Raw genomic sequence first — 288,358 nt, 5'->3', positions numbered from 1 at the left:
CAAAATATCCACTTGCATTCCCTTTGAAAGATCATCTCATGCCAGTCACCTTCTCTAATTGGGGGATTTATTCTGTCATTAACTGTTATTAACTGGGAAACAGAAACCTGTGAAACCCATAAAGGCAACAGGTTTCTGCTAATAACCAAGAAAAATTATCTTTCACAATTGGTGCAGAATCCAACCAGAGGAGCAGCACTTTTAGACCTAATACTATCTAATAGACCTGACAGAATAACAAATCTGCAGGTGGTTGGGCATTTAGGAAATAGCGACCACAATATTGTGCAGTTTAACCTGTCTTTCACTAGGGGGACTTGTCAGGGAGTCACAAAAACATTGAACTTTAGGAAGGCAAAGTTTGAACAGCTTAGAGATGCCCTTAATCTGGTAGACTGGGACAATATCCTCAGAAATGAGAATACAGATAATAAATGGGAAATGTTTAAGAACATCCTAAATAGGCAGTGTAAGCGGTTTATACCTTGTGGGAATAAAAGGACTAGAAATAGGAAAAACCCAATGTGGCTAAACAAAGAAGTAAGACAGGCAATTAACAGTAAAAAGAAAGCATTTGCACTACTAAAGCAGGATGGCACCATTGAAGCTCTAAAAAACTATAGGGAGAAAAATACTTTATCTAAAAAACTAATTAAAGCTGCCAAAAAGGAAACAGAGAAGCACATTGCTAAGGAGAGTAAAACTAATCCCAAACTGTTCTTCAACTATATCAATAGTAAAAGAATAAAAACTGAAAATGTAGGCCCCTTAAAAAATAGTGAGGAAAGAATGGTTGTAGATGACGAGGAAAAAGCTAACATATTAAACACCTTCTTCTCCACGGTATTCACGGTGGAAAATGAAATGCTAGGTGAAATCCCAAGAAACAATGAAAACCCTATATTAAGGGTCACCAATCTAACCCAAGAAGAGGTGCGAAACCGGCTAAATAAGATTAAAATAGATAAATCTCCGGGTCCGGATGGCATACACCCACGAGTACTAAGAGAACTAAGTAATGTAATAGATAAACCATTATTTCTTATTTTTAGGGACTCTATAGAGACAGGGTCTGTTCCGCAGGATTGGCGCATAGCAAATGTGGTGCCAATATTCAAAAAGGGCTCTAAAAGTGAACCTGGAAATTATAGGCCAGTAAGTCTAACCTCTATTGTTGGTAAAATATTTGAAGGGTTTCTGAGGGATGTTATTCTGGATTATCTCAATGAGAATAACTGTTTAACTCCATATCAGCATGGGTTTATGAGAAATCGCTCCTGTCAAACCAATCTAATCAGTTTTTATGAAGAGGTAAGCTATAGACTGGACCACGGTGAGTCATTGGACGTGGTATATCTCGATTTTTCCAAAGCGTTTGATACCGTGCCGCACAAGAGGTTGGTACACAAAATGAGAATGCTTGGTCTGGGGGAAAATGTGTGTAAATGGGTTAGTAACTGGCTTAGTGATAGAAAGCAGAGGGTGGTTATAAATGGTATAGTCTCTAACTGGGTCGCTGTGACCAGTGGGGTACCGCAGGGGTCAGTATTGGGACCTGTTCTCTTCAACATATTCATTAATGATCTGGTAGAAGGTTTACACAGTAAAATATCGATATTTGCAGATGATACAAAACTATGTAAAGCAGTTAATACAAGAGAAGATAGTATTCTGCTACAGATGGATCTGGATAAGTTGGAAACTTGGGCTGAAAGGTGGCAGATGAGGTTTAACAATGATAAATGTAAGGTTATACACATGGGAAGAGGGAATCAATATCACCATTACACACTGAACGGGAAACCACTGGGTAAATCTGACAGGGAGAAGGACTTGGGGATCCTAGTTAATGATAAACTTACCTGGAGCAGCCAGTGCCAGGCAGCAGCTGCCAAGGCAAACAGGATCATGGGGTGCATTAAAAGAGGTCTGGATACACATGATGAGAGCATTATACTGCCTCTGTACAAATCCCTAGTTAGACCGCACATGGAGAACTGTGTCCAGTTTTGGGCACCGGTGCTCAGGAAGGATATAATGGAACTAGAGAGAGTACAAAGGAGGGCAACAAAATTAATAAAGGGGATGGGAGAACTACAATACCCAGATAGATTAGCGAAATTAGGATTATTTAGTCTAGAAAAAAGACGACTGAGGGGCGATCTAATAACCATGTATAAGTATATAAGGGGACAATACAAATATCTCGCTGAGGATCTGTTTATACCAAGGAAGGTGACGGGCACAAGTGGGCATTCTTTGCGTCTGGAGGAGAGAAGGTTTTTCCACCAACATAGAAGAGGATTCTTTACTGTTAGGGCAGTGAGAATCTGGAATTGCTTGCCTGAGGAGGTGGTGATGGCGAACTCAGTCGAGGGGTTCAAGAGAGGCCTGGATGTCTTCCTGGAGCAGAACAATATTGTATCATACAATTATTAGGTTCTGTAGAAGGACGTAGATCTGGGTATTTATTATGATGGAATATAGGCTGAACTGGATGGACAAATGTCTTTTTTCGGCCTTACTAACTATGTTACTATGTTACTATGTAATTCCTACAAACTTTATCTTATTTGCATTGCCCTGATGATGACTATTAACATGGTTAGCAATAGAAGTATCCTTTTTATTGGCAATATCTCGTATGTGTTCCCTAATTCTTCTACAAAGAGGTCTTCTTGTTTTGCATACATATTCCAAACTACATTCACATGTGGCCTTATATACCACCCCTTCAGTCTGGCAATTAATGAATTGTCTAATCACATAGGTCCTGCCTGTATTACTGCTCATGAAAGTTTTGCTGCTCTGTAATGCACTACACGTTTTAGATCTGCCACATCTATAACATCCTGTAGGTTGAACTAGCCAGGATTGTGTTCTTGGGCTCTGATAATGGCTGTGGACCAACCTGTCCTTTAAGGATTTGCCCTTGCGGAAGGTAATACTGGGTGAGGGGCCCACTGCATTTCTAATATCCATGTCTATACATAATAACTGCCAATGGCGTTGGAGAATTTATCTTACCGCTCCTGCCCCATTCGAGAATTTCGTCACAAACCGCGAGATGTGATCCTCTACATTAGATGAAGTAGGTATAAGAAGATCTTTATGGTTTCTAGTAAGGGATGATTTATAGGCTTTTTGCAGTATCTTATCTGGGTACCCTCTCTCATGAAACCTGCCCTTTAAATCATCCGCCCGTAATTTGAAGTTCTTTAAGTTCAAGCAATTACGCCGCATCCTGAGATACTGGCCTTTTGGTATACCTCTTTTAAGAGGTATGGGATGATTACTTTCCCATCTCAGGAGGGAGTTAGTAGCAGTGGGTTTACGAAAATTAGTTGTAACAATTTCATCCTCCTCACCCCTTTGTACCAAAACATCCAGAAATGCCAGTTCAGAGGCATGAGCCTCATAGGTAAAATGTAGGCCCAAATCATTCACATTCAGACCCCTAACAAACTTGCCAAAATCAATTTTGGTACCTCTCCAAATGACGAAAACATTGTCTATATAGCGCAACCATAGCGCTATTTTGTCCTCCACGTTTGTTATGGCATCTTTAAATACGATTTTTTCCTCCCACCAGCCCAGGAGCAGATTTGCATATGTGGGGGCACAAGGGCTCCCCATCACGGTGCCCCTGAGCTGGTGGAAGTACTTCCCATCGAACAAAAAAATGTTGTTAGTCAGACAAAATTTTAGGGCTTTCAAAACAAATTCATTGTGTCTCTTGAATTGGCACCCTCTCGTTTGTAGGTATGAGTCCACAGATATAAGCCCCTTATCGTGTGTAATAGACGAATAGAGGGCCTCTACATCTCTGCTTCCAAAAATCATATCGGTCTCCAAACAAATACCCTCAAGCCTCCTCTAAAGGTCGGCAGTGTCACCCACGTAAATGCCACTACAAATGGTCTAAGTACTTGGTCCACATACAGACCAAGATTCTGTGTCATACTATTGATCCCCGCCACTATTGGTCTACCCTTCAAAAGATTAATCCCTTTGTGTACTTTAGGTAGACAGTAAAAAGTGGACATGACGGGACAATCGGGAATAAGGAAATCTCTTTCATTAATCTCCAAAACACCTAAATCACAAAGCCCTGATTGACCATTTTTTTTCAGTTGGCCCATGATCTCGTTGGTTGGATTATTTGCAAAAATTTCATACCCATCTGAAAACTCAAGCATCGAAGCACACAGAGACCTATAGTGGGAAGTGTCCATAACCACCACATTGCCCCCCTTATTGGAGGGCTTAGGCTACTTTCACACTTGCGTCGGTACGCGGCAGTTGCAAAGCGTCGGCGCGACGTACTGACGGACGTTGTGCAAATTCAGCACAATGTGGGCAGCGGATGCAGTTTTTCAACGCATCCACTGCCCATTCTAAGTCCCAGGGAGGAGGGGGCGGAGTTCCGGCTGCGCATGCGCGATAGGAAATGGCGGATCCGACATACGAAAAAACGTTACATTGAACGTTTTTTCGTGACGACAAAACACAGTGTCTTTTTCAGAATTACCAGTAGTTTGTTTGGAAAACACCTGAAAAAATGATAAAAAATAAAATAAAATGATCCACAGTGTAAAAATTACTTGTACATAAGTTCACTCTTTTTCAGCTTCTTCTAACAGCTTTAGGTTTTCAAAGATGAAAAATGGCTGAAAGAAGGCAGCAAGAAGCTCACTATTAACACTCATAATAATAATAATGAGAATAATAATGCCTGTTACAAAAAAAATCTTAAAGGGAACCTGTCACCCCAAAAATCAAAGCTGAGCTAAGCCCACCAGCATCAGGGGCTTATCTACAGCGTTCTGGATGCTGTAGATAAGCCCCCGATGTATCCTGAAAGATGAGAAAAAGAGGTTAGATTATACTCACCCAGGGGCGGTCCCGGTCCGATGGGCGTCGTGGTCCGGTCTGGCGCCTCCTATCTTCATCAAATGACGTCCTCTTCTTGTCTTCACACTGCGGCTCTGGCGTACTTTGTCTGCCCTGTTGAGGGCAGAGCAAAGTACTGCAGTGCGCAGGCGCCGGGCCTCTCTGACCTTTCCTGGCACCTGTGCACTGCAGTACTTTGCTCTGCCCTCAACAGGGCAGACAAAGTATGCCTGCGCCGGAGCCGCAGCGTGAAGACAAGAAGAGGACGTCATCGTAAGAAGATGGGAGGCCCCGGACCAGACCGCGACGCCCATCGCACCGGGACCGCAGCGGGACCACCCCTGGGTGAGTATAATATAACCTCTTTTTCTCATCTTTCAGTATACATCGGGGGCTTATCTACAGCATTCCAGAATGCTGTAGATAAGCCCCTGATGCTGGTGGGCTTAGCTCACCTTCGATTTTGGGGGTGACAGGTTCCCTTTAAGGCTGTGTGAACACGGTGCATTTTTTCGATATAAAAACACATAAAAAACGCATACATATGCATCCCATCAATTACGCATTCTGCAATTTTTGTGCACATGATGTGATTTTTTCTGCGAAAAAACCGCATCGCGGTAAAAAACACAGCATGTTCATTAATTTTGCGAATTTTTCGCATTTTTCCCGCTATTTAATGCATTGGAAAAAAACGCGCAAAAAACGCGTAAAAAATGCGCAAAAAACGCATGCGGATTTCTTCCGGAATTTTCTGCAAGAAATCCTGACGTGTGCACATACCTTAAAAGATGCTTCAGGAAAAACAGCTATGTTGTGTTCCTGAAAACACTTCCTATAACAAAATCAATGTGTGCAGGCTGGCGTCTAAGGCCGGCGTCACACACAGCGTAAAACAATACGGTCCGTATATTACGGCCGTAATACGCTGAAAAGTCCCCAAAATAGTGGTCCGTAGCTCCTCCGTAGGCAGGGTGTGTCACCGTTTTTTGCGCATGGCATCCTCCATATGTAATCCGTATGGCAGCCGTAATGCGTGTTTTTATCGCAGGCTTGCAAAACCGACATACGGCTATACAAGGGATCCATGTGTTAAAAAAAAAAAACATATATACTGTCTCTCTATATATATATATATATATGTCAGTAGACACATACAGTGGGGCAAAAAAGTATTTAGTCAGTCAGCAATAGTGCAAGTTCCACCACTTAAAAAGATGAAAGGCGTCTGTAATTTACATCATAGGTAGACCTCAACTATGGGAGACAAACTGAGAAAAAAAAATCCAGAAAATCACATTGTCTGTTTTTTTAACATTTTATTTGCATATTATGGTGGAAAATAAGTATTTGGTCAGAAACAAAATTTCATCTCAATACTTTGTAATATATCCTTTGTTGGCAATGACAGAGGTCAAACCTTTTCTGTAAGTCTTCACAAGGTTGCCACACACTGTTGTTGGTATGTTGGCCCATTCCTCCATGCAGATCTCCTCTAGAGCAGTGATGTTTTTGGCTTTTCGCTTGGCAACATGGACTTTCAACTCCCTGCAAAGGTTTTCTATAGGGTTGAGATCTGGAGACTGGCTAGGCCACTCCAGGACCTTGAAATGCTTCTTACGAAGCCACTCCTTCGTTGCCCTGGCGGTGTGCTTTGGATCATTGTCATGTTGGAAGACCCAGCCACGTTTCATCTTCAATGCCCTTGCTGATGGAAGGAGGTTTGCACTCAAAATCTCACGATACATGGCCCCATTCATTCTTTCATGTATCCGGATCAGTCGTCCTGGCCCCTTTGCAGAGAAACAGCCCCAAAGCATGATGTTTCCACCACCATGCTTTACAGTAGATATGGTGTTTGATGGATGCAACTCAGTATTCTTTTTCCTCCAAACACGACAAGTTGTGTTTCTACCAAACAGTTCCAGTTTGGTTTCATCAGACCATAGGACATTCTCCCAAAACTCCTCTGGATCATCCAAATGCTCTCTAGCAAACTTCAGACGGGCCCGGACATGTACTGGCTTAAGCAGTGGGACACGTCTGGCACTGCAGGATCTGAGTCCATGGTGGCGTAGTGTGTTACTTATGGTAGGCCTTGTTACATTGGTCCCAGCTCTCTGCAGTTCATTCACTAGGTCCCCCCGCGTGGTTCTGGGATTTTTGCTCACCGTTCTTGTGATCATTCTGACCCCACGGGGTGGGATTTTGCGTGGAGCCCCAGATCGAGGGAGATTATCAGTGGTCTTGTATGTCTTCCATTTTCTAATTATTGCTCCCACTGTTGATTTCTTCACTCCAAGCTGGTTGGCTATTGCAGATTCAGTCTTCCCAGCCTGGTGCAGGGCTACAATTTTGTTTCTGGTGTCCTTTGACAGCTCTTTGGTCTTCACCATAGTGGAGTTTGGAGTCAGACTGTTTGAGGGTGTGCACAGGTGTCTTTTTATACTGATAACAAGTTTAAACAGGTGCCATTACTACAGGTAATGAGTGGAGGAAAGAGGAGACTCTTAAAGAAGAAGTTACAGGTCTGTGAGAGCCAGAAATCTTGATTGTTTGTTTCTGACCAAATACTTATTTTCCACCATAACATGCAAATAAAATGTTAAAAAAACAGACAATGTGATTTTCTGAATTTTTTTTTCTCAGTTTGTCTCCCATAGTTGAGGTCTACCTATGATGTAAATTACAGATGCCTCTCATCTTTTTAAGTGGTGGAACTTGCACTATTGCTGACTGACTAAATACTTTTTTGCCCCACTGTATATGTATATATATTATTACTTCATACAGCGCGAGATAGCAGGAAGCCGGTAATTCAATTACCGGCTTTTGCTTTCTCCTTCCTAAAACCCGACATGATATGAGACATGATTACATACAGTAAACCATATAATATCACCATTTTTTTTGCATATTCCACACTACTAATGCTAGTAGTGTGTCTATGCAAAATTTGGCCGTTCTAGCTAGTAAAATAAGGGGTTAAATGGCGGAAAAAATTGGCGTGGGCTCCCGCACAATTTTCTCCGCCAGAGTAGTAAAGCCAGTGACTGAGGGCAGATATTAATAGCCTGGAGAGGGTCCATGGTTATTGCCCCCCCCCCCCCCCTGGCTAAAAACACCTGCCCCCAGCCACCCCTGAAAAGGCACATCTGGAAGATGCGCCTATTCTGGCACTTGGCCACTCTCTTTCCATTCCCATGTAGCGGTGGGATATGGGGCAATGAAGGGTTAATGCCACCTTGCTATTGTAAGGTGACATTAAGCCAGATTAATAATGGAGAGGCTTCAATTATGACACCTATCCATTATTAATCCAATACTAGTAAAGGGTTAAAAAAAAACACACACACATTATTAAAAATTAATTTATTGAAAAAATCACAAAGGCTGTTGTATTAATTTATTCTACTCTCAATCCACTCACTGAAGACCCTCGATCTGTAAATAAAAAAAAATAATAAACCAACAATATACTTACCTTCCGAGGATCTGGCACGTCCAACGATGTAGATCCATCTGAAGGGGTTAAAATATTTTGCAGACACGAGCTCCGCTAATGCAGGATGCTCATTTCTGCAAAACCCCGGCGAATGAAGCTAAATATAGGTCAATGATCTATATTTAGCTTCATTTGCGGTGAAGCGCCCTCTGCTGGCTGTTCCTAGATCGTGGGAACTTTCCTAGAAAGCTCACAGGCTCGAGATCATAAGAGTGCGCCCTCTGCTGGTTGTCCTCATATGAACTTGAGCAAGGGAGCTTTCAAGGAAAGTTCCCACGATCTAGGAACAGCCAGCAGAGGGCGCCTCACCGCAAATGAAGCTAAATATAGATCATTGACCTATATTTAGCTTCATTCGCTGGGGTTTTGCAGAAATGAGCATCCTGCATTAGCGGAGCTCGTGTCTGCAAAATATTTTAACCCCTTCAGATGGATCTACATCGTTGGACGTGCTAGATCCTCGGAAGGTAAGTATATTGTTGGTTTATTATTTTTTTTTATTTACAGATCGAGGGTCTTCAGTGAGTGGATTGAGAGTAGAATAAATTAATACAACAGCCTTTGTGATTTTTTCAATAAATGCATTTTTAATAATGTGTGTGTGTTTTTTTTAACCCTTTACTAGTATTGGATTAATAATGGATAGGTGTCATAATTGACGCCTCTCCGTTATTAATCTGGCTTAATGTCACCTTACAATAGCAAGGTGGCATTAACCCTTCATTACCCCATATCCCACCGCTACACGGGAATGGGAAGAGAGTGGCCAAGTGCCAGAATAGGCGCATCTTCCAGATGTGCCTTTTCTGGGGAGGCTGGGGGCAGGTGTTTTTAGCCAGGGGGGGGCCAATAACCGTGGACCCTCTCCAGGCTATTAATATCTGCCCTCAGTCACTGGCTTTACTACTCTGGCAGAGAAAATTGTGCGGGAGCCCACGCCAATTTTTTCCGCCATTTAACCCCTTAATTTACTAGCTAGAATGGCCAAATTTTGCATAGACACACTACTAACATTAGTAGTGTGGAATATGCAAAAAAAATGGTGATATGAGATGGTTTACTGTATGTAAACCAGGTCTCATATCATGTCGGGTTTTAGGAAGGAGAAAGCAAAAGCCGGTAATTGAATTACCGGCATTAAAGCTGTCTAGCGCTGGAAGAAATATTAATATATATACATATACAGTATGTGTCTCACTGACATATATATATATATATCTATTCTATGTGTACACATTTATTATACCTATTCTACTGTAAGCTGTCAGTGTGATTTTACTGTACACCGCAATGAATTACTGGCTTTTCTCGCTAACACCGCTGCGTATTTCTCGCAAGTCACACTGCTGGTCCGTGTGTGATCCGTATTTTTGGGGCTTCCATAGACTTTCATTGACGTTTTATTTGCGCAATACGGTGACAAACGCAGCATGCTGCGATTTTCTATGGCCGTAGAAAGCCGTATAATACTGATCAGTAAAATACGGCAGATAGGAGCAGGGGCATAGAGAATAATTGTGCCGTATTTTTTGCGAGTTTTACGGACGTAGTTTCTGCGCTCTTACGTCCGTAAAACTCGCAAGTGTGACGCCGGCCTAAAAGACATGTGCACAACCAAGGAGCTCAATTTTTTTGCTTTATTTGTTTATGTGTCCCTAAGCCTACAGAGTAATAATCTTTTATATGGGACCACCCGTTTAAATGATATGCATCCTCTGTTGACAGCATTGTCAAAATCAAGCCCTTATATAAACTTTAAAAAAAAAAAGATTGATCTCTGGGAAACTAAAAAAAGCTAAATCTTGACGGCTTAAGGGTATGTGCACACGTCAGTATTTCTAGCAGAAATTTCCTGACAAAAAACGGACATTTTTGACAGAAATCTGCATGCGGTTTTTATGCGGTTTTTTTGCATGTTTTTTGCGGGTTTTATGTGTTTTTGACACGTTTTTTGCGCGTTTTTGTGCGTTTTTTCTGCTTTTTTCCCCAATGCATTATATAGCGGGAAAAAACGCGACAAATCCGCAAAATTAATGAACATGCTGAATTTTTTACCGTGATGCATTTTTTTTCATGGAAAAAAGCGCATCATGTGCACAAAAATTGCAGAATGCATTCTAAATGATGCATATGTATGCGTTTTTTATGCATTTTTATAGCGTTTTTATCATGAAAAAATGCGGAAAAAACGCAAAAAAACCTGAACGGGTGAAGCTAAGGATCACATTGTTATTCAGGTTTTTTTTCTTTGTATTGTTATAGTAACAGAAAAATTAAACTAAGGCCATGATCACACTAGCAGTATTTGGTCAGTATTTTACATCAGTATTTATAAGCCAAAACCAGGAGTGGAACAATTAGAGGAAAAGTATAATAGAAACATGTGCACCACTTCAGTATTTATCACCCACTCCTGGTTTTGGCTTATATATACTGAAGTAAAATACTGAACAAATACTGATAGTGTGCATGTGGCCTTAAAGAAATGGATCTGTCACATAATAGACAAAAATGCGATGGACAGAACCAATGTCAATGGGAACCTGTCACCCCGCAGGGCGTTTTTAAGTAAACAAGGCTGCATTCTGTGAAGGTGGCTCTTATGCTTAGTATCCCTAGGAACAATGAAATAATCACTTTTAGGCCGGGGTCACACCAAGCGTAGTAAAATACGGTCCGTTTTTTACATGCTCAATATGCAGAAATCTTCCCAAAACAGTGTTCTGTATGTAATCCGTTGGCAAGGCTGGCAAGACTTTCATTGTCGAATTATTTGCGCAATACTCTGACAAACGCAGCATGTTGCGATTGTCTATGGCCGTACAAGACCGTAAAATACGGATGCGTAAAATATGCCAAGTAGAAGCTGGGCCATAGAGAATCATTGTACCGTGTGCAATCCGTATTTTATGCGCCTCTCATACGTCTGTAAAACTCGCTAGTGTGACCCCGGCCTTATAAATTTCGCCCCATACCTGTATTGAGTCCCGGAGGTATGTCTTCTCCCCGATGTCAACCGCCTCCGAGACGTCAATCATCTCCCTCTTGTATCTGTGCGCCGCCTCCTGTGTTCAAAATACATGCGCTCTGCCAGTGCGGGGGTGACAGGTTCCCTTTAAATACAGTGATCGGGTCTTTGTTGTTTCCGTTAGAGTGTCTATCTTTTTAGCAAAAAAAAAAAATGTGCAGCATGTTGTACCTGTTCTTCTAATGAATATAATGAAACTTGCTACTGAGCCTCCTCCTAACAAATACTACAAAACAAAGGTGTACCCGGCCTGAGCACTGAAATTTAGAGTGGGCCCCAGGAGTCAGTTCCATTGGTGGGCCCCAGGCACCCCAGTCCGACACTGACTTCTTTATCTGGAGAACCACAAGGATTACCCACATCTCCTAATACTTATAAAGATTTGCTAGCATTCTACCTTATGAGGAGTTTTATCGTTCCTTTTGATCAACATGCATTTTATTAGGTCAAAGTGGATATACAATATTCTATATTACAGCTGTTACTTTTACACTGCAAGTAGACTCATTATATTCATAGTCACTAATTGTGTGATCTAATTAATGCGATAACAATTATATTCATGTTATTTATCAGTGCGATGCAATGTTTGTGGGAATGATGCCTGCAAATAACTACTGTCACACTTTTTCTAGCTTTTTATATTACTCTAATGAACAAAGATGCCACCTTGAAAATTTGCTTGGTTTTAAAAAAAAAAAACTTTCTAATCATTTACATGAAACATTTGCAGTGGGAAAAAAAAGCATGTCTGTTTTTCAGGCTATGTGCACACGTCAGGTTTTTTTCCTGACAAAATCCGGAGAATTGTGCCAGAATTTCACGTTTTTTTCCGCGCGGTTTTTTCACGGTTTTTGCGCTTTTTTTGCGCGGATTTTTTGCGGAATTTTTGCGTTTTTTTTTTTTTCCTGAAAGTCATATTGGCTTAGAAATCCACAAAAAAATCCGCAAAAAGAATGAGCATGTCCATTTTTTTTGCGGAATGCGTTTTTTTCCGGAAAAAAACGCATCCATCTGAACAAAAAATCAGGAATGCATTCTAAATGATAGGATGCATATTTTTAGCGTTTTTGATGCGGAATTATAGCGTTTTTATAGCGAAATTCCGCAAAAAAAATGCTAAAAATCCGGACGTGTGCACATACCCTCATTCTTTCATAACAGAAATATCACATTAAAAAATAAGAAATATATTGTACAATGCTGTAATCACATAGATATATAGACAATATCTGTACTTTTCTTTAGTTCTGGTTTTCTTTTGTTAAACTGGAAACTACTGTCCTGATTTTCACAATTTTCGCAATTGTTTACTAGTCTGGACACAAATGCTTTTACTGCCATCTAGTGGACAACAGTAATAAGGCTCAAAGTTCCAAAACAAACTTGTTCCCTTGTAACTAATTTAACTAATTATATTTTAAAATTGTGCAGTTACATTATTAAAAAAAACATACTACAGAAGTCAAATATAACGAGACATTAAATCGCTTAAATTTGTGAATTGTAAATCTCCTAATCTTTCATATAGCTCCCACAGAAGGTTTTATTTATGTTTTACTGATTTTAAAATAAAAAATAAAAAAAGTCAGCGCTCTCAAAGGGTTAAAAATTTTGTTTTCGCTTGTCATATTAGAACTGTTTGGTGGATTATTTTTTTGTGGTCCAGTCATTTTGATAGATACCATTTATCACGGTGACGGATGGTGAGCAAACCTTTCAATGTTCGGTTCGATTTGATTTGCCAAACGTTTAGACGCTCGCTGAACATGTTCGCTGATCTGTTCAATGAACATGCCAAACCCCATTAAATTCAAAGGGAGACAAAACCAAATGTATACACAACACCTTAAAGGGAACCTGTCAGCAGGATTGTGCACAGTAACCTAAAGACATTGCCAGGTTGGCGCCATTATACTGGTTAAAATGATACCTTGGATGATGAAATCTGTCTTGTGGTTTATGTTTAATATTTATTTTCAGTTAAGAGTTGATATTCTCGTGCAGCGGGGTGGCCTGTGTGGGGTCTTCATGTGGTCCTCTGATTAGGTATTCATAATGCAGACTGCTGACAGGTCACTGATCCCTCAGTGATCTGGCCCCTAGTTAAAATTATAAATATTATATATACATATGTCATTCAGCTGCAATGGAGGTCGGTGCAAGCTCCACCAGATGGCAATAGAGTGGAGAAAAGACTGCACATTCCCGGGGCAGACCTGCAATGCAACAGGGCTACCAAAAGGTGGCACCAGAATCATCAAACTAGCCAAGTCAGCAACAAGCAGTCAAAAGAAGCACCAGAGGTCTAAGTAAACAAGTGGTCAGAAGCAAGCAAACAGGTAAGAACCGGATGGGAGCATGGTACCGGGGGGAGAAGCCGAAGGGGTTAGTCAGAAACAAGCCAGGAGGTCAAAAAACCGAAGCAAGCTAAACGATACCAAAACGGAGGATGGAAACACAGGTCAGGGAGCAAGTCAGGAAATACACACAACAGCGGGCACGCATACAGAGAACACGATTACTAACAGAGTAACCTAGGTCAGCTGCTCAGGCTGAGGGACCGGAAACGTTCACTGACACCGGACCTGTACTAAATAGCCGCCAGAGAGAGGCAGATAGAATTAACCCCTGTCTGACCAGGACGGGTGTTATGATTCGGTAATTCAGTACCACAATGGACATAGAAGTCAGAGCACATACAGTGATCTGACAATAACCCAAAAACATAGAACGAGCTCTGAGTCGTGGGAACTCTGCTGACCGCAATCCCTAATCCTCTCCAACCACACTAGAGGCAGCCGTGGATTGCGCCTAACGCTCCCTATGCAACTCGGCACAGCCTGAGAAACTAGCTAGCCTGAAGATAGAAAATAAGCCTACCTTGCCTCAAAGAAATACCCCAAAGGAAAAGGCAGCCCCCCACATATAATGACTGTGAGTTAAGATGAAAAGACAAACGTAGAGATGAAATAGATTTAGCAAAGTGAGGCCCGACTTTCTGAACAGAGCGAGGATAGGAAAGGTAACTTTGCGGTCAACACAAAACCCTACAAACAACCACGCAAAGGGGGTAAAAAGACCTAACTAACGGCACGGAGGTACACCCTCTGCATCCCAGAGCTTCCAGCAAGCAAGAAAAAACAAATAAGCAAGCTGGACAGAAAAAAACAGCAAACAAAATAACAAGAGCTGAACTTAGCTATGCAGAGCAGCAGGCCACAGGAACGATCCAGGAGGAAACAGGTCCAATACTAGAACATTGACTGGAGGCCAGGATCAAAGCACTAGGTGGAGTTAAATAGAGCAGCACCTAACGACTTCACCACATCACCTGAGGAAGGAAACTCAGAAGCCGCAGTACCACTCTCCTCCACCAACGGAAGCTCATAGAGAGAATCAGCCGAAGTACCACTTGTGACCACAGGAGGGAGCTCTGCCACAGAATTCACAACAGACGGGATAAAGACAGAACCCCATCCCGAATTATGACAGGCGACAGCTGTGGCACCTGCACTGCAGCATAATCGCATGTGTATTGTGCATATAATTAATGTGTTTGAGGGTTTTTTTTCAATATGTATATATAATATTCATTTTGTAAACTAGTGGGCAGGTTACTGAGAGATCAGTGACCTGTCAGAAGCCATTCCGCTGAATACCTTATCAGAGCACCACATAAAGCCTCGCCCACAGGCCCTCCAAGAGCACGAACGTTAACTCAAAACTGAAAACAAAGATTAAATAATAACCACAAGATGGATTTCATCAACTAAGGTACCGTATTTTTCGGACTACAAGACGCGCTTTTTCCCCCCCAAAAAAGGGGGGAAAATTGGGGGGTGCGTCTAATAGTCGCAATGCAGGCTTACCATGGCGGCAGAGGTGCGCGGATGAGGAGGCGCAGTAAGCGGGGTCCCTTTCTCCGGTGAGGTGATGCAGCAGCCCGGTAAGCAGCAGAGCCGGGTGAATCCTGTTGTTATCGGTGGGGGCGGCCGCGATCTCCATCTGCTTCAGGAAAATGGCCACGGGAGGCCGCACGTGCGCAGATGGAGATCGCGGCGGCCATTTTCCTGAAACCCCGGGAAGCAGAGCGCTTCATCTGCGCACGCGCGGCTTCAGGAAGATGGCCGCCCCCACCGATAACAACAGGATTCACCCGGCTCTGCTGCTTACTGGGCTGCTGCATCACCTCACCGGGGAAAGGGACCCCTCTCACAGCACCTCCTCAGCCCGAGACCCCTCTCACAGCACCTCCTCAGCCCAGCACCTCCTCAGCCCGGGACCCCTCTCACAGCACCTCCTCAGCCCAGCACCTCCTCAGCCCAGCACCTCCTCAGCCCAGCACCTCCTCAGCCCGGCACCTCTGCCGGTAATCACTGCTGCAACCCTCCCACGGACACCAGGCCGTGGCATCGCCCACCTAAGCAGGAAGAGACCCTGCTCAGGTGCACGCCACACCGCATCACCCCACCTCTGCCGACACCATGCCTCCTGTGACCCTGCTCTGCCACCGTCATCCCTCAGGTAAGATACTGTGCATTCGGACAATAAGACAGACCCCCATCTTATAAAAAATCTTTTTTTCTGCAATTTTCATCCCAAATTTGGGGTGCGTCTTATGGTCCGGTGCGTCTTATAGTCCGAAAAATACGGTATCATTTTAATCAGTATAGTGGCGCTGACCTGACACAGTTTGTAGGTTACTGTGCACAATCCTGCTGACAGGTTCCCTATAAGGGCTGACAAAAAGATTCTCAAACAGCTAAAATTAGGGGTGGACACCATGAAATATGGCATCAATTGAATCACAGTAGGAATTTGCAAATGGCATAACAGCAGTCAGCCATGGCCCATATTTGAGATATCAGGGTCTGGACCAGTATTTACAGCTTGGAATTGAAGTTTCAATAAGGACCTGGTGGTTAACGGAGCAGTATAAGCCTTCTTAGCTAGGAACCCTGATATCTCATGCATTACCTCCAATTATTTTGTTTTTTTTTCCATCCACACTCACATGGCACAAAACATCAGTTTCATACAGTACTATTGGTATAAAAATGTAAGGAAAGTAACATAGGATGTTGACTGATCAATGGACATACAGTAGAACCTTTTATAATGGCACAGAAGCAGTCAGCCATGGCCCATGCATGAGGTGTCAGAGTCTGGCCCAGCATTTAGAGCTTGGAACTGAAGTTTCATTAAGGATCTAGTGGTTAAGGGAGTGGTGTAAGCCTTCTTTGCTGGAAGACATGATACCTCATGCAACACCTCCAATATTTTTTTATTATTATTCCAGCTACATTAAAATGGCTCAAATATCAGTTTCATACAGTACTATTGGCAGAAAAATCTAAGGAAAGTAACACAGGTAGTTGACTGAAAGTATGTGCAGGCCTGCCTGTCTGAGAGCCCTACTTACACAGGCAACCCACCAGATGGCCACCCAACTTGGAGTTTCCATATTTCCAAAAAATGTCGCACAGAACTGTAGTGGCATAAATTTACACAGAGTAGAAACAGTATAATAGACCTCTGACACACCTTCTACTACAGGCAACCCATCAGATGGAGAGCCAACTTGGCGTCTCAACATTTAAAAAAGTATTGTCACACACGACTAAAGTGGCATCAATCTCAACAGGGTAGAAGCAATATGATAAGCTTCTGACACACCTTCTACTACAGACAATCCACCAGATGGAGACTCAACTTGAAGTCTCTACATTTCAAAAAATTGTTTGTAACATCAGCAGCAATAGCAACAGCAGAAACAGAAGACACCACAAAGGTGGCACAGACTGCAATAATGCGAGCCCAATGCATGACACTAAAAACTACACCATCACCTAGTCTGCCAAGTCTGTGACTGGGGTGCAAAAATCATTGGAGATTCATGACTGGTTCATTTTCACGAAACTTAGGTGGTCTACATTTTCAGGGGACAGCCAGATGCCCTTATCCATCAGGACACCACCAGCGGCACTGAAGACACGTTCTGAGAGAACGCTGGCTAACGGGCATGAAAAAAACCTCCAAGGCTTGACAAGCAAGCTCAGGCCGCTCTTCCATTTTTGAAGACCAAATTGCAAAAGGGTCCAAACCCCCCCTGATGGCATTGATATTGAGCTCCAGATACTCCTGCACCATCCTCTCAAGTCATTCACAATGTGTCAGACTTGTACTCTGTTCTGCTGGGCATGGGCTGGTCTAAAAAATGTGTGAAACAACTCACAGAAATTCCTTATGCCACTGACACTGCTGCTGCTATGCTGTTAATGTTTTTTGCGATGTTCCCTTGACGCTCCCAGGGTTGGACGTCTAGAACTAGGATGCACACTGTGTGCCTCACTGCTGTCTTGGGGAAAACCACTCTTAAGAATGTCTACAAGCGTGTTTTGATACTCCAGCATGCGCGCATCGCTTTCCAGGGGAGAAGCATCTGGCTAAACTTACTCTTGTAACGTGGATTTAACAGAGTGGAAATCTAGTAGTCAGCACTATTTCTTACCCTAAGAATACGGGCATCATGTTGAAGATAGTGTATCAAGAAGGCACTCATGTGTCGAGCGCCTCCATGATGTCCATGTCCATGGTGTGTTGGTGGCGGAGTAAGATTCAAGATTCAAGGTTGCTCCCTCTGTCCCCTCCCTCTGACCACAGACAAAAAAGAGAGGATCATTATCCTCTTCATCTCCTGACTGTTGAGCGACCATCACCTCGTCCTCCTACATTTGTCGCTAACAGCTTGTCTGGTACTATGAACTCCCCTTGATCACTGTAAGTCACCCCCATGGTACTCGCTTGTGCAACGACAGTAGATAAATTTGAGATATTGTTATCTCTTCTGCCTCCTCCTCTGCTTCCACCTCTTCCTCTGGGACCAGCACCTCCTCATGCAGACTATTCAAAGTGTGCTCCAGCATGTAGATGACCGGAATAGTGATGTTGATGATGGCATCATCAGCGCTAACCATCTTAGTAGCCATTTTAAAACTGTGCAGAAGTATGCAGAGGTCCTTTATCTGTGCCCACTTCGCAAGCGTGATTTGCACCATGTCCGGATTGCGCTGGCTCAGGCTATGCAAAAGGACATACTGCACCAGGGCTTGTTGCTGCTGCCACAGTCGCTGCAAAATGTGCAGAGTGGAATTCCATCGTGTTGGAACATCGCAAATCAATCAGTTAACCGGTAGGCCGAAAAATCTCTGTGGCGATGCAAGTCGATGACCTTCATGGCGTGATGGGCAGAAGTGAGCACACAGTGACAGTGCTTTCTGCAACAGTGCATCCAGACTGGGATAGTGGCAGAGAAATTGCTGTACCACTAGGTTTAGGATGTGAGCCATGCAAGATGTGTGTAAGGTTGCCATGGTAAAGGAATGCCACCATATTTGCACCGTTATCGCACATGGCCTTCCCTGACTCAAGGTTCAGTGGAGACAGCATTGCTCAAACTTGGCATGGATAGCTGTCCACAACTCTTGAGCTGTGTGACTGCGATTTCCAAGGCATATTTGAACACTGCCTGATTGCAGTGAGCCATGCAGGGCCGGCGTCAGCACCCGGCGCACCCGGGCAAATGCCGGGGCCCTGGCAAGACGGGGGGCCCATTTGGTAGTACACGTCAGCAGCCAGCGCGCGTCACTCACTATATCCATCCACTGTCCACACGTCGCCCGGCGGCGCCTTGGCTGCAGGGGGCACAGTCAGCTGTGTCTGAGGCCATTTCGCTGGCGCCTGGCGCTGCGCAGCTGCAATAGCAGCAATACTCACCTCTGCCGGCCGTCACCATGGATACAGAAGACACTTCCGGGTCGCGACGCTGGGTCATCTCCTCTCCTGTTGGTACATCCGGTCGGCGGGCAAGGAGAGGACAGAGAGAGCCGTTCGGAGTTGGACCGCGCCGCTGAAGCCTTCCCTCTTCCCATTCCAGGCAGTCCAGTCAGAATCTATGTGTCCACCATCCAGATGATCCAGGCCAGCACAGGAGAGGACAGATCCGGACCTGCAGCGGCGCGCCAAGCAGGAGGAGAAGACGAGCAGCAGCTGCAGCCTGCAGTGAGGTGAGGACGGGGCACCCTCTCCTCTCCTGCTGTGTCCACAACGAGGGGGCCGGCGAAGCAGTGAGTCAGCACTGATGACTACTAGTCTACTACACATAGCACTGATTATTACCCTGCACTGATTATTACTAGACATGGCACTGATTATCACCCCGCACTGATAGTCTGCACTGATGACTACTACACGTGGCACTGATTGTTACCCTACACTGATTGCTACCCTGCACTGATTGTTACCCTGCACTGATTGTTACCCTGCACTGATTGTTACCCTGGACTGATTGTTACCCTGCTGCACTGATTGTTACCCTGCTGCACTGATTGTTACCCTGCTGCACTGATTGTTACCCTGCACTGATTGTTACCCTGGACTGATTGTTACCCTGCTGCACTGATTGTTACCCTGCACTGATTGTTACCCTGGACTGATTGTTACCCTGCTGCACTGATTGTTACCCTGCACTGATTGTTACCCTGCACTGATTGTTACCCTGCACTGATTATGAGTGTGTCGTCGTGACTCGTGACTGTCAGTGAATCGTCTTCGGTGAGGTTAAAAGAGGGTGAGGGTCCGTCCGTCCCAACTCCAGCGCTGCTATATACTACGTGGGCTGCGCTGCTATATACTACGTGGGCTGCGCTGCTATATACTACGTGGGCTGCTATATACTACGTGGGCTGCGCTGCTATATACTACGTGGGCTGTGCTATATACTACATGGGCTACTATATGCTACGTGGGCTGCTATATACTACATGGGCTGCTATATACTACTTGAGCAGTGTTATATACTACATGGCTGTGTTTATATGCGATCATGAATCGTGGTATGTGTTAAAGGGGGGCCCACTGAGACTCTTTCGCCTGGGGCCCTCAAAAACCTGGAGCCGGCCCCGGAGCCATGACTGTGTAGTACGGAGGTGGGGAGATTCTATCTGCACTTATAGAATGCCTGTCTGATTAAGGTAGATGTTGAGGGCATAGGCGGAGGCCCTAGAGGAGGTCGATGAACCAGAAGCAGTGGAGGAACTGTTAGATGCATAAGTTTGTCTAGAAAGATTTGGGGATTGAGACTTGTGCAGCCGCCCCTCGACCGCCTGCCCCCACAGCCACCAGAGTCACCCAGTGCCCAGTCAGTGAGGCCCTTGGCTATGTTTGCTTGTCCAGTTGTCTGTGATGAAATGCACCCTGGCAGATATAGATTTTCCATGGAACTGGTGATGTTGTCAGCGACATGCTGGTATGGGGCTAGCACAGCGTTCTTAGAGAAGTAATGGTGACTAGAAAATTGGTACTGGGGGACTGTGATGGCCATCAACTTTCTGAAACCATCTGTATCCACCAGGCAGAAAGGCAGCATTTCCATGGCCAACATATTGGAGATGGAGTTCAAAGCTCTTAGCTTTGGCATGTGTAGGAAGAAACATTCTTTTATGTCACCACAACTGCGGTACTAAGGGCTGGCTGCTGTGCGGAGAGAGGGTGGAGTAGGGAGAACAGGAAAAACTGCTGAGCAGGCAGAGATTTTATAGTGGATTGAGAAAGATATGTTGTGTAGGGTGACACAAAAACAGCAGTCGTGTCCACTTTGGTAATGGCTGACAGGCTCTCATTCTCCCCGACTATAAGGGGCAAACAAGTGCAGTTCTGCAGCCAGAGACTTGTGTGAGAAGACTTGTCATGGTGATGGAGGAGAAAGAAGCAAAGATGGGGTTGTCGGGACGGCCGGTTGTTGCTGAGGACCACTAGTCCACATTTTAGGACAGTAAGCTTCCCACAATAAGGCATGTTGATTGCGCATGTGCTGGTTCATGCATGTAGTTGTCAAATTTTTACAATTTGTGCCTCTACTGGGTATTTTTTGCAAATTTTGCCGATAATATGAGTTGGGTAATCCTTTGCGGTTTCAAACAAGGCCCAGGCTAGGCATCCCATACCACCCCTGCGAACTACACTCTCACAACCTGTGCTGGTAACGGCGAGAGTTGGGAAGCCGCAACGTAACCTCCTCGTCTTCCTCCTCTTCCACCTCCTCTGCTGAGCTACTGAGCTGCATACCTTTGGGTACACACTAAGTGGGATCTAGAACCTCATCGTTATCTTCAGTGCCTGGTTTTCTCCACACATACCGCTTAGAATTATCACCAAAAAGGTCCATCTTTGTCTCATCAGACCAGAGAATCTTATTTCTCATAGTCTGGGAGTCCTTCATGTGTTTTTAGCAAACTCTATGCAGGCTTTCATACGTCTTGTACTGAGGAGAGGCTTCCGTCATGCTCTTAGAAACCTTGAGTACTGCAGAAAATATTTTGTAACCTTGGCCTGATATGTGCCTTGCCACAACTCTGTCTCTGAGCTCCTTGGCCAGTTCCTTTGACCTCATGGTTATCATTTGGTCTGACATGCACTGTGAGCTGTGAGGTCTTAGGCTACTTTCACACATCCATCTTTTTGAGTCAGGCATAATCCAGCAGTACACCAGAACGACGGATCCGGCGAAATTAGTGAAAAACTGATGCGATGGATCCGGTTTTACGCCGGATCCGCTAGTCGAATCTGGCAAAAAAACGGATCCGGCGCATCAGTTCTTCATCTGTTTCGTCTGGTTTTCATACGTTTTGCGATGGATCCGTTTTTAAAAACACCCATGGGAGGCTCCCAAACATGATTGGCTACTGAAAACCTATATATACTGTGTTCCTACAGCCCATCTTTGACAGGTTGTAGAGGAGCAAGTGGTTGGAGAGCAAAATGGAAGGCGTTATTTCGAACATTCTGAAGATTACGGTGGATTTTACTGTGGAGGTGAATCGTTTGAGAGCGATTGTTCTGGAGAAGGAGAGAGACAGACAGCAGCGGATCATGCGTCTGCACTGACGGCGTTTGTGGATCCATCGCATCACAGCACAGAGAATGACGCGGGGAGTCTTTTCAACTTTATACATGGAGCTACGAGGAGACCCAGAGAAGTTTTTCAGCAGATGAAAGCTGAGAACTTCAATGTGTTGGTGGAATGGATTGGACATCTCATCGCAAGAAGTGATACCTATTGCCGTTTCTCCGTTTCACCGGCAGAGCGTCTGATGGCGTCTCTACAGTAAGCCATTTTTATTGTATCTCCTACTGTGAAACCACACTTATAACTGTAATGTTGTTTCTGGTAGTTTTTAAATATTATCTTTTTGTATCGCCAACTGTTCTAGCTGACTCATAACTGTAATGTTATTACTGGTATTTCGTACTAATTTTTCCCTATTTTGTCACAGATTCCTTGCAACTGGAGAATCCCTTTCGTCACTCCATTTACAGTTCCAACTTGGGATTTACACCATATCCAGAATTGTCAAGCACACCTGCCGTGCATTGTGGGACTCTCTACATGTGGAATTTATACCACATCCCACAAAGGAGAGTTGGCTGGAGATCGTGGACAAATTCCTACAAATTTGTCAGTTCCCCAATTGCCTGGGAGCTGTGGACGGGAAACATATTCAAATCGTCAAACCTGCTGGATCTGGATCAGAATATTTTAACTACAAAAAAAATGTCTCCATCGTGCTCATGGCCATCGCAGACGCTGAATATAAATTTGTTGCGGTCGACATTGGGGCCTATGGACGCTCCAATGATTCACAAGTGTTTAAAATATCTGCTATTGTTGGGGGAGGATCTAAATTGATCCTTCACGGTTGACTCAGTGATTTCCAAATTAATCTACAGGGCGTTGCTGCCAACTGAAAATGACCAGACGGAGACACATGTCTCTGTATGGGGGATCGAGCAGATCTCTGGGCCCCCGTTTATTGTGTTGCAGTTTTATCATATTAGCAAATTCTACTTCAACCAATCAGCATAAGAACATGCTCACAGTTCTTAACCTATAAGAATGCAGGAAAAACTTAACCCATAAAGATACAGGAAAAAACGGAAACTACATATATGGTCGTGTCTTTTTGGCATAAAAAATGTATTAACAGGTGCCTCAAAGTCTTATCTAGCGATACACTCCCGAGTCCCCTCCCTGGCTCGACTCAGAACACTCAAGGTCTTTATACCAATTATAAACCATAGCCTAGTTGAATAACAAAATGTTATCTTCGTGAGAAACAGGACAGAGTTACTTCATGGCAGCTGTAACCTTCTACCTAAGTAAATAACAGAATTTAACCAACAACAAAATGGAGTCAAAGCACAAAATGGAGAATCTAGCACAAAATGGAGAATCTTTCATAATTTGTTCCTTCACATTCCCACCTAGATACATTTTGTTAATTAATGTCCAGCATCAGAGGTACTATCCCAAGCTATAAGCTCGAGGGGTACTGGTCTTCACATGACTAGTGCCATGTTACCAGCCATGGCTGTTGCAGCGTACCCGTCCCCCCTGTATACTAGAATTTACGAATAACAATTATTGATGACGGTGGTGGGAATCTTTTGAAGATAGCCATACGCTTGGCTTCAACATCTTCATCAGTATTTAAACAAACGCAATACACCAAAGATATCCAACAAATTATGTCAATATATGTGCAAGTAAGTAATAGAACCTTACTGGTGTATTGTGAAGAGAAATAGTGACTAAACACTGAAATTAGAGAACCAACCACAACTACAACGCGGACAGCCGAGAAAGTGCACCCACACAGAGGATCAATTAAAAAAAATATATAGCCTTTATTTATGGTGACAATTGGCACAATAAGATAAAAATAGATAATAGTACGCGAATATAACAAGACAATAAAAAAGTAGTATATTAAAATCAAAATAGGATATAAATAGGTGACCTCAAGAATAATTATTAATGGATATATATCATGTGGTAACAGCCCAAAAAATTTTTTTTATATAATAAATAGTTGATGTAAAACAAATCCAGCAAAAAAAGGTGCACGAAAAAATTTATAACTTCCAAGTTTAAAAAAATATATATAATAGATTGAATATTATTTAAGATAAGTGCAAAAAATTGTAAAAAATATATATGTGCTACCGCAGGACAAAACACACATTTGCGGAATAAAGTTGATTATAACAAGGTGCAAAAGTGCTAGACAGAACCACTATATAGGGGCATCTGTAGGGCATACAATGTGCCACAAGCAGATAAATGAGCAACACCAAAAAGTGCAATGTGCTAATAAAAACCGACCATCCAAAACACAGGAGGCAATATTACTCCACGATATACCTTATTGAAGGGGGTCACCAGGTCCCGCTATCGCGCACCCCGACGCGCGTTTCGGAATCTTTTTCCTTCGTCAGGGGGTGGCGATTGTGTATTAATGGGGCTTTATATATCCTCATTGCATCCATTGCAGTGACCCCGGCATGTATGGCGCATGGGCCGTCAGAGAGACCCGGAAGTTCAAGCGCCATTGTCATGTGACAGCACGCACGGGAACGGAGTACCCGGCGTTGCTAAGTCACCATGACGCGGACTACGCGGAAAAATAAGTACTACACTGGCAAAAATGGAGACCAAGTGGATCTGGACACTAAATACAGTGTCCCCTGGCGGGTTGAATGAAAATTTGAGTTTTGCCCCTTTTTTATAACACCACCGTTTTATAGCATTATTTTATCCTCTTAATTTTCTGCTTTTGTATATTATATGTGGCTTTTTATTAACTTTTTATTCTTATATATTTTTTAGCATATCATACTTACATGTATTTGGTTGGATTATGTGGAGATGCTCCATCGGCCATGCGGAGTGGACAGCTATGTGTTCCGGTTCGGACGGAGTATGATTGTCCTTGTGTGTCTTCGATGTTCCGGACCTGCTGCATTTCTACGGAGAAAATGGATTATTGTGCGGATTTTTCATATGATTATATACATTTTTTCTTTATTATTTATATATCTTTTTTTTATTTTCATTTAAATACATTTTTTTATTATTCATTTTCTTTCCGTATATTTTTTTGATTTATGCATTTTTGTTTTTTTATACTTATTTATTTTATTTTCATTTTGTTATAATTTAGATGTGATTCACATGTACTTGTTTATATTTTGTATAATATTGCTTGGTATTTATATTTTTTGATTCACTATATTTATGAAATATATATGAGGAAGGTGCCTAATTATAAATGCCATTTGTTTATATTTTGTATTTTTCCTACCCCTCCTCCTCTTTTTGTGTCCCCGGGTTTCATCATGGTGCAGTCTATAACTATTTTTTGCTTATATGGATTAATTGTTCACCATAGATTGATTCCCCTTTTTTTATTTTTTTTCACACTATCCATTGTCCGCCATATATTGATTTTCCTTTTTCTTGTATATTATTATCTTGTCTTTTTCCCCGCTCCCTTGTGACAACTCGAGCAGTGCGCCTGCGTGGTCTGATGCCTGGAGCCCCGGCGTCCGCGTCATGGTGACTTAGCAACGCCGGGTACTCCGTTCCCGTGCGTGCTGTCACATGACAACGGCACTTGGACTTCCGGGTCTCTCTGACGGCGCATGCGCCATACATGCCGGGGTCACTGCAATGGATGCGATGAGGATATATAAAGCCCCATTAATACACAATCGCCACCCCCTGACGAAGGAAGAAGATTCCGAAACGCGCGTCGGGGTGCGCGATAGCGGGACCTGGTGACCCCTTCAATAAGGTATATCGTGGAGTAATATTGCCTCCTGTGTTTTGGATGGTCGGTTTTTATTAGCACATTGCACTTTTTGGTGTTGCTCATTTATCTGCTTGTGGCACATTGTATGCCCTACAGATGCCCCTATATAGTGGTTCTGTCTAGCACTTTTGCACCTTGTTATAATCAACTTTATTCCGCAAATGTGTGTTTTGTCCTGCGGTAGCACATATATATTTTTTAAAATTTTTTGCACTTATCTTAAATAATATTCAATCTATTATATAAATTTTTTTAAACTTGGGAGTTATAAATTTTTTCGTGCACCTTTTTTTGCTGGATTTGTTTTACATCAACTATTTATTATATAAAAAAAAATTTTTTGGCTGTTACCACATGATATATATCCGTTAATAATTATTCTTGAGGTCACCTATTTATATCCTATTTTGATTTTAATATACTACTTTTTCATTGTCCTGTTATATTCGCGTACTATTATCTATTTTTATCTTATTGTGCCAATTGTCACCATAAAGAAAAAAAGCTATATATTTTTTTTAATTGATCCTCTGTGTGGGTGCACTTTCTCGGCTGTCTGCGTTGTAGTTGTGGTTGGTTCTCTAATTTCAGTGTTTAGTCACTATTTCTCTTCACAATACACCAGTAAGGTTCTATTACTTACTTGCACATATATTGACATAATTTGTTGGATATCTTTGGTGTATTGCGTTTGTTTAAATACTATTATTACTGTGTTTTGCACAGGCGTCTGTTTCCACAACTGAACATGGATTTTAAGTCCAGGGAGGTGTCCTGGCAGGGACAAATTAACGCCGTATTTTCTAATGGTGATGTGGCAACTAGGGTTGAGCGAAACGGGTCGAAAATTTTCAAAAGTCGCCGACTTTTGGCAAGGTCGGGTTTCATGAAACCCGACCCGACCCCTGTGTGGGGTCGGCCATGAAGTCGGCGATCTTTTGAATCTGGAATCGGAATTCCGATACCGATTCCCGATATGTTTAAGATATCGGGAATTGGTATCGGAATTCAGATTTAAGTGTAAAATAAAGAATTAAAATAAAAAATATCGCAATACTTACCCTCTGACGCGCCCTGGTACTAACCGGGAACCTTCCTCCTTCGAATCAGCGCTTCCAGGACCTTGCGGTGACGTCGCGGTGACGTCGCGGCTTGTGATTGGTTGCGCGGCCGCCCATGTGACCGCTCGCGCGACCAATCAGAAGCCGTGACGTCACCGAAGGTCCTTCAAGCGCTGATTCTTAGGAAGGAAGGCTGTCGGAAAGAAGCAGGGCGCGTCCGAGGGTGAGTATATACCTAATAGGAATACACTCACCCTCGGACGTGCCCTGCTTCTTTCCGGCAGCCTTTTTTCCTAAGAATCAGTGCTTGCAGGACCTTCGGTGACATCGCGGTGACGTCACGGCTTCTGATTGGTCGCGCGAGCGGTCACATGGGCGGCCGCGCGACCAATCACAAGCCGCGACGTCACCGCGACGTCACCGCAAGGTCCTGGAAGCGCTGATTTGAAGGAGGAAGGTTCTCGGTTAGTACCAGGGCGCGTCAGAGGGCAAGTATTGCGATATTTTTTATTTTAATTCTTTATTTTACACTAAAATATGGATCGCAGGGCCTGAAGGAGAGTTTCCGCTCCTTCAGACCCTGGGAACCATGGAAACCCAATGCACTGCATTGGGTTTTGGGTTTCGGCCGACCCCGACCCCGACTTTTTTATAGGATCGGCCGATTTCACTCGACCCGACTTTTGAAAAAGTCGGGTTTCGTGAAACCCGACCCGATCCTATAAAAGTAAAGGTCGCTCAACCCTAGTGGCAACTATTACTAACGGTGGTGTCCAATTTGAGGATATGTATAAAACCATAAAGAATCTTACTTACAAAAGAACCCGTTCCTGGTGGAACTGAGCCTTCCTGGAGAATTACATTCAGCGGCAATTGATTCCTAGGGGTTTAAGAATACAGTTGGCTCCGTCATTTCCTATGAATGATGATGAGTTTATTAAGGATTGGGAAAGAGTATGTAACACAGCTTCAGGACAACTCATGGAACTTTTGGTTAAATATAATTCAAAAACATTAATCGAAATTGATAAGTTCTTAGACGAACTATTTGCGAAGGCCAAAGCTTGCTTATCCCCTGAACAACTTGGATCCATTGATAGCCAGTTGGAGAAACAAATTGAACAATGGATTAAGGACATTAGGGCCAATCAGACTAATAAGCTATCAAGGGACCAGAAGGATTTTGCGAGTGGTAGGGTATACAGATGGCGGAAATATAACCCTACCAAAGATACTAGGGATAGAACTGATTCTACCTCATCCCATACTGGTATGGGAGATATTTCTGGTGCCTCCTCCTCTGCCTCTACCTCAACTTCCATCGCATCTACACCTAAGCGGAAACGTGAACCACGCTATGCACCTGTTAAACGCAATTTTGGGATTTTTTCTGGAGAGTCCAGCAATAATTTAAAGGTGATTAACCTAAGTACACATGCTCTCTCAGATATTGAGATTGACGTTTTGAGAAGGGGTTTTATGTTCTGTCCGACAGCTCAATTTGACCAATTTGAGGCTGTAAAGGACCTACACCTTTTCGCAAGGAAATTATTATTTAAGCGCCACTTTCATAATGAAACTGTATTACAATTGTTTCCTACAGAGGCGGAGCAGGAGGCACTAGGTATATTGGATGAATTGGCCCAGGAGCATAATGACCCGGAGGGAGGTAAGATCCCTGCCTGCATTCGACCCAAATCTCGTAAATTTCCCCCTTTGTCAGGCTCTGCGATTATTGACGTCTTTGTAAAAACCGTGAGTAAGGAATTTGATAAGATCCCCCGGTTCCCTGATAATGAAAATTTAAATATACATGAGAAATTGGCATTAAAGGGACTTAAAAATATGACTGACGTGGTATTCAAGCCGGCTGACAAGGGGGGAAACGTAGTCCTCTGGCCCAAGCATCTTTATGAGAATGAGGCATTCCGCCAACTCAAGAATGATGTCTATTATAAAAAAATGATGTTTAATCCCCTAGATAAATATAAATTGGAACTACTGAGTATCCTCAGGGAAGCTTTAGATGCAGGTACCATTAACAAAGAATTGTTTACAGCCCTTCAGGTGTCTGAACCGACAGTCTCCACTCTATACTTATTGCCTAAAGTCCATAAAGACCAAACTACCCCACCAGGCAGACCAATCATCTCTGGCTGTGGGAATTTTTTAGAAAATGTCAACAAGTTTGTGGATTCTAGATTAAAACCATTGGTTGAGGAACTACCCTCTTATATTAAGGATACTAATGAGTTCCTCAAAAAAATTGATGGATTATATATTGGTAAGGACACCTATTTAGTAACATGTGACATAGAGTGTCTATACACTAATATTCGGCATAGTGATGGGGTTCAGGCAGCAACACATTTTTTGGGGTCATCAATTATGCCTAGTCTTATGAGACAGTTTACAATACGTCTCCTTGAATTTTCGTTGTCACACAATTTTTTTCTCTTTAAGGGGTCCCTCTACCTACAGCTCCAGGGCACCGCTATGGGTGCTTTTTTTGCGCCGCCTTATGCAAACTTATTCCTGGGGCTGTGGGAGAGGGACCTCTTGATGTCTGAAACATGGGTGGATTGTATCCCAATATGGGTACGATTCATAGACGATATATTCTTTATCTGGCAGGGGTCAGAGGAATCCCTACGATCTTTTATGTCGTTTCTTAACCATAATCTCCTGAACATACATCTGACATATAAATTTGATTCTAATTCCTTGGACTTCCTGGACGTGAATGTATATAGAGGAGAGGATAATTGCCTATGTACCAATATCTTTAGGAAATCTACAGCGGTAAATTCCCTCCTACATGCTACCTCGTCTCATCCCCCTGCTATGGCACAGTCGATCCCTATCAGACAATTTCTACATCTCAGAAGGATCTGTTCCAATAATATCGACTTCGAGGCACAAGCTAAAGATCTCAAAGAGAGATTTCTCGAACGTGGATATAGTAGACGTTCTATTAAAAAGGGATATAACCGTGCTAAAAATATCACTAGACATCAAGCCCTGTATGGTCAGCGAATACCCAAATCCAATCAGGTAGTTAGATATATTACTAGATACCATGGACAGAATGAGCTCATGAGATCATGTTTGGCCAAATCCTGGGGAATCCTTAACCCCTTCATGACCCAGCCTATTTTGACCTTAAAGACCTTGCCGTATTTTGCAATTCTGACCTGTGTCCCTTTATGAGGTAATAACTCAGGAACGCTTCAACGGATCCTAGCGGTTCTGAGATTGTTTTTTCGTGACATATTGGGCTTCATGGTAGTCATAAATTTAGGTCAATAAATTCTACGTTTATTTGTGATAAAAATGGAAATTTGGCGAAAATTTTGAAAATTTCGCAATTTTCACAATTTGAATTTTTATTCTGTTAAACCAGAGAGTTATGTGACACAAAATAGTTAATAAATAACATTTCCCACATGTATACTTTACATCAGCACAATTTTGGAAACAAAATTTTTTTTTGCTAGGAAGTTATAAGGGTTAAAATTTGACCAGCGATTTCTCATTTTTACAACGAAATTTACAAAACCATTTTTTTTAGGGACCACCTCACATTTGAAGTCAGTTTGAGGGGTCTATATGGCTGAAAATACCCAAAAGTGACACCATTCTAAAAACTGCACTCCTTAAGGTACTCAAAACCACATTCAAGAAGTTTATTAACCCTTCAGGTGCTTCACAGCAGCAGAAGCAACATGGAAGGAAAAAATGAACATTTAACTCTTTAGTCACAAAAATTATTTTTTAGCAACAATTTTTTTATTTTCCCAATTGTAAAAGGAGAAACTGAACCACGAAAGTTGTTGTCCAATTTGTCCTGAGTACGCTGATACCTCATATGTGGGGGTAAACCACTGTTTGGGCGCACGGCAGGGCTTGGAAGGAAAGGAGCGCCATTTGACTTTTTGAATTAAAAATTGGCTCCACTCTTTAGCGGACACCATGTCACATTTGGAGAGCCCCCGTGTGCCTAAAAATTGGAGCTCCCCCACAAGTGACCCCATTTTGGAAACTAGACGCCCCAAGGAACTTACCTAGATGCATAGTGAGCACTTTGAACCCCCAGGTGCTTCACAAATTGATCCATAAAAATGAAAAAGTACTTTTATTTCACAAAAAAATTATTTTCGCCTCATTTTTTTCATTTTCACATGGGCAAAAGGATAAAATGGATCCTAAAATTTGTTGGGCAATTTCTCCTGAGTACAACAATACCTCACATGTGGGGGTAAACCACTGTTTGGGCACATGGTAAGGCTCGGAAGGGAAGGAGCGCCATTTGACTTTTTGAATGAAAAATTATCTCCATCGTTAGCGGACACCATGTCGCGTTTGGAGAGCCCCTGTGTGCCTAAACATTGGCGCTCCCCCACAAGTGACCCCATTTTGGAAACTAGACCCCCCAAGGAACTTATCTAGATGCCTAGTGAGCACTTTAAACCCTCAGGTGCTTCACAAATTGATCTGTAAAAATGAAAAAGTACTTTTTTTTCACAAAAAAATTCTTTTCGCCTCAATTTTTTCATTTTCACATGGGCAATAGGATAAAATGGATCATAAAATTTGTTGGGCAATTTCTCCCGAGTACGCCGATACCTCAAATGTGGGGGTAAACCACTGTTTGGGCACTCGGCAGGGCTCGGAAGGGAAGGCGCGCCATTTGACTTTTTGAATGGAAAATTAGCTCCAATTGTTAGCGGACACCATGTCGCGTTTGGAGAGCCCCTGTGTGCCTAAACATTGGAGCTCCCCCACAAGTGACCCCATTTTGGAAACTAGACCCCCCAAGGAACTTATCTAGATGCATATTGAGCACTTTAAACCACCAGGTGCTCCACAAAAGTTTATAAAGCAGAGCCATGAAAATAAAAAATAATTTTTCTTTCCTCAAAAATGATTTTTTAGCCTGGAATATCCTATTTTGCCAAGGGTAATAGGAGAAATTGGACCCCAAATGTTGTTGTTCAGTTTGTCCTGAGTACGCTGATACCCCATATGTGGGGGTAAACCACTGTTTGGGCGCACGGCAGGGCTCGGAAGGGAAGGCACGCCATTTGGCTTTTTAAATGGAAAATTAGCTCCAATCATTAGCGGACACCATGTCACGTTTGGAGAGCCCCTGTGTGCCTAAACATTGGAGATCCCCCAGAAATGACCCCATTTTGGAAACTAGACCCCCAAAGGAACTAATCTAGATGTGTGGTGAGGACTTTGAACCCCCAAGTGCTTCACAGAAGTTTATAACGCAGAGCCATGAAAATAAAAAAAAAAATTATTTTCTCAAAAATGATTTTTAGCCTGCAATTTTTTATTTTCCCAAAAGTAACAGGAGAAATTTGACCCCAAAAGTTGTTGTCCAGTTTCTCCTGAGTACGCTGACACCCCATATGTGGGGGTACACCACTGTTTGGGCACATGCCGGGGCTCGGAAGTGAAGTGGTGACGTTTTGAAATGCAGACTTTGATGGAATGCTCTGTGGGCGTCACGTTGCGTTTGCAGAGCCCCTGATGTGGCTTAATAGTAGAAACCCCCCACAAGTGACCCCATTTTGGAAACTAGACCCCGAAAGGAACTTATCTAGATGTGTGGTGAGCACTTTGAACCCCCAAGTGCTTCACAGAAGTTTATAATGCAGAGCCGTGAAAATAATAAATACGTTTTCTTTCCTCAAAAATAATTATTTAGCCCAGAATTTTTAATTTTCCCAAGGGTAACAGGAGAAATTTGACCCCAATATTTGTTGTCCAGTTTCTCCTGAGTACGGTGATACCCCATATGTGGGGGTAAACTACTGTTTGGGCACATGCCGGGGCTCGGAATTGAAGTAGTGACGTTTTGAAATGCAGACTTTGATGGAATGCTCTGCGGGCGTCACGTTGCGTTTGCAGAGCCCCTGATGTGGCTAAACAGTACAAACCCCCCACAAGTGACCCCATTTTGGAAACTAGACCCCGAAAGGAACTTATCTAGATGTGAGGTGAGCACTTTGAACCCCCAAGTGCTTCATAGAAGTTTATAATGCAGAGCCGTGAAAATAATAAATACATTTTCTTTCCTCAAAAATAATTATTTAGCCCAGAATTTTTTATTTTCCCAAGGGTTACAGGAGAAATTGGACCCCAAAAGTTGTTGTCCAGCTTCTCCTGAGTACGATGATACCCCATTTGTGGAGGTAAACCACTGTTTGGGCACACGTCGGGGCTCAGAAGGGAAGTAGTGACTTTTGAAATGCAGACCTTGATGGAATGGTCTGCGGGCGTCACGTTGTGTTTGCAGAGCCCCTGGTGTGCCTAAACAGTAGAAACCCCCCACAAGTGACCCCATTTTAGAAAATAGACGCCCCAAGGAACTTATCTAGATATGTGGTGAGCACTTTGATCCCCCAAGTGCTTCACAGACGTTTATAATGCAGAGCCGTGAAAATAAAAAATAATTTATCTTTCCACAAAAATGATGTTTTAGCAAGCATTTTTTTATTTTCACAAGAAACAGGAGAAATTGGACCCCAGTAATTGTTGCACAGTTTATCCTGAGTATGCTGGTACCCCATATGTGGGGGTAAACCACTGTTTGGGCACACGTCGGGGCTCGGAATTGAGGGAGCACCATTTGACTTTTTGAATACAAGATTGGCTGGAATCAATGGTGGCGCCATGTTGCGTTTGGAGACCCCTGATGTGCCTAAACAGTGGTAACCCCTCAATTCTACCTCCAACACTAAACCCCCCCCACACCCCTAACCCTAATCCCAACTGTAGCCTTAACCCTAATTACAACCCTAACCCCAACACACCCCTAACCACAACACTAACCTCAACACACCCCTAACCCTAACCACAACCCTATTTCCAACCCTAATCCTAAGGCTATGTGCCCACGTTGCGGATTCGTGTGAGATTTTTCAGCATCATTTTTGAAAAATCCGCGGGTAAAAGGCGCTGCGTTTTACCTGCGGATTTTCCGCGGATTTCCAGTGTTTTTTGTGCAGATTTCACCTGCGGAATCCTATTGACGAACAGGTGTAAAACGCTGCGGAATCCGCACAAAGAATTGACATGCTGCGGAAAATACAACGCAGCGTTTCCGCGCGGTATTTTCCGCACCATGGGCACAGCGGATTTTGTTTTCCATAGGTTTACATGGTACTGTAAACCTGATGGAACACTGCTGCGAATCCACACTGGCCAATCCGCTGCGGATCCGCAGCCAAATCCGCACCGTGTGCACATAGCCTAATTCTAAAGGTATGTGCACACGCTGCGGAAAACGCTGCGGATCCGCAGCAGTTTCCCATGAGTTTACATTTCAATGTAAACCTATGGGAAACAAAAATCGCTGTACACATGCTGCGGAAAAACTGCACGGAAACACAGGGGTTTACATTCCTCAGCATGTCACTTCTTTGTGCGGATTTCGCAGCGGTTTTACAACTGCTCAAATAGAAAATCGCAGTTGTAAAACCGCAGTGAAATGCACAGAAAAACGCGGTAAATCCGCCATCAATCCGCAGCGGTTTAGTACTGCGGATTTATCAAATCCACAGTGGAAAAATCCGCAGAGGACCAGAATACGTGTGCATATACCGAAACCCTAACCCTAGCCCTAACCCTAGCCAGGGAGAAGACGGACGGACCCCGGCAGGATCGGTAAGTATGATGGGGTGGGGGGGAGCACGGGGGGGGGATCGGAGCATGGGGTGGGGATCGGAGCATGGGGGGGATCGGAGCACAGGAGGGGTGGAACGGAGCACAGGGGTGGTGGAACGGAGCGCGGGGGGGTGGAACGGAGCACGGGGGGTGGAACGGAGCACGGGGGGGTGGAACGGAGTGCAGGGGGGGTGATTGGAGCACGGGGGGGTGATTGGAGCACGGGGGGAGCGGACAAGAGCACGGGGGGAGCGGAGCAGAGGACGGAGGGGAGCCGGAGCAGTGTACCGGACAAATCGGAGGGCTGGGGGGGCGATCGGTGGGGTGGGGTGGGGGCACATCAGTGTTTCCAGCCATGGCCGATGATATTGCAGCATCGGCCATGGCTGGATTGTAATATTTCACCAGTTATAATAGATGAAATATTACAAATCGCTCTGATTGGCAGTTTCACTTTCAACAGCCAATCAGAGCGATCGTAGCCACGGGGGGTGAAATTGGAGTTAACCCTTTCACCCGATCTGCAGGGACGCGTTCTTTCCATGACGCCACATAGGCGTCATGGGTCGGATTGGCACCGACTTTCATGACGCCTACGTGGCGTCATGGGTCGGGAAGGGGTTAAAGCAGACCCTGTTTTGGCACGGTATATTGGTGACAAACCAAGTATTACATACAGGAGATCCCAAAATCTAAAAGACCACTTGGTCAAGAGCCATTATGCCCACAATTCAGTCTTGCCCTCCTTTTTAATGAATGCGAAACAAGTAGTAGGTTGTAGGCCTTGTGGCAAATGCGTGGCTTGTCCTAACATAGATAGAGCGCAGGTTTTTTGTAACTCCAAAGGGACAATGACGTATGATATTAAACAAGCCATAACTTGTACAACTAAGACTGTCATTTATTATGCCACATGCCCGTGCTCACTGGTTTATGTGGGCATGACTACCCGCCAATTAAAAGTAAGGGTCCGAGAACATGTGCTGGGGATTATAGCCGCAAAGGACGTTGATGATATATCCCTGCTGAAGACCATCCCCAAGCACTTTAAAATTAAACATAATTGTGACGTATCACTTCTGAGAGTAAAAGGCATAGACGGAATTGGACCTAATGAGAGAGGAGGAAAAATAAGTACTACACTGGCACAAATGGAGACCAAGTGGATCTGGACACTAAATACAGTGTCCCCTGGCGGGTTGAATGAAAATTTGAGTTTTGCCCCTTTTTTATAACACCACCGTTTTATAGCATTATTTTATCCTCTTAATTTTCTGCTTTTGTATATTATATGTGGCTTTTTATTAACTTTTTATTCTTATATATTTTTTAGCATATCATACTTACATGTATTTGGTTGGATTATGTGGAGATGCTCCATCGGCCATGCGGAGTGGACAGCTATGTGTTCCGGTTCGGACGGAGTGTGATTGGCCTTGTGTGTCTTCGATGTTCCGGACCTGCTGCATTTCTACGGTGAAAATGGATTATCGTGCGGATTTTTCATATGATTATATACATTTTTTCTTTATTATTTATATATTTTTTTTTATTTTCATTTAAATAAAAAATTTTATTATTCATTTTCTTTCCGTATTTTTTTTGATTTATTCATTTTGTTTTTTTTATACTTATTTATTTTATTTTCATTTTGTTATAATTTAGATGTGATTCACATGTACTTGTTTATATTTTATATAATACTAGATGGCAGCCCGATTCTAAAGAATCGGGAGTCTAGAATCCATATATACTTTATTTATTCAAATGTAAGAATAATACAATTAATAAATAATAGTAAGAAAGAACAAAAATAATAGGCAGTATATGGAGAAAACACCAAACAAAAGTTCAAAATTGGTGTGAAAATGTCACTGAACCACTTCACAACTAAATATATATAGTTTTGGTAAATGGTATTATCATTTTTTTGACGAAATTCGGCAGGAGCTTGAAGAGCAACGTCACTGGGCCCGCCTCCACGCAGTAGAAACTTGCTGTGAGGTAAAAATTCAAAAATCACACCAAAATGGCGGGCGGAGTGTGTCACAGTACGGCACGTTTCTGATTGGTCGCTCGCAGCAGGCGGCAACCAATCAGACACTGGACACTGTTGACGTCACTTATCTCCGGACATTAGCTCCGGACATTAGCTCCGGACATTAGCTCCGGACATTATCTCCGCACATTAGCTCCGGACATTAGCTCCGGACATTAGCTCCGGACAAAGCCACGGGAGTTGGCACAAATTGCAGGAAGTAGTATTCTAGGCAATTAATCTCCGGACATTAGCTCCGGACATTAGCTCCGGACATTAGCTCCGGACATTAGCTCCGGACAAAGCCACGGAAGTTGGCACAAATTGCAGGAAGTAGTATTCTAGGCAATTATATATTAGGTTGCTTGGTATTTATATTTTTTGATTCACTATATTTATGAAATATATATGAGGAAGGTGCCTAATTATAAATGCCATTTGTTTATATTTTGTATTTTTCCTACCCCTCCTCCTCTTTTTGTGTCCCCGGGTTTCATCATGGTGCAGTCTATAACTATTTTTTGCTTATATGGATTAATTGTTCACCATAGAGTGATTCCCCTTTTTTATTTTTTTCACACTATCCATTGTCCGCCATATATTGATTTTCCTTTTTCTTGTATATTATTATCTTGTCTTTTTCCCCGCTCCCTTGTGACACCTCGAGTAGTGCGCCTGCGTGGTCTGATGCCTGGAGCCCCGGCGTCCGCGTCATGGTGACTTAGCAACGCCGGGTACTCCGTTCCCGTGCGTGCTGTCACATGACAACGGCGCTTGGACTTCCGGGTCTCTCTGACGGCGCATGCGCCATACATGCCGGGGTCACTGCAATGGATGCGATTAGGATATATAAAGCCCCATTAATACACAATCGCCACCCCCTGACGAAGGAAGAAGATTCCGAAACGCGCGTCGGGGTGCGCGATAGCGGGACCTGGTGACCCCTTCAATAAGGTATATCGTGGAGTAATATTGCCTCCTGTGTTTTGGATGGTCGGTTTTTTATTAGCACATTGCACTTTTTGGTGAGCCTCATTTATCTGCTTGTGGCACATTGTATGCCCTACAGATGCCCCTATATAGTGGTTCTGTCTAGCACTTTTGCACCTTGTTATAATCAACTTTATTCCACAAATGTGTGTTTTGTCCTGCGGTAGCACATATATATTTTTTAAAATTTTTTGCACTTATCTTAAATAATATTCAATTTATTATATATATTTTTTTAAACTTGGAAGTTATAAATTTTTTCGTGCACCTTTTTTTGCTGGATTTGTTTTACATCAACTATTTATTATATAAAAAAATTTTTTTGGGCTGTTACCACATGATATTTATCCATTAATAATTATTCTTGAGGTCAGCTATTTATATCCTATTTTGATTTTAATATACTACTTTTTTATTGTCCTGTTATATTCGCGTACTATTATCTATTTTTATCTTATTGTGCCAATTGTCACCATAAATAAAGGCTATATATTTTTTTAATTGATCCTCTGTGTGGGTGCACTTTCTCGGCTGTCCGCCTTGTAGTTGTGGTTGGTTCTCTAACATCTTCATCAGGTAACTTTGTGAAATCGGTGTAGAGAAGAGCAGGGGTGGTAACGCTTTTGGTTTCATCATTAGTTGTCTTAGTGCAGAATTTCCTAATACATACAGAAATACACCAAAGAACAAGTTTTAGTATTACATACATGACAAGGATAAAGGCAGCGATGTGAAACAAACTTTGCAAGATTCCAGCTATCCAGCCGCAAGTCCCTCAAACCAATTGGCTGGATTAAGAAAGGAGAAGGTGTCTGCCCACCAACTGTCCTTATTACAGTCATTGTCTTTATCATATTGATCTCTGAGTTTTTGAATATCCTCTAACTTCAACTTTAAAGTACTATTGGGATCTGTATAATAACAGAAAGCGGGTCCAATAATACACATAATGACACATACCACCCTGTGCTGATGTTAAGTAGTCCAGTACTACAGTATATTGATTAGTGACTATGATAAGTTGGTTTTGGACAGCGACAGTAGTATTAAGTATATCCAATATATCCCAAATTTGATCATCTAGATAATCTGTGGCCCTAAGCAATTTATCCCACATTTGTGTAATCATAGGGTAAATGAAAATAGAAATGACAATTTTATTGGCTATATTATTCAAGGATGTTGGGGAATTTAGGCTGTTCCATGCGGTTACCAATATTATTATATGGAAATACAAAAAACCAAAACATTATGTTCCCCTATTTGCTACTAGTCTGTTTGACCAGCTTGCAGTGCGATGCGTGGATCCACGTCGGCCTTCCTTCCAGCTTTACTGACATAGGAGTAATGAGGAGGACTTGGTAGGGACCGTCATACAAGGGTTCTAGTCCGTGTTTTCTGACATAGCTTTTCACGACCATAAAACCACCAGGCTTCAAATTGTGACAAGTGTCGGTTTCTGCTGAATCTGGAAGGGAAGAAGAAACTAAAACATGGGTGTTAGCAACATTTTTACTAAGCTGAATAACATATTGAACAGCATGGTCAGTTTCTTCTGATAACTACTGAGGCTTGAAATTTGCAACTGAGGGCCTAGCACCAAACAGTATCTCATATGGGGACAGGCCATGTTTTGCAATAGGGGTAGTACGAATGTGTAAGAGCCCTGGCCATGGAGCCGTAGTCTCCTGCATCATTTTGGTCAATTGTCCCTTCAGTGTGCCGTTCAGCCTCTCAACTTTCCCACTGGATTGTGGATGGTACGGAGTATGGAGGGCTACAGTGGATCCAAGCATTGTCAGAACCTCCTGATACACATGAGAAGAAAAGGCCGGGCCTTGGTCACTTTCAACAACTTCTGGAACACCATATCTGCATATGACTTCCATCACCAGTTTCTTTGCTGTGGTCTTTGCAGTCGTGTTGGTAACGGGGAATGCTTCCGGCCAATTGGAGAACATATCGACAACCATCAGACAATATTCATACCTTTCAGACTTAGGCAACGTGATGTGGTCCACCTGGAGCCTTTGGAAAGGATAGTCGGGCTTAGCAAGGTGCTTCGGGGGTACACGTTGAAGTTGACCGGGATTGCAGGTGTGACAGATGTTACATGCACGGTTGAGTGTTGTCAGGACTGTAGAAATACCTGGAGTCCAGTAGAATTTTTGTACCAGGTCAAGGGCCTGTTTTTTTTCCTCGATATGTTGGCCCATGTGCCCACGTGGCAATAGCAGGGTACATCTGCTTAGGGAGACACACAAGTTGGTCCTTTTTCCAGTGACCATTGTCCATACGTGCTCCATCAGCCTTCCACTGCTTCATTTCTTCCTTTGGAGACATTCTCTGTATCGTCATTAAGTGGTCTCGCGGGGTCCGACAGAAAACTTCAGTCTGTTGTGGATCATCAGGTTCCTGTAGAGTCAGTGTTTCTTGTAACTGTTTATGCTGAGAGCGTGTGGTCACCATAGTTGGTATGGGCGGTTCAACGGGTAGGAGAGCAGCAGCTTTTGCTTGTATATCCGCAAAGGCGTTACCAACAGTCTGTGGACTGTTTCATAGTACCGTGCTCCTTAACTTTGATAATGGCCACCTGAGTAGGTAATTTGATTGAATCCATGAGGGTTTTAACAGCTTCAGCATTCTCCACTGAGTCCCGGCAGTAGTAATAAACCCTCGATTGGCCCATAGGGCTCCGAAATCATGAGCAATACCAAATGCATACTGTGAGTCCGTATATATATTAGCCCGCCTGTCTTTGGCCAGAACACATACAGTAGACAGAGCCTGAAGTTCTATTTCTTGTGCTGACAGTGAGGGAGGGAGTGCAGCTGCGTGCACTACAGTGTCTTCCGTAGTAACAGCGTATCCAGTGTGGAATCTGCCAAAATTATCAGCATATCTTGAACCGTCTTTCAGGGCCTTGTAGAGAGGTTGCATTATGCGGGATACGTCCGGTATCCACTGACGACAATAAATACATGGTCCAAGAAAACGCTGGTGTTCAGTCTCATCTTTTGGGAAAACAAGGGAGCTGACGGCTATTTTTCTTTCTTCTGTGAGGTGTCTGGCACCCTGAAGGAGACAGTGACCCAAAAATATCACTTGACCAAGGCAGAACTGAAGTTTTGAGGCCGAAACCCGACAGTTCAGATCTGCCAGATACTTGAGGAGGCTAACAGTGGCAACAATGGCTTCCTGCTCTGTCCGTGCACACAACAAAAGATTACCCACATACTGAAGCAGCTGTTATGGACCTGGTGGTTAGGAGCACCCGGAACGACCTGATGGTTAAACTCACACAGGACAAGCTCTGGGAAGTGGGAGCTCTGGTAACCGCAACCCCTAATCCTATCACACAACTAGAAATAGCCGTGGAGCATACCTAACACGACCGAGACGCCTCTTCACAGCCTAAGAGCTAACTAGCCCTAAAGATAGAAAATAAAGCCTACCTTGCCTCAGACAAATTCCCCAAAGGAAAAGGCAGCCCCCAAATATATTGACTGTGAGTTAAGATGAAAGTCACAAACACAGAAATGAAACAGGTTTCAGCAAAGGGAGGCCAGACTTACTAAACAGACTGAGGATAGGAAAGGTATCTTTGCGGTCAGCACAAAAAACTACAAAAGACCACGCAGAGTGTGCAAAAAGACTTCCGCACCGACTCACGGTGCGGAGGTGCCACTCTGCATCCCAGAGCTTCCAGCTAGCAAGACAAAATCATGATAGCCAACTGGACAAGGAAACAATGAAAAAATAATTAACTAGCAGGGACTTAGCTTCTGCTGGAGTAGACAGGTCACCAGAAAGATCCAAGAGCGAACTGAACCAGTACAAGAACATTGACAGCTGGCATGGAGTAATGATCTGAGTGGAGTTAAATAGAACAGCCAGCCAAAGAATAAACTACGTCACCTGTGGAAGGAACCTCAGAAGCAGCAGCTCCACTCACAGCCACCAGAGGGAGTCCATGGACAGAACTCGCTGAAGTACCATTCATGACCACAGGAGGGAGTTCGAAAACAGAATTCACAACAGTACCCCAGTACCCCCCCTTGAGGAGGGGTCACCGAACCCTCACCAGAGCCCCCAGGCCGATCAGGACGAGCCAAATGAAAGGCACGAACTAGATCGGCAGCATGAACATCAGAGGCAAAAACCCAGGAATTATCTTCCTGACCATAACCCTTCCACTTGACCAGGTACTGGAGTTTCCGTCTCGAAATACGAGAATCCAAAATCTTCTCCACCACATACTCCAACTCCCCCTCGACCAACCCCGGGGCAGGAGGATCAACGGAGGGAACCATAGGCGCCACGTATCTCCGCAATAACGACCTATGGAACACATTATGGATGGCAAAAGAAGCTGGAAGGTCCAAACGAAATGATACAGGATTAAGAACTTCAGAAATCTTATACGGACCAATGAAACGAGGCTTAAACTTAGGAGAGGAAACCTTCATAGGAACATGACGAGATGACAACCAAACCAAATCCCCAACACGAAGTCGGGGACCAACACAGCGCCGGTGGTTAGCGAAACGTTGAGCCTTCTCCTGGGACAATGTCAAATTGTCCACCACATGAGTCCAAATCTGCTGCAACCTGTCCACCACCGTATCCACACCAGGACAGTCCGAAGGCTCAACCTGCCCTGAAGAGAAACGAGGATGGAAACCAGAATTACAGAAAAAAGGTGAAACCAAAGTAGCCGAGCTGGCCCGATTATTAAGGGCGAACTCAGCCAAAGGCAAGAAGGACACCCAATCATCCTGATCAGCAGAAACAAAGCATCTCAGATATGTCTCCAAAGTCTGATTAGTTCGTTCGGTTTGGCCATTTGTCTGAGGATGGAAAGCCGAAGAAAAAGACAAATCAATGCCCATCTTAGCACAAAAGGACCGCCAAAACCTCGAAACAAACTGAGAACCTCTGTCCGAGACGATGTTCTCCGGAATGCCATGCAAACGAACCACATGCTGGAAAAACAATGGCACCAAATCAGAGGAGGAAGGCAATTTAGACAAGGGTACCAAATGGACCATCTTAGAGAAGCGATCACAAACCACCCAAATGACCGACATCCTTTGAGAGACAAGGAGATCTGAAATAAAATCCATGGAAATATGCGTCCAGGGCCTCTTCGGGACCGGCAAGGGCAAAAGCAACCCACTGGCACGAGAACAGCAGGGCTTAGCCCGAGCACAAGTCCCACAGGACTGCACAAAAGAACGCACATCCCGTGACAAAGAAGGCCACCAAAAGGATCTAGCCACCAAATCTCTGGTACCAAAGATTCCAGGATGACCCGCCAACACCGAACAATGAACCTCAGAGATAACTCTACTAGTCCATCTATCAGGGACAAACAGTTTCTCCGCTGGACAAGGGTCAGGTCTACCAGCCTGAAACTTCTGCAGCACGCGCCGCAAATCAGGGGAGATGGCAGACAAAATTACCCCCTCTTTGAGAATACCCGCCAGCTCAGGAACACCCGGAGAGTCAGGCACAAAACTCCTTGACAGGGCATCAGCCTTCACATTCTTAGAGCCCGGAAGGTACGAAACCACAAAATCAAAACGGGAGAAAAACAGCAACCATCGAGCCTGTCTAGGATTCAACCGTTTGGCAGACTCGAGATAAGTCAAATTCTTGTGATCCGTCAAGACCACCACGCGATGCTTGGCTCCTTCAAGCCAATGTCGCCACTCCTCGAATGCCCACTTCATGGCCAACAACTCTCGATTGCCAACATAATAATTGCGCTCAGCAGGCGAGAATTTTCTAGAAAAGAAGGCACATGGTTTCATCACCGAGCCATCAGAACTTCTTTGCGACAAAACAGTCCCTGCTCCAATCTCAGAAGCATCAACCTCAATCTGAAACGGGAGCGAAACATCTGGCTGGCACAACACATGGGCAGAAGAAAAACGACGCTTCAACTCCTGAAAAGCCTCTACAGCCGCCGAGGACCAATTGACCACATCAGCACCTTTCTTGGTCAAATCAGTCAACGGTTTAGCAACACTAGAAAAATTAGCGATGAAGCGACGGTAAAAATTAGCAAAGCCCAGGAACTTCTGCAGCCTCTTCACAGATGTAGGCTGAGTCCAATCATAAAAGCCTGAACTTTAACAGGGTCCATCTCGATAGTAGAAGGGGAAAAAATGAAACCCAAAAAGGAAACCTTCTGAACCCCAAAGAGACATTTCGACCCCTTCACAAACAAGGAATTCGCATGAAGGACATGGAACACCATTCTGACCTGCTTCAAATGAGACTCCCAATCATCCGAAAAGACCAAAATATCATCCAAATATACAATCATGAATCTATCCAGGTACTCTTGGAAGATGTCATGCATAAAGGACTGAAACACAGATGGAGCATTAGAAAGCCCGAATGGCATAACCAGGTACTCAAAATGGCCCTCGGGCGTATTAAATGCAGTTTTCCATTCATCGCCCTGTTTAATTCGCACAAGATTATACGCCCCTTGAAGATCTATCTTGGTGAACCAACTAGCCCCCTTAATCCGAGCAAACAAATCAGACAGCAACGGCAAAGGGAACTGAAATTTGACTGTGATCTTATTAAGAAGGCGGTAATCAGTACAAGGTCTCAAAGAGCCATCCTTCTTGGCCACAAAAAAGAACCCTGCTCCCAACGGTGATGACAACGGGCGAATATGACCTTTCTCCAAGGATTCCTTTATATAACTCCACATAGCGGCGTGCTCTGGCACAGATAAATTAAACAGTCGGGCCTTAGGAAACTTACTACCAGGAATCAAATTAATAGCACAATCGCAATCCCTATGAGGAGGTAAGGCACCGGATTTGGGCTCTTCAAATACATCCCGGTAATCTGACAAAAACTCAGGGACTTCAGAAGGAGTGGAAGGCGAAATTGACAGCAATGGAACATCACCATGTACCCCCTGACAACCCCAGCCGGACACAGACATAGATTTCCAATCCAATACTGGATTATGGACCTGTAGCCATGGCAACCCCAAAACGACCACCTCATGCAGATTATGCAACACCAAAAAGCGAATATCCTCCTGATGTGCAGGAGCCATGCACATGGTCAATTGAGTCCAGTACTGAGGCTTATTCTTGGCCAAAGGCGTAGCATCAATTCCTCTCAATGGAATAGGATACTGCAAGGGCTCCAAGAAAAAACCACAGCGCCTGGCAAACTCCAAGTCCATCAAATTCAGGGCAGCGCCTGAATCCACAAATGCCATAACAGAATAGGATGACAGAGAGCAAATCAGAGTAACGGACAAAAGAAATTTAGACTGTACCGTACCAATGGTGGCAGACCTAGCGAACCGCTTAGTGCGCTTAGGACAATTGGAGATAGCATGAGTGGAATCACCACAGTAAAAACACAGCCCATTCTGACGTCTGTGTTCTTGCCGTTCTGCTCTGGTCAAAGTCCTATCACATTGCATAGGCTCAGGCCTATCCTCAGAGAATACCGCCAAATGGTGCACAGCTTTGCGCTCACGCAAGCGCCGATCGATCTGAATGGCCAAGGACATAGACTCATTCAGACCAGCAGGCGTGGGAAATCCCACCATGACATCCTTAAGGGCTTCTGAAAGACCCTTTCTGAAAATTGCCGCCAGGGCACACTCATTCCACTGAGTAAGCACAGACCACTTTCTAAACTTCTGACAGTACACCTCCGCTTCATCCTGACCCTGACACAAAGCCAGCAAGATTTTCTCTGCCTGATCCACTGAATTTGGCTCATCATAAAGCAATCCAAGCGCCAGAAAAAACGCATCTACATCACGCAATGCAGGATCTCCTGGCGCAAGGTAAAATGCCCAGTCTTGAGGGTCACCAGAAGAGCGGGGTTTCAAAGCTAGAAACAGTTTACAATTATTTTTGAAATTCAGGAATTTAGATTTATCCCCAGAAAACAAATCAGGAATTGGAATTCTAGGCTCTAACATCGGATTCTGAACCACAAAATCTTGAATGTTTTGTACCCTTGCAGTGAGATGATCCACACAAGAGGACAGACCTTGAATGTCCATATCTACACCTGTGTCCTGAACCACCCAGAGGTTAAGGGGAAAAGAAAGACAAAAAACACTGCAGAGAAAAAAAAATGGTCTCAGAACTTCTCTTATCCCTCTATTGAGATGCATTAATACTTTGGGCCAGCTGTACTGTTATGGACCTGGTGGTTAGGAGCACCCGGAACGACCTGATGGTTAAACTCACACATGACAAGCTCTGGGAAGTGGGAGCTCTGCTGACCGCAACCCCTAATCCTATCACACAACTAGAAATAGCCGTGGAGCGTACCTAACACAACCTAGACGCCTCTTCACAGCCTAAGAGCTAACTAGCGCTTAAGATAGAAAATAAAGCCTACCTTGACATTATTGCCTCTTTCAATTCAGATTTAAGGCCGGACATCAAAGCTACTGCAAAAAGGTGTGAATAGGCTTTATTATACAGTGAAAACCCCAGATCTTTAAACACTACCATAAGACGCCCATAGAACTTCTCGGCAGTCTCCCCCTTGTCCTGTGTGATATCTGTGAGGGAGGTAGCTTGGTCCGCTAGTCTACCTTGTGCCCAAACCTTTAAAGCATTACAGAAATCAACATCACTCTCATAGGTTCCCCCGTTCACATTGTACATTGTGCCACCATCAATAATTGGAAAATACCCCTCTCCAGCCTTCACATGGAGTAAGTGTAACAGATCTCTCCGGGGAGTGGAATAAATCTCTCGATTCGCTGCTATTTGTCTATAGAAGGCCATGGGGGATGTTTCTGAATTGGGTAACTAAAGTAGGAGGGGGTGGATACTCATAACCACTAGCAATACTAAGCATAGCAGGGACTGGTGCTGGCGGTGGCTGATAATAAGTGCCGTCAGTGTTTAGCAAGGGAAAGGTGGGGGCTACAACTTCGGGTCTTCTTGCTTCACAATTGTAACAGACCTGTCTCCACTGAGAATTAGTAACTCTGCATACATCACAAATCCACCCGGCAGGATCATAGGGTGGGGGCGCACTGAGTTTTGGCAACCCAGGATATATTGGAGCTTTGGGGTTAAGGGGCACAGAGCTTACAGTCGGGAGAAGAGGCTTGATTTCCTGGGGAGGGACCATATTATCTAGCATGGAGACCCCCTGTCCCAAATTTGTAATTGTTTGCTTTCCCAACACATTGATCTCAGTCACTTTCTCAGTTCCTTCTTACACCACAAAACATCCAGTTTTTTGTCTTAGTAATAGACAACTTTCCTTTTTCAATGTAACAAAAACAAATCAAATCAGAATTCACTTCCTCTGTTAATCCTTAATTTGCTATATATCAACCATTCAACTTGAAGCAGGTGAATCTTTTACCAATCTTTCAATCACACTGATAACCAAACAATCTCTTACAAGTTTCCTTCTAAAACTAGGCGCAATTTTTTACTTTAAACTTACAATATTTCTTTCTAATTCAATGCAATATTGTACTATTGCTTTAAATAAAGCACAGATCTCCCAGCACATACTACACAAGGATAGAAAATCCGCAAGCAGCTACGTGCCCCCTCCATACCAGAGACACAGAGATAAGAATTTACAGCATTTCTCAACACAGAAAGAAAACAATAACGCAGCTGTTTGACTCCCCCCTCCCATCGGGTATCTTAAAAATCTACACACAGTAACGGAATACAGCAGTTCTCAGACTTAATTAATTTCTACAAAACCTTCATCACACAATTCATATGAAAAACCAGACCACCTTAGAAAAACCAATGATTGAGAATATTTTCCTCATCTTTGGGCTAACAATATCAGATTCATCACACAAATTCAAAGTCTTCTCTTACTTCCATGGAAACATGATTCTCCTTTAGAGCTAAATATCCTTACTTTGTCGTGCATAGTACTAGAGCGGCCATATATAGCCTATTCCACTAGGTTTACCTGTCCCCCGCCGGGACAACCCATAAACGTGGTACTCAGTGAAAGGAGGAGGGCGTCTTAGACTTTTTCCTCCGGAGACCTCTGGATATATTTATATCAATATATACCTGAGTTACGCATCCTACCCAATCTACGATCACCTAACCGCGCCTGATTCTAACAGTGATCAGGAATTCAGGATATTTTGACTATAAAGAGAATTACAATCACTGGTCAATCTGGGGTGTTCGTCCCTTATGAGGTACGGTTCGAGCACTGGGCTCCCAACCGAACTACACCTCTATATGATTCCACCCAAAAATCACCCCACCATCGGGGACAAACCTCAGATCCTCTTTGCAGCACAAACACAGGAAAACCACACCAAATGGTCAGTCTGGACAGTATAACTGCCAACTGACCGTGGTTGTTGTGGGGGATGATCAGTCCCAATTTTCCAGTGCCTGTGTCCGCTCTGAGGGTCCTTTATCTTGTTGTCCTCCGAAGGGCAGAGGCGTTCCTGTTTGGGGCCCCACGTTGGGTGCCAAGCTGTTGGGGGAGTATCTAAATTGATTCTTCACGGTTGACTCAGTGATTTCCAAATTAATCTACAGGGCATTGCCGGCAACTGAAAATGACCAGACGGAGACACATGTCTCTGTATGGGGGATCGAGCAGATCTCTGGGCCCCCGTTTATTGTGTTGCAGTTTTATCATATTAGCAAATTCTACTTCAACCAATCAGCATAAGAACATGCTCACAGTTCTTAACCTATAAGAATGCAGGAAAAACTTAACCCATAAAGATACAGGAAAAAACGGAAACTACATATATGGTCGTGTCTTTTTGGCATAAAAAATGTATTAACAGGTGCCTCAAAGTCTTATCTAGCGATACACTCCCGAATCCCCTCCCTGGCTCGACTCAGAACACTCAAGGTCTTTATACCAATTATAAACCATAGCCTAGTTGAATAACAAAATGTTATCTTCGTGAGAAACAGGACAGAGTTACTTCATGGCAGCTGTAACCTTCTACCTAAGTAAATAACAGAATTTATCTTTAACCAACAACAAAATGGAGTCAAAGCACAAAATGGAGAATCTAGCACAAAATGGAGAATCTTTCATAATTTGTTCCTTCACACTATGGGCTGTCATCTCTATGGAAACACCTTTGAATTTCCACCTCCAAGATGGGTTCCTCAAACCTCAGGGCCACCCAGGGCCAAACTGGCCATCGGGCAGTTCTGGCAAATGCCAGAAGGGCCGGTGCCAGTAGTGGGCCGCTGCGTGCCGTCTCACACACCCCCACCAGCGCCGCCACATTCAACTATACCGGCGTCTATGACACCGGTACAGTTGAATGCAATGATGGAGAGAGCATCTGCTGATGCTCCCTCTTCCATCATTCCCTGCTCTGCCTCTGACACTGCGGGTGCACGCGCACTCACTGTGTGCCAGGCAGTGGAGCTGCAGCTGCCAAGAGAGGAGCAGGGAGCAATGTGGGCATGAGAAGAGGTGAGGAGTGTGTTTTTATTTGTGGGCTGTGCTATATACTACTATGTGGGCTGTGCTATATACTACTATGTGGGCAGTGCTATATACTACTATGTGGGCTGTGCTATATACTCCTATGTGGGCTGTGTTATATAATACTATGTGGGCTGTGCTGCATACTACTATGTGGGCTGTGCTATATACTACTGTGTGGGCTGTGCTATATACTTCTATGTGGGCTGCGCTATATACTACTGTGTGGGCTGTGCTATATACTACTGTGTGGGCTGTGCTATATACTACTATGTGGGCTGTGCTATATACTACTGTGTGGGCTGTGCTATATACTACTATGTGGGCTGTGCTATATACTACTATGTGGGCTGTGCTGTATACTACTATGTGGGCTGTGCTATATACTACTATGTGGCCTGTGCAGTATACTACTATGTGGCCTGTGCTATATACTATTGTGTGGGCTGTGCTATATACTACTATGTGGGCTGTGCTATATACTATGTAGGCTGTGCTGTATACTACTATGTGGGCTGTGCTATATACTACTGTGTGGGCTGTGCTATATACTACTGTGTGGGCTGTGCTATATACTACTATGTGGGCTGTGCTATATACTACTGTGTGGGCTGTGCTATATACTACTATGTGGGCTGTGCTATATACTACTATGTGGGCTGTGCTGTATACTACTATGTGGGCTGTGCTATATACTACTATGTGGGCTGTGCTATATACTACTATGTGGCCTGTGCAGTATACTACTATGTGGCCTGTGCTATATACTATTGTGTGGGCTGTGCTATATACTACTATGTGGGCTGTGCTATATACTATGTAGGCTGTGCTGTATACTACTATGTGGGCTGTGCTATATACTACTATGTGGGCTGTGCTATATACTCCTATGTGGGCTGTGTTATATAATACTATGTGGGCTGTGCTGCATACTACTATGTGGGCTGTGCTATATACTACTGTGTGGGCTGTGCTATATACTTCTATGTGGGCTGTGCTATATACTACTATATGAGCTGTGCTGTATACTACTATGTGGGCTGTGCTATATACTACTGTGTGGGCTGTGCTATATACTACTGTGTGGGCTGTGCTATATACTACTATGTGGGCTGTGCTATATACTACTGTGTGGGCTGTGCTATATACTACTATGTGGGCTGTGCTTTATACTACTATGTGGGCTGTGCTGTATACTACTATGTGGGCTGTGCTATATACTACTATGTGGGCTGTGCTATATACTACTATGTGGCCTGTGCAGTATACTACTATGTGGCCTGTGCTATATACTATTGTGTGGGCTGTGCTATATACTACTATGTGGGCTGTGCTATATACTATGTAGGCTGTGCTGTATACTACTATGTGGGCTGTGCTGTATACTACTGTGTGGGCTGTGCTATAAACTATGTGGGCTGTGCTGTATACTACTACGTAGGCTGTGCTGTATACTACTACGTGGGCTGTGCTGTATACTGCTATGTGGGCTGTGCTGTATACTGCTACGTGGGCTGTACTGTATACTGCTACGTGGGGTGTGCTGTATACTACTACATGGGCTGTGCTGTATACTACTACATGGGCTGTGCTGTATACTACTGTGTGGGCTGTGCTGTATACTACTGTGTGGGCTGTGCTGTATACTACTGTGTGGGCTGTGCTTTCTACTACTACGTGGGCTGTGTTATCTGCTATGCGGGTTGTGCTATATGCTATGCGGGTTGTGCTATATACTATGCGGGTTGTGCTATATACAGTACATAGCGGGTTGTGCTATATACTATGCGGGCTTTGCTATATACTATGCAGGTTGTGCTATATACTATGCAGACTTTGCTATTTACTGTAGGGGTATATTATATTCTATGGGGGAGGCTGTGTTATATACTATGGGGGGCTGCATTATATTCTATGGGGGCTACATTATATATTATGGGGAGGTGGACTGTATTATATTCTACGGGAGGCTGTATTAGATTATATGAGGGATGATTGCATCATACTCTTTGATGAGGCTGGATTATATTCTGTGGGAAGGTGGGCTGTATTATATTCAATTTGGGGCTACATTATTCTATGGGGGGCTGTATTATATTTAAATTCTTTGAGGGGTGATTGCATCATACTCTATATGGGGGCTGCATTAAACTATGAGGGGGCTGCATTATATTCTATGGGGTGGCTGCATTATACTCTGGGGTGGCTGCATTATACTATATGTGGGCTGCATTATACTGTATTGAGGACTATGGGGAATATGTTATACTATATGAAGAACTATGGGGTGCATTATACTATAGGAAGTGAATTGATTGTACTACATGGATAACTATGGTGGTGCATTATACTGTATGGAGCACTATGAGGAGTGTATTGTGCTATATGGAGGACTGAGCAGTGTATTTTAATGTATGGAGGACTATAGGGAGTGTATTCTACTATATGGAGGACTGGGGTGCACATTATAATATATGGAGGACTATGGGGTGTATTTTACTAAACAAAAATCATTGTTCTCAGTGGATCGCCCCCAGACACAGGGCCACGAGTTCTCGGTACCGGGCCTCTCTGGTTCGGTTCTGAGGCTGTCACGGTGGCTAGACCCGGTCCGCGACCCTGCTAAGGGGCGTCCAATAAAGGTGGTACAGTCTGTCAGGGATTCGTGACGCCACCTGTGGTGTTCGGTCAGGGTGACCGACACTGCTGTGGTGATGGAATGGCAGCCGGATGGTATACCTTCCCACAGGTGAAGTACGTCCCCAGGGCCTCCCAGTAAGGCAGATGGCGATGGTGTGAGGCGCAGTCAACAACAAGGACACAAGGTTGCAGTCTCTTTACCTCTTTACTGAAGACTTCAGGATCCTCAATCCAGAGCACGCTTAACAGGGCTGTCTGAGACGGGCCGGTCCAATGGGCACATCCAGAGTTCCCTTTGCAGGTGGAAATCAGTGCCTACCACTAGCGCCTGTGTGTTGTAGTGCTACCCTGCTGAGCATTCGGAATAGTCCTCACAACTGCTGTTCTCATTCGTTCGTACTTTCTAGTTCTCTTTATTTCTCTCTCGTTGGTTCCAGATGTTACTAGTTTCTCGTCCCCCAGGTATGTTATGGCTAGAACGCACCGGTATGACGGGAAGGCTCGGAGATCTTCCGGGATCCTAGAGACGCCCCTCTCCACGCGTTGCCCCCTATGTCTTCATAGGAAATTTAAGGTAGACAGCCAACCTATAATTAACTGTCCTGCAGAGTTCGAAGTAAGGCCTAGAGTCAGTTACTCCCGCGGTGTTCCGGCCACCGGCTACGCGCCTCAGTAGGATGTTGCCTCGGTCTCACGGCACGACTCCTACTGGCTCTCCTTTGTGCTTGATCTCGTTTCTCACTGTTCCACAATATCCTTCTCTTCGTGTCTCTCTCTTAGGATACCGCCGCAAGGTAGTGCAGGCGCGTTTCCGTAACGATCTGCTCTGTTCGCTAGGCACCTGCCAGGTTCCCACGCCTGACAGGGACCTCCCTGTGTCTTCTCCCTGCAACACCCCCTGCCACGGGATGTTGCCTGAATCCAACCCAGTCAGCTTCTGACTAACTTCCTATCCAACCCCTAGTTTTACCAGTGTGAGGAGTGGCCCAATAAATAAAGCTTTTTTCTCCCCCTAGTGGCCGGAGTGTGAAGTGTAATGTGTGCTGGTGATACCTGGTCAGTAGAATTCCTTCAGTGCCATCAGACGTACCATCACTCCCCTTAGCGGCAGAGTGTCATACTGCAACGACCAGATCTCTGGGGCGCTGCATCAGCAGCACATCGCCGGTGTAAACTGTACATGTGCGGCTGATAACATGATACTGTTTGGTGATCTGTTAGTGATCTATTAGTGATCGTTCAGTCCCATCATTATTTCTCAGCTGGTGGAAAGAGGCCGGGAAACAAGCGTTGAACAATTTCAGTATTGTCGATCAAACTCATTTAGCGGCTTGAGATCAGCACATGTAAATGGAGCGCCCCCAGACACAGGGCCACAGGTTACTTGGTACCGGTCCTTTCTGTCTCAGTTCTGGGGTTGTCACGGTGGCTGGACTCGTTCGTGACCCTGCTAAGGGGCGTCCAATAAAGGGTGATGGTGCGTAGTGCGAGAAATAATGAGGACACAGGGTTCAGTTTCTTTACCTTTTACTGAAGGTTTCAGGATCCTCAATCCAGGGCACTGTCAACAGGGCTGTCTGAGACCGGCCGGTCCGAAGGCACATCCAGAGTTCCCTTTGCAGGTGGAAATCAGTGTCTACCCACTAGCGCCTGTGTGTTGGAGTGCTTCCCTGCTGAGCATTCAGGATAGTCCTCACAACTTCTGTTCTCGTTCTTTCTAGATCTTTCTCTTCTCCATCCCTCAGGTATGTTATGGCTAGGACGCACCTTTATGACAGGTAGGCCTGGAGTTATTCTGGAACCCTAGTGTCGCCCCTCTCCCACGATTGCCTACTATGTCCTTCTTAGGTGTTGTATGGTAGACAGCCAACCTGTAATTAACTGTCCTGCCGCTGTTCGAAGTAATGCGTGGAGACTGTTACTTCTTCGGTGCTCCGGCCACCGACTATGCGCCTCAGTAGGATGTTGCCGTTCTCGGGGCACGACTCCTACTGGATCTCCTTTGTGCTGATCTCGTTTCTCACTGTTCCACAATATCCTTCGCTTTGTATCTCTTTCTTAGGATACCGCCGCAAGGTAGTGCAGGCGCGGTTCCGTAACAATCTGTCCTTTCGATAGGTACCTGCCAGATTTCCCAGTTCTGACAGGTCCTCCCTGGAGCTCTCCCAGGCTTCGTTCTGTCTAACTTCCTGTCCGACCCCTAGTTTTACCAATGTGAGAAGTGGCCCAATAAATAAGCCTTTTGCTCCCCCTAGTGGCTGGAGTGTGAAGTGTAATGTGTGCTGGTGATACCTGGTCAGTAGAATCCCTTCAGTGCCATCAGACGTACCATCACTCCCCTTAGTGGCAGAGCGATGTCACTGCAACGACCAGATCTCTGGGGCGCTGCACTCCCCCCGGTTAAATCCAGTACTCCTGGACTGGGAAGAAGAACAACAATACATGTTAATAGAAAACACACAAAAATTCTTATATATGTACTATGAACAACTAAATATAACAGTGCTTTCCGTTATGGAAGGTAAGGACGCTTGAACGTTGCAAAAGATTGGTCATGCACAGTCCATGACTCCCAGGTCTGTAGGTGCAACCATAGAATAGCAGGGACCCCGGGTAAACAAAGGGGCCCCTGTGAAAGTTTTGGAGTGATTCACTGTCCATCACACCATTGTCCATTTTTAACCTATAACACAGATATTTACACAAGCATTTTCAACCAAATAACAACTATCGTTAATATCGCCAAGGTCTATAACGAAGTGGAGTCTGATTCTGGGTGTTACGCGTGGACCTCCGCAGCGCTGGGGTTGCTAATGGCCTGACAGGACCCGCTACACTTGCTATCGCTAGTGTAGTGCACTGTCTTCTAGCTACATTTCTAGTGATTCTGGGCAGCACTGGCATACTTGCGTCCTCAGTGCTACCACTATTAGTGGTGGGCATGGCAGATTCACCGATGACAGAGGGAGGACCCGCTGGTTCGACTGTTGGCATTGCATCTTCTGGTGGGGTAGGCTGCGCTGGTGGGTCCAGCTGCCCTGGCACCACATTTAGTTCTGGCGGTCTCGGTTGACGGAACGTTAGGACAGGTACCACAATGGCCTGATTTATGTGAGTCCAGGACTGGGGAAAATCACCAAGAACAGTGTGTATCATCTTCTCTTCTTCCACGGGTGGAGAAATCCTGGGATCTGTTTCCCCATCTTTCAGCTTATCCGGGCATATTTTCAGGTGGTCTCTGGATATGGCCGCTGAGGTCTCCCCTCCGTCCTTACTGATGAGACAGACGTTTGTATTGTCGAAGTCGGGGGGGAGAATGGTATACGGTTCCGCTTCCCATTGATCATCAAGCTTGTGTAGTCTCCTCTTTCTTTTGAGTACTTGCTCACCAGGTGCCAATGGAGCCGCGGGAGCATGCTGGATGTAGTCCCTCTCTTGCTTCTGTCTGGCCTGAGCGAGACTCTTTTCCACACATTCCTGTACTTTGCGGTACCTCTGCTGCCTCTCGGTATCCCAATCCGCATCTGGTGATATATCTTTGGGGGTCAGAACTCCCATGTCCAGATCGACGTGTAAATTGCTATACCTTCCTCGCATCAGGTACGCTGGGGTGCAGTTGGTGGAATTCACCGGAATGTGGTTGTACATGTCCACCAAGTCTGGTAACTTTGTAGGCCACAAGTTCCGCTCCTCTACAGGTAAGGTTTTCAGTAAGTCGATCACCACTTGATTCATCTTTTCACACATCCCGTTGGTCTGTGGATGGTATGGCGTGGTTCTGATCTTCTTACACCCGTACAAATTGCAGAACTCCTGGAACACCTCCGCTTCAAATGTCGGCCCCTGATCGGTCAACACCTTCTCTGGGTACCCATGGGGTCGACAGAAGTACTGCTGGAAGGTTTTGGCAGCCGTCCTAGCCGTCAGATCTTTGACTGTTATGACTACCAGGAATCTGGAATAGTGGTCCACAATGGTGAGGGCGTAGATATACCCTGACCGGCTAGGTGTTAGCTTTACGTGATCCAGTGTGACCAACTCGAGCGGCCGTTTGGTGATGATGGGCTGCAGGGGAGCCCGTTGGCTGTCACGATCCTTCCGGCATAGGCTACAGGGGCCACACTCTCGACACCACTTCTCGATGGCCTTCCTCATGCCGACCCAGTAGAACCTCCCACGGAGTAGCCTCTCCAGCTTTCTCCATCCAAAGTGTCCTGCCCCATCGTGGTATGCTCCCAGGACCATGGGCATATCTTGTCTGGGGACCACAATCTGCCACACTAATTCGTGAGTGCGAGGGTCGATGTTCCTTCGGCACAGCTTGCCATCGTGAAGAAACAGTTTGCCCCTCTCCTTCCACAACTGTAATGTCTCCGGTGGGACATCCGGGCCAGGATGCAAACCTGCCTGCGTCAGGAGCTCCTTCACCCGACGGACCGCAGGGTCACCATCCTGGTTCTCTGTCCACCCGTGGTGGGGCAGGGGATTCAACGGGGCGCCCTGTTTGTTTCTGCGCCTGTTCTCCACCTGATGGGAACACTGAGTTGCCTTGGGACGATGGAAAGCGGGCAGCTCCACTTCTTCAAATGCTTCTGAGTCTTCCTCCGTTTCCGGTAGGTGAGGCATTCGGGACAATGCATCGGCATTCGCATTCTTGTGCCCCGCCCGGTACTTGATGGTAAAATCGTAATTAGACAACCGGGCCATCCACCGCTGGTCCAAGGCGCCGAGTTTCGCTGTGTCCAAGTGCGTAAGTGGATTATTATCCGTGAAGACGGTGAATTTCGCTGAGGCCAGATAGTGCTTGAACCTCTCCGTCACGGCCCAAACGACTGCGAGGAACTCCAGCTTAAAGGAACTGTAGTTGTCTGCGTTCCTTTCAGTGGGGCGAAGCTTCCTGCTGGCATAAGCGATTACTCGTTCCTTGCCCTTCTGGACCTGGGACAGCACCGCTCCCAGTCCCATGTTGCTGGCGTCCGTGTACAATACAAATGGTTGGTTGTATTCTGGGTAGGCTAGTACTTCCTCTCCCATTAATGCCGATTTTAAGCAAGTGAACGATCCTTCCAGTCCGTCGTTCCAATCCAACGGGGTATTCTTACCCTTGGGTTTCTTGGGCTGGCCCACCAACAGGTCTTGCAACGGCGCGGCCTTTATGGTCAAGTCCTTGATAAACCTCCGGTAGTAACTCAACAACCCGAGGAACTGCCAGACCTCATGAATGTTACTGGGCTGCGGCCAGTCCTTGATCACCGTGACCTTGTCGGGGTCTGGGGCCACTCCTTCGGCACTCACATGGCCCAGGTACTGTACTTTGGGTTTGAGCAGATGGCATTTGGACGGTTTCACCTTTAAGCCAAAGTTGGACAGCGCTTCAAAGACCTCGGCCAGGTGCTTCAGATGGTCTTCATAGGTCTTAGAGAAGACAATGACATCGTCCAGATACAGCAGCACGGTCTCAAAGTTCTTGTGTCCCAAACAGCACTCCATCATCCTCTGGAACGTCCCCGGGGCGTTACACAATCCGAAGGGCATGTAGTTGAACTCGCAGAGACCCATCGACGTCATGAAGGCTGTCTTTTCTTTGTCCGCCTCTGCCACGGGAACCTGCCAATACCCACTGGTGAGATCTAAAGTAGAGAAGTAATTAGCAAACTTTAACGCAGCCAAGGACTCCTCTATCCTAGGCAGGGGGTATGCGTCCTTATGTGTAATGCGGTTTAATTGCCTATAATCCACACTGATATAGAAGGGTTAATAGTTTGCCTTTAGCTACCTTGCCTTTAAGTGCCTTTTGCCTTTAAGTGTTAGAATTACTAGAATCTGTTGACTCAGTAGTCTGACGGTCTCCTCTTCAAGGAGACTGTACTTCTTATCATGTATGTTCTCAAGAGTCAGTACAGCATATTCTGGGTTATGGTAAATAAAGTATGACCCTGGGTGATGGTGGGGGCTACATGAGTTACATTGAAATGCATTATGTGTAAATGGTATAAAATATTGCTTCTTGCTCTATTACTTCAGATAAAAGTGACTTGCTCACAGGATATGTGTGAGGTGTCTTTTTGTCTCCAAGCGCGCTTGTAAAATGACGGGCGTAACTCCACAATTTGGCCCTCACTGGTGATCTGTCAGCTGACATTTGGGTCAGAATGAAAAACAGCTACGACAGTTTTGGCGCCCAACGTGGGGCCGTGTATCCAGCCTATTCGGAATCCGTATGGGGGAGCTTCTGGGAGATTGGCATGCAAAACACCAGCTGCAGCAAGGTGAGAAATATTATTCTTACAAACCTGTTTTGCACTTGCAATCTCTCATCTGGATCTCTCCATACCTCTGGGCAGGGCCGTATTTAGAGTTTCTGCTGCCCTAGGCACTTTTAGTGCTGCCTCCCCCTTTGGTGAGTATGACACTATCGGCAGTGACTTTGGCAAAAATCGCTGATGTGAAAGTCGCCTTTTGCAGCAGATCCGACAGTTTTTCCGCATCTGCCGCGTAATGGATCACTTAGGGCAACACTGCGTTCGGCCTCATTCATTCCCTATGGGACTTACAGACATGTGCGGCTCTTGCGGTTTTGCCGCCATCCGGCAAATGCGGTACTTGCAGCAATGAGAAAAAACACTACTAGCAGTGTTTTATGTATCATCGTAAGTGCAAAACCGCAATTGCCGCACATGTTCGCAAGTAGCCATCATTACCTGTCCCTGCACCTTGCTAGCTCATCCCTATCCAACCCTCCCTGACCTAAAACTACACTATAAAGCTTCAGAAAAGCAATTTATTAACTGCCATATTCCTATGATAATGAGGGCTCTAGGCTACGGCGTAGACTGGGACGGGCAGTCTCCGGGTCTCCATCCTCTCTGTGCACACCCTCAGTCCCTGCCTCACTGCCTGTGCACAGACCTCCCTCCACCGCACCCGGTAATCACCGCTCGCAGTAGCATACCAGCAGAGGTGTATCTAGGGTTTCTGGCACCCGGGGAAAGAATTCATTTTGGTGCCCCCCCTCCGCCAAGGACATATGTGATTTGCACACTCAGTCATGTGCCCACGAGCTCCTCTCCCTAATGCTCTCAATGTTCAGTGAAAAACTAAGAGAAGCAGAAGAGAAGCTCGATGTCACAGGACCATAAGAGTATGTGTCCACGTTCAGGATTGCATCAGGATTTGGTCAGGATTTTTCATCAGTATTTGTAGCCAAAACCAGGAGTGGAACAATTAGAGGAAAACTATAATAGAACCATATGCTCCACTTCTGTATTTATCACCCACTCCTGGTTTTGGCTACAAATACTGATGTAAAATACTGACCAAATCCTGATGCAATCCTGAACGTGGACACACACCCTAAGTCTGAAAAATCGCATATGAGTGACGTGTCCATGTGACGACTACTGGAACTTGCAGAGCTGAATCCTGACATCGCAGCTTCTGAATTCTCACAACGCATGCACTGCACTTTTAGGATTCTCCCTTGCCGGTGGACGGTCATGTCAGCACAAGTATGTGATTTGTAGACTTCTGACCACATTCTGACTAGATGTGCCCGGCCTCGCTCAGTTCATTTTCATTGACGGAGGTCACGCATGTCTAGTCAGCACGTGATCGCATTAATGTAAATCCCCAGCATGAGAGAATCCTGACAGCGTGCAGTGTGCACTGTGAGAATTCAGAAGTCTGCAGTCACAAAGAATGACTGCAGACTCATCACAAGCCTGGACATCCCCTTTAAAAGGGACTCTGTCACCTGAATTTGGAGGGAACAATTTTCAGCCATAGGGGCGGGGCTTTCGGGTGTTTGATTCACCCTTTCCTTACCCGCTGGCTGCATGCTGGCTGCAATATTGGATTGAAGCTCATTCTCTGTCCTTCATAGTACACGCCTGCGCAAGGCAAGATTGCAGATTGTGCAGGTACAGTATGTACTACGGAGGACAGAGAATGAGCTTCAATCCAATATTGCAGCCAGCATGCAGCCAGCGGGTATGGAAAGGGTGAATCAAACACCCGAAAACCCCACCCCTATGGCTGAAAATTGTTCCCTCCAAATTCAGGTGACAGTGTCCCTTTAAATCTCCTAACATATATAAAAACATGAGAGTTAGCATCACAAATAACATTTACATCCAGGTACCTGATAGATGACGTCGCCTCTGGAGCCGTTCTCCTTTTCTTCATCTTGTCCAGATCCCATGATGAGTTTTCTCATCCACAGCCGTCTCTGCAGACTTCCATCTTCGCCGCTCTTTTGCAGAAAGTCTCCACATGACGCCCTTAAAGATACAAGTGTCATTATAATGCTCCCAAATAAAAAATTGCCCCTCACTATATTGTCTGCACAAAGTATGACCCCCACACTGTCCCTCTTATGGTACATGCTCTTCACACTGTCCTCTCCTTTCTATACCAGTTCCCTCTTCACACTGTCCTCTCACACTGTGTCCCCCTTATAGGGCCCAGTATTTATACTCCATATTTATACTCCATCCTCCCACACTGCGTTCATGCCTCCCCCATCCTCCCACCCTGCGTTCATGGCTCCCCCATCCTTCTCCCCTGCAAGCATGGCTCCCCCATCCTCCCACTCTGCGTTCATGGCTCCCCATCCTTCTCCCCTGCGTTCATGGCTCCCCCATCCTTCTCCCCTGCGTTCATGGCTCCCCCATCCTCCCACTCTGCGTTCATGGCTCCCCCATCCTCCCACTCTGCGTTCATGGCTCCCCCATCCTCCCACTCTGCGTTCATGGCTCCCCATCCTTCTCCCCTGCGTTCATGGCTCCCCATCCTTCTCCCCTGTATGCACGGCTCCCCATCCTTCTCCCCTGTATGCACGGCTCCCCATCCTTCTCCCCTGTATGCATGGCTCCCCATCCTTCTCCCCTGTGTGCACGGCTCCCCATCCTTCTCCCCTGTGTGCACGGCTCCCCATCCTTCTCCCCTGTGTACATGGCTCCCCATCCTTCTCCCCTGTGTGCACGGCTCCCCATCCTTCTCCCCTGTGTGCACGGCTCCCCAACCTTCTCCCCTGTGTGCACGGCTCCCCATCCTTCTCCCCTGTATGCACGACTCCCCATCCTCCCCTGTATGCACGGCTCCCCATCCTTCTCCCCTGTATGCACGGCTCCCCATCCTTCTCCCCTGTGTGCACGGCTCCCCATCATTCTCCCCTGTATGCACGACTCCCCATCCTTCTCCCCTGTATGCACGGCTCCCCATCCTTCTCCCCTGTGTGCACGGCTCCCCATCATTCTCCCCTGTATGCACGACTCCCCATCCTTCTCCCCTGTATGCACGGCTCCCCATCCTTCTCCCCTGTATGCATGGCTCCCCATCCTCCTCCCCTGTGTGCACGGCACCCCACTTTTTTCCCTGTCATACTTACCTCTCACCGGCGCGCAGCACAGAACTTCCTGGCATCTCAGCGTCTTCCTTCCTGTCTTCAGCGGTCACATGGTAGCGCTAATTAAGGGTGATGAATATGCGCATATTCATCACCCTTAATGATCGGTACCATGTGACCGCTGAAGACAGGACGGCGCTGAGACGCAGTTGCAGCCTCCGCTGGAGGAAGGTGAGTATTACGTCTTCAGGGAGGGAGGGAGGGGGGCGGGAAGGAGGGAGGAGGGGGGGGGGCGGGAAGGGGGGAGGGAGGAGAGGGGCGGAAACTTGACCCCGGAGTTTTATAAAATAAAAAAAAAAAAAAAAAGGAAAAAACCTAGCTCAAGGGCGCCCCCCCGCATCCCGCCGCCCTAGGCACGTGCCCTCAAGTGCCTAGTGGCAAATACGGCCCTGCCTCTGGGTAAAAGGTTGCGAACAAAGAATCCACATCACCAGTGAGTTTTGTGCTTTGTCTATTTATGTCCGTATGAGAGTTGAATAATAGAGTTATAAGATGATAATTGTTAGCTGTATCATTTGTCAGTATCCTAATTGGTTGCGTATTTGCGTAGTGTGTAATACAGAGCTGGGATAGACTCTGTGCAGTGTTGTTATTTTGGTCATTTTGGATAGGCAGTACATTATATGAAGCTGTATTTTGTATAAGGCTGTGGTTTTTGTTGTTTGGCCTTAAAGTGCTTTCAGAGTGTCAGTGGACACTGCTGCAGTTTTTGTTATATAGAGTTGTGTTAATTCCAAAGTGCAAAATAGGCAGGCTGTGTGAACCTTGTATGTCTATGAGAACTCTGAATGAGCTAAGAGGTGAGTAAATGAGTATAAGGAATAAACACGAATCCCTGATTGATTAGGGGTTCCGTTAGGTGTGGTCCTCTGTATGTGACAGCAGACATTATTCAGCGCAGTTTGAGCTGAATTAGGTGGAGTGATTGAGATAAGGGATTTTCTTCTTGTAAAAATCAACTGAAAGTGAAAGGAAAAGGAACAACAATCCCTGAATGAGCATGTATGTATGAGTGATCACATAAGTATAATTACTTATCTAACTGTTGTTAATTGTCCAGGACGAATGAGTTGTGGATATTTTTAATGTACATTTAATTTACATCTGAGATTCAGTGAAACCCGTGTTATGTATGGTTTGACATTGGATAGGTTTCTATATGTGTTTTGGCCGGACGCGGTCAGAATCAGCTTATTCAATTTGTGCAGTGATCTGCCTGTATAGAGAAACTGTTTTTAATTCCGAGAGAATGAATGTTTTGTAGAGGTTAAGTCTGAAAACTGCTGCATTCTGTTTCTGTGTGTGTAAGACTCACCAAGCTCTTATCAGCGCTGATGGGAGGGATAAGCTGAGCCCCTGTGCGACTTGCTTGACATTTCTCCCTTTTGTGCTGTGGGCCAGAGGAAGGGGGGCCACATAGCTGCATTCTAAAGTTTCTCTGTCTTTGGTTTAGTACACGCTGAGAGATTTGTGTTTAAAGCAATAAGTACTGTAGGTATTGAAGAAAAAGGGAATGTTGTACAATTGAAGTTGGAATTTGAAAGTGAAAGAATTGTGCCTAGTTTTAGAGGAAGCTTGTAAGTGATTGAAAAGATTGGTAAAAGATTCACCTGCTTCAAGTTGAGTGATTGATATAGCAAATTGAGGATCAACAGAGGAGGTAGCCAACTGCACGGCTGATGTAGTAGGTGGTGTAACCTGCTATAGTCAGCCTACGGCAAATTGGTGGTGTAACCTTGCCGTTCCATGGAGCTGTGCTAGCCAGCTGATCTACCGAGTGGTAGGTGGTATAACCTGCTCGCTAGAATCCTTTAAGTCTACCGAGTGGTAGGTGGTGTAACCTGCTCGCTAAACCTTGACACTCACTCTGACTTGTCATGTGTTGCAACCCTGGTTTAAGGCAAGGCACACTAATAAAGGGCATTTTTAGAGGTGAGTGTCTGAGCGGATAAGTTGAAGCCATGGGCAACTTATTCTGTGTGCAGTCAGGGCCCCCAATGGGATCCAGAACCGCTATAGAGATTGTAAAAGACAGAGAAGGAAAGGAAGCAGTGAAAGATGTGAGACCAATATTGAAACAGGCAAAAATGCCAGTGAGTGGATGGATGTTTGGATGTTCAAAAAGGCACAGACAAATGAGGAAAATAGCATGTGAATAAATGGCATCTGAGAGAGTGCAGCAGGACGGTAGTAAGGTGTATTATGAATGTTTTGATGCTCAAAAGTCCGACTATGACCGACACACTACTGCTACGGTCATACCTTTGTATAACCAGAGACCAAGACAAGACAGATGGACTTGTAAACATTGCGGTCAGACAAACCCAGACTGGAGAAATACTTGTATGATTTGTGATGTAACCCAACCTAAGTGAATTACACTGAATCCTCTCCAGACAAGATCACATGTAGTGACATAAGAAGCTGACACAGGATTGTGGGTAGTGGGGACATTAACTTTAGGGAGTAAGCTGACAGTAATCCTTTTGGGAAGGAGCTGTAGACCAGCATGTCATGTCACCGCCAACCGGTCATCTAGTCACCCCCACCACCAGAGAACCAACCATATCAGGTAGTGTAAGACAGATACAGGAGTATTATCCCTGGAAGCCCTCTGACTAGCCAGCTACGCTAAAATAATTGGCTGACCCTGAGAACAAACCTTTCCCATTTTACAGACAAAGACAATATGATGGACGTATAAGTGCACCTGAGCAGACCTAGAGAGTTGGTGAGCACCAAAGCAGGTGATGTACTAGGATTCAAATTACGACTTTTGCAGATGTGACTAAAGGAGAGAGAGTAGAGATGTACTCTGGACGGTTACAGCTGAAATGGGCAGACATGGGGTACAGTCCAGTAAACCCACTCGATGTTAAAATATTGGTAAATACATTCATTGATGGTATGACAAAAGGCTTACGAGACGCAGTACAGACAGCCAGACCTAAATGGAGAAATGTAGATCCAAAGACCTCCTGAAGGTTGCTCAGGAGTTGAAGAAACTAGGACAATAAGACGACGTGTCATGTATGCTGGAAAATGAGGAAAACAGTAGAGACGTAGTAAGGGACCTAAGGACTTAGAAACCGTGAAGTGCTGGAATTGTGGAGAAAATGGACACTCAGACCAATTCAGACTAGGAAACTGACAACCCAGTGACAAATTTGTGCCCTGTTATTGTCCCCTCCGGACCTGGTCCTGCCTTGAGGACCACCATACCAATGCTGGGAGGGAAATAGACAGAATTCTTGACCGACACTGGGGCAGCTGGGACTAGTACACAAAGACTTGATACTGCCAGACATGATTACTGACGAGACTATGGAATATATGAGGGTAGCGGGACAAGCGACTGAAGCCCCTATGACTAAACAAGAAAAGACTAGAGTCACGAGACAGCCAATTGGTGCTTACAAACTTATTGTTAGTGACAATACCCCTATGAATTTGCTGGGAGCAGAGTTGAGTACTGTCTAGACCACTATACAGTGCTCTCCTGAGGGTATTACAGTCACAAGTCCCCTTTTCATATAAACACTTGTGGCAGAGGGACGCCAGGGTCTTCCACGTGCACATTATACCACAGGTAAATCATGCCCTATTGTAGTTACACTTAATTCCATTCATTTGCCAGTTTTAGTAGTTTCCTTACACAAGATGGTATAGTTACTGTGTATTTCTAGGTTGTCTTCATATGATATATAGTTTTTTAGCCATTCATTATATTGGCTCAAACCATAGTCACTGTTTATTTGTCTTTTCCAGTTCTTATACCTTATCGCAATCAACTGGCATTGATATTTGGCATTTTTCAAATCCCTTCTTTTTGTATTCGGAACTGTTAGTTATGGATTTATATAGGGCTGCTACTTTCTTATAACAAGCTTGTGCTTTGTTGTGGCCTATGGCATTGTGGCCCCCCTTCCCCCGTTTTATGACTCAGTATCTTTCGTAATTATATATATATATATATTCATATATATAATTTTCTTTTGGTAGCATTTTGTGAATCAAATTTAGTTTTTTTTAAGGGGTACTCTACCCAATCAAATACGGGTATAAATAATATTTGGACATTAATGTGTTACTTATATAAAACACTTGTGTAATATTGCAGAAATGGTGTATATGGCAAGAGTAGTGAAAGTAACACCTGACACCAGAATGTCTGAGGACAGGGAAAAGAGTCAGGTACCAGACACCGTTTGGGCAAGGGGAAAATCTGATATGGGTCGGCTGCCCATTCCCCCTGTCATGATAAATCAAGAGAAGTAATCACTCCTCTTTGGTTAAGGCAATACCCCTTAAGTCTAGTCAAATCAATGGCCCTGAGCAGGAATATTAAAGAGTATGTTAAGGCAGGGATTCTAGTGCAGAGACCCCTGCAACACCCCCTTTGTATCCCATTAAGAAAAAAAAAAAAAAGGACCCAAGGGTTCCCCTGACACTTACAGAATAGTTCATGACTAACGAGCTATTAATGAGGTTACAGAGAGTATGACCTTAATTGTCCCTAACCCACACACCTTACTGTCACAAATCCCAGCGACATCAAAATGTTTCACAGTTATTGATTTGACAAATGCATTCTTCTCTGTACCACTGCACTCTGACTGTCAGTATCTTTTGTCTTTCACTCACGAAGGTAAACAATACTGTTGGACGGTCCTCCCACAAAGGGGAAAAGAACTCCACAACCATCTATTCAACAGCGATGGTAGGGATTCTTGAGCAGTGGCAACCACCTCATCCACAGATTGTACTATTACAGTACGTGGATGACCTCTTGCTCTGCTGCCCGGACCAGATGTCCGGAAGCTACAGTTTCCTTGCTGTGCTTTTTTTTGGGGGCAGAAAAGGGTTGCAGAGTCTCACGTGACAAATTACAGTATTGCAAACAAAAGGTGACATTTTTAGGACATTGTATTGCTGAAGGTACAAGACACCTGACTGAAGACAGAAAACAGGCAATACAAATCTCCCTTTACCCAGGTCACACCAGCATCTACGCACTTTTCTAGGTTTGGTGACCTACTGTAGGCCTTGGATAAGGTCTGCTTCACAAATGATGCACCCACTCTATGACTGTTTGCCATCAGACCCCTACAATCTCACTCAAGAAGCAATTGACTCCTTCCACTCTCTCAAGCTGCTCATTGTGTCAGACATTCCAAACTATGATCAGCCATTTTTCTTATTTTGCACAGAGCAAGGTGGACATGCTACCGCAGTACTGACACTACAACATGGAAAGAAACAGAGACCGATAGGTTACTACTTAGCACAATTAGACCCCGTGATTAGAGGGTCTTCTACATGTGTATGTGCTGTAAGAGCTGCTGTATTACTGAAAGGCATGTGAGATCACACTGACTTTTTCTTTTTGACAATTTGTTCCCCACGTAACATTAATGCCATACTCGTACAAGTTCAACCAAAACACCTGCCTATGGATAGACAGATCAGACTTGAATGTGCTCTAATACTAATTCCTGAATATGTCACCCTCAAAAGACATAATGTTCTGAATCTAGCCACTCATCTGCCTGTGGATTCAGAAAAGGGGGAATTGGTGACAGCATTGGCAGGTGGGAAAGAGAACATGACAAGACGTTGACATGACGCACGAACATGACTGCATAGGAACTGATGAGTCAGGAGACAGTGGGTTTTACATATGTTCGTGGGAATAAAAAAATCTGTTCCTAATGCATATTTTGAGGTTTTTTATTTTTGTAGATGGCTTCAGATACCACCAGAATGGGCGACTCTACATTGGATATGCAGTAGTATCCTCACATGAGGTAATCCGAGCTGAACCACTCGCTCCTCACATGTCGGTGCAGGAGGCAGAGTTGAAGGCACTCACTGAGGCGTGTAGAGCTGCTGCAGGTAAAGTCGCTAACAGTTACACAGATTCAAATTGTGCATGGGGAATATCCCATGATTATTGCCCTATCTGGAGAAGCAGAGCGTTTCTTACATCAGCCGGTAAGCCCATTAAAAATGCAGAGCTGGTGAAACAATTAGTGGAGGCATTGACGTTATCAGTCCAGGTTGGCATCGTCAAGGTAAAAGCACACACGGACGGTGACTCTGTGGAGGAAAAGGGCAACAGAAGGACAGACGAGGCTGCTAAAGTAGCAGCAAGGCGGCCTAGGGAGCAGTGGACGGTGGCGGGGAGTCAGCGTATTCCAGCCACACTGAGCCTAGATGTCCTGAAATCCCTCCAGCTGACCAAACAGAGAAGGAACACTGGGAGAATGGGAGCTGAGCTGAACTCAGAAAGAGTATGGGAGAATCAGGATAAATCGTATATACCAAGATCCCTGCTCCCAATCATGGCACAAGCAACACAAGATGCCTTCTGGATCGCTCCTGGTTTCAGTTACGCAGCCACAAAGCTCGTACAGTCATGCCTCATCTGTGCACAGCACAACCCAGGAAAAACAGTAAAAATCCCTAAGAAAGCGACACTCAGGCCTCTCTACCCGTTTCAGAGACTGCAGACTGGCTACATACAGCTACCCAAGGTAGGAGTGTGTGAAAAATATCCTAGTATGTGTAGATCTCTTCTCTGGTTGGCTGGAAGCCTATCTGGTAAAATGTGCAAATACTAAAGCAACTGCAGACAAACTAATGAAAAAAACTGATCTGCAGGTATGGTGTCCTAGAAACCATAGACAGCTATAGGGACACACACTTCACGGGAAAAATAATGAGGGAAGTCATGCAGGTCCTGGGAGTACAGCAAGCATATCATGCACCATATAGACCACAAAGTAGTGGGAAAGTGATGAGACTAAATGGGACACTTAAACTGGAAAATCAAAGGCCATGGCAGACAAAGGAAAGAGCGGGGTAGAGTGCTTGTCTCTTGTACTCTTTTCAGTCACACACACTCCAAATAGAAAGACAGGCTTGTGTCCTCTTGAAGTCCTGTTTAGTAGTTTGCCAGAGGCTGGTCTGTATTTCCCACAGGTGCTACAAAAGCAACACGGTGCTATGACAGCCCATGTCCAGGCCTTACAGAAAAGACAATGTGGTGCATAAACATGTGTTTTCATCCATTCCAGATCCTAATGCCAGTGCAGACGTATATCAGCTGAATCCAGGTGATTGGTGGTCATACACAGACAAGTGAGAAGGAGCCTAGATCCACGGTTTGACGGCCCGTTTTAAAGTCCAGCTGACCACATTCACCTTAGGGAAACTTGAGGGAAAGCCCACCTGGATCCTTGCCAGTCACTGCAAAAAGATCTTTTCACCAGCAGAATGACTGTTGTCCTAATCACCTTGCTGGCAGTGGTAGGATGTTTGCACCTTACAGAGACACTGGATAAACAAACTTATTCAACATCTTGCTTTTCTTATAAAAGACGCGGAAGGACAAAAACTGCTGGACTGTTGGATCTGTGCACACAGCCCAGTATCTGCAAGGACTATGCTGTACTTAGCCTTACCCCAGGACCCAAGGAAGGTATTAACACCACACTGCATGCACAGAGAGACTTGGACTCAGATTTTCGTGGTTCCTTAAGGCTCTTAATGAGACTAATACAATATAGAGACTCCTTTTTTTCCAGCCAATTGGCTTAGCGGCCTAGCGGGATGGATTATTTTCGGTGTTTTACAGACTTGTATGCAAATTTTGTTGCTTTACTTATTCTTTTATGTAGCCGTAAAAGCGCTAATATATATATTACCTAAGCTATGGAATAATGTAGGTGTAGAAAAAAATCTAAGGCTGAACCTTCTGTAGTGTATCATAGGCCCCGTATGGCCACTGCTGATGGGGAAGTTGAGTGTCCACACTGAGGGTGGATGGGCGAAGCAGGTAGGAAGTCCCCTTGTGGGTACTAGACCCATGAGACAGTAGATCCTTTGTTGACATCAGCTGACCCCGTAGCAGAGGTTATACCATTTACAAAAGGGAGAAATTGATATAGAAGGGTTAATAGTTTGCCTTTGGCTACCTTGCCTTTAAGTGCCTTTTGCCTTTAAGTGTTAGAATTACTAGAATCTGTTGACTCAGTAGTCTGACGGTCTCCTCTTCAAGGAGACTGTACTTCTTATCATGTATGTTCTCAAGAGTCAGTACAGCATATTCTGGGTTATGGTAAATAAAGTATGACCCTGGGTGATGGTGGGGGCTACATGAGTTACATTGAAATGCATTATGTGTAAATGGTATAAAATATTGCTTCTTGCTCTATTACTTTAGATAAAAGTGACTTGCTCACAGGATATGTGTGAGGTGTCTTTTTGTCTCCAAGCGCGCTTGTAAAATGACGGGCGTAACTCCACAATTTGGCCCTCACTGGTGATCTGTCAGCTGACATTTGGGTCAGAATGAAAAACAGCTACGACAACACCCATCCTCATGGTGCCATCTTTCTTTCTAACGAGGACTAATGGAGGTGCCCAGGGGCTACAGCTGTCTCTCACTACCCCAGCCTCCTTCATATCTCGCAACATGTCTAGGGCACACTGATAATGAGCTGAGGGTACAGGACGGTATCTTTCTTTTACGGGCGGGTGATCTCCTGTGGGCATGTGATGTTGAATCCCTTTTACCCGCCCGAAATCAAGGGGGTGTTTGCTGAATACCCGCTCATACTCGTGAACCACCCTGTAGGCCCCCTGTATCTGGTGAGATGGAGTAGCATCAGTGTCCACATGTAATTCTTGGCACCAATCTTTTGATTGCTCTGCAGAGCCGTTGTCCTCCGCCGACTTGGACGGAGCCAAGGGCCCGGGTGCCTGTATCACAATGACAATTCCTTGGGCCTCCAATTCTACCCGCCCCACCTTAATAGTGACCTCTTTATATCCCACTTGCGGCAGTGGCTGACCATTGCTAGCTATTATGGTGAAATCGTCATCAGGGGCACGGGTGATGTCAGTGTCCTCCCAATAACGCCTATAAAGAATGTAGGGCATAGTTGTCACCTGGGAACCAGTGTCCAGCAAAGCGTTCATGGGGATACCGTCGATCACGATGGGGAGAACAGGATGCCCCCAACGTATTTGGCTCTCCAATTTTGCGGGCCTCGGCGTTCTACTCCTGGGGGTTGGCCCTTGGCCCCAGGGGTTGCTCGTTTAACTGACAGTACCTTGCAAGATAGCCCACATGATGGCAGCGGCGGCAGATAGGTCGTCCATCCTAATGAAAACGATCGTCGTCTCTGCCTCTGGTCGATGGAACCCTCCTTGGTCGTTGCCAGGGGACATCCTCTGGTCTGGAAGTCAACTGGATCTTCTCCTTGGGGGCCTCCTGTAGGGACTGGATGGTCCGGGCTAGGGCAGCAACGCTCCTGGTCAGTTCCTGCACCTGGAGGTGCAGTCCTGCAGGGGAGTCGTCATCCAGGATCTGGGCATCGTCCTCGGCGGAGACAGGTGCGTCCGGCGCCACCTCCTGGTGGTATGTGAGGGCTTGCCGCCTGGGAATTGTGGCACGGCTGGGCTGCCGCTCCGGTAGCGCCTGGATAGCTTTATCTTTGAATTGCGTGAAAGTCAGATCTGGATTCTGCATGGCCAGGAAGTGTAGCTGGGTCCTTTGGTTACTGCACAGGAGCCCTTCGATAAACCGCTCTTTCAGGAGTTTATCTTCATCTTGCATGTTGCTTGGGTCACTTTGCTTGATGGCCCGCAGCACCTCCTGCAGATTAAGGGCATAGTCCCGTAAGCTATCCTGCGGCCGCTGCTTGCACCCATAGAACGTCAATTTAATTTCCGTAACGGTGCGGGTGTCAAAGGTGGCTTTAAGCTTGGCAAATAATTGTTGCGCAGTTTTCTTGTCCGCAGCGGGCCAGGACTTTACTTCCCTCAATGCCGCTCCAAAGAGTTGGCCGATTATCATATGAACCTTCTGAGGCTCCGTCAAGGGATAAAACTCGAGCAGGCTACAAATCCCTTCTTTAAAGTCAGTTAACATGTGAGCTTCTCCAAAGTATCGTGGGAGCCAGGCGGCCCCTGGTAGTTACGGCATAGAGAAGGGCATTATGGCTGCTGTAGCGGCGGCGCTATCCGGCTGGTTGGTGGGAGCAGTAAGCCCCGTGGCCTCTAGCGGTGATACCGGGTTTGTGGCTGCGCTTACCGCGGAATCCAGAAGTGCTCCCGAGTCTGCAGCTGTGGCCGCCGCCTCCGCTCCTCCGGGGTCCGACATGGCCGTTCCTCCCCCTTGCTAATCTGTCGGGGTTGGGGTTCTCCTTCCGGGGTTGGCGCCTCACCGCTTCTTCCGCTCCTCACGCTTTTCCAGCCGGCTCCACCCATGAAGCTATGGCTCCTCCCTTCGCGCTCCACACGGTGCGGCAATGGCGGATTTTTGGCGGCAAATAGCGGTACACAGTCTTTGCAACAAGTCACAGTTCAATCAAAGTTCCAAGGCACACATGACCTGATTCTTCAGGCTTAAGTACAATCCTGTTCGTGACGCCAAGTTGGAGCGCCCCCAGACACAGGGCCACAGGTTACTCGGTACCGGTCCTTTCTGTCTCAGTTCTGGGGTTGTCACGGTGGCTGGACCCGGTCGTGACCCTGATAAGGGGCGTCCAATAAAGGGTGATGGTGCGTAGTGCGAGGAATAACGAGGACACAGGGTTCAGTTTCTTTACCTTTTACTGAAGGTTTCAGGATCCTCAATCCAGGGCACTGTCAACAGGGCTGTCTGAGACCGGCCGGTCCGAAGGCACATCCAGAGTTCCCTTTGCAGGTGGAAATCAGTGTCTACCCTGTTGTGAGTTCCGTTCTGGAGCTCCCTCCTGTGGTTGCTAATGGTGTGTTTGCTAGTTCTGCCCTTGGGCTCCCTCTGGTGGTTTCGAGTGGAACTGCTGCTCCGTTAGGTAGCTGTAGCAGCTGCCTTCACTAATCGTCTTGCCTGGGTTTGTTATTTAAACCTGCTCTGGGCTTTAGTCCATGCCTGCTGTCAATGTTCTTGGTTGGATTTGATTCTTCCCTTGGATTTCTCATATGGCCAGTCCTTGTCTGCAAAAGATACGTTTTGCTAGTTTGCTTGTCCATTTGTTTGGACTCGATTGCTTTGCATTTTGTCTCTTTTGTCCAGCTTGTCACTATGTCTTATTTAGGCTAGCTGGAAGCTCTGGGAAAGCAGATTTGCCCCTCCACACCGTGAGTCGGTGTGGAGTTCATTTTTGTAAACTCTGCGTGGATTTTGTAGTTTTTAATACTGACCGCACAGTATCCTTTGCTCTCTGTCTATCTAGTTTAGTTTAGGCCTCCCCTTTGCTGAATTCTAATTTCATTTCTGTGTTTGTCATTTCCCTCTCCTTTCACAGTCAATATTTGTGGGGGGCTATCTTTCCTTTTGGGGGTTTTCTCTGAGGCAAGATAGCTTTCTATTTCCTTCTTTAGGGGTAGTTATTTCTTAGGCTTTGAAGAGGTGTCTAGGGAGTGTCAGGAACATCCCACGGCTATTTCGAGTTGTGTTGTTAGGATTAGGGACTGCGGTCAGTAGAGATACCACCTTCTCAGAGCTCGTTCCATGTTGCGTTTTAGCCACCAGGTCATTTCAGTGTGGCCTCTTAACCACCAGGTCATAACAGTACAGCAGGCCAAGAATGAATTGAATGCATCTCAAAAGAAGGAAAAAAAAGAGTTCTGAACCATTTTTTTTTCTGTGCTCTGTTCTGTCTTTTTTTTCCTCTTGAAATCTAGGTGGTGCTGGATTTATGCTCTGGTATGGAGGTTCAGAGTTTGTTTTCTCGTGTGGATCAACTTGCTGCAAGAGTCCAGAGTATCCAAGATTATATTGTTCAGACTCCGGCTCTAGAGCCAAGAATTCCTACTCCTGATTTGTTTTTTGGGGACAGATCCAAGTTTTTGAACTTTAAAAATAGCTGCAAATTGTTTTTTGCTTTGAAACCCCGTTCTTCTGGTGATCCCATTCAGCAAGTGAAAATCATCATATCCTTACTGCGTGGTGATCCTCAAGACTGGGCATTTGCTCTTGAAACAGGGAATCCGGCATTATTGAATGTAGATGCATTTTTTCAGGCGCTCGGATTGTTGTATGACGAACCTAACTCTGTAGAGCATGCTGAGAAAACACTGTTGGCCCTGTGTCAGGGTCAGGAAGCGGCAGAGTTATATTGCCAGAAATTTAGAAAATGGTCTGTGCTCACTAAATGGAATGAAGAGGCGCTGGCTGCTATTTTCAGAAAAGGTCTTTCTGAAACCATTAAAGATGTTATGGTGGGCTTTCCTGCGCCTGCCGGCTTGAGCGAGTCTGTGTCTCTAGCCATTCAGATTGATCGGCACTTGCATGAGCGCAAGGCGGTGCACCATATGGCAGTGTCCTCTGAGCGAAGTCCTGAGCCTATGCAATGTGATAGGATTTTAACTAGAGCAGAAAGGCAGAAATTCAGATGTCAAAATTGGCCTGTGTTTTTACTGTGGTGATTCAGCTCATGCTATTTCTGATTGCCCTAAGCTTACTAGGAGGGTCCCTAGGTCTGTTACCATTAGTACTGTGCAGCCTAAATTTTTCTTGTCTGTTACCCTGATTTGCTCATTGTCGTCCTTTTCTGTTATGGCATTTGTGGATTCTGACGCTGCCCTGAACTTAATGGACTTAGAGTTTGCCAGGCGCTGTGGTTTTTCCTTGGAACCTTTGCAGAGTCCTATTCCCTTAAGGGGGATTGATGCTACGCCATTGGCCAAGAATAAACCTCAGTACTGGACACAGTTAACCATGTGCATGGCTCCAGCACATCAGGAAAATATTCGTTTTTTGGTGTTGCATAATTTGCATGATGTTGTTGTGCTGGGTTTTCCATGGTTACGGGAACATAATCCAGTGCTGGATTGGAGATCTATGTCTGTGACTGGTTGGGGTTGTCAGGGGATACATAGTGATATTCCTTTTATGTCTATTTCCTCGTCCCCTTCTTCTGAAGTTCCTGAGTTTCTGTTGGATTTCCAGGATGTATTTGATGAGCCCAAGTCCAGTTCCCTGCCTCCTCATAGGGACTGCGATTGCGCCATTAATTTGATTCCTGGCTGTAAGTTCCCTAAGGGCCGACTTTTCAATCTGTCTGTGCCAGAGCATGCCGCTATGCGGAGTTATGTAAAGGAGTCCTTGGAGAAAGGGCATATTCGCCCATCTTCATCACCGTTGGGAGCGGGATTTTTTTTTGTTGCCAAGAAGGATGGCTCCTTGAGACGCTGTATAGATTATCGCCTTCTCAATAAGATCACTGTCAAATTCCAGTATCCGTTACCTTTGCTTTCTGATTTGTTTGCTCGGATTAAGGGTGCTAGTTGGTTTACTAAAATCGACCTCCGAGGGGCGTATAATCTTGTGCGTTTTAAACAAGGTGATGAATGGAAAACAGCATTTAATACGCCTGAAGGTCATTTTGAATATCTTGTGATGCCATTTGGGCTCTCTAATGCTCCATCGGTATTTCAGTCCTTTATGCATGATATCTTCCGGAATTATCTGGATAAATTTATGATTGTGTATTTGGATGATATTTTGGTTTTCTCCGATGATTGGGAGTCTCATGTGAAGCAGGTTAGGATGGTGTTTCAGGTCCTTCGTACTAATGCGTTGTTTGTGAAGGGGTCTAAGTGCCTCTTTGGAGTTCAGAGGGTTTCTTTTTTGGGTTTCATTTTTTCTCCCTCGGCTATTGAAATGGACCCTGTTAAAGTCCAGGCCATTCATGATTGGACTCAACCTACATCTGTAAAGAGCCTTCAGAAATTTTTGGGCTTTGCCAATTTTTATCGTCTCTTTATTGCTAATTTTTCTAGTGTGGTGAAGCCTCTGACCGATTTGACGAGGAAGGGCGCTGATGTGGTGAATTGGTCCTCTGCGGCTGTTGAGGCCTTTCAGGAGCTTAAACGTCGTTTTACTTCTGCCCCTGTGTTGCGTCAGCCAGATGTTTCTCTCCCTTTTCAGGTTGAGGTTGATGCTTCTGAGATTGGGGCAGGTGCCGTTTTGTCTCAGAGAAATTCTGATGGCTCTTTGATGAAACCATGTGCCTTCTTCTCCAGAAAATTTTCGTCTTCTGCGCGTAACTATGATGTCGGCAATCGGGAGTTGTTGGCTATGAAGTGGGCATTTGAGGAGTGGCGACATTGGCTTGAGGGAGCCAAGCATCGCGTGGTGGTCTTGACTGATCACAAGAATCTGATTTACCTCGAGTCTGCTAAGCGGTTGAATCCTAGACAGGCACGGTGGTCCTTGTTTTTCTCACGTTTTGATTTTGTGGTCTCGTATATTCCTGGATCTAAGAATGTGAAGGCTGATGCCCTTTCTAGAAGTTTTTTGCCTGATTCTCCAGGAGTTCTTGAGCCGGCTGGGATCCTCAAGGAGGGGGTGATTCTTTCTGCCATCTCCCCTGATTTACGGCGGGTACTTCAGGAGTTTCAGGCTGATAAACCTGACCGCTGTCCTGTGCGGAAATTGTTTGTTCCTGATAGATGGACTAGTAGGGTAATTTCTGAGGTTCATTGTTCGGTGTTGGCTGGTCACCCTGGGATTTTCGGTACCAGAGATTTGGTGGCTAGGTCCTTTTGGTGGCCTTCCTTGTCGCGGGATGTGCGTTCGTTTGTGCAGTCCTGTGGGACCTGTGCTCGGGCTAAGCCTTGCTGTTCCCGTGCCAGCGGGTTGCTTTTGCCTTTGCCTAGTCCTGAGAGGCCCTGGACGCATATTTCCATGGATTTTATTTCTGATCTTCCTGTTTCTCAGAAGATGCCTGTTATCTCGGTGGTTTGTGACCGGTTTTCTAAGATGGTCCATTTGGTGCCGTTGCCTAAGTTGCCTTCCTCTTCTGATTTGGTTCAATTATTTTTTCAGCATGTGGTTCGTTTGCATGGTATTCCGGAGAATATTGTGTCTGACAGAGGTTCCCAGTTCGTTTCTAGGTTTTGGCGGTCCTTTTGTGCTAGAATGGGCATTGATTTGTCTTTTTCTTCTGCATTCCATCCTCAGACAAATGGCCAAACGGAGCGAACCAATCAGACCTTGGAAACCTATTTGAGATGCTTCGTGTCTGCTGATCAGGATGATTGGGTGTCCTTTTTGCCGTTGGCCGAGTTTGCCCTTAATAATCGGGCTAGTTCTGCTACCTTGGTTTCGCCTTTTTTTTGTAACTTTGGTTTTCATCCTCGTTTTTCTTCAGCGCAGCTTGAGCCTTCTGACTGTCCTGGTGTGGATTCCGTGGTGGACAGGTTGCAGCAAATTTGGACTCATGTGGTGGACAATTTGACGTTGTCTCAGGAGAAGGCTCAGCGTTTTGCTAACCGTCGTCGGTGTGTTGGTCCCCGGCTTCGTGTTGGGGATTTGGTCTGGTTGTCTTCTCGTCATGTTCCTATGAAGGTTTCCTCCCCTAAGTTCAAGCCTCGCTTTATTGAGCCTTATAAGATTTCTGAAATTATCAATCCAGTGTCTTTTCGTTTGGCCCTTCCAGCTTCCTTTTCCATTCATAATGTGTTCCATAGATCCTTGTTGCGGAGATATGTGGTACCTATGGTTCCCTCCGTTGATCCTCCTGCTCCGGTGTTGGTTGAGGGGGAATTGGAATATGTGGTGGAGAAGATTTTGGATTCTCGTTTTTAGAGGCGGAAGCTTCAGTATCTGGTCAAGTGGAAGGGTTATGGCCAGGAGGATAATTCTTGGGTTGTTGCCTCCGATGTTCATGCTCCCGATTTGGTTCATGCTTTCCATTTGGCTCGTCCTGATCGGCCTGGGAGCTCTGGTGAGGGTTCGGTGACCCCTCCTCAAGGGGGGGGGTACTGTTGTGAGTTCCGTTCTGGAGCTCCCTCCTGTGGTTGCTAATGGTGTGTTTGCTAGTTCTGCCTTTGGGCTCCCTCTGGTGGTTTCGAGTGGAACTGCTGTTCCGTTAGGTAGCTGTAGCAGCTGCCTTCACTAATCGCCTTGTCTGGGTTTGTTATTTAAACCTGCTCTGGGCGTTAGTCCATGCCTGCTGTCAATGTTCTTGGTTGGATTTGAGTCTTCCCTTGGATTTCTCATATGGCCAGTCCTTGTCTGCAAAAGGTAAGTTTTGCTAGTTTGTTTGTCCATTTGTTTGGACTCAATTGCTTTGCATTTTGTCTCTTTTGTCCAGCTTGTCACTATGTCTTATTTAGGCTAGCTGGAAGCTCTGGGAAAGCAGATTTGCCCCTCCACACCGTGAGTCCGTGTGGAGTTCATTTTTGTAAACTCTGCGTGGATTTTGTAGTTTTTAATACTGACCGCACAGTATCCTTTGCTCTCTGTCTATCTAGTTTAGTTTTGGCCTCCCCTTTGCTGAATTCTAATTTCATTTCTGTGTTTGTCATTTCCCTCTCCTTTCACAGTCAATATTTGTGGGGGGCTATCTTTCCTTTTGGGGGTTTCTCTGAGGCAAGATAGCTTTCTATTTCCTTCTTTAGGGGTAGTTATATCTTAGGCTGTGAAGAGGTGTCTAGGGAGTGTCAGGAACATCCCACGGCTATTTCTAGTTGTGTTGTTAGGATTAGGGACTGCGGTCAGTAGAGATACCACCTTCTCAGAGCTCGTTCCATGTTGCGTTTTAGCCACCAGGTCATTTCAGTGTGGCCTCTTAACCACCAGGTCATAACACTACCCACTAGCGCCTGTGTGTTGTAGTGCTTCCCTGCTGAGCATTCAGGATAGTCCTCACAACTTCTGTTCTCGTTCTTTCTAGATCTTTCTCTTCTCCGTCCTCCAGGTATGTTATGGCTAAGACGCACCTTTATGACAGGTAGGCCTGGAGTTATTCTGGAACCCTAGTGTCGCCCCTCTCCCACGATTGCCTCCTATGTCCTTCTTAGGTGTTGTATGGTAGACAGCCAACCTGTAATTAACTGTCCTGCCGCTGTTTGAAGTAATGCGTGGAGACTGTTACTTCTTCGGTGCTCCGGCCACTGACTATGCGCCTCAGTAAGATGTTGCCGTTCTCGGGGCACGACTCCTACTGGATCTCCTTTGTGCTGATCTCGTTTCTCACTGTTCCACAATATCCTTCGCTTTGTATCTCTTTCTTAGGATACCGCCGCAAGGTAGTGCAGGTGCGGTCCCGTAACAATCTGTCCTTTCGCTAGGTACCTGCCAGATTTCCCAGTTCTGACAGGTCCTCCCTGGAGCTCTCCCAGGCTTCGTTCTGTCTAACTTCCTGTCCGACCCCTAGTTTTACCAATGTGAGAAGTGGCCCAATAAATAAGCCTTTTGCTCCCCCTAGTGGCCGGAGTGTGAAGTGTAATGTGTGCTGGTGATACCTGGTCAGTAGAATCCCTTCAGTGCCATCAGACATACCATCACTCCCCTTAGTGGCAGAGCGATGTCACTGCAACAACCAGATCTCTGGGGCGCTGCAGAAATACAACCGAAATGCTTTTGCGTGATGTGCAATATGTTAGCATTTGGGGCCCCATTTTAAAATTTGCCTAGGGCCCCACTTTGCCTAAAACCGGCCCTGCCTACAAGTGTACAAAGATATTATACAGTCACCATGTGACAAGTGTGCCTGTGTAACTTCAAATGTCAGGGCTGAATTTTAGTCCCAGTCCGGCCCTGGGGCCACCAATGCCATTTGTTTGTGTTGTAGATGACGACTTTCAACTATTGGAGCACCTGCTGAAACCATACTCCAGTAGTGGATTGACGGCAACTAAATGCATTTTTAATTACCGCCTAACACGCGGACGAAGAATGGTGGAGTGCGCTTTTGGGATTTTAACTGCAAAATGGAGAGTTCTCTTGACTGCTATCAACTTCAAGGCTGACTTTGTTGACGAGGTGGTAAAAGCTTGTGTGGTCCTGCACAATTTTGTTATTTGCATGAGCAGGCGGGAACACCGACGCGCTGTGGGGGTCAGTGCCAGAGTCGCCGCTAGCTCAGGCCCCCAGCACTTGCTATACTCACCTGTCTGTCCCGTTCCACCGCTGCGCGCATTAAGCGCGTCATCGCGCCCTCTGAACTGGGAACGTCATAGCAGAGGACCCGGGAGACGGAGCCGCACGCAGCGCTGGAACGGGGGACAGGTGAATATATTTACCCTCCTGGCGGTCCCTGACTCTCCGGTGGAGATTGCGGTGTGCGTTCAGTGTTTACGCATACCGCGATCTCCTGGGAGCGTCACTCTGTGAGGCCCATACTGCACCGGCGCTTGCGCTTGCGCAGTCTATAAAGGCTTCGGACAGAGTGACGCTCCCAGCGTTATATTATAGATGCTGGTGGCCCTGAAAGGGTGAAAGGAATGCTGCAAATGAGTTAAATCTCGCAAAGTACGAGCCTGCAAATAAACCCTGGGAACCACAGAGAGTAGAGAGAAGCTCAAGTAAATCAGGCAATGAATACAACCTGGAGCCCGGTCATGTATCTGGCAAAAAAATGTGGACCACAGAGAGAGCAGGAAACACTGTGCAATGCTGAAAAGTGAAAGCAGCAAAGAAAATAGTCCACAAAACACCCAGGCATATCAGGGCCAAAATGTGGGGTGTGGGAAGATCCCACGCGTATCGCTGCTAAAGAGCAGCTTCGTCAGGTTCCCAGCTTCCCTGTTGGTATACCTCATATTGTATTTCTTGTGAACAAGGTGTTTATTAGTACAGTATATTTAGCGTGTTTTTTGCAGATTTCGTATTTCCTGCATAGGCTGTTATATGGGGATGTTGTGTACTTTGGTACAGTTTTTTAATTGATTTTATATTTGTATGGTGTCTTTGCTTGTAATAAAGTTTATTCTATATTTTGCTTTATATTTTGTAGCAGGTGTGCATGTTCTTTTTGGCTCTTTTTCTTCTTTGATTATATTTGCTAGTTTCAAGAATAAGGGACAAATATGCTGAATACTTCGTGTCACCTCAAGGAAGAGTAGACTGGAAGGATGAGAGAGTTTGAAAACTGTTTTGTACATTGTTATCAAAATTATTTCACCTTGTGTTACACAAAGTACTTTACCAGGTTTGAAATTTCCTAAAGTTTATTACCTTTTTAACCCTAAGTATTGTACCTGCTTTACCCAATGTATTGTACCTGATTGGGATTTTCCCAATGTTTATTACCTTTTTTTTACCCAATATTACCTTGTTTATTACCTTTTTTAAACCAATGTACTGTACCTTATTGGGATTTCCCAAACGTTTATTACCTTTTTAAAACCCAAAGTATTGTGCCTGTTTTACCCATACTAAACCTTACCATACACCTCATACACACACGGCTCCGCTCCATATACCTCATACACACACGGCTCCGCTCCATACACCTCATACACACACGGCTCCACTCCATAGACCTCATACACACACGGCTCCGCTCCATACACCTCGTACACATTTAGCTCCGCCCCATACACCTCATACACACACGGCTAACTCCACAGACTTCTCCATACCTGATACGTCGATCTGCAATCACAGCAGCAGAGGCAAGTAACAGAGGAGGTTGTGAGTGTTTCCATCCCACCCTCTCTCTCCCTCTGAGCTGTACCGCGCACACTGGAAGAAAAACAGACTGCAGGGGAAGCAGAGTGTCCCGTCCCGGACAGCGGGGCAAAGCATCAAAACCGAGACAGTCCCGCACAATGAGGGACGGTTGGGAGCTATGTAATTGATAACAAATAATCATTGGCAGTTTCAGTACAACACAAGTTCATGTTTTCAGCCTGAGCTTATCCTCTCTAGCCTCTGAGATGCTCTTCCTGCTCTGCAGTCCCATATTCAGCCTGAGCATTCCTTTTCAATGCAGGCTCCTCTAGCCTCTGAGATGCTCGTCCTGGCTCTGGGGTCCCCATATTCCTGTGACCACTTTCCCATACTGGTTCCCTTCACTGGGATATGAAAAAGGCTCCTCTGTCCTTATTCGAGCCTTAGGCCCCAGATTCTCTAAGGCAGTGTTCCCCAACTCCGGTCCTCAAGAGCCACCAACAGGTCATGTTTTCAGGATTTCCTTAGTATTGCACAGGTGATAATTGCATAACCTGCACAGGCAATAATTCCATCACCTGTGCAATACTAAGGAAATCCTGAAAACATGACCTGTTGGTGGCTCTTGAGGACCGGAGTTGGGGAACACTGCTCTAAGGGATACTATTGTACCAAGTGGCTGCCAACCGCATTCTGCTTTTCACAAGAGTTCTGTGCCTTTCTGCACTGTGTGGCCCTCTGGCCTGTTCTGCCTTCTCCTGAATCATTCTCCCGCACTTTCTTAATATTACAACTATAACACATTAGACTACTGTACAGAGCTCCCACTGACTGACTGAGAATCAGGAAGTGTCCCACTGACAGACTCACTCTTAGGGTACCGTCACACAGTGGCACTTTGATCGCTAGGACGGCACGATCCATGACGTTCCAGCGATATTGTTACGATCTCGCTGTGTCTGACACGCTACTGCGATCAGGGACCCCGCTGAGAATCGTACGTCGTAGCAGATCGTCTGAAACTTTATTTCGTCGCTGGATCTCCCGCTGACATCGCTGAATCGGCGTGTGTGATGCCGATTCAGCGATGTCTTCACTGGTAAGCAGGGTAAACATCGGGTTACTAAGCGCAGGGCCGCGCTTAGTAACCCGATGTTTACCCTGGTTACGAGCGTAAAAGTAAAAAAAAAAAACACTACATACTTACCTTCAGCTGTCTGTCCCCGGCGCTGTGCTTCTCTGCACTCCTCCTGCATCCTGTGTCAGCGCCGGCCAGCCAGAAAGAACAGCGGTGACATCAGAGGAAAGCAGAGCGCCGGAGGGCAGACACGGAATGTAAGTATGTAATGTTTGTTTTTTTTACGTTTACGTTTGTAACCAGGGTAAACATCGGGTTACTAAGCGCGGCCCTGCGCTTAGTAACCCGATGTTTACCCTGGTTACCAGGGGACTTCGGGATCGTTGGTCGCTGGAGAGCTGTCTGTGTGACAGCTCTCCTGCGACCACACAGCGACGCTGCAGCGATCGACATCGTTGTCGTATCGCTGCAGCGTCGTTTCAGTGTGACGGTACCCTTACCCTTCCCAACTTAGAAATCCCCTTATTTTCTTAACTATTCCTATACTGGCACCCTAATTTTCCTATTCTATTGTTCCCCACAATATCAAAACACATAAAATAAATGTAAAATCCTTATACAATATAACTACAATATTTGTAAGGTACACATAAGCATAATTTACATTACCACACATTAATTGTATGCACATTAACACTAGGAGTAGATGCTCATGACAACTTCTGTCACACTCTTATTATTATTATTATTTATTTATTTATATAGCACCATTAATTCCATGGTGCTTTACATGAGAAAGGGGTTACATACAGGGTTATAGATATCGATTACAGTAAGCAGGTTTACAGTGACAGACTGGTAGAGGGAAGAGGACCCAGTCCTTGCGGACTTGCATTCTATGGGATAGTGGGGAACAGGCAGAAGGTAGGGGCGAGGCGGCGGCTCTGGCGATGGCGAGGCGGCGGCTCTGGCGATGGCGAGGCGGCGGCTCTGGCGATGGCGAGGCGGCAGAATGGTTATTGCAGGCTGTAGGCTTTCTTGAAGAGATGGGTTTTCAGGTTCCGTCTGAAGGAGCCGAGAGTGGTGGATAGTCAGACATGTTGAGGCATGGAATTCCAGAGGATGGGGGATATTCGGGTGAAATCTTGGAGGCGGTTGTGTGAGGAACGAATAAGTGTGGAGGAGATTAGGAGGTCTTGGGAGGATCGGAGATTACGTGAGGGAAGATATTGGGAGATTAGTTCAGAGATATAGGGAGGGGACAAGTTGTGGATGGCTTTGTAGATCAGTGTTAGCAGTTTGAACTGGATTTGTTGGGGAATGGGGAGCCAGTGGAGGGATTTGCAGAGGGGAGTAGCGAGGTGAGAGGTGGATTAGCCGGGCAGCAGAGTTGAGGACAGACTGGAGTGGTGCAAGAGAGTTAGCACGGAGGCCACAGAGGAGGGTGTTGCAGTAGTCGAGGCGGGAGATGATGAGGGCATGCACAAGGGTTTTGGTAGATTGTGGGCTGAGGAAGGAACGGATTCTGGCAATATTTTTCAGTTGGAGGCGACAGGAGGTGGCAAGAGTTTGGACGTGCGGTTTGAAGGACAGGGCAGAGTCGAGAGTTACCCCGAGGCAGCGGATTTCAGGTGCGGGAGAGAGCGTGATGCCGTTTACCATAATAGATAGGTCAGGTAGGGGGGATACGTGAGATGGGGGAAAGATGATGAGTTCAGTTTTGTCTACATTGAGTTTTAGGAAGCGAGAGGTGAAGAAGGAGGATATGGCTGATAGACACTTCGGGTTTCTGGACAGCAGAGAGGTGACATCTGGGCCAGAGAGGTAGATCTGAGTGTCGTCCGCATACAGGTGGTACTGGAGGCCGTGGGACTTTATGAGTTGTCCTAGGCCAAGAGTATAGATGGAAAAAAGTAGGGGCCCTAGGACAGAGCCCTGAGGGACTCCAACAGAGAGAGAGAGAGCGGGATGAGGAGGTGGTGTGGGAGTGGGAAACGCTAAATGTGCGGTCGGAAGATGGGTTATGGCTGGAATGAGCATGTTAGTGACGTTGGGGAGCAGGTGGGAGGGGATGGGGTCAAGTGCACAGGTGGTGAGGTGCGATTTGGAGAAGAGGCGAGTAAGCTCTCCTTCAGTGATGTTGGAGAGGGAGGTTATTAGGGAAGGGCAGAGGTCTGGTATATGGAGTGGTTGGGGTGATGGAACTGTAAAGGTTAGCCTTGTTTGGTCGATCTGGTTTTTGAAGTAGGTGGCAAAGTCCTCGGAGGAGATGAGGGGAGTTGGAGGTGGCAGTGGTGGGCGGAGGAGGGAGGTAAATGTGCTGAATAGTTGTTTTGGGTTGTAGGATAGTGAAGATACAAGGTTAGTGAAATAGGTCTGTTTAGCGGAGGTGAGGGCAAATTTGAAGTCAAATGTAGCTTGTTTGAAAGCAGTGAAGTCATCTGGCAGGCGTGTTTTCTTCCAACGCCGCTCCGCAACCCTGGATGCTTGTCGAAGTTTTTTTGTGAGATTGTTATGCCAGGGTTGCCTATTGGTTCGTCGCACTGTGCCATGCATGAGAGGGGCGACTGAGTCTATGGCTGATGTGAGGGTGGAGTTATAGAAAGCGGCGGCACTGTCTGTGTCGTGGAGTGAAGATATGGAGGACAGGGGTAGGAGAGAGTCTGAGAGTCTGTGAATGTCTAGGTGTGTGAGGTTTCTGCAAGGATGTGGTAATGGCTGGACATGGGGGGCAGGTGAGGAGGACAAGGATGAGAAGGTGAGTAGATGGTGGTCAGATAGGGGGAAGAGAGAGGTTGTGAGATTAGATAAGGAACAGAGGCGGGTGAAGATGAGGTCTAGTGTATGTCCGTCTGTGTGGGTGGCTGTGGAGGACCACTGAGTGGGTCCAAAGGATGAAGTAAGGGCCAGGAGCTTGGAGGCTGCTGGCTGGCGGGTGTCAGTAGGGATATTAAAGTCACCCATGATGATGGTGTGGATGTCAGCAGGGAGAAAGTGAAGGAGCCAGGTGGAGAATTGGTCGATGAAGGCAGTGGCTGAGCCCGGTGGTCGGTATATGACAGCCATTTGGAGATTGGAGGGACAGTAGATACGGACAGAGTGAACCTCGAAAGAAGGGAGGATAAGGGAGGGTGGGGGTTGGATAGGGTTGAAGGAACAGTTTTTAGAAAGAAGGATACCCACTCCTCCACCATGTCTGTTGCCAGAGCGAGGAGTGTGGGTAAATTGGAGGCCACCGTAGCTCAGTGCTGCAGGCGAGGCCGTGTCAGAGGGCGTCAGCCAGGTGTCAGTAAGGGCAAGGAAGGAAAGGTTTCGGGATTAAAGAGATCGTGGATCACATGGAGCTTGTTGCGTATAGAGCAGGCATTCCAAAGTGCCCCAGAGAGAGGAAGCAGGGGGGTGGGGGTCAGTGGCACAGATTTTAAGTGTGAGGGGTTGCAATAGTTTCTCATGGTGTGAGAAGGATAGGGGTGAGGATTAGTGATGAATGAGGAAGGGGGGGGGGCAAGGAATGGGGGATGTGTCACCAGCAGTGAGAATAAGCAGAGAAAGGGAGACAGGTGGGTGAAGGAGGGTGATTGGCTTATATTGTATTTTGGTGGTAGAGGTCTGAGGTTATAGAGCAGGTCTGCAGATGAAGCGAGGTGGGGGGTAAGAGAGAGGGGGAGATAGTTATGTGGTTTGAGGGTGCGAGGGTATGGGGTTAGTGGAGGGGAGTGAGGATTAGTGGAGAAAAAACAGTGGGGAAAATGTGAGCATGGTTAAAAAGTAGGGGAGAAAAGGAAAGGCAATTAAACTTAGAAGACAGTGTTTAGTCTTACCGTCTGGCCGATTTCTGGACTGTTTCTGGTATATTTCAGATGACACACTTAAAATATCTCACTTGAAATTATGGAACATCTGACTGAAGTCAGATCTGACCCACACCATGCAACTTTTACCATTCAAATGACCAAGATATGAGGCCAGGTGAGACAGGGAGGGGAGCAAAGGAGGTTGAGGACAGTCCACAGCAGGAGACAATTAGCAGATTGCAGTTACCAAAAATGAAGACAGAGGCAGGATAACATCAAAAGATGGGCTAGGTGTGAGGAGCACAGACATGTCAATATGCAGTCAGAAAATTTCAGAATGATACAGGAATTCAAGTCAGGGAAAAAGAATCAAAGTACAACTTAGAACAGAGGGAGAGGAGAACATGGGATTCAGGGGTGCAGTGGGTATTCCAGGATAGGAGATAGTTCAGATGTACCACTTAGAGCAGAGGGAGAGGAGAACATGGGATTCAGGGGTGCAGTGAGTATTCCAGGATAGGAGATAGTTCAGATGTACCACTTAGAACAGAGGGAGAGGAGAACATGGGATTCAGGAGTGCAGTGGGTATTCCAGGATAGGAGATAGTTCAGACGTACCACTTAGAGCAGAGGGAGATGAGAACATGGGATTCAGGGGTGCAGTGGGTATTCCAGGATAGGAGATAGTTCAGACGTACCACTTAGAACAGAGGGAGAGGAGAACATGGGATTCAGGGGTGCAGTGGGTATTCCAGGATAGGAGATAGTTCAGACGTACCACTTAGAACAGAGGAAGATGAGAACATGGGATTCAGGGGTGCAGTGGGTATTCCAGGATAAGAGATAGTTCAGACGTACCACTTAGAACAGAGGAAGAGGAGAACATGGGATTCAGGAGTGCAGTGGGTATTCCAGGATAGGAGATAGTTCAGACGTACCTGTGAATGAAAGCAGATGGATCAGGGCATGACAGCATGAGGGAGAATATACCATGGGTTATCATTGTGGTAAATTTCAGATGACACACTTAAAATATGTCACTTGAAATTATGTCACATCTGACTGAAGTCAGATCTGACCCACACCATGCAACTTATACCATTCAAATGAGATACACAGATTGGCATGGCAAATGCAGGTGGGTCTGGCTGATATACAGACTGGCACGGCAAGCACTGGCGTATTCCGCTGATGTACATACTGGCACTGCAAGTGCAGATGGATCCAGCTTATATACAGATTGGCATGGCAAGTACTGGCGGATCTGGCTGATGTACAGACTGGCACATCAGATGTTGACGGATCCAGCTGATGTACAGACTGGCATGGCAAGTACTGGCGGATCCAACTGATGTACAGACTGACACGGCAGATGCTGACAGGTCCAGCTGTAATACAAACTGACAAGGCAAGTACTGGCAAGGAGGTTAGGTATGGACAGACACTAGTGGGAACTAGCAGACTGGGACCTTAGACTGCTGATACAGGTACTGGCAAGGGCGGACTGGTACGGCTGATAAACAGGTTACATAGTAACATAGTAGCATAGTTAGTAAGGCCGAAAAAAGACATTTGTCCATCCATTTCAGCCTATATTCCATCATAATAAATCCCCAGATTTACATCCTTCTACAGAACCTAATAATTGTATGATACAATATTGTTCTGCTCCAGGAAGACATCCAGGCCTCTCTTGAACCCCTCAACTGAGTTTGCCATCACCACCTCCTCAGGCAAGCAATTCCAGATTCTCACTGCCCTAACAGTAAAGAATCCTCTTCTATGTTGGTGGAAAAACCTTCTCTCCTCCAGACGCAAAGAATGCCCCCTTGTGCCCGTCACCTTCCTTGGTATAGACAGATCCTCAGCGCGATATTTGTATTGTCCCCTTATATACTTATACATGGTTAGTAGATCGCCCCTCAGTCGTCTTTTTTCTAGACTAAATAATCCTAATTTCGCTAATCTATCTAGGTATTGTAGTTCTCCCATCCCCTTTATTAATTTTGTTGCCCTCCTTTGTACTCTCTCTAGTTCCATTATATCCTTCCTGAGCACCGGTGCCCAAAACTGGACACAGTACTCCATGTGCGGTCTAACTAGGGATTTGTACAGAGTCAGTATAATGCCCTCATCATGTGTATCCAGACCTCTTTTAATGCACCGCATGATCCTGTTTGCCTTGGCAGCTGCTGCCTGGCACTGGCTGCTCCAGGTAAGTTTATCATTAACTAGGATCCCCAAGTCCTTCTCCCTGTCAGATTTACCCAGTGGTTTCCCGTTCAGTGTGTAATGGTGATATTGATTCCTTCTTCCCATGTGTATAACCTTACATTTATCATTGTTAAACCTCATCTGCCACCTTTCAGCCCAAGTTTCCAACTTATCCAGATCCATCTGTAGCAGAACACTATCTTCTCTTGTATTAACTGCTTTACATAGTTTTGTATCATCTGCAAATATCGATATTTTACTGTGTAAACCTTCTACCAGATCATTAATGAATATGTTGAAGAGAACAGGTCCCAATACCGACCCCTGCGGTACCCCACTGGTCACAGCGACCCAGTTAGAGACTATACCATTTATAACCACCCTCTGCTTTCTATCTAGGTTGGTGGCGGATCCGGCATATGTACAGATTGGCACACCAAGTGCAGTTGGGTCTGGCTGATATACCGAGTAGCATGGCAAATACTGGCAGATCCGGCTGATGTACAGACTGGCACGGCAGGTGTTGGCAGATCCAGCTGATGTACAGACTGGTACGTCAGGTGCTGATGGATCCAGCTGATGTACAGACTGGCACATCAGGTTCTTGCAGATCCGGGTGATGTACAGACTGGCACGGCAGGTAATGGCGGACCCGGCTGATGCACAGACTGGCACTGCAGGTGCAGGCAAATCCGGCTGATGTTCAGACTGGTATAGCAGGTGCTGACAGATCCGACTGATGTAAAGACTGGTACAGCAGGTGCTGACGGATCTGGCTGATGTAAAGACTGGCACGGAAGGTGTTGAGGGATCTGGCTGATGTACAGACTAACACAGTAGGTGCAGGTGGGTCTGGCTGATATACAGATTGGCATGGCAAATGCAGGCGGGTCTGGTTGATATACAGAGTGGCATGGCAAATACCGGCAGATTCAGCTGATGTACAGACTGGCATGGCAGGTGTTGGCAGATCCAGCTGATGTACAGACTGGTACAGCAGGTGCTGATGGATCCAGCTGATGTACAGATTGGCACATCAGGTGCTTGCGGATCCGGCTGATATATGGACTGGCACAGCAGGTGCTGGCCGATCCGTCTGATTTACAGACTGGCACGGCAGGTGCAGGCAAATCCGGCTGATGTACAGACTGGTACAGCAGGTGCTGGCGGATCTGACTGATGTAAAGACTGGTACTGCAGGTGCTGACGGATCCAGCTGATGTAAAGACTGGTACGGCAGTTGCAAGTGTCTCCCATCTATTGGCTTGGGACACTTTCAGATGGCGCACGTGGCCCCTTCAAGGAGTGGGGAGCACGCACCCTAAGCACAGTGCCCTGGGCAGCAGCAATTAAGGAATGAGGAGAGAGAGCTGGTGTCACAGTAGTGAGTGAGCCGGCGTCCCTGCTGGGGGAAGGGGCAGCGTGCACAGAAGCCAGTGCTACATAATGACAGTCTATAGTCCGACAAAATGGTGGCCAATGCCAATTCAATTTGCCTTAGAGAAGGACATCATGGTTGGAAGAATAGAAGGAACAAGTCAAAAAGGAATATCAGCAACTCAATAGCTTAATACAATCAAGATGATGGCGGGAAAGACCCTGAGGTCTGGTCTATGGAGTGGTTGGGGTGATGGAACTGTAAAGGTTAGCCTTGTTTGGTCGATCTGGTTTTTGAAGTAGGTGGCAAAGTCCTCGGAGGAGATGAGGGGAGTTGGAGGTGGCAGTGGTGGGCGGAGGAGGGAGGTAAATGTGCTGAATAGTTGTTTTGGGTTGTAAGATAGTGAAGATACAAGGTTAGTGAAATAGGTCTGTTTAGCGGAGGTGAGGGCAAATTTGAAGTCAAATGTAGCTTGTTTGAAAGCAGTGAAGTCGTCTGGCAGGCGTGTTTTCTTCCAACGCCGCTCCGCAACCCTGGATGCTTGTCGAAGTTTTTTTGTGAGATTGTTATGCCAAGGTTGCCTATTGGTTCGTCGCATTGTGCCATGCATGAGAGGGGCGACTGAGTCTATGGCTGATGTGGGGGTGGAGTTATAGAAAGCGGTGGCACTGTCCGTGTCGTGGAGTGAAGATATGGAGGACAGGGGTAGGAGAGAATCTGAGAGTCTGTGAATGTCTAGGTGTGTGAGGTTTCTGCGAGGATGTGGTAATGGCTGGACATGGGGGGCAGGTGAGGAGGACAAGGATGAGAAGGTGAGTAGATGGTGGTCAGATAGGGGGAAGGGAGAGGTTGTGAGATTAGATAAGGAACAGAGGCGGGTGAAGATGAGGTCTAGCGTATGTCCGTCTGTGTGGGTGGCTGTGGAGGACCACTGAGTGGGTCCAAAGGATGAAGTAAGGGCCAGGAGCTTGGAGGCTGCTGGCTGGCGGGTGTCAGTAGGGATATTAAAGTCACCCATGATGATGGTGGGGATGTCAGCAGAGAGAAAGTGAAGGAGCCAGGTGGAGAATTGGTCAATGAATTCAGTGACTGAGCCCGGTGGTCGGTATATGACAGCCATTTGGAGATTGGAGGAACAGTAGATACGGACAGAGTGAGCCTCGAAAGAAGGGAGGATAAGGGAGGGTGGGGGTTGGATAGGGTTGAAGGAACAGTTTTTAGAAAGAAGGAAACCCACTCCCCCACCATGTCTGTTGCCAGAACGAGGAGTGTGGGTAAATTGGAGGCCACCGTAGCTCAGTGCTGCAGGTGAGGCCATGTCAAGGGGCGTCAGCCAAGTGTCAGTGAGGGCCAGGAAGGAAAGGTTTCGGGATTAAAGAGATCGTGGATCACATGGAGCTTGTTGCATATAGAGCGGGCATTCCAAAGTGCCCCAGAGAGAGGAAGCAGGGGGGTGGGGGTCAGTGGCACAGATTTTAAGTGTGAGGGGTTGCAATAGTTTCTCATGGTGTGAGAAGGATAGGGGTGAGGATTAGTGATGAATGAGGAGGGACGGGGGCAAGGAATGGGGGATGTGTCGCCAGCAGTGAGAATAAGCAGAGAAAGGGAAACAGGTGGGTGAAGGAGAGTGATTGGCTTATATTGTATTTTGGTGGTAGAGGTCTGAGGTTATAGAGCAGGTCTGCAGATGAAGCGAGGTGGGAGGTAAGAGAGAGGGGGAGATAGTCATGTGGTTTGAGGGTGCGAGGGTATGGGGTTAGTGGAGGGGAGTGAGATTTAGTGGAGAAAAAACAGTGGGGGTAATGTGAGTGTCCTGTCTCCGCCATCCAATTTGCTACCCCCGATTATTTGCTTGCATAATTGCAGTTTCCTCAGTATACAGTATTGATATATTCATGCCTTTATTCATCTGTGGTGTTTTGGCTCCCTCTAGCGGTCAGAGTCATGTTCACAGTTCAATTTTCTGTTTTGTATTATCCATGTATGATTCTCCTCCTCTTTTGCAATGCATTATGGTAGCTCAGCCTCCATTTCCCTCCATTTTTCCTTTCACTTTCTTCAGTTTGCCTTCAAGGAAAGACGCTTCACTTCATCCCCCTTGCGATTGCATTGCCGGTATGTCTTTATGCCTTCTCTAGATAATCCCTGCTCTATATTAGCCTAGCTTAGCCAGTTGTACTCCTAGTTCAGTTATTAGCTTCTAAATGTTATGCATAATGTATATCATGTGTAGTATGTATCTGTTCTATACCATGCACTGATTCTATGTATATCATTGTTCACAGTTTCACCGCATCAATATACCACTACGTTTAATAAAGCACACACTCAACCACAGTCTCCTTATTGGACCCCGGTATAGCGGTTTAGCTGACTGTATAGCTACGTATGAGCCTGCCTCAGCTAGTGAGGACAGAACAGTGAAACGGCAGCCATCCAACTAGTGGGATTTAAGTCACCGGCTACTCAGAGTTTAAATACATCTACAGCAATCTCTGCACAGCCAAGCACTTTCCCAAGACACCATGTCTCACAAATCACATAGGACAAGATCTGTTACTTCCGTCTCCTCAAAGACAACATCTATCAGCAGCGCGGTCGCCATTGCCCGCGCAAATGCTGAAGCCGCCAAAATGCGAGCGAGCTTTGCTGACCAAGAGATGCAACTTAAATTAGAGAAGGTGCGCGTGGATGCCGCCTTAGAAAGCCTAGCAGCAAAAAGGGAAGCTGCTGCAGCCCTCGCCGAAGCAGAATCGCTAGAAGCCGCGCAAAATCCCAAGCTACATAGCCAAAGCAGTACGTCGAGTCTGGAGTTTCCACTGCAAGACTCACCACAACGCACATCTCAGTATGTTAATGAACTTCCTGATCCAAACTATAACCCTGTACCAAAACCAGAATACGACACCTCCAGCGAAGTGAGCGAGAGTCGTCACGAGGCTCAGGACAGAAACAAACTCGAAAATGTGAGGCAAAACAACTCTGCTAATGACTACCTTACCTCTCACCAGGTAACCAACGTGGATCACCCTGCTGACACACCGTACATCAGGCCGAAGCAATACGACACCGGCTGGCGCCACCCTGAGGACACTAACAGGTACGAATACACCTCACATCACTATCAGGGTGACCCATCACCAGTATACTCTGCTGACAACTGGTTCACGACAGAATTTGCCAAGTTCTTCACACGACGTGAACTGGTTGCCAAGGGACTCATGAAATTCACTGACCGAGCTGAAGGTTACAGAGCTTGGAAAGCTTCCTTCCAAAATGTCATTAGAGACCTGGGGCTACAACACAGGGAAGAGATAGACCTGTTAGTCAAATACCTGGGAGAAGAGTCAGTCAAACACGCAGTAAGGATCAGAGACATTAATATAAACCGCCCTGAGACTGGCCTCAAAGAGATCTGGAAAAGGCTGGATGAGTGTTACGGCTCAGCAGAAGTAATAGAAAGAGCCTTGTTCAAAAGAATCGATGACTTTCCTAAAATATCTAATAAACGTCTCCAGAAACTTAGAGAGCTAAGCGACCTGCTAAAGGAAGTCCAAGTTGCCAAATACGAGGACGACCTACAGGGACTTGCATTCCTCGACACAGCCAGAGGTGTTAACCCTATAGTCCAGAAGTTGCCCTACAATCTACAGGAGAGGTGGCTCACACATGGTTCCACGTACAAATACAAACACACCGTTCCATTCCCTCCCTTCTCCGTTTTTGTAGACTTCATACACCAACAAGCGAGAATTAGAAACGATCCCAGCTTTGACTTTGCAATACCATATGCCACACCATCACCACCTGCAAATCCACGCAGAACATCTGTGGCAGTACACAAGACTTATGTTTCTTCTTCAGATTCTAATTACAGGTCTGCTGGCTGCTCCCAATCAGAGACAAAGGTACAGGACCCTGACAAGCAGTGCCCACTTCATCAGAAGCCTCATCCTCTCCTGAAATGCAAAGCCTTCAGAGGAAAATCTATGCCAGATCGCAGAAGCTTCCTGAAAGAAAACGGTATCTGCTACAAGTGCTGCTCGTCCACAACTCATCTCGCCAAGGATTGCAAGGTCAGTGTAAAATGCACAGAATGTGGCACCACAGACCATAACACCGCTCTACACCCTGGCCCAGCTCCATGGAGTACACAAAACATGCCAGCTGACAGTGAGCATGGCGGGGAGGAAAGGAACACTGATACAGCTACACCAGAGATCACTTCACAATGCACCGAGGTCTGCAAAGGGACAATAGACAGTAGGTCCTGTTCAAAAATATGCCTCGTCAAAGTATACCCGAAGGGCCATAGAGACCAAGCTGTAAGACTGTATGCTATCTTGGATGATCAAAGTAATCGATCCTTGGCTAAATCGACGTTCTTTGACCTATTCAACATCAAAGGGCCAAGCACTCCCTACTCCTTAAAGACGTGTGCAGGTACTGTGACAACAGCAGGCAGGAAAGCTACTGACTACCAGATCGAGTCTTTAGACGGACAATTCTGCCTACCGCTACCTACGATCATCGAATGTAACCAGATCCCAGACAACAGATCGGAAATCCCTACACCAGATGTAGCAATCCATCACGCTCACTTAAAACGAATAGCACACCTTATACCAGAACTCGACCATCAGGCCCAGATAATTCTGCTGTTGGGGAGAGATATCCTGCAGGTTCATAAAGTGAGACGTCATATCAATGGACTCCACAATGCTCCCTATGCCCAAAGACTAGACCTAGGATGGGTCATAATTGGCAATATATGCTTGGGACGCATGCACGCCCCATCTTCTGTGACAAGCATGCTGACAAATACATTGGAGAAAGGACGTCCATCTCTGTTTCAACCTTGTAACAATGAGTTCCATGTCAGGGAACTGCCACACAGCATCCAACTGCCCAACCATCTAATAGACTTTACTCACGACAGCAATATAGTGTCGGGAAGCTATGAGGAGCAGTTAGGGGGCACAGTCTTCCAGAGAACTAAGCAGGACAACCAAGTGGCAATGTCGGTAGAGGACAAGTTGTTCTTAGAGGTAATGGACAAGGGACTCGTTAAAGATGAGACCAACAGCTGGGTCGCACCTCTTCCCTTCAAAACCCACAGACCACGTCTACCGAACAACAGAAATCAGGCATTACAACGTTTCTCCTCTCTCAAATGTAATCTGCAAAAGAAACCAGAGATGAAAGATCACTTTTTCTCCTTCATGTCAAAGATTTTTTAAAACCGTCATGCAGAACTAGCTCCCACTCTCAAAGACTCTGAAGAATGCTGGTTCCTACCCATGTTCGGAGTTTACCACCCTAAAAAACCAGGCCAGATCAGAGTCGTACATAAAGATATAAATTTTATTAGAAATAAATATTAAATACACTAGTATCGGTGCAAACGTTAAATATAGTAGCGCCGGTACGAACAGGACAACAGTGATAAAGAAAAAGAACAGCTAAAAAGGAACAGTGCATCAGATGTAATACCGTATAGGGGGATGCACCAAAGACTGCACAGAAAAAAGGCCCTGCTGCAAATACCTAAAGCACCTGAAGCCTAGATGCCAAACATAAACTAGCGCCCACTATAGTTTATATGACACCTCATAAGAGAGAGCATGTGGAAATGTGAGCCATATGATACCAGCCCCGCACACCCAGAATACTGGGTCGCAAGGCTGTGTCATATGAGGCAAGGTATGCCAGATAAAGCATAAATAAAGGTATAGTAAATGAGTGAACCTTAGATGTAAATACCTTGAGACATCGTGGCCACCAGGTGCAGGCGTGCAGACAGGGCACAAAGAGCCTCGACGCGCGTTTCACCGCCTTGGCTTCGTCAGGAGGCGTGGCTTATAAAAAGAGGGCCGGGAATATATGAGGAAGTGAGGGGAGTACCAGCGAATCGGCGCGCTATCCCTAGCATGATGTGTAAACACATCAGCTGCGAGGCGGGGCGGAGCACGCCGTGGAGCCTGGGAAGGAGGACACACGTCATCCAGCCCATCACCACAGCAACGCTACCGGTCGGCGACGCTACCGAGGCCACACAGCGCATGCGTGGAGCGCGTCTGCGCCAGGATCAAGAAGGTACACATAGAGGATATCGGTAGAGATCTCTTACTAGGCGTCGGGTTTCCAACAGGATAGCCCGCAGCGGATAAGGCAATTACTAGAAGATTATCTCCCTAGTTGCGGGGTAAATGGAAGGAGGAAAGGCCGGCGCATTAATAAACTACAGAGCATAAGGTGATAAATTCAACAGGATTAACTCTGGGTGTACCAAAAGGGGCTTAATCAGAATGCAGTAACATTATTCAGAGAGATGGCAGCAGCCTCTTTGTATGGCACACTCCTAATGCAGTATTATAATAATAAGAACAGCATACAGATTAATAGGTAATCAAGACCTAATTATCACAATATGTAATATAAATATATAGACATATACAGATATAAACATAAATATAAGGCCAGACTGTTTGCCTAATCAGGAGAAGACCGCCGAGAAATTGGAAAAAAAGTTATTGCAATTGTATCGCCATAGAACTTCGGACTGGAAGATAAGGGATGATATCATGACTGTGTCCGACGTCGGTCAGTCTATATGTCCTCTGTAAATCCGGATAGCATCTCCGATATGGTCTCCCCTCCATAGGTATATGAATAGAAAACAAATGGACGACAGCAGCATCTAGTGAGAACAAGACATCAAAATGAATATATATAACCAATAAAACAATAAAATATTCCCGGACTATAATGCAAAAATAAATAAAAAGGACTAAGTCTAAAGAACTTAATCTAAAGAAAAGACTTGAAACTGAGGGCCGGAGGTAGCGTTGCTGTGGTGATGGGCCGGATGACGTGTGTCCTCTTTCCCAGGCTCCACGGCGCGCTCCGGCCCGCCTCGCAGCTGATGTGTTTACACATCATGCTAGGGATAGCGCGCCGATTCGCTGGTACTCCCCTCACTTCCTCATATATTCCCGGCCCTCTTTTTATAAGCCACTTTCCTGACGAAGCCAAGGCGGTGAAACGCGCGTCGAGGCTCTTTGTGCCCTGTCTGCACGCCTGCACCTGGTGGCCACGATGTCTCAAGGTATTTACATCTAAGGTTCACTCATTTTCTATACCTTTATTTTTGCTTTATCTGGCATACCTTGCCTCATATGACACAGCCTTGCGACCCAGTATTCTGGGTGTGCGGGGCTGGTATCATATGGCTCACATTTCCACATGCTCTCTCTTATGAGGTGTCATATAAACTATAGTGGGCGCTAGTTTATGTTTGGCATCTAGGCTTCAGGTGCTTTAGGTATTTGCAGCAGGGCCTTTTTTCTGTGCAGTCTTTGGTGCATCCCCCTATACGGTATTACATCTGATGCACTGTTCCTTTTTAGCTGTTCTTTTTCTTTATCACTGTTGTCCTGTTCGTACCGGTGCTACTATATTTAACGTTTGCACCGATACTAGTGTATTTAATATTTTCTAATAAAATTTATATCTTTATGTACCCCTGTCTGGTCTGGACGTTATAGGAGCATATTCTATGGTGTAATCATTCAACCATATTGCTTATCTGGCACCGTACTTCACGGTTGCTAAGCTCCCCTCCTTTCTCTTTTTGGTTTATATATATCAGCTGACAGGGGTTGCCCTTTGGTAGCTCTTAGGGTTCTCTTTTAGGTTAACTAGTCTGTCTATTAACTTTTTGTCTATAGACTCCCTTACAGGATACATGGATTTTAAGAAATGGGACAAAACCCGGGTCACACAACTCGGGGCAGTGTTTGGTGAGAGACAGCTGACGGATAAAGACACAACTGATTTAAAAGACTTGAAACTGAGGATTAGAGATCTGCTCAAAAAACGAACTAAAACCTGGTGGAATAAAGCGGCCCTAGAGAATTATTTACAAAAAGACATTATACCTAGGGGCCTGCGTATCCAATTATTTCCCACCCTAGATATAGAAGACCCCGCCTTTACATCTAAATGGGAGGAAACTTTAACTAAATGCTCTAAAACTCTTCTGGAACTACTTGTGGGGGTAGAGAACTCTTGAGACCTTAGAGAAGGAAATTGAGACTATACGTGACAAAATCCAAAGCACACTCCCAAGTGACGAATGTAGGAAATTTGACCTGTCTTTAGAAGAGGAGCTTTCTAAGTGGGAGCTAGAGATACAAAATAACAAAACTAAAAAATATTTGCGCGATTTGGAGGATTACCAACTGAAGCGTATTTATCGCTGGCGTCAAAAACCTCCTAGAAAACACGCTAGATCTCAATCACTCTCCAGCGTTTCTACTGCTTCCGAAGGAACATGTGGAGAGCATTTTTTAGACAGAGGACACTCGTCAGCAAAAGCTGGTCCTCCAATAGACCTTCTTGCTCAACGTATTCCTACACCAGCCACCGTAAAAAGAAAGCATCATTACAATGTCCGAGACAAGAAAATGAGGAAGTTTTGAAGGTAATTAACCTATCTCATTTTCAATTGAGTCCGTCACAGATTGAGGTGCTTTCGAAAGGTCTTTCTTTCTCACCGGTTGAGGGGTCTGACTATTTCACTTTAATTAAGGATTTGGAGCTTTTTGCGAGAAAGCTCATCTTTAAAAAGCACTTTGCCCCTAAATCTAATCCCACTCTCACCCAGACTGACCTGCAAATCTTGAGCGATTTGGAGTCTTTGGAGGCTGAAAACTCTCAATCTAACTCTTCAGTTGCACCCACACATCTACACCTACGTTCTAAGATTTTTCCTCCCTTGTCCGCCTGCCCTCAAGTAGAAATTTTTGTGAGATTAATCAGGGAGGACTTTCAGAAACTAAACCCTTGTATCCTCCATGACAACCTCACACCTCGACAGAGGACCGCCCTGAGGGAACTCGGAGCTATGAAGGATGTTGTTATTAAAAGGGCGGACAAGGGAGGTAATGTAGTTCTGTGGCCTATTGATCTGTATGAGGCTGAGGCCTTTAAACAATTACTTAGACCCGATCATTACAAAAAACTTGATGCTTTACCACTAGCGAAATTTCAACGAGAATTGAATCATCTGTTAGATGAAGGGGTGGAATCTCAAGCCATTACTACTAAAATGAGACTGGCTCTTTTGCCAGAATTCCCCATTATTCCTACGTTTTATCTGTTACCTAAAGTTCACAAAGACCCCCTGTGCCCACCGGGCAGACCTATCGTCTTGGGTATGGGGGGTCTTTGTGAACCAGCCTGTCAGTTCATCGACTTCTATCTGAAACAATGCGTTGAGACCCTCCCGTCTTTTGTTAAGGACACCACTGAGGTCCTGAGAAGACTGGATGGCCTCACACTGGACGACGATATGTGGCTCGTTACCTGCGACGTGGAGTCCCTCTATACGTCGATAGGGCATGGCCACGGGATGCGGGCTGTGAAATTTTTTCTTGACATGACAAATTTGGAAACTAATTTGATTCATTTTATTTTGGAACTTTTACAGTTTATTCTTACCCATAATTTTTTTGTGTTCAAGGACCGCCCCTTCCAACAGCTCCAGGGCACGGCTATGGGGGCGTCTTGTGCGCCCTCGTATGCTAATCTGTTCCTGGGGCTGTGGGAGAGGGATACGGTCCTTGACACACCAGGACACAGCTCCGTTGTCTCGTGGCTTCGCTATATCGACGATATTTTGTTTATATGGCAGGGCTCCACGTCGCAGTTGGATTCTTTTTTGAACCAACTAAACGTCAACACACTCAATATAAGACTTACATGGAAGTACAGCCAGAAGTCAATTGACTTTCTGGACCTGCTAATCACCAATTCTAGCAAGGGTACTGTAGATACAACTATCTTCCGTAAAGAAACGGCCACGAATGCACTATTGCACTTTACGTCGTCTCATCCCCCTAAACTCAAAAGTTCAATACCTACGGGACAGTTCTTGAGAGCTCGTCGCATCTGTTCGGACGATGCTAATTTTATCAACCAAGCCAAGGACTTATCCTCTCGGTTTAAAAATAGAGGTTATAAACAAAAAGACATCTATAGAGGCTTTTCCCGCGCCCTCTACTCTGATAGAGCTACTTTACTGGCAAAACCACCTAGAAGAACTAACAATAAAAATGTAGATTTGACACCTCGTTTTATTACTAAATTCAATTCTAACTGGTCAGAAATTAACAGCATTTTTAAAAAACACTGGCCTGTTCTGTTAACTGACAGGGATTTGGCCAATCAATTGACATCTTATCCCCTCATTACATGGCGCAAATCTCGCACTCTAGGTGATCTTTTATGTAATAGCCATTACGTACCCCCTAAGAGCAATCCGTTTGGTTCCATCAGCCGTGGTCCCCCATGGGGCTGCTTCCCTTGTGGTAAGTGCTCGGCCTGTGGGACTATCAAAAGAACAAAAAATTTTACCAATTCTGCAGGAGATAAAAACTATACGATCGTCCATCATATTACCTGTAACACCGAAGCAGTGGTCTATTGTGGCCGATGCCCATGTGACCGTCTGTACGTCGGTATGACGACCAGACCCTTAAAGATTCGAGTACAGGAACACCTGAGAAACATAAGAGGTTCAACAAACTGTTCCGAACCACAGCTGTTAAAACCCATTCCTAAACATTTTTTCGAGAAACATAATAGCAATCCAAAAGGATTCTCTGTATGCGGGATTGACCGTATCTATACGGGGATTCGAGGTGGTAATGTGAAACAGAGACTGCTCCAGAAAGAAGCGCGGTGGATAGTAACTCTGGACACACTCTCACCTAAGGGTTTAAACGAGGCCCTCAGTTTCAAATCTTTTCTTTAGATTAAGTTCTTTAGACTTAGTCCTTTTTATTTATTTTTGCATTATAGACCGGGAATATTTTATTGTTTTATTGGTTATATATATTCATTTTGATGTCTTGTTCTCACTAGATGCTGCTGTCGTCCATTTGTTTTCTATTCATATACATATGGAAGGGAGACCATATCGGAGATGCTATCCGGATTTACAGAGGACATATAGACTGACCGACGTCGGACACAGTCATGATATCATCCCTTATCTTCCAGTCCGACGTTCTATGGCGATACAATTGCAATAACTTTTTTTTTCCAATTTCTCGGCGGTCTTCTCCTGATTAGGCATACAGTCTGGCCTTATATTTATGTTTATATCTGTATATGTCTATATATTTATATTACATATTGTGATAATTAGGTCTTGATTACCTATTAATCTGTATGCTGTTCTTATTATTATAATACTGCATTAGGAGTGTGCCATACAAAGGGGCTGCTGCCATCTCTCTGAATAATGTTACTGCATTCTGATTAAGCCCCTTTTGGTACACCCAGAGTTAATCCTGTTGAATTTATCACCTTATGCTCTGTAGTTTATTAATGCGCCGGCCTTTCCTCCTTCCATTTACCCAGCACTAGGGAGATAATCTTCTAGTAATTGCCTTATCCGCTGCGGGCTATCCTGTTGGAAACCCGACGCCTAGTAAGAGATCTCTACCGATATCCTTTATGTGTACCTTCTTGATCCTGGCGCAGAAGCGCCCCACGCATGCGCTGTGTGGCCTCGGTAGCGTCGCCGACCGGTAGCGTTGCTGTGGTGATGGGCCGGATGACGTGTGTCCTCCTTCCCAGGCTCCACGGCGCGCTCCGCCCCGCCTCGCAGCTGATGTGTTTACACATCATGCTAGGGATAGCGCGCCGATTCGCTGGTACTCCCCTCACTTCCTCATATATTCCCGGCCCTCTTTTTATAAGCCACGCCTCCTGACGAAGCCAAGGCGGTGAAACGCGCGTCGAGGCTCTTTGTGCCCTGTCTGCACGCCTGCACCTGGTGGCCACGATGTCTCAAGGTATTTACATCTAAGGTTCACTCATTTACTATACCTTTATTTATGCTTTATCTGGCATACCTTGCCTCATATGACACAGCCTTGCGACCCAGTATTCTGGGTGTGCGGGGCTGGTATCATATGGCTCACATTTCCACATGCTCTCTCTTATGAGGTGTCATATAAACTATAGTGGGCGCTAGTTTATGTTTGGCATCTAGGCTTCAGGTGCTTTAGGTATTTGCAGCAGGGCCTTTTTTCTGTGCAGTCTTTGGTGCATCCCCCTATACGGTATTACATCTGATGCACTGTTCCTTTTTAGCTGTTCTTTTTCTTTATCACTGTTGTCCTGTTCGTTCCGGCGCTACTATATTTAACGTTTGCACCGATACTAGTGTATTTAATATTTTCTAATAAAATTTATATCTTTATGTACCCCTGTCTGGTCTGGACTTTATAGGAGCATATTCTATGGTGTAATCATTCAACCATATTGCTTATCTGGCACCGTACTTCACGGTTGCTAAGCTCCCCTCCTTTCTCTTTTTGGTTTATATATATCAGCTGACAGGGGTTGCCCTTTGGTAGCTCTTAGGGTTCTCTTTTAGGTTAACAGATCAGAGTCGTGTTTGATTCCAGTGCTAAATTTAATGATGTCTCCCTGAATGACGTTCTGCTGACAGGACCAGACCTCAATAACAAACTACTGGGTGTACTTATGCGCTTCCATAAGGATTCCATTGACTCCATCGCTGACATCCAGCAAATGTTCCATTGTTTCCTTGTGAGAGAGAGAGACAGAAACTTCCTAAGATTCTTCTGGTACAGAGACAATGATCCTACTAAAGAAGTCACAGAGTATCGCAGTCGCCATTTACGGACTCAAAAGGTCGGCTCAGGAAGGAGAAGCAGAATACGGTACAGATGTCAGACAATTCATGGAAAAGGACTTTTATGTCGACGACTGTCTAAAAGCCATGCCTTCAAATGAGACTGCCATCAGTCTTCTCAGGAGAGCTCAGGACTAGTGTTGAGCGATACCGTCCGATACTTGAAAGTATCGGTATCGGATAGTATCGGCCGATACCCGAAAAATATCGGATATCGCCGATACCGATATCCGATACCAATACAAGTCAATGGGACATCAAGTATCGGAAGGTATCCTCATGGATCCCAGGGTCTGAAGGAGAGGAAACTCTCCTTCAGGCCCTGGGATCCATATTAAAGTGTAAAATAAAGAATTAAAATAAAAAATATTGTTATATTCACCTCTCCGGCGGCCCCTGGACATCAGCGGGAGGATCCGGCGTCCGGCACGGCTTCTTTCTTCAAAATGCGCGCCTTCAGGACCTGTGGAATGACGTCCCGGCTTCTGATTGGTCGCGTGCCGCCCATGTGACCGCCACGCGACCAATCAGAAGCCGCGACGTCATTCCTCAGGTCCTAGAAGGCGCTCATTCTAGGACTTTAGCTGAGGAATGACGTCGCGGCTTCTGATTGGTCGCGTGGCGGTCACATGGGCGGCACGCGACCAATCAGAAGCCGGGACGTCATTCCACAGGTCCTGAAGGCGCGCATTTTGAAGAAAGAAGCCGTGCCGGACGCCGGATCCTCCCGCTGATGTCCAGGGGCCGCCGGAGAGGTGAATATAACAATATTTTTTATTTTAATTCTTTATTTTACACTTCCGATACCGATACCCGATATCACAAAAATATCGGATCTCGGTATCGGAATTCCGATACCGCAAGTATCGGCCGATACCCGATACTTGCGGTATCGGAATGCTCAACACTACTCAGGACATGCTTGCCTGCTCGAACCTTAGGCTTCATAAAATAGCCTCAAACAGCCAAGAACTCATGGAAGCGTTCCCTTCTCAAGACCTATATAATGGTCTCAGAGACCTGGACCTGGGGTCAGACCCCGCACCAATGCAACACAGCCTCGGGCTTCTCTGGAATCTACAATCAGACACTTTCACATTTCAGGTCAGCCAGGAAGAAAGGCCTTTCACATGGAGAGGCATCCTGTCTACCATCAACAGTCTGTACGACCCCTTGGGTTTCGCAGCTCCTGTTACTATACAAGGCAAGGCCCTACTAAGAAACTTAACTAGGGAAACATCTGACTGGGATGCACCTCTGCCACCTGACAAGAGGATCCAGTGGGAAGAGTGGAAGAACTCGTTAGCAGCACTCTCCAACCTGCATGTGCCAAGACCATACACCCCTGTGCCTTCTACTGAGATACAGAGCCAAAGACTGTACATATTTGCCGCTGTTGCCTACCTCAAAACTGTAGACTCCAAATGTCAGTGCCACATTGGTTTCGTCATGGGAAAGGCCAAACTCGCACCACAACCAGAGCACACTATACCCAGGTTAGAGCTTTGTGCCGCAGTCTTAGCCGTTGAGTTAGCGGAGTTCATTGCATCCGAAATGGATATCGACCTGACACAGGCCAAGTTCTACTCAGACAGCAAAGTAGTCCTGGGATATATCCACAACGAAACCAGGCGATTCTACGTTTATGTCAATAACAGAGTGCTACGAATCAGGAAATCTGTTCATCCAAAGCAGTGGCATTACATACCCACAGATCAGAACCCCGCGGATCATGCAACTAGAGCAGTTGACGCAAGTCGACTAGGAAGCACAACATGGCTCTCTGGACCAAAACTATTGTACATTGAGGAATGTTTTCCAGACACCTTTGAACTAGTAGGAGAGGACTCAGATGCTGAAATCCGCCCTCAGGTGTCTACACTACATAAAATGACCTCTGTTATCCAGCTTGGATCTTGCAGGTTCGACAGATTCTCAAGTTGGAAGTCACTTACTCGAGCCATTACCTGCCTGACTCATATAGCTCGCTCATTCAGGACCACCAGAACTCGTGACATGGAAAAATCTAAAGGAGCAGCGAGGCTTACCCACAAAAGCCTAATCCCCTTCATGGCTGAAGCTGCAGCTATAATCAATGCAAGACCCCTGGTTCCAGTTCCTAACGACCCTGAGGAGCTCTTGTTATTGACTCCAGCTACTCTACTTACCCAGAAAACGGGACTGTCCAGTGCCCCTCCAGGAGGATTCGACGCTAAGGACCTCTACAAGCGCCAATGGAGACAGGTACAAAGTCTTGCAAATACTTTCTGGGACAGGTGGCGCAAACAATATTTGTCTACCCTGCAGCCACGGATGAAGTGGCAATCTACTAAACCTAATCTTAACATAGGTGACCTTGTTCTTGTGAAAGACTGTCAAATTCATCGGAACCAGTGGCCACTTGGTCTAGTTAACGCAACGTTCCCGAGCAAGGACGGCAACGTCCGCAAAGTTGAGCTAAGGATGACCAAAGGGAATGAACCTAAGACATTTTCCAGACCGGTATCTGAACTGGTCCTATTGTTGCCTTCGGAAGAAAGGAGTAGTGACATCCGTTGATGCCAGTGTTCTGTCTCCGCCATCCAATTTGCTACCCCCGATTATTTGCTTGCATAATTGCAGTTTCCTCAGTATACAGTATTGATATATTCATGCCTTTATTCATCTGTGGTGTTTTGGCTCCCTCTAGCGGTCAGAGTCATGTTCACAGTTCAATTTTCTGTTTTGTATTATCCATGTATGATTCTCCTCCTCTTTTGCAATGCATTATGGTAGCTCAGCCTCCATTTCCCTCCATTTTTCCTTTCACTTTCTTCAGTTTGCCTTCAAGGAAAGACGCTTCACTTCATCCCCCTTGCGATTGCATTGCCGGTATGTCTTTATGCCTTCTCTAGATAATCCCTGCTCTATATTAGCCTAGCTTAGCCAGTTGTACTCCTAGTTCAGTTATTAGCTTCTAAATGTTATGCATAATGTATATCATGTGTAGTATGTATCTGTTCTATACCATGCACTGATTCTATGTATATCATTGTTCACAGTTTCACCTCATCAATATACCACTACGTTTAATAAAGCACAGACTCAACCACAGTCTCCTTATAGGACCCCGGTAAAGCGGTTTAGCTGACTGTATAGCTACGTCGAACTCAGTCGAGGGGTTCAAGAGAGGCCTGGATGTCTTCCTGGAGCAGAACAATATTGTATCATACAATTATTAGGTTCTGTAGAAGGACGTAGATCTGGGTATTTATTATGATGGAATATAGGCTGAACTGGATGGACAAATGTCTTTTTTTCGGCCTTACTAACTATGTATGTTACGTATGAGCCTGCCTCAGCTAGTGAGGACAGAACAGTGAGCATGGTTAATGAGTAGTGGAGAAAAGGAAAGGCAAGTAAACTTAGAAGACAGTGTTTAGTCTTACCGTCTGGCCGATTTCTGGAGTATTTCTGTTATATTTCAGATGACACACTTAAAATATCTCACTTGAAATTATGTAACATCTGACTGAAGTCAGATCTGACCCACACCATGCAACTTATATCATTCAAATGACCAAGAAATGAGGCCAGGTGAGACAGGGAGGGGAGGAAAGGAGGTGGAGGACAGTCCACAGCAGGAGACAATTAGCAGATTGCAGTTAATACAACATTTGTCTGTCAAAAATGAAGACAGGAATGAGGAGAGAGAGCTGGTGTCACAGTGGTGAGTGAGCAGGCGTCCCTGCTGGGGGAAGGGGCAGCGTGCACAGAAGCCAGTGCTACATAATGACAGTCTATAGTCCGACAAATGGTGGCCAATGCCAATTCAATTTGCCTTAGAGAAGGACATCATGGTTGGAAGAATAGAAGGAACAAGTCAAAAAGGAATATCAGCAACTCAATAGCTTAATACAATCAAGATGATGGCGGGAAAGACCCTGGTGGACCTATCTAGGCTTGCACAAGATTGATCTTTATACAGCGTTCATCTATCAAGTCGCCATGGCTCAGATTGAACTGAAGGCCGTTAAGTAATAAATAAGATTCACTCATCTCAAATGCATATTTCTGGTTTGGGATTGAAGTAAAAAAACAATCATAGAGGTGCAATACCAAAGTGTTCCACATGAGGGAGATCTGTGACTACTTTTACATTGTTTTCTACTGCACGTTTTTAAATTTGGCAGAAAAAAAGAACCATTATTGCAAAACGATTTAAATCAATGCTTTGCTTTTATAACAGATACATTTTCATGGAACAGTTTGCATAAAATATATTTGTACTGTCCCACATGTGAAATCCAGACACATAAGCACTGCAACATCTACATTAAAGGGAACCTCATTCCCTCCCTAAACCGCCACTATGGATCTATTCCACAGTATTTCTGCATTCTAGCTACTCCATTATTGTGTCTATGTGATATCTATAGGCTTTTAAAATCAAGTTTTATTCAGCGTTCACTGTATACAAATGTCCCAGGACTAGTCCAGCAGTGCATTGATTTGCACAGACTCGTCCTACCTCCCATCTTGTAAACACGTACATGACATTATATAATTTGGAAGAACGACGTAACAATTGGCTTTTTCAAATCTCGCATATGGACGTGACGTTCGGCATCCCAGGGAAGAATGCTGAAGCTTGGGAACACACAGCCAGCTTTAATGCGCATTATGAAGGAGGTAGAACAGCATGCACATTTGCATGATTTGCAAGGAGCCGATGGTGACGTTGTGTGGCGCCCCATGGTCCTAGTTATCACAGTAGCATTGCTTTCCTCACGGGGAGAGTGATGTTACGTTTGGAAGCAATGAAGGATAACTCTTATCAGGTAACCACCATTCACACAACATGTTCACACTACAGGCCACAAGGGGGAGCTTTTGATCCTATTCCTAGGTGACTCCCCTATATATATATTGTGGTTTGAAAGGCAATAGGAGAGTAGATTGTCAGAGAGACAGAAGAGAGCAGACCGACATAGAGTGTCAGAAGGTCTGAAGGGGCCGTGTAGTCTGGAGTACTACAGCTCCTGGAAAGAGACATACAGAAAGCCGAACATTGTTCAGTGAGCGTGAAGGAGAGCGAAGCACAGGAGAATAACATCAGGGGAGACCAGCTAAGATTAGGCTGCCTCCCTCTGAGGCGCAGATAACCGGTAGCCGGACCACCGAGGTTGTAAGGGACTCTACGAATTACAGCAGAGATCGGCAGGACAGCTGAACTGCAAGTTACCTGTCTGCCACAAACACCTGAGACACAATAACACAAACAGGGCCCGGGGAGTGATAGAGTCCCCATAAAAAGGCTCGAGATACCTGTCATGCAGGTATTGTCCTATCCTATATGGGGGACAGAGAGAACTGTGAGGACCTTATCTGAAGCCATCGGCAGTAAGGGACTACAACACCACCGCACTAGAGGAAGGCTTTTAACTCCACCTGGTAAAGGGGACTCTGGATTCGCTTCCAAGCCGGCCGGACCCTGCCTGCCCTGTGATCTGGTACCCTGGACTGTGGCTGCCTGAAGTCTTCAGTAAACCAGGTAAAGAGACTGCAAACCTGTGTCCTCTTTCTTTACTGCACCATTCACCATTTCCATCTACTCACCGGGAGCCCTGGGGATACACTTCACCTGTGGGAAGTTGTACCATCTAGCTGCCATAACATCACCCTGGAGGACTTCCTAAAGCAGTGTCGGTCCACACTGACCGAATACCACACGTGGCGTCATGAACATAAACTTTATTCAATTTCCACTTTTACATGGGCGCCCAGGGCCACGGACCGTGTCGCCACTGAGACATCCTCCTGTGAACACTGGACCCGGTACTGGGTACCCCACGGCCCTGGCAGGAGACTCAGTTGCTCTTAAAAATTATGCAAATCATGCTCAGAGTGATGTGCTTACAAAATGGGAGGCAGTACTAATCCAGGGAAATTAAAACCCAATGAACTAGTACTGATACATTTACATACTGTGAACACAAAATAAAATTTGATTTTGAAAGTACATAAAGTCACAAAAAGGGGGTAGTTTGAATACAGAAATAATGTGGTGTATAGCTGTGGTATCTAGAGTTGAGCGACTTTTACTTTTTTAGGATCGAGTCAGGTTTCGCAACACCCGACTTTGTCAAAAGTCGAGTCGGGTGAAATCGGACGATTATTTCGAAGAGTCAAGGGCCGACCGAAACACGAAACCCAATGCAAGTCAATGGGGAATCAAAGTCAGCAGTGAGTGGAGGACAGGAAAACACCTACGGTGCCCATTTTAATGCCAAAAACATCAATTCTTATTTCTTAAGCTTGTCAATCTTAATTTACTTCATATTAATAGTTAGGCATTGAAAACAGGGGGTCATTTGGCTAAAGTTGTGGGGGGGGGTAGGGCTGGATCAAGATTTTCGTGGGCCCAGGAAATGCGGAATACGTCACGGCGGTGGAGCAGGGAGAGGTAAGTATTTCAACTTTGCAAGTGCTTTGATCCTGAGCAAGCAGGGGGGTCCACTAGTTGGCACTGGCACAGGGCCCCTCATAGTACAGCAGTGTGTTTGATGGCGGGTGGAACCTCCCACTGCCAGAGACACTTTTGCGTACTATGAGGGGCCCTGTGAAAGTGCCAACGAGCATGCCCCCCCACCTGATGAAGGAACCTGCACTTTCATCTCCACCTTCCTCTTTGTCCCCATGTAAGGTGGTATAGTATGCGGGAAGGGGAACCTGACTTTCAGCAGGGTCAGATTCAGGCTGTGTAGAGTGCAAGGGGAATGTAGTGGTCTGGGTCAATGTACCAGCAGACTCATCTAGCAGTGGCTGGGCAATGGGTAGGAGGATGAGGAGGAAACACACATATAGGCCCAAATAATAAAATAGGCTAAATGCAGTTCAAAATTGGTAACAGGACTAAACAGGCGGCATAGCTTTGTTCAGTGGAGGTCAATTGTAATGAGTGGCACAGACACAGTTAGTAGACCCAAATACAAAAGTTGGCTAAAAGCAGTTCAAAATTGGTAACAGGACTAAACACGCGGCATAGCTTTGTTCTGTGGAGGACAATTGTAATGAGTGGCGCAGACACAGTTAGTAGGCCCAAATACAAAAGTAGGCTAAAAGCAGTTCAAAATTGGTAACAGGACTAAACAGGCGGCATAGCTTTGTTCAGTGGAGGACAATTGTAATGAGTGGCGCAGACACAGTTAGTAGGCCCAAAATAAAAAAGTAGGTTAAATGCAGTTCAAAATTGGTAACAGGACTAAACAGGCGGCATAGCTTTGTTCTGTGGAGGACAATTGTAATGAGTGGCGCAGACACAGTTAGTAGGCCCAAATACAAAAGCACCCACCTGTCCAGGCAAACGGCACACGCACGGGTGCTTGCGCCAGGTGGTGACCACGGCCCCGTGGGGGGAGTCAGCCCATTTAAGGAGGTATAAAAATGGCCTATGGTGGACATTCAGCAGCTGCAAATGGAGGAATTGGAGAAGTCAGTAAGAGGAGGCTAAAAGCAAGACATTTGTCAGGCAAGCTACATGTCAGCAGGAGAAGGTGGGGCAAAATAGTTTGAAATCCATGATTGGTTCATTTTAATGAAGGTTAGATCATCAACATTCTGGGTAGCCAGACTTGTCCTTTTTTCGGTCAGTATTGAACCAGCAGCACTGAAGACTCTTTCTGATAGCACACTAGAAGCAGGACAAGCGTGCTCCTGTAATGCATATTCTGCCAATTCAGGCCAGGTGTCTATTTTAGATGCCCAATAATCAAAGGGGAATGACCTGTGAGGGAGAACATCGATAAGGGAGGAAAAGTAGTTCGTAACCATACTGGACAAATGCTGTTTCCTGTCACTTTGAATCGATGCAGCACTACCTGTCGTGTCAGCGGTCATTGCGAAATCACTCCACAACCTGGTCATAAAACCCCTCTGTCCAACGCCACTGCGAATTTGTGCACCTCTAACACCTCTGCCATGTTGCCCCCTACAGCTCGTGTGAGAACCATCACCGCCGCTGTGTGCTGGAAATGCCTGTACCAAACAGTCTACAAGAGTTGCTTCTTTGGTAGCCAATATTTGCTCAAGCTTCTCATGTGGCATGATATTTTGTAATTTTCCTTTATATCGTGGATCCAGGAGGCAGGCCAACCAGTAATCGTCATCGGTCATAATTTTGATAATGCGGGGGTCCCTTTTTAGGATACGCAAGGCATACTCAGCCATGTGGGCCAATGTTCCATGTGCCAATTCACTGCTTGTGCTGGGTTGAGGAGCACTTTCTTCCAAATTAACATCACTTTGTGTTCCGCAAAAACCCTGTACCTGTTCAACGCCACCAGTTTCTATTGCTCCCTGAGAAGCATCCTCCTCCCATAAATATTCATCCCCATTATCCTCCTCCTCCTCCTTCTCTTCATCCGCCACCTCATCCAGGAGAGTTCCCTGAGCAGACAATGGCTGACTGTCATCAAGGCTTCCCTCCTCCTCGGCTGCAGATGCCAGCTCCTTAATGTGTGTCAAACTTTGCATCAGCAGACGCATTAGTGGGATGCTCATGCTTATGATGGCGTCGTCTGCACTTACCAGCCGTGTGCATTCCTCAAAACACTGAAGAATTTTACAGAGGTCTTGGAGCTTCGACCACTGCACACCTGACAACTCCATGTCTGCCATCCAACTGCCTGCCCGTGTATGTGTATCCTCCCACAAAATAATTACAGCACGCCTCTGTTCGCACAACCTCTGAACCATGTGCAGTGTAGAGTTCCACCTTGTTGCAACGTTGATTATTAGGCGGTGCTGGGGAAGATTCAGCGATCGCTGATGGTTCAGCATACGGCTGGAGTGTATGAGCGACCGGCGGATGTGCGAGCAAAGTCTTCGCACCTTCAGGAGCAGGGCTGGTAACTCCGGAAAAATTTTGAGCAAGCACTGCACCACCAGGTTCAAGGTGTGATCCAGGCAAGGTAAGTGTTTAAGATCTGAAAGGGCTATGGCAGCTATAAAATTCATTCCGTTATCACTGACTACCTTGCCTGCCTCAAGATGTACACTGCCCAGCCATGACTGAGTTTGTTGCTGCAAGTACTCGGCCAGTACTTCCGCGGTGTGTCTGTTGTCGTCCAAACAATTCATTTCTAAAACAGCCTGCTGACGCTTACCACTAGCTGTTCGATAATGGGACACCTCATGTGCAACACTGGCAGCTGCAGATGGAGTGGTCGTGCAACTGCACTCTGCGGACGAGCTTTCGCTTCTGGAGGAGGAAGAGGAGGAGGAGGGGTGGAGAACGCCTACAGCCAACTGTTTCCTAGACCGTGGGCCAGGCAGAACTGTCCCACTATGGCTGTCCCCTGTGGACCCTGTATCCACCACTTTAACCCAGTTTGCCGTGATGGACACATAATGTCCCTGGCCATGCCTACTGGTCAATGCATCTGTTGTGAGGTGCACCTTTCTACTGACTGATTGCCTCAGTGCATGGACAATGCGGTCTTTGACATGCTGGTGGAGGGCTGGGATGGCTTTTCTCGCAAAGAAGTGTCGACTGGGTAGGTCATAGCTTGGTACTGCGTAGGCGATCAGGGCTTTGAAAGCTTCACTTTCAACCAACCGGTAGGGCATCATCTCTAATGAGATTAGTCTAGCAATGTGGGCGTTCAAATCCTGTGTACGCGGATGAGAGGATGAGTACTTTCTTTTCCTAACGAGAGTCTCTTGTAGGGTGAGCTGGACTGGAGAGGTGCATATGGTGGAACTAGCGGTGGTGGTGGTGGTGGTGTGGACATGGCGGATTGAGAGAGGGTTGGTGATGGTATTCTCAATGTTGGCCTACATACAGTGTTTCCTACCAATAACCTTGTGATTTTCTGACTGCTTTGGCCTTGCGATGATACCTCCAAATTTGCTGCTGGTGGTGTCCTAACCGGTGGGCTTACAGTTAGGGAAGCAATGTAGCGTTTCTGACTACCTTCATTCTGAGCAGGTGCACCAACGGTACGGGATGTTTGGTAGTTAGTCCAGGCTTGCAAGTGCATGCTGGTTAAATGTCTAAGCATGCACGTTCTATTTTAATTTTGAAGATTCTTCCCTCTGCTAAAGGTTTGAGCATTTCTTACGGATAACTTTTGACTGATCCTTCAGAGCTTGGTTAAAAAATTGCCACACTACACTCTTCCTACTATGGAATACCTTTTCAGGCATTGCATGCTGTGCTACTTTCACTGGATGGCCACGCTGTCCTACAAGTGTTTTTGTTTTTGGCAAATGTTTTTGGCCTGATACGGGCCTGCCAGATGACAGCTTTTGCGATGTAGATGGCTGCTGCAGATCATCCTCCTCCGCTTCTGAGCTACTGGCAGTGGCACCCTCTTCCCCCAATGGCTGCCAATCTGAGTCAACAACTGGGTCATCTATCACCTCCTCTTCAATGTCATGTGCACCTTCCTCTGTGTCACCGTGTAAGGTGCTATAGCGTTCATCAGGTCAGATTCTGGCTCCGTACACTGCGAGGGCAATGTAGTGATCTGAGTCAATGGAACAACATAATAATCTAGCTGTGGCTGTGCATCAGTGCGCTCCATGTCCGATTCATCTTATAATGGGCAGTTAACAATTTCCCTTTTTAACCCAGGCACGGTATGTGTAAAGAGCTCCATGGAGTAACCTGTAGTGTCGCCTGACGCATACTTCACTTTTGGTTTGAGGGAAGGACAAAAGGAAATGTCTTTTTCCTGACCAGGAGCATCCACTGACGACTCGCTGCTTTTATATTTGGAACTTTCTGAAGAGTAGGTGAAAGTGCTAGAGACTGAGTCAGCAAGGAAAGCCAAAACTTTTTCCTGCTGCTGCGGCTTTAAAAGCTGTTTTCCTACTCCCAGATAAGGGAGCCTTTGAGGCCTTGTGTAGCCAGACGATGACGCTGGCTCAACACCTCCAGCCTTAGGTGCCACTACCAACAGATGCACCACCACCACCACCATCAGTACCAACTGGCAACCACCGCCCACGGCCTCTTCCACGAGACTTCCTCATTTTTTGGAAAATCTAACCAAAATAACAACCGTTATATGATACTGTAAAACAAGGTGTACAGTATATAAACTTGTTGAGAATCTAAATCTCCCTTTTTTTGGGGGGGAGACTGAACCAAAACTCAGGCCCTGTGCATAAAACAACACAATGTAAGTGGCAGAAAGTGGCTGGCTGCTATACGACAAACTAACAGGACAGAAGTATATCCACTTTGAGAGAATTTGAATCTCACTTTTTTGGGGGGAGACTGAACCAAAACTCAGGCCCAGTGTATATAACAACACAATCTAAGCGGCAGAAAGTGGCTGGCTGATATATGACAAAGTAACAGGACAGAAGTATATCCACTTTGTGAGAATTTGAATCTCACTTTTTTTTTGGGGGGGGGGAACTGAACCAAAACTCAGGCCCAGTGTATACAGGTCCTTCTCAAAAAATTAGCATATAGTGTTAAATTTCATTATTTACCATAATGTAATGATTACAATTAAACTTTCATATATTATAGATTCATTATCCACCAACTGAAATTTGTCAGGTCTTTTATTGTTTTGATACTGATGATTTTGGCATACAACTCCTGATAACCCAAAAAACCTGTCTCAATAAATTAGCATATCAAGAAAAGGTTCTCTAAACGACCTATTACCCTAATCTTCTGAATCAACTAATTAACTCTAAACACATGCAAAAGATACCTGAGGCTTTTATAAACTCCCTGCCTGGTTCATTACTCAAAACCCCCATCATGGGTAAGACTAGCGACCTGACAGATGTCAAGAAGGCCATCATTGACACCCTCAAGCAAGAGGGTAAGACCCAGAAAGAAATTTCTCAACAAATAGGCTGTTCCCAGAGTGCTGTATCAAGGCACCTCAATGGTAAGTCTGTTGGAAGGAAACAATGTGGCAGAAAACGCTGTACAACGAGAAGAGGAGACCGGACCCTGAGGAAGATTGTGGAGAAGGACCGATTCCAGACCTTGGGGAACCTGAGGAAGCAGTGGACTGAGTCTGGTGTGGAAACATCCAGAGCCACCGTGCACAGGCGTGTGCAGGAAATGGGCTACAGGTGCCGCATTCCCCAGGTAAAGCCACTTTTGAACCATAAACAGCGGCAGAGGCGCCTGACCTGGGCTACAGAGAAGCAGCACTGGACTGTTGCTAAGTGGTCCCAAGTACTTTTTTCTGATGAAAGCAAATTTTGCATGTCATTCGGAAATCAAGGTGCCAGAGTCTGGAGGAAGACTGGGGAGAAGGAAATGCCAAAATGCCTGAAGTCCAGTGTCAAGTACCCACAGTCAGTGATGGTGTGGGGTGCCATGTCAGCTGCTGGTGTTGGTCCACTGTGTTTCATCAAGGGCAGGGTCAATGCAGCTAGCTATCAGGAGATTTTGGAGCACTTCATGCTTCCATCGGCTGAAATGCTTTATGGAGATGAAGATTTCATTTTTCAGCACGACCTGGCACCTGCTCACAGTGCCAAAACCACTGGTAAATGGTTTACTGACCATGGTATTACTGTGCTCAATTGGCCTGCCAACTCTCCTGACCTGAACCCCATAGAGAATCTGTGGGATATTGTGAAGAGAAAGTTGAGAGACGCAAGACCCAACACTCTGGATGAGCTTAAGGCCGCTATTGAAGCATCCTGGGCCTCCATAACATCTCAGCAGTGTCACAGGCTGATTGCCTCCATGCCACGCCGCATTGAAGCAGTCATTTCTGCCAAAGGATTCCCGACCAAGTATTGAGTGCATAACTGAACATTATTATTTGTTGGTTTTTTTGTTTGTTATTAAAAAACACTTTTATTTGATTGGATGGGTGAAATATGCTAATTTATTGAGACAGGTTTTTTGGGTTATCAGGAGTTGTATGCCAAAATCATCAGTATTAAAACAATAAAAGACCTGACAAATTTCAGTTGGTGGATAATGAATCTATAATATATGAAAGTTTAATTGTAATCATTACATTATGGTAAATAATGAAATTTAACACTATATGCTAATTTTTTGAGAAGGACCTGTATAACAACACAATCTAAGTGGCAGAAAGAGGCTGGCTGATATACGACAAAGTAACAGGACAGAAGTATATCCACTTTGTGAGAATTTGAATCTCACTTTTTTGGGGGGAGACTGAACCAAAACTCAGGCCCAATGTATAAAACAACACAATGTAAGTGGCAGAAAGTGGCTGGAAGATATATGAAAAAATACAAGGACTGTAGTACAATTTCAATCTCCCTACAATCATCTCAGGAAAAGTATGGCAGCAATAAAAAGGACTGCTGCACACAAAAGTGTGGGCAAATAAACAAGATAACTGTACAGAAAGGCGCAACAGGATTTTTGCTTTTAAAATAGCAGTTGGTTTGCACAGCAGCGTGCAAACAGCAATGCAGCTATCAGGTAGCCTTATAAGGCAGCCTAATAAGCTATAGAGCTGATGCACATAAATATAGCCTCCACTGTCCCTGCAAACAAATGGTGGTGTTGGACAGTGGAAATCGCTACAGCACAAGCAGTTTCGGGGGTTAATCTTCACTCCCTAACTATATCCCTTCTGATGCAGATGCAGCAACCTTTCCCTATGCTAACATCGGCAGAAGAAAGGTGGCGGTCGGCATGCACACCCCTTTATAGCCCCTGTGACACCGCAGAAAGCAAGCCAATCACTGTCATGCCCTTCTCTAAGATGGTGGGGACCGAGACCTATGTCATCACGCTGCCCACACTCTGCATCCTCCTTCATTGGCTGAAAAATGGCGCTGAAAGCGTCATACGAAACGCGACTTTGGCGCGAAGATCGCCGACCTCATGACCGATCCCACACTAGGATAGGGTCGGGTTTCATGAAACTCGACATTGCCGAAAGTCGACGATTTTTGAATTTGTCCGATCCGTTTCGCTCAACCCTAGTCCTGAATCCGTACCGTCTGAACGAGCTGCAATATGTGTTCTGGCCCTGATCATGTTCCTGCCCTTCCAGCTACTCCAAGTCTGCACCTTCAGCGCTTCCCCCTTGGAGTCAGCTGCTGCAGTTCTGGGGTCTGTCATGGAGTGGTACCTGGTGAACACCTCTGGATCAAGTCTAACCACACTATCAGGGGCTCTAGTGAAGAACCAGATGGTTACCTAGTTACGCCCCTCCAAGCTCTCCTTAATCCATAGCGCAGTGAGTCCACACCCACCAGCGTGACCGATCCGAAAGGATCGAACTTCCAGAAATTTGCAGATCCAACGAATTAGAACACTCTGCAATTGGATACGTGAGAATAAAAAAATAAAAGTCCAGCTCCATTTTACAAAATGCTAAAGAATCAGGTTAATGATAAAAGATGGGGGCTGGCTTTTACAACATAGAGATAGGAGGTCAGTGGGCACAGCTCATTCCACTTAAGGCCCCTTCACATTAAGCGACGCTGCAGCGATACCGACAACGATCCGGATCGCTGCAGCGTCGCTGTTTGGTCGCTGGAGAGCTGTCACACAGACCGCTCTCCAGCGACCAACGATGCCGGTAACCAGGGTAAACATCGGGTAACTAAGCGCAGGGCCGCGCTTAGTAACCCGATGTTTACCCTGGATACCATGCTAAAAGTTAAAAAAAACAAACACTAGATACTTACCTACCGCTGTCTGTCCTCCAGCGCTGCGCTCTGCTTCTCTGCTCTCCTCCTGTACTGTCTGTGAGCCGGAAAGCAGAGCGGTGACGTCACCGCTCTGCTTTCCGGCTCACAGACAGTACAGGAGGAGTACAGAGCGCAGCGCTGGAGGACAGACAGCGTTAGGTAAGTATCTAGTGTTTGGTTTTTTTTACTTTTAGCATGGTAACCAGGGTAAACATCGGGTTACTAAGCGCGGCCCTGCGCTTAGTTACCCGATGTTTACCCTGGTTACCAGTGAAGACATCGCTGGATCGGTGTCACACACGCCGATCCAGCGATGTCTCCAGGGAGTCCAGCGACGAAATAAAGTTCTGGACTTTATTCAGCGACCAACGATCTCCCAGCAGGGGCCTGATCGTTGGTCGCTGTCACACAGAACGATTTCATTAACGATATCGTTGCTACGTCACAAATAGCAACGATATCGTTAACAATATCATTATGTGTGAAGGTACCTTAAGGGATATAAAAAAAAAGCCTAATCTGATTGTGGTGTACTACTTCAGTTCTGAAACAATGAAAGTGTGAATGATAAGACTCATTCTGTGAATAATAGTCCAAAGACTGAAGGGATATAGGGATAGTCAGTCAATGTGACTGTAAATTTATTGATCTGAGATATACTGCAGTAACAACACTTTAATAACAGCTTTTTATCATTTACACACTGCAAACAAGGAGGGCTGTATTAAACCTCCCAATGCTAATTTTGCTACCATGCCAAAACCTTGAAACTAAGTGTTATACAGTGGGGCAAAAAAGTATTTAGTCAGTCAGCAATAGTGCAAGTTCCACCACTTAAAAAGATGAGAGGCGTCTGTAATTTACATCATAGGTAGACCTCAACTATGGGAGACAAAATGAGAAAAAAAAATCCAGAAAATCACATTGTCTGTTTTTTTTAACATTTTATTTGCATATTATGGTGGAAAATAAGTATTTGGTCAGAAACAAAATTTCATCTCAATACTTTGTAATATATCCTTTGTTGGCAATTACAGAGGTCAAACGTTTTCTGTAAGTCTTCACAAGGTTGCCACACACTGTTGTTGGTATGTTGGCCCATTCCTCCATGCAGATCTCCTCTAGAGCAGGGATGTTTTTGGCTTTTCGCTTGGCAACACGGACTTTCAACTCCCTCCAAAGGTTTTCTATAGGGTTGAGATCTGGAGACTGGCTAGGCCACTCCAGGACCTTGAAATGCTTCTTACGAAGCCACTCCTTCATTGCCCTGGCGGTGTGCTTTGGATCATTGTCATGTTGAAAGACCCAGCCACATTTCATCTTCAATGCCCTTGCTGATGGAAGGAGGTTTGCACTCAAAATCTCACGATACATGGCCCCATTCATTCTTTCATGTACCCGGATCAGTCGTCCTGGCCCCTTTGCAGAGAAACAGTCCCAAAGCATGATGTTTCCACCACCATGCTTTACAGTAGGTATGGTGTTTGGAGGAAAAAGAATACTGAGTTGCATCCATCAAACACGACAAGTTGTGTTTATACCTTCTAGATTGTGAGCCCTCGCGGGCAGGGTCCTCTCTCCTCCTGTACCAGTTGTGACTTGTATTTTTCAAGATTATTGTACTTGTTTTATTATGTATACCCCTCCTCACATGTAAAGCGCCATGGAATAAATGGCGCTATAATAATAAATAATAATAATAATAATAATAATAATACCAAACAGTTCCAGTTTGGTTTCATCAGACCATAGGACATTCTCCCAAAACTCCTCTGGATCATCCAAATGCTCTCTAGCAAACTTCAGACGGGCCCGGACATGTACTGGCTTAAGCAGTGGGACACGTCTGGCACTGCAGGATCTGAGTCCATGGTGGCGTAGTGTGTTACTTATGGTAGGCCTTGTTACATTGGTCCCAGCATTCTGCAGTTCATTCACTAGGTCCCCCCGCGTGGTTCTGGGATTTTTGCTCACCGTTCTTGTGATCATTCTGACCCCACGGGGTGGGATTTTGCGTGGAGCCCCAGATCGAGGGAGATTATCAGTGGTCTTGTATGTCTTCCATTTTCTAATTATTGCTCCCACTGTTGATTTCTTCACTCCAAGCTGGTTGGCTATTGCAGATTCAGTCTTCCCAGCCTGGTGCAGGGCTACAATTTTGTTTCTGGTGTCCTTTGACAGCTCTTTGGTCTTCACCATAGTGGAGTTTGGAGTCAGACTGTTTGAGGGTGTGCACAGGTGTCTTTTTATACTGATAACAAGTATAAACAGGTGCCATTACTACAGGTAATGAGTGGAGGAAAGAGGAGACTCTTAAAGAAGAAGTTACAGGTCTGTGAGAGCCAGAAATCTTGATTGTTTGTTTCTGACCAAATACTTATTTTCCACCATAATATGCAAATAAAATGTTAAAAAAACAGACAATGTGATTTTCTGGATTTTTTTTTCTCAGTTTGTCTCCCATAGTTGAGGTCTACCTATGATGTAAATTACAGACGCCTCTCATCTTTTTAAGTGGTGGAACTTGCACTATTGCTGACTGACTAAATACTTTTTTGCCCCACTGTATGTCACAAAAAGTGTTCTTCTTGCACTGTGAGATGGGTAAGCCATATATCTTTTTTTTTAAGCCAAAAGAAAAATCTCCATAACCCAGAAATTTAAACATTTCTGTCTGTAACTTGGCACAGGCAATAGCCATGGGTAATATACTCGTGCTTAGTGTTGAGCATTCCGATACCGCAAGTATCGGGTATCGGCCGATATTTGCAGTATCGGAATTCTGATACCGAGTTCCGATACTTTCAATATTATTAGCCAGTTTTATTTAATTCAGCCAATGAGGAATGATTAGAAGTGTCGGTACATCCTGGTCTGCATGGTAGGCATGTAACTACTCGCATGGCTGTGATTGGCTGCTGAAATGATGTCATGATGCACTATAAAAGTCACCGCCGCCATTTTGGGTTCCGACTGAGGGCCAGGTTAGAGATAGCGATTTTCTTCATTGTGCTTTACCCAGGCTAATTTAGCAACCGCTGTGTGAGAACCTTGTTTTTGCCTTGCAGCGCTGTTCACAGCTGTCTGCAAGGTCTCTGTGTGTGTGAGTGCAGCTCACTCTGTAGTCTGTCCGCAGCCACAGCCAGTTGTAGTCAGCTCAGGGTGCATCACTGCCTCATACTGTTCAATCCATTGTCCTTTTTTGCAATTAGTGCAGCCTACTGCACATTTTTTCAAATTTATCCTATTAGTGGGTTTCCATCTGTATCCTGCTAGATTGTGGAAAAACACTATATAGGATTATATAGAGGAGCTTTTTTAAGCCTTGCAGCGCTGTTCATGGCTGTCTGCACGGTCTCTGTGTGAGTGCAGCTCACTCTGTAGTCCGTCCGCAGCCACAGCTGGTTGTAGTCAGCTCAGGGTGCGTTACTGCCTCATACTGTTCAATCCATTGTCCTTTTTTGCAATTAGTGCAGCCTGCTGCACATTTTTTCCAAATGATCCTATTAATGGGTTTCCATCCATATCCCGCTAGATTGTGGAGCAACACTATATAGGAGTATATAAAGGAGCTTTTTTTGGCCATGCAGCGCTGTTCACGGCTGTCTGCACGGTCTCTGTGTGAGTGCAGCTCATTCTGTAGTCTGTCCGCAGCCACAGCCGGTTGTAGTCAGCTCAGGGTGTGTCACTGCCTCATACTGCTCAATCCATTGTCCTTTTTTGCAATTGGTGCAGACTGCTGAACATTTTTTCAAATTTATCTTGTTAGTGGGTTTCCATCCATATCATGCTAGATTGTGGAAAAACACAATATAGGAGTACATAAAGGAGCTTTTTTTGACCTTGCAGTGCCGTTCACGGCTGTCTGCACGGTCTCTGTGTGAGTGCAGCTCACTGTGTAGTCTGTTCTGCGAAAAAAACTGAAAGTTAATAAAGCTCACCAAACACTCCACTTTACACTTGTGTAGGCCACATTACTTCATATTTAAGTCTAGTCCACACTTAATAAAACTTGTGTTTCTTATACCTGTTAGCAGCTGTTCAGGAATAAGCACACTAAGCCCTTTGTACTTTTTGGCCTATCTTTATCAGTCTACCAAGATGAAGAAAGCAGGGAGTAAGGCACATGGGCGTGGGCATGGAGGTGGATCAGAGAGAGGACGTGGGGATTCTGTGCCTTCTGCGGGCATCTGTGACTCATCATCCCCCAGTTTTAGCAGGGAACAGGCCGTCATGCGCAGCTTTGGAGGAGCTCGCCGTACACCGCTGCTGTGGGATGAACAAATTGAAGCCGTTGTCGGATGGATGGCAGCTAACGCATCATCTTCAATGAGTGCCACATCCTCTCAGGCACAGAACACTGAAGAGCAACCATCTGTTTCTTCACCACCTGCCAAATTGCCCAGGTAGTCAGAGAGCCCAGGACAGGAGCCATCTCTACTTCTGTTCTCTGAATCTCTGGGCTTGGAAAGAGGGGGCCAGCCAAGCAGCATTCGAGAAATGGAAGAAGAGGCAGTATGCAGTGATGCCCAACAGCTTTGTCTCTCTGAATCTGAAGAGGCGGGTGTGCCAGTGCCTCCGGTCAGCACACCTCAGTACACATCTGATGATGAGACTCAGGTGCCACTTTCTGGTGCGTACTGTGCTGTTGAGACTACCCAGGAGAGGCAGTTGTTGGAAGAGGGTAATGTAGATGATGAGGTCCTTGACCCATTATGACGTGAGGTACAGGAAGGTGGTGGGAGCAGCTCTGAAGAAGAGATTCCCCGAACGGCCCAAAGAGGGAGAGGAAGAGGGAAGACTGCATTGCCTGTAGCCTCCACTCTGGCACCCATTAGGAGCATACCTCTTCCAAAAGCCAAAACGGGCGCTCCCAAGACTTGCAGTGCCTGGTCCTTTTTTGACACAGTTGCAGATAACATTTGCTTTGTGAAATTCAAGCTGTGTCATCAGAAAGTCAAAAGAGGGAAAAGTGTCAGCATCCTCAATACCACAAATATGTGGAAACATGTGCAGACCAAGCACGTGGTGGAGTTACGAAAACACACTGAAGACCTAGGCCAACCTACAGCGGCACCTACCACCTCTTCAGCTCGTGTTGGAGCCTCTTCCTCCAGCTCACACACAGCTGGTTCGGCTTCCTCACAGGATCGCCATGGAAGAACCTCTGGCACTGTTGTCCAGAGACCCAGTGTAATTCCACCCACAGCACCACGTTCCCAGTTATCCTTACACTCCCAGCCCACTCTACAGCCATCGGTAGCACAGGCATGGGAGAAAAGGCGTCCATTCTCGGCAAACCACCCCCGAGCACAGGCTCTGAATGCTGGCATTGCAAAACTACTGTCCCTTGAAATGCTGTCATTCAGGCTGGTGGAGACTGACACCTTCCGTAACTTGATGGCATTGGCAGTCCCACAATCCAACGTGCCCAGCCGCTTTTATTTCAGCAGGCAAGCCGTCCCTGCCCTGCAAAAGCATGTGGAGAGAAACATTAAATAAGCGCTACTAAACGCCATCATTAGCAAGGTCCACCTCTCCACCGATGCGTGGACCAGTCACCATGGACAGGGACGATACCATTCCCTAACTGCCCATTGGTCAATGTGGTGGAGCCAGGTACAGATCTTGCGAGTGGCGCTGTACATGTTTTGCCAACTCCAAAGATCGCAGGAATCCAGTCTGTACACATTGACTCCTCCTCATACTCCAGTACCTCTGAATCATCGCTGCAGGAGCCGTCACAGTCCACCTCCACATGGACCCGTGAACGCTTACCTGTTACGACCGATGTGAGCACAGTCGTGGCCAAACGTCAACAGGCTGTATTGAAATTAATTTCTTTGGGGAATCGAAGCCACAGAGCGCAGGAGCTCTGGAATGCCATCAAGCAGGAGAGCGACGTGTGGTTTGTGCCAGCGAATCTCCAGCCAGGCATGGTAGTGTGTGACAATGGCCGAAATCTGGTGGCAGCTCTGGGCCTAGGCAACCTCACTCACATCCCATGTCTGGCACATGTGCTCAACTTGGTCATGCAGAGTTTTTTGAGGGACTATCCGGATCTTGATGCACTGCTGCACAAGGTCCGCCTAGAGTGTGCTCACTTGCGGCGTTCCAGCATGGCAAGATCGCGCATTGCAGCTCTGCAGCACCGATTCCGCCTTCCGGAACAACGCATCACATGTGACCTACCAACCAGGTGGAATTCAACGTTACATATGTTGGATTGGTTGTGTGAGCAGCAGCCAGCAGTAATGGAGTACCAGCTGCATCAGGCGCAAAGAAGTCGCACTGCGCGCCGTTCAGACTTCACAACCACTGAGTGGGCCACTATGAAGGACATCTGCCAGGTTTTGCGTGCCTTCGATGATTCCACGTGGATGGCGAGTGCAGATAATGCACTAGTCAGCATGACTGTCCCCCTTATCTGCCTGCGTGAAAAAACACTGCAAGTGCTAAGGGATGAGGTGGTGGAAGAGGTGGAGGATGAGGAGTCACAAATGCCATCTTCTTCTGGACAGTCTGCGCGACGTGGTTCCTCACAAAGGCCTAGGCAGGGGACACTTTGTGAGGAGGATAAGGTGGAGTCAATGGAGGAGGAAGACATCTGTCCAGAGGAGGGAGTTACACAATGCTCCAGTCGGTAGTCAGTATAAACTACAACAGGAGGAAAAAAAAAAGGAGGAAAAAACCTCCACTATTCTAGAAAAAACACCACAGAAAAACAGGCAAAGGTGCTTACCTGTCTAGGACTCAAATCAAATGCACTCTCATGGTGCAGTGGGCCCAAGTAAAGATGGCGACTACACAGGTGTGATAATACCAAATAAGACAGCCAGCCTACAATCAGGGAATGGCTGCTTGGCACACCAGTGCAAATAAATAATCTGCAGCAGTGTTCACACAGAGTATGCACAGCAACTGGATCCTAGCCTATTAGTAACGCCATGTGGTGGGCTGACCAGCGCTAACTGTAATGCATCCCGTGTGAACAGAGGCCACAACTTACAAAGCCATCAGGGCCCAACTGCACCTCAAAAAGTAAAAGTAAAAAAAGTGCACAAGAACATATCAAAATGTGTAAGGTATTAGTTAATATTATGGCCACAATACATAAGCTGGCAACCCACGTCAAGGGTCCTCACGCTTGCCAGTCCTAGTCTAACAGCAAAAACTACAACAGGAGGAAAAAAAAGGAGGAAAAAACCTCCACTATTCTAGAAAAAACACCAGAGAAAAACAGGCAAAGGTGCTTACCTGTCTAGGCCTCAAATCAAATGCACTCTCATGGTGCAGTGGGCCCAAGTAAAGATGGCGACTACACAGGTGTGATAATACCAAATAAGACAGCCAGCCCACAATCAGGGAATGGCTGCTTGGCACACCAGTGCAAATAAATAATCTGCAGCAGTGTTCACACAGAGTATGCACAGCAACTGGATCCTAGCCTATTAGTAACGCCATGTGGCGGGCTGACCAGCGCTAACTGTAATACGTCCCGTGTGAACAGAGGCCACAACTTACAAAGCCATCAGGGCCCAACTGCACCTCAAAAAATAAAAGTAAAAAAAGTGCACAAGAACATATCAAAATATGTAAGGTATTAGTTAATATTATGGCCACAATACATAAGCTGGCAACCCACGTCAAGGGTCCTCACGCTTGCCAGTCCTAGTCTAACAGCAAAAACTACAACAGGAGGAAAAAAAGGAGGAAAAAACCTCCACTATTCTAGAAAAAACACCACAGAAAAACAGGCAAAGGTGCTTTGCCTGTTTTTCTGTGGTGTTTTTTTCGGTAGTCAGTATGTAGAGCGAGGGTGGGGTGATGCAGAGCAGGCAGAGATCACGCCTCAAGCAGGGGACAGCGTTTCTTGGCCAGTTGGCAGTCTGCAGCACATGGTTGATTTCATGCTGCAGTGCCTGAGAAACGACCGCTGCATCGCCCACATTCTCCACACGGCTGATTATTGGGTGTACACCCTCCTAGATCCGCGCTACCGGGACAACTTACAAAGCCTCATAACACCATTGCAGCAGGAGCGTAAAATGCAGGAGTACCAAGACACACTGGTGCAGTCCATCATCTTCTCCAGTCCAATCGAGAGACGTGCTGCTAGTGCTTTACAAAGCAGCTCAGTGCGTCGAGGCAATGGAGAAAGCTCTGCACAAAGAGGGAGCAGAAGCAGTGCCTCAGCACAAGGCAAGACCAGTATGGCCCAACTGTGGCAAACTTTTGTGTGCCCACTAGTGTTGAGCATTCCGATACCGCAAGTATCGAGTATAGGCCGATACTTGCGGTATCGGAATTCCGATACCGAGTTCCGATATTTTTGTGATATCGGGAATCGGTATCGGGATTAAGATTAATGTGTAAAATAAAGAATAAAAATAAAAAATATTGATATACTTACCCTCTGACGCGCCCTGGTCGTCACCGCTGCAACCGCCTTGCTTTCGTTCCGAAGAATGAGCGCGTAAAGGGCCTTCGATGACGTCGCGGCTTGTGATTGGTCACTGAGCGGTCATGTGACCGCTCACGCGACCAATCACAAGCCGCGACGTCATCAAATGTCATTAACGCGCTCATTCCTAAGAATGAGCGCGTTAAGGACCTTATAATGCTGAGGAGGCGGCGCCCGGCGCCAAGGGGGTATTAATGACGGCTGTGCTGCGTCTCATTACGAAGGAAAGTCCCACCTCCGACACGGTTTAGCGGTATCAGGGGACACATTTTATAAGTGTGCAAGGAGCATAAGTAAAAGAGCCACCTTTTCCTTGTGCAGCATTAGGGTATGTGTCTCCATTCAGGATTGCCTCAGGATTTGGTCAGGATTTTATGCAGGTAAAATCCTGAACATATCTGCACCTGAGGTCACTGGCAGATCACCTGCGTTGTCCTTGCGTTGTTTCTGCAATGTAAGGACATGCTGCGTTCTTAAAGGACGCGCCACATCTCCGTTTCCACGAGTATGCCGCATACGTCTTTTAATGCATAGTGGAGATGGGATTTCATGAAATCACCTCCACTATGCTGTTTTATCTGGACGCTGTGTGTTTGATGCTGCAGCTCAACACAGCGTCAAACACGAAGCATTTCCTGAACGTGGAAACATACCCTTAGTGCCGCACAAGGTGGCTCTTTCAGTTATTAACACCTGAGGGGGGTTAAAGGTTCCCTTTCAACTTGCTCCAATTAGGCCTCTGCCTACACTCTGCTTCTCCTGCAATTCCCTGGGCTCCAACACCGCCAGTTGCTGCTCGGAAGTGCCGTCTGCAAAGTCAACAGTTGCTCCTCTGTTACTGGGGTTCAGTAACGCCAGCTGCTCCCCTGCTGTGTGTGCGGCAATGTCTCCACTCTGTTTCTCCTGTTATCCCTGGGCTTCAACACCGCCAATTGCTGCCCGGAAGTGCTGTCTGCACAGTCATCACTTACTGCCGTGTTACTGGGGTTCAGCAATGTCATCTGCTCCCCTGCTGTGTGGGCGGCAAGTTCTCCACTCTGTTTCTCCTGTAACCCCTGGGCTTCAACACCGCCAGTTGCTGCCTGAAATTGCTGTCTGCACAGTCAACAGTTGCTCCTCTTTTATTGGGGTTGCCGTGTTATTGGGTTTTAGTAACGTCAGCTGATCCCCAGCTGTGTGTCCGTCAATTTGGCCTGCTATCTCCACGCTGACACAACAACAGATTTCCAACTGCTTCAAGTGCAGGCCTCAGCCTACACTCTGCTTCTCCTGGATTCCCTGGTCTCCAACACCACCAGTTGCTGCCCGGAAGTGCTGTCTGCACAGTCAACAGTTGCTCCTCTGTTACTGGGGTTCAGTAACGCCAGCTGCTCCCCTGCTGTGTGTGCGGCAATGTCTCCACTCTGTTTCTCCTGTTATCCCTGGGCTTCAACACCGCCAGTTGCTGCCCGGAAGTGCTGTCTGCACAGTCATCACTTACTGCCGTGTTACTGGGGTTCAGCAATGTCATCTGCTCCCCTGCTGTGTGGGCGGCAAGTTCTCCACTCTGTTTCTCCTGTAACCCCTGGGCTTCAACACTGCCAGTTGCTGCCTGAAATTGCTGTCTGCACAGTCAACAGTTGCTCCTCTTTTATTGGGGTTCAGTAACGCCAGCAGCTCCCCTGCTGTGTGTGCTGCAATGTCTCCTGCTCCCTCCACATTCACATTACATCAGATATTAAACTTGCTCCAATTAGGCCTTGGCCTACACTATGCTTCTAGCATTGACCCCAGGCTTCAACACCGCTAGTTGCTGCCCGGAAGTGCTGTCTGCACAGTCAACACTTGCTCCTCTGTTATTGGGGTTCAGTAACGCCAGCTGCTCCCCTGCTGTGTGTGTGGCAAGTTCTCCACTTTGTTTCTCCTGTTCTCCCTGGGCATCAACACCGCCAATTGCTGCCTGGAAGTGCTGTCTGCAAAATCAACAGTTGCTCCTCTGTTATTGGGGTTCAGTAACGCCAGCAGCTCCCCTGCTGTGTGCGGCAATGTCTCCTGCTCCCTCCACATTCACATTACATCAGATATTAAACTTGCTCCAATTAGGCCTCGGCCTACACTATACTTCTAGGATTGACCCCGGGCTTCAACACCGCCAGTTGCTGCCCGGAAGTGCTGTCTGCACAGTCAACACTTGCTGCCATGTTACTGGGGTTCAGCAACGTCATCTGGTCCCCTGCTGTGTGAGCGGCAAGTTCTCCACTCTGTTTCTCCTGTAATCCTTAGGCTTCAACACCGCCAGTTGCTGCCCGGAAGTGTTGTCTGCACAGTCAACAGTTCCTCCTCTGTTATTGGGGTTTCGTAACGTCAGCTGATCCCCAGCTGTGTATCTTGCAATTTCTCCTGCTACCTCCACACTGACACAACTACAGAAATTAAAGGGAACCTGTCCCCCCCCAGGCGTTAGCCACTAAAAGTGCCACCTTGTGTAGCACTAATGCCGCACAAGGAAAAGGTGGCTCTTTTAATTATGCTCCTTCTTGCTTGCTGACACCTCCGAACTACCATTTGGGCACTAACTTTGTCTCGCATTCCCTTTTATGAACTCAGGACTAGGGTTGAGCGACTTTTAGTTTTTTAGGGTCGAGTCGGGTTTCGCGAAACCTGAATATCTCAAAAGTCGAGTCGAGTGGAATCGGCCGATTAGCGCGAAAAGTTGGGGATCGACCGAAACACGAAACCCAATGCAAGTCAATGGGGGAGCATAGTCGGCAGTGAGTGGAGGCCAGGAAAACACCTACAGTGCCCATTTTAATGGCAAAAACATCCATTCTTGTTACTGAAGCTTGTCAATCTTAATTTACCTTATAATAATAGTAAGGCATTGGAAATTGGGGGTCATTTGGCTAAAGTTGTGGGGGGTAGGGCTGGTTCAAGTATTTAGTGGGCCCAGGAAATCTGGACCACGTCACGGCAGTGGAGCAGGGAGAGGTAAGTATTTAAACTTTGCAAGTGCTGTGATCCTGAGCAAGCAGGGGGGGCCCACTCGTTGGCACTGGCACAGGGCCCTTCAAAGTACGGCGGTGTGTTTGCACGGCGGAGGGTCCTCCCACCGGCAGCGGCACTTTTGCGTACTATGAGGGGCCCTGTGCCAGTGACGTCGCCAACGAGTATTCCCCCCCACCTGATGAAGGAACATGCACTTTCATCTGCACCTTCCTCTTTGTCCCAGTGTAAGGTGGTATGATATGCGGGAAGGGGAACCTGACTTTCAGAAGGGTCACATTCTGGCTGTGTAGCGTGCATGGGGAATGTAGCGTTCTGGGTCAATGTACCAGCAGACTCATCTATCACTGGCTGGGCAATGGGCAGGATGAGGAGGAAACACAGATATACTGTAGGCCCAAATAATAAAGTGGGCTAAATGCAGTTCAAAATTGGTAACAGGTCTAACCAGGGGGCATTGCTTTGTTCAGTGGAGTACAACTGTAATGAGAGGCTGACACAGTGAGTAGGCCCAAATCAGTAAGTAGGCTAAATGCAGTTCAAAATTGGTAACAGAAGTAAACAGGCGGCACTGGATTTTTCAGTGTAGGAGAACATCAAGGAGCGGCAGACACCGTTAGTAGGGCCAGCAAAACAAGTAGGCCAAATGCAGTGTTATACTAAAAACAATTTAACGAGAGCCTGAAGATAGAAGCGAGGGAAAGGCAACCTGGAGAACACCTTGGAGCGTAAGACACCGTTTGTAGAACCCAGACCCAACTTGTAGGCCTAATTCAGTGTTGTTTCAACTACTTAACGAGAGCTTCAAAGATAGAAGCTAGGGAGAGGCAACCTGGAGAACACCTTGGAGCGGCAGACACCGTCCCTACAACCCAGACCCAACTTGTAGGCCAAATGCAGTGTTGTTTCAACAACTACTTAACAAGAGCTTGAAGATAGAAGCTAGGGAGAGGCACCCTGGAGAACACCTTGGAGCGGCAGACACCGTCTCTAGAACCCAGACCCAACTTGTAGGCCTAATGCAGTGTTGTTTCAACAACTACTTAACGAGAGCCTGAAAATGGAATTTCAGGACAGGAAACCTGGAGAACAGCACGGAGCGGCATACACCGTTAGTAGGCCCCCACTAAACTAGTAGCCCCACTGCAGTCGTTTGATTAAAAAACTATTTAACAAGAGCCTGAAGATTGAAGCTCAGGAAAGGCAACCAGGAGAACACCTTGGAGCGGCAGACACTGTTAGTAGGCCCCAACCAAACTAGTAGCCCCACTGCAGTTGTTCGATTAAAAAACTATTTAACAAGAGCCTGAAGATTGAAGCTCAGGAAAGGCAACTAGGAGAACACCTTGGAGCGGCAGACACTGTTAGTAGGCCCCAACCAAACTAGTAGCCCCACTGCAGTTGTTCGATTAAAAAACTATTTAACAAGAGCCTGAAGATTGAAGCTCAGGAAAGGCAACCAGGAGAACACCTTGGAGCGGCAGACACCATCTCTACAACCCAGACGCAACTTGTAGGCCTAATGCAGTGTTGTTTCAACAACTACTTAACAAGAGCTTCAAGATAGAAGCGAGGGAGAGGAAACAGAGAGAACACCTTGGAGCGGAAGACTCAGTTTGTAGACCACAACGAAACTTGTGGCCCCAAGGCAGTGTTATAATTCTGACAAGCTGAAAATCAGCCTTTTTTTTTTAAAGGAGGAGGACAGCTGTATTAAGTGGCGCAGACAGACACTGCTAGTAGGCCTTACACCACAAAGTAGGTTCACTGCAGGATGAATAAAAGTTACATGGGTACACGGTCGGCATTGGTGTGCTCAGCGGAGGACAAATGGAAGGAGGGACCGCAGACAGACTTAGTAGGCCTAAAATTTTAAAAAAATAGGCTCAAAGCAGTTTGAATTATCTTGCAGGGGTACACAGGCAGCATTGGTGTGGTCAGCGGAGGACGATTGGAAGTGTCTGACACAGTTAGTACTCCCAAAAAATAAATAGATGTTAATGTCTCACAAAACAACAAAACCAAAAAACAAAAGGGTGGCATACTTAGGTAGAGGGGTGGGCTCCTCTGCTGAGTTTCAGACATAGTAATTTGGCGCTAAGTATTTACTGATGTCAATATAGGACACTGACCCTGACTATTTTAACTAGCATCATACATGTCAACAAATTGGTATTGTCAGTGCCAGGCATTGAAGGATGTCAGCGCATAGACTAAACATTGGTGGAGCTGTGAGAGATAATTTTGCAAGTGGTAGAACAGTGTTTGAGCTGGGGGAAAGGGGACACTCTCTTGTGGCCGGCGTTACAGGCCCAGGGCCCCTCATGTTACAACGGTGTGTCTGACATTGGTTGCACGCCACCACCGCCAGAGACACTTTATTTTACTATGAGGGACCCAGTGGCAGTGCCGTCGACCAAAAACGGGCACACCCACCTCTTCAGACAAACGGCACTCTCACGGATGCTTGCGCCAAGTGGTGAGACCACGGCCCCGTGGGGGGAGTTAGCCCATTTAGGGAGGTGTAAACATGTCATATGCTGGACAAACAGCTGCTGCAAATTAAGAGATTGGAACAGTCAGTAAGACCAGTCCACAAGCGAGACCTTTTTATAGGAGAGCTAGGTGTCAGCCGGGAAAGGTGGGGCAAAATAATTCGAAATCCATGAGTGGTTCATTTTAATGAAGGTTAGATCATCAACATTTTGGGTAGCCAGACGAGTCCTTTTTTCGGTCAATATTGAACCAGCAGCACTGAATACTCTTTCTGATAGCACACTAGCTGCTGGGCAAGCAAGCTCCTGCAATGCATATTCTGCCAATTCAGGCCAGGTGTCTATTTTGGATGCCCAGTAATCAAATGGGAATGACGGTTGAGGGAGAACATCGATAAGGGATGAAAAATAGTTAGTAACCATACTGGACAAATGTTGTCTCCTGTCACTTTGAATTGATGCTGCAGTACCTGTCCTGTCTGCGGTCATTGCGAAATCACTCCACAACCTGGTCAGAAAACCCCTCTGTCCAACGCCACTTCTGATTTGTGCACCTCTAACACCTCTGCCCTCTTGCCCCCTGCAGCTCGTGTGAGAACCATCACCGGCGCTGTGTGCTGGGAATGCCTGAATTAAACGGTCTACCAGAGTTGCTTGTTTGGTTGCTAATATTTGTTCGAGGTTCTCATGTGGCATGATATTTTCCAATTTGTCTTTATAGCGAGGATCAAGGAGGCAGGCCAACCAGTAATCATCGTCGGTCATCATTTTAATAATGCGTGGGTCCCTTTTGAGGATACGTAAGGCATAATCCGCCATGTGGGCCAAAGTTCCAGTTGTCAAATCTGCGGTTGTGCTGGGTCGAGGGGCAGTTTCAGGCAAATCTACGTCACTTGTCTCCCTCAAAAAACCTGAACCCGGCCTTGCAACGCCACCAGATTCTATTGGCCCCGGAGAAGCTTCCTCATTCAAAAAATACTCATCCCCATCATCCTCCTCGTCCTCCTCCTCTTCGCCCGCTACCTCATCCTGTAGATTGCCCTGACCAGACAATGGCTGACTGTCATCAAGGCTATCCTCTTCCTTGGCTGCAGACGCCTGCTCCTTTATGTGCGTCAAACTTTGCATCAGCAGACGCATTAGGGGGATGCTCATGCTTATTATGGCGTTGTCTGCACTAACCAGCCGTGTGCATTACTCAAAACACTGAAGGACTTGACACAGGTCTTGTACCTTCGACCACTGCACACCTGACAACTCCATGTCTGCCATCCAACTGCCTGCCCGTGTATGTGTATCCTCCTACAAATACATAATAGCACGCCTCTGTTCGCACAGTCTCTGAAGCATGTGCAGTGTGGAGTTCCACCTTGTTGCAACGTCGATGATTAGGCGATACTGTGGAAGGTTCAAAGACCGCTGATGGTTCTGCATATGGCTGGAGTGCACGGGCGAACGGCGGATATGCGAGCAAAGTCTGCGCACTTTGAGGAGCAGGTCGGGTAACCCCGGATAACTTTTCAGGAAGCACTACACCACCAGGTTTAAGGTGTGAGCCAGGCAAGGAATGTGTTTCAGCTGTGAAAGGGCTATGGCAGCCATAAAATTCCTTCCGTTATCACTCACTACCTTGCCTGCCTCAATATGTACAGTGCCCAGCCATGACTGAGTTTCTTTCTGCAAGAACTTCGGACAGAACTTCCGCGGTGTGTCTGTTGTCGCCCAAACACTTCATTGCCAATACAGCCTGCTGACGCTTGCCACTAGCTGTCCCATAATGGGACACCTCGCGTGCAACATGGGCAGCTGCGGATGGAGTGGTTGTGTGACTGCGGTCTGTGGACGAGCTCTCGCTTTTGCAGGAGGACGAGGAGGAGGAGGAGGGGGGCGGCGAACGCCTACAGCCAACTGTTTCCTAGACCGTGGGCTAGGCAGAACTGTCCCAATATTGCTGTCCCCTGTGGACCCTGCATCCACCACATTAACCCAGTGTGCCGTGATGGACACAGAACGTCCCTGGTCATGCCTACTGGTCCATGCATCTGTTTGTACTCACAGTGCCTGAGTGCATGGACGATGCGGTCTTTTACATGCTGGCATGCTGGTGGAGGGCTGGGATGGCTTTTCTCGAAAAAAAGTGTCGATTGGGTAGCTCGTAGCATGGTACAGCGTAGTCCATCAGGGCTTTGAAAGCTTCGCTTTCAACTAACCGGTAGGGCATCATCTCTAATGAGATTAGACTAGCAATGTGGGCGTTCAAACCCTGTGTACGCGGATGCGAGGATGAGTACTTCCTTTTCCTAACGAGAGTCTTATGTAGGGTGAGCTGGACTGGAGAGCTGCAGATGGTGGAACTAGCGGGGGTGCCGGTGGACATGGCAGACTGAGAGAGGGTTGGTGATGGTATTCTTGCTGGTGCCCTACACGCAGTGTTTCCTACTATGAAACTGGTGATTCCCTGACTGCTTTGGCCTGGCGACGAAACCTGCACATTTACTGCAGGTGGTGCGGGAAATGGTGGGCTTTCAGTGAGGGAAGGGATGTAGCGTTGCTGACTAGCTTCATTGGCCGAGGGTGCTACAACCATAAGGGACGTTTGGTAGTTAGTCCAGGCTTGCAAATGCATGGAGGTTAAATGTCTATGCATGCAACTTGTATTTAGACTTTTAAGATTTTGACCTCTGCTTAAGGTAGTTGAACATTTTTGACAGATGACTTTACGCTGATCATTTGGATGTTGTTTAAAAAAATGCCAGACTGCACTCTTTCTACTATCGGATACCTTTTCAGGCATTGCAGACTGAGCTTCTTTAACCGGATGTCCACACTGTCCTACAACTGGTTTTGGTTTTGCCACGCGTTTTTGGCCAGATACGGGCTTGGCAGATGGAACCTGTTGCGATGTTGATACCTGCTGCGGCTCCTCCTCCTCCGTTTCAGAGCTACTGCTGCCTGTACCCTGTTCCCCCAATGGCTGTCAATCGGGGTCAACAACTGGGTCATCTATGACCTCCTCTTCTATCTCGTGTGCAACTTCATCTGTGTCACCGTGTAAGCCGGTGGTATAGTGTTCGTGACGGGGCACCATAGTCTCATCAGGGTCTGATTCTGGATCAGTACACTGCGAGGGCAATGTTCTGGTCTGAGTCAAAGTAACAGCATAGTAATCTGGCTGTGGCTGTGCATCTGTGCACTCCATGTCCGATTCAACTTGTAATGGGCATGGCCTGTTAACTGTTTCACTTTCTAACCCAGGAACGATATGTGTAAAGAGCTCCATGGAGTAACCCGTTGTGTCGCCTGACGCATCCTTCTCTGTTGTTCTTGGTGAAGAAGACAAGGAAGCGACTTGTCCCTGACCGTGAACATCCACTAACGACGCGCTGCTTTTACATTTAGCAGTTTCAGAAGAGGAGGCGAAAGAGCTAGAGGCTGAGTCAGCAAGGAAAGCCAAAACTTGTTCTTGCTGCTCCGGCTTTAAAAGCGGTTTTCCTACTCCCAGAAAAGGGAGCGTTCGAGGCCTTGTGTAGCCAGATGACGAACCTGGCTCAACAACTCGAGACTTAGGTGCTATATTGCTTTTCCCAAGACCACCTGATGCTCCACCACAACTACCATCATTACCAGCTGGCAATGACCGCCCACGGCCACGACCTCTTCCACCAGACTTCCTCATTGTTTGAAAAACGTAACCAAACTAACAGTATTTGTTACTCTAAAACCAGTTACAAGGTGAACTCAAACTTCTGTTGGATTTATATATCCCTTTATAGGTGTGTGAGACTGCAGGGAAAATCAGGCCCAATGTATAACAGTACACAGCTTCAGTGGCAGACAGATATGCCACTAACAGGACTGACGCTGATGCAGACACTACCAATAAAAATCTCCCCCTTTTTATTTTTTCTGGGAGAATATTAAAGAAATGTGGCCCACTCTTATACAGTATATGTTCTGTGGCACAAAATTAGAGACAGATGCCACACACAGCACTGGCAATGAGGCAGAATTGCCAATCTTAATCTCCCACTATTTTTTTTTTCAGGGAGAATTTAAAAGAAAACTGGCCCAGTATTACACACTAGGTTTAATGTGGCACAAAATTTGAGACAGGTGGCACACACAGGAGTGGCACTGAAGCAGAGATGCCAATCTTAATCTCCCACTATTTTTTTTTCAGGGAGAATTTAAAAGAAAACTGGCCCAGTATTACACACTAGGTTTAATGTGGCACAAAATTTGAGACAGGTGGTACACACAGCACTGGCAATGAGGCAGAATTGCCAATCTTAATCTCCCACTATTTTTATTTTTTCAGGGAGAATTGAAAATAAATCTGGCCCAGTATTACACACTAGGTTTAATGTGGCACAAAATTTGAGACAGGTGGCACACACAGCACTGGCAATGAGGCAGAATTGCCAATCTCAATCTCCCACTATTTTTATTTTTTCAGGGAGAATTGAAAAGAAATCTGGCCCAGTATTACACACTAGGTTTAATGTGGCACAAAATTTGAGACAGGTGGCACACACCGGAGTGGCACTGAAGAAGAAATGCCAATCTCAATCTCCCACTATTTTTTTTTTCAGGGAGAATTTAAAAGAAATCTGGCCCAGTATTACACACTAGGTTTAACGTGGCACACAATTTGAGACAGGTGGCACACACAGGAGTGGCACTGAAGCAGAAATGCCAATCTTAATCTCCCACTGTTTTTTTTTTTTCAGTGAGAATTTAAAAGAAATCTGGCCCAGTATTACACACTAGGTTTAATGTGGCACAAAATTAGAGACAGATGCCACACACAGCACTGGCACTGAGGCAAAATTGCCAATCTTAATCTCCCACTATTTTTTTTTTATTTATAGGAGAATTGGCAAGAAATCAGGCCCACTGTTAGACTGTATGTTTTCTGTACCAGAAAATGAGACACAGATGCCACACACAGGACTGCCACTGATACAGATTTGCCAATTTTAATCTGCACCCTTTTTTTTTTTTCCTCAGGGAGACTAGTGAATAAATCTGGGCCACTGTATTAGAGTATATTTTCTGTGGCAGAAAGTGGCTTGAAGAGATATAACGAAACAAAAAAAAGTGACTGTCCTACAATTACTATCTCCCTGCAGTAATCTCAGCAAAGTATGGCAGGCAGCAATAACAAGGAGTCGACTGCTGCACAAAAAAGTAAAAAGTGTGGACAAACAAACAAGAAAGCTCTGCAGAAAGGAAGGAGCAACAGGATTTGTGCTTTGAAAAAAGCAGTTGGTTTGCACAGCGGTGTACAAACAGCAATGCAGCTATCAGGGAGCCTTCTAGGGCAGCCCAATGAGCTACAGCGCTGAGGAAAAAAAAAATGTAGCCTCCACTGTCCCTGCTAAGAAAAGGTGGTGTTGGACAGTGGAAATCGCTACAGCACAAGCGGTTTGGGTGTTAATGTGCCCTGGCTAACGCTATCCCTGCTTCTGACGAAGCGGCAGCAACCTCTCCCTATGCTCAGATCAGCAGCAGTAAGATGGCGGTCGGCGGGAACGCCCCTTTATAGCCCCTGTGATGCCGCAGAAAGCAAGCCAATCACTGCAATGCCCTTCTCTAAGATAGTGGGGACTGAGACCTATGTCATCACGCTGCCCACACTCTGCGTCCACCTTCATTGGCTGAGAAATGGCGCTTTTCGTGTCATTGAAACGTGACTTTGGCGCGAAAGTCGCGTACCGCATGGCTGACCCTACACTAGGATCAGGTCGGGTTTCATGAAACCCGACCTTGCCAAAAGTCGGCGACTTCTGAAAATGACCGACCCGTTTCACTCAACCCTACTCAGGACCTGCCCACTAGGTTTCCTGCCCCAGACCCATCTCCAAAGGATCACTCACTCCTTCCAACCAGTGCCATAACTAGAGTCTGATGGGCTCTGGTATAAGAATTTGACCGGAACCCCACATCTATATATATAATTGCCTAAGGGTTTTTCCGTCTGTCTTTCTGTCTGTCTGTCTGTCTGTCCTGGAAATCCCACGTCTCTGATTGGCGGACTCGACCAATCAGCAACGGGCACAGCATCGACGTAGAAATCCCGCGCCTCTGATTGGTCGAGGCCGCCAGGCCTCGACCAATCAGCGACGGGCACAGCGACGATGATGTCATAAAGGACGTAGACATCCCGCGTCTCTGATTGGTCGAGGCCGCCAGACCTCAACCAATCAGCAACGGGCACAGCGACGATGAGGTCATAAAGGTTGCCTCGACCAATCAGCGACGGGCACAGTCTGCCGCGAATTCTGGAATCATCATTGTCCATATACTACGGGGACACGCATATTCTAGAATACCCGATGCGTTAGAATCGGGCCACAATCTAGTCCTGAATAAACATATATGCACCCCCCCATAGTCCTCCATATAGTATAATGCACCCCATAATCACCCATATAATATACTGCACATCCATAGTCATCCATGTAATATAATGCACATCCAATAGTCATCTATATTATTAATAATAATAATAATCTTTATTTATATAGCGCCAACATATTCTGCAGTGCTTTACAGTTTAACAGTTCATAAACAAGTCATAAGTAACAACGTTAAAGATAATACAATAATTAATCTCTTCCCGACATCGGGCGTAATAGCACGCCAATGTCAGACATGCTCCCTTTGATATGGGCTACGGCGGTAAGCCCACATCTTTTCCGGCACATGTCAACTGTTTTGAACAGAAGGAATCTCAGTCCTTCCGTGGCTGTTAACCCATTAAATGCCGCTGTCAACGTCCCCTTAGTAACAGGGACACATTTTTTAAATCTGACAAATGTCAATTTGTTAATAACTCTGGAATGTTTCAACAAATCCCAGTGATTTTGATATTGTTTTTTCATGGCACAATATAGTTTATGATGATGGTAAATTTAGGTCGATATGTTTTGTGTTTAACTATAAAACATATCAGAAATTTGACAAAAATGTAAAAAAAATTTGCAATTTTTAAAATTTAAATGATTATTCCTTTAAAGCCGGGGTCACACTTGCGAGTGTAATGCGAGAAACTCACGTGAGTCTCTCACCTCAATACCTGACACTGCCGCCGTAGAAATGTAGAAATACATGCACTCACAATCAGGTCCGGGGTGCTGGCAGCAGTGCTGGGTATTGATGCGAGAGACTCGCACGAGTTTCTCACATTGCACTCGCAAGTGTGACCCCAGCCTAATCAAGATAGTCATACCACAGAAAAACATTAAAGGGAATCTGTCACCCCATTTTAGGAATATAAGCTGTGGCCACCACCATTGGGGGCTTATCTACAGCATTCTGTAATACTGTAGATAAGCCCCCAATGTAACCTGAAAAATAAGAAAAGCAAGTTAGATTATACTCACCCAGGGACGGTCCGGTGCCTCCTACCTTCATGTGATGTCGTCATCCTCCTTGCTGCCTGTGGCGGCTCCTGCGCAGGCGTAATTCTCTGCCCTGAGGACAGAGCAAAGTACTGCAGTGCGCAGGAAAGGTCCGAGAAGCTCAGAGCCTGCGCACTGCAGTACTTCCCATCAACAGGGCAGATAAAGTACGCCTGCGCAGGAGCCTTGACAGGAAGATAGGAAGAGGATGTCATCGCATGAAGATGGGAGGCGCCGGACCCGGACCATGACGCCCATCAGACCGGACCGCACCGGACCGCCCACCCAGGTGAGTATAATATAACTTGTTTTTCTTATCTTTCTAGTTACATCGCGGGCTTATCTACAGCATTACAGAATGCTGTAGATAAGCCCCTAAAGGCGGTGGCCACAGCTTATAAACGAAAAAGTAGGTGACAGATTCCCTTTAATAAATAACATGTCCCACATGTCTGCTTTACATCAGCACCATTTGTACAATGCTATTTTATTAGCATTTTAGAAGGTTTAAAAATGTATCAGTAATTTTTCATTTCTTCAAGGAAATTTACTACATTTATTATTTTCAGGGACCTATCCATGTTTGAAGCAACTTTGGGGGACCTATATATTGGGAAACTTCCAAACGTGATGCCATTTTGAAAACAACACCAAAACCAAATCACCCTCCCCTCCCCCCCCCCCCCTGACATATTGAAAACTGCTGTCTGGTAGTTTACTTACCCTTCAGGTGGTTTTCAGGAATTAATGCAAAGTGACATGACAGATATGACAAAGTGTATTTTTATCACCTAAATGTCGGTGACTTCTGAACAGACCGAGTGCCGATCGGGTTAAAGAGGGAGCCCCCACACTCTGTTAACCATTTATATGATGTAGTCACTATTCGCAGCAGCATCTAAGGGGTTAAACAGATATGGACAGTGCCAACACCTATTGTGGCTGATACAGTTTTGAAAAATATTTAAAAAATAAAAAAATACAAACTTAAAATCACCCCCTTTTGCCCCATTCAAAATAAAACAATTAAAAAAATCGAATATACACATATTTGGCATCGCTGCATTCAGAATCGCTCGCTCTATCAAAACAAAAAAAGAACCCGATCACTGATTAACGTAACAAGAAAAAAGTCTAAATGCCAGAATTACGTTTTTTGGTCTCCACAACATTGCATTAAAAATGCAATAACGGGCAATCAAAAGATTGTATCTGCACCAAAACTATGGATATCGGAAAACGGCACAATTTTTAATTTTTTTTTAAACACACTTTGGAATTCTTTTCAAAAGTACAACACATTTCGCAAAAAACAAGCCCTCACATGTCCATTTTGATGAAAAAATAAAAAAGTTATGGCTCTGTGAAGAATGGAAGAAAAAACGAAAGCGCAAAAATGAAAATACCTTTGGGGGTTAAGGGGTTAAAGCAAAATAAGAAGACCCTGCTCATGAGAGCTTACATTCTACAATGAGGTGGGGGAATACAAAAAATTCCAGGTGCGTATTAACAATGATGGTCAAGCCATCTTGAGGGAATGGGGGATAGATAAAGGATGCATGAGATAGTCACCAGCCAGTGTTTGTGGTGCTTTTGGGTGCAGTGGCGCTTGATGGAGGGTCATTCCCAAATAGATAGTGAATAGGCTATATACAGTGGGTACGGAAAGTATTCAGACCCCTTTAAATTTTTCACTCTTTGTTTCATTGCAGCCATTTGGTAAATTCAAAAAAGTTCATTTTTTTTAAATTAATGTATACTGTGTACCCCATCTTGACTGAAAAAAAACAGAAATGTAGAAATCTTTGCCAACTTAATAAAAAAGAAAAACTGAAATATCACTTGGTCATAAGTATTCAGACCCTTTGCTCTGACACTCATATTTAAGTCACATGCTGTCCATTTCCTTGTGATCCTCCTTGAGATGGTTCTACTCCTTCATTGGAGTCCAGCTGTGTTTAATTAAACTGATAGGAATTGATTTGGAAAGGCACACACCTCTCTATTTAAGACCTCACAGCTCACAGTGCATGTCAGACTAAATGAGAATCATGAGGTCAAATAAACTGGCCAAGGAGCTCAGAGATGGAATTGTGGCAAGGCACAGATCTGGCCAAGGTTACAACAGATTTTCTTCAGTACTCAAGAAGCACAGTGGCCTCCATAATCCTTAAATGGAAGAAGGTTGGGACGACCAAAAGTCTTCCTAGACCTGGCCATCCAGCCAAACTGAGCAACCATGGGAGAAGAGCCTTGGTAAGAGAGGTAAAGAAGAACCCCAAGATCACTGTGGCTGAGGTCTAGAGATGCAGTAGGGAGATGGGAGAAAGTTCCACAAAGTCAACTATCACTGCAGCTCTCCACCAGTTGGGCCTTTCTGGCAGAGTGGCCTGACAGAAGCTTCTCCTCAGCGCAAGACTATGCTTATCTGCTAATCTTGTTTTGAGTCTGTGAAACTTTCCTTCAGATCCATAATTGGTTTTAAAAACCCATTTACATTTCATTGCTTTCTTGCCTTGTGGTAGTTTGGCGAGTTTCCAAGCTTGAAGTTGGACATCATTTTCTCATTAACAACATGAATCCACTTCAATTTTTCATGGAGAAGTAGTTGTTGCACCTTATTCCATGACTGTGGCCCTGACACAGGTGATGTTTTGACAAAGTAGGATAGATGCATAGCTGGTATACCCTTGTTGATCTCAGTGAACTGCTGACATCAGGTTCACCTGATTTTCCTTTTGCTTCTTTAGTGGGTGAAGATCCTAACCAAACTTCTACATACTTTTTTATGTTAATTTGAAATTGTGACTGAGATTGGTGTTATTGCTTCACTTGAACTACTGGTATGATGTCGTGAAACTTGAGCAAAGTGAAGTTCTCATAAATTACATCTCGCTTAATATGACCTTGTTCATTTCTGGGCGCAGGATTCTATATCCTTTCTTGGTTTCACTGTAGCCCACAGGGATACCCTCTTTTGCTAGAGATTTCCACTTTCTTTCTTTTTTTTAATATTTCTTTTAGAATATGTACAAATACTTTACTTCTGAATATTCTTATGTGTTCTAGAAGAGCACAGCTGACCGCACCACCGCTGCAGCTGACTGCGTCCGCTTCAGGCCAATTAACCACAGCTGGCCCACAGATCTCGGGTGCTCCAGCCGGAGAAATAGATATTGTAGATATATGAAAAAGAAAACGGCAGCACTCACTGATCTTCTTTGCAGGTTCCTTTATAAGTTAAAAATCTTCACGGCACGGGGGTGTATGTACAAGAGAATGTGGGAGCAGAACGACGGCCGTTTCGCGCCGGTCTGGCGCTTCAACGGGTTCAGTAGGGGAACGGACGTGACGCCTGAAGTAGTATGCACACACAATGCTCCTCCCTACAGTCTCACTCCGCCTGCCCACGGTACAAACCTTATTAAAATAAATTAAAAACAATGATAGATAAGTATACACATAAATAACAATCTACACAGGTACCAAAAACTTAGATATGTAATGGCACAGCTAACGAGCATAAACCACCAAACTTGTGCTACCATCCCGGATAAGTCGATGCTGATCAAAATGACTGGCTATAGCTCTATCCTATCTATCACACAGAGAATTACTTAAGGTATACACATCGTGTCTTACTTTATAATGTGCGGTATATTCTCCCTATGCATGGATTACCCGCAACTACACAAAATACTACTACTCGCGCAAATAATGCGTTTTATAAACCATGTGTCTTAGGGGGTACTGATGTCCAATTATAAAAATATTGACATGTCGATCTTATCGTTAAGACCTGCGGGGCCCATGACTCCTGTCCGCATGATCCATGTCGCTTCTCACCTTAATAATATATTATGATGGTCACCTCCTCTTTTTGGCAATTTAACCTGCTCTATACCAGCAAATGTCATTACCCCTGTGTTCCCCCCATGTGTTTCCCGTATATGCCTAATAAGTCTGGGTACACCCTTCCCTGTGATGACGGATCTACAGTGTTCCCTGAAGCGTACATATAGACATCTGATAGTTTTGCCTATATAAAATCGTCCACATGGGCACAATACCACGTAGACTACATATTTGGTTTGACACGTGATAAGCTGCATGACTTTATGTTCAACCGGTCCGATATGCAAAATTCTATCTGTAACATGGTGTCTACAGAACTTGCAATGTCCGCACCGATAGTTCCCCATTGGGGCACTACGTTCCAGCCAACTACTTGTCCTATTTTCTGTGATGCAGTTTTGCACTAGAATGTCCCTTATCCTAGTACTCCTTCTGTTTGAAATAAAGGGACCCTTAGCCACCACTTCTGCTAGTTCTCTATCACTATCCAACAGATGCCAGTTATTCCTAATGGCAGCCCTAATATGTTGGTCCATGGGGCCATACTGAAAACAAAAAGTGAATCTTTTGCCTACGGGGCTACGTGTGTTAGCTGCTACCATGGCTCTATTATTAATTTTTCTCCGTGCATCCTGCCACACGTGGTCGGGGTATCCTCTATATTTTAAACGCTCCTCCAACTCACGTGTCTGTGTATCAAAACCTTCTCGCGTGTTCTTAGCCCTTCTAGTTCTCACTAGCTGACCATACGGTAGTGAACGCTTAGTGTGACTTGGGTGATAGCTGTTAAAGTGCATAAGTGCGTTGGTGGACACCGGTTTGCGGTACATTGAAGTGTTGATCTCTCCATCTACTATGTTGACTGACACATCCAAGAAATCTAGGTGAGTTCCCCCGAAGGCTGATGTAAAAGACATGCCCATAACATTATTGTTCAAGTAGGTGACAAAATGTCCAAACTTATCTTCCGACCCGTCCCACACAAAGAACATGTCATTGACATATCGTAGATACATTTTGATGTGTTTAAAAAAAACGTTATTAGATGAATATACATACACCTCCTCGAAGTGGCCTAAATATAGATTTGCAAAAGTACAAGCTGCCGGAGTCCCCATGGCTGTACCGACTGTCTGTAGGTACCAGAGGTCCATAAACGTAAATGCGTTGTGTGTCAAGATCAATTGAAGGCTATCGCAAATAAAATCTATGACAAGACTCTCCTTATGTGTGGTTTCTATAATCTGGCGTATGGATTCTACTCCTTGTCCTTGTGGAATGCGCGTATACAGATTTGTAACATCCACTGACGCCAGCCTAAAGCTGGGTTGCCAAGTAAATTGGCGAATATGTTTTAAAAACGCACCAGTGTCTTTAATGTACGACGGGATGTGTACCAATAGCGGACGTAGTAACCAATCTACATACTTGGAGAGTGGTTCTGTAAGGGACCCCACCCCCAACACAATAGGTCGGCCGGGTGGGTCTATGATAGCTTTGTGAATTTTCGGGACATGGTACCAGTGCGGCTTCATGGGGAACTCCGGCAGCAATTTTTCAGCTCTATTAGAAGAAAGAGCCTTTGTCTCAACTGCTTTTCTCAGCAGCGTTCTTAATTCTCTTTTGTACTTTTCTGTGGGGTCGCCCGGCAATTTCATATAGGTGTTCTCATCACTCAATTGTCTATACGCTTCCTTAATATAGATATCTCTTGGGATTAATACTGTTTTCCCTCCCTTATCAGCAGGTCGGACTATAGTGTCCCTCCAGCCTGCTATTTCTTTTAGAGCCTTATTTTCTTCTGCTGTAAGGTTCATTGGGGCTTTGGGATAAACTAACGCCTCTACGTCTCTGATCACTTGTGTCTCAAATAGATCAATAGTGTTGCCGGGGGGATACTGGGGGCATATACCTTGATGTAAACCCCCTACAAACGGTGTTATAGAAGCTGGATGGTGTATTGGGGCGTGTTGTGTTTCTTCTGTGAGGTTCAGCAGTAATTCAGCCTCACCATAGGTATCGGCTAATGTCTGCAACCCCGCCCCCGCCATAAACCCCAAAGGTCCTATATTACACGGTTGTTCTGCCTCTGCTGTGTTCTGAGCTGTCAAACTATTGAGAAAATGTTTGTACAAATTTATTTTCTGAACGGATTTAAATAAGTCAATTTTAAATTCTGTCACATCAAAATCATTAGGGATACAGAAACCCTTTGCCAGCAGCGAGAGGTGAGCGGCATTTAATGTGTGGTCGGTCAAATTGACCACATGCTGCCTGTGGAGTTCCATCATCTCTTCTGTCTCCATGACACGTATTTTCTCTTGCGCTCTTGCCCGAATCTGCTTCATCTTGCTACCTCGGCGCGTCTTTCTTCTCCTAAAGGGAGATCCGTCTCAGAGGCTCCTACTGCAATCAGTCCTTCCCCCAGACTGCCGGAGGCAGCTGCTCCCTCACTCTGGCTCGAATCGGACTCAGTAGTGACATAGTCTCTTCTCTGGAAAAATATTCCGTCTCACAAATTTCCTATTATGGCGGCTAGATTTATCAGCCTCATGACCATATTTTCCATCGGCTCTCTGCTGTTTATTCCGTGTAAAAACCTGTCCTAATTCAAAGTCTTTTTTATCGCATATAAATTTGTCACGCTTCTTCTGTTTTATGTCGGCCTGTATAGGGATAAGTCTTATCTCCATTTTTTTATTTAATTGTGTCCACTGGTTCTCCGTGAGCCTGATCTGTAGCTCTGCCTGTGTTTTTTGTATATCGGCTTCAATCGACTCATAATTTTGGATATTGGATTTTAACACTAATAGTAACAACTCCTGTGAACACTTGAGCATAATCTGCTCCCATTGTGTTCACTGGAGAAATGCAATATATCTTTCCAGACCCTCAATCCCCGTGGGACTCTCCCACTATCCATATAGGGCGAACCCACATAAAAGTACAAAAGAGAATTAAGAACGCTGCTGAGAAAAGCAGTTGAGACAAAGGCTCTTTCTTCTAATAGAGCTGAAAAATTGCTGCCGGAGTTCCCCATGAAGCCGCACTGGTACCATGTCCCGAAAATTCACAAAGCTATCATAGACCCACCCAGCCGACCTATTGTGTCGGGGGTGGGGTCCCTTACAGAATCGCTCTCCAAGTATGTAGATTGGTTACTACGTCCATTATTGGTACACATCCCATCGTACATTGAAGACACTGGTGCATTTTTAAAACATATTCGCCAATTTACTTGGCAACCCAGCTTTAGGCTGGAGTCAGTGGATGTTACAAATCTGTATACGCGCATTCCACAAGGACAAGGAGTAGAATCCATACGCCAGATTATAGAAACCACACATAAGGAGAGTCTTGTCATAGATTTTATTTGCGATAGCCTTCAATTCATCTTGACACACAACGCATTTACGTTTATGGACCTCTGGTACCTACAGACAGTCGGTACAGCCATGGGGACTCCGGCAGCTTGTACTTTTGCAAATCTATATTTAGGCCACTTCGAGGAGGTGTATGCATATTCATCTAATAACGTTTTTTTGGAACACATCAAAATGTATCTACGATATGTCAATGACATGTTCTTTGTGTGGGACGCGTCGGAAGATAAGTTTGGACATTTTGTCACCTACTTGAACAATAATGTTATGGGCATGTCTTTTTCCTTAGCCTTCGGGGGAACTCACCTAGATTTCTTGGATGTGTCAGTCAACATAGTAGATGGAGAGATCAACACTTCAATGTACCGCAAACCGGTGTCCACCAACGCACGTATGCACTTTAACAGCTATCACCCAAGTCACACTAAGCGTTCACTACCGTATGGTCAGCTAGTGAGAACTAGAAGGGCTAAGAACACGCAAGAAGGTTTTGATACACAGACACATGAGTTGGAGGAGCATTTAAAATATAGAGGATACCCCGACCACGTGTGGCAGGATGCACGGAGAAAAATTAATAATAGAGCCACGGTAGCAGCTAACACACGTAGCCCCGTAGGCAAAAGATTCACTTTTTGTTTTCAGTATGGTCCCATGGACCAACATATTAGGGCTGCCATTAGGAATAACTGGCATCTGTTGGATAGTGATAGAGAACTAGCAGAAGTGGTGGCTAAGGGTCCCTTAATTTCAAACAGAAGGAGTACTAGGATAAAGGACATACTAGTGCAAAACTGCATCACAGAAAATAGGACAAGTAGTTGGCTGGAACGTAGTGCCCCAATGGGGAACTATCGGTGCGGACATTGCAAGTTCTGTAGACACCATGTTACAGATAGAATTTTGCATATCGGACCGGTTGAACATAAAGTCATGCAGCTTATCACGTGTCAAACCAAATATGTGGTCTACGTGGTATTGTGCCCATGTGGACGATTTTATATAGGCAAAACTATCAGATGTCTATATGTACGCTTCAGGGAACACTGTAGATCCGTCATCACAGGGAAGGGTGTACCCAGACTTATTAGGCATATACGGGAAACACATGGGGGGAACACAGGGGTAATGACATTTGCTGGTATAGAGCAGGTTAAATTGCCAAAAAGATGAGGTGACCATCATAATATATTATTAAGGCGAGAAGCGACATGGATCATGCGGACAGGAGCCATGGGCCCCGCAGGTCTTAACGATAAGATCGACATGTCAATATTTTTATAATTGGACATCAGTACCCCCTAAGACACATGGTTTATAAAATGCATTATTTGCACTAGTAGTAGTATTTTGTGTAGTTGCGGGTAATCCATACATAGGGAGAATATACCGCATAATATAAAGTAAGACACGATGTGTATACCTAAAGTAACTCTCCGTGTGATAGATAGGATAGAGCTATAGCCAGTCATTTTGATCAGCATCGACTTATCCGGAATGGTAGCACAAGTTTTGTGGTTTATGCTCGTTAGCTGTGCCATTACATATCAAAGTTTTTGGTACCTGTGTAGATTGTTATTTATGTGTATACTTATCCATTAATTCTTACAATGCTTTGTGTCTCATTACTTGCATATTCAGTTCCATTATCTGCATGCAGAACTTTTGGCATTTTCCCAAATTTGTTATATACTTCAGAGAGGTATTGAATACCCAAACATACAGAAAAACAATGGCTATGAAATCATTTCTTAGGTGGGAGAGTAATCATCCCATTCAATTAAAAAGAGGGATCCCAAAGGGTCAGTTTATGAGGATCCGCAGAAATTGCTCAGATAACAACAGCTTTGAGCAACAGGCTTTGAACTTAAAGGGAACCTGTCACCCCGTTTTTTGAGATTGAGCTATAAATACTGTTAAATAGGGCCTGCGCTGTGTGTTCCTATAGTGTATGTAGTGTACCCCGATTCCCTATGTATGCTGAGAAATAACTTACCAAAGTCGCCGTTTTCGCCTGTCAATCAGGCTGGTCAGGTCGGGAGGGCGTGGTGACATCGCTGGTTCTTCCTCAGCTTTACGTTGGTGGCGTAGTGGCGTAGTGGTGAACAAGCAGCGCGCGATCTGCGCTGTAATCCCTTGCATCGGTGGGGGCGGCCATCTTCCTGGGGCCGCGCGTGCGCAGATCGAGTGCTCTGCTGCACGGGGCTTCAGGAAAATGGCCGCGGGATGCCGCGCGTGCGCATTAGAGATCGCGGCGGCCATTTTCCCAAAGCCGAGTTTGCATCTCGGCTTTGGGAAAATGGCCGCCGCGATCTGTAATGCGCACGCGCGGCATCCCGCGGCCATTTTCCTGAAGCCCCGTGCAGCAGAGCACTCGATCTGCGCACGCGCGGCCCCAGGAAGATGGCCGCCCCCACCGATGCAAGGGATTACAGCGCAGATCGCGCGCTGCTTGTTCACCACTACGCCACTACGCCACCAACGTAAAGCTGAGGAAGAACCACCGATGTCACCACGCCCTCCCGACCTGACCAGCCTGATTGACAGGCGAAAACGGCGACTTTGGTAAGTTATTTCTCAGCATACATGGGGAATCGGGGTACACTACATACACTATAGGAACACACAGCGCAGGCCCTATTTAACAGTATTTATAGCTCAATCTCAAAAAACGGGGTGACAGGTTCCCTTTAAGTGATAGGTTCCTAGAGAGAGGCTATCATAAAAAAGTGATATCTCAAGCATATCGCGATACATGATGTAAGGATCGGACAGGCTTACTGAACTCGGTTCCTAAATCTACTGATGTAAACAACACGTGCAGATTTATCACTCTTTTTTCAAATAAATAAGAAAATGTTAGTCAGATAGTGGAAAGACATTGGCCTGTCTTAAAGATGGATGATGCAGTTCCATCATCCAGAGTAAGACCTTTGAAAGTAATGTTACAGGTGAAACCTTCCTTATCAGGTCATTCATCAACTGTCAATCTAAAAGCGTGCTATACAAAGCTACATGTCAATGTGGGATAGAATATACTGGGAAGACCAAAGGGAGTTCAGAAGGAGAGTGGAAGAACACGTACGGGATATTATTAACAGAAGAGACACACCAGTAGCCAGACATGTGAATGTTATGCATAAGGGCCAGACAGCAGCAATCAGATTTATGGGGATTGATCATATCATGGCCCCACACATAAGAGGCGACTGGGATAAGTAAACAGTACTTAAGAAATAAACCAGATGACTTTATCATCTGTTTACTACCTCACCACTTGGTTTGAATGAACAAATTTAATTCAAATGTTTCCTCTAAGAAGTAGGACATTATAGGGACACTTGCAATAGGGACAGTCGACGTCGCGTGGGGTTGCCATTTGCCCAGGTCTAGGCTGCCAAACTCCATATTGGGTAGGTGAAAGACTAAATGAGCAAATAACAGGGTATCTCTTAGTTACATAGTACGCTCATCCTGCTTTTGAGCCCCTGTCCCTACCCTTAGCCTTAAATCTCAGATGCCATCTTAAAACCCCATGCCCTTTCTCCCTTTTCCCCCTTCTCCACCCCCCCCCCTTCTTCTTACAAAATACTTCCCCAACAGCCAACTCAAATCCCAAAATCCATTTTCTTGAAACTTAGCAATAATAGCCTGTCATTTATGCCTTTGCCTAACTTCTAACAAATGTGTTATGTTCAGAATCACCTTGGCCTCACTATCAATTGGATGTATTGTGCTATAATAATTTACCTGTCATAATTTCTTGATAGGGTTGGGAGTTCTGGAATGCTTAATATGTTTCTGAGGAAGCCAAAATCTCTGCTATAAGATTGTCTTCCTCATCAACTTTATTACATATATCACCAAGATGATGAAGGAGACAATGAATGGACACTTACCATGAGACTGTGTCCTATGGGAAGTAATGTGGGTGTGACTGAAGTCTTATGCCAGCCCACTGTCTTGCCCCCCTAGTTTACCTTAACAGCAGAGGGATGTGGTAAACTATAGCCATACATCCCCTCCGGGTCTGTGCGTTTCACTTGCCAGATAGCCAGATAGGACGTCACGCCAGTGGTATGCTTTCCATTGTCCGGACAAGGCAATTCGGAAGTGAAGCAGCCTCGACTTATTGAGTGGTATTCTTGATTAAAGGCACACGATTAAAGCAACATGACTGCATAGAAGGTTGGAACAGAACAAGCGGAGGCAGTTTTGTGTTGGCATGAAATTATTTTAGCCCATCATAAAAATATGAATTGGATATGAGAGGAAACTTGTTGGGAGCTATTTACCTCTGGTGCAAAGAATGAAGAATATGGAGACACCTTTGAGGATGACCATCAGACCAATACGGCATGGGATGAATAACCATTACTTACATATGGGTAAGATTCTTACATTTTATTTCTTGATGATTCTCACAATACAATAAGGTCTGTTAAGTAAATTTGTCCCCCCCTCCTTTCATGTACATTTACCCTATAGGGCATCACCACCTTAGAGGAAGAATAGATAGGTTGCAGTCACAATAGGTTATTGTATACCTGAAAATGTGATACAGCAAATCTGCATGGTGAGGAATCTATTTTGAATGTCCATGGCATTATCTCAGAAACAGGATTGCTGTCATGGGTTGCTAATTACCGCCTCAGTAGACTAATATATACCTGAGCAGTGAGGCAGTTTATTCTGATTCTGTGTGATCGTTATATGTTGAGTGTCACTGTCTCGGCTTCAGGAAAATGGCCGCCACGATCTCCATCTGCGCACGCGCGGCATCCCGCAGCCATTTTCCTGAAGCCCCTGGCAGCAGAGGACTCCATATGCGCACGCGTGGCTTCAGGAATATGGCCGCCCCCACAGATCACCAGGGAAATAGCGCCGATCGCGCGTTTTTTCTTCTCCTGCCCAGTGGATTCAGAAGATGGGCATGCGCAAACCACTACGCCACCAACGGAAATATATGCAAGATCTGGGGGAAGAAACAGCGATGTCGCCACGCCCATATGACCTGACCAGCCTGATTGACAGGCGAAAATGGCGACTTTGGTAAGTTATTTCGGCAGCATAGGTGGGGAATCAGGGTACACAAAATACACTATAGTAACGCACAGCTCTGGCCCTATTTAACAGTATTTTTATCTCGTACTGAAAAAAACAGGGTGACAGGTTCCCTTTAAATAGAAAGATCGGACAGAGCCTGGGGTTCCTTCCTCTGCAAGCTGGCAATGGTTCTGTGTTAGTAATGTCAGCATCCACGGACTGGGGACCTTCTGCAGTCTCAGGAGCGATCCACCAGTTTTCACTAGAGTCACTGTCAGGGAAAGCCAGCCTTGCATAAGGATCAGAAGGAGCTGCTTTTGGTACAGATGTGGGATCTTCAGACTGCCATGACCACAACATATTCCTGTCTAAAGTTGTCAGATCAGATTCCTCATTTTCAGCTTGTACTTTGTACACCGAGCCGTAGGGGTACACTCTCTTGATAACTTTGCATGATTGCACCTCCCAACATTCACTCAGTTTGCCCTTTCCCACACCAGCACCCAGTCCCCAGGCTGGAGTTGAACCCCTGAATTGGAGGTAGGCTGTTATAAGTCTTGTAACCGCTGGCCTGCTAAATGGCAGATGGTTTGGAGCCGCCCACAATGTTCTTTACATGAGGTGGTAGATCAGTCAAATATATCCCCAGGCTATTCCAGATTTAGTTTGATGATTTCTCGGCTGGCTCCACCAAACATTAGCATGTTCGGGGTATAACCTGTGGTGGCGTGAATCCTATTGTTATTGGTCCAGACCAATACATGCATGTAGTCAGGCCAATGTGCTTTCTTGTCTTCCTCTAATCTTCTCAACATTTGAAACAGAGTCTGGTTAAAGTGCTCACACGTCGCATTCTATTGGGGATGATATGGAGTTGTTCTGGACCATTTGATGTTGTACAGTTGGTACAGTTCCTCCATCACTCTGAAAACAAGCTCCCTGGCCTGAGTGGATCCACTTCAGACACCTGTAGACCTGGATGAAATTGTGATAGATGACTTGCGCAGCAGACTCAGCTGTCTTATCTCAAATTGGGGTAACCACTGCAAACCTAGGGAAGTGGTCAGTCATGAATAGGCATTACTGTGGACCTCGATTGTCCCTCAAGGAGGTAGTCTATCAATAACACTTTAAGCGGTTCTTTGGTCTGTCTTGTAAGGTGCCCTCTCTTCTGTGCTTTTGGTGAGGTCACAACTTCAGCTCTGTCGGCAATCTCCTCAAATGCGTGATGCTGCAGACACTGGTAGGTCTTTCCCGGTCTGAAGTGGGCTCCATACTCATGAGCTTCTTTGGTAATTTCTTGGCCACGCTTCTGGGGATTACTAGTTGCCATGTTGCCTCCAAATCAGCAGGCATTTGCCACTTGCGGTATAGAACAGCTCCTTGAACTTCCAATCTATCCCACTGATGCAGCACGGACTTTATCTCAGCATCTAAGTCAGCATTTTCTTCCTTGTAGGGTACTTTTCCTGGTCTACCCAACCTTTCACTTGCTGCAACCTTGCAACATCATCTTGCACTCAACCCCATTTTTCGTTAGTTCTCCCTAGTTACTTAGGTAGAGAGCGAGCCCCTCTACTTGACTATGCCACTACTGCTGGGGGTGTGAACATCCTCTTCTTCCAGGTGTTCATCGAAGTCCCTTTCTGGACTTTTGAGGGTTACCCTTGATAGTCCATCACTGTAGGTATTCTCCGTGACAGAATGGTAACGGATTAAGAAGTCAAAAAGAGAAGTTGTTTTAGACGAGCTACCCATTGCTTTTCCAGGGCTTCCAGCTTCATGTTTAGATAGGCCAGTGGATTGTTGTCAGCCCGCACAAGGATCTTGGCCCCCTTTATGTATTCTGCAAACTTCTGCATCATGGGCCATACTACAGCAAGGAGTTCCACCCGGAAGGGGCTGTAAATGTGGGGATTTAACTCTGTATCCTATAGGGATCTGCTGACATAGCATTTGTGCCCTTCCTAAATCTGCTAAAGGACTGCCCCGAGTCCATAGAGACTGCCATCAGTGTATAAGAAAAATGGCCTATTAAAATCAGCATAAGCCAGGATGTTGGCCGATGTCAGCTTTCTTTCAGAGTCCAGAAGGCTTCCTCCTGTTTCTGTTCCCAGGGCAGGCTTTGATTCTTTGGTACCCCAACTGTCCCTTTTAGCAGCTCATTCAGAGGGTCTGCTATTTTTGCATAGTCTGTGATGAACCGCAGATAATACCCAACAATCCAAGGAAGGCCTTCAACTCCGACAGGTTTCTGGGCACTGGCCATTGTTGCATCGCAGCTACTTTGTCTTGGGAAGGCAGGACTCCATCCTGGGACACCTTATGACCCAGTTACTCGATCTCCTTTTTGAAAAGATGACACTTGTTTGGCTTTACCTTCATGTGATGGGCCCGTAATCACCTGAGTACCTGCCCAAGTCTGTTCAGGTGTTCCTGAAAGGTACCGAAGTACAAAATTATATCATCAAGATATATCAGAGTAGCTTCAATGTTCAAGTCCCCCAGGCATTTCTCCATCAGCCACCGAAGCATACCCTGTCTATTGGATAGTCCGAATGACATTCTGCTAAATTTAAACAGTCCCATGGGGAGTATTAACGTTGTCTTTGCCTTGTTTTTTTCTTTCACCGGTTAATGCTAGTACCTGCTAGCTAGATTCAGAGTGGAGAAGTATTTAGCCTTCCCTATGGCCATCAAGGACTCTTTGATGCGGGGCTGGTGGTATGAGTCTTGCACAGTACATACATTCAACCACCAGTAGTCCTCACAAAAATGAATGTCTCGGTCCTTCTTGACAAGCATTACCGGGGCTGCCCATAGACTCTGACTTCATCACCACTCCAGAATCCAACATCTGTTTTAACAAGGTTTTCACCTCCTGGTACAGCTTGAATGATATCTGTTGATTTCTTTCTCACATTGGAGAAGTGACCACCCTCATTATCTCTTGGGTGATGGCATCTGTGCAGTCAAAGTCATCAGCATGGCAGGCAAATGAGGCCTGATTCTCCCATGGCATTGCTTCAACTGTTTGAATACAATTCAGATGGACAGCCTTCACATCCACCCTCATTTTGGCCAAGATTGCTCATCAATTCCATTCTGGAGCCAGGGCCTGGTAAACCTGGGGGTCCAGTGGCCATCTTAGAAGAAGGGGTACTGTAACAATTCCACCCCTCAGTCTTGAGCTGTCTGTGCAGTGATTGACAGCTCAGTCGTCCAGTCTGGTGCAGGGGTGTGCTGAGCAGCCTGTGTTTTTATTGGCAGGTTGGCCATCCAATCTGAGACTGGGAGGTGTGAGCTCTCGTCAGGTGCTCCTGGTTCCCTTGATTGTGCAGCTATTTAACTGAGCTGGCAGTCCCAGTTAGCTGTCATCCACAGCTTTAGCTAAGTGTGGTTGGTTTACCCTTTGCCAGTAGCACTCCACATGGAGCTATGCTACTGCAACTGTAACTGTATTGGCGTGCACAGCGCGCCGATACAGTTACACTCTGCCGCACAGCAGGTACACACAATCTCCCTGCTCTGCCGCCAGCCCCTGTGCGGCCCCTGAGAAGGCGGTGGGGGGCATGTGTTGTGAATTCTGTGGCCAAGCTCCCTCCTGTGGTCGTGAGTGGTACTTCGGCTGGTTCTGTCTATGAGCTTCCTTTGGTGGATGAGAGTGGTACTGCGGCTTCTGAGTTTCCTTCCTCAGGTGATGAGGTTAAGTCGTTAGGTGCTGCTCTATTTAACTCCACCTAGTGCTTTGATCCTGGCCTCCAGTCAATGTTCTAGTATTGGTCTTGCTTTCTCCTGGATCGTTCCTGTGGCCTGGCTATCCTGCATAAGCTAAGTTTTGCTTGTGTTATTTTTGTTTGCTATTTTTTCTGTCCAGCTTGCTATATTGGTTTTTCTTGCTTGCTGGAAGCTCTGGGATGCAGAGGGAGCACCTCCGTACCGTTAGTCGGTGCGGAGGGTCTTTTTGCCCCCTCTGCGTGGTTGTTTGTAGGGTTTTGTGTTGACCGCAAAGCAATCTTTCCTATCTTCGGTCTGTTCAGTAAGTTGGGCCTCACTTTGCTAAATCTATTTCATCTCTGCGTTTGTATTTTCATCTCAACTCACAGTCATTATATGTGGGGGGGCTTCCTTTTCCTTTGGGGTATTTCTCTGAGGCAAGGTAGGCTTATTTTTCTTTCTTAGGGCTAGCTAGTTTCTCAGGCTGTGCTCGAGGCGCATAGGACTGGTCAGGAGCGCTCCACGGCTACCTTTAGTGTGGTTGGATAGGATGAGGGATTGCGGTCAGCAGAGTTCCCACGTCTCAGAGCTCGTCCTATGTTTTTGGTAATTGTCAGGTCACTTTGTGTGCTCTGAACTTCAAGGTCCATTGTGGTTCTGAATTACCAGTTCATAACAGTACTGGAGGCCCAAAGTACTAATGCTTCTCAATAGAGGGAAAAGAGAAGTTCTGAGACCATTTTTTTTTCTTTGCACTGTGTTCTGTCTTTCTTTTCCCCTTTACATCAGGGTGGTGCAGAACACAGGTGTGGACATGGACATTCAGGGTCTGTTCTCTTTGATGGATAATCTCGCTATAAATGTACAGAATATTCAAGATTTAGTGGTTCAGAATCCTATGTTAGAACCTAAAATTCCTATTCCTGAGTTATTTTCTGGAGATAGAGCTAAGTTTTTGAATTTTAAAAATAATTGTAAACTATTTCTGGCTTTGAAACCCTGCTCCTCTGGTGACCCAGTTCAACAAGTTAAGATCATTATTTCTTTATTACTTGGCGACCCTCAAGACTGGGCATTTTCCCTTGCGCCAGGAGATCCTGCATTATGTAATATTGATGCGTTTTTTCTGGCACTCGGATTGCTGTACGATGAACCTAATTCAGTGGATCAGGCAGAGAAAAATTTGCTGGCTCTGTGTCAGGGTCAGGATGAGATAGAGATTTATTGTCAGAAGTTTAGAAAGTGGTCTGTGCTCACTCAATGGAATGAATGTGCGCTGGCAGCTATTTTCAGAAAGGGTCTCTCTGAAGCCCTTAAGGATGTCATGGTGGAATTTCCTATGCCTGCTGGTCTGAATGAGTCTACGTCTTTGGCCATTCAGATCGGTCGACGCTTGCGTGAGCGTAAATCTGTGCACCATTTGGCGGTAGTATCTGAGCATAAACCTGAGCCTATGCAGTGCGATAGGACTTTGACCAGAGCTGAAAGGCAAGAACACAGACGTCAGAATGGGCTGTGTTTCTACTGTGGTGATTCCACTCATGCTATCTCCGATTGTCCTAAGCGCACTAAGCGGTTCGCTAGGTCTGCCACCATTGGTACGGTACAGTCGAAATTTCTTTTGTCCATTACTTTGATCTGCTCTTTGTCTTCCTATTCTGTCATGGCATTTGTGGATTCAGGCGCTGCCCTGAATTTGATGGACTTGGAGTTTGCTAGGCGCTGTGGGTTTGTCTTGGAGCCCTTGCAGTGTCCTATTCCATTGAGAGGAATTGATGCTACGCCTTTGGCCAAGAATAAGCCTCAGTATTGGACCCAGCTGACCATGTGCATGGCTCCTGCGCACCAGGAGGATATTCGCTTTCTGGTGTTGCATAATCTGCATGATGTGGTCGTGTTGGGGTTGCCATGGCTACAAGTCCATAACCCAGTATTAGATTGGAAATCTATGTCTGTGTCCAGCTGGGGTTGTCAGGGGGTACATGGTGATGTTCCATTTCTGTCTATCTCATCATCCACCCCTTCTGAGGTCCCAGAGTTCTTGTCTGATTACCGGGATGTATTCGATGAGCCCAAGTCCAATGCCCTACCTCCGCATAGGGATTGTGATTGTGCTATCGATTTGATTCCTGGTAGTAAGTTTCCTAAGGGTCGACTGTTTAATTTATCTGTACCTGAGTACGCCGCTATGCGGAGTTACGTGAAGGAGTCTTTGGAAAAGGGTCATATTCGCCCGTCATCGTCGCCATTGGGAGCGGGGTTCTTTTTTGTGGCCAAGAAGGATGGTTCGCTGAGACCTTGTATTGATTACCGCCTTCTAAATAAAATTACGGTCAAATTTCAGTACCCCTTGCCGCTGCTGTCTGATTTGTTTGCTCGGATTAAGGGGGCTAGTTGGTTCACCAAGGTAGATTTTCGTGGTGCATATAATCTTGTGCGTATTAAACGGGGCGATGAATGGAAAACAGCATTTAATACGCCCGAAGGCCATTTTGAGTACCTGGTTATGCCATTCGGGCTTTCTAATGCTCCATCAGTGTTTCAGTCCTTTATGCATGACATCTTCCAAGAGTACCTGGATAAATTCCTGATTGTATACTTGGATGATATTTTGGTCTTCTCGGATTATTGGGAGTCTCATGTGAAGCAGGTCAGAATGGTGTTCCAGGTCCTGCGTGCTAATTCTTTGTTTGTGAAGGAGTCAAAGTGTCTCTTTGGTGTTCAGAAGGTATTATTTTTGGGGTTCATTTTTTCTCCTTCTACTATCGAGATGGACCCTGTTAAAGTTCAGGCCATTTATGATTGACTTATCTCGAGTCTGCCAAACGGTTGAATCATAGACAGGCTCGTTGGTCGCTGTTTTTCTCCCGTTTTGACTTTGTGGTTTCGTACCTTCCGGGCTCTAAAAATGTGAAGGCGGATGCCCTGTCTAGGAGTTTTGTGCCCGATTCTCCTGGTTTGCCTGAGCCGGCGGGTATTCTCAAAGAGGGGGTAATTCTTTGAGAGACGGGGAGATCCGAAATAAAATCCATAGAGATATGTGTCCAAGGCCTCTTCGGGACCGGCAAGGGCAAAAGCAACCCACTGGCACGAGAACAGCAGGGCTTAGCCCGAGCACAAATCCCACAGGACTGCACAAAAGAACGCACATCCCGCGACAGAGACGGCCACCAAAAGGATCTAGCCACCAAATCTCTGGTACCAAAGATTCCAGGATGACCAGCCAACACCGAACAATGAACCTCAGAGATAACTTTATTCGTCCACCTATCAGGGACAAACAGTTTCTCCGCTGGGCAACGGTCAGGTCTATTAGCCTGAAATTTTTGCAGCACCCGCCGCAAATCAGTGGAGATGGCAGACAAAATTACTCCCTCTTTGAGAACACCCGCCGGCTCAGGCAAACCCGGAGAATCGGGCACAAAACTCCTAGACAGGGCATCCGCCTTCACATTTTTAGAGCCCGGAAGGTACGAAACCACAAAGTCAAAACGGGAGAAAAACAGTGACCAACGAGCCTGTCTAGGATTCAACCGTTTGGCAGACTCGAGATAAGTCAAGTTCTTGTGATCAGTCAAGACCACCACGCGATGCTTAGCTCCTTCAAGCCAATGACGCCACTCCTCGAATGCCCACTTCATGGCTAGCAACTCTCGATTGCCAACATTATAATTTCGCTAAGCAAAATTTCCTGGAAAAGAAGGCGCATGGTTTCATCACCGAGCAATCAGAACTTCTCTGCGACAAAACAGCCCCTGCTCCAATTTCAGAAGCATCAACCTCGACCTGGAACGGAAGCGAAACATCTGGTTGGCACAACACAGGGGCAGAAGAAAACCGACGCTTCAACTCCTGAAAAGCTTCCACAGCAGCAGAAGACCAATTGACCACATCAGCACCCTTCTTGGTTAAATCAGTCAACGGTTTAGCAATACTAGAAAAATTATTGATGAAGCGACGATAAAAATTAGCAAAGCCCAGGAACTTCTGCAGACTCTTCAGAGATGTTGGCTGAGTCCAATCATAAATGGCCTGAACTTTAACAGGGTCCATCTCGATAGTAGAAGGAGAAAAAATGAACCCCATAAATGAAACCTTCTGAACACCAAAGAGACACTTTGACCCCTTCACAAACAAAGAATTAGCACGCAGGACCTGGAACACCATTCTGACCTGCTTCACATGAGACTCCCAATCATCCGAGAAGACCAAAATATCATCCAAGTATACAATCAGGAATTTATCCAGGTACTCTCGGAAGATGTCATGCATAAAGGACTGAAACACTGATGGAGCATTAGAAAGCCCGAATGGCATAACCAGGTACTCAAAATGGCCTTCGGGCGTATTAAATGCTGTTTTCCATTCATCGCCCCGTTTAATACGCACAAGATTATATGCACCACGAAGATCTATCTTGGTGAACCAACTAGCCCCCTTAATCCGAGCAAACAAATCAGACAGCAGCGGCAAGGGGTACTGAAATTTGACCGTAATTTTATTTAGAAGGCGGTAATCAATACAAGGTCTCAGCGAACCATCCTTCTTGGCCACAAAAAAGAACCCCGCTCCCAATGGCGACGATGACGGGCGAATATGACCCTTCTCCAAAGACTCCTTCAGGTAACTCCGCATAGCGGCGTGCTCAGGTACAGATAAATTAAACAGTCGACCCTTAGGAAGCTTACTACCAGGAATCAAATCGATAGCACAATCACAATCCCTATGCGGAGGTAGGGCATTGGACTTGGGCTCATCGAATACATCCCGGTAATCAGACAAGAACTCTGGGACCTCAGAAGGGGTGGATGATGAGATAGACAGAAATGGAACATCACCATGTACCCCCTGACAACCCCAGCTGGACACAGACATTGATTTCCAATCTAATACTGGGTTATGGACTTGTAGCCATGGCAACCCCAACACGACCACATCATGCAGATTATGCAACACCAGAAAGCGAATATCCTCCTGGTGCGCAGGAGCCATGCACATGGTCAGCTGGGTCCAATACTGAGGCTTATTCTTGGCCAAAGGCGTAGCATCAATTCCTCTCAATGGAATAGGACACTGCAAGGGCTCCAAGACAAACCCACAGCGCCTAGCAATCTCCAAGTCCATCAAATTCAGGGCTGCGCCTGAATCTACAAATGCCATGACAGAATAGGAAGACAAAGAGCAGATCAAAGTAACGGACAAAAGAAATTTCGACTGTACCGTACCAATGGTGGCAGACCTAGCGAACCGCTTAGTGCGCTTAGGACAATCGGAGATAGCATGAGTGGAATCACCACAGTAGAAACACAGCCCATTCTGACGTCTGTGTTCTTGCCTTTCAGCTCTGGTCAAAGTCCTATCGCACTGCATAGGCTCAGGTTTATGCTCAGATAATACCGCCAAATGGTGCACAGATTTACGCTCACGCAAGCGTCGACCAATCTGAATGGCCAAAGACATAGACTCATTCAGACCAGCAGGCATAGGAAATCCCACCATGACATCCTTAAGGGCTTCAGAGAGACCCTTTCTGAAAATAGCTGCCAGCGCACATTCATTCCATTGAGTGAGCACGGACCACTTTCTAAACTTCTGACAATAAATCTCTATCTCATCCTGACCCTGACACAGAGCCAGCAAATTTTTCTCTGCCTGATCCACTGAATTAGGTTCATCGTACAGCAATCCGAGCGCCAGAAAAAACGCATCAATATTACATAATGCAGGATCTCCTGGCGCAAGGGAAAATGCCCAGTCTTGAGGGTCGCCACATAATAAAGAAATAATGATCTTAACTTGTTGAACTGGGTCACCAGAGGAGCGGGGTTTCAAAGCCAGAAATATTTTACAATTATTTTTAAAATTCAAAAACTTAGCTCTATCTCCAGAAAATAACTCAGGAATAGGAATTTTAGGTTCTAACATAGGATTCTGAACCACTGAATCTTGAATATTCTGTACATTTATAGCGAGATTATCCATCAAAGAGAACAGACCCTGAATGTCCATGTCCACACCTGTGTTCTGAACCACCCTGATGTAAAGGGGAAAAGAAAGATAGAACACAGTGCAAAGAAAAAAAAAATGGTATCAGAACTTCTCTTTTCCCTCTATTGAGAAGCATTAGTACTTTGGGCCTCCAGTACTGTTATGAACAGGTAATTCAGAACCACAATGGACCTTGAAGTTCAGAGCACACAAAGTGACCTGACAATTACCAAAAACATAGGACGAGCTCTGAGACGTGGGAACTCTGCTGACCGCAATCCCTAATCCTATCCAATCACACTAGAGGTAGCCGTGGAGCGCTCCTGACCAGTCCTATGCGCCTCGAGCACAGCCTGAGAAACTAGCTAGCCCTAAGAAAGAAAAATAAGCCTAGCTTGCCTCAGAGAAATACCCCAAAGGAAAAGGCAGCCCCCCACATATAATGACTGTGAGTTGAGATGAAAATACAAACGCAGAGATGAAATAGATTTAGCAAAGTGAGGCCCAACTTACTGAACAGACCGAAGATAGGAAAGATTGCTTTGCGGTCAACACAAAACCCTACAAACAACCACGCAGAGGGGGCATAAAGACCCTCCGCACCGACTAACGGTACGGAGGTGCTCCCTCTGCGTCCCAGAGCTTCCAGCAAGCAAGAAAAACCAATATAGCAAGCTGGACAGAAAAAATAGCAAACAAAAATAACACAAGCAAAACTTAGCTTATGCAGGATAGACAGGCCACAGGAACGATCCAGGAGAAAGCAAGACCAATACTAGAACATTGACTGGAGGCCAGGATCAAAGCACTAGGTGGAGTTAAATAGAGCAGCACCTAACGACTTAACCTCATCACCTGAGGAAGGAAACTCAGAAGCCGCAGTACCACTCTCATCCACCAAAGGAAGCTCATAGACAGAACCAGCCGAAATACCACTCACGACCACAGGAGGGAGCTTGGCCACAGAATTCACAACAAATAATATCCCTTAATAAGGCCCTATGGTAATATTCCCCATCCTGGCCACCATGTGTCTCATTCCTGGCGTCAGCCATATGTTCTCCCATCCTGCCCTCATGAGTATCCATTCTGCCCCATATGATCTCCCCATCCTGCCCCATCTGTCTCCATCATATCCATCCTGCCCCATGATCCTGCACGATCTGTCTCCAATTCTGCCCCCAGTGTCTCCAATCAGGCCCTCATGCCCCATGTCTTTCATCCTGCCCTGTGTCTCCATTCTGCCCCCTAAGTCTCCAATCATGCCCCCATGTCTGCAATCCTACCACTTGTCTCCAATCATGCCCCCTGTGTCTCCATTCTGCCCCATCTGTCTCCAGTCATGCCCCCATGTCTTTCATCCTGCCCCATGTCTCCAATCATGCCCCGTATCTCCATTCTGCCCCGTGTCTCACATTCTGCCCCAATGTCCAGCACTCTGCCCCTGTGTCCAGCATTCTGCCACTGTGTCCAGCATTCTGCCCCCGTGTCTCACAGTCTGCCCCGGTGTCCAGCATTCTGCCCCCGGGTCTCACAGTCTGCCCCTGTGTCCAGCATTCTGCTCCCATGTCCAGCATTCTGCCCCTGTGTCCAGCATTCTGCCCCTGTGTCCAGCATTCTGCCCATGTCCAGCATTCTGCCCGTGTCTCACAGTCTGCCCCTATGTCCAGCATTCTGCCCCCGGGTCTCACAGTCTGCCCCTGTGTCCAGCATTCTGCCCCCGTGTCCAGCATTCTGCCCCTGTGCCCAGCATTCTGCCCCTGTGTCCAGCATTCTGCCCCAGTGTCCAGCATTCTGCCCCCGTGTCTCAGTCTGCCCATTTCCAGCATTCTGCCCCCATGTCTCAGTTTGCCCCAGTGTCCAGCATTCTGCCCCAGTGTCCAGCATTCTGCCCCAGTGTCCAGCCTTCTGCCCCAGTGTCCAGCATTCTGCCCCTGTGTCTCAGTCTGCCCATTTCCAGCATTCTGCCCCTGTGTCTCAGTCTGCCCCTGTGTCCAGCATTCTTCCCCTGTGTACAGCATTCTGCCCCTGTGTCCAGCATTCTGCCCCAGTGTCCAGCATTCTGCCCCCGTGTCTCAGTCTGCCCATTTCCAGCATTCTGCCCCCCGTGCCTTAGTCTGCCTCTGTGTCCAGCATTCTGCCCGTGTGCGGCAGTCTGCCCCGTGTCCAGCATTCTGCCCCTGTGTCCAGCATACTGCCCCTGTCCAGCATTCTGCCCCCATGCCTCAGTCTGCCTGTGTCCAGCATTCTGCACCTGTGTCCAGCATTCTGACCCAGCGTGTCCAGCATCTCGGCCCCAGCGTGTCCAGCATTTCTGCCCCAGTTGTGTCCAGCATCTCTGCTCCAGCATTCTGCCCCAGGGCCCCCTGGATCGCCGCTCTCAAAAAAAAAAAAAGCGAGTTCTTACGTGGCCGTGCTCCTGCAGCGGGCAAAGCTCATTCCCTCCACGCAGGTGAAGCACGCACTCGCCGGCGGCTGATGATGATGTCAGATGCCGACGAAGTGCTACTGCGGCTCAAGTCAGCTGCCAGCCTCCGACTCCTGCACGATCTGTCTCCAATTCTGCCCCCAGTGTCTCCAATCAGGCCCTCATGCCCCATGTCTTTCATCCTGCCCTGTGTCTCCATTCTGCCCCCTAAGTCTCCAATCATGCCCCCATGTCTGCAATCCTACCACTTGTCTCCAATCATGCCCCCTGTGTCTCCATTCTGCCCCATCTGTCTCCAGTCATGCCCCCATGTCTTTCATCCTGCCCCGTGTCTCCAATCATGTCCCGTATCTCCATTCTGCCCCGTGTCTCACATTCTGCCCCAATGTCCAGCACTCTGCCCCTGTGTCCAGCATTCTGCCACTGTGTCCAGCATTCTGCCCCCGTGTCTCACAGTCTGCCCCGGTGTCCAGCATTCTGCCCCTGGGTCTCACAGTCTGCCCCTGTGTCCAGCATTCTGCTCCCATGTCCAGCATTCTGCCCCTGTGTCCAGCATTCTGCCCCTGTGTCCAGCATTCTGCCCCTGTGTCCAGCATTCTGCCCGTGTCCAGCATTCTGCCCCTGTGTCTCACAGTCTGCCCCTGTGTCCAGCATTCTGCCCCCGGGTCTCACAGTCTGCCCCTGTGTCCAGCATTCTGCCCCCGTGTCCAGCATTCTGCCCCTGTGCCCAGCATTCTGCCCCTGTGTCCAGCATTCTGCCCCAGTGTCCAGCATTCTGCCCCCGTGTCTCAGTCTGCCCATTTCCAGCATTCTGCCCCCATGTCTCAGTTTGCCCCAGTGTCCAGCATTCTGCCCCAGTGTCCAGCATTCTGCCCCAGTGTCCAACCTTCTGCCCCAGTGTCCAGCATTCTGCCCCTGTGTCTCAGTCTGCCCATTTCCAGCATTCTGCCCCTGTGTCTCAGTCTGCCCCTGTGTCCAGCATTCTTCCCCTGTGTACAGCATTCTGCCCCTGTGTCCAGCATTCTGCCCCAGTGTCCAGCATTCTGCCCCGTGTCTCAGTCTGCCCATTTCCAACATTCTGCCCCCCGTGCCTCAGTCTGCCTCTGTGTCCAGCATTCTGCCCGTGTGCAGCAGTCTGCCCCGTGTCCAGCATTCTGCCCCTGTGTCCAGCATACTGCCCCTGTCCAGCATTCTGCCCCCATGCCTCAGTCTGCCTGTGTCCAGCATTCTGCACCTGTGTCCAGCATTCTGACCCAGCGTGTCCAGCATCTCTGCCCCAGCGTGTCCAGCATTTCTGCCCCAGTTGTGTCCAGCATCTCTGCTCCAGCATGTCCAGCATTCTGCCCCAGGGCCCCCTGGATCGCCGCTCTCAAAAAAAAAAAAAAGCGAGTTCTTACGTGGCCGTGCTCCTGCAGCGGGCAAAGCTCACTCCCTCCACGCAGGTGAAGCACGCACTCGCCGGCGGCTGATGATGATGTCAGATGCCGACGAAGTGCTACTGCGGCTCAAGTCAGCTGCCAGCCTCCGACTGGCTGGCGGCTGTTAACTATTGACGTCAATAGCGTGCCGCAGCGCCTGTAGAGGGGCGGGCCCCCTCTGCCCGCCAGGCCCCATACGCCAGTCATGGCTGTAATGCCCTGATGGCGGCCCTGCTGACGTGCACCTCGCACACCTGACACACCCATACCTCTTACTGCAGGGATTTTAACATACACAAACCTGTGACCTTCAGCCACATGGAAAACCCGGATCGGAAATCTGTGACTCCCATGCACATCTATGGACTTCACCTGTCTGCATGCACATTCTGAGGAGCACAAACAGCGCCCCCTAGCTGTAAATGAGGCCATAGCCTCAAAACGGAGACTTGATTACGCACAGGTGGATTATATTTATCATCATTAGTAACATAGTAACATAGTTATTAAGGTTGAAGGAAGACTATAAGTCCATCTAGTTCAACCCATAGCCTAACCTAACATGCCCTAGCATGTTGATCCAGAGGAAGGCAAAAAAAAAACCCATGTGGCAAATAGTAAGCTCCACTTTGGGGAAAAAATTTCCTTCCTGACTCCACATACGGCAATCAGTCTAGTTCCCTGGATCAACGCCCTATCAAGGAATCTAGTATATATACTGTTATGGACTGGCGGAACGCACCAAGTATAGATTAAATGGAACTAGGTGCGTTCGCAGTCCGAGGTCCACCGTGCAGGTAAAAACCCTGCTGCTAGTAAAGACGGACTATATGGCGGTACTATAAGAATACACACATGGGTTAGCTTCACCCTGTGTGAAGGAAGCGACCCTGTTGCATCACAGGACCGCGGTACCGCACATAGAGCGCAAGCAAGGAGTCACTAATCTCAAACCCGAGACTGAGGATTTGAGTTCAGAAGACCCCATGCGCTCGACACCGCAACTGGGGTGTCAGAGGAACATAAATGATAATATAAAGGCACAAGAGTGCATGCGGTGCCGCACTGACGGACGCCACTAACCACCCAGGCTTGGGTCAGGAAAGCGCAGAGCAAGCGCACGGCGCCGTACTGGCGGACACAGCAACTGGTAGCTGTAATGTGTGTTACGTGCTGTTGGATAAGTCGGGCGCTAGATAGCAAACATACACCTTCCGCGAACAGTCATCCAATAGGGAGGGTTATTTAAAGAGCGACTTTCACTCACAACACACACACATATTTACAAGACAATACTAGCGCATGGCCATGCGGTCATGCGCAGTTTATATAGTTGCAGCACAGGAAGCTGCTACCGAAGTTTTGCCCTTTCAGGACCTTCCTGGAGGACCAATGGAATGTGCTGCAGTACCTGAGCATGTGACCCTCGATCTCCAATGGGAGATCTTGCCCTGGGCATGCTCAGAGTGTGAAAATAAGGACTTAGTCCCAGAGAAGCCTGCTCACCGCAGATCAGTGCAGGGTACAACAGGAGAGCCAGAAAAGGCAGCAGTAACCCTCTGCACAGAATCAGTCCCAGCAAGATGCTGGGAGCGACACCTCCGCTGAGCAGACCCCACTGCGGCCGATGCAGAATGGGAGACCGCAGCAGACACAGATCGAGATTCCTCCTGTGCAGCAGAGGAAACTCGACTCCTAACATTACCCCCCCCTCCTAGGGCCCCCCCCTCCTTAAGCCTCACTATGCTCAAAAGCTGCAATAAGCAGCGGAGCCTGAATGTGCTCCACAGGCTCCCAGGTTCTATCCTCTGGGCCGTGACCCTTCCAGTCCACCAGATAAAATTTCTTGCCACGTACCACCTTGCACCCCACAATAGCATTCACCTCAAACTCATCCGTGGATGAACCCGATGTCCCAGCAGATGACTCAGAAAACCGTGACAAACGAACGGGCTTTAAGAGGGAAACGTGAAAAGTATCGGTGATACCAAGGCGTGGAGGAATAGCCAAACGGTAGACCACAGGGTTGACCTGTTCCAGAACCTTAAACGGGCCAATGTAGCGAGGAGCAAACTTAGTGGACTCAACTCGCAGCCTGATGTTACGGGCGGAGAGCCACACTAAGTCGCCAGGAGCAAAGGTCGGAGCGGGGCGCCGATGAGCATCGGCGGAGGACCTCATTCTCTCCTTAGAGGCCCGAATGGCATCCTGAGTGCGGTCCCAAATATCCCGTGCCTCCACAGCCCAGTCTGCCACCCTGGAGTCTGCGGAAGACACGGACATAGGCACAGGTACCCGTGGATGCTGACCATAGTTGAGGAGGAATGGGGTTTGTCCAGTGGAGTCGGCTACGGCATTGTTCAGCGCAAACTCTGCCCATGATAGCAAGGATGCCCAGTCTTCCTGCCTGGCTGAAACAAAATGTCGCAGGTATGTGACCAAGGTCTGGTTGGCCCTCTCTACCAACCCATTCGTCTCGGGATGATAAGCGGAAGAGAGATTCAACTCAATACTGAGAAGACGATAAAGTTCTCTCCAGAACCGAGACGCAAACTGGGGACCCCGGTCACTGACAATTTTGTCAGGCATACCATGTAGGCGGAAGATGTGTTTAATAAACAACGCTGCCAAGGCCCGTGCAGAAGGTAACCGTGGTAGCGGCACCAAATGCACCATTTTTGAGAAATGATCGGTGATGACCCAAATGATGGTACAGCCGCGAGATTTGGGTAAACCCACGACAAAGTCCATCCCGACCATCTCCCAGGGCCTATCTGCCACCGGCAAGGGATAGAGCAACCCAGCTGGCCTTTGACGCAGAGATTTATTTTTGGCGCAGGAGACACACGCCAGAATATAATCCCTGACATCCATGGACCATATGCGGCCACCAGTACGTCCTCGCCAGTAGCTCAGATGTCCTCTTTGTCCCAAAGTGTCCACCCACCCTGGACGAATGAGCCCAAGAGAGAACCTCCGGTCGCAAATTAACGGGCACAAAAGTCTTGCCCGGTGGCACAGACTCCAGCGAAACCGGCGCTACGGTTCTCAGGCTCTCAGAAGGGACAATAAGCCGAGGCTCCTCTTCCTCCTCTTCAGTTGACATAAGGGAGCGAGAGAGAGCGTCAGCACGAATATTCTTCTCCCCGGCGAGAAAATGAAGGGAAAAGTGGAACTGGGAAAAGAACAAGGACCATCTGGCTTGGCGAGAATTTAGCCGCTGGGCTGTTTGCAAGTAGACCAAATTTTTGTGGTCCGTGTAAACTTGGAAGGGAAACCGCGCACCTTCCAGATGGTGTCTCCACTCTGAAAAGGCCAACTTCATTGCTAGCAACTCCCTATCCCCGATGGAGTAGTTTCTCTCCACTGGCGAGAAGGTCTTAGAGAAGAAGAAGCATGGATGCTTCCGACCTTGAGCATCCTTTTGATAGAGGACTGCTCCAGCACCAACGGATGAGGCATCCACCTCCATTAGGAATGGCTTTTCCACATCGGGACGATGTAAGATGGGAGCGCTAGCAAAGTGGGACTTAATAGAAGTGAAGGCCTTGGAGACCCCTTCCGACCACAATTTGGGATTCGCTCCCTTCTTGGTGAGGGCTACCAAGGGAGCTACCAGAGTTGAGAAGTGGGGAATGAACTGGCGGTAATAGTTAATGAACCCCATAAAGCGCTGCACCGCTTTAAGAGAATGGGGCTCTTGCCAGTCCATCACAGCCTGTAGTTTGGCAGGATCCATAGCCAATCCCTGGGCGGAGATGATATAGCCCAGGAACGGTAAAGACTCCTGCTCAAACATACACTTCTCCAACTTAGCATAAAGAGAGTTTGCCCGTAGGAGGTCGAAGACTCTGCCAACATCTCTCCGGTGGGAGTCAATATCTGGAGAAAAGATGAGAATATCATCCAGATAGACTACAACTGATGTGGAAAGCATATCCCGGAAGATGTCGTTGACAAAGTCTTGGAAAACGGCTGGGGCATTACAGAGCCCGAAGGGCATCACCAGATACTCATAGTGCCCATCTCTGGTGTTAAACGCCGTTTTCCATTCGTCCCTCTCACGGATGCGAATCAGGTTATAAGCACCCCGCAGATCTAATTTAGTAAACACTCTAGCTCCCCAAAGCCTATCGAAGAGCTCGGATATCAAGGGCAAAGGATACTTGTTCTTAACGGTGATAGCGTTAAGACCCCTGTAGTCTATGCATGGACGTAGTTCCCCATTCTTCTTCTGCACGAAGAAGAACCCTGCCCCAGCAGGTGACACTGACTTTCTGATAAACCCTCTTGCCAGATTCTCTTGAATGTACTGAGACATGGCCTCCGTCTCCGGGAGAGATAATGGATAAACTCGACCCCGGGGAGGCTCCGCACCAGGAAAGAGATCGATAGGACAGTCATAGGGGCGATGGGGCGGAAGGGTCTCCGCCGCCTTTTTGGAGAACAAGTCTGCGTAAGACCGATATTGCTTGGGGAGAGAGGATAGATCTGCGGGTACCTCAGTAGTAGCAACCTGAACGCACTCTCGGTGACACCTACCCCCACATGATTCACCCCATCCCAGAATTCTGCCTGAGGACCACTCGATGTGAGGAGAGTGGTACCGTAACCAAGGTATCCCCAACAGGACCTCATCAATCCCCTCAGGAATGATGAGCAGAGATATAATCTCCTGATGGGATGGTGACATGGACAGAGTAAAAGGAATGGTCTGATGTGTTATCTGTGCGGGGAGTGTCGACCCATTCACCACTCGTACCGTTACTGGTTGAGGTAGCATAACCAGGGGTATTGCGTGACGTTGGGCGAAGGCAGAAGACATAAAATTGCCCTCCGCCCCAGAATTCACGCAGAGCTCTACCGAGTGGGAGGATGAGCCAAAAGTAATTGTCCCCTTAAAGGACAATTTGGAGGCAAACGTCGCAGTGTCTAGTGCACCTCCACCTACTACCACTAGACGCTGACGTTTCCTCGACCGCTGATGACATCTGGTGGCAAGATGTCCTGACTGTTGGCATACATGGCAAACCTGGAGTGCACGAGCGGTCCGGGACTTAGATCCCGCTCGTGACACTACCTTAGGTTCATGGGACTCAGGAGCCTGGACTGGAGATTCCAAAGGTTTGGCGAAGGTGGGAGCCAGCCGAAACCTCTGCCTACACTGGGCTCGCTCTAACCTCCACTCATGAAAACGGAGGTCAATACGAGTAGATATTGTTATTAATTCTTCCAGTGTGGCGGGAATCTCCCTAGTGGCCAGGGCGTCCTTAACGTGGTCAGCCAGCCCCCTCCAAAATATAGGGATAAGGGCTTTATCCGACCACTCCAGCTCAGATGCTAGAGTGCGGAAGTGGACGGCAAAAAGGCTGACCAAAGACGAGCCCTGAGTCAATGCCAACAGTTGGAGCGCCGTATCATGGGTGACACGCGGTCCTAAGAAAACCTGTTTCAGAGTGCTCAGGAATAACGGAGCACTCTGCACCACATGATCGCCACGCTCCCACAGCGGCGTAGCCCACTGCAACGCCCTGTCCGACAATAAGGATATGATAAAGCCCACCTTAGCCCGCTCTGTAGGGAAACGAGAGGCCAGAAGCTCGAGATGTATTGAGCACTGACTCACGAAACCCCTACAGGACTTACTGTCACCAGAAAATTTCTCTGGTAGCGGGAGGCGAGATAGCGTCGGTACAGGGGCGGCAGTGGACAAGGTAGCTGCAGCCACACTTGCAGCCTGAACAGCGACAGCAGTAACGTCCACAGCTGAGGTTGAACGCTCTAGAGCCGCCAACCTTCCCTCCAGCTGCTGGATGTACCGCTGTAGACGCTGATGGTCCGTCATTACTAGCCAGACCTTGGCGCTAGTATTCTGTTATGGACTGGCGGAACGCACCAAGTATAGATGAAATGGAACTAGGTGCGTTCGCAGTCCGAGGTCTACCGTGCAGGTAAAAACCCTGCTGCTAGTAAAGACGGACTATATGGCGGTACTATAAGAATACACACATGGGTTAGCTTCACCCTGTGTGAAGGAAGCGACCCTGTTGCGTCACAGGACCGCGGTACCGCACATAGAGCGCAAGCAAGGAGTCACTAATCTCAAACCCGAGACTGAGGATTTGAGTTCAGAAGACCCCATGCGCTCGACACCGCTACTGGGGTGTCAGAGGAACATAAATAATAATCTAAAGGCACAAGAGTGCATGCGGTGCCGCACTGACTGACGCCACTAACCACCCAGGCTTGGGTCAGGAAAGCGCAGAGCAAGCGCACGGCGCCGTACTGGCGGACACAGCAACTGGTAGCTGTAATGTGTGTTACGTGCTGTTGGATAAGTCGGGCGCTAGATAGCAAACATACACCTTCCGCGAACAGTCATCCAATAGGGAGGGTTATTTAAAGAGCGACTTTCACTCACAACACACACACATATTTACAAGACAATACTAGCGCATGGCCATGCAGTCATGCGCAGTTTATATAGTTGCAGCACAGGAAGCTGCTACCGAAGTTTTGCCCTTTCAGGACCTTCCTGGAGGACCAATGGAATGTGCTGCAGTACCTGAGCATGTGACCCTCGATCTCCAACGGGAGATCTTGCCCTGGGGATGCTCAGAGTGTGAAAATAAGGACTTAGTCCCAGAGAAGCCTGCTCGCCGCAGATCAGTGCAGGGTACAACAGGAGAGCCAGAAAAGACAGCAGTAACCCTCTGCACAGAATCAGTCCCAGCAAGACGCTGGGAGCGACGCCTCCGCTGAGCAGACCCCACTACGGCCGATGCAGAATGGGAGACCGCAGCAGACACAGATCGAGATTCCTCCTGTGCAGCAGAGGAAACTTGACTCCTAACATATACCCTGCAACATTATACTTTTCAAGAAAGGTATCCAATCCCCTCTTAAATTTAAGTAATGAATCACTCATTACAACATCATACGGCAGAGAGTTCCATAGTCTCACTGCTTTTACAGTAAAGAACGCGCATCTGTTATTATGCCTAAACCTTCTTTCCTCCAGACGTAGAGGATGCCCCCTTGTCCCTGTCTCAGGTCTATGATTAAAAAGATCATCAGAAAGGTCTTTGTACTGTCAGCTCATATATTTATACATTAAAATAAGATCATCCCTTAGTCTTCATTTTTCCAAACTAAATAGCCCCAAGTGTAATAACCTATCTTGGTATTGCAGACCCCCCAGTCCTCTAATAACCTTGGTCGCTCTTCTCTGCACCCGCTCCAGTTCAGCTATGTCTTTCTTAAACACCGGAGACCAGAACTGTGCACAGTATTCTAAGTGTGGTCGAACTAGTGACTTGTATAGAGGTAAAATTATGTTCTCCTCATGATCATCTATGCCTCTTTTAATGCATCCCATTATTTTATTTGCCGTTGTAGCAGCTGCCTGACACTGGCCACTGAATATGAGTTTGTCATCCACCCATACACCCAGGTCTTTTTTATTGACGGTTTTGCCCAGAGTTTTAGAATTAAGCACATAGTTATACATCTTGTTACTTCTACCCAAGTGCATGACCTTACATTTATCACCATATAAGTTCATTTACCATTTATCAGCCCAAACTTCTAGTTTACATAAATCATCCTGTAATATAAAATTGTCCTCCTCTGTATTGATTACCCTGCAGAGTTTAGTGTCATCTGCAAATATTGAAATTCTGCTCTGAATGCCCCTACGATGTCATTAATAAATATGTTAAAAAGAAGAGGGTCCAATACTGACCCCTGTGGTACCCCACTGCTAACTGCTAACTGACCATCCGTTTGTTTAACCCCCTTTGCTCTGATCCGCTATCCTCCAGATATTTTGACCTCAGTCCATTACCTGATTATGACTTTGTCTCTTCCCTCTGTTTATTACATACCCTCCTGGATACCGTGCCTGCGCAGTAGCAGTTTTCAGCAATCGCTGAGTGCTGTTACTGTGCAAGCGCAAGCGGTGCCATCTTGGAGGAGGAAATTTATTTTTCTTCGTTAGCAAGATGGCGCCGCCGGTGCCTGTGCAATTGCAGCTATTGCATCACAGCTATGCACACCGATAGCTGTTTCTGCGCAGGCACGGCGGACGCCATTTTAAACATTTTTTTGTTATACATCTTTGGAAAAGCTCAACCACATGTGGTAACTACAAATTAAACATGCGATGATGTTGCAGTGCAGGTGCCACGGCTGGTACCTGCCTGCGAAAGGGTTTTTTTATTTTTTCTTCACTATATACAGGTATTCATCATGTAAACTAGGGGGTAGCTCACTGACAAAGTAATGACTTGTCAGTAGTCTGCATTATGAATACCTAATTAAAGCACCATATGAAGACCCCCTCCAGGCACATCTAGGGGCATGAGTATATCATTAACTAAAAACTGAAAATAAAGATTAAACAATAACCACAAGACGGATTTCATCAACCAAGGTATCATATTAATCAGTATAATGGCGCCGACCTGACACTGTCTGTAGGTTACTGTGCACAATCCTGCTGACAAGTTCCTTTTAAATAGAAAAAAGAAACTAAAATGACTCTGATGACCTAACCTTAATTACCCCTTCCTTGTGAAAGAGCCCCTCAATTGAACCCGTGCCTTAACCCCTTTCTGACATTGGACGTACCATCCCGTCGAGGTGGGGTGGGCCCCTATGACCACGGACGGGATAGTACGTCCAGCGCGATCGACGGCACTCACGGGGGGAGCGCGGCCGATCGCGGCCGGGTGTCAGCTGCCTGTCGCAGCTGACATCTGGCACTATGTGCCAGGAGCGGTCACGGACCACCCCCGGCACATTAACCCCTGGCACACCGCGATCAAAGATGATCGCGATGTGCCGGCGGTGCAGGGAAGCATCGCGCAGGGAGGGGGCTCCCTGCGGGCTTCCCTGAGCCCCCCGCAGCAACGCGATGTGATCGCGTTGCTGCGAGGGTCTTACCTCCCTCCCTGCCTGATCCAGACCCGGATACAAGATGGCCGCGGATCCGGGTCCTGCAGGGAGGGAGGTGGCTTCACAGAGCCTGCTCAGAGCAGGCACTGTGAAGCAGCCTGCACTGCTATCAGATCGGTGATCTGACAGAGTGCTGTGCAAACTGTCAGATCATCGATCTGTGATGTCCCCCCCTGGGACAAAGTAAAAAAGTTTAAAAAAAATTTTCCAAATGTGTAAAAAAAAAAAAAAAAAAAATATTCCTAAATAATGAAAAAAATATATATATTATTCCCATAAATACATTTCTTTATCTAAATAAATAAAAAAAACAATAAAAGTACATATATTTAGTATCGCCGCGTCCGTAACGGCCCGACCTATAAAACTGGCCCACTAGTTAACCCCTTCAGTAAACACCGTAAGAAAAACAAAAAAAAACGAGGCAAAAAAACAACGCTTTATTATCATACTGCCGAACAAAAAGTGGAATAACACGCGATCAAAAGGACAGATATAAATAACCATGGTACCGCTGAAAGCGTCATCTTGTCCCGCAAAAAAAGGAGCTACAACACAGCATCATCAGCAAAAAAATAAAAAAGTTATAGTCCTGAGAATAAAGCGATGCCAAAATAATTATTTTTTCTATAAAATAGTTTTTATCGTATAAAAGCGCCAAAACATAAAAAAATGATATAAGTGAGGTGTCGCTGTATTCGTACTGACCCGAAGAATAAAACTGCTTTATCAATTTTACCAAACGCGGAACGGTATAAACGCCTCCCCCAAAAGAAATTCATGAATAGCTGGTTTTTGGTCATTCTGCCTCACAAAAATCGGAATAAAAAGCGATCAAAAAATGTCACGTGCCCGAAAATGTTACCAATAAAAATGTCAACTCGTCCCGCAAAAAACAAGACCTCACATGACTCTGTGGACCAAAATATGGAAAAATTATAGCTCTCAAAATGTGGTAACGCAAAAAATATTTTTTGCAATAAAAAGCGTCTTTCAGTGTGTGACGGCTGCCAATCATAAAAATCCGCTAAAAAACCCACTATAAAAGTAAATCAAACCCCCCTTCATCACCCGTTTAGTTAGAGAAAAATTAAAAAAATGTATTTATTTCCATTTTCCCATTAGGGCTAGGGCTAGGGTTAGGGCTAGGGTTAGGGCTAGGGTTAGGGCTAGGGTTAGGGTTAGGGCTAGGGTTAGGGCTAGGGTTAGGGCTAGGGTTAGGGCTAGGGTTAGGGTTAGGGCTAGGGTTAGGGCTAGGGTTAGGGCTAGGGTTAGGGTTAGGGCTAGGGTTAGGGCTAGGGCTACAGTTTGGGTTGGGGCTAAAGTTACAGTTAGGGTTTAGATTACATTTACAGTTGGGAATAGGGTTGGGATTGGAGTTAGGGGTGTGTCAGGGTTAGAGGTGTGGTTAGGGTTACTGTTGGAATTAGGGTTAGGGGAGTGTTTGGATTAGGGTTTCAGTTATAATTGGGGGGTTTCCACTGTTTAGGCACATCAGGGGCTCTCCAAAAGCGACATGGCGTCCGATCTCAATTCCAGCCAATTCTGCGTTGAAAAAGTAAAACAGTGCTTCTTCCCTTCCGAGCTCTCCCGTGTGCCCAAACAGGGGTTTACCCCAACATATGGGGTATCAGCGTACTCAGGACAAATAGGACAACAACTGTTGGGGTCCAATTTCTCCTGTTACCCTTGGGAAAATACAAAACTGGGGGCTAAAAAATAATTTTTGTGGGAAAAAAAGATTTTTTATTTTTACTGCTCTGCGTTTTAAACTGTAGTGAAACACTTGGGGGTTCAAAGTTCTCACAACACATCTAGATAAGTTCCCTGGGGGGTTTAGTTTCCAATATGGGGTCACTTGTGGGGGGTTTCTACTGTTTAGGTACATTAGGGGCTCTGCAAATGCAATGTGACACCTGCAGACCATTCCATCTAAGTCTGCATTCCAAATGGAGCTCCTTCCCTTCCGAGCCCTCCCATGCGCCCAAACAGTGGTTCCCCCCCCCCCCCACATATGGGGTATCAGCGCACTCAGGACAAATTGGACAACAAATTTTGGGGTCCAATTTCTCCTGTTACCCTCGGGAAAATACAAAACTGGGGGCTAAAAATAATTTTTGTGGGAAAAAATTTTTGTTTTATTTTTACGGCTCTCCATTATAAACTTCTGTGAAGCCCTTGGTGGGTCAAAGCGCTCACCACACATCTAGATAAGTTCCTTAGGGGGTCTACTTTCCAAAATGGTGTCATTTGTGGGGGGTTTCTACTGTTTAGGTACATTAGGGGCTCTGCAAACGCAATGTGACACCTGCAGACCATTCCATCTTAGTCTGCATTCAAATGGCACTCCTTCCCTTCCGAGCCCTCCCATGCGCCCAAACAGTGGTTTCCCCCCACATATGGGGTATCAGCGCAGTCAGGACAAATTGGACAACAAATTTTGGGGTCCAATTTCTCCTGCTACCCTCGGGAAAATACAAAACTGGGGGCTAAAAAATAATTTTTGTGGGAAAAAATTTTTGTTTTATTTTTACGGCTCTCCATTATAAACTTCTGTGAAGCCCTTGGTGGGTCAAAGCGCTCAACACACATCTAGATAAGTTCCTTAGGGGGTCTACTTTCCAAAATGGTGTCAATTGTGAGGGGTTTCTACTATTTAGGTACATTAGGGGCTCTGCAAACGCAACATGGCGTCTCATCTCAATTCCTGTCAATTTTGCATTGAAAAGTCAAATGGCGCTCCTTCCTTTCCGAGCTCTCCCATCTGCCCAAACAGTGGTTTACCCCCACATATAGGGTATCAGCGTACTCAGGACAAATTGTACAACAACTTTTGGGGTCCAATTTCTTCTCTTGCCCTTGGAAAAATAAAAAATTGGGGGCGAAAAGATAATTTTTGTGAAAAAATATGATTTTTTATTTTTACGGTTCTGCATTATAAACTTCTGTGAAGCACTGGGTGGGTCAAAGTGCTCACCACACCTCTAGATAAGTTCCTTAGGGGGTCTACTTTCCAAAATGGTGTCACTTGTGGGGGGTTTCAATGTTTAGGCACATCAGTGGCTCTCCAAACGCAACATGGCGTCCCATCTCAATTCCTGTCAATTTTGCTTTGAAAAGTCAAACGGCGCTCCTTCCCTTCCGAGCTCTCCCATCTGCCCAAACAGTGGTTTACCCCCACATATGGGGTATCAGCGTACTCAGGACAAATTGTACAACAACTTTTGGGGTCCAATTTCTTCTCTTGCCCTTGGAAAAATAAAAAATTGGGAGCGAAAAGATAATTTTTGTGAAAAAATATGATTTTTTATTTTTACGGTTCTACATTATAAACTTCTGTGAAGCACTTGGTGGGTCAAAGTGCTCACCACACCTCTAGATGAGTTCCTTAGGGGGTCTACTTTCCAAAATGGTGTCACTTGTGGGGGGTTTTAATGTTTAGGCACATCAGGGGCTCTCCAAACGAAACATGGCGTCCCATCTCAATTCCAGTCAATTTTGCATTGAAAAGTCAAATGGCGCTCCTTTGCTTCCGAGCTGTGCGATGCGCCCAAACAGTGGTTTACCCCCACATATGGGGTATTGGCGTACTCAGGACAAATTGTACAACAATGTTTGAGGTCCATTTTCTCCTGTTACCCTTGGTAAAATAAAACAAATTGGAGCTGAATTAAATTTTTTGTGAAAAAAAGTTAAATGTTCATTTTTATTTAAACATTCAAAAAATTCCTGTGAAGCACCAGAAGGGTTAATAAACTTCTTGAATGTGGTTTTGAGCACCTTGAGGGGTGTAGGTTTTAGAACGGTGTCATACTTGGGTATTTTCTATCATATAGACCCCTCAAAATGACTTCAAATGAGATGTGGTCCCTAAAATAAAATGGTGTTGTAGAAATGAGAAATTGCTGGTCAACTTTTCACCCTTATAACTCCCTAACAAAAAAAAATGTTGGTTCCAAAATTGTGCTGATGTAAAGTAGACATGTGGGAAATGTTACTTATTAAGTATTTTGTGTGACATATCTCTGTGATTTAATTGCATAAAAATTCAAATTTGGAAAATTGCGAAATTTTCGTCATTTTCGCCAAATTTCTGTTTTTTTCACAAATAAACGCAGGTACTATCAAAGAATTTTTACCATTGTCATGAAGTACAATATGTCACGAGAAAACAATGTCAGATTCACTGGAATCCGTTGAAGCATTCCAGAGTTATAACCTCATAAAGGGACAGTGGTCAGAATTGTAAAAATTGGCCCGGTCATTAACGTGCAAACCACCCTTGGGGGTAAAGGGGTTAATCATAATCTATCAATCTTTCCCACTAAGAGGTTAAATCAACCCAAGATGACATGTTTCTGTCCACACTAACGGGGAATAGAACGAGAGAAAAATATTGGGAATGAGACACGGGAAATATATAAAACCTGTTGTCTGCATCTGCTAGCAGGCTGTAAAAAAGTGTGTCCTGTAAGTAAGCAAAGACATGTTAGGGAACCTGATATTACAGTCGCATGACAGTTTGATAAGCACAGTAATGCAGCGCCCCAGTGTCCTGGTCGTTGCAGTAATGTTATTCTTCCACCAGGGGGAGTGATATTACGTCTGATGGCACTAAAGGAGTTCACCTTGCCAGGTATCACAAACCATACACTACACTTCACACTCCAGTCCACCAGGGGGAGCCTTGCTCCTATCTACTAGAGCACTCCTCACATTAGGGTAAAACTGGTGGGTTGGATAGAAAGTTAGTCAGACGCTGCCTGGGCTTCACCCAGTCAGTTCCTATCAGGCAGACAGCGGGAAAGGAGGAACACCACAAAGCTGCAAACAGAGGGCCCCAGACAGGGGTGGGATCCTGTCAGAGGCCTAGACAGAAAGACACGGAGCTGCGCCTGCCCCACGTGCGGCAGCATCCTAAGAGGAGACAAAGAGAATTGTATTGTAGAGAGTGAGAAACGAAGTCATAGCACAAGGAGAAGAAAGCCAGAAGGAGTTCTGCCCTGTAAATGGCTGCCTCTTTCTGGAGCGCAGAACCAGTAGCCAGAACACCGAGGTAGTAATAGACTCTACGCTTTACTTCAGAGACTGGCAGGACAGTCAATTCCAAATTGGCTGCCTGACCATATACCCAGGAGGCACGGTGGCAACTGTGGGGGTCGGGGCGTCTCTAGGGTCCCTATAAACAAGCCTCAGGCCATCAGTCATACGGGTTGTCCTATCCATACCATCTTGGGGACAGAGAGGAAGAAATAACATCTAGAACATCTACAACAGTTGTGAGGACCTTACCGAGTTGCTCAGCAGGGAGGTACTACAACGCACAGGCGCTATAGGAAGGCTACTGAATTCCACCTGGATAAGGGGACTCTGGATTTGCCTTTAGACTCTGCCTACCCTGTGGTCTGGTGCCCTGGACTGTGGATGTTGAAGCCTTCAGTAAAGGTAACGAGACTGCAACCTTGTGTCCTCGTTATTCACTGCGCCTTACATCATCCTCCATCTACCATCTACACTCTGGGAAGCCCTGGGGACACACTTCACCTGTGGGAAGGTATACCATCTAGCTGCCATAACATCACCCCAGCAGACCCCTAAGCAGCGTCGGTCACCCTGACCGAATACCACAGGTGGCGTCACGAACATTATCCCTTTAAAGACCTTTCCCCCAATTTCATCAACGGACCTCCCAAGGGCCACGGACCGGGTCAGCCGCTGTGACATCCCCGCTGAGAGCCGAAGGGCCCGGTGCCGAGTACCCCACAGCCCTTGGGGGCGCTCCAGTAATACAGGAGGGCGTTAATGGAAGCAGGAAATTAAACTGCTACAAGACTACACGGTTTGAAAATGGAACCTACATATTGACTTTGCTTTCCTCGTGCCACCAAGTGGGAAAGAGGTAAGAGTTGTGAGTGGACCATGGTAAGCAATGTTTCATGCATTTAAAGCCACCCAACTATGCCTCCTTGTGCACTGTCAATGAAAGAGTAGCATTCCAGATTTTCTGGGAGATGTAGAGAACCGCTTCTAGAGTGCTGGCAAAGTGTATTATATCACTCCATAGATAGAAGCAAGGGTATTGCTGGTTGTTATAATAAACACAGTGAGTTCTCTTGCTATGTGTCTACTAGTTTAAGGGAAACAGGGTCAAAAGAAACACTTATGAAAATGTGGATATACATTTGATTAGTAGATTTTGGGTAGAGTGATGAGCATATGGATTTATCTATAGCAGTGTTAGAGCAGTGAACACAATACCGAGTGTAATCTATTCCACCGTATGTATAGTAGACAATATAGAAAAACATTTAGAATTGAGAGTCCTCAGTGGTTGATAGTATACCTTTTAATGGCTAACTGAAAAGATGGTAACAAATTGCAAGCTTTTGAGACTACACAGGTCTGTAGTGTCGAAAGCTTGCAATTTGTTACCATCTTTTCAGTTAGCCATTAAAAGGTATCAACCACTGAGGATTCAGTGGCTGTGAATACTTGTGAATGAGATTAGGGGAGTATAACCTGTATTTTCTCCAACAAGATGAAACTAGAAAGCGGCACTCACAACTGATGAAGCCATCATTATTTATTCATTATACAGTATGTGGTCATGAGTTGGAACATAGAGACATAGAAAATGACTATGTTTATTCTCATGAACATGTGTAAGGAGGTGGCGGGGACCCTCTTGTACCTTCTATCTTCTTAACGCTGTTCACCTGCGTCACATGTGGCACCCTGATGTTTTATTAATGCTTTACTATTGTGTGCACTATAATGTAAATGTATTTGTCATGTGTTGCGCATAGGCTTAGGGATAGATTAGGAAGTAGTGCAGGCAGGGCTATAGAGGATTAGAATAAAGTAGGCATAATAGAGATAGAGAATAGAATAGATAAGAGTGCTAGGTTAGGCACAGGCAGCAAGGGGTTATTCAGTGGGGAGGAGTTAGAGCAGAGCAGCACAGAGCAAGAAGGGGGTGTAGGACAGATACTTTCTGGTTCTGTCAGACGCCTGGGCAACCTGCCCAAGGGCAGTATGTTTGCATTATACAGTGGGAAGCTGTGGGGATAAGTCTGCAGACGGCAGTAAGGTACCACAGGCTGGAGAACAGTATAAACGGGCACGAGCTCAGTGGAATCATCCCCAGGAAGGATTCGAAGTCTAAGACCAGGGCGGGATTAGCTGATGGGGCGGGAGCATTCCCGGCACCTTTCCCTAATGGAACCAGATGAGGGGCTGACGGGGAGCTGGTGACATGTAAAAGTACAGATGGGGCATGGATCGTCCAAAGATGCTGCCCGGATGCCAGATGGAAGGAAGAGACAGAACACGGATTGTCCAATGAAACGGCCGGGATTGCTGGGCAGTGGGAGCTGCTGGAGGGAACAGGATCTGTCCGGATGACGGAAAGTGCAGGATGTGAGACTCTGTGAGAATTGTGCTGCCAAAGAGCTGTGTGCTCATGTTATTAGTAAAGATGAATTGTTGGAATAGAACTGTGACTCTGGTATGTCCTGGAACCTTGAAGTCAGAAGCTGGAGTGACTGAGACCAGGAGGACTCCAGTAACGGAAGTGAGTACTTTGCTGCACACACCACGCACACAGCAGAAAAGACTCTGTATTTCATCAGTAGGGAGCCAGGGTGTGGGGATGTAACACCCCTGGTAATCGGTTGTTACAGTGATGTTACCTTCCTTTCAGGCTTGGAGGCAAGGAGGATTCTCTTTACCAGGTAAGGCACCCACACACAACACATTCTGAATCCAGTCCAAGAGAGGGAGCTCAGGACCCAGATTCAGGGGAGCTTCCCTCAGCTTTAAGTATCCTGGTCTGGAGGAGGAGTTAGCCAGTCTGAGAGAGACAGTTGGTCCAGGGAGACCAAGGAGTGAAATTGGAGAGAGACATGGAGGAGAAAGGAAGTCTGGAGCAGAGTGCTGCCTGCGGAGCCGTGCAGCCAGGACTGAGCTGCATCTCCAGGAAAGGACTAGAACCCGAGGGATTGTTATTTGCAGTGGAGCAATTGAGGGAAGAAGCACAGGAGTGGAAAAACGCTCAGATGGGGAACTGTGACCGGGCACCCTCAGAGCTGAAGCGTAGAGACCGGGTACCGGGAGCCCAAGGCTGTAGTAGGACTCTAGGACACTTAGCAGAACCGAAGGGCTTAGAACTGTATGTGATTTGCCCACACCACACCTGAAAGTGAAGCAGCACCTGAAGACCCCGGGTTGTGATAGAGACCCTGTAAAACGGCTCAAGCTGCCCATCATATGGGTGCCTGTTTTAGAACAGGAGTGAGAGGGTATATTAGCACAGTAGGAAGGCTTACGGACCTCACCTGGGAGGGGGATCACCTTTGCCTCCAAGCCGGCCGGTCCACATCACCACCCGTGCCTGGTATCCTGGACTGTGGACTGCTCCTACCAGTAAACCAGGTAAAGACTTAACAACTCTGTGTCCTCCACTTATTTGCCAGCATACACCATCTTTGCAATATACTTTGGGAGCCCTGGGGACCCCTCTTCACCTGTGGAAAGCATCACCATCTTGCTGCAACAGCATCATCGCAGAGGACCCCTTTAAGCAGTGTTGGTCCCCCTGACCGAGAACCACAGGGGGCATCACGAATAGACTTTGTTACCAAATTCCCTTTAACCCCTTTACCCCCAAGGGTGGTTTGCACGTCAATGACCAGGCCAATTTTTACAATTCTGACCACTGTCCCTTTATGAGGTTATAACTCCGAAACGCTTCAACGGATCTTAGCGATTCTGAGATTGTTTTCTTGTAACATATTGTACTTCATGATAGTGCTAAAATTTCTTCGATATAACTTGCGTTTATTTGTGAAAAAAACGGAAATTTGGTGAAAATTTTGAAAATTTCACAATTTTCCAACTTTGAATTTTTATTCTGTTAAACCAGAGAGTTATGTGACACAATATAGTTAATAAATAACATTTCGCACATGTCTACTTTACATCAGCACAATTTTTGAAACAAACTTTTTTTTTTCAAGGAAGTTATAAGGGTTAAAATTTGACCAGCAATTTCTCATTTTTACAACCAAATTTACAAAACCATTTTTTTTAGGGACCACCTCACATTTGAAGTCATTTTGAAGGGTCTATATGGCAGAAAATACCCAAAAGCGACACCATTCTAAAAACTGCACCCCTCAAGGTGCTCAAAACCACATTCAAGAAGTTTATTAACCCTTCAGGTGATTCACAGCAGCAGAAGCAACATGGAAGGAAAAAATTAACATTTTACTTTTTAGTCACAAAAATGATCTTTCAGCAATAATCTTTTTAATTTCCCAAGGGTAAAAAGAGAAAATGGACCTCAAAAGTTGTTGTCCAATTTATCCTGAGTACGCTGATACCCCACATGTGAGGGGGAACCACTTTTTGGGCGCATGGCAGGGCTCAGAAGGAAAGGAGCGCCGTTTGACTTTTTCAAGCTAAATTTGGCTGGAATTGAGATCGGACGCCATGTCGCGTTTGGCGACCCCCTGATGTGCCTAAACAGTGGAAACCCCCCACAAGTGACCCTATTTTGGAAACTAGACCCCCTAAGGAACTTATCTAGATGTGTCATGAGCACTTTTATCCCCCAAGTGCTTCACGAAAGTTTATATCGCCCGGGCGTGAAAAAAAAAAATCCTATTTTTTCCACAAACATGATCGTTTAGTCCCCAATTTTTTATATTCTCAAGGGTAAAAGGAGAAATTGGACCCCAAAAGTTGTTGTCCAATTTGTCCTGAGTACGCTGATACCCCATATGTGGGGGGGACCACTGTTTGGGCGCATGGCAGGGCTCAGAAGGAAAGGAGCGCCGTTTGACTTTTTCAAGCTAACTTTGGCTGGAATTGAGATCGGACGCCATGTCGCGTTTGGCGACCCCCTGATGTGCCTAAACAGTGGAAACCCCCCACAAGTGACCCCATTTTGGAAACTAGACCCCCTAAAGAACTTATCTAGATGTGTCATGAGCACTTTTATCCCCCAAGTGCTTCACGAAAGTTTATATCGCCCGGGCATGAAAAAAAAAAATCCTATTTTTTCCACAAACATGATCGTTTAGTCCCCAATTTTTTATTTTCTCAAGGGTAAAAGGAGAAATTGGACCCCAAAAGTTGTTGTCCAATTTGTCCTGAGTACGCTGATACCCCATATGTGGGGGGGACCACTGTTTGGGCGCATGGCAGGGCTCAGAAGGAAAGGAGCGCCGTTTGACTTTTTCAAGCTAACTTTGGCTGGAATTGAGATCGGACGCCATGTCGCGTTTGGCGACCCCCTGATGTGCCTAAACAGTGGAAACCCCCCACAAGTGACCCCATTTTGGAAACTAGACCCCCTAAGGAACTTATCTAGATGTGTCATGAGCACTTTTATCCCCCAAGTGCTTCACGAAAGTTTATAACGCCCGGGCGTGAAAAAAAAAATTCCTATTTTTTTCCACAAACATGATCATTTAGTCCCCAATTTTTTATTTTCTCAAGGGTAAAAGGAGAAATTGGACCCCAAAAGTTGTTGTCCAATTTGTCCTGAGTACGCTGATACCCCATATTTGGGGGGAACCACTGTTTGGGCGCATGGCAGGGCTCAGAAGGAAAGGAGCGCCGTTTGACTTTTTCAAGCTAAATTTGGCTGGAATTGAGATCGGACGCCATGTCGCGTTTGGCAACCCCCTGATGTGCCTAAAAAGTGGAAACCCCCCACAAATGACCCCATTTTGGAAACTAGACCCCCTAAGGAACTTATCTAGATGTGTCATGAGCACTTTTATCCCCCAAGTGCTTCACGAAAGTTTATAACGCCCGGGCGTGAAAAAAAAAAATCCTATTTTTTCCACAAACATGATCGTTTAGTCCCCAATTTTTTATTTTCTCAAGGGTAAAAGGAGAAATTGGACCCCAAAAGTTGTTGTCCAATTTGTCCTGAGTACGCTGATACCCCATATGTGGGGGGGGGACCACTGTTTGGGCGCATGGCAGGGCTCAGAAGGAAAGGAGCGCCGTTTGACTTTTTCAAGCTAACTTTGGCTGGAATTGAGATCGGACGCCATGTCGCGTTTGGCGACCCCCTGATGTGCCTAAACAGTGGAAACCCCCCACAAGTGACCCCATTTTGGAAACTAGACCCCCTAAGGAACTTATCTAGATGTGTCATGAGCACTTTTATCCCCCAAGTGCTTCACGAAAGTTTATAAAGCCCGGGCGTGAAAAAAAAAATTCCTATTTTTTTCCACAAACATGATCGTTTAGTCCCCAATTTTTTATTTTCTCAAGGGTAAAAGGAGAAATTGGACCCCAAAAGTTGTTGTCCAATTTGTCCTGAGTACGCTGATACCCCATATTTGGGGGGAACCACTGTTTGGGCGCATGGCAGGGCTCAGAAGGAAAGGAGCGCCGTTTGACTTTTTCAAGCTAAATTTGGCTGGAATTGAGATCGGATGCCATGTCGCGTTTGGCGACCCCCTGATGTGCCTAAACAGTGGAAACCCCCCACAAATGACCCCATTTTGGAAACTAGGCCCCCTAAGGAACTTATCTAGATGTGTCATGAGCACTTTTATCCCCCAAGTGCTTCACGAAAGTTTATAACGCCCGGGCGTGAAAAAAAAAAATCCTATTTTTTCCACAAACATGATCGTTTAGTCCCCAATTTTTTATTTTCTCAAGGGTAAAAGGAGAAATTGGACCCCAAAAGTTGTTGTCCAATTTGTCCTGAGTACGCTGATACCCCATATGTGGGGGGGGACCACTGTTTGGGCGCATGGCAGGGCTCAGAAGGAAAGGAGCGCCGTTTGACTTTTTCAAGCTAACTTTGGCTGGAATTGAGATCGGACGCCATGTCGCGTTTGGCGACCCCCTGATGTGCCTAAACAGTGGAAACCCCCCACAAGTGACCCCATTTTGGAAACTAGACCCCCTAAGGAACTTATCTAGATGTGTCATGAGCACTTTTATCCCCCAAGTGCTTCACGAAAGTTTATAAAGCCCGGGCGTGGAAAAAAAAATTCCTATTTTTTTCCACAAACATGATCGTTTAGTCCCCAATTTTTTATTTTCTCAAGGGTAAAAGGAGAAATTGGACCCCAAAAGTTGTTGTCCAATTTGTCCTGAGTACGCTGATACCCCATATTTGGGGGGAACCACTGTTTGGGCGCATGGCAGGGCTCAGAAGGAAAGGAGCGCCGTTTGACTTTTTCAAGCTAAATTTGGCTGGAATTGAGATCGGATGCCATGTCGCGTTTGGCGACCCCCTGATGTGCCTAAACAGTGGAAACCCCCCACAAATGACCCCATTTTGGAAACTAGGCCCCCTAAGGAACTTATCTAGATGTGTCATGAGCACTTTTATCCCCCAAGTGCTTCACGAAAGTTTATAACGCCCGGGCGTGAAAAAAAAAAATCCTATTTTTTCCACAAACATGATCGTTTAGTCCCCAATTTTTTATTTTCTCAAGGGTAAAAGGAGAAATTGGACCCCAAAAGTTGTTGTCCAATTTGTCCTGAGTACGCTGATACCCCATATGTGGGGGGGGACCACTGTTTGGGCGCATGGCAGGGCTCAGAAGGAAAGGAGCGCCGTTTGACTTTTTCAAGCTAACTTTGGCTGGAATTGAGATCGGACGCCATGTCGCGTTTGGCGACCCCCTGATGTGCCTAAACAGTGGAAACCCCCCACAAGTGACCCCATTTTGGAAACTAGACCCCCTAAGGAACTTATCTAGATGTGTCATGAGCACTTTTATCCCCCAAGTGCTTCACGAAAGTTTATAAAGCCCGGGCGTGAAAAAAAAAATTCCTATTTTTTTCCACAAACATGATCGTTTAGTCCCCAATTTTTTATTTTCTCAAGGGTAAAAGGAGAAATTGGACCCCAAAAGTTGTTGTCCAATTTGTCCTGAGTACGCTGATACCCCATATTTGGGGGGAACCACTGTTTGGGCGCATGGCAGGGCTCAGAAGGAAAGGAGCGCCGTTTGACTTTTTCAAGCTAAATTTGGCTGGAATTGAGATCAGACGCCATGTCGCGTTTGGAGAGCCCATGATGTGCCTAAACAGTGGAAACCCCCCACAAGTGACCCCATTTTAGAAACTAGACCCTCTAAGGAACTTATCTAGTTGTGTGGTGAGAATTTTGAACCCCCACGTGCTTCACTAAAGTTTATAATGCCCAGGCGTGAAAATAAAAAATCCTATTTTTTCCTACAAAAATGATATTTTAGTCCCCAATTTTTAATTTTCCCAAGGGTACCAGGAGAAATTGGACCCCAAAAGTTGTTGTCCAATTTGTCCTGAGTACGCTGATACCCCATATGTGGGGAGGAACTACTGTTTGGGCACACGTTGGGGCTCGAAAGGGAAGTAGTGACGTTTTGGAATGCAGACTTTGATGGAATGTTCTGCTGGCATCATGTTCCATTTGCAGAGCCCCTGATGTGACTAAACAGTAGAAACCCCCCACAAGTGACCCCATTTTGGAAACTGTACCCCCTAAGGAACTTATCTAGTTGTGTGGTGAGAATTTTGAACCCCCACGTGCTTCACTAAAGTTTATAATGCCGAGGCGTGAAAATAAAAAATCCTATTTTTTCCCACAAAAATGATATTTTAGTCCCCAATTTTTAATTTTCCCAAGGGTACCAGGAGAAATTGGACCCCAAAAGTTGTTGTCCAATTTGTCCTGAGTACGCTGATACCCCATATGTGGGGAGGAACTACTGTTTGGGCACACGTTGGGGCTCGAAAGGGAAGTAGTGACGTTTTGGAATGCAGACTTTGATGGAATGTTCTGCTGGCATCATGTTCCATTTGCAGAGCCCCTGATGTGACTAAACAGTAGAAACCCCCCACAAGTGACCCCATTTTGGAAACTGTACCCCCTAAGGAACTTATCTAGTTGTGTGGTGAGAATTTTGAACCCCCACGTGCTTCACTAAAGTTTATAATGCCCAGGCGTGAAAATAAAAAATCCTATTTTTTTCCCACAAAAATGATATTTTAGTCCCCAATTTTTAATTTTCCCAAGGGTACCAGGAGAAATTGGACCCCAAAAGTTGTTGTCCAATTTGTCCTGAGTACGCTGATACCCCATATGTGGGGAGGAACTACTGTTTGGGCACACATTGGGGCTCGAAAGGGAAGTAGTGACGTTTTGGAATGCAGACTTTGATGGAATGTTCTGCTGGCATCATGTTCCATTTGCAGAGCCCCTGATGTGACTAAACAGTAGAAACCCCCCACAAGTGACCCCATTTTGGAAACTGTACCCCCTAAGGTACTTATCTAGGTGTTTGGTGAGAAATTTGAACCCCCACGTGCTTCACTAAAGTTTATAATGCCCAGGCGTGAAAATAAAAAATCCTATTTTTTCCCACAAAAATGATATTTTAGTCCCCAATTTTTAATTTTCCCAAAGGTAACAGGAGAAATTGGACATCAAAAGTTGTTGTCAAAATTGTCCTGATTACGCTGGTATGCCATATGTGGGAAAAAACTGTTTAGGCACACGTTGGGGCTCGAAAGGGAAGTTGTGACGTTTTGGAATGCAGAAATTGTCTGCGGTCGTCATGTTCCGTTTGCAGAGCCCCTGATGTGCCTAAACAGTAAAAAAAAACCACAAGTGACATCATTTTGGAACCTAGACCCCCCCCAAGGAACTTATCTAGATGTGCCCCCTTTTTGGAACTAATGTACGCTTTCTTGTAAAGTAAATTAGTAGTGCATGGAGGTGTGGTACAATCTGAAGCAATCCTTCATACACAGGCCAGGTTTTTCGGGGCAGGTGTCGCAGTGATAAATGGTGTCCTTGCGTATTCCCCTTTTGTAACACACTCGGCACCTTTTTTGCGGCTTACCTTTTCTGCCGGTTGGCGGGACCACCCCCGGAAAATGCTGGCCTGGTACGATACGAGCACCTTCAGTTCCGGAAGTACTGGGGCCCTCTCCTTCCGGAGTACCAAATATCAGGGCCTTAACCACTACCTCCTGGAACTGAAGGTACGACGTATCGGTGTGGCGTGCACATCGTAACAGCAGGAAAGCGTTGAGCATTGCCATTTGTACGATGTGGACGGCCAACTTTTTGTACCACACCTTGGCCATTCTCAAAGCACTGTATGGTTGGAGGAGTTGATCAGAGAGATCAACCCCCCCCATGCTTTTGTTGTAGCCCAGTACACAGTCCGGTTTGCAGACCTGTGTAGAGGTACCCCGTACAGTGCTGAGGGCTCTGCCATCACCATGTATGGTGGTCAAGAGAAGGACATCCCTCTTGTCCTTGTACTTGACCACCAGCAGGTGGTCGCTACATTGGGCCTTGCTCTCACCTTTTCTGAGCATCTGCCGAAGTAGCGTCTTTGGGAGGCCTCTCTGATTTTTGCGCACAGTACCGCAGGCTGTGGTACCTCGCGCAGAGAGGGATTTGTAGAGTGGGATGCTGGTATAAAAGTTATCAGTATAGAGGTGATAACCTTTATCCAGCAGTGGGTGCACCAAATCCCACACGATCTTCCCACTTACTCCCAGGACAGGAGGACACTCAGGGGGTTCAATCCTGCTGTCCTTCCCTTCATACACTCTAAACCTGTGGATGTACCCTGAGGCACTCTCACACAGCTTGTAGAGTTTGATTCCGTACCTGGCCCTTTTGTTGGGCAGGTATTGACGGAATCCGAGCCGCCCCTTAAAATGGACCAAGGACTCATCCACGCAGATGTCCCTTTTGGGCACGTACACTTCAGAAAACTTTTTGTTGAAGTGTTCGATGACCGGCCGAACTTTGAACAGACGGTCAAAGTTGGGGTCATCTCGTGCGGGACACTGTGCATTATCGGAATAATGCAGGAATTTATGGATGGCCTCAAAACGTCTCCGAACCATGGCCATTCGGAATACTGGAGTGTTATATAAAACATCTACACTCCAATATTGCCGCATTTCTGGCTTCTTCACAATCCCCATGTGGAGGACCAGGCCCCAAAACTGCATCATTTCAACTGCGTCTACAGGAGACCAGTTGGAAAATGATGTACCGGGGTTTTGCTCCAAAAATTGACGAGCATACAAATTAGTTTGCTCCACCATGAGGTTAATAAAATCCTCAGAGAAAAAGACTTTGAAAAAGTCTGTTTCTGTGAGGCCCGTGGTGTCAAACTTGATTCCTGATTCTGCCACAAAATCAGGAATCAGTGGCTCGTAATTTTCGGGGGGCGAGGTCCATGTGGGTTCCGCAGTGGGGAGCGCTGGTTCAGGAGTGGTGGGGGCTGCCTCATCTTCTGTCCTGGGGCGTCTGCGTGGTGGTTCCGCAGGACCCGAGGAGGAAGATGAGGAGGAAGAGGAGGAGGAGGAGGAAGAGGATGAAGAATCAGAAAAGTGAAGAAAAGTGGGATCCTCTCCCTCGCTATCAGTGTCGGAGGCAAGGAAAGCATATGCCTCCTCCAATGAATAGCGCTGTTGGGACGAACGGGACGAGCGGGACATTTTTGTGTGAATATGGTGATTGGGTGCACTTTATTGATAACTGTATGTGTATGTGTGGGGGGATAGTGATTTGTGCAAACTTATCTGAAAAGAAAATGCTAAAAGGAGAAGAAAAACCTGTAAAAAAAAAAAAAAAGGCAGGCACAAACTCTGATAAGAGAACTGCGTCACTTATCAAAGTTTGGCGGCTGCGGGATGTGTGTACGGAGGTTGCGCAAAAAGGCTGAAGGGAAAAAAGCGAGCGCGAGCGTTGATCGGTGAACTGCGTCACCAATCAACGTTCGGCGGCTGTTAAATGGGCGCACGGAAGGAGGTGCAAAGGGGGGTAAAAAGAGGGGGAAGGGAGATGGGGGTTGAAGTGGGGATTGGGCAGGGATCAGTGATCAAAACGTACGGTTGTAGTCAGGTGGCGCAAAAGGGGAGTGAAAAAAAAAAAAGGAAAACGGCAGGCACAAACTCTGATAAGTGAACTGCGTCACTTATCAAACTTTGGCGGCTGCGGAATGTGTGTACGGAGTTGGCGCAACGGGGGTGAGGGAAAAAAAGCGAGCACGAGCGTTGATCGGTGAACTGCGTCACCAATCAACGTTCGGCGGCTGTTAAATGGGCGCACGGGAGGAGGTGCAAAGGGGGGTAAAAAGAGGGGGAAGGGAGATGGGGGTGGAAGTGGGGATTGGGCAGGGATCAGTGATTAAAACGTACGGTTGTAGTCAGGTGGCGCAAAAGGGGGGTGAAAAAAAAAAAAAGGAAAACGGCAGGCACAAACTCTGATAAGTGAACTGCGTCACTTATCAAACTTTGGCGGCTGCGGAATGTGTGTACGGAGTTGGCGCAACGGGGGCGAGGGAAAAAAAGCGAGCGCGAGCGTTGATCGGTGAACTGCGTCACCAATCAACGCTCGGCGGCTACTAAATGTGCGCACGGAGGCGGCACAAATGGGGGTGGAGGGGGTAAAAAGAGGGGGAAGGGGGGATTGGGGTGGATGAACGGGGATTGGGCAGGGATCAGGGATAAAACTTACGTTTAGTTGTCTTCTTTCTTTAGCAGGGATTGTGGTGCTACAGGCTGCTGTGGCACCACAATACCCAGCACAGAAGGTAGATTCAGCAGAGAGATCAAGCCAGGAGATCCAGCAGTATGACCGCTCTGTAGGAATCCTCAGCTAGAATGAGGACCCTGCAGAGCGGTCATACACAGGTCAGGCAGGTGACACAGACAGGTCACAGAGTGGTCATGCTGCTGCTGTGACCTGTCATTGGTGGGATCGACCATAACATCGATCCCACCAATCAGAGCTTTCCTGGTGACCTGGCTGTGACCTGCCTAGGATCGGATCTGTTCGCGCCATCCTAGGCAGGTCACAGCCAGGTCACCTGCAGGGCACAGAGCGGTCACAGCGTGATCGCCGCTGCGCCCTGTGATTGGCGCGATCGACGATGACATCGATCGCGCCAATCGGCTCCTGCAGGCCCTGCTGGGCCTGCACTGTGTCCTATCCTAGGATCGGTGCTATTAGAGCACCGATCCACGCAGGTTTCGGCAGGGCACAGCGCGGTAATACCGCGCGGTGCCCTGCGATTGGCGCGATCGATGCGATCGGCGATCGCGCCAATCCGGGGTGTTCTTGCCGGTGCCTGGCGTTGCCAGGCACCGGACCTAGGATCGAGTACATCGGTACTCGATCCTAGCCTGTGACCTCATTGTTTCAGCCGCTCCGATTGGCTGAAACAATGAGAATGGCTGTGATTGGCTGTTCAGAATTGAACAGCCAATCACAGCGATCGAGAGGGCGGGTGGGCGGCGACAATGCCCTGGATGCCGAGGCCATCTCCCCCCAGGTGAGATGGCGTCGGAATTTTAATGCGATCACCGCGACTTAAGTCGCGGTATCGCATTAAAGGGCAGGACGTACTATCCCGTCAAGGGTCAGATAGGCCCAGGGCACCTCGACGGGATAGTACGTCCAAGGTCACAGAGGGGTTAAAGACCTTTCCCCTTTTTGTTGAGTGCCCAGGGCCACGGACCGGGTTGCAGCCACCGTGACATCGCCTTTAAGAGCGACCGGACCCGGTACCGAGTATCCCCATTGCCCTGGTGGGCGACTCAGGGACATTACAGCCTGTTGCCACGACTACCACTCTGGCCACCTTACACATGCATGCTGAATAAATATTAATTGATTTTAATGATGAGTGCAGTTTTCTACTTTTTTTGTAGAAGAGGATTGATTATGGATCTTTATAAATTAAACATCACAGCCACCTATGAAAGTTTTTGGATGGCACAGTCAAGACATTGGCATGGACTGGCTGCTACATATAGTATAGAGTAGAAGCAGTTAAAGGGGTTGTACGGTCCAAATCTATAAGTCTGCAATCACATTGTGCGCTGTGGAGATTCGGCGGTTTCTAAGCACTGGAGGGTATGCATGCGTTATACATACTCCCAACCAGTATCCATCTGGTGGGGGCGGCCACACTCTCTAGTCGTCCATGCATATTGGATGGCCACAACTCTAGTCGGGGCACGGCATCACTTCATACACATGTATTGAGCAAGGCCATTCCCCTTGACATGGCTGTGCAGTGGGCATGGCTAACTAGAGGGCACAGCCTTGCTCCATACAAATGCCCACCAGACGCGTTCTTGCTGAGAGTATGTATGACGCATACATACCCTCCGGTCCCGACTCAGAAACCAGCAAATCCCCACAGCGAACAGTGCGTGCGCTGGGGGGATTCATACTGCAGACTTATCAATTTGGACTAGACATCCCCTTTAATAGTAGCATATGTAAAAATCTGCAACAACGTTTTTGGTTAGTCGGAGCTTGGAAAATTGGTGAATAAGTCTGGTAACAACTCTCCAAGACACATAACAACCGATTCATCAAATAGCTTGTAAAACTGTTTGAAATTTCACAAATTGTTTGCGCAACTGATCGCTAATGAATTTGGCATCCCCAAATGAATTTGGCACATTTTTCTCAAGGTTAAGCTAGATTTACACATTGACAGCTGTCCAATTTTTTCTCGGGCTGCACTTGGACCCTTAGAGTGGAATGGATGTAGTCGCACATTCGTTAAAATTTTCTTACCATATGGCACAAAACTCTATAAACATGTGATTCAGCAATAGCCATAGCATAAGGAAAGTCCCTAATAGTTTAGATTAAATTTGGCGCAGCACTGTAAGCGTTTAGTCAGATCTCTTTGATGCACCTACTTATACCATTTTGCAACACACTTTACTCTTGGCACGTGTGGCGTTGTTGGCATACCACTGAAAAATTAACATGGGCCGCACCTCCAAAAAATCATATACTGATCTAATGCCAATGTGGTTGGCATTCTTGCTCACAGGCCTTAGGCAGCACATGTAACGATCCACCCAAACTGTGCATGAAACAACTGGCCAGGGGATCCTGCATATTCAAGTTTTGCTCAGATTTTCACTTAAAGTGGTTATTTCATCTTTTTGGACCTCTACCAGACAGACAGTGATGGCATAGCCCTAACAATATGCAACTAATGAATGTGAGGAATAGCAGTGATCCAAAAGTTAAAGCCACTTTAACTTTTCTAGGACAAATATCAAACCAAGACCACTGAAGAAAGGTAGTAATATTCACAACAGTGTCTGTAATAGTTATGTGACATCAGCATGTGTGGGTGCATCCTGAGTAAGTGGTGGCACGTAGGGTTGAGCGACCTTGACCTTTTTAGAGTCGAGTCGGGTTTCGCGAAACCTGACTATCTCAAAATTCGAGTCGAGTGGAATCGGCCGATTATCACGAAAAGTCGGGGATCGACCGAAACACGAAACCCAATGCAAGTTTATGGGGGAGCATAGTCGGCAGTGAGTAGAGGCCAGGAAAACATGTACAGAGCCCATTTTAATGGCAAAAACATCCATTCTTGTTACTGAAGCTTGTCATTCTTAATTTAGCTTATAATAATTGTAAGGCATTTGAAATTGGGGGTAATTTGGCTAAAGTTGTGGGGGGTAGGGCTGGTTCAAGTAATTAGTGGGCGCAGTAAATCTGGACCACGTCACGGCAGTGGAGCAGGGAGAGGTAAGTATTTCAACTTTGCAAGTGCTGTGATCCTGAGCAAGCAGGGGGGGCCCACTCGTTGGCATTGGCACTGACACAGGGCCCCTCAAAGTACAGCGGTGTGTTTGCACGGCAGGGGCGCCTCCCACCGGCAGCAACACTTTTGCGTACTATGAGGGGCCCTGAGCCAGTGACGTCGCCAACGAGTATTCCTCCCCCCACCTGATGAAGGAACCTGCACCTTCATCTGCACCTTCCTCTTTGTCCCCGTGTAAGGTGGTATGGTATGCGGGAAGCGGGACCTGACTTTCAGCAGGGTCACAATCTTGCAGTGTAGCGTGCACGGGGAATGTTGCATTATGGCTGAATGTACCAGCAGACTCATCTATCACTGGCTGGGCAATGGGCAGGATGAGGGGGAAACAGATATGGGCCCAAAGAATAAAGTGGGCTAAATGCAGTTCAAAATTGGTAACAGGACTAACCAGGGGGCATTGTTTTGTTCAGTGGAGGACAACTGGAATGAGAGGCTGACACAGAGAGTAGGCCCAAATCAGTAAGTATTCTAAATGCAGTTCAAAATTGGCAACAGTAGTAAACCGGCAGCACAGCTTTGTTCACTGTAGGAGAACAGCAAGGAGCGGCAGACACAGATAGAAGGCCCCAACCCAACTAGTAGGCCTAATGCAGTGTTGTTTTCAACAACTACTAAACGAGAGCCAGAAGATCGAAGCAATGGAGAGGAAACCTGGGGAACACCTTGGAGTGGAAGACACCGTCTCTACACCCCAGACCCAACTTGTAGGCCTAATGCAGTGTTGTTTTCAACAACTACTAAACGAGAGCCAGAAGATCGAAGCAATGGAGAGGAAACCTGGGGAACACCTTGGAGTGGAACACACCGTCTCTACACCCCAGACCCAACTTGTAGGCATAATGCAGTGTTGTTTTCAACAACTACTAAAGACGAGCATGAAGATTGAAGCAATGGAGAGGCAACCTGGAGAACACCTTGGAGTGGAAGACACCGTCTCTACACCCCATACCCAACTAGTAGGCCTAATGCAGTGTTGTTTTCAACAACTACTAAAGTAGAGCCAGAAGATCGAAGGAATGGAGAATGGAGAGGAAACCTGGGGAACACCTTGGAGTGGAACACACCGTCTCTACACCCCAGACCCAACTAGTAGGCCTAATGCAGTGTTGTTTTCAACAACTACTAAACGAGAGCCAGAAGATCGAAGCAATGGAGAGGAAACCTGGGGAACACCTTGGAGTGGAAGACACCGTCTCTACACCCCAGACCCAACTTGTAGGCCTAATGCAGTGTTGTTTTCAACAACTACTAAACGAGAGCCAGAAGATCGAAGCAATGGAGACGAAACCTGGGGATTCGGGAACACCTTGGAGTGGAAGACACCGTCTCTACAACCCAGACCCAACTTGTAGGCCTAATGCAGTGTTGTTTTCAACAACTACTAAACGAGAGCCAGAAGATCGAAGCAATGGAGAGGAAAACTGGGGAAAACCTTGGAGTGGAACACACTGTCTCTACACCCCATACCCAACTAGTATGCCTAATGCAGTGTTGTTTTCAACAACTACTAAACGAGAGCCAGAAGATCGAAGCAATGGAGAGGAAACCTGGGGAACACCTTGGAGTGGAAGACACCGTCTCTACACCCCAGACCCAACTTGTAGGCCTAATGCAGTGTTGTTTTCAACAACTACTAAACGAGAGCCAGAAGATCGAAGCAATGGAGAGGAAACCTGGGGAACACCTTGGAGTGGAACACACCGTCTCTACACCCCAGACCCAACTTGTAGGCATAATGCAGTGTTGTTTTCAACAACTACTAAACGAGAGCCAGAAGATCGAAGCAATGGAGACTGGAGAGGAAACCTGGGGAACACCTTGGAGTGGAACACACCGGCTCTACACTCCATACCCAACTAGTAGGCCTAATGCAGTGTTGTTTTCAACAACTACTAAAGACGAGCATGAAGATTGAAGCAATGGAGAGGCAACCTGGAGAACACCTTGGAGTGGAAAACACCGTCTCTACACCCCATACCCAACTAGTAGGCCTAATGCAGTGTTGTTTTCAACAACTACTAAAGTAGAGCCAGAAGATCGAAGAAATGGAGACTGGAGAGGAAACCTGGGGAACACCTTGGAGTGGAAGACACCGTCTCTACAACCCAGACCCAACTAGTAGGCCTAATGCAGTGTTGTTTTCAACAACTACTAAACGAGAGCCAGAAGATCGAAGCAATGGAGAGGAAAACTGGGGAACACCTTGGAGTGGAACACACCGTCTCTACACCCCATACCCAACTAGTAGGCCTAATTCAGTGTTGTTTTCAACAAATACTAAACGAGAGCCAGAAGATCGAAGCAATGGAGACTGGAGAGGAAACCTGGGGAACACCTTGGAACACCAGACGCGTTCTTGCTGAGAGTATGTATGACGCATACATACCCTCCGGTCCCGACTCAGAAACCAGCAAATCCCCACAGCGAACAGTGCGTGCGCTGGGGGGATTCATACTGCAGACTTATCAATTTGGACTAGATATCCCCTTTAATAGTAGCATATGTAAAAATCTGCAACAACATTCTTGGTTAGTCGGAGCTTGGAAAATTGGTGAATAAGTCTGGTAACAACTCTCCAAGACACATAACAACCGATTCATCAAATAGCTTGTAAAACTGTTTGAAATTTCACAAATTGTTTGCGCAACTGATCGCTAATGAATTTGGCATCCCCAAATGAATTTGGCACATTTTTCTCAAGGTTAAGCTAGATTTACACATTGGCAGCTGTCCAATTTTTTCTCGGGCTGCACTTGGACCCTTAGAGTGGAATGGATGTAGTCGCACATTCGTTAAAATTTTGGATCCGGGTGTGAGATCTGTGAAATTCACAACATGTCATATTCTCATCTGATTTGCAGAACAAACTCAGCCATTTAATAGTATGAGGATCTGTGAATCCCAGATGAAAATCGGAAGGCTCCCGATTTGCTTCCATTTGGATCTGTGTCTCATGGATCTGTTTCTTAGCAATAATCTTGAGTAAAAACGTGTCCTTCCAACAGTTTTTTTATTTGCTTGGAGGCAAGCACACATTTTCACTGAAAAGAAATGGAAACAACCATGATGCAACTATGATGACACATGAGAAAAAAATTGGTCCAGTTCTCTCAGATGGTAACATTCACAAAAATGTGTGGATAAGGCCTTTCTGGAATTGGCTCTATAGTTTTGTGTTATTTTTTTCTGTCCTATAAGATATGCCTTCATTTTCATGCATTTTACAAATGTTTTTGTAGTTTTCTCTATGGAAAAAAATGTAAAAATACCACATCTACATCATGTTACATTTAGAAACAATACCAAGGACCCCAAAACATACAAATAGTGTGATAGTTTCCAATTTTCCTATTGATCTTCCTATAGCCAAGATCTAGCCTCAGCTTTCTTACCATATGGCACAAAACTCTATAAACATGTGATTCAGCAATAGCCATAGCATAAGGAAAGTCCCTAATAGTTTAGATTAAATTTGGCGCAGCACTGTAAGCGTTTAGTCAGATCTCTTTGATGCACCTACTTATACCATTTTGCAACACACTTTACTCTTGGCACGTGTGGCGTTGTTGGCATACCACTGAAAAATTAACATGGGCCGCACCTCCAAAAAATCATACACTGATCTAATGCCAATGTGGTTGGCATTCTTGCTCACAGGCCTTAGGCAGCACACGTAACGATCCACCCAAACTGTGCATGAAACAACTGGCCAGGGGATCCTGCATATTCAAGTTTTGCTCAGATTTTCACTTAAAGTGGTTATTTCATCTTTTTGGACCTCTACCAGACAGACAGTGATGGCATAGCCCTAACAATATGCAACTAATGAATGTGAGGAATAGCAGTGATCCAAAAGTTAAAGCCACTTTAACTTTTCTAGGACAAATATCAAACCAAGACCACTGAAGAAAGGTAGTAATATTCACAACAGTGTCTGTAATAGTTATGTGACATCAGCATGTGTGGGTGCATCCTGAGTAAGTGGTGGCACGTATCCAGTCCATGGGTGGCACATGTAAAGCATATGTCCTGCATTTAAGTAGTGCAAGTGGAGCTTATGCCCAAAATGTGAGCATTGCATGCGAGTGATGTGTTCACTGTATGAGTGGTGTGTATGTGTACACATCTGAAGCGTGTGAGTGATGCATGTCATCATGTATGTGGAGCGCCCCCGAAGGGTAGTGGGGTACTCGTTACCGGGTCCTTCGATTCTCAAGGGGGATGTCACGGTGGCTGACCCAGTCTGTGGCCCTCAGGAAGTCCAGTGTAAAAGGGGAATGGTCTTTAAAGGGGAAATGTTCGTGAGGCCACCTGTGGTATTCGGTCAGGGTGACCGGTGCTGCTTAGGGGTCCGCTGGGGTGATGTTATGGCAGCTAGATGGTATGCCTTCCCACAGGTGAAGTATGTCCCCAGGGCTTCCCAGAGTGTAGATGGTGGATGGTGTGAGGCGCAGTGAAGAACGAGGATACAAGGTTGCAGTCTCTTTACCTTTACTGTAGGCTTCAGCATCCACAGGCCAGAGCACCAGATCACAGGGCAGGCAGAGTCCGGCCGGTTTGGAGGCAAATCCAGAGTCCCCTTATCCAGGTGGAAATCAGTAGCCTTCCTCTAGCGCCTGGGTGTTGTAGTACCTTACTGCTGAGCCTCTCATAAGGTCCTCACAACTGTTGTAGATGTTATAGATGTTATGTCTCTCTCTGTCCCCCAGATGGATAGGAACAAACCAGTATGACTGATGGCCTGAGGCATTTTACAGGAAGTCTAGCACGCCCCAGCCCCCACAAGTTGCCACCGTGCCTCCTGGGTATAGGGCGGATCAGTAACTTGAAATTAGCTGTCCTGCCGGTCTCTGGAGCAAGGCATAAAGGACTGTTGCTCCCTCGGTGTCCCGGCTACCGGATCCTGCGCCTCAGAAGGAGGCAGCGTGTGCAGGGCAGAACTCCTTCTGGTTTCCTCTCCTTTTGCTATGACTTCGTTTCTCACCCTCTACAATAGAGTTCGCTGTTCGTGTCTCTTTCTTAGGATGCTGCCGCACGTGGGGCAGGCGCAGCTCCGTGGCCTTCTGTCTAGGCCTCTGACAGGATCCCACCAGTCAGGGACCCAATAACTGAGCGGAGCTCAGCTAGCAGCTCAATGTGTGAAGCCCAGCCAGCTTCTGCCTCACTTCCTATCCATACCACTAGTTTTACCTAATTGTGAAGAGTGCCCTAACAAATAGCAGCATAGCTCCCTCTGGTGGAATGGAGTGTGAAGTGTGTTGCATGTTTGTGATACCTGGTAAAGAGATCTCCTTTACTGCCTTGAAACGTAACATCACTTCCCCCTAGAGGAGAATGATATACTGCAACGACCAGGATCCTGGGGCGCTACATATGCAGCATATATGGCCACGGGCACAAGTTGAGTATTTGGTGAGTTTTCTACCTCAGTACCTTAAAACCAAAACCAGGAGTAGGTGAGAAATACAGAAGTGGTGACATGTTTCTAATATACTTTTCCTCTGAGGCTGGCGTCACACTGTCGTAGAATGCGGATGAGTGCTATGTGAGAAAACATCGCATAGCAATCGGCGCAGTGTTAATCTATGGGGCAGCTCACATCAGCGTTTATTTTCTCGGGCGCATTCAGCGTGCCTATAAAATCGCAGCTTGCTGCAATTGTCACTGAGACTTGGCCGAGACTCACCAATGCAATCCTATGGGTGCAACAAAAAATTTGCAAAGCACTCGGACCATGCGAGTGCTGTCCGATTTTATGCAGAGGAGTCCTTTGAAAGGCCGTCGATTCATGTGCTGCATAAAATAACACTGACAAGTTAGAATAGAATAGATATGTACACATAGAATACATAGATATATAGATGTCGGTGACACACACACATTTACTGTATATATATATATATATATATATATATATATATATATATATACACCGCTCAAAAAAATAAAGGGAACACTTAAACAACAGAATATAACTCAAAGTAAATCAAACTTCTGTGAAATCAAACTGTCCACTTAGGAAGCAGCACTGTTTGACAATCAATTTCACATGCTTTTGTGCAAATGGAATAGACAACAGATTGAAATTATTGGCAGTTATCAATACAAGCTCAATCAAGGAGTGGTTCTGCAGGTGGGGACCACAGACCACATCTCAGTACCAATGCTTTCTGGCTTATGTTTTGGTCACTTTTGAATGTTGGTTGTGCTTTCACACTCATAGTAGCATGAGACAGACTCTACAACCCACACAAGTGGTTCAGGTAGTGCAGCTCATCTAGGATGGCACATCAATGCGAGCTGTGGCAAGAAGATTTGCTGTTTCTGTCAGCGTAGTGTCCAGAGGCTGGAGGCGCTACCAGGAGACAGGCCAGTACACCAGGAGACGTGGAGCGGGCCGTAGGAGGGCAACAACCCAGCAGCAGGACCACTACTTCAGCCTTTGTGCAAGGAGGAACAGGAGGAGCACTGCCAGAGCCCTGCAAAATGACCTCCAGCAGGCCACAAATGTGCACGTATCTGCAAAAATGGTTAGAAACCAACTCCATGAGAATGGTTTGAGTGCCCAACGTCCACATATGGGGGTTGTACTCATAGCCCAACACCATGCAGGATGCTTGGCATTTGCCACGCAACACCAGGATTGATAAATTTGCCACTGGCGCCCTGTGCTCTTCACAGATGAAAGCAGGTTCACACTGAGCACATGTGATAGACGTGACAGAGTCTGGAGATGCCGTGGAGAGTGATCTGCCTGCAACATCCTTCAGCATGACCAGTTTGGCAGTGGGTTAGTAATGGTGTGGGGTGGCATTTCTTTGCAGGGCCGCACAGCCCTCCATGTGCTCGCCAGAGGTAGCCTGACTGCCATTAGGTACCGAGATGAGATCCTCAGACCTCTTGTGAGACCATATGCTGGTGCAGTTTGCCTTGGGTTCCTCCTAATGCAGTATAATGCCAGACCTCATGTGGCTGGAGTGTGTGAGCAGTTCCTGCAAGATGAAAGCATTGAAGCTATGGACAGAGCCGCCCGTTCCCCAGACCTGAATCTGATTGAACACATCATGTCTCGCACCAACCTCACATTGCACCACAGACTGCCAAGGAGTTGACGGATGCTTTAGTCCAGGACTGGGAGGAGATCCCTCAGGAGACCATCCACCGCCTCATCAGGAGCATGCCTAGGTGTTGTAGGGAGGTCATATAGGCGTGTGGAGGCCACACACACTACTGACCATCATTTGTCTTGAGGCATTTCCACTGAAGTTGGATCAGCCTGTAACTTCATTTTCCACTTTGATTTTGAGCATCATTCAGACCTCCATGGGATATCGGTTGTGATTTACATTTATCATTTTTAGGTTTTATTGTTCTCAACACATTCCACTATGTAATGAATAAAGATTTACAACTGGAATATTTCATTTAGTGATATTAGGATGTGGTATATTAGTGTTCCCACTATTTTTTTGAGCAGTGTGTATGTGTGAGTCACTAACATCTATATATCTATGTGTTCTGTGTATATATATCTATTCTATCTATTCTCTTCTAACCTGTCTCTGAAATTTTTCTGTACACGGCACATGAATTGCTGGCTTTTATTCAATCTATCTATCTATCTATCTATCTATCTATCTATCTATCTATCTATCTATCTATCTATCTATCTACCTATCTATCTATGTGTAAATGACATAGAGAATTGCTATATGTAAAAGCTCATGTTAAAATAGCATTCAATCGGATAGCAATCACACTGCATTCGAATGTAAATTGGATGCTAGGTGTGAAAAATCGGATTGTACACGCATGACAATCGCATTACACTCATGAGACTGTTGGCAGGGAGACTCCGACTGATTTTTCATATGTTTAGTCTGACTCCAGCCTAAGACTGAGACATAGCGTCCGAATTCCATTTACGTGTGGGTTCGGACATAAGCTCATAAGGGGACAACGAATGGGTGCCAGAATGTAGTGTGTAAGCACCCTAAGAGATTACAACTTGATGTTTTTAGCCACAATATCATACTTAACACTAAACTCATTCCTCTTGTCTACTATAATTGTCTAAGGGTCACTTCCGTCTTTCTGTCTGTCTTTCTGTCTGTCACGGAAATCCCAAGTCGCTGATTGGTCACGGCAAAACGACCATGACCAATCAGCGACGGGCACAGTCCGGCGGCAAAATGGCCACTCCTTACTCCCCGCAGTCAGTGCCCACTCCATACTCCCCTCCAGTCAGCACTCACAAAGGCTTAATGGCAGCGTTAATGGACCGCGTTATACCGCGGTGTAACGCACTCTGTTAACGCTGCTATTAACCCTGTGTGACCAACTTTTTACTACTGATAGTAAATAGTAAAAAGATCTAATGTTAAAAATAATAAAAAATAATTATATGCTCACCTTCCGTGGGCCCCCACATCCAGCCAAGGACTTTCCTGCTCCTCGCGACACTCCGGTGACCGGTCTATGCATTGCGGTCTCGCGAGATGATGACGTGCGGTCTCATGAGACTGCTACGTCATCATCTCGCGAGACCGCAATGCGCTCTCGGGACCGGAGCGTCGCGAGGAGCATCGGTAAATGCCTCGGCTGGATCCGGGGGGCCGACGGAGGGTGAGTATACAACTATTTTTTATTTTAATTCTTTTTTTAACAGGGATATGGTGCCGACATTGCTATATACTACGTGGGCTGTGTTAGATACTGCGTGGGCTGTGCTATATACTACATCTCTGTGCTATATACTATATGGGCTGTTCTATATACTATGTGGCTGTGGTATATATTAAGTGGCTGGGCAATATACTACATTGCTGTGCTCTATACTACCTGGTCTGTGTTATATACTGCATGGGCTGTGTTATATACTAGACCTCTGTGTTATATACTACGTGGCTGTGCTATATACTATGTGGCCTTGGTTATATACTGCATGGGCAGTGTTATATACTACATCTCTGTGCTATATACTACATGGCTGTGCTATATACTACATGACTGTGCAATATATTACGTGGCTGTGCAATATGCTACGTGGCTGTGCAATATATTATGTGGCTGGGCTATATACTACGTGTCTGTGCTATATACTACGTGTCTGTGCTATATACTACATCGCTGTGCTATATACTATGTGGCCTATTGTGAATTCTGTGGCAGAGCTCCCTCCTGTGGTCACAAGTGGTACTTCGGCTGATTCTCTCTGTGAGCTTCCGTTGGTGGAGGAAAGTGGTACTGCGGCTTCTGAGTTTCCTTCCTCAGGTGATGTGGTGAAGTCGTTAGGTGCTGCTCTATTTAACTCCACCTAGTGCTTTTATCCTGGCCTCCAGTCAATGTTCTAGTATTGGACCTGTTTCCTCCTGGATCGTTCCTTTGGCCTGCTGCTCTGCATAGCTAAGTTCCGCTTTTGCTTTTTGTTTGCTGTTTTTTTCTGTCCAGCTTGCTTATTTGTTTTCTCGTGCTTGCTGGAAGCTCTGGGACGCAGAGGGTGTACCTCCGTACCGTTAGTTCGGTACGGAGGGTCTTTTTGCCCCCTTTGCGTGGTTGTTTGTAGGGTTTTGTGTTGACTGCAAAGTTACCTTTCCTATCCTCGCTCTGTTCAGAAAGTCGGGCCTCACTTTGCTAAATCTATTTCATCTCTACGTTTGTCTTTTCATCTTAACTCACAGTCATTATATGTGGGGGCTGCCTTTTCCTTTGGGGTATTTCTCTGAGGCAAGGTAGGCTTATTTTCTATCTTCAGGCTAGCTAGTTTCTCAGGCTGTGCCGAGTTGCATAGGGAGCGTTAGGCGCAATCCACGGCTGCCTCTAGTTGTGTTGGAGAGGATTAGGGATTGCGGTCAGCAGAGTTTCCACGTCTCAGAGCTCGTTCTATGTTTTTGGGTTATTGTCAGGTCACTGTATGTGCTCTGACTCCTATGTCCATTGTGGTACTGAATTACCAGATCATGACAGTACTGGAGGCCAAAAGTATTAATGATTCTCAATAGAGGGAAAAAAGAAGTTCTGAGACCATTTTTTTTTCTCTGCACTGTGTTTTGCCTTTTTTTTCCCCTAGACATTTGGGTGGTTCAGGACACAGGTGTGGACATGGACATTCAGGGTCTGTGCTCTTCAATGGATAATCTCGTTATAAATGTACAAAAGATTCAAGATTTGGTGGTTCAGAAGCCTATGTTAGAACCAAGAATTCCTATTCCTGATTTGTTTTATGGTGATAGAGCCAAGTTTGTGAATTTCAAAAATAATTGCAAACTGTTTCTGGCCTTGAAACCTCGCTCCTCTGGTGACCCAGTTCAACAAGTGAGAATTATTATTTCTTTTTTGCGTGGCGACCCTCAAGACTGGGCATTTTCCCTTGCGCCAGGAGATCCTGCATTGAGTAATGTTGATGCGTTTCTCCTGGCGCTCGGATTGCTGTACGATGAGCCTAATTCAGTGGATCAGGCAGAGAAAAATTTGCTGGCTCTGTGCCAGGGTCAGGATGAGATAGAGGTATATTGTCAGAAATTTAGAAAGTGGTCCGTACTCACTCAATGGAATGAAGATGCGCTCGCAGCTATTTTCAGAAAAGGTCTCTCTGAAGCCCTTAAGGATGTCATGGTGGGATTTCCTATGCCTGCTGGTCTGAATGAGTCTATGTCTTTGGCCATTCAGATCGGTCGACGCTTGCGTGAGCGTAAATCTGTGCACCATTTGGCGGTATTACCTGAGCTTAAACCTGAGCCTATGCAGTGCGATAGGACTTTGACCAGAGTTGAACGGCAAGAACACAGACGTCTGAATGGGCTGTGTTTCTACTGTGGTGATTCCACTCATGCTATCTCTGATTGTCCTAAGCACACTAAGCGGTTCGCTAGATCTGCCACCATTGGTACGGTACAGTCAAAATTTCTTCTGTCCGTTACCTTGATCTGCTCCTTGTCATCGTATTCTGTCATGGCATTTGTGGATTCAGGCGCTGCCCTGAATTTGATGGACTTGGAGTATGCTAGGCGTTGTGGGTTTTTCTTGGAGCCCTTGCAGTGTCCTATTCCATTGAGAGGAATTGATGCTACGCCTTTGGCCAAGAATAAGCCTCAGTACTGGACCCAGCTGACCATGTGCATGGCTCCTGCTCATCAGGAGGTTATTCGCTTTCTGGTGTTGCATAATCTGCATGATGTGGTCGTGTTGGGGTTGCCATGGCTACAAGTCCATAATCCAGTATTAGATTGGAAATCCATGTCTGTGTCCAGCTGGGGTTGTCAGGGGGTACATGGTGATGTCCCATTTCTGACTATTTCGTCATCCACCCCTTCTGAGGTTCCAGAGTTCTTGTCTGATTACCGGGATGTGTTTGATGAGCCCAAGTCCGATACCCTACCTCCGCATAGGGATTGTGATTGTGCTATCGATTTGATTCCTGGTAGTAAATTCCCAAAAGGTCGACTGTTTAATTTATCTGTGCCTGAGCACGCCGCTATGCGGAGTTATGTGAAGGAGTCCTTGGAGAAGGGGCATATTCGCCCGTCATCATCGCCATTAGGAGCAGGGTTCTTTTTTGTAGCCAAGAAGGATGGTTCACTGAGACCTTGTATAGATTACCGCCTTCTAAATAAGATCACGGTTAAATTTCAGTACCCCTTGCCGTTGTTATCTGATTTGTTTGCTCGGATTAAGGGGGCTAGTTGGTTCACCAAGATAGATCTTCGTGGTGCGTATAATCTTGTGCGTATTAAGCGAGGCGATGAATGGAAAACTGCATTTAATACGCCCGAGGGCCATTTTGAGTATCTAGTAATGCCATTCGGACTTGCCAATGCTCCATCAGTGTTTCAGTCCTTTATGCATGACATCTTCCGAGAGTACCAGGATAAAATCATGATTGTGTACTTGGATGACATTTTGATCTTTTCGGATGATTGGGAGTCTCATGTGAAGCAGGTCAGAACGGTGTTCCAGGTCCTGCGTGCTAATTCTTTGTTTGTGAAGGGATCAAAGTGTCTCTTTGGTGTTCAGAAGGTTTCATTTTTGGGGTTCATCTTTTCCCCTTCTACTATCGAGATGGACCCTGTTAAGGTCCAAGCCATCCATGATTGGACTCAGCCGACATCTCTGAAAAGTCTGCAAAAGTTTCTGGGCTTTGCTAATTTTTATCGTCGCTTCATCTGCAATTTTTCTAGTATTGCTAAACCATTGACCGATTTAACCAAGAAGGGTGCTGATGTGGTCAATTGGTCTTCTGCTGCTGTGGAAGCTTTTCAAGAGTTGAAGCGTCGTTTTTCTTATGCCCCTGTGTTGTGTCAACCAGATGTTTCGCTTCCGTTCCAGGTCAAGGTTGATGCTTCTGAGATTGGAGCAGGGGCTGTTTTGTCGCAGAGAAGTTCTGATTGCTCGGTGATGAAACCATGCGCCTTCTTTTCCAGGAAGTTTTCGCCTGCTGAGCGAAATTATGATGTGGGTAATCGAGAGTTGCTGGCCATGAAGTGGGCATTCGAGGAGTGGCGTCATTGGCTTGAAGGAGCTAATCATCGTGTGGTGGTCTTGACTGATCATAAGAACTTGACTTATCTCGAGTCTGCCAAGCGGTTGAATCCTAGACAGGCTCGTTGGTCGCTGTTTTTTGCCCGTTTTGACTTTGTGATTTCGTACCTTCCGGGCTCTAAAAATGTGAAGGCGGATGCTCTGTCTAGGAGTTTTGTGCCCGACTCTCCGGGTTTATCTGAGCCGGCGGGTATCCTCAAAGAGGGAGTAATCGTGTCTGCCATCTCCCCTGATTTGCGGCGGGTGCTGCAAAAATTTCAGGCTAATAAACCTGATCGTTGCCCAGCGGAGAAACTGTTTGTCCCTGATAGGTGGACGAATAAATCTCTGAGGTTCATTGTTCGGTGTTGGCTGGTCATCCTGGAATCTTTGGTACCAGAGTGTTAGTGGCTAGATCCTTTTGGTGGCCATCTCTGTCGCGGGATGTGCGTACTTTTGTGCAGTCCTGTGGGATTTGTGCTCGGGCTAAGCCCTGCTGTTCTCATGCCAGTGGGTTGCTTTTGCCCTTGCCGGTCCCGAAGAGGCCTTGGACACATATCTCTATGGATTTTATTTCAGATCTTCCCGTCTCTCAAAAGATGTCAGTCATTTGGGTGGTCTGTGATCGCTTCTCTAAGATGGTCCATTTGGTACCCTTGTCTAAATTACCTTCCTCCTCTGATTTGGTGCCATTGTTCTTCCAGCATGTGGTTCGTTTACATGGCATTCCAGAGAACATCGTTTCTGACAGAGGTTCCCAGTTTGTTTTGAGGTTTTGGCGAGCCTTTTGTGGTAGGATGGGCATTGACTTGTCTTTTTCCTCGGCTTTCCATCCTCAGACTAATGGCCAGACCGAACGAACCAATCAGACCTTGGAAACATATCTGAGATGCTTTGTTTCTGCTGGTCAGGATGAATGGGTGTCCTTTTTGCCTTTGGCTGAGTTCGCCCTTAATAATCGGGCCAGCTCGGCTACCTTGGTTTCGCCATTTTTCTGCAACTCTGGGTTCCATCCTCGTTTCTCTTCAGGGCAGGTTGAGTCTTCGGACTGTCCTGGTGTGGATACTGTGGTGGACAGGTTGCAGCAGATTTGGACTCATGTAGTGGACAATTTGACCTTGTCCCAGGAGAAGGCTCAACGTTTCGCTAATCGCAGACGCTGTGTGGGTCCCCGACTTCGTGTTGGGGATTTGGTTTGGTTATCTTCTCGTCATATTCCTATGAAGGTTTCCTCTCCTAAGTTTAAACCTCGTTTCATTGGTCCGTATAGGATTTCTGAGGTTCTTAATCCTGTGTCTTTTCGTCTGACCCTTCCAGATTCTTTTTCCATACATAACGTATTCCATAGGTCATTGTTGCGGAGATACGTGGCACCTATGGTTCCATCTGTTGATCCTCCTGCCCCGGTTTTGGTGGGGGGGGAGTTGGAGTATATTGTGGAGAAGATTTTGGATTCTCGTGTTTCAAGACGGAAACTCCAGTATCTGGTTAAGTGGAAGGGATATGCTCAGGAAGATAATTCCTGGGTCTTTGCCTCTGATGTCCATGCTCCCGATCTTGTTCGTGCCTTTCATATGGCTCATCCTGGTCGTCCTGGGGGCTCTGGTGAGGGTTCGGTGACCCCTCCTCAAGGGGGGGGTACTGTTGTGAATTCTGTGGCAGAGCTCCCTCCTGTGGTCACAAGTGGTACTTCGGCTGATTCTCTCTGTGAGCTTCCGTTGGTGGAGGAAAGTGGTACTGCGGCTTCTGAGTTTCCTTCCTCAGGTGATGTGGTGAAGTCGTTAGGTGCTGCTCTATTTAACTCCACCTAGTGCTTTTATCCTGGCCTCCAGTCAATGTTCTAGTATTGGACCTGTTTCCTCCTGGATCGTTCCTTTGGCCTGCTGTTCTGCATAGCTAAGTTCCGCTTTTGCTTTTTGTTTGCTGTTTTTTTCTGTCCAGCTTGCTTATTTGTTTTCTCGTGCTTGCTGGAAGCTCTGGGACGCAGAGGGTGTACCTCCGTGCCGTTAGTTCGGTACGGAGGGTCTTTTTGCCCCCTTTGCGTGGTTGTTTGTAGGATTTTGTGTTGACCGCAAAGTTACCTTTCCTATCCTCGCTCTGTTCAGAAAGTCGGGCCTCACTTTGCTAAATCTATTTCATCTCTACGTTTGTCTTTTCATCTTAACTTACAGTCATTATATGTGGGGGCTGCCTTTTCCTTTGGGGTATTTCTCTGAGGCAAGGTAGGCTTATTTTCTATCTTCAGGCTAGCTAGTTTCTCAGGTTTGCCGAGTTGCATAGGGAGCGTTAGGCGCAATCCACGGCTGCCTCTAGTTGTGTTGGAGAGGATTAGGGATTGCGGTCAGCAGAGTTTCCACGTCTCAGAGCTCGTTCTATGTTTTTGGGTTATTGTCAGGTCACTGTATGTGCTCTGACTCCTATGTCCATTGTGGTACTGAATTACCAGATCATGACAGTGGCCTGTGTTATATACTGCATGGGCTGTGTTATATGCTACGTGGCTGTGCTATACACTATGTGGCTGTGCAATATATTACGTGGCTGTGGTATATATTACGTGGCGGGGCAATATACTACATCGCTGTGCTATATACTACGTGGCCGGTGTTATATACTGCATGGAGAGTGTTATATGTTGTGAATTCTGTTGTCAGGCTCCCTCCTGTGGTCATGAATGGTACTTCGGCTGGTTCTGTCCATGGACTTCCTCTGGTGGGTGTTTCTGAGTTTCACAGGTGACGAGGTTAAGTCGTTAGCTGCTGCTCTATTTAACTCCACTTAGATCTTTGCTCCATGCCACCTGTCAATGTTCCAGTATTGGTCTGTTCACTCCTGGATCGTTCTTGTGACCTGTCTTTCCATCAGAAGCTAAGTTCCAGCTTGTATTTCTTTGGTTTGCTATTTTTCTGTCCAGCTTGCTATTTAATTTGTTGTCTTGCTTGCTGGAAGCTCTGGGACGCAGAGGGAGCGCCTCCGCACCGTGAGTCGGTGCGGAGGGTCTTTTTGCGCCCTCTGCGTGGTCTTTTTGTAGGTTTTTGTGCTGACCGCAAAGTAACCTTTCCTATCCTCGGTCTGTTCAGTAAGTCGGGCCTCACCTTGCTAAATCTATTTCATCTCTGTGTTTGTATTTTCATCTTTACTCACAGTCATTATATGTGGGGGGCTGCCTTTTCCTTTGGGGAATTTCTCTGAGGCAAGGTAGGCTTTATTTTTCTATCTTCAGGGCTAGCTAGTTTCTTAGGCTGTGCCGAGTTGCATAGGGAGCGTTAGGCGCAATCCACGGCTATTTCTAGTGTGTTTGATAGGTTTAGGGATTGCGGTCAGCAGAGTTCCCACGTCCCAGAGCTCGTCCTTATTATCAGTAACTATCAGGTCATTCCGTGTGCTCTTAACCACCAGGTCCATTATTGTCCTGACCACCAGGTCATAACAGTACAGGTGGCCCAAAGTACTAATGCATCTCAATAGAGGGATAAGAGGAGTTCTGAGACCATTTTTTTCTTCTTTGCAGTGTGTTTTGTCTCTGTTTTCCCCTTTACCTCTGGGTGGTTCAGGACACTGGTGTAAACATGGACATTCAAGGTCTGTCCTCTTGGATGGATAATCTCACTACAAGGATACAAAACATTCAAGATTTTGTGGTTCAGAATCCGATGTCAGAGCCTAGGATTCCAATTCCTGATTTGTTTTTTGGTGATAGATCTAAGTTCTTGAATTTCAAAAATAATTGTAAATTGTTTCTTGCCTTGAAACCTCGCTCCTCAGGTGACCCTGTTCAACAAGTAAAGATCATTATTTCTTTGTTACGTGGTGACCCTCAAGACTGGGCATTTTCCCTTGCGCCAGGAGATCCGGCATTGCGTGATGTTGATGCGTTTTTCCTGGCACTTGGATTGCTTTATGACGAACCTAATTCAGTGGATCAGGCAGAGAAAATCTTGCTGGCTCTGTGTCAGGGCCAGGATGAAGCGGAGATATATTGTCAGAAGTTTAGAAAGTGGTCTGTGCTCACTCAGTGGAATGAATGTGCCCTGGCAGCAATCTTCAGAAAGGGTCTCTCTGAAGCCCTTAAGGATGTCATGGTGGGGTTTCCCATGCCTGCTGGTCTGAATGAGTCTATGTCCTTGGCCATTCAGATCGATCGACGCTTGCATGAGCGTAAAGCTGTGCACCATTTGGCGGTACTATCTGAGCATGGGCCTGAGCCTATGCATTGTGATAGGACTTTGACCAGAGCTGAACGGCAAGAACACAGACGTCGGAATGGGCTATGTTTTTACTGTGGTGATTCCACTCATGCTATCTCCGATTGTCCTAAGCGCACTAAGCGGTTCGCTAGGTCTGCCACCATTGGTACGGTACAGTCTAAATTTCTTTTGTCCGTTACTCTGATTTGCTCTCTGTCGTCCTATTCTGTTATGGCATTTGTGGATTCAGGCGCTGCCCTGAATTTGATGGACTTGGAGTATGCTAGGCGCTGTGGTTTTTTCTTGGAGCCCTTGCAGTATCCTATTCCATTGAGAGGAATTGATGCTACGCCTTTGGCCAAGAATAACCCTCAGTACTGGACCCAATTGACCATGTGCATGGCTCCTGCACATCAGGAGGATATCCGCTTTCTGGTGTTGCATAATCTGCATGATGTGGTCATTTTGGGGTTGCCATGGCTACAGGTTCATAATCCAGTATTGGACTGGAAATCTATGTCTGTGTCCAGCTGGGGTTGCAAGGGGGTACATGGTGATGTTCCATTTTTGTCTATTTCGTCTTCCACTCCTTCTGAAGTTCCAGAGTTTTTGTCGGATTATCGGGATGTATTTGATGAGCCCAAAGCCAGTGCCCTACCTCCTCATAGGGATTGCGATTGTGCAATTAATTTGATTCCTGGTAGTAAGTTTCCTAAGGGCCGATTGTTCAATTTATCTGTGCCACAACACGCCGCTATGCGGAGTTATATAAAGGAATCCTTGGAGAAAGGCCATATTCGCCCGTCGTCATCACCGTTAGGAGCAGGGTTCTTTTTTGTGGCCAAGAAGGATGGTTCTTTGAGACCTTGTATTGATTACCGCCTTCTTAATAAAATTACAGTCAAATTTCAGTATCCTTTGCCGTTGCTGTCTGATCTGTTTGCTCGTATTAAAGGGGCTAGTTGGTTCACCAAGATAGATCTTCGAGGGGCGTATAATCTTGTGCGTATTAAACAAGGCGATGAATGGAAAACAGCATTTAATACGCCCGAGGGCCATTTTGAGTACCTGGTTATGCCATTTGGGCTTTCCAATGCTCCATCAGTATTTCAGTCCTTTATGCATGACATCTTCCGAGAATACCTGGATAAATTCCTGATTGTGTATTTGGATGATATTTTGGTCTTTTCGGATGATTGGGAGTCTCATGTGAAGCAGGTCAGAATGGTGTTCCAGATCCTTCGTGCGAATTCCTTGTTTGTGAAGGGGTCAAAGTGTCTCTTTGGAGTTCAGAAGGTTTCATTTTTGGGGTTCATTTTTTCCCCTTCTACTATCGAGATGGACCCTGTTAAAGTCCAGGCCATTTACGATTGGACTCAGCCGACATCTGTGAAGAGCCTGCAAAAGTTCCTGGGCTTTGCTAATTTTTATCGGCGCTTCATCGCTAATTTTTCTACTGTTGCTAAACCGTTGACTGATTTGACCAAGAAGGGTGCTGATGTGGTCAATTGGTCTTCTGCGGCTGTAGAGGCTTTTCAGGAGTTGAAGCATCATTTTTCTTCTGCCCCTGTGTTGTGCCAGCCAGATGTTTTGCTTCCGTTTCAGGTTGAGGTTGATGCTTCTGAGATTGGAGCAGGGGCTGTTTTGTCGCAAAGAAGTTCTGAGGGCTCGGTGATGAAGCCTTGTGCTTTCTTTTCTAGAAAGTTTTCGCCTGCTGATCGTAACTATGATGTTGGTAATCGTGAATTGTTGGCCATGAAGTGGGCATTCGAGGAGTGGCGTCATTGGCTGGAAGGAGCCAAGCATCGCGTGGTGGTCTTGACAGATCACAAGAATTTGACTTATCTTGAGTCTGCCAAACGGTTGAATCCGAGACAGGCTCGATGGTCATTATTTTTCTCCCATTTTGATTTTGTGGTTTCGTACCTTCCGGGCTCTAAGAATGTGAAGGCTGATGCCCTGTCAAGGAGTTTTGTGCCTGACTCTCCGGGTGTTCCTGAGCCGGCGGGTATTCTCACAGAGGGGGTAATTTTGTCTGCCATCTCCCCTGATTTGCGGCGGGTGCTGCAAAAATTTCAGGCTGATAGACCTGACCTTTGCTCAGCGGAGAAACTGTTTGTCCCTGATAGATAGACTAGTAGAGTTATCTCTGAGATTCATTGTTCAGTGTTGGCTGGGCATCCTGGAATCTTTGGTACCAGAGATTTGGTGGCTAGATCCTTCTGGTGGCCGTCTTTGTCGCGGGATGTGCGTTCTTTTGTGCAGTCCTGTGGGACTTGTGCTCGGGCTAAGCCCTGCTGTTCTCATGCCAGTGGGTTGCTTTTGCCCTTGCCGGTCCCGAAGAGGCCCTGGACGCATATTTCTAAGGATTTTATTTCGGATCTCCCCGTCTCTCAAAAGATGCCGGTCATTTGGGTGGTTTGTGATCGCTTTTCTAAGATGGTCCATTTGGTACCTTTGTCTAAATTGCCTTCCTCCTCTGATTTGGTGCCATTATTTTTCCAGCATGTGGTTCGTTTACATGGTATCCCGGAGAACTTCGTTTCTGACAGAGGTTCACAGTTTGTTTCAAGGTTTTGGCGATCCTTTTGTGCTAGGATGGGCATTGATTTGTCTTTTTCCTCGGCTTTCCATCCTCAGACAAATGGCCAAACCGAACGAACTAATCAAACTTTGGAAACATATCTGAGTTGCTTTGTTTCTGCTGATCAGGATGATTGGGTGTCCTTTTTGCCGTTGGCTGTGTTCGCCCTTAATAATCGGGCCAGCTCGGCTACTTTGGTTTCGCCGTTTTTCTGCAATTCTGGTTTCCATCCTCGTTTCTCTTCAGGGCAGGTTGAGTTTTCAGACTGTCCTGGTGTAGATACTGTGGTGGATAGGTTGCAGCAGATTTGGACTCATGTGGTGGACAATTTGACATTGTCCCAGGAGAAGGCTCAACATTTCGCTAACCGCCGGTGCTGAGTGGGTCCCCGACTTCGTGTTGGGGATTTGGTTTGGTTGTCGTCTCGTTATGTTCCTATGAAGGTTTCCTCTCCTAAGTTTAAGCCTCGTTTCATTGGTCCGTATAAGATTTCTGAGGTTATCAATCCTGTGTCATTTCGTTTGGCCCTTCCTGCTTCTTTTGCCATCCATAATGTGTTCCATAGGTCGTTATTGCGGAGATACGTGGCGCCTGTGGTTCCATCCGTTGATCCTCCTGCCCCGGTGTTAGTTGAGGGGGAGTTGGAGTATGTGGTGGAGAAGATTTTGGATTCTCGTGTTTCGAGACGGAAACTCCAGTACCTGGTCAAGTGGAAGAGTTATGGTCAGGAAGATAATTCCTGGGTTTTTGCCTCTGATGTTCATGCTGCCGATCTGGTTCGTGCCTTTCATTTGGCTCATCCTGGTCGGCCTGGGGGCTCTGGTGAGGGTTCGGTGACCCCTCCTCAGGGGGGGTACTGTTGTGAATTCTGTTGTCAGGCTCCCTCCTGTGGTCATGAATGGTACTTCGGCTGGTTCTGTCCATGGACTTCCTCTGGTGGGTGTTTCTGAGTTTCACAGGTGACGAGGTTAAGTCGTTAGCTGCTGCTCTATTTAACTCCACTTAGATCTTTGCTCCATGCCACCTGTCAATGTTCCAGTATTGGTCTGTTCACTCCTGGATCGTTCTTGTGACCTGTCTTTCCATCAGAAGCTAAGTTCCAGCTTGTATTTCTTTGGTTTGCTATTTTTCTGTCCAGCTTGCTATTTAATTTGTTGTCTTGCTTGCTGGAAGCTCTGGGACGCAGAGGGAGCGCCTCCGCACCGTGAGTCGGTGCGGAGGGTCTTTTTGCGCCCTCTGCGTAGTCTTTTTGTAGGTTTTTGTGCTGACCGCAAAGTAACCTTTCCTATCCTCGGTCTGTTCAGTAAGTCGGGCCTCACTTTGCTAAATCTATTTCATCTCTGTGTTTGTAATTTTCATCTTTACTCACAGTCATTATATGTGGGGGGCTGCCTTTTCCTTTGGGGAATTTCTCTGAGGCAAGGTAGGCTTTATTTTTCTATCTTCAGGGCTAGCTAGTTTCTTAGGCTGTGCCGAGTTGCATAGGGAGCGTTAGGCGCAATCCACGGTTATTTCTAGTGTGTTTGATAGGTTTAGGGATTGCGGTCAGCAGAGTTCCCACGTCCCAGAGCTCGTCCTTATTATCAGTAACTATCAGGTCATTCCGTGTGCTCTTAACCACCAGGTCCATTATTGTCCTGACCACTAGGTCATAACAGTTATATACTACGTCTCTGTGCTATATACTACGTGGCTTTGCTATATACTACGTGGTTGTGCAATATATTATGTGGCTGGGCAATATACCACGTGTCTGTGCTATATACTACGTGGCTGGGCAATATACTACGTGGCAATTTGAACCACGCTTCGCTAATTGGTCGTGGCCGGCCGGCCGAATCCTGTGTGTAAATTGCATTATTCTGAAAACTTCATAAATAAACTACATACAGATTCTAGAATACCCGATGCATTAGAATCGGGCCACCATCTAGTTTACAATATAAAAGGCGCATGGTTCAATAAATGCACCGTTTTATTATCTAGGCTTCATTCTAGAAACATCTTTCATTACATATAGTAACAGCTATAGCATTTATGTTCAGATACATTGCCTAGATTACATTACAACTACTCATTCTGTATTTTCTAGATTTAAAGACGTTTTTACAGTATAGTAACCATATACTTGTAGAGATGTTTGAACTGTTTTACTGCAGGTTGGCAGTGAGAAGTAAAGTCCACTTTCCTAATACTGGCTGTCTGGTAATGACTTATTGTATTGTGTAGGATGACAACATAACTACCCAACTGACTACAATGTTATTTGTGATCTTTGAATCTTTTTTTTTGTGCTATAATAATTTAACCCATAATTTTGTGAAATATGGCTACATATCAGTAAGTGTGAACTCATCAGGTCAGAGCATTTTAGGGCCAAGTAGGGCAGGATTCACTGCTGGATTGCCCTTATTATGACAGCTATCCTGATGTTAGGAGGGGAGTAAGGGATTCATAAGTATAGAATACATTCAAGGTAAGTGTGAAATGGTTTTTAACCCCTTAAGAACATCCGCCGTATGGTGCAAATTGGTAGCGGGTGGATTGTCCCACTCTTTTAACCATATCATTGAATTTTATGTTGTATTTTAGATTTTATATATTATAGCTTATATATTTTTTAAGTGCAAGAGCTGCATGGGAAATTTTTCGGACAGGTGGGCCAGGTCTCTGCCTGTCTATACAGTTGGAGACCTGTCAATCCTGGCAGCGGGGCTAATTGTAAAGGCAGGTTTCCAGCAGCTTCTCCCCGCCTGCTGCCAATGACTGACATGTCTCTCCCCATACACGTATGCAGGGAGAAACCTGTTACTCCATGGCAACTGGTGGGGAAAAGCTGTTAGGAACCTGTCTGACTAGTCTCCCATGTGGCTCATTCCCCAGAAATAATTAAATTATTTTTTTTTTATCTAAAGCATTGCAGCATTTCAGAGTTAAACATATATGGCTGAAATCATGGAACTAGCAACTGATACATGCTGCCTGTGGATTTCTTTAACCCCTTCACCACCTTGTAATTTACCGTTTTTGCGTTTTTTGTTTTTTGCTCCCCTTCTCAGAACCATAACTTTTTTATTTTTCAGTCAATAAGGCCATATGTGGTCTTGTTTTTTGCTAGACTAGTTGTTATTTTGAGTGACACCATTAATTCTATCATATACTATACTAGAAAAATTGCAATTCTACAATTGTTTGGTTTTTATTTATTTAACATGTTAAATAAATGCTAAAACTGACCTGCTATTATGATTCTCCAGGTCATTATGAGTATACAGATACCAAACATGTATAGGTTCTTTTTTTATTTAAGTGATGAAAAAAAAACAAAGTTTGTAAGAAAAAAGGCATGTTGTCATTTTCCGAGACCCATAGCGTATCGATTTTTTCGTTATCTGGGGCTAGGTGAGAGTTTATTTTTTTGCAGACTGAGATGACGTTGTTATTTATTTGATTGGGGTAGATACGATGTTTTGATCGCCTGTCTTTGCATTTTATTGTAATGCTGCTGGGACCAAGAAAAAGGAATTCTGACTTTTTGATTTTTTAACTCGTTTCTCTGTTTATCGATCAGATTAATTTACTGTATTTTTTGGACTATAAGACCCACTTTTTTCCTCCCAAAATGTGGAGGAAAATGGGGGGGTGCATCTTATAGTCCAGATATATGGGCTCTGGCTCTGTTGGGGAGGTGAGGGAGCCGTTTCGGCGGAGCATCGGGTCACACTAGGCTGGAGACGGCGGCTCTGGCTAATTCATGTGTCCGCTGCTCAAGATAAATGAATATGCACTGCATTCCACGCCCATGGGCATGGAGGGCAATGCATATTCATTTTTCTGGCATCCTGGTATAAATGGCCCCATCCCGTTCCTGGTATGATTGGTCCCATCCTTTTTCTTTAGTAATTGTCCCCATCCCGTTCCTGGTATGCATGGCCCCATCAAGAAAAATAAAAAATAAACATTTCACTCACCTACACGGCGCTCCCTCACAGCGTCCTGCTCCGGTGCCAGCAGCTGCTTAATGCTTGTAATTTCTCTTAAGTATTGGCACATGTGACCACCAGCCACAGCAGGAAGCCAGCAGCTGACACTGTGCGCTACTGAATAGGAATGGATACTCACCACTCTATGCTATGAACGGTCCCGGTGAGTATTCTGGCAGCTCTGCTCTTCTTGTGAGCAGCGCATGACATTCCTGCCATGCGCTGCTTACAAGCACTAAGCAGCTGCTGGCACCGGAGCAGGACGCTGCGAGGGAGCACCGTGAAGGTGAGTGTAATGGTTTCAGGGTTTTTTATCTTTCCTGATGGAGCCATGCATACCAGGAACAGGATGGGGCCAATTAAAAAAGAAAAAGGATGGGAACAATCATACCAGGAATGGGATGGGGCCATTTATACCAGTAAAAGGATGGGGTCAATTATACCAGGAATGGGATGGGGTTAATTATAAAAGAAAAAGGATGGGACCAATCATACCAGGAATGGTATGGGGCCAATTATAAAAGAAAAAGGATGGGGCCAATCATACCAGGAACGGGATGGGGAAAATTATACCAGAATAAGGATGGGACCAATCGAACAAGGACCGTGATGGGGCCAATCATACCAGGATTGGAATGGGGTCGTGCATACCAGGAACGGGATGGTGCCAAGCATACCAGGATAAGGATGGGGTCATGCACACTAGTATGGGGATGGGGGAGCCATGCATACCAGGATAGGGATGAGGGGCCATGTGTATCAGAATGGGGATGAGGGGATCATATACAGTGTGTCCATAAAAATCATGGTGCACTTTTGACCAGTCACTAGAAAGCAACAAAAGACAATAGAAATGTTAAATCTGCTCCAAATAAAAGAAAAACTCTCCCAGTTTCATACATATTCAGTGCTGTTCGATGAGGGCTCCATTTGTTGCCCTACACACATCTAAACAATAGTAAAGTTCTTGCCACACACGGGTAAGGACGTGTGGTGTAACAGAGTGAATAACGTTGTCATGCCCTCAGCCGCAGGTCCGGTCTCCGCTGCGCAGCGAGGCCGGTGCCTATTACACAGCTTTGCTCACCCTGTCCATGGCTCCAGACGTTCAGTGGCTCCTTTCTCTGCTAAGAACCTGCATCCTCTTGGCAGGTATCCTAGAAATGCTCTTAGGAGCCGAGCCCCGCTTCCTGCACATACTTAAAACAGCAGGACACCTGTTCGCTATTAGGGCTGTCTGTGTCCTGATGCTCTGTGCATAAAAAGCACCCTCCCTTTATGGGAGGTGCCTGGGCAACGTGTTCATTCTCTGGATAGTTGCCCCAGCTTCAGGCCACACTCTGCTGTGCTCTGGACCGTAATGTTACCTCTATTTTCACAGAGTCCTCTTCTGGCGATTCCCATCCTGGACTCCTCTGGTCTCTCCGGTTCCTACTTCAAGTTGTCCTGCCTCTTCTCACGGAACCCTCCTGACCCAGCTAACCGGTGGGATCAACCTTTCTGGACTTCATGAAGCTCCTGGGATTCTCTCCACCAGCAGGCCCAAGTATTCTACTGTGTTGCTAGATTGTCAGTACGGGTCGCCCTCTGGTCCTGGTTTCGTGGCATTCAGGCCCCCGTTGTGTTGTGACGGGGGAATCCCTGTATAGGGGTACACCTAACCCGGTGCTCCACTACATGGTACAGTGTTATGATCCAGAGGTTCTTTCCCTCTGACTCAGTTTTCCTTTTTACTTTGTTAATAAATAGCTTTTGGTTTATGAGATCTACTCTCCTGTCTTTTGAGTATCGGGTATACAGCCGCCACTGCACCATCAGTGGTCTAGTGAGTCCACTATACCTTGTCCCACCCTGTGGGCGTTACAGTTTGCCCAGGCCATGGACTCCACTGATACCCGATTCTCAGTCCAGAGAGAGCTAGCTACGCTTTGTCAAAGCCAAGATCAGCTAGTTGCCTTCATGCAAACTCTGGATACCCGCTTATCTACTCTACAGGCTGCCGAGTCCACTAACGTGACCCAGCTAGCAGAGCTCAGCCTGGAATTCAATCGCCAACATGAGACGCAGACCCGTTTGTTGGACTTCTTGACCTCTGTGGATGACCAGTTAACTAAGGTACAGCATCCGACGGTTGAGCCCACCATGAGACCCTGTCCTCATCTCTGCAAGCCTCCTCGTTACTATGGTGACCCCAAGTTGTGCAGAGGATTTCTCAACCTATGCTTGCTGCATTTTCATTTTTTGCCTCAGCATTTTCAGACAGACATGGCCAAGGTGGCTTTCCTTGCATCTCATCTGGAGGGAGAGGCTTTAGCTTGGTTCAACCCCCTAATGGAGTGGAATGACCCCATCGTGTCTGATCTGCAGGTATTCTTGGACATGTTCCGCAAGATATTTGATGAGCCTGGTCATGTCACATCTGCCATGGAGTCTCTCTTCAATTTGCAACAGGGCTCTCTCTCTGTCGGTCAGTATGCCATCCGTTTCCACACCTTGGCTTCGGAACTCCAGTGGACCAATAAGCCCCTGGTCGGAGTCATCCGGCGAGGGTTATCTGGAAGAATCAAGAATGAATTGGCAAGCAGGGACCTACCCAAGACCCTGGATGATCTCATATCCCTCGCCATTCAGATTGACCTGCGTCTTCAGCAGCATTCCAGAGAGAGGCAATTTCCTCATCCAGCGTCTTCTTCACCGAAACCTAGGTTTCCACCTTGTCCTGCTCCGGTCTTTGAGGATGAGCCCATGGAGCGTGACTGCGTAAAGGTGAAGAGGAATCAGCAGGAGATTCTCACTAGGAATCCATATCGTTATGGTGGACGCTCCACTTCCGGTCAATGCAGTGGAACTGAGAAGTCAGAAAAACTCTTCCGCCTAGGACAGGTAAAGGAGACCTCCCTTGGTGAGAATGACTCTTCTCTCTCGCTAACCATATCCATACAGGTGATCTTCGGGAAGGTGCGGTTCTCCGAGACGGCCTATCTGGACTCTGGGTCTGGTGGAAATTTCATCCAGCAACCTGTGGCCAGGCGGTTCGGGATTCCAATTGTTCCACTGCAGTGGTCCTGGCGCATCGCCTCCATAGATGGTAGACCCCTGAAAGATGCCATTATCGGTATCACCGAAGAGGTGGAGCTTCTAATTGGGGCACTCCACAGAGAGAAAATTACCTTCTATGTGTTACCGAATCTTTCTGCACCATTCCTTCTAGGTCTTCCGTGGCTACGCCTCCATGAACCTGTCCTGGATTGGCGGTCTGGAGATGTCCTTCGATGGGGTCAGTCTTGCCACGAACACTGCCTCAAACCAGTACGGCCTGTTTCTACCCCGCGGCCTCCTACAGCTTTACCCAGGTTACCTTCTGCCTACTGGTCCTTTCCAGATGTATTCAACAAGAGGGAAGCCGAGACACTTCCGCCTCACAGGCCTTACGATTGCCCCATCGATCTAATCCCTGGATCTACTCCGCCTTGAGGTAGGATCTACCCTCTTTCTCCCACTGAGACTCAAGCCATGTCCGATTACATCAAGGAGAATTTGGCTCGAGGGTTTATCCAGAAGTTCTCCTCCCCAGCTGGAGCTGGGTTCTTCTTCGTCAAGAAGAAAGATGGGTCTCTTCGCCCGTGTATCGACTACAGTGGTCTCAACCTAATAACGGTAAAGAACAGATACCCTCTTCCCTTAATTCCCGAGCTCTTTGATCGGCTTCGAGGTTCTAGGATTTTCACCAAGTTGGATCTCCGTGGGGCTTACAACCTCGTCAGGATACGATCCGGGGATGAGTGGAAAACCGCCTTCAACACGCGAGATGGTCACTATGAATATCGGGTCATGCCTTTCGGGTTAAGCAATGCACCCTCCGTCTTGCAGGAGTTTGTCAATGATGTGTTCTGTGACCTGCTCTATGTTTGTGTAGTGGTAAATCTAGATGACATCCTAGTGTGTTCTCCCGACTTACCAACTCACAGGAGGAATGTTTGTCTCGTTCTCCAAAGATTGAGGGAGAATCGTCTCTACGCGAAGTTTGAAAAATGTCTGTTTGAACGGAGGTCCTTACCCTTTCTTGGCTATATTATTTCCGATACAGGTCTGGAGATGGATCCTGAGAAGGTCTCTGCCGTGTTAAAGTGGCCCCAACCTGAGGGAATCAAGGCCATTCAGCGGTTACTAGGATTCGCCAAATACTATCGGCAATTCATTCCCCAATTCTCTTCTCTGGTAAGACCACTCACCGCCCTGACTTGTAAAGATGCCAAACCTAAGGATTGGACTCCTGAGGCCGAATCAGCTTTCGCCTCCCTCAAGCAAGCCTTCTCAACCGCACCAGCTCTTCATAGGCCTATGATCAACAAACAGTTTTTCCTTGAGGTGGACGCTTCGTCATCCGGAGCTGGAGCAGTCCTCACACAAAAACTGCCTACCGGTAAGATGGTGACCTGTGGTTTCTTCTCCGAGGCATTTTCACCCTGTGAACGTAACTACTCAATTGGCGATAGAGAGTTACTAGCAATTAAGCTAGCCTTAGAGGAATGGCGATATCTGCTTGAAGGCGCAGTTCATCCTGTCATCATTTACACTGATCATAAGAATCTGTTCTATCTTCAGTCTGCTCAAAGACTCAATCCTCGCCAAGCTCGTTGGTCATTATTCTTTGCTCGGTTCAATTTCTCTCTCCATTTCCATCCTGCAGAGAAGAATATCAAAGCCGATGTGCTTTCCAGGTCCTTCTTGTCAGATGACCATGAAGAGGAGCTTCAGCATATCATTGAACCATCCAAGATGATCACGGTGGCTCCAGTCAGGCTGTCGCAGCTCCCTCCTGGAAAGACCCTTGTAACTGAAAGGGACAAGAAGCGAGTTCTTCGCTGGGGTCATTCTTCTAAGCTTGCTGGACACGCCGGTCAGAAGAAGACGTTACAACTAATATCTCGACACTACTGGTGGTCCACCTTGCGCCAAGATGTTCTGAACTTTGTTGCAGCCTGTCCCTCCTGTGCTCGTAATAAAACACCCAAAAAACTGCCAGCCGGTAACCTCCTCCCGCTCTCGATTCCGTCGGCTCCCTGGCAACACATTGCCATGGATTTCATCACTGATCTGCCAGCATCATCTGGTTGTACAGTAATCTGGGTTGTTGTGGACCGGTTCTCCAAGATGGGACATTTCACTCCACTGTCTGGTCTTCCTTCCGCTCCTAAACTCGCAGAGCTCTTCATTCAGCATGTCCTTCGGCTTCACGGACTTGCACTCCACATTGTTTCCGACAGAGGAGTCCAATTCATTTCCCGATTCTGGTGGTCCCTCTGTATACTGTTGGATGTCACCCTGGACTTCTCCTCGGCCTATCACCCACAATCTAATGGCCAAGTGGAGAGAGTGAATAAAGTCCTCACCAACTATCTGCGACACTTCGTGAATGATCACCACAGCGACTGGGCTGACCTGCTGCCATGGGCTGGGTTTTCCTACAATAATCATGTCGGTGAGTCCTCCTCTAACTCCCCATTTTTCATTGTTTATGGACAGCATCCTAAGATTCCGACTCCATTGCCTCTTGCTTCCAGCAATCCTGCAGCTGAGTTCCTGGCCAAGGACTTCACAAAAGTCTGGACTGAGACGAGGACCTCACTGGAGCAGGCATCCGTTCGAACCAAGGAAAATGCGGATAAGAGACGTCTGGATGCTCCATCTTTCCAACCCGGAGATAAGGTATGGCTATCTTACAGGCACATCCGTCTTAAAGTCCCTTCTTATAAGCTGGCTCCTCGTTTCATCGGTCCCTTTGAAGTACTCCACCGGATCAACGATGTGTGCTATCGTTTGAAATTGCCTGTCTCCTTACGGATCCATAACTTCTTCTATGTATCCCTGCTGAAACCAGTTGTTCTCAGTCGCTTCACCCAGGATCCAGGTAATTTTCCTTCTCCTGTCAGTTCCGAGGACGTCTATGAAGTGAAGGACATCCTGGCCATGAAGAAAAGAGGGGGCAGGTCACTCTTTCCGGTTGACTGGAAGGGATACAGTCCTGAAGAGAGATCCTGGGAGCCTGTGGAGAACATTAATGCCCCGGTTCTTCTTAGAAGGTTCCTGGCAGGTTTGAAGAAAGGGGGGCGTAAGGGGGGGTACTGTCATGCCATCAGCCGCAGGTCCGGTCTCCACTGCGCAGGGAGGCTGGCGCCTATTACACAGCTTTGCTCACCCTGTCCATGGCTCCAGACGTTCAGCGGGTCCTTTCTCTGCTAAGAACCTGCATCCTCTTGGCAGGTATCCTGGAAATGCTCTTTGGAGCCACGCCCCGCTTCCTGCACATACTTAAAACAGCAGGACACCTGTTCGCTATTAGGGCTGTCTGTGTCATGATGCTCTGTGCATAAAAAGCACCCTCCCCTTATGGGAGGTGCCTGGGCAACGTGTTCATTCTCTGGATAGTTGCCCCAGCTTCAGGCCACACTCTGCTGTGCTCTGCACCTTAATGATACCTCTATTGTCACAGAGTCCTCTTCTGGTGATTCCCATCCTGAACTCCTCTGGTCTCTCTGGTTCCCACTCCAAGTTGTCTTGCCTCTTCTCACGAAACCCTCCTGACCCAGCTACCGGTGGGATCAACCTTTCTGGACTTCATGGAGCTCCTGGGATTCTCTCCACCAGCAGGCCCAAGTATTCTACTGTGTTGCTAGATTGTCAGTACGGGTCATCCTCTGGTCCTGGTTTCGTGGCATTCAGGCCACCTGGTGTTGTGACGGGGGAATCCCTGTATAGGGGTACACCTAGCCCGGTGCTCCACTACGTGGTACAGTGTTATGATCCAGAGGTTCTTTCCCTCTGACTCAGTTTTCCTTTTTGTTTTTACTTTGTTAATAAATAGCTTTTGGTTTATGAGATCCACTCTCCTGTCTTTTGAGTATCGGGTATACAGCCGCCACTGCACCATCAGTGGTCTAGTGAGTCCACTATACCTTGTCCCACCCTGTGGGCGTTACAAACGTCTGTGATTCTCTGTTTTAAGTGATTAATGTCATTGATACGTTCAATGTACACATGTTGCTTCACGTAACCCCAAGAGTAAAAGTCTAAGGGTGCCAGATCCAGGGATCGTGGTGGCCATGGCTTGACAGAACCCCTGCCTATCCACTGCCGGGGGAATGTTCTATCCAGAAACTCACAAACAATGGTGGCATAGTGTGGAGGAGTACCGTCCTGTTGAAAGATGACACCTTCTGGAAATTGTGGTACTGCAATTCCAACATGTCAAGATACGTGTTTGCCGTCAGAGACTGCTCCGCAAAAAAAATGGGCCTATCACCTTATCATGCATCAGGCCACACCACACGTTCACTTTAGGGGTGTTACATTTGTACTCAACATAGGCATGAGGATGTTCAGGAGCCCATATTCAGACGTTATGGCGATGAACATGTGCACAGATATGGAGGGTCGCCTCATCGCTAAACACAATCTTCAGCAAAAATCTTGCATCATTGTCGATCTCACAGAACACACTGAACTTTCCTCTGTACTGTCCACATCTCGACTGGCATAGAAAACCACACAGCTGGCATAAGCTTGTGGTTGCATGATGTCACAGACCTGGTAGTGTATTAATCAGAGTTCAGATTATCAGGGATTAATCTGACTGGGGGCTCAGCAACAGCTTAAATGAGTTTGTGTTGTTTGATTGGTTCTTGTTATCTCTCCTCATGAACATGTTTGATTTGATTGGGCCAGAGAAAGGGCACCAAAAGTGCACCATGACTTTACGGACACACTGTATGCCAGGATAGGGGATATTACAGTACAGAATTGACAATTTTTTTGCTTCAATTTTTTTTCCTAATTTCCTCCTTTAAAACCTAGGTGCGTCTTATGGTCTGTGCATCTTATAGTCCGAAAAATACGGTACTTTATATTTTTGGTAGATCAGGCTATTCTGAACACCGCAATACCAAATATCTGTATGCTTTTTAATTGTTTTATTTTGAATATTTTTTAAAACATTTTTTTCTTACTTTTTACTTGCTTCAATAGTCTCCTTAGGTGACTTGAAGATCCGATCATCTTATTGCCTGTGCTACACATAGCAGGGATTCAGCCCTGCTATGTGTAGCATAAATCCTGACCTCCTATGAACGCTGGTCACAATGATTTACAATGACAGGCATGGGGGTCTGAAGCAGGCCCCAGCTGTCATGACAACCCATCGGCGTCCCGCGATTAAATGACAGGGGCGCTGATTGGGGTATCTTATGACATACATCCAACTCAATCATGTTAAATGCCACTGTCAGAGATTGGCGGCAGCATTTAACTTGTTAACAGCCACTGTTGGATCATGGATCCACCCGTGGCTGTTAGAAGTACATGACAAATGAACAGATCAGCCATCATGTGCAGGGAAAGATGTGGGCTCAATGCCGAAGCCTGAATCAAATACAAGGACACTGTCTTGGACGTAGCTGTACGTTCAAGGTCATGAAGACGCAGGCATGCATGCTTTTCCAAATTCATCTTTATGCAGAACGGTTGCAGAGTAAAAAAACCTATTGTTTTCTGTTGCTAAATGTGATACAGCACACCATATCCCACCTTGTCATTTAGTGGCAGAGAAATTCATCTGTGTGCATAGCTGTTGCAGAGTAAAAAAATCTATTTTCTTCAGTTGATAACCTGATTCAACACATCATCTCACCTTGGCATTTAGTGGCAGTGAGATTCATCTTTGTGCAGAGCTGTTGCAGAGTAAAAAAAATATTTTTTCAATTGCTAACGTGATTCAGCACGCCATGTCACAGCTTGTTATTTGGTGGTGGTGAAATTCATCTTGGTGCAGAGCTGTGGCAGAGTGAAAAAAAGTATTTTTTTTCTGTTACAAATGTAATACAGCATGCCATATCCTACCTTCTGGTTTTGTGGTGGTGAAATTCATCTTTGTACAGAGCTGTTGCAGAGTAAACAACAAATATTTTTGTTTGCTGCTAAACGTGCACAGCACATTTGGTCATTTAGTGGCGGTGAATTTCATCTGTGTGCAGAGCTGTTGCAGAGTAAGAGAAATAAACTTCATCTTCACCGAATTTCATCTCACTCAGCCAAACCAAACCTCCACTTTGCACTGACGAGGTGAGGTACCCGGAACACAGTGTCTGCAAATTGAAATTTGGGTTTGGTTTTTATCCTAAGTCATGTGAAAAGGCTCGTTAAAGGATCAACATTGACTATTAGGATTGCTAGTTACAGTAGGTGGCACTAGAGTTCTAGTCCTCTTCCTCTCTGAAGAGACAATTTGCATATTTCCCAGAGGAGCATTGCGGCTTTAAGTCTCCTCATCTCGACATGCTTAACATGTCACTCTCCACAAGGAGAAACGATACTTCTTGGTTCCTCACGGAAAAAAATGCTTTCTTCTGATACTAATGTGATACAGTAGAGGAGATCTCAGTTTGAAATTGTTTGGGTGCTGATATTGTTCTCCATACAGGGGTACACATGATAAAATCGAAATTGGTTTTCTAAATATCATGCTACCTAAAGCAGGCTACATTTCATAATTTCATTTTTTGGAGCAGATATTGTTCTCCATACAGGGGTACACATGATAAAATATTAATTTGTTCTGTTTCTATCGTACTCCAAAAAGTTGACTGCATCTGAGGTTATAATTCTCTTGTGCTGAGATTCTGCTGTATCAAAGGCTCATTCACAGTAAAAAAAAAATCACATTTCTTCTTTACTTCCGTGCTACATAAAGCAGGCCACATTTAACCTTTTAATTATTTTGGGCTGGTATTGTGCTCCAGCCAGGAGTCCATATTTAACAATATAAATTCTTTGTGCTAATAGTGTGGTCCTAAAACTATGCCACATTTAAGCATTGGACAGGGCTTGGAGCAGTTTTTCTTGCTAAAAGTTTGATCAGTAACTGGTGAATCAAACTGGCAAATTATTGTCTTTTTTCTAATATTGTACTTCTTTTGAACAATGTATATACTTATTGCAATCATTGCTTGTGTTCACAATAAAGGAAAATAATTACAAGTACTACTTTGCCAGTATCAGTTGCAACATACATGAAATGATCAAATAAGCATACCACAGACATACAATATTTGTCTGAATTTGATGTAACTATTTAATGGTAAATGTATCCTTTAAGTATCCAGATTATCTTGATGGTATGAGTCAATATTTCTGTAAAAAGTTTGTTTATTAATCTTTTAAAGACATAGCATTTTTATTGTGTTTTCAAGAGCCATAGCTGATCAATTTTTCATTCAACATAGTCATATGATGGATTTTTCTGTGGGATGAGATATACTTTAATAGTGCCATATTGGGACACATATATGTTTTTGGATGGATGGGAAAAACAGTTTTCATGAAAATTTATTCTTTTTACAGTGTTTACAATGTTTTATAAGTGACACATTGCAGTTCTGGGGTTCAAATTCCACCAAGAACAACATTTGCATGAAGGTTGCACTGGTAGGCAATTTAGATTGTGAACCCCAATGGAGATGATGATGATGATGATGATGATGATGATGATGATGAAATCTGCAGGTTGCTGTGGAAATTAATGGTGCAAACAACCCAGCAAAGCCAGCCACTAGACTCTAAAACTTAGCATTTAATATGTATACCTCTAAAAATGTGTTTACTTTAAAAACAATTTGGTGCTCATGTTTAACCGTGCACTAGACAAGAAAATTGGCATGATCTCACCCAATCGCTGTCTCTCTTCTTGTTATAGATTCTTGTGCTTATTGAGAGCACGGCGTGGGACGGAGACCAATAGACCTTTTCCGATAAGGGGGGGGGGAAATAAATGGGGAGGGAAGGGTTTAAAGCTATCTTCCCTGTCGTGCCCCGTGTATAAGACTCCCGCCCTAACAAGGGCAGTCCCCAAGTTTGAGCCTACTTAGTGAAGCCCTTTAGTTAGTATAACCACCCTGGATAGTGTATCCTACTTCTCTTCCCAACGCGTTTCCCTCCCCGTTACGGGGGTTCATCAGGGGAAAAAATGTCCAGCTTAATGGAGGTATTCTGCAGTGGCAGACATAACCTCATTCAGCAGCGTCCTCCATGTGAGGATAAGGTCTTATCCTCACATGGAGGACGCTGCTGAATGAGGTTATGTCTGCCACTGCAGAATACCTCCATTAACCTGGACATTTTTACGGGGGTTCATCAGGGGAAAAAAAGCTAAGTCCCTGCTAGTTATTTATTTGTTCATTGTTTCCTTGTCCAGCTGGCTATCATGATCTTGCCCTGCTAGCTGGAAGCTCTGGGATGCAGAGTGGCACCTCCGCACCGTGAGTCAGTGCGGAGGTCTTTTTGCACACTCTGCGTGGTCTTTTTGTAGGGTTTTGTGCTGACCGCAAAGATACCGTTCCTATCCTCAGTCTGTTTAGTAAGTCTGGCATCCCTTTGCTAAAACCTGTTTCATTTCTGTGTTTGTGACTTTCATCTTATCTCACAGTCAATATATGTGGGGGGCTGCCTTTTCCTTTGGGGAATTTCTCTGAGGCAAGGTAGGCTTTATTTTCTATCTTTAGGGCTAGTTAGCTCTTACGCTGTGAAGAGGCGTCTAGATCGTGTTAGGTACGCTCCACGGCTATTTCTTGTTGTGTGATAGGATTAGGGGTTGCGGTTGGCAGAGCTCCCACTTCCCAGAGCTTGTCCTGTGTGAGTTTATCCATCAGGTTGTTCCGGGTGCTCCTAACCACCAGGTCCATAACAGTACAGGTGGCCCAAAGTATTAATGCATCTCAATAGAGGGATAAGAGAAGTTCTGAGACCATTTTTTTTTCTCTGCAGTGTTTTTTGTCTTTCTTTTCCCCTAAGCCTCTGGGTGGTTCAGGACACAGGTGTAGATATGGACATTCAAGGTCTGTCCTCTTGTGTGGATCATCTCACTGCAAGGGTACAAAACATTCAAGATTTTTTGGTTCAGAATCCAATGTAAGAGCCTAGAATTCAAATTCCTGATTTGTTTTCTGGGGATAGATCTAAGTTCCTGAATTTCAAAAATAATTGTAAACTGTTTCAAGCTTTGAAACCCCGCTCCTCTGGTGACCCCGTTCAACAGGTAAAAATCATTATTTCTTTGTTGCGTGGTGACCCTCAAGACTGGGCATTTTCCCTTGCGCCAGGAGATCCTGCATTGCGTGATGTAGATGCATTTTTTCTGGCGCTTGGATTGCTTTATGATGAACCAAATTCAGTGGATCAGGCAGAGAAAATCTTGCTGGCTTTGTGTCAGGGTCAGGATGAAGCGGAGGTGTACTGTCAGATGTTTAGAAAGTGGTCTGTGCTTACTCAGTGGAATGAGTGTGCCCTGGCGGCAATTTTCAGAAAGGGTCTTTCTGAAGCCCTTGGGGATGTCATGGTGGGATTTCCCACGCCTGCTGGTCTGAATGAGTCTATGTCCTTGGCCATTCAGATCGATCGGCGCTTGCATGAGCGCAAAGCTGTGCACCATTTGGCGGTATTCTCTGAGCATAGGCCTGAGCCTATGCAGTGTGATAGGACTTTGACTAGAGCTGAACGGCAAGAACACAGACGTCGGAATGGGCTGTGTTTCTACTGTGGTGATTCCACTCATGCTATCTTTGATTGTCCTAAGCGCACTAAGCGGTTCGCTAGGTCTGCCACTATTAGTACGGTACAGTCTAAATTTCTTTTGTCCGTTACTCTGATTTGCTCTCTGTCGTCCTATTCTGTAATGGCATTTGTGGATTCAGGCGCTGCCCTGAATTTGATGGACTTGGAGTTTGCCAGGCGCTGTGGTTTTTTCTTGGAGCCCTTGCAGTATCCTATTCCATTGAGAGGAATTGATGCTACGCCTTTGGCCAAGAATAAGCCTCAGTACTGGACTCAATTGACCATGTGCATGGCTCCTGCACATCAGGAGGATATTCGCTTTTTGGTGTTGCATAATCTGCATGATGTGGTCGTTTTGGGGTTGCCATGGCTACAGGTCCATAATCCAGTATTGGATTGGAAATCTATGTCTGTGTCCGGCTGGGGTTGTCAGGGGGTACATGGTGATGTTCCATTGCTGTCAATTTCGCCTTCCACTCCTTCTGAAGTCCCTGAGTTTTTGTCAGATTACCGGGATGTATTTGAAGAGCCCAAATCCGGTGCCTTACCTCCTCATAGGGATTGCGATTGTGCTATTAATTTGATTCCTGGTAGTAAGTTTCCTAAGGGCCGACTGTTTAATTTATCTGTGCCAGAGCACGCCGCTATGCGGAGTTATATAAAGGAATCCTTGGAGAAAGGTCATATACGCCCGTCATCATCACCGTTGGGAGCAGGGGTTTTTTTTGTGGCCAAGAAGGATGGCTCTTTGAGACCTTGTATTGATTACCACCTTCTTAATAAGATCACAGTCAAATTTCAGTACCCTTTGCCGCTGCTGTCTGATATGTTTGCTCGGATAAAGGGGGCTAGTTGGTTCACCAAGATAGATCTTCGAGGGGCGCATAATCTTGTGCGAATTAAACAGGGCGATGAATGGAAAACAGCATTTAATACGCCCGAGGGCCATTTTGAGTACCTGGTTATGCCATTCGGGCTTTCTAATGCTCCATCTGTGTTTCAGTCCTTTATGCATGACATCTTCCAAGAGTACCTGGATAGATTCATGATTGTATATTTGGATGATATTTTGGTCTTTTCGGATGATTGGGAGTCTCATGTGAAGCAGGTCAGAATGGTGTTCCAGGTCCTTCATGCGAATTCCTTGTTTGTGAAGGGGTCAAAATGTCTCTTTGGGGTTCAGAAGGTTTCATTTTTGGGTTTCATTCTTTCCCCTTCTACTATCGAGATGGACCCTGTTAAAGTTCAGGCCATTTATGATTGGACTCAGCCGACATCTGTGAAGAGCCTGCAGAAGTTCCTGGGCTTTGCTAATTTTTACCGTCGCTTCATCGCTAATTTTTCTAGTGTTGCTAAACCGTTGACTGATTTGACCAAGAAAGGTGTTAATGTGGTCAATTGGTCCTCTGCGGCTGTAGAGGCTTTTCAGGAGTTGAAGCGTCATTTTTCTTCTGCCCCTGTGTTGTGCCAGCCAGATGTTTCGCTCCCGTTTCAGGTCGAGGTTGATGCTTCTGAGATTGGAGCAGGGGTTGTTTTGTCGCAAAGAAGTTCTGATGGCTCGGTGATGAAACCATGTGCCTTCTTTTCTAGAAAATTCTCGCCTGCTGAGCAATTATGATGTTGGCAATCGAGAGTTGTTGGCCATGAAGTGGGCATTCGAGGAGTGGCGACATTGGCTTGAAGGAGCCAAGCATTGCGTGGTGGTCTTGACGGATCACAAGAATTTGACTTATCTCGAGTCTGCCAAACGGTTGAATCCTAGACAGGCTCGATGGTTGCTGTTTTTCTCCCATTTTGATTTTGTGGTTTCGTACCTTCCGGGCTCTAAGAATGTGAAGGCTGATGCCCTGTCAAGGAGTTTTGTGCCTGACTCTCCGGGTGTTCCTGAGCCGGCGGGTATTCTCAAAGAGGGGGTAATTTTGTCTGCCATCTCCCCTGATTTGCGGGGCGTGCTGCAGAAGTTTCAGGCTGATAGACCTGACCGTTGTCAAGCGGAGAAACTGTTTGTCCCTGATAGATGGACTAGTAGAGTTATCTCTGAGGTTCATTGTTTGGTGTTGGCGGGTCATCCTGGAATCTTTGGTACCAGAGATTTGGTGGCTAGATCCTTTTGGTGGCCTTCTTTGTCACGGGATGTGCATTCTTTTGTGCAGTCGTGTGGGACTTGTGCTCGGGCTAAGCCCTGCTGTTCTCGTGCCAGTGAGTTGCTTTTGCCCTTGCCGGTCTCGAAGAGGCCCTGGACGCATATTTCCATGGATTTTATTTCAGAGCTCCCTGTCTCTCAAAGGATGTCGATCATTTGGGTGGTTTGTGATCGCTTCTCTAAGATGGTCCATTTGGTACCCTTGTCTAAATTGCCTTCCTCCTCTGATTTGGTGCCATTGTTTTTCCAGCATGTGGTTCATTTGCATGGCATTCCGGAGAACATCGTCTCGGACAGAGGTTCCCAGTTTGTTTCGAGGTTTTGGCGGTCCTTTTGTGCTAAGATGGGCATTGATTTGTCTTTTTCTTATGCTTTCCATCCTCAGACAAATGGCCAAACCAAACGAACTAATCAGACTTTGGAAACATATCTAAGATGCTTTGTTTCTGCTGATCAGGATGATTGGGTGTCCTTCTTGCCTTTGGCTGAGTTCGCCCTTAATAATCGGGCCAGCTCGGCTACTTTGGTTTCGCCTTTTTTCTGTAATTCTGGTTTCCATCCTCGTTTCTCTTCAGGGCAGGTTGAGCCTTCGGACTGTCCTGGTGTGGATACGGTGGTGGACAGGTTGCAGCAGATTTGGACTCATGTGGTAGACAATTTGACATTGTCCCAGGAGAAGGCTCAACGTTTCGCTAACCGCCGGCGCTGTGTTGGTCCCTGACTTCGTGTTGGGGATTTGGTTTGGTTGTCATCTCGTCATGTTCCTATGACGAGATTGCGGAGATACGTGGCGCCTATGGTTCCCTCCATTGATCCTCCTCCCCCGATGTTGGTCGAGGGGGAGTTGGAGTATGTGGTGGAGAAGATTTTGGATTCTCGTATTTCGAGACGGAAACTCTAGTACCTGGTCAGGAAGATAATTCCTGGGTTTTTGCCTCTGATGTTCATGCTGCCGATCTAGTTCGTGCCTTTCATTTGGCTCGTCCTGATCGGCCTGGGGGCTCTGGTGAGGGTTCGGTGACCCCTTCTCAAGGGGGGGGTACTGTTGTGAATTCTGTTATCGAACTCCCTCCTGTGGTGATGAATGGTACTTCGGCGAGTTCTGTCCATGGACTCCCTCTGGTGGCTGTGAGTGGAGCTGCTGCTTCTGAGGTTCCTTCCACAGGTGGCGTAGTTTATTCTTTGGCTGGCTGTTCTCTTTAACTCCACTCAGATCGTTACTCCATGCCAGCTGTCAATGTTCTTGTACTGGTTCAGTTCGCTCTTGGATCTTTCTGGTGACCTGTCTACTCCAGCAGAAGCTAAGTCCCTGCTAGTGATTTATTTGTTCATTGTTTCCTTGTCCAGCTGGCTATCATGATCTTGCCCTGCTAGTTGGAAGCTCTGGGATGCAGAGTGGCACCTCCGCACTGTGAGTCGGTGCGGAGGTCTTTTTGCACACTCTGCGTGGTCTTTTTGTAGGGTTTTGTGCTGACCGCAAAGATACCTTTCCTATCCTCAGTCTGTTTAGTAAGTCTGGCCTCCCTTTGCTAAAACCTGTTTCATTTCTGTGTTTGTGACTTTCATCTTATCTCACAGTCAATATATGTGGGGGGCTGCCTTTTCCTTTGGGGAATTTCTCTGAGGCAAGGTAGGCTTTATTTTCTATCTTTAGGGCTAGTTAGCTCTTAGGCTGTGAAGAGGCGTCTAGGTCGTGTTAGGTATGCTCCACGGCTATTTCTAGTTGTGTGATAGGATTAGGGGTTGCGGTCGGCAGAGCTCCCACTTCCCAGAGCTTGTCCTGTGTGAGTTTATCCATCAGGTCGTTCCGGGTGCTCCTAAACACCAGGTCCATAACAGGTACGTTCTGATTTTTTCCTGCTAAATTCGGAAATTAATGGTGCTATATAAGTGAGTGACATAAATTAAAAACTTTTAATTTATGCTTCCTATTTTTGAGGAATAAAATCCATCTTTGTGTTATGCAATGAAATCCAACTTTGTATAATGTTTGTGTTTTTGCATCTCTATATTCTGAGTGCCAAAGCATTTTTATTTTTCAGTCAACTTTGCTAAATGAGGGCTTGTTTTTTTGAGGATAAGTTGCCATTTCCACTATTATCATTTTTGGACACATCACAAAATATCAGCAACCTGATAAGCTGACAGCAATAAAGGGTTTGAACAGCGCGGATCATTATTTCCACTAGTACACAGTGCACCATTACGCCTTATAATTTGCATTTTGAGCATTCTCTCTACAACAAACCAAAAACTGAAAAAGACCCCTTGAAATGTAACTTTTATTAAGAAGTTTAAAATGTATCCCAAGTGTAGGTTAAAGGGATATTACACATACAATACCAAACAAGAAAATATATATATGAAAACAATTATGAAAAAACGGGGTTAACAGTGAGCAGAAACCCCCAAGGGAGCAAAAGCAAATCACAGTGTGTAGGCTAATATGCCCTAGAATTCCTTAATAAATGCCCTATCAGTGGAGGTTGACATCCTTATTTTCTACGGTATGGTGCCCCCACTCATCAGCGGCTAACCGATGGGTGGTACTGGGATCTTACATTTCTAATTTTGGGTGACACTCTGGTTTAGGATTAGATTAATCCATTTATATGCTACATTTGTTTAGGCTATCTCATCAGAATGACCCTTTTTTGATCTCTTCAACTACTTTTGGACACGGTGATTATATGGAGTGTGTCGCCACTGAGGGTCCAGTCGCCACAGAGGTACAGCACCTCATCCAGAGGTGTGGTATCCCACTCTCAGGTAGGGAGCGGGGCACTACTCAAGACTCTGACACTCATACCCAACACACTATTTCAGTCTGGGCACCTGGGCGTACCCTTAGGGAGGATGGCCTCATCCCAGGCTGGATAGGACTGGGTGGTGGGAGTGGGTGGGGGAGGTAGGGAAAAGGGGAGGAGCTTAGAAGGTGGGGGGACAGTGTTCAGGAGAAGTTAGTCTTGGGAGACCGAAGGAAGAGGAGTGAAGAGTACAGCTTTGGAGAGAAGTGTGAGCGAGACAGAAGGAAGCTCCCATGGAGGACAGAAGGGTTCCTAGGGGCATGGGAAGTGCAGAAGCCACCCATGGGGCCCGCATCCAAGGTTCAGCTAAGAAACTGGAGGCTGTGACGTCTGTAAGAGTCACAGCCACATCCACCCATAACTGGCTAAAAAGGCAGTTGTATAAAATCCAGGGGACTCAGAGGACGTCGCCCGACTAGATTCGTGGCTGCTGGCTTAGGACATTGTGGGTGAGGCACTGGGCAGGAGAGGTGGAAGCCAGCATAGTGAGACGACCAGGGAAAGACATAAGAGAGGAGTCCTGGAAAAGTGCACCTCAATTTTCCATGGGATTTTTTTGGGCCACTGACCTTAAGGACACAGCACCCGGCTGGCATTTGTGGACTGAAGAACTGTGAGTAAAAGTGGAAACTTCACCTTGCTGTGTCCTTTGAGTTATTGCTGCGTCACCTGCCCGGCATAACTACAACCACCATCTTAACACTTAACCCTACAACTGCCCTGGGACTAGCTCTACCCATGGAGAGCTGAACCATCTTTGCTGCACCACCATTGCCCTAGAGGATCTGACTGCAGTGTCAGCTATTATAGCCAAACACCATGGGTGGCATCATGAACAATTCCCCTATAAACTTTATTTCCCCCTTTATTTCAGAATTTTACATGGACGCCCAGGGCCACGGACCGGGGCACTGCTGCCATGACCGTCCCATTCAAGAACTGTCATGTTGGACCGGTACCAAGTTCCCCACATCCCTATGGGGCGCTCCAGATGTTCATATCCTCCGCCTCCATACCCAGGGATTGACTAGTGACCAGCATATTACACTCACCTCCTAGGATGTTGGAAAGGATATTTATCCACCTGCTGCCTAATATATAATTTATACCATTTCACACAAGGTATGGTTGCTGGTCACATTATCTATTTTTGTGATACTGCAATTTCTTTTTACCATTCATTACCTGGCCAATCTCTTATACATAACCATTTTTGCTGATTGTTCTTACTGCATACTAGGTTAAGGGTACATTAGGGGTTTCATGCTTAGCCGCCGATGAGTGGGGGCAGCATACCGTGGAAACTAAGAGTGCCAACCTCCACTGATGGGTAGGGCATCCATTAGGGAATTCTAGGGCATACTGGCCCATACACTGTGATTTGATTGTGCTTTCTTGGGAGTTTCTGCTCATCTATAACCACATTTTTTCATTTCTTTGATAATTTCATAATTTTTTTCATATATATATATATATTTTCTTGTTTGGTATTGTATGTGTTATGTAGACCTAACCTGTACCTGCGATATTTTTTACATTTCTTAATTAAAGTTACATTTTAAGGGGGTTTTTTCTGTTTGTGATTTGTTGCTTAATTGGGACCTTACCCTATAGCTTTTCTGACCTTAATGGGCATTCTCGCTGCCCTTGATTGACAGTGCTTGCCTGCCCAGAATGAGTGCTACCTGTAACCAAACCACAGCAACATGCACACAGTGCCAGTGTTGGTGCACTCTGTTGTTCCTTGGCTCCTCTTTGAAGTCACTCAGTCATAACACTTCTGGGTGAATCAGCATAGTAAGGCATGAACTGTCTGCATGCCATTGTGCTCCTGAAGTGTCAGTGTGCACGTGTAGGAATATAGAGTACGTTCAGGCAGTGCTCACTCTGGGCAAGCGAGTGCTGTCAATCAGATATAGTGCCTGATATGCAAAGTGGAGGACGTAACAGTACACTGAGGCCTTGGCCTCACCAAGGGTACAAAAAACACACCCTTACTTTATAATAAATAAAAGTCAATTTCTCTGCCACTGAAAAACTAAAATCTAAGCTGTTCATGTGATTTTTATAGGGGCTAAGCATAATATATAAATGCTTAAGTAGTTTATTTTACATTTTTGGGGTACCAATTCTCTTTAAGGTTGTGTGCACCCACTTAAATAGTGACACAGCAACTTACCACTACTTAAAGGGAACCTGTCACCAGCAAAAATCTTATTGACCTGCAGACTTTGGCTTAATCTGCAGGTCAATTGCATTATTAACCTGCCCAGCACCTACATGTAGCCGAGCATTCGGGTTTCAGTCTTGGAGGCTGCACCGCTGCTGATTCAGTCACCACTATGACTATACAGAGTGGCTGTAACTGCGCCCTCGGCACTGACTGATAGCCGGCCTCAATGCAGAGCCAGTGTCAGGGCCGCGGGCACAGTTACAGATGCCGCTATGTATACTCAGAGTGGTGACTGAACCAGTGCCGGTGCCACCCTCATGCCTGAAACCAGAATGCTGCCGTGGAGAATAAATTAATCCCCCCTCCGCTGCATTCGTCTACGTGTGGGCACCGGGCAGCATAATGACGCTGTTAACTTGCAGATTAATCACATATCTGCAGGTTAGTAGCATTATTTTTTGCTGACAGGTTCCCTTTAAACAGGAAAAATAATTACAATGGAAAATACTATACCTATTGTATGAAGAGCATAATTTATTATACATGTCTAGATATAATAGCTGTTACTAAACTGGCTCTCCCAGATGCCTTCACATGCACAAACCCAGGTCAGGGACGGAAATACAGCATGTGTCACCAGTTTAGCAGCACATACACCCATGAGGAAGAAGGACCCAGCAAGGCCGACAAGTGCCGATGCTTGTCTGTTTCTTCAGGGTCGTATCTATCGCCTTACACATTTTGTGTAACTACACCGGACGCCACTGTGTTCAACATCTCCCCATGTAGACAGGGAGGAAGAGCCATCCTAGCTCTACACCTTGGCAAAAGTGGTAATGCATGTATAATCTGAAAACCCAAAGAGTAGATATACCTCAAAGGATTACATTTTATTAAACACTAAAAACATACATAGAGCAGTGAAAATGCATGTGATGCCAGAGGCTGCCAAACATTGCTGCAGGGATCCATACAAATCGATGAAATGAGATACATAAAGTAATAAATAATTGCATAAAGATGTACCCTGTAAGTGATGAGGGAGTACCTAGGTAAACTTGTCCTAGTGTAAACACATGAAGGGCACGTATAATAAAAGGTAAGTAAACTTAGATGTAAGGCAGTGTTGTAAGAGGGATGCCTGCCGCCCCAACGCACGGTTTGTAGGAACTTCTTCAGGAAGTTAATGTGTATATTTTGTATATGTGCGGCTATGGGGAATTTTCATGCTAATGTGCATACAATGGCTTGTGAAAGTATTCATTCTCTTGGCATTGTTCGTGTTTTGCTACCACATAACTTGGAATTTCACAGGTTTTTTTTGCATAAGTTCATGTAAAGGATAGACATACAACTGTGAACTTTTGGGTTTCTTTTTATTGTGACGCAAACAACAAATCGGACAACTTAACTGAAAACTTCAGTGTGCATAACTATTCACCACCCACCCCACCCCAAAGTCAGTACTTTGTAGAGCCTCCTTTTGCGGAAATTACAGCGGAAATGACATCTGCAAGTCGCTTTGGACAAATCTCCATGAGCTTTCCACATCTTGCCACTGGGATTTTGTCCATTCCTCGCTCGGGGGAAAACTGCTCCAGCTCGTTCAAGATAGATTATTTCTTCTGGTGAACAGCAATCTTCAAATCTGACCACAGACTGTCAGCTGGATTAAAGTCTGGTCTTTGAATAGACCACTCCAAAACATTTACACGTTTCCCATCAAATCACTTGAGTGTTGCTTTATCAGTATGCTTTGGGTCATCATCTTGTTGGAAGGTGAACCTCTGTCCCAGTCTCAAATCAACAGCAGACTGCAACTGGTTTTGCTCAAGAATATCTCTAGATTTTGTACTATCCTATCCATCTTCTCCTCGATTTGGACCATTTTTTCCTGCCCCTGCTGCTAAAAAACATCCATACAAGCATGATGCTGCCACCACCATGCTTCATTGTGGAAATTATGTTTCTATTGTGATGATCTGTGTTGGTTTGAAGCCAAACATAGTTTACCTTGGTGGCCAAAAAATAAAATGTTGGTATCATCTGACCACAGCACATTCCTCCAAACATTTGGGGAGTCTTCCACATGTATTTTGGCAAACTCAAAACAAGCCTTACAATTTTTGTGTGTAAGTAAAGGTTTTTTTTCTGTCCACTCTTCCATAAAGGCCACCTCTGTGGAGTGTATGGCTTATTGTGGTGGTATGAACAAATACTCCCTTCTCTGTTTAGGAACTCTGCAGCTCCTTCAGGGTTACCTTTGGTGTCCGTGCTGTCTCTCTAATTAATGTCTTCCTTTCCCAGGCTGAGAGTTTTTGTTGGTGGCCCTCTCTTGGCAGGTTTGTTGTGGTGCCATGTTCTTTCCATTTGATGATAATGGAATTGATGGTGCTCCTGGGGTTCATCAGATATTGAGATTTTTTTTTTTAATTACCCAACCCTGACTCGTATTTCTCAACAACATTGTGCCTTACTTGTTTGGAGTACTTCTTGGTCTTCATTGTGTTGTTTGGTTAGTGGTGCCTCTTGCTTAATGGTGTTGCAACCTCTGGGGCCTTTCAGAAAAGGTGTGTGTATACTGACTTCCTTTCACTAAGAATGTGACTTATGAAGGTAATTGCTTGCACCAGAAATATGTAGGATCTTCATCACAAAAGGGATGAATACACATGCATATGACAATTTTTAGCTATTTGATACCAAAAATTTAATTTGTGCCTTTATTTTTCTCAATTAACTTCACTAACTTAGACTATTTAGCGCTGAACCATCACAAACAAAGTGTATTACAAAATATTTAAACACAGGTTGTAAAGTAACAAAATAGGTAAAAAGCCAAGGGGTATGAATACTTTTGCAAGCCACTGTATTTACTGTATATGTAGATGGGACATTATGGAGGGGGGTCCAGACACAAGTCTCGTACAGAGAACCTTATCTGTCAATTTCTGCCCCTTAACAAGTCTGATTTTGCTATGAACAGTGATGCTCACCAGTTTTGCAGAATGTTATGTATTGAGGGGGCAGAGCAGTAGTTACTGATGGGTGACATGACAAAGTCTCAGAAATATGACAGCTTTGTGTTAGAAAGTGGCCAACTTTTCTTTTCTAGAGAGGTATATGTTGACAATGTTTCCTGAATCTACATTGGTTAAATAGAAGATAAAAATGTATACGGCTGTTTCATCCTGTTGTATTTTGTATTTGAGAGTACGATTAATATGTATATCATCTGTCTCATCTATAATATAACGCTGGGAGCGTCACTCTGTCCGAAGCCTTTATAGACTGCGCAGGCGCAAGCGCCGGCGCAGTCTGGGCCTCACAGAGTGACGTTCCCGGGAGATCGCGGTATGCGTTCACACTGAACGCACACCGCGATCTCCAACAGAGAAGCAGGGACCGCCAGGAGGGTGAGTATCGGCCATATTCACCTGTCCTGCGTTCCACCGCTGAGCGCCGCCATCTTCCCGGTCTTCGGCCTGTGACCTTCAGTTCAGAGGGCGCGATGATGCGCTTAATGCGCTCCGGCGCCGCCCTCTGACTGAACAGTCACAGCCAGGAGACCGGGAAGATGGCGGCGCCCAGCGGTGGAACGCAGGACAGGTGAATATAGTAAGTGCTGGGGGGCCTGAGCTGGCGGCAATACCAGCACCTGACCCCCACAGCGCGCCGGTGTCCCCGCCTGCTCAGGCCCCCGGATGGGTGCAGCACATGACAGGATGGGGACGCAGGATGGGTGCAGCACATACCAGGATGGGGACGCAGGATGGGTGCAGCACATGACAGGATGGGGACGCAGGATGGGTGCAGCACATGACAGGATGGGGACGCAGGATGGGGACGCAGGATGGGTGCAGCACATGACAGGATGGGGGCGCAGGATGGGTGCAGCACATGACAGGATGGGGACGCAGGATGGGTGCAGCACATGACAGGATGGGGACGCAGGATGGGTGCAGCACATGACAGGATGGGGACGCAGGATGGGTGCAGCACATGACAGGATGGGGACGCAGGATGGGGACGCAGGATGGGTGCAGCACATACCAGGATGGGGACGCAGGATGGGTGCAGCACATGACAGGATGGGGGCGCAGGATGGGTGCAGCACATACCAGGATGGGGACGCAAGATGGGTGCAGCACATGACAGGATGGGGACGCAGGATGGGTGCTGCACATGACAGGATGGGGACGCAGGATGGGTGCAGCACATACCAGGATGGGGACGCAGGATGGGTGCAGTACATGACAGGATGGGGACGCAGGATGGGGACGCAGGATGGGTGCAGCACATACCAGGATGGGGACGCAGGATGGGTGCAGCACATGATAGGATGGGGGCGCAGGATGGGTGCAGCACATGACAGGATGGGGGTGCAGGATGGGTGCAGCACATGACAGGATGGGGACGCAGGATGGGTGCAGCACATGACAGGATGGGGACGCAGGATGGGTGCAGCACATACCAGGATGGGGACGCAGGATGGGTGCAGCACATGACAGGATGGGGACGCAGGATGGGGACGCAGGATGGGTGCAGCACATGCCAGGATGGGGACGCAGGATGGGTGCAGCACATGACAGGATGGGGGCGCAGGATGGGTGCAGCACATGACAGGATGGGGACGCAGGATGGGTGCAGCACATGACAGGATGGGGATGCAGGATGGGTGCAGCACATGACAGGATGGGGACGCAGGATGGGTGCAGCACATGACAGGATGGGGACGCAGGATGGGTGCAGCACATGACAGGATGGGGATGCAGGATGGGTGCAGCACATGACAGGATGGGGACGCAGGATGGGGATGCAGGATGGGTGCAGCACATACCAGGATGGGGACGCAGGATAGGTACAGCACATGACAGGATGGGGACGCAGGATGGGTGCAGCACATGACAGGATGGGGACGCAGGATGGGTGCAGCACATACCAGGATGGGGACGCAGGATGGGTGCAGCACATGACAGGATGGAGACGCAGGATGGGGACGCAGGATGGGTGCAGCACATACCAGGATGGGGACGCAGGATGGGTGCAGCACATGACAGGATGGGGGCGCAGGATGGGTGCAGCACATGACAGGATGGGGACGCAGGATGGGTGCAGCACATGACAGGATGGGGACGCAGGATGGGTGCAGCACATGACAGGATGGGGATGCAGGATAGGTGCAGCACATACCAGGATGGGGACGCAGGATGGGTGCAGCACATGACAGGATGGGGACGCAGGATGGGGATGCAGGATGGGTGCAGCACATACCAGGATGAGGACGCAGGATGGGTGCAGCACATACCAGGATGGGGACGCAGGATGGGTGCAGCACATGACAGGATGGGGGCGCAGGATGGGTGCAGCACATGACAGGATGGGGACGCAGGATGGGTGCAGCAAATGACAGGATGGGTCGCAGGATGGGTGCAGCACATGACAGGATGGGGACGCAGGATGGGTGCATCCAGGGCCGTATTTGCCACTAGGCACTTGAGGGCACGTGCCTAGGGCGGGGACAATGCAGTTTAAAAAAAAAATATTATTATTTTTTTTTTAAGTCCGGGGGTCCCCCCGCCCACCCACCTCCGTCCCAGCTGCTGCGGGGGGAGGGGGTCTCGGGCGCAAGGCCGCCATCAGGGCATTGCTGCCCTGACTACTGTATGGGGCAGAAATGGGTGCAGTACCTTTAAGCAGCAGCAGCCCAAGTGCATCATGTTCCTCCTGACGCCGGTCATTTGACAGGCTGCGCGCTCTTCTTACTGTAAGAGCACTGGAGCAGACTGCAGAGAAGCAGGTAATGTTTGTGGGAGAAGATACTAAAGTCGGCAGTGAGCAGGGAGAGGAGGCGGGCAGTGTGTGTCTGTGTGAGGACTCATCGGAGAGGAAGCTGCAGAGAGGAGTGAGGTGAGAGAGGAGACGGGAGTCTGCTGATGTGAGTGAGTGAGGAGAGGGGAGGCTGCTAAGGGGAGGGGATGAGAGGCTGGAAAGGAGATGAGAGGCAGGAGAGGAGAGGCTGGAAAGGAGAGGAGAGGCTGGAAAGGAGAGGAGAGGCTGGAAAGGAGAGGAGAGGCTGGAGAGGAGAGGCTGGAATGGAGAGGAGATGAGAGGCTGGTGAGGGGAGGCTGCTGAGAAGAGGAGATGAGAGGCTGGTGAGGAGAGGACATGAGAGGCTGGTGAGGGGAGGCTGCTGAGGAGAGGACATGAGAGGCTGGTGAGGGGAGGCTGCTGAGGAGAGGACATGAAAGGTTGGTGAGGGGAGGCTGCTGAGGAGAGGACATGGGAGGCTGCTGAGAAGAGGCGATGAGAGGCTGGTGAGGGGAGGCTGCTGAGGAGAGGAGATGAGAGGCTGGTGAGGGGAGGCTGCTGAGGAGAGGAGAGGGGAGACTGGTGATGGGAGGATGTGAGAGGCTGGTGAGGAGAGGGGAGGCTGCTGAGGAGATGAGAGGCTGGTCTCATGCTGTATATGGGGAGGCTGTGTGGGGCTCATGCTGTATTTAAGGGGCTGTGAGGGGTTTAAAGATATATAGGGGGTGTCAACATACTTAATTCTGCTCAATATTAAGTGATACAATTAATATTAATTAATATTGAGTAGAATTATTTTCATGCTATTGGTTCGGCCTCCACAACAGTCATGGTCTTTCATCTGGCCCCTCGGGAAAATAAATTGCCCACCCCTGATCTAGAGACATAGAGTGAGAAGCCCACAGATTAGTCCGTTCTCTCACTAAATTACCCATCCAGCTCTTCAAACTATTCTCTCTGAAATGTCCCAGCATTGCAGAGATAAACTTTCCTCCTTGCAGTCTGAGTGATGCTGCCTGTGGTTTTGTTAATATGAATCGACTGACAGGTTCCCCTTAAAAACCTGTCAGCCAAACCTTGCAACCTTGGCAGAATCAACTGACCATGTACTGTGTATGATATCCACCAGATTCTCACATGACAACTAATGGAAAGGTTTGTTAAGGCTCCTTTCACATCAGCGATTTTCTCCGTTCGCGGCAGATACTGCAGTTTTTCCGCCTCTGTCGTGTAACATATCACTTACAGGCCGGCAACTCTGCGTTCGGCCTCATTCATTCCCTATGGGACTTGCGGACATGTGCAGCACTTGAGGTGAGACAAAAAAAAAACACTGCTAGCAGCATTTTTTTTCCTGTTGCTGCAAGTACCGCATTTGCCGGATCGCAGCAAAACCGCAAGTGCCGCAAGTCCCATAGGGAATGAATGAGGCCAACACAGTGTTGCCATAAGTGATCCATTACGGATGCGGAAAAACTGCCGGATCTGCCGCAAATGTCAAAAATCGCTGATGTGAAAGTAGCCTAAGTCACTGCCGATAGTGTCTGCATTAGTCATACTCACCAATGGGGGAGGCAGCACGAAAAGTGCCTAGGGCAGCATAAACTCTAAATACGGCCCTGGGTGCAGCACATACCAGGATGGGGACACAGGATGGGTGCAGCACATGACAGGATGGGGACGCAGGATGGGTGCAGCATATGACAGGATGGGGGCGCAGGCTGGGAGCAGCACATGACAGGATGGGAACGCAGGATGGAGCAGCACATGACAGGATGGGGACGCAGGATGGGTGCAGCACATGACAGGATGGGGACGCAGGAGGGGTGCAGCACATGACAGGATGGGGACGCAGGATGGAGCAGCATATGACAGGATGGAGACCATATACCAATATAAATGCTCGCCACCCGGACGTAGAACGGGTTCAATAGCTAGTTCTATATAAATGGGTATAATCATATACGTATTGTGTAGTCACATAGGCAATTAATGATAGATGTGATGTGTAAAATAAATCAAACTTTTAAGTTGACCCTGTCATGTCACCATTTTCTACTAACCTGCAGATAATGTGCACATTAACCCCTTCATGACCTTGGGATTTTTTGTTTTTTCGTGTTCGTTTTTCACTCCCCTCCTTCCCAGAGCCATAACTTTTATTTTTCCATCAATTTGGCCATGTGAGGGCTTATTTTTTGCGGGACGAGTTGTACTTGTGAACGACATCATTGGTTTTAGCATGTCGTGTACTAGAAAACAGGAAAAAAATTCCAAGTGCGCTGAAATTGCAAAAAAAGTGCAGTCCCACTCTTGTTTTTTGTTTGGCTTTTTTGCTAGGTTCACTAAATGCTAAAACTGACCTGCCATTATGATTCTCCAGGTCAGTACGAGTTCATAGACACCTAACATGACTAGGTTATTTTTTACCTAAGTGGTGAAAACAAATTCCAAACTTTGCTAAAAAAAAATAAAAAAACAATTGTGCCATTTTCCGATACTCGTAGCGTCTCCATTTTTCGTGATCTGGCGTTGGTTGTGGGCTTATTTTTTGTGTGCCGAGATGACGTTTTTAATAATAGAATTTTGGTGCAGATACGTTCTTTTGATTGCCCGTTATTGCATTTTAATGCAATGTCGTGGTGACCAAAAAAACTTAATTCTGGCGTTTCAAATTTTTTTCTCGCTACGCCATTTAGCGATCAGGTTAATGCTTTTTTTTAATTGATAGATCGGGCGATTCTGAACGCGGCGATACCAAATATGTGTAGATTTGATTTTTTTTATTGATTTATTTTGATTGGGGCGAAAGGGGGGTGATTTAAACTTTTATATTTTTTTTATTTTTTTCACATTTTTTGAAACTTTTTTTTACTTTTGCCATGCTTCAATAGCCTCCATGGGAGGCTAGAAGCAGGCACAGCACAATCGGCTCTGCTACATGGCAGCGATCTGCTGTTCGCTGCTATGTAGCAGAAAATCAGGTGTGCTGTGAGCGCCGACCACAGGGTGGCACTCACAGCTACCGGCGATCAGTAACCATAGAGGTCTCAAGGACCTCTATGGTTACAATGTACAAGCATCGCCGACCTCCGATCATGTGACGGGGGTCAGCGATGTTGTCATTTCCGGCCGCCCGGCCGGATGCGGTAGTTAAATGCCGCTGTCTGCGTTTGACAGCGGCATTTAACTAGTTAATAGGCGCGAGCAGCTCGCGATTCTGCCCGCGCCTATTACGGGCACATTTCAGCTGTTCAAAACAGCTGACATGTCCCGGCTTTGATGCGGGCTCAGCGCCGGAGCCCGCATCAAAGCGGGGCTTCTGACCTCGGACGTACTATCCCGTCCGTGGTCAGAAAGGGGTTAATAGAATTCCAATAATGTTGTCTAGCTATCTTACAGAAAGTGTGTTTACCATGAGAAAAAAAAACTTTATTCCTCCAGGGAACCGCCGACTTTCAGCATTTTAATCCTATATACCAGGGGTAGGCAATTAATTTACCCGAGGGGCCACATGAGAGACCATGACTGGTGTAGATGGCCGAACCAATAGAGTGAAATGAATTAAGCTCAATATTAATATCAACATACTTATTATAATTATTATATTAATAATTGTATTAATATTAATTATGTCACTTAACCCCTTAACGATCGCTGATACGCCTTTTAACGGCGGCAGTTAAGGGTACTTATTCCTCAGCGACGCTTTATAACGGTGCTGAGAAATAAGGTTATAGAGCCCCCCAGCATCGGAAATTCTCCGGGGTCATGGCTACCGGGGTTATCTGAGACCCCGGAGAACATGATTTGAGTAGATTTTTACCAACCCCAGTGTTGCGATCACCGTTATTTACGGAATAATGTCGACCGCCCAAAAATTTAAAAAAGCCTGATTTCTCATTTAATTTCTCTCTCCTCTGATGTGACATCGGAGGAGAGAGAAACTGTGTCCCTTGATTCCCACACTGGTGCCTCAAGTGTCCCTAGACCCTCCTGCATCCCCCCATGATGTCCCCTGGCTGGCAGCATCTTCTTCCGGGAAGAAAATGGAGGGCGCAAGTGCAGTGTGCCCATCAAGACCTGCCGGACAGTACCCGGCAACAGTAGGAAATTTTTCTAATTAGTTCATTTTGATCACTGTGAAAGTCACAGTGATCAAAATAAAAAAAAAAAAATTAAATCACCCCCCCCTTCCCCTTTATCACCCCCTTAGTTAGATGAAAATAATAAAATTAAAGAAATGTATTTATTTCCATTTTTCCATTAGGGTTAGGGTTGAGCTAGGGTTAGGGTTGGGGCTAGGGTTGGGGCTAGAGCTAAGGACTAGGGTTGGGCTAGAGTTAGGGTTGGGCTAGTGTTAGGGTTGGGCTATGGTTACGATTGGGCTAAGGTTAGGGTTGGGGCTAGGGATAGGGATGGGCTAGCATTAGAGTTGGGCTAGGGTTAGGGTTATGGTTAGGATTATGATTAGGGTTGGGATTTGGTTTAGGGGTGTGTTGGGGTGGGTTAGGATTGTGGTTATGATTACAGTTGGAATTGGGATTAGGGATAGGGGTGAGTTGGGGTTAGGGTTGGAGTTAGAATTGGGGTTTCCACTGTTTAGGTACATCAGGGGGTATCCAAACGCAACATGGTGCCCACCATTGATTCCAACCAATTTTGCATTCAAAAAGTCAAATGGTGCTCCCTCCCTTCTAAGCCCTACCATGCGCCCAAACAGTCCTTTCCCCCACATACAGGGTATCAGCCTACTCAGGAAAAATTGCACAACAAATTTTGCTGATAATTTTCTCCTGATACCCATGTGAAAATAAAAAATATTTGGTTGCACAGTACATTTTTTGTGGAAAAAGTAAAATGTAATTTTTTTCCTTCCTCATTGCTTTAGTTCTCGTAAAGCACCTGAAGGGTTAATAAACTTTTGAATGTGGTTTTGCGCACCTTGAGGGGTGCAGTTTTTAGAATGGTGTAACTTTTGGGTATTTGTTGTTATATTAACCCCCAAACTAACTTCAAATGTGAAATGGTTTTGCAAATTTTGTAGGAAAAATGAGAAATTGCTGGTCAACTTTTAATCCTTATAACGTCCTAACAAAAAAAATTATGTTTCAAAAATTGTGCTGATGTAAAGTTGACATGTGGGAAATGTTATTTAACTATTTTGTGCGCCACCACTGTCTGATTTAAGGGTACAAAATTTCAATTTGTTTCAGAAATAAATGCAAGTTATATCGAAAAATTTTTTCCAATATCATGAAGTACAAATATGTTAATTTTTGAAGATAAATATTTCATGTGTACATTAGATAGCGTTTTTTCCTATTTTCTATTTCAGTAATGCATTTTCAATGTTCTAGAGTAATCATTCTTTGGAAATAATGGTGCAGCCTTTACTGTTTTTCAACTTATATGTTTTTTGGTTGGTGTGGCACCTGTTCACACTAGCTTGGATGTGCTGGTCTTTTTTTCTATTTGTATGAAATACAATATGTCACGAAAAAACAATCTCAGAATCAGTGGGATACTGTGAAGCGTTCCAGAGCTATAACCTTATAAATTGACAGTGGTCAGAATTGTAAAAATTGGATTGGTCATTATGTACCAAATTGGCTCTGTCACTAAGGGGTTAATAGTAGTGAGCAGAATTAAGTATGCTGACATAATAATAATAATATTAATAATAATATTTTTTTATTTAGATAGCGCCAACATATTTCGTAGCACTTTACATTGTAGAGGGGACTTGTACAGACAATAGACATTACAGCTAGTGATGAGCGAATATACTCGTTACTCGAGATTTCTCGAGCACGCTCGGGTGTCCTCCGAGTATTTTTTAGTGCTCGGAGATTTAGTTTTCCTCACCTCAGCTGAATGATTTACATCTCTTAGCCAGCTTGATTACATGTGGGGATTCCCTAGCAACCAGGCAACCCCCACATGTACTTATGCTGGCTAACAGATGTAAATCATGCTGAGGTGAGGAAAACTAAATCTCCGAGCACTAAAAAATACTCGGAGGACACCCGAACATGCTCGGGAAATCTCGAGTAACGAGTATATTCGCTCATCACTAAATACAGCATAACAATAAACAGAGATCAAAACAGATACCAAGAGGAATGAGGGCCCTGCTCGCAAGCTTACAAACTATGAGGAAAAAGGGGAGACACGAGAGGTGGATGGTAACAATTGCTTTCGTTGTTCGGACCAGCCATAGTGTAAGAATCCGGTGTTCATGGAAAGCTCCATGAACCAGTTATCCGCCTAAGTATGTAAAGTACAGACACAGAGGGCTATTAAATGCATAAAGCATATGAGAACGTGATGCGAGGAACCTGATTATGGTTTAAGTTTTTTGAATGGGCCACACAGGGATAGTTAGGTTAATGTGTTGAGGCGGTAGGCCAGTCTGAACAAATGCGTTTTTAGGGCACGCTTAAAACTGGGGATTGGGGATTAATCGCATTATCTTGGGTAGTGCATTCCAAAGAATTGGCGCAGCACGTGAAAAATCTTTTAGACAGGAGTGGGAGGTTCTGATTATTGAGGATGCTATCCTCAGGTGATTAGCAGAATGGAGAGCACAGGTAGGGTGGTAGGCTGAGACCAGGGTGGAGATGTAGGGTGGTGCTGAGCCATGGAGCGCTTTGTTGATAAGGGTAATAAGTTTGTACTGGATTCTGGAGTGGATGGGTAACCAGTGTAATGACTGGCACAAGGTAGAGGCATAGGAATAATGGTTGGTGAGTAATATGATCCTGGCTGCAGCATTTAGGACAGATTGGAGTGGGGAAAGTTTGGTAAGATGGAGGCCGATTAGTAGAGAGTTACAATAGTCCAGACGAGAATGAATAAGAGAAACAGTAAGAGTTTTTGCAGAGTTGAAGGCAAGAAAAGGTTAAATTCTATTTATGTTTTTGAGGTGCAAACAACAAGAGCGAGCCAGTGATCCGATGTGGGAGGTGAATGAAAGCTCGGAATCAAGTATGACCCCCAAGGCAGCGAGCATGTTGCTTGAGAGTAATGGTGGAACTACACACGGAGATGGCAATGTCAGGCAAAGGTAGGTTAGTAGAGGGAGAAAACACGAGGAGTTCAGTTTTTGACAGGTTTAGTTTCAGATAAAAGAAGAAAATGATGTTGCAGACAGCGGTAAGACAATCACTGGTGTTTTCTAAAAAGGCAGGCGTGATATTAGGAGCAGAGGTGTATAATTGGGTGTCATCAGCATAGAGATGGTATTGGAATCCAAATCTACTGATTGTTTGTCCAATAGGGGCGGTATACAAAGAGAAGAAGTGGGGGCCTAGGACTGACGTCACACTAGCAGTATTTGGTCATTATTTTACATCAGTATTTGTAAGCCAAAACCAGGAGTGGAACAAACAGAGGTAAAGTATAATAGAAACATATGCACCACTTCTGCATTTATCACCCACTCCTGGTTTTGGCTTACAAATACTGATGTAAAATGCTGACCAAATACTGAATGTGTGACGGCAGCCTAAGGGGAAGATGAGAGGGGGAGGAACCAGCAAAAAATACAGTGAAAGAGCGGTCGGAGAGATATTAGGAAAACCAGGAGAGAATGATGTCCTTAAGGCTGATGGAGCTGAGCATAGTGAGGAGGGAATGATGATCCAGTGTCGAATGCTGCGGAGAGATCCAAGAGAATTAGCAAGGAGTAGTGACCATTAGATTTAGCTGTTAGTAAATCATTAGAGACTTTAGTGAGTGCAGTTTCAGTAGAGTGTAAAGAGCGGAAACCAGATTGAAGAGGGTCGAGAAGAGAGTTATCTGAGAGATAGCGGATAAGACGGGAGTGGACCAGGCGTTCAAGGAGTTTAGAGATGAAGGGAAGATTAGAGACAGGTCTATAGTTAGCGGCACAGTTTTGGTCGAAGGATGGTAATGGATGTATGATGGCATGCTTAAATGAGGAGGGAAAGATACCGGAAGAGAGAGGTAGAATATTTTTGTTAGGTGAGAGGTGACAGCAGGAGAAAGGGACTGGAGGAGATGTGACGGAATGGGGTCACTGGTGCAAATTGTCAGGCGAGAAGATGCGAGGAGCCTGATTACTTCTTCTTCTGTGACTGGTTCAAAGTCAGAGAGTGAGCTAGATGCAGTGGGGGAGGGAGGGCAGTGCATGATATGAGGAGATTGTGAGATAATTTTCTGTCGAATATGGTCAATTTTTTATTTGAAATAATTGGCCAGATCATCATTGCAGAGATCCGTGGCTGGGGCCTGCACTCTTGGGTTGAGTAGGGAATGAAAAGTGTCAGAGATGTTTAGGGTTATTGGACAGTGAGGTGATGAGGGTGTTGAAATAGGTTTGTTTAGAGAGTTGAAGGGCAGAGTTGTATGTTTTAAGCATAAACTTATAATGGATGAAATCTTCGGGTAGATTAGATTTTCTCCACAGGCGTTTGGTGCACCTGGAGCACCACTGCAGGAACCGTGTTTGCAGCGTGTGCCGCGGTTGTCGCAGTCTGTGCCAAGTTGTTCTATGTATAGGAGGTGCAATTTCATCCAGGGCACTTTGCATGCTTTCATTGTAATGCTTCAGTGCAGAATCAGGACATGAGAGGGAGAAGATAGGGGCCAATGAGGACTGCAAGTTATTCATAAGTTTCTGGGTGTTAATGGCCTGTATGTTTCTATAAGTGTGGAAAGTGGGGGTGACCTGAGCGGGATGGCAGTTCTTGATAGAGAATGAAAGAAGGTTGTTGTTAGAGAGCGGGAGAGGGGAGTTTGTGAAATCATCCACTGAGCAAAGACCAAGTCGAGGGAGTTTTGGTCTTCATGAGTTGAAGTGTTAGTATGCTGCGAGAGGCCGAAAAGGAGGTTAGAGATAAAAGGTGAGAAGCAGATCGGGAGAGGGGAAAAGCAATGGGGATGTGAAAATCACCTATGATGAGGTGGGGATGTCACAGGAGAGAAAGTGTGGAAGCCAGGTGGCAAAGTGATCCAGGAACTGATGGGAGGGGCCCAGTGGAAGATACACCACCGCCACTCGCATGGAGAAGGGGATGTAGAGTCTGAGACCGCATGGACCTCTGTTGTGAATTCTGTGGTCAATCTCCCTTCTGTGGTCATGAGTGGTACTTCGGCTGGTTCTGTCCATGAGCTTCATCTGGTGGATGTGAGTGGGGCTGCGGCTTCTGAGTTTCCTTCCTCAGGTGACGAGGTTAGGTCGTTAGGTGCTGCTCTATTTAACTCCACCTAGTTCTTTGTTCCTTGCCTCCAGTCAATGTTCCAGTATTGGTCTTGCTCTCTCCTGGATCGTCTTGTGGCCTGTCTGCCCTGCATAAGCTAAGTTCTGCTTGTGTTACTTTTGTTTGCTATTTTTTCTGTCCAGCTTGCTATATTGGTTTTTCTTGCTTGCTGGAAGCTCTGGGACGCAGAGGAAGCACCTCCGTGCCGTTAGTCGGTACGGAGGGTCTTTTTGCGCCCTCTGCGTGGTTGTTTGTAGGTTTTTGTGCTGACCGCAAAGCTATCTTTACTATCCTCGGTCTATTCAGTAAGTCGGGCCTCACTTTGCTAATACCTATTTCATCTCTGTGTTTGTATTTTCATCTTTACTCACAGTCATTATATGTGGGGGGCTGCCTTTTCCTTTGGGGAATTTCTCTGAGGCAAGGTAGGCTAATTTTTCTATCTTAAGGGCTAGCTAGTTTCTCAGGCTGTGCCCGAGGCGCCTAGGTCTGGTCAGGAGCGCTCCACGGCTACCTCTAGTGTGGTGTAATAGGATTAGGGATTGCGGTCAGCAGAGTTCCCACGTCTCAGAGCTCGTCCTATGTTATTAGTAACTATCAGGTCACTTTGTGTGCTCTTAACCACCAGGTCCATTGTGTTTCTGAATCACCAGTTCATAACAGTACTGGAGGCCAAAAGTACTAATGCTTCTCCATAGAGGGAAAAGAGAAGTTCTGAGACCATTTTTTTTTTCTCTGCACTGTGTTTTGTCTTTCTTTTCCCCTAGACATTTGGGTGGTTCAGGACACAGGTGTAGTGATGGACATTAAAGGTCTGTCTTCTTGTGTGGATCATCTCACTGCAAGAGTACAAAATATTCAAGACTTTGTGGTTCAGAATTCTATGTTAGAACCTAGAATTCCTATTCCTGATTTGTTTTCTGGAGATAGAGCTAAGTTTCTGAGTTTTAAAAATAATTGTAAACTATTTCTTGCTTTGAAACCCCGCTCCTCTGGTGACCCAGTTCAACAGGTTAAGATCATTATTTCTTTATTACGTGGCGACCCTCAAGACTGGGCATTTTCCCTTGCGCCAGGAGATCCTGCATTATGTAATATTGATGCGTTTTTTCTGGCGCTCGGATTGCTTTATGATGAACCTAATTCAGTGGATCAGGCAGAAAAAAATTTGCTGGCTCTGTGTCAGGGTCAGGATGAGGTAGAGATATATTGTCAGAAGTTTAGGAAGTGGTCTGTGCTCACTCAATGGAATGAATGTGCGCTGGCAGCAATTTTCAGAAAGGGTCTCTCTGAAGCCCTTAAGGATGTCATGGTGGGATTTCCTATGCCTGCTGGTCTGAATGAGTCTATGTCTTTGGCCATTCAGATCGATCGACGCTTACGTGAGCGTAAAACTGGGCACCATTTGGCGGTATTATCTGAACATAAACCTGAGCCTATGCAATGTGATAGGACTTTGACCAGAGCTGAACGGCAAGAACACAGACGTCGGAATGGGCTGTGTTTTTACTGTGGTGATTCCACTCATGCTATTTCCGATTGTCCTAAGCGCACTAAGCGGTTCGCTGGGTCTGCCACCATTGGTACGGTACAGTCAAAATTTCTTTTGTCCGTTACTTTGATCTGCTCTTTGTCGTCCTATTCTGTCATGGCATTTGTGGATTCAGGCGCTGCCCTGAATTTGATGGACTTGGAGTTTCCTAGGCGCTGTTGGTTTTTCTTGGAGCCCTTGCAGTATCCTATTCCACTGAATAGGAGGAATTGATGCTACGCCTTTGGCCAAGAATAAGCCTCAGTACTGGACCCAACTGACCATGTGCATGGCTCCTGCGCAGCAAGAGGATATTCGCTTTTTGGTGTTGCATAATCTGCATGATGTGGTCGTGTTGGGGTTGCCATGGCTACAAGTCCATAACCCAGTATTGGATTGGAAATCTATGTCTGTGTCCAGCTGGGGTTGTCAGGGGGTGCATGGTGATGTTCCATTTCTGTCTGTTTCGTCATCCACCCCTTCTGAGGTCCCAGAGTTCTTGTCAGATTACCGGGATGTATTTGATGAGCCCAAGTCCAGTGCCCTACCTCCGCATAGGGATTGCGATTGTGCTATCAATTTGATTCCTGGTAGTAAGTTTCCTAAAGGTAGACTGGTCGGCTAAGGTCGGCTTAGTGATAGAAAGCAGAGGGTGGTTATAAATGGTATAGTCTCTAACTGGGTCGCTGTGACCAGTGGGGTACCGCAGGGGTCAGTATTGGGACCTGTTCTCTTCAACATATTCATTAATGATCTGGTAGAAGGTTTACACAGTAAAATATCGATATTTGCAGATGATACAAAACTATGTAAAGCAGTTAATACAAGAGAAGATAGTATTCTGCTACAGATGGATCTGGATAAGTTGGAAACTTGGGCTGAAAGGTGGCAGATGAGGTTTAACAATGATAATTGTAAGGTTATACACATGGGAAGAGGGAATCAATATCACCATTACACACTGAACGGGAAACCACTGGGTAAATCTGACAGGGAGAAGGACTTGGGGATCCTAGTTAATGATAAACTTACCTGGAGCAGCCAGTGCCAGGCAGCAGCTGCCAAGGCAAACAGGATCATGGGGTGCATTAAAAGAGGTCTGGATACACATGATGAGAGCATTATACTGCCTCTGTACAAATCCCTAGTTAGACCGCACATGGAGTACTGTGTCCAGTTTTGGGCACCGGTGCTCAGGAAGGATATAATGGAACTAGAGAGAGTACAAAGGAGGGCAACAAAATTAATAAAGGGGATGGGAGAACTACAATACCCAGATAGATTAGCGAAATTAGGATTATTTAGTCTAGAAAAAAGATGACTGAGGGGCGATCTAATAACCATGTATAAGTATATAAGGGGACAATACAAATATCTCGCTGAGGATCTGTTTATACCAAGGAAGGTGACGGGCACAAGGGGGCATTCTTTGCGTCTGGAGGAGAGAAGGTTTTTCCACCAACATAGAAGAGGATTCTTTACTGTTAGGGCAGTGAGAATCTGGAATTGCTTGCCTGAGGAGGTGGTGATGGCGAACTCAGTCGAGGGGTTCAAGAGAGGCCTGGATGTCTTCCTGGAGCAGAACAATATTGTATCATACAATTATTAGGTTCTGTAGAAGGACGTAGATCTGGGTATTTATTATGATGGAATATAGGCTGAACTGGATGGACAAATGTCTTTTTTCGGCCTTACTAACTATGTTACTATGTTACTATGTTACTATGACTGTTTAATTTGTCTGTGCCTGAGCACGCCGCTATGCGGAGTTACGTAAAGGAATCCTTGGAGAAGGGTCATATTCTCCCGTCGTCGTCACCATTGGGAGCAGGGTTCTTTTTTGTGGCCAAGAATGATGGTTCGCTGAGACCTTGTATTGATTACCGCCTTCTAAATAAAATCACAGTCAAATTTCAGTACCCCTTGCCGCTGCTGTCTGATTTGTTTGCTCGGATTAAGGGGGCTAGTTGGTTCACCAAGATAGATCTTCGTGGTGCGTATAATCTTGTGCGTATTAAACAGGGCGATGAATGTAAAACAGCATTTAATATGCCCGAGGGCCATTTTGAGTACCTGGTTATGCCATTCGGGCTTTCCAATGCTCCATCAGTATTTCAGTCCTTTATGCATGACATCTTCCGAGAGTACCTGGATAAATTCCTGATTGTATACTTGGATGATATTTTGGTCTTCTCGGATGATTGGGAGTCTCACGTGAAGCAGGTTAGAATGGTGTTCCAGGTCCTGCGTGCTAATTCTTTGTTTGTGAAGGGGTCAAAGTGTCTCTTTGGTGTTCAGAAGGTTTCATTTTTGGGTTTCATTTTTTCCCCTTCTACTATCGAGATGGACCCTGTTAAAGTTCAGGCCATTTATGAGTGGACTCAGCCAACATCTCTGAAGAGTCTGCAAAAGTTCCTGGGCTTTGCTAATTTTTATCGTCGCTTCATCAATAATTTTTCTAGTATTGCTAAACCGTTGACTGATTTAACCAAGAAGGGTGCTGATGTGGTCAATTGGTCTTCTGCTGCTGTGGAAGCTTTTCAGGAGTTGAAGCGTCATTTTTCTTCTGCCCCTGTGTTGTGCCAGCCAGATGTTTCGCTCCCGTTCCAGGTCGAGGTTGATGCTTCTGAGATTGGAGCAGGGGCTGTTTTGTCGCAAAGAAGTTCTGATGGCTCGGTGATGAAACCATGTGCCTTCTTTTCCAGGAAGTTTTCGCCTGCTGAGCGTAATTATGATGTTGGCATTCGAGAGTTGCTGGCCATGAAGTGGGCATTCGAGGAGTGGCGTCATTGGCTTGAAGGAGCTAAGCATCGCGTGGTGGTCTTGACTGATCACAAGAACTTGACTTATCTCGAGTCTGCCAAACGGTTGAATCCTAGACAGGCTCGTTGGTCGCTGTTTTTCTCCCGTTTTGACTTTGTGGTTTCGTACCTTCCGGGCTCTAAGAATGTGAAGGCGGATGCCCTTTCTAGGAGTTTTGTGCCTGACTCTCCGGGTTTGCCTGAGCCGGCGGGTATTCTCAAAGAGGGGGTAATTTTGTCTGCCATCTCCCCTGATTTGCGGCGGGTGCTGCAAAAATTTCAGGCTAATAGACCTGACCGTTGCCCAGCGGAGAAACTGTTTGTCCCTGATAAATGGACGAGTAGAGTTATCTCTGAGGTTCATTGTTCGGTGTTGGCTGGTCATCCTGGAATCTTTGGTACCAGAGATTTGGTGGCTAGATCCTTTTGGTGGCCGTCTCTGTCGCGGGATGTGCGTTCGTTTGTGCAGTCCTGTGGGATTTGTGCTCGGGCTAAGCCCTGCTGTTCTCGTGCCAGTGGGTTGCTTTTGCCCTTGCCGGTCCCGAAGAGGCCCTGGACACATATCTCTATGGATTTTATTTCGGATCTCCCCGTCTCTCAAGATGTCGGTCATTTGGGTGGTTTGTGATCGCTTCTCTAAGATGGTCCATTTGGTACCCTTGTCTAAATTGCCTTCCTCCTCTGATTTGGTGCCATTGTTTTTCCAACATGTGGTTCGTTTACATGGCATTCCGGAGAACATCGTTTCTGACAGAAGTTCCCAGTTTGTTTCGAGGTTTTGGCGAGCCTTTTGTGCTAGGATGGGCATTGATTTGTCTTTTTCCTCGGCTTTCCATCCTCAGACAAATGGCCAAACTGAACGAACCAATCAGACCTTGGAAACATATCTGAGATGTTTTGTTTCTGCTGATCAGGATGATTGGGTGTCCTTTTTGCCTTTGGCTGAGTTCGCCTTTAATAATCGGGCCAGCTCGGCTACTTTGGTTTCGCCGTTTTTCTGCAATTCTGGTTTCCATCCTCGTTTCTCTTCAGGGCAGGTTGAGTCTTCGGACTGTCCTGGTGTGGATACTGTGGTGGATAGGTTGCAGCAGATTTGGACTCATGTAGTGGACAATTTGACATTGTCCCAGGAGAAGGCTCAACGTTTCGCTAACCGCAGGCGCTGTGTGGGTCCCCGACTTCGTGTTGGGGATTTGGTTTGGTTGTCGTCTCGTTATATTCCTATGAAAGTTTCCTCTCCTAAGTTTAAGCCTCGTTTCATTGGTCCGTATAGGATTTCTGAGGTTCTTAATCCTGTGTCTTTCCGTTTGACCCTTCCAGCTTCTTTTTCCATCCATAATGTATTCCATAGGTCATTGTTGCGGAGATACGTGGCACCTGTGGTTCCATCCGTTGATCCTCCTGCTCCGGTTTTGGTTGAGGGGGAGTTGGAGTATATAGTGGAGAAGATTTTGGATTCTCGTATTTCGAGACGGAAACTCCAGTACCTGGTTAAGTGGAAGGGTTATGGTCAGGAAGATAATTCCTGGGTCTTTGCCTCTGATGTTCATGCTGCCGATCTGGTTTGTGCCTTTCATTTGGCTCATCCTGGTCAGCCTGGGGGCTCTGGTGAGGGTTCGGTGACCCCTCCTCAAGGGGGGGTACTGTTGTGAATTCTGTGGTCAAGCTCCCTCCTGTGGTCATGAGTGGTACTTCGGCTGGTTCTGTCCATGAGCTTCATCTGGTGGATGTGAGTTGGGCTGCGGCTTCTGAGTTTCCTTCCTCAGGTGACGAGGTTAGGTCGTTAGGTGCTGCTCTATTTAACTCCACCTAGTTCTTTGTTCCTTGCCTCCAGTCAATGTTCCAGTATTGGTCTTGCTCTCTCCTGGATCGTCTTGTGGCCTGTCTGCCCTGCATAAGCTAAGTTCTGCTTGTGTTACTTTTGTTTGCTATTTTTTCTGTCTAGCTTGCTATATTGGTTTTTCTTGCTTGCTGGAAGCTCTGGGACGCAGAGGAAGCACCTCCGTGCCGTTAGTCGGTACGGAGGGTCTTTTTGCGCCCTCTGCGTGGTTGTTTGTAGGTTTTTGTGCTGACCGCAAAGCTATCTTTACTATCCTCGGTCTATTCAGTAAGTCGGGCCTCACTTTGCTAATACCTATTTCATCTCTGTGTTTGTATTTTCATCTTTACTCACAGTCATTATATGTGGGGGGCTGCCTTTTCCTTTGGGGAATTTCTCTGAGGCAAGGTAGGCTTATTTTTCTATCTTCAGGGCTAGCTAGTTTCTCAGGCTGTGCCCGAGGCGCCTAGGTCTGGTCAGGAGCGCTCCACGGCTACCTCTAGTGTGGTGTGATAGGATTAGGGATTGCGGTCAGCAGAGTTCCCACGTCTCAGAGCTCTTCCTATGTTATTAGTAACTATCAGGTCACTTTGTGTGCTCTTAACCACCAGGTCAATTGTGTTTCTGAATCACCAGTTCATAACAGACCTCAAAAGACGGGAAGACAAGTGAAGGTACTTAGGGGATAACCTGAAAGGTACATTTGGGTGATAGGAGCAGACCAATGCCTCCACCTGCTCTGTTGTCCAATCTTGGGGTATGAGAAAAGTGAGGTCCACCATATGAGAGAGCAGAAGCAGCGGTGGTGTCTGACTGCTGGATCCAGGTTTCAGTAAGTCCTAGAAGGTTAAGAGAATCAGAAAGGAAGAAGTAATGGATGAAGGAGAGTTTATTACATACTAAGCGAGAATTCCTATGGGCACAATTGAAAGAGACAGAAGGCAAGCAGGGAATATTAATAAGGTTAGAGGGGTTTCTGTGTGTAGCAGTTGGGAGGTTTGACTTGCTATAACATGAGGGGCCAGGGTTGGGAGAGATGACTCCTGCGACTAGGAGAAGGAGGATAGAAAGAGTGAGCAGATGGTTAAGTGATTTGTGAGAGCGTCTTTTGTGTTGGATGGTGGGACTGAATGGATCTGCGCTGTTTAGCAATGTGAACAGAGCGTGAGTGCTATACATAGGAGAGGAAAGGACAGAGGGGCCGATATGGATGGAGTGTAAAGAGTTAATGCAAGGGCAGTGAATGTGAGTGAATGCAGCAGCCAGGCTATAGATTAGACATATGCATATAGTGAATATTTGTTGTGTTCCAAATGTACAGGGAATAGATTTATTCCATTGTCTTACCTGTCCCCTGACTGTCTCACTGCCACGTTGTAACTGACATCCCCCTATATACCATTTGTACACTTATCCAGCCCCTTCTATATATATCGTATGAGCCCCACACAGTCTCCCAATGTCCAGCATATAAGCCCCACACAGCCTCCCCATGTCCAGCATATGATCCCCACACAGTCTTCCCATGTCCAGCATATGAGGCCCCTATATACCATTTGAACACTTATCCAGCCCCTTCTATATATATCGTTTGAGCCCCACACAGTGTCCCAATGTCCAGCATATAAGCCCCACACAGCCTCCCCATGTCCAGCAAATGATCCCAACACAGTCTTCCCATGTCCAACATATGAGGCCCACATAGAGATGACTCCTGCGACTAGGAGAAGGAGGATAGAAAGAGTGAGCAGATGGTTAAGTGATTTGTGAGAGCGTCTTTTGTGTTGGATGGTGGGACTGAATGGATCTGCGCTGTTTAGCAATGTGAACAGAGCGTGAGTGCTATACATAGGAGAGGAAAGGACAGAGGGGCCGATATGGATGGAGTGTAAAGAGTTAATGCAAGGGCAGTGAATGTGAGTGAATGCAGCAGCCAGGCTATAGATTAGACATATGCATATAGTGAATATTTGTTGTGTTCCAAATGTACAGGGAATAGATTTATTCCATTGTCTTACCTGTCCCCTGACTGTCTCACTGCCACGTTGTAACTGACATCCCCCTATATACCATTTGTACACTTATCCAGCCCCTTCTATATATATCGTATGAGCCCCACACAGTCTCCCAATGTCCAGCATATAAGCCCCACACAGCCTCCCCATGTCCAGCATATGATCCCCACACAGTCTTCCCATGTCCAGCATATGAGGCCCCTATATACCATTTGAACACTTATCCAGCCCCTTCTATATATATCGTTTGAGCCCCACACAGTGTCCCAATGTCCAGCATATAAGCCCCACACAGCCTCCCCATGTCCAGCAAATGATCCCAACACAGTCTTCCCATGTCCAACATATGAGGCCCACATAGCCTCCCCATGTCCAGCATATGAGGCCCACATAGCCTCCCCATATCCAGAATATGAGCACCACACAACCTCCCCATGGCCAGCATATGAGCCCCACACAGCCTCCCCATGGCCAGCATGAGAGCCCCATACAGCCTCCTCATGGCCAGCATATGAGCCACACACAGCCTCCCCGTGGCCAGCATGAGAGCCCCATACAGCCTCCTCATGGCCAGCATATGATCCCCACACAGCCTTCTCATGTCCACCATATGAGGCGCACATAGCTTCCCCATGTCCAGTATATGAGACCCACATAGCCTCCCCATGTCTAGCATATGAGCACCACACAGCCTTCCCATGGCCAGCATATGAGCCCCACACAGCCTCCCCATGGCCAGCATGAGAGCCCCATACAGCCTCCTCATGGCCAGCTTATGAGCCCCACACAGCCTCCCCATGGCCAGCATGAGAGCCCCATTGCCTCCCAGTGTAAGGTGGACAACGGCACCACGGGGACTTGCTTGCCGGGCCGGAACTGTCGAGGCTGCATCCACTGTTTCCGAGGGAAGCAATAGGAAGCCAAACCTTCCTCCTGCCCGAAGGGGGCGGGGAGATAAAAGGAGAAAGTGCGTGCAGCAGTGCAATTTGGTGCCAACCCAGGGCCACGACGCACTCTGCTTCCCGTTCCCCCACCGATACCGGCGCAGCAGTTGCCCACATCGACTGCAAAGGGACCGCACCAGAGAAGGAGAGAAGCCGGGAGTGCTGCAGCAATCAAGAGAGAGAGGGATTGCTGCGCTCATGGAAGCTGTGTGTGTTCTGCAGCAGCCAGGGAGAGAAGTGCTCCATCCTGGGAGCACGAGCCACGCGCAGGCCAGTGTCCGTCATCTTCCGCAGCCAGCCGTGGGGACCAGAGAGAAGAAAACAAGCAGTGTGAGCATGGTGATTACCAGAAAACAAGGCGCCGTACGGCCCGTGTCCGTGAGTATAGTGCATGTGCCACACAAGAGTGACCGGGAACTGGACAGACATTTGCACCCTGACTTTTCCAGTATATATTTGCCAAGCCACATTGGGCTCGTACAGGACTATGGCCCGCGCCCAAGCACTGCCACCGCCACTGCTGACAGACACTGCAAGGAGAGACATGCAGGGTTCCTGTTGGTCACCATAGAGAAAGGTGCTGAACGTACCGGGCTAGTGAGTACTGTGTGTGTACTGCCAGAGAGAGATAGGGTGCTGGATTGTTTGTTGCTGCCCATGTAGGGGATGAGAAAGGATTGTTGCTCCCTCTTCTCCCCAACTCCTTTAAGAATGTAAATATTGTATATTATTAATGTGTTCATACACGGTGGTAATGCTACACATAAAGTGTATTACCACCATGTACAAGAGCATTGCTATGCCTTCCATATATTACTCTGTATATTTATGTAATGCCATTGTTTGCTATGCACTTGCACATATAGTTTATAGGGAAAGTTTGTCCCCGGGCCCAGTATAGTGTTAGGGGCATAGTGTCCATAGCTGGCCACTAGAAAGGGGCACTACAGTATATAGTTAGAGTAGGAGGGGCACAGTGAAATAAGTTAGAGATTCCTGGTTAAGTCAGTTGGGGATTGGGTGCCAGTGCAGCTCACGGGGCTGCTTGGTCAGGAGTCACTGTGCCCCATAACATTATAAGAAAAAGGGCCCAGCACAGTGCAGCTGACTAAAGAATTCCTCTAAAGGTACCGTCACATTAAGCGACGCTGCAGTGATCCAGACAACGATCCCGATCGCTGCAGCGTCGCTGTTTGGTCGCTGGAGAGCTGTCACACACAGCTCTCCAGCGACCAACGATGCCGGTCCCCTAGTAACCACCGCTGTGCTTTCCGGCTGGCCGGTGCTCACAGTCAGTGCAGAGAAGCAGAGCGCCGGGGACAGACAGCGGAAGGTAAGTATGTAGTGTTTGGGTTTTTTTACGTTTACGCTGGTAACCAGGGTAAACATCGGGTTACTAAGCGCCGCCCTGCACTTAGTAACCTGATGTTTACCCTGGTTACCAGTGAAGACATCGCTGAATCGGCGTCACACACGCCGATTCAGCGATGTCTGCAGGAGGTCCAGCGACGAAATTAAGTTCTGGACTTTCTGCACCGACCAACGATGGCACAGCAGGATCCTGATCGCTGCTGCCTGTCAAACTGAACGATATCGCTAGCCAGGACGCTGCAACGTCACGGATCGATAGCGATATCGTTCAGTGTGATGGTACCTTAAGAGGAAAGAAGCATAGAAGTGCTGCGGATGCAGCTAAAGGAGTCTGTCCCTTTAGAGAAAAAGTTGAATTGTTCAGACGGACAATTTAAGCAAGATGTGGCAGATCTTTGCCTGGGCGGCATTACTTAGAAGCAGGGTGATTTGGTGTAGGATTGCCCCATGTGAGGCAAGAATTCCGAGTGGAATTCCGGATTCTGTCTGATCCGGGGCTGAGCATAGAGAAGGAAAGGACAGAACAGGGGCAGAAGAGAAGGAACTGAATGCAATACCCAAAGTGCCTGCATTTGAACGGAGTGTGCTGAGTAAGCAAGTTGTTATTGAAGATAAGCCGGAGTGGGTCTCCTTTATTGTGGGACCGTCTGTGAGGAATACATCCCCGTACCGGGCAAGTCCAGATGGTGTTGGAGTCAACACAGAGGTAACGCAGCAGAGAAATGTGAACTTTTAAAAGGAAGGTACCAGGGAGTGATCCAAGGTTTGCTATCGGCCATGGGTACCTCCCTGGCTCTCCTATCCTACACGCACATTGCCGGACGTTTCCACACCATTCGACCAGGACCCTGACAGCACCACGGCCTTGTTTGCGTTGGCCGCAGTCACTTATGGACTAGGGGCCCAGCAGAAGGTACCAGACATGACCACTGCTACCAGCAGGACCATCTTGGACAAGCACCGTACCAGTTCAAGTAAAATTGTTAACCCTTGCTCTGCCTCCGGTCCATCACTGCATCTCGCAACCTGCTCACATCCATGTCCAGCATATGAGCCCCACACAGCCTTCCCATGTCCAGCTTATGAGCCCCACACAGCTTCCCCAGGTCCAGCATATGAGCCCCACATAGCCTCCCCATGTCCAGCATATGAGCCCCACACAGCCTCCACATGGCCAGCATATGATCCCCACACAACCCCTCATAGCCAGCATATGAGCCCCACACATCCTCCCCATAGCCAGCATATGATCCCCACACAGGCTCCCTATGGCCAGCATATGAGCCTTACACAGCCTCCCCATGGCCAGAATAAGAACCCCATAGCCTCCCCATGTCCATGATGAGACCCCAAAAGCCTCTACATGTGAAGCCAAACATCCCATACACATAAATAACGAAAAAACACCATATAATCACCTCAGTCCCGCTCCCCAGGTGCTTTGCTTCTGTTCCTGTATCCATGTCGCCGATGTGCTGACTCGATGCAGTACACAGCTGATGCGATGAAATCACATCAGATGTTTCACATGCCCCTCCTCCACCAATGCAGTCAGCATGGATGGAGAGTGACTGCGGAGACAGTGAACTGGCAGGCACGGTGTGGACCACTGTTTCAGCCCTCCGGCTGTCTCGGTCCGCAGGCCGGACTGGAACAGCCAGACAGCTGAATGTGGCCTGCGGGCCAAACTTTGCCTGGGTCTGCTATATAAAATATACTGTATATGCAGGTAAATAGCATTTGAGGACAGATTGCTTTTAAGTTTCACTGATTGTTTCCACATCCTATTTTACTATTATCACAAATTACTGTACAAAAGATTCTTGCTCTATTTTACACTGTAGTATTACAAAGACCACACTAGCTTTACAAATTCTATTGTGCAATGATTTGTCAATGTACAATCCTACAAAATACACCGTAGCACAAAGTTATAAAAGCTTACAGTTGTTAAGAAGTCATTGAGTGATGCAATAATAAAAAAAATTCCACATTCTAATTATTGGTTCATAACAACACTTTCTATGTCTATGATTCACTCACTGAGTTGTCTGCAGACATAACACAAGTACTGAGTTGTCTACAGACGTAACTCCTATACCGCACCCTCTCCCATACCTGATGTCCTGACGGATGTAATTTCTATTTTTTTCTCCTCAATAAAGATCACAATCTTCACAGCCAAGTCGGGGTGAGTGCTGCATTATTCTCTTCTTTCTTATCGCATATGGATTACTTGCTGGATTCTATGTTGAGCACCATTACCCTTTATGATTGTGACGCCTGAATACACAGCTGCCCACCACTAGTCCTATTTTTTTGAAGACGTCTTAGCTCTAGTGCCGTTCTGCTCTATATTCTACTACTTTTTATGTCTATGATTCACTCACTGAGTTGTCTACAGACATAACACAAGTACTGAGTTGTCTACAGACGTAACAACAGCAAGTCCATACAGAAGGGTGAAAAAGTGTTTGCCCCTTCCTGATTTCCTATTCTTTTGCATGTTTGTCGCTCTTAATTGTTTCAGATCAGCAATGTTAAATATTAGACAAAATCTAGATAACATAAATAAACACAAAATGCAGTTTTCAAATGAAGGTCTTCATTATTAAAGGAAAAAGAAATCCAAACCTACAAGGCCCTGTGTGAAAAGTGATTGTCCTCTAAACCTAATAATTGGCTGGGCCACCCTTAGCAGCAGCAACTGCAATCAAGCGTTTGCGATCACTGGCAATGATTTTTTTTTACAACTATCTAGAGGAATTTCGGCCCACTAATCTTTGCAGTATTATTGTAATTCAGCCACACTGGAGAGTTTCCGAGCATGAACCTCCTTTTTAAGTTCATGCCACATCATCTTTGTCATGACTCTGTTGTCGGGTATCCTGGGGCCAGGGTCTCCTTCCTGGGCCTAGCTATTCCTGTTGACCGGATTACTTCTAATGGTAAAGATGCTGGTGCCATGTACCTTGCTGAGCTCCGGAAGCCACCCTCAGTCTGTTCCATTCCCCCACCTAGGGAAGAGGGGCGTAGTAGTGTATGGTTATATACCAAATAGACTAACAAGGTAATACAAACAGAGATAAAGGAAACTATGAATCATACAAAAATGCTCTCGCAAACAACAGAGGGAGACAATGGGGAGTGAAGGATGTGAAAAACCAACGTAGGAGAAGAAGACGATTTGCACACAACAAAAACCTACCAACAGTCTTAGATAAATCCACCAAATGACTTCTCAAACAACACACCACTAACTCCTGAACCATTCAGCAATAAAGCTAAATTTGGCAATGCTTACTTGCCAGGTTCCAATTTATTTAAGAGAGGGGAGTGGCCAACAGTAAACAGTTCAGAGCCTAAGGCAGGTAAACCTGCACCGTTTAATATGAAGGTGAAGTGCTTCAAGTCAGTGCAGAGTAGGAGAAATCCGACGGCCCTGTCTTCTGGCTCCTCTCTGTCGTGACAATGCCATGACAGTATTCCCCCTTCTTCGAGGGACCTTGGGAACCTCAAGGCCGTGTTTATCAGGGTGTGCCGCATGAAAAGACCGAATCAACCTGACCGGAAGGATGTCAGATACTGGTACCCACATCCTCTCTTCAAGACCGTAATACTTCCAGTGTATCAGATACCAAAGAGACCAAGCAAGAATAAACAATCTTAGCTATCTAAAATTTCAAATTTCCATCAACAATGACCAGACATGGCAGTAGGGGTGATGGTATAGAGGATGCAACATATTTTTTGAGTAGAGACCAGTAAAACCCATTATGAATCCTAAAGGTGACAGCAAAGCAAAGCGGAATGCTACAGGATTTCTACAGCCACAATTTTATAAGGACCGATGAACCTGGGACCCAGTTTCAAAGAGGGAACCTTCAACCTAATGTTCCTTGAGGACAACCACACTAAATCATCAAGGAACAGGTCCGGACAAGTCAAACAACTTCAATCAGCCACACTCTTATATTTGGACCCCATCTTCTTCAAATTATTAAGAACCCCCTTCCACACAGATGTAATAGGTGATTAAAAATGATCTTCTTCAGGTTTTCCTGATGAACAATTCCTACTAAACGAGCTGAACGTAGGATGAAACCTGTATGCTCCGAAGAACGAGGACTTACCAATAGACTCATGAAAATAGTTATTCACCACAAATTCAGCTATAGGTAAGTAACCCAATCCTCCTGATTCTCAGACACAAAACATCTAAGATAAGTGTCACGACTCTGTTGTCGTGTGTCCCGAGACCAGGGGCTCTTTACCTGTCCCCACCACTAGGGGTGCCCTAGCTCACCCTTTTCCCTGGATTATTTCTGATGGTGAGGAAGCCAGGGCCACATACCTTGCCTTAGATTCTGTATCCACCATCAGTTTGTACCCTTCCCCCACCCAGGGAAGAGGGAAGTAGTAGTGTACCCTAATACACCAACCAGACTAACAAGGTAATACGAACAGGGATAACGGAAAATACCAAACATACAAATATACTCACACATACAACAGAGGAATGCACCAGGAAGTGGAGGATGGGGTTAAACCAAAGTAGAAGAAGAAAGGCAATTATCACACACTCAAAACCTAGCAAAAGCCACAAATAAATCCATAAAACGCCTTACTTATATAATAACCACCAACTCCAGCCATGCAGCATAAGCTATCCTCTGACAATGAATGCTAGTCAGGGCCCAGATTATATAGGAGATGGGAATGGCTAACAGTACACAGCTGAGAGCCTTAATGCAGGAAAGCTACCAGGAGCTCTCAACTGAACAGATTAACCCCTGCACTTCTAAAATACATTTACACCATTTAATATGAAGGTGAAGTGCTTCTAATCAGTGCAGGACTAGGAGAAATCAGACAGAAAAAATATTGGTAGGAAACCCATGTAATTTTACAATCTCTCTGATAAAAATTTGCGAGCAGGTATTGTTATTAGGTACAGCAGGTAGCACAATGAAATGTGACATCTTACTGAATCTGTCCTCCACCACCAAAATTACAGTATTACCTAATGACACATCTAGATCAGTGATGAAATCTACTGATAAATGAGTCCAAGGTCTACTAGTACTCACCAATGGTTGAAGAGACCCAGACAGATGAGAGGTCTTTGAACGTGAACAAACACTGCAGGTGGCTACATACTCCCAAACATCCTGATGCACCCCAGAGCACCAAAAATGCCATTTAGGAAGATCTGTGGTGGCTTTACTACCAGAATTTCCAGCCAAGACCAAATTATGATGTTCACTAAGAACACTAAGACAAAGATTCACAGGTACAGTTTACCTAATGGACAGGCAGCAGGGGTGTCCCCCTGAGCCTCTACAACCTCCTTCTCAAGATTGGAGCATATAGACACAATAATCACCCCTTTTTGTAATTTAGGAACCGGTTCACAATTATATACACCCCCAGTAAAACAATGAGATAAGGCATCCACCTTAATATTCTTGTTCCCTGACCTACAGTATATGTAACAAAAACGTTAAATCCAGTGAAAAATAATACCCATCTTGCCTGTCTAGGTGTTAGACGTTTTGCAGACTCTAGATATACAAGACTCTTATAATCCGTGATTTTCATAACTGGATGAACTGGCCCACTCCAGAAAATGATGCCACTCTTCCAAGGTCCACTTGATAGCCAAGAGTTCTGTGTTACCAATGTCATAGTTTCTCCCAGCAGCTGGCAGTTTTTTAGAAAAATATGCACACGGATGCCATTTACCAGGAGATGCACCCTGAGACAAAACAGCCCACACCCCCACTTCAGATGTGTCAACTTCCTACAATAAATGGCTGATTGACGTAATGCTGTACGAGAATCGGCACAGATGCAAAACACTCCTTCAAGGTATTGAATGCCTCCCTGGCTGGACTGGACCATTTGGAAAAGTCAGTCCCTTTCCTGGTCAGAGGAATGGCCACTAGCGAAAAGTTTTTGATGGACTTACGCTAGAAGTTGGCGAAACCCCAAAACCTTTGTAAGCCTTTAAGTTCTCAGGATGATCCCAGTACCGCCTGGACTTTTGTCGGATCCATGCAAAAACCGGTTGACAATAAAACATAGCCCAGAAAAGGGATCTCCTCAACCGAGAACATACATTTCTCTGGTTTGACAACTAATTTATTGTCTCTAAGCATCTGTAAGACCTGCCTTACATATACCTAATGTGACTCAAGGTCAGGTGAATAAATTAATATGTCATCAAAATAGATCACAACAAATCTAGCTGCCAGGTGACTAAAAATGTAATTTAAAAAGTGCTGAAAGATGGTGAGTGCATTAGTCAACTCACATGGCATCACAAGATTCTCACAGTGTCTATCCGGTGTATTGATGGCTGTTTTTCACTCATCCCCCACTTTAATACGATTGAGATTATACGTGCCCCTGAGATGCAGTTTAGACAACCAATTTGCATCTACATTTTGGTTAAAGTGGTCCAAGATGAGAGTGAAAGGGTATGGATCCCAGATCGTGATCTGATTGAGTTCACAGAGATCTAGGCAGGGGCGTAACCCCGTATTTTTTCTTCATGAATAAAAACCCTGCAGCAACAGGAAATGAAGATGGTCTGATATGACCCTTTGCCAAACTTTTCTTGATATAGTCCTTCATCGCCTGCCTCTCTGGACCACAAATATTATATAGTCTGCTTTTTGGCAGCTTGGCCCCAGGAATAAGAATAATGGTGCAATCATAAGGACCATGGGGAGGAAGTACTTGGCAACCCTGCTCCGAAAACACATCCCCAAAGTCAGATAGGTTTTTAGGCATAGATTGAGTATCCACCCTGGCTGTCCAAGCAGTGTCCTTGACATTGCTTGCTCCACTTTACCATGATGAATTAAGTATTGAGAATATCACCAATTTTCTAAGTACCGTATGTATATACTCGAGTATAAGCCGAGATTTTCAGCCCAAATTTTTGGGCTGAAAGTGCCCCTCTCGGCTTATACTCGAGTCACGGTCTGTGGCAGGGTCGGCGGGTGAGGGGGAGAGGTCTGAGGCATACTTACTTAGTCCCAGCGATCCTGACGCTCCCCCTGCCCATCACACTGTCTTCGGGTGCCGCAGCTCTTCCCCTGTACAGCGGTCACGTGGGACCGCTCATTAAACTTATGAATATGGACTCCACTCCCATAGGGGTGGAGCCGCATATTCATTTCTCTAATCAGCGGTAACGGTGACCGCTGATAGAGGAAGAGGCTGCGGCACCCGGAGACCAGCTGACCGGGAGAAGGAGCCAGGGACCGCGCCGGGAGTAGGTAAGTATGTCATATTTACCTGTCCACGATCCACACGCCGGGCGCCGCTCCATCTTCCCGGCGTCTCTCCGCTCTGACTGTGCAGGTCAGAGGGCGCGATGACGCATATAGTGTGGGCGGCGCCCTCTGCCTGATCAGTCAGTGCGGGGAGACGCCGGGACCGGATGCTGGGGAGCTGCAAGCAAGAAAGGTGAGTATGTGTTTTTTTTTTTTTTATTGCAGCAGCAGCGTTATATATGGCACAGATTTATGTGGAGCATCTATGGGGCCAAACTGAACGGTGCAGAGCATATATGGCACAGCTTTATAAGGAGCATCTATAGGGCCATAATGAACGGTGCAGAGCATTATATGTGGCACAGCTTTATATGGAACATCTATGGGGCCATAATGAACGGTGCAGAGCATATATGGCACAGCTTTATAAGGAGCATCTATAGGGCCATAATGAATGGTGCAGAGCATTATATGTGGCACAGCTTTATATGGAGCATCTATGGGGCCATAATGAACGGTGCAGAGCATTCTATATGGCACAGCTATATATGGATAATCTATGGGGCAATAATCAATGGTATGGAGCATCTATTTTTATTTTTGAAATTTACCGGTAGCTGCTGCATTTCCTACCCTAGGCTTATACTCGAGTCAATAAGTTTTCCCAGTTTTTTGTGGCAAAATTAGGGGGGTCGGCTTATACTCGGGTCAGCTTATACTCGAGTATATACGGTAAATATATTTCAAAAGGTTCTATTGACATGAAATTCTCACCAGATGTCAGTTACTATCAATCCAATCCACACAGTCAAAGAAACCAAACCATAGATGTTCATAAATTAAGTTACCGTATTTTCCGGCGTGTAAGACGACTGGGCGTAAAAGACGACCCCCAACTTTTCCAGTTAAAATATAAAATCTTCTCAAAAGTCGGGGGTTGTCTTATATGCCGGGTGTCGTCTTATAGGGTGGGTGCGAAGCAATCTGCGGTCGACGTATATAGTGGGGGGAGTGGTCCCGATGACGAGGTGAGGGGGCGCCTCACCAGGAAGGTGTAAGTGAAGCAAACTGTTAGCGTCTGGGATGCCAGGGGTATGCAAAAAAGAGAGAGAGCGATGCTGTGCCTAGAAAAACCCTCCTCTTTCACTCATCTGGCTCGCCCTTGTATCCTATTATCTCCTTCTCTGCCTCTGCTTCACTTACACCTTCCCGGTGAGGTTCCCCCTCTCCTTGTCATTGGGGTCGCTCCCCCCACAATAGGCAGAGACCGCAGATTACTCCGCATCTGCCCTATAAGACGACACCTGGCGTATAAGACGACACCCGACTTTTGAGAAGATTTTTAGGGGTTAAAAAGTAGTCTTATACGCCAGAAAATACAGTATGTGTAATAATGAGAAATGGCACAGGGAAAAAGTATTGAGCCACTCTGTGGAGATCTCAAGTGTGCAGTTGATGCTAGACAGCCTGGGAATTTACAGGAACTGGAGGATTTTTGCCAAGAAGAGTGGGCAGCTTTACCATCTGAGAAAATAGAGAACCTCATCCACAACTACCACAAAAGACCTCAAGCTGTCATTGATGTTAGAAGGGGCAATACACTGTATTAAAAAATGAGGTATATGAACTTTTGATCAGGGTCATTTGAATGTTTTAGGTTGTCATTATGATTTAAAAAAGAAAACACAGTAGTCTGACAATAAATGGCTTCACCCAACCACTAACCATGAGGGGAGAAAAAGTTTTGGTGTCATCATTCATATTCTGTGAAAAGAGGCCAAGAAAAAATTCTGCCGGGGTATGTAAACTTTTGAGACAACTATATATATACTATCTGTCACGAATATTCATTGGTCGCGGCCTCTGTCTGCATAGAATCCAAGTCGCTGATTGGTCTCGCCAGCTGCCTGTCATGGCTGCCGCGACCAATCAGCGACGGCCACAGTCCGGCAGAAAAATGGCCACTCCTTCTTCCCCGCAGTCAGTGCCTGCTCTGTACTCCCCTCTAGTCAGCGCTCACACAAGGTTAATGACAGCGTTGACTGCGGTGTAACGCACTCAGTTAAAGCTGCTATTAACCCTGTGTGACCAACTTTTTACTATTCATGCTGCCTTTGCAGCATGAATAGTAAAAAGATCTAATGTTAAAAATAATTAAAAAAAATAAAAAATAGTTAAATACTCACCTTCCGGAGCCCTCGGATTGAAGCGGCCGGTTACCGATGCTCCTCGCGATGCCGCAGTGACCGCTCCATGTATTGCGATCTCGCGAGACCGCTACATCATCATCTCGCGAGACCGCAATGCACTCTTCAGACTGGAGCGCGCGAGGAGCATCGGTAACCGGCCGCTTCGATCCGAGGGCTCCAGAAGGTGAGTATGTAACTAATTTTTATTTTTATTTTTAACAGGGATATGGTGCATACTACGTGACTGGCCAATATACTACGTGACTGGCCAATATACTACGTGGGCTGTGCAATATACTACGTGGACATGCATATTCTAGAATACCCGATGCGTTAGAATCGGGCCACCATCTAGTATATATATATACCGTATATTCAATAGATAGATAGACAGATAGAATATAAGCCGGCATTTCCTTTTCCCCCGTACCGTAAAATCACAGAGTGACAGGTTAGAATAGAATAGATAGAATAGATATACTGTATACACAATAGAATACATGGATATATAGATGTCAGTGACACACACATACATACATATATATAGTCCGGCCAAAAGTTTGGACACACCTTCTCATTTAAAGATTTTTCTGTATTTTCATGACTATGAAAATTGTACATTCACACTGAAGGCATCAAAACTATGAACTGTCCACAGTCCCACTTCTCTCTCTTGGAAAAGCTCCACTTCTCACCTATCACACATTAACAGTTCCCATCACCAGATCACACATATAGCCGGCAGCTTTTGTTTTGGACAAAAGATTTTTTAAGCTGCTACCATAACATGGTAGACACTTTTGGCCAGGCCCTACTCTACTGTAACCTATTAAATATTTGTTAAAATATGCAATACAATTTAGGTATATTTTTCTTTATATTCTTTTTTTTTCAATTTTTAAAATGACCAATAATATCACATACAAGAAACAAATACCGCTACACCATGACCAGACCACATATTACCACGACAAAGTGACCAAATAGCGCATACAAGGAACAAATACCGCAACAACATGTCCAGACCACATATTACCACCACATAGTGACTGAATACTACAATACTGATCAGTAAAAAAACACAATACTATCACCATCAGTGCCATTATACACAGGAGATCTGTACTTAGCATTCAGTGTCTGTGTACAGGTAATACAGTGATCACTGGTGATATTATACACAGGAGCTCTGTATATAATCTATAGGTAATACAGTGATCACTGGTGACATTATACACAGGATCTCTGTATATAGCATACAGTGTATAGTGTCAGTGTATAGGTAACACACTGACTCACCAGTGACATCTCTAGGTGAAGTCCTTCATCTTTCATCCAGCACAGACCGCCATCACTTCTTCCAGCCAGGGCTCATCTCTGCAGGAAATAACAGAGTTATCTCGAGCTCCGCTGGCAGAACACATTACTTAATTTTTTCCAACTTCTACATTACACCTCATGCAGAAAAAAGGCGACATAGTGTCACTCTACATAGTAACAGGACCGCACACCCATTTAAAACAGTATACTCAAAAAATAAAATAAATACATCACTGCAGTAATAATATACCTTAATTAGCCTCTATGGTAATAATATACCCCTTCCTGGGCCCCATGTGTCTCATTCCTGGCGTCAACCATATGTTCTCCCATCCTGCCCTCATGAGTATCCATTCTGCCCCATATGATCTCCCCATCCTGCCCCATATGATCTCCCCATCCTACCCCATCTGTCTCCATCGTATCCATCCTGCCCCATGATCCTGCATTGTCTGTCTCCAATCCTGCCCCATCTGTCTCCAATCCTGTCCCCAGTGTCTCCAATCATGCCCCCATGTCTTTCATCCTGCCCTGTGTCTCCATTCTGCCCCCTATGTCTCCAATCAGGCCCCCATGTCTGCAATCTTGCCACATGTCTCCAATCATGCCTCCTGTGTCTCCATTCTGCCTCATCTGTCTCCAATCCTGCCCCATCTGTCTCCAGTCATGCCCCCAGTATCTCCAGTCATGCCCCCAGTGTCTCCAGTCATGCCCCCATGTCTTTTATCCCACCCCCTGTGTCTCCAATCATGCCCCTTATCTTCACTCTGCCCCCTGTGTCTCGCATTCTGCCCCAATGTCCAGCACTCTGCCCCATGTCCAACTTTCTGCCCCCGTGTCCAGCATTCTGCCCCCGTGTTCAGCATTCTGCCCCGTGTCTCACAGTCTGCCCCCGTGTCCAGCATTCTGCCCCCGTGTCCAGCATTCTGCCCCCGTGTCCAGCATTCTGCCCCCAGTGTGTCCAGCACTCTGCCCCTGTGTCCAGCATTCTTCTGCCCCGTGTCTCACAGTCTGCCCCTGTGTCCAGCATTCTGCCCCTGTGTCCAGCATTCTGCCCCCGTGTCTCACAGTCTGCCCCTGTGTCCAGCATTCTGCCCCCGTGTCCAGCGTTCTGCCCCCATGTCCAGTATTCTGCCCCCCCATGTCTCACAGTCTGCCCTGGGCCCCCAGGATATCCGCTCTCAATAAATAATAATAAAAAAAAAAATGAGTTCTTCTTACTTGACTGCTCTCCTGCGGCGAAGCTCTCTCCATGCAGCTGAAGCGCGTACTCGCCGGTGACTGACAATGACGTCAGACGCCGGTGACGTGCATGCTGCGGCTAACGTCAGCTGCCAGCCTCAGATTGGCTGGCGGCTGTTAACTATTGATGTGCGGGCGCGGGCCCGCACATCAATAGTGTTAAACTGCCGCAGTGCCGCTAAGGGCCCGGTTTAGCCTGCCGCAAGGGGCCCGGTGAGCAGATGAGACGGGGTTTGATGCGGGCCCCCTCTGCCCACCGGGCCCCATACGCCAGTCAGAGCAGTAATGCCCTGATGGAGGCCCTGTATAAGAACAGGGTTCTTGCTCTTGTCCTTTTGTCATAAGTAAATCCATGGGTTACTGAGGAAATCCTAGGATTGCACGTACTAGTACTGAGTAATTCTTCATCGTGCTATCTATAGAAACCGTATATCACATATTGCAGGGTTTTTTCAATGTGGTTATTTCAAACTTCTTCAAATTAGCACTTCTTTATTAAGGGGCATTTCCCCAAATATTTACTTACTTTTCTATAAATCATAATGCATACATATTAATAATACTTTAGAAATCTTCCACCAGGTCTGTAGTATTTATTGTAGGTGAACTTCAACTGAGAGAGACAGAATCTAAAAATAAAAAACAGAAAATCACATTGTATGATTATAAAACAAAATTGCAATTTATTGCATGAAATAAGTATTTGATCATCTACCAATCAGCAAGAATTCTGTCTCTTACAGGCCTCTTGGTTTTTCTTTAAGAAGCCCTCGTACTCTGCACTCATTACCTGTATTAATTGTACCCGTTTGAACTTGTTACCTGTATAAAAGATACCTGTCCACACACTCAATAAATCACACTCCAACCTCTCCACCATGGCCAAGACCAAAGAGCTGTCTAATGATACCAGGACAAAATTATAACCTGCATAAGGTTGGGATGGGCTACATGACAACCGGCAAGAAGCTTGGTGAGAAGGCAACAACTGTTGGCACAATTATTAAAAAATGGAAGAAACACAAGATGACTGTCAATCTTCCTCGGTCTGTGGCTCAATGCAAGATCTCGCCTCGTGGGGTAATTATAATTCTGAGAAAAGTAAGTAATCAGCAAAGAACTACATGGGAGAACCTGGTCAATGACCTGAAGAGAGCTGGGACCACAGTCTCAACATTACCATTAGTAACACACTGCGTCATCATGGATTGAAATTGTGCAGAGCATTGCTCATACCAGCATATGTCCAGGCCAATTTGAAGTTTGTCAATAACCATCTGGATGATCCAGATGAGTCATGGGAGAAGGTCATGTGGTCAGATGAGACCAAAATAGAACTTTTCGGTATCAACTCCACTCACTTCTGTTTGGAGGAAGAAGGATGAGTACAACCCCATCCACACCGTGGCAACCATGAAGCATGGTGGGGGAAACATCATACTTTGGGGGTGCTTTTCTGCAAAGGGGGCAGGGCGACTGCAAAGTCTTGAAGGGAGGATGGATAGAGTCATGTATCGCGAGATTTTGGCTAACAACCTCCTTCCCTCAGTAAGAGCATTGAAGATGGGTCGTGGCTGGGTCTTTCATCATGACAATACCCAAAACACACAGCCAGGGCAACTAAGGAGTGGCTACGTAACAAGCATTTCAAGGTCCTGTAGTGGTCTAGCTAGTCTCCAGACCTGAACACAATAAAAAATCTTTGGAGGGAGCTGAAACTCAATGTTGCCCAGTGACAGCCACGAAATCTGAAAGATCTGGAGAAGATCTGGACGGAGAAATGAGCCAAAAACCCTGCTGCAGTGTGTGTGTGTGTGTGTGTGTGCAAACTTGGTAAAGAACTACAGGAAACATCTGATCTCTGAAAATGCAAACAAAGGTTTCTGTTCCAAATATTAAGTTATGTTTTTCTATTCTATCAAATACTTATTTCATGCAATAAAATGCAAATTAATTATGCAAAAATCATATAAAGTGATTTCTGATTTTTTTTTAAAGATTCTCGCAGTTGAAGTGTACCTACGATAAAAATTACAGATCTCTCCATTCTTTGTACATGGGAAAACTTGCAGAATTAGTAGTGCTTCAAATACTTATTTTCCCTACTGCATATATGACCATTAATTAGCCTGAAAAAGGGTACATAAGAGCCAAAATCTTTGCATAATACATTGGCAGTGAACACAATAAATCCTAAATGCAATCAGTTCCTTACAAGTTCTAACTCTGCTTTCTTATATCATCTGAAAACACAGGGCACAAAGGTCATGAAGAAATGTGAACCAAAACAAATAAAAGTGCACTTTTTTTGTGGATTCAAAAATGTGTTCCTTGATTTGCTCTTCTACGTTGATGACAAAAATAATGGCTAGTGCAGCGCCCCAGGGTCCTGGTCGTTGCAGTAATGTCATTCTTCCACCAGGGGGAGTGATGTTACGTCTGAAGGCAATAAAGGAGATCTCTCTATCAGGTAATACAATGCATGCAACATGTTCACACTCCAGATCAGAAGGGGGAGCTCTAAGCCTGTTTTAGGTAAACTCCCCTATAAAACATCCTGATCTGGAGGGAAAAAGGAGTTCAGAGTAGAGTTCCTATCAGGAAGACAGAGGAAGATGAGCTCTGTGTCATGAAGTGCTACAGCTCCTGGGAAGAGACAAAGAAAGCAGAACATATTGCAGAGAGTGTGCAGGAAAGCAGAGCACAGGAGAGGAATATCAGAAGGAGACCAGCCAGGAGCAGGCTGCTTCCTTCTGAGGTGCAGAATCCAGTAGCCAGAATACCGAAGGAGTAAGGATCTCTACGCTTTACTTCAGAGACTGGCAGGACAGATAATTGCACATTGCTGATCCGCACCTACACCCAGGAGGCAAGGTGGCAAATAGTGGAGGCTGGGGCGTGCTAGAGTCCCTGTAAAAAGCCTCAGGCCATCAGTCATACGGGTTGTTCCTATCCATCTGGGGGACAGAGAGAAAGAGACTTAACATCTACAATAAACCTAGACAAAAGCGAACTTTTTATCTCCATAAGAGGTATGCCTGTTATATTAACGGGTCATGTAACAATCCATGTATAATCAAAAGCGTTCGCAAAGAAAGAAGATAAGAGGATTTTTTTCAAGTTAACAATATAAATTTTTATTTAATACCTTAAGTGTAACAAGCAGACAAATAAACAAGCAGTGTTCATATATAAGAAACAGCTAAAAAGTTCCCTGGTATTGTCACAGATGGACAGTCTGACACCAGGAGATAGGAAAAAATGGCCGTGTCTCACTAAACACCTATATACACTGTTGAGTGAAATAGTGACTCTAACGAAACTCAATTTAGATCCTTATTCATGTCGTATAACGCCAATTGGTGATATGGGCTATAGATATTAGCTATCAATATGGCTGAAATAGTCATAGGTTGTGTCAGCCAGAAAGCCCTATCAGGGGTAGTTATAACCTATGGCGTGTGGCTCTGTATCATTACCTATCTTGCTTTGTGAGAGAGTCGATAGTCAATAAATCAGTGTATCCCCAGCTATCATGATGAAAGTCCACAATTCAGATATATTAGGTATTTACCTTGCGACATGATGGTCACCCCAGCGTAATGGTGTTAGTGGGACACGCCAAAAGTCTTGACGCGCGTTTCACCACCCACGGCTTCGTCAGGAGGCGTGACTAAAAAGGGTACGGTCAGGGGTATATATATGTGAAGTTTGAAGGTCATTGACGAATCAGCGCACCTTCATGCGTGATGCTTCGCCCCCCGAAAGGAGGGCGGGCCAGCGCGCAACATGCACGATGGGGAGGAGGATGTGCGTCATCACTCCACGTCACCATGGCAACATCTACAATAGTTGTTAGGACCTTATGAGAAGCTCAGCAGTAAGGTACTACAACATCCAGGCGCTAGAGGAAGGCTACTGATTTCCACCTGGATAAGGGGACTCTGGATTTGCCTTCTGACCGGCCGGACTCTGCCTGCCCTGTGATCTGGTGCTTTGGACTTTCAGTAAAGGTAAAGAGACTGCAACCTTGTGTCCTCGTTCTTCACTGCGCCTCACACCATCCACCCTCCACACACTGGGAAGCCCTGGGGACATATTTCACCTGTGGGAAGGTATACCATCCTGCTGCCATAACATCATCCCAGCGGACCCCTAAGCAGCGTCGGTCACCCTGACCGAATACCACAGGTGGCGTCACAAACATTATCCCTTTAAAGACCTTCCCCCTTTTTATCAACGGACGTCCCTAGGGCCACGGACCGGGTCAGCCACCGTGACCTCCTCCTTGAGAACCGAAGGGCCCGGATCCGAGTACCCCACTGCCTTAACGGGGATGCTCCACTATCACTGAGTATAAGCAGACTGACACCATCTATGATGGTTTAGTAGCTTGCCTGATAGAACCCCACCTGTTGTATTGTAAGGAAATTGACATGCTGCCCACGTTTCCATTTTGTAGAAACAAGTTTATTGTTGTAAGTTTTGTAACATGTTATGTGATGCAATGTGAACTGTGATGTACAGTGTGAATTTTGATGTACATTAAAGGTATTAGTGGTATTGATAACACAACACTGGTCAACACAATTTTTTTGTCAAAAGGTTTTAAAACATATTTTAAGTAAATTTTGTCTGCTGATTACGAATATGAACTCCGTTTTTGGCTATCACATCAAGATTTTGAGATATTTTCAATTTTTGATGACAATTACTCCTATCTAATGTTTTATGACAAAAACACATGATTTTCGGTACTACATTTTGTATATTTTTAATCAAGGAATAACAAAGATTACAAAGTCTATGTACAGAAAATCAAATATACTTACAGAATTAAACTACAAAATATAAAAACACATATATATGGCACACAGATGAATGGCAAATGGCAACTTTCTTTTCTTGGCTTATCTGTGATGTACAGCTTCTGGGTTGTCTCTCATCAAGCTCCAGCAATAGTCAGCCATCATATGCGAGACCCAATGGCTTTGATACCGTTCTTCCATTGTTTTAATGTCCTGATGAAAACGCTCCCCTTGTTCCTCGCTCACATCCCCAAGGTTCTCTGGAAAAAAAGTCCAAATGGCTGTGTAAATAGTGAATCTTGATACTCATTCTACATCCAAGATTTCGCAGACTCATTAGTATCTCTTCCACAATCTCTTCATAGTTGTCTGCTTTCAAATACCCTAGAAAATTCTGCACCACATTACAAAATGCATTCCAAGCTCTCTCTACTGCCTCATTCATTGATGTGATAAAATTTGGGTATCTCATAAGTGTTCTTATTTGAGGTCCATCAAATATTCCAGCCTTTTTCTTCTTTTCACTAAGACCAGGAAAAGTTGAACATATATAGTTAAAGCATTCTCCATTGTGATTGAGAGCTTTGACGAACTACTTCATCAATCCAAGTTTTATGTGTAAGGGAGGAAAGACAATGTCCTTCTTATCCACTAGAGGATCATGGATGACATTCTTATCACCAGATGCCAAACTCTGTCGCTGAGACCATTCAGTTTTCACCCAATGCTCTGCTGTAGCTCTACTGTCCCAGTAACACAGAAAACAAGGGTGTTTTGTGTACCCTCCTTGCAGACCCAAAAGAAAGTTAACCATTTTCAAATCAACAGAAATTAACCACCCATGAACATTATATTGTAACCTCTCTAGAACAATCTTGATGTTTTTATATTCTTCTTTAAGTTTTACAGAATGACCTATTGGTACAGAGCCATACTTATTTCCATTGTGTAACAGAGCACATTTTAAACTTCTTTTGGAACTATCAATAAAAAGCCTCCAATCCCTTGAATCATATGCTGGAAGTAGCCCTTCAACATCAGTACAATTGACAAGCTGGCCATCTGATGGGAAGTACTTACGCAGTTCTGCTTCGCTGTTACGATAAAATGAGACACTTGTACCGGGTTTCAACATTCGATTCTCTTGTAGTCTTGAAGCCAATAGTTCAGCAGACTCTTTTGGTAGATAAAGATCTCTAACCAGAATATTCAAAGCAGACTGAGTAAACAGAATTGGTTTGTCACAATCTTCATCACAAGGCTGAAAAATATCTGGACTGTCTTCTCATCAGTATAACAATGTGAGGAGAGTTCTGTGTCAACGTTTTCTGGAAATGCAGTAAATTTTGGAACAGGTATGTCTTCACTATGGGCAACTGGTCGAATAGCTGAAGGGATACTCGGGTATTGCAAATATTGCTTGTTTTTCTTATCTTCTAAATGATTGCTTGGTTCTCTCCAAACCATAGGAAATCCAAACTGAAGTTTAGCATTCTTTCCTTGAGACCATGATCTCAAGCTCTCAATACAGGTTTTGCACACTTTGTGAGGAGCCCAATGCTTGTCTTGGTCTCCAAGTTTTACTTTGAAGTACGCAAAATACACCCTCTTAACGAAGTCAGTAATGTTGCGCCTCTGAGTCTTCACAGTAAAGTTTCCACAGATGTAACAAAAAATATTTGGATCATTTGAGCACTGTCTTCTGTGAGATGTAGAGGCCATTGTTAGATCAGCAAAACATCGTGCAAAGAAATCTATATATATAATTGTCTAAGGGTCACCTCCATCTGTCTGTCTGTAAAGGAAATCCCGCGTTGCCAATCAGCAACGGGCACAGCCTGGCCGAGAATTAGTCCCTCCCTACTTCCGTCCAGTCAGTGCCAAGCGCCCGCTCCATACTCCCCTCCAGTCAGCGCTGACACAGGGTTAATGGCAGCGTTAACGGACTGCGTTATGCCGTGAGTAACGCACTCCGTTAACGCTGCTATTAACCCTGTGTGACCAACTTTTTACTATTGATGCTGCCTATGCAGCATCAATAGTAAAAAGATCTAATGTTAAAAATAATAAAAAAACAAAAAACCTGCTATTCTCACCTTCCGTCGTCCGCCAATACACACGCGGCTGCCGCCAGCTTTCATTCCCAGAGATGCATTGCGAAATTACCCAGAAGACTTAGCGGTCTTGCGAGACCGCTAAGTCATCTGGGTAATTTCGCAATGCATTGCTGGGAACGGAAGCTGGCGGCAGCAGAGCGCGCATCGTGACAGCTTCGCTGGAAGCCGGTGGGTGAGTATATAACTATTTTTTATTTTAATTAATTTTTTTTTAACAGGGATATGGTGCCCACACTGCTATATACTATATATATAGTATATAGTACTATATAATATATAGTACTATATATTTATATAGTATATAGTATACTATAGTATATAGTACTATATATATATATATAGTATATAGCTGTGTTATATACTGCGTGGCTGCTATATACTACGTGGCCAGTGTTATATACTGCATGGGCTGTGTTATGTACTGCGTGGGCTGTGTTATATACTATGTAGGCTGTGTTTTGTACTGCGTGGGCTGCTATATACTACGTGGGCAGTGTTATATACTACGTGGGCAGTGTTATATACTGTGGCTGCTATATACTACATGGGCAGTGTTATATACTACGTGGGCAGTGTTATATACTGCGTGGGCTGTGTTATATATTGCGTGGCCACTTTTATATACTGCGTGGCCTGTATTATATACTGCGTTGCCTGTGTTATATACTGCGTGGGCTGTGCTATATACTGCATGGGCTGTGTTATATACTGCACGGGCTGTGTTATATACTGCGTGGGCTGTGCTATATATTATGTTGGCTGTGTTATATACTACGTGGCTGTGTTATGTACTGCGTGTCTGCTATATACCACATAGCTCCTATATACTACGTGGCCTGTGCTATATACTATGAGGCTGCTATATACATACATACATACATATTCTAGAATACCCAATGCGTTAGAATCGGGCCACCATCTAGTACAAGATAAAAGTTGTTAGCTACCTGAGTTGTTCATTGAATTTCTGCCCCCCCCCCCCCCCCCCCCACACACACACACACACACACACACACACCTTAGGTATTGATTCACAAACAAAAAGCAGAAAAACAGCAGAATAAAAACAATAAACATCAAAATTCCTTGAAAATTTCAGTAAATAAAACAGTACCTGCACACGACTGTTGTGTACGTTGAAAACTGTTTGTTTACTTTCTTATCATAACAAATGGGAATTATGCATGTTCAAAGAAAACAAAGATATTCTCACATTTATTAGGAGACTAAATGAAAACTCTCAGGTTAATAATGGAGAGATGTCAATAAGACATCTATCCATTATTATTCCAATAGTAATAAAGGGTTAAATAAACACACACACATTATGAATAAAGTATGTTAATGAAATAAATAAACACATGGGGTTTTAATATCTTTATTGTACTCTCAATCCAACTGATGACGTCTTCTGAAAAAAAGGAAAAATAAAAAAACAACAATATCCCATAACTGTCCGCAGTACAGTCATGTCCCACGATGTAAATCCATCTGAAGGGGTTAAATAATTTTATAACCAGGAGCCTGCTAATGCAGCTGCCCCGGCTGTAAAAACTGGGGAATGAATGGAATGCAGCTTTGTTGACTTTTGGTGCTGTGCCCCCTGGTGGCATAAACTCATATGAACTCTGGCGTCAGAAAATATTCAGAAAAATTCCCACACTTCCACACTGACATGTACAGTGGGGCAAAAAAGTATTTAGTCAGTCAGCAATAGTGCAAGTTCCACCACTTAAAAAGATGAGAGGTGTCTGTAATTTACATCATAGGTAGACCTCAACTATGGGAGCCAAACTGACAAAAAAAAAATCCAGAAAATCACATTGTCTGTTTTTTTATCATTTTATTTGCATATTGTGATGGAAAATAAGTATTTGGTCAGAAACAAACAATCAAGATTTCTGGCTCTCACAGACCTGTAACTTCTTCTTTAAGAGTCTCCTCTTTCCTCCACTCATTACCTGTAGTAATGGCACCTGTTTAAACTTGTTATCAGTATAAAAAGACACCTGTGCACACCCTCAAACAGTCTGACTCCAAACTCCACTATGGTGAAGACCAAAGAGCTGTCAAAGGACACCAGAAACAAAATTGTAGCCATGCACCAGGCTGGGAAGACTGAATCTGCAATAGCCAACCAGCTTGGAGTGAAGAAATCAACAGTGGGAGCAATAATTAGAAAATGGAAGACATACAAGACCACTGATAATCTCCCTCGATCTGGGGCTCCACGCAAAATCCCACCCCGTGGGGTCAGAATGATCACAAGAACGGTGAGCAAAAATCCCAGAACCACGTGGGTGGACCTAGTGAATGAACTGCAGAGAGCTGGGGCCAATGTAACAAGGCCTACCATAAGTAACACACTACGCCACCATGGACTCAGATCCTGCAGTGCCAGACGTGTCCCACTGCTTAAGCCAGTACATGTCCGGGCCCGTCTGAAGTTTGCTAGAGAGCATTTGGATGATCCAGAGGAGTTTTGGGAGAATGTCCTATGGTCTGATGAAACCAAACTGGAACTGTTTGGTAGAAACACAACTTGTCGTGTTTGGAGGAAAAAGAATACTGAGTTGCATCCATCAAACACCATACCTACTGTAAAGCATGGTGGTGGAAACATCATGCTTTGGGGCTGTTTCTCTGCAAAGGGGCCAGGACGACTGATCCGGGTACATGAAAGAATAAATGGGGCCATGTATCGTGAGATTTTGAGTGCAAACCTCCTTCCATCAGCAAGGGCATTGAAGATGAAATGTGGCTGGGTCTTTAAACATGACAATGATCCAAAGCACACCGCCAGGGCAACGAAGGAGTGGCTTCGTAAGAAGCATTTCAAGGTCCTGGAGTGGCCTAGCCAGTCTCCAGATCTCAACCCTATAGAAAACCTTTGGAGGGAGTTGAAAGTTCGTGTTGCCAAGCGAAAAGCCAAAAACATCACTGCTCTAGAGGAGATCTGCATGGAGGAATGGGCCAACATACCAACAACAGTGTGTGGCAACCTTGTGAAGACTTACAAAAAACGTTTGACCTCTGTCATTGCCAACAAAGGATATATTACAAAGTATTGAGATGAAATTTTGTTTCTGACCAAATACTTATTTTCCACCATAATATGCAAATAAAATGTAAAAAAAAACAGACAATGTGATTTTCTGGATTTTTTTTTCTCAGTTTGTCTCACATAGTTGAGGTCTACCTATGATGTAAATTACAAACACCTCTCATCTTTTTAAGTGGTGGAACTTGCACTATTGCTGACTGACTAAATACTTTTTTGCCCCACTGTATATATATGTGTATATATGTATATATATATATATATATATATATATATATATATATATATATATATATATAGACTGTATATATGTTTTCACGAATATTTGTGCCCATGGATCCATTATATGTCCATTTTGCAAGCTTGTGAGAAAATCTCGCCGTACGGATGCCATACGGAGGTTTACATGCACAAAATATGCAGCCACACCTTGCCAACGGATGACATACGGATCACTGTTCAGGGAGCATTTCTGTGTATTTGGTCTGTAAAAAACAGACGGTATTTTTATACGTTGAGTGTGACTCCAGCCTTATAGTAAACCAGGAGTCCCTAATCTGTGGCAATAGGTGGTTCGTGGACCTGTGATGTGTGGCTCACAGTTGTCTGCCAAGATTGTGCACCAAATTTAATAAGTAGAGTAGGTATTGGTGTGCACTCAAGGTCACTGTAGAAGCGAGGTGCTGGTAGAACGGACCGTGGTGGTCCCTGAAATAAATAGCAAAAATTCACTGCACACTCTAATGGAACGATTTGCAAATAATTCCATTAAAGTGTGCGGTGAATTTTTGCTATTCACCAAATTTAATAGACATCTATAAAGTCAGGTCTACAGATGGTGAATTTTGTGAATAGTCATGCATGAAAGAGCAAATATGGACGCGTATATATTAGCCTTGGAAGTGGAAAGATAAATTAAGTATGGAAAGCTGGAGATGGAATGACACTACCTGTCAGAGGAGGTGCTTGAAGCTCAATGTGATAGCGTGGTGGTTGTCTCTGATACAAGAATTCTGAATGATGTTAAGGTGGAAACCACTGGATGTAAGTATACGGCCTCAGCTTGATTTTTGTGGGGAAGTTTTGGCTATCATCATAGTGGTAATGGTCTCTGGGTGCCACTAGTGTGAGGTCTGTAGGGAACCTGGAGCTGGGTGGCTCTGGTTGTGGCTCTCAACCCTCTATTTGAGTTGAATGTGGCTCTCAAGGTAAGAAAGGTTGAAGACCACTGCACTAGAGGGTTAGGCATAGGTACCAATGCAAAATGGTTGCCTAAATAAAAGTTTAATATGCAAATTGCCTCAATGATAAAATATGTAAGTGGAGTGCCCCCAAGGGTTTGGGGCACTCAGTATCGGGTCCTTCGGTTCTCAAGGGGGATGTCACGGTGCCTGACCCGGTCCGTGACCCTCAGGAGGTCTGTTGTAAAAGAAAAAGGTCTTTAAAGGGGAAAGGTTCGTGACGCCACCTGTGGTATTCGGTCACGGTGACCGACGCTGCTTAGGGATCCACTGGGATGATGTTATGGCAGCCAGATGGTATACCTTCCCACAGGTGAAGTGTGTCCCCAGGGCTTCCTAGAGTGTAGATGGTGGATGGTGTGAGGTGCAGTGAAGAACGAGGACACAAGGTTGCAGTCTCTTTACCTTTTTACTGAAGGTTCAACATCCACAGTCCAGAGCACCAGATCACAGGGCAGGCAGAGTCCGGCCGGTTTGGAGGCAAATCCAGAGTCCCCTTATCCAGGTGGAAATCAGTAGCCTTCCTCTAGCGCCTGGGTGTTGTAGTACCTTACTGCTGAGCCTCTCATAAGGTCCTCACAGCTGTTGTAGATGTTATAGATGTTAGGTCTTTCTCTCTGTCCCCCAGATGGATAGGACAAACCCGTATGACTGGTGGCCTGAGGGTTTTTACAGGGACGCTAGCATGCCCCGGCCCCCACAAGTTGCCACCGTGCCTTCTTGGTATAGGGCGGATCAGTAACTTGCAATTAGCTGTCCTGCCGGTCTCTGGAGCAAGGCATAAAGGACTGTTGCTCTCTCGGTGTTCTGGCTACCAGATCCTGCGCCTCAGAAGGAGGCAGCTTGTGCAGGGCAGAACTCCTTCTGGTTTCCTCTCCTTTTACTACGACTTCGTTTCTCACCCTCTACAATACAGTTCTCTGTTCGTGTCTCTTTCTTGGGAACTGCCGCACGTGGGGCAGGCGCAGCTCCGTGTCCTTCTGTCTAGGCCTCTGACAGGATCCCACCCCTGTCAGAGACCAACTACCTGAGCGGAGCCCAGATAGCAGCTGCCTGAGTGGAGCTCAGCCAGCTTCCTTCTGCCTAACTTCCTATCCAGACCACCAGTTTTACCTAATTGTGAAGAGTGCCCTAATAAATAGGAGCATAGCTCCCCCTGGTGGACTGAAGAATGAATTGTGGTGCATGTTTGTGATACCTGGTAAAGGGATCTCCTTTAGTGTCTCCAAACATAACATCACTCCCCCTAGAGGAGAATGACATTACTGCAATGACCAGGACCCTGGGGCTCTGCATAAGCAAGTATCTGACTTATTGTCATAGCATAGCACAAGTGTTTTACCTTTTTTCATTCATTGCTTTTATTGATTGTAAATGAACGCAAAGTCCAATATCTCTCATCACTCCCAACACTCAAGCAATGAGTATCATGTTGTAAAAGAAAATTCAGAATGTGGGAGAACAAATTCTAAAAAAAAGTTTTCACGTGAACGGTATGAGAATATACATGTAATCCTGCATTACTCATAAAGTACTACTCATGATGGCCACTTAATAGCAGGGATTTAGGACTGCAGAACAGGTTCAGTAATTATAAGTCATCATCATAAATAATGAATTGTAAAAGCTTCAGTAACCTCAATAACATACTGGTACATTCATCAGGTACTATTGTGATTTACTTCAAACACATCTTTCTCCATATTGATGAAAATAAAAGGTAGTTCACCTTTCTAACAGTGGAAAATATTGCTGAAAAAACTAATTTCACAACGTGAAGCAATCACTATATGGAACTTTCTCATAACGTGGCTTAGGGTCATTTTTTCCATCTGTTTTTAACTGTTTTGTCTTTTAAACATATGTTCTCATGTAAAGCTCTGTTTCGGTGGCAAATAACTTCTATTACTGCACGTCTAAAATTCTTATTTCTGCTACCAATAAGGTAGATAAGATGGTAAATCACAATAAAATGCTCTAAATACTCTTGTGCCAAGGCCCAATTTGGTGCTCGGGTTATCTAGGTGCTCGGATATGCTCGGCACTTGACAAGCGGTAGCTGTCCTGAACCCCTAGGTATTTCCCGGTGTACCAAATGTATATATATACAGTACAGATCAAAAGTTTGGACACACCTTCTCATTTAAAGAATTTTCTGTATTTTCATGACTATGAAAATTGTACATTCACACTGAAGGCATCAAAACTATGAATTAGCACATGTGGAATTATATACTTAACAAAAAAGTGTGAAACAGCTGAAATTATGTCTTATATTCTAGGTTCTTCAAAGTAGCCACCTTTTCCTTTGATGACTGCTTTGCATACTCATGGCATTCTCTTGATGAGCTTCAAGAGAGGTAGTCAGCCTGTTACACAGCCAATAAACATGCAGGGATTGCCTGATTGCCTGACAGTCACTGTAATCCTGTAGCCATCTTGGTAGTGGCATTACTGTGATTGACTGGCCGAGTTCCCGCATCAGAGGTTACAAAAAGGACAGGCACCACCACTCTCAGCTCACTGATGCTATTGTGCAGCTCAGAAACAGTTCTGATTGGAGGAAGAGATCAGTTATCCTGACCTGTGTGTCCACAGTTTAACTAATCAGAGTTTATCAGTGTTGATAATGGTGGTGATGCTGAACCTTCATACTAACAGTCCTTCTAAGGTCTAAAGGTACCTTCACACTGAACGATATCACTAGCGATCCGTGACGTTGCAGCGTCCTGGCTAGCGATATCGGTCAGTTTGACACGCAGCAGCGATCAGGATCCTGCTGTGATGTCGTTGGTCGCTGCAGAAAGTCCAGAACTTTATTTCGTCACTGGACTCCCTGCAGACCAGCCGGAAAGCAGAGCGGTGACGTCACCGCTCTGCTTTCCGGCCGCTGTGCTCACAGTCAGTGCAGGAAAGCAGAGCGCCGGGGACAGACAGCTGAAGGTAAGTATGTAGTGTTTGTTTTTTTTACTTTTACGATGGTAACCAGGGTAAACATCGGGTTACTAAGCGCGGCCCTGTCTGTGTGACAGCTCTCCAGCGACCAAACAGCGACGCTGCAGCGATCGACATCGTTGTCGGTATCGCTGCAGCGTCGCTTAGTG

General features: G+C 46.0%; 1 long non-coding RNA gene across 2 annotated transcripts; it reads right to left on the bottom strand.

The window, feature by feature from the left end:
* Positions 1 to 82,717: 82,717 nt before the first annotated feature.
* On the bottom strand, positions 82,718 to 263,492 carry LOC138672186 (uncharacterized). 2 transcript variants are annotated; one of them, XR_011319628.1, is made up of 5 exons: positions 263,409 to 263,492; positions 99,764 to 99,863; positions 99,610 to 99,693; positions 86,566 to 86,645; positions 82,718 to 82,978 (listed from the first exon to the last, which is right to left on the bottom strand). It is a non-coding gene; the product is annotated as an uncharacterized lncRNA (long non-coding RNA). The 2 variants fall into 2 exon arrangements; XR_011319627.1 differs by lacking the exons at positions 82,718 to 82,978; positions 86,566 to 86,645 and adding an exon at positions 94,701 to 95,999.
* Positions 263,493 to 288,358: the final 24,866 nt, after the last annotated feature.

This window comes from Ranitomeya imitator, chromosome 3 (genome assembly GCF_032444005.1).
Source record: "Ranitomeya imitator isolate aRanImi1 chromosome 3, aRanImi1.pri, whole genome shotgun sequence".
NCBI lineage: Eukaryota > Metazoa > Chordata > Amphibia > Anura > Dendrobatidae > Ranitomeya > Ranitomeya imitator.
This window is presented reverse-complemented; position numbering and strand designations above follow the sequence as displayed.